This window comes from Manacus candei, unplaced genomic scaffold (genome assembly GCF_025592945.1).
Source record: "Manacus candei isolate 608988 ecotype Guabito, Panama unplaced genomic scaffold, ASM2559294v1 h1tg000014l, whole genome shotgun sequence".
NCBI lineage: Eukaryota > Metazoa > Chordata > Aves > Passeriformes > Pipridae > Manacus > Manacus candei.
In genome coordinates, this window is record NW_026138062.1 from 35,126,487 (window position 1) to 35,387,472 (window position 260,986).

General features: G+C 39.6%; 3 protein-coding genes across 13 annotated transcripts; all 3 read left to right on the plus strand.

Annotated features, from left to right (window-relative positions):
• Nucleotides 1–5,729: 5,729 nt before the first annotated feature.
• On the plus strand, nt 5,730–160,497 carry SPATA13 (spermatogenesis associated 13). 11 transcript variants are annotated; one of them, XR_007903284.1, is made up of 15 exons: nt 5,730–5,899; nt 111,338–113,134; nt 126,154–126,516; nt 130,010–130,154; nt 138,318–138,454; nt 138,903–139,082; nt 140,151–140,336; nt 142,736–142,915; nt 143,546–143,778; nt 146,145–146,274; nt 146,830–147,202; nt 151,014–151,088; nt 152,277–155,015; nt 156,525–156,666; nt 160,354–160,497. XR_007903284.1 is itself a non-coding variant. In XM_051780096.1 (13 exons), the coding sequence occupies exons 1-13, from the start codon at nt 5,822–5,824 to the stop codon at nt 152,456–152,458; spliced, it is 4,059 nt and encodes a 1,352-aa protein (XP_051636056.1). In that variant the 5' UTR covers nt 5,730–5,821; the 3' UTR covers nt 152,459–156,509. The 11 variants fall into 11 exon arrangements, 9 of the variants coding, with proteins under 9 accessions (XP_051636056.1, XP_051636059.1, XP_051636062.1 ...); XR_007903285.1 differs by lacking the exon at nt 160,354–160,497 and having other exon boundaries at nt 152,277–154,423; nt 156,525–156,645; XM_051780096.1 differs by lacking the exons at nt 156,525–156,666; nt 160,354–160,497 and having other exon boundaries at nt 152,277–156,509.
• Nucleotides 160,356–167,511, plus strand: LOC127467775 (complement C1q and tumor necrosis factor-related protein 9A-like). The gene is made up of 4 exons (XM_051780124.1): nt 160,356–160,504; nt 162,076–162,267; nt 165,019–165,081; nt 166,635–167,511. Exons 2-4 carry the CDS (start codon nt 162,102–162,104, stop codon nt 167,438–167,440), a joined length of 1,035 nt encoding a protein of 344 aa, XP_051636084.1. The 5' UTR covers nt 160,356–160,504; nt 162,076–162,101; the 3' UTR covers nt 167,441–167,511.
• A 1,658-nt stretch (nt 167,512–169,169) lies between these two features.
• On the plus strand, nt 169,170–241,167 carry MIPEP (mitochondrial intermediate peptidase). The gene is made up of 19 exons (XM_051780112.1): nt 169,170–169,361; nt 171,792–171,965; nt 173,703–173,791; nt 175,532–175,618; nt 176,572–176,635; nt 178,396–178,578; nt 182,342–182,498; nt 182,898–182,946; nt 183,574–183,634; nt 184,272–184,324; nt 197,678–197,831; nt 198,779–198,856; nt 199,858–200,062; nt 203,601–203,710; nt 208,267–208,341; nt 214,118–214,237; nt 231,236–231,357; nt 232,156–232,229; nt 240,919–241,167. Exons 1-19 carry the CDS (start codon nt 169,185–169,187, stop codon nt 241,011–241,013), a joined length of 2,127 nt encoding a protein of 708 aa, XP_051636072.1. The 5' UTR covers nt 169,170–169,184; the 3' UTR covers nt 241,014–241,167.
• Nucleotides 241,168–260,986: the final 19,819 nt, after the last annotated feature.

Consider the following 260,986-nt stretch of genomic DNA (forward strand, 5'->3'; position numbering starts at 1 on the left):
TCCCTGATAATCCTATAATGTGGAGCACCCTTTATAATGAATAACAGCTCATACTGAATTGACATCCAGAAAGAGTTTGAATCACTTTGGAGTAGAGCACCAGCAGTCAACCCCAAACCAATTTTTTCACAGTATTCTGAGTAGGCTCCAGACCAAATATTAGCATCAAGTTAAAAAATAATCACTTTTTAATGTGTGAAATTAGGTTTCTCTTGGTAATTCAGTGATGGTACCAATCGGGTAATTTTCTAAAATTCACACTGACATCAATGAGGGCTGTTGATTGGAAAGATATGTAGATTAGAAAAAAATTCATTATTGTTTAGATTCTGATTTTGGGGTTTTCTTTTTGCCATTAGTACTGGTTTTTACTAGGTATATATTTTCGGGCAAAAATAGATTTCATTTAAGTTTATACTGTATTGGCTTGGAACAAAATCTGGATTCTAAACACTTTAAATGAAATTGTATTTAGAAGAATATGTGTTGTACCTTTTAAAGTTCATTACACACCTGTCTTATTCATTGTTTTTGTAAAATCTTGGGTTTTGCCAAGTGTAAAGTTTGGTGAAAGGGTGGACAGATGGTGACCCAGTTATCTTTTTGAAAAATGTTGATTTAACTTCAAGCTCTGCTTGGTGCTTCACTTAAGCAGAATCTAAGGCAACAGGGGTCTACCTGCTTGGAGTTATCACATATGCCCTGCGGGAGGCAGGATGTGAAAGATCTTCTCTGGAGACCTCTGACAGCAACCATGAATGTCTCACCAGATAAGTCTTAAAAGGACCATCAGAGAGGAAATACATTGTAGCACCCTGACAGTGAATTTTGTTAATTAAATACAATGCACCATTGAGACATAAGGCTAAGGACTGCTGCTTTTAACTCCCAAGGCAATGTTTTGTTTGTATAGCTGGGGAATGATGCGGTGTTACTGAGACTGACTAGGACAAAATGCCTCCTTAAGAGATGAGCCTAAGAGAAGATAGTACCTTAACACTGGACATTCTGAAGGGGAAAAGAAAAACAATAAAAGCTCTTGAGCATCTCAAAGTGCTGATCAGAGATTTTGTAATGCTTTCTTCCCTCTTGAAGGTGGTGTCTTTAAGCTTGACCAAATACACATTCCTATTGCTAGCACATTCCTATTGCTCCAGCAAGGTTTGGACAAAATCCCTCTCTTTTAAGCTGATCACTAGCTCAAAATCAGAACCACTGACACTGAGATGTGCCTTGCCAAATACTTCATTAAGGACTTCTCTTAAATTTGCTGGGGTAGTAGCTCAGAATTTGTGACTTCTGCCACTTTGCATCACCTTTCTTCATGTTTTCTTAGTTACCATATGGAAGAAAATTCACAGCAATATTGTGGTGGAATGGGAGGAAAGGAAGATTTCCTAGAAACTTTGTCTTCTTTATGACAGTAATGTAGAATATAGTTGGCATGACATATTTCTTGAATAATAATTTTAATATTTGTTTTACTCAACGCATAACTTCTAGCTGTTGCTGATACATATAATTACTGAATGAATTGTGCCTTGATCCTGCATTACTGTGAGCAGACTGTAACCAAGCATTTTCTTTCAGACCACCAGAAGGAGCTATTGAATTCAAAAAGCTTTCCTTCAAGGCAGGAATTCCTAGTACAGCACGGGAACCAGTAGGATAATAGAAGTACAGCTCTAAACCAGGAGAAAATTCTCATTTAGAGTCTGCATCTTTCTCTGATCCACTGTATTGTAGAATTAAAACTACACTGTACAGAGTTTAAGATGCTTCAGGGCATGGTTTCAGACATCATTTCTTAAACATATACTAACAAATACTGACCAAATCCAAAGAGATGGGAAATTCATTGAGGCATGTTTATCAATACATTTTCAAAGCCCAGAGAGTGTGGAAGCTGCCATTCTCCCTTAGGCCCCAGCATGGAGATGTTAGGCTCACAGACTTGCAAAACGCTTAAGAGCTAATGGCAATGTCCAGAAGGATAAATGAAACCTGAAATTTTACCTATCCATGCTGACTTGCAACCAAAATGCACTGGCCAGCTGTAAAGTGTTTTCTGAGGTGATATGAAGATGTACAACTATTTATTGTGTCTGATGATCAGATTCATAAAAGGAGGTATGTGATTTATAGCCTACCCTCTAAGAACTTTGCCCTTTATATTTGACCAAAACCCCTTATACTAGCAGAAAGCAGATTATGTTGCTTTGACCTGTCTTCAGTTTACACTTTCTTTTGTCTTACAGCAGCCTGAAAAATTTTTGATGGTCATTTGCAGGTGGCACATTCTCTGTGTGTGTGTGTCTTTGAATCAGTGTTTAAATGAACATTTAATTAATGTTTAATTTTTTATTATTAAAACAGCATTTGTTACTAAGCTCTCAGTTGGGACATCCCATACAATTTGCTAAGCCAGTGTTTCCAGCATGCTGAAAGAATACGTGCTTTAAACATATGTATTATGCATGTCTTTGGATTAACATGGGGAGAAAAGGTGTCTGAGGAATAACTTTTCTAAATACTTTTTGCTAGTAGTTCAGGCTGACTGATCCAAGGACTGGCTCTTCTTTATGTTGAGTCTCTTACTTCTTAATGCATTTATGCTCAAGAGACTCTGCTAGTACTCGGGTATAAGTTTAGGCCTGTACATAAAATAAATCAAATATTGCTCTGAGGAGCTTACAGTGCAAATGAAAATTATACATCATAAAGTAGGAGGAGAGAAAAGAGCAAGGAGAAGCCGAAGTATAGTGTGGAAAGGAAGAAAAGGTACTGGACACATAGTTTGGAGATTTCATATGTTGGGCTCTTTCTTTGTTTTACTTACCATGATAATGTCCAGTAGCCTTTTTCAGAGGTCATGATCTTGTGCGAGATGCTTTGCTGTGCAAACATGGTTCCTGTCTCAGATTTGACCTGTATGATTGAGATCCAGGACAAGACAGTTGGAAAACAGTCACAAAGAACAGGCAATGACAGACACGTCAAAGATACTTTATAAATTTAGCAATTCTAGAACAAAATACATCTGTCATTTTATAATGACCCAAATACTCTTTATTTATGCAGCGAGTCTACTCCCAGAAGTACTTTGGGGATAATACTATATAAATATAAATACAGAGATTTCTTCTTCCAAAAACAGTTTAACATGCCCTATACTCTTTTTCTTGGAAAGTGGGAATTAATTACAAGCTGCTATGCACCTGTAATGACCTCAAACCCTGATTATTGACATTTTATGGAGTTATGAGACTGTTGCTTTGATTAAAAACAGAAACAACCACCAGCCTCTGTGCTCAGCACTACAGTGTGTGCTTAGTTTAGGCCATATCAGCCTAAAACTCACTTGTCTTCATGCTACAGATTTTCATCCCCAGAGTTCTCTATCATTGTGGCACAAACTACCAGAGGACCTGTTTCAACCTGAGCCTGACTTTCTGTAACAAATGCATCTCATAGAAACACAGCATTGTTGGCACTTGGAAGACAGTTTACATGGCAACCGTCCTGGAAATACATCTTTTCTCATAAAGGAAACTTTCTACTTCAGATTCTCAGTAAACCTGTACTTTAAAGAAAAGGAAAAAATGTAGCTTTTATCAAACTAAAGCAACAAGATACTTCATGTTATTTTTTCCTCTTCTTCATTGACTGGTGCTTGAATAGTCCTAAAGGAACGTAAATAGACAAGTAAATTAAAGCAGACAGTAGGAACTCAGTTGAGGAAAGAAACACTTCTCATTGTGCGTGAGTCTCTTCAGAAATACACAAATATGTTACTATCAATATATTATTTACAGGGAGCTGAATCTTATTTTATCTTTATGAAAATAACAAAGCTCCCTTTCAACCTAATCACAGGAAACAGATGATTTCTGTCTATCCAGTGAAACCTGGTTTAAATAACAGTACATACTGTTCTTCCCTTTGAAGGTGTGCATCAGATCTGTTATGCCTCTGTTAAAGTGGGCTTCCCACGAAATTCTACTTTTTTTGTTTATTCAGGTTCAAGGTAATTTGACACTGACTAGTTGATTTGTTGACCTTCTTGGAAGGGTCCTGGTATTCGGAGTTCAGCTATGGGGTTGCTTTGCTAGTATTTCAAATAGTGGTTTTGTGATGTGGCTTTTGTAACCTTTAAACACTGTGGGCTTAATTTTTGCCAGTGCAGACACTGATGTACAGGAATCCAGTCATATGCTGTCATCAAAAGGTTTGGGACATTCCTTATTTTTAGCATGGTTCTTGTCTTCTTCTGGGCCACAAGACTTAGACAGTTGGAATAACTGGAGTTTTAGAGAGTCAGATTGTCAATGTACTACTCCTCTTGGTGAGTTCTTCCATGCCTAATCTGTCCAATGTCAGTGCAACTTTTGTATAAGTAGGTATTCATTGGCAAGAATAAAGGGTTTTAAGTCTGGCCTCTTTCCCACATTGCAAATTTGTTACTCATGGTACAGTTGCTGACTAGTAGAATGAAACATATTCAAGACATTTTGATAGCCTTCTCATTCAGTAGCAAACATCTGTCTAGAGTTACAGACCAGACCCACAGAGCAAGTAGGAGAAAATCAACACATCTTTGAACTTGCTAGAAGTTTTCAAGGGAGGGGTTATTCTCAAGTCACATCAACCTTCTGAAATGTCAGGATGTAGGCTCCCTCCTTCAAGCAGTGCTGAGAAAGAGGCAGTTTCAGAGGGTGGTTGATCCCACCTATCTTTCTTCTTTGACAGTGGAGGAAGTTAGGTGACTAATGAACTAGAAAACTGTTTTTGAAAAGATAAATGTAGATGAAAGACACGTTACCAAAACAAGTCTGTTCTTTGCATGCTGGTACTATGATGTGATGGTGTCAGTCAGAGCTGACTGCATGTGTTGTGTTCATGAGGGAAGTGTCTCCCACATGCAGCATCTCCCACATCATGTAGCACAGTCTCTGCATGCAGTCAGACATTGTTGATGGTGGCCATTATACTACATAACTTCTCTTTTTCCTTTTTTTTTTGATTTTTCTTTCCACAAGGGTAAATTTGCCTCAGTAACAGAGGTGGAAAAAGTACTCTGAAGCAGGCTGAGGATCATAAAGTTGTACCTTTTCTGTCTTGTCCTATCCTGTCCCTTTGACTCTTTTGCCCTAGTCTCCAGATTAGACCGTCTGTGAATCTTGTTATCTAGTACTGTACAGAACAGAGTGTGTGACTGATCTCTTGGCACAGCCAGTGTGTTGCCTTGGTGGGTAGTGTGGGATGAAAAAAGCACAATACATGCCTTTTCTGTCTGAGACTTGTTTATCCTCACAACATCCAGGCAGCTCTGGGAGAGCTCTCCTCTTGGTGATCACTGGCAACCAAAAACGAATCAAATCAAGGCAAAGTTAGAGAAATTCTCCTATACAAAGAGCTGTTGTAAAACAAAGCTGCATTTTTGTGGTGCATTGTCCTGGCTCTGTGTGAGTCCTGTAAAGAGACAAAGGCAAGTAGGAAGGAAATCTCAGCTGCTTAGCAAATGCCCTAATTTGATTTATTTACTGCTCCCTTCCCCCACTCAAACTGTTCTGCTAACCTGTTAGTCCCAACTCAGACAAGTAAAACCAGCTAATCTGATTAGTTCTGACATACAGGAGCAAGGCTGCTGGGAAAAGCTGGACCCTTACAGCTGTTTCAGGCTTCAGCTTTGATCATAACGTTATGGGTTTCCTGAATGTATAGTGCAGTGTGACAGAAGCCTGCAGCATGCACACAAGTGAGCAGTGTGACCGTCACTGAAGATTTCTACCCTGGGTCTGAGGCCACTGGAATACAAACCATGTTTCGTGTCACCTTCAATGTAGTGACAGAGAAAGTTACCTTCACCTTGGCAGCCTGCCCCTCCGTCACATGGAAGGTAAGCTCAGATATGCATCATGTAAAAAGGTTGGTGGCACAGTAAAATACATTTCTGAACTGTTTTCCCAACCCTAGGCTCTGTTTGCAAAGTTTTAAGGGGAGTGATAACATTTTAAGGGAACTGCACTGCAACGTGGCATAAGCACAACTGGTTGGAGTTAGACTAAATGGATCTAGGGAACAGCTTACTCATTGCCTTTTAAAGCTGTTCTCATGTGATTTTTAAAATGGACAAATTCATTGTCACTTTCCTCATTCTGGTCTGGAAATGCCACTTATTTATATTAATAGCAAATATAGAAAAATGTGTAAGCACAAGCTACTAATTTCTGTAAGGAAGGGACATGGTTTGGGGAAAGCTTTCAAGCTTCTTTGGTAATTTAAGGATTGCAAGGATCTATGAACTGTGTATCAAGGTATGATAAATTAGAAAGAAATGCATTTTTATGATAAGGGACTTGAAGTAAAAAAATCTAAGATATGTAATAATGCTTGCCATGGGGTTGTGACAGCATTTGGCAGAAATCAGAAATGCTTTGCTCATCAGCTCCTTCTCCCACTCAGCAATTCAGTTCAGATCTTCATTTTCTCGAGACAAATATTCCCATCTTATCTTGAAGACACCAGCATTGTCAGGATGAGATGAGACCAAGGTCATTGCCTTTCTTTTCTCTTCTAAGGTGTGTGTGCTTTCACTGTAATGCAATTTGAGAAGACTATAAGATACCATCTTCTGAAGTGTTGCTTTAAGAACTTCCTTTTAGAGTTTGTTACTTACAGAGCAATTACTGTAAGAACCTCATTTCTTTCTGTTATTAGGTCTTTCAGATGTGAGACAATTATGAATAACTTGATACAGTGTCAGAGCAGTGTAATTGCTCTTGCTTTAGCTGTCCATGACTCATTATGTGGTATAAGTAGTTGTCATATATCTTTACTGTATCATTTTCTCAGTCTTGGGCCTGTCTTTTCTCTTGACTTGTGAGGCAGGTACTGCCCAGAAGCTGTTATTAGAAAGTCTTGAAAGGGCCTAGTACAGTGTGACCTTAACCAGATCTGTGCTATTTGTAGCATTGTGAGCTAAATAAAACCCCATCAGCTGGGACAAAGTGTGTTTGGAGTAAAATTCACGTGAAATTAATTAAACTAGGCATCCTATCTCTGTGGGAGAGTTTATGGTGATATTGTTTCAGTTTCCCTAATTATTAGGAAAACTTAGTTTTCCAAATGTGTATTCACTAACTGGTAATAAAAAGATCATTTCAACACGTCCTAAAAGGGCTTTATCTGTGCTTGCTAATTGTGTGTTAAAGAAATTTCTGCCTTCATATCAGAATGCAAGGACTTAGAACTCTGCCTTTAGATTGCAAGGCTCTTAAAAGAGGGGATTGAAATGGAAAAAGATACTGGATCTTAGCTGGCTCGTGGAGTCTTGGTACAGCAAATGGGTGCAAATGTAACCCATCTGTGTGTTGCATTTCAGTGCTCATTTATTATGTTTCTGACAGCTGTTAGACATAAGTGCATTGTAGTAAATCCCTCTGGAAGAAATAGGCAAGTACTGAAAAGTACATCCTGGCACATTTTTTCAGTGCACTCGCTCTTCTCTTATTTGCATAATTTAAATTATTTGATATGTGCAATATGCAAAGGTAAGCAAATGCTTGAAAGAAAAAGCTAAAAGAAACTATAGTACAGTAGAACTTTGTGAAATGTAGTACATTTATTGATGAACTAAATAAAAAATATGTAAGAAAGTGGGCATAATTATATGAAAAAACAACATGGCATGCCAAGCCAGCAGAAGAGATGGCTTTGCAGTAGAGCTTACATAAGTAATGCTAAGTTAATTTAAGGAAAGCTTTGTGGAGGGAGGTAATATCTTTTATTGATCAGCTATTAGAGTTGGAAAAATTGGTTTCAGGTGCACAAGTCCTCCATTTTGACAGCAGGAGGCTAATGAAAGACCACCTCCCTACAACCTTACCGTGCTCCTGTCCTTGTGTCAGCCAGAACAGCACTGGTATTGCAAGTTAATTTAAATCTTTTGAAGCTGAAAGAGGTCACATCACTGCTGGAGGAGGAAGGACTGAGACATCTACTTTTAGACTGCCTAGTCTTTTTCTTTCAAGAGTAAGTGGCCTAATCTGCAGATAACACTGGCATGTTCTACTTTGTCACATTGCACAGTGTGACCAGCAGATGAATCTTGCACGGTGTGGTGGCACCAGGACAATGTGACAGCTCTGTAGCAGACGTCTTGGGGACATGAGGAAAGGAGCAAGTTCTGTCCAAAATTGTTACCTTTCTACCCTATACTATGCAGTGCTCATTTCTCTTAGACATTAATTTCTCATTGGTATTGGTGAAAAGTGTTCCAGCCAAACCCTACTTTGATTATATGTAAAATATTCATTTATAAGATATATTAATAAAAAAAATAAAGACAGGACTCCTACTCCAGACATTTCACAGTCTGTAGGATATAAAACTCCACTGCTTTTGCAAAACACTGTTTTGTAAAAAATAGTTTAATTAGAATTGGGGAAGGGTATGGACACAGGACAACTAGAGGGAAGTGACAGCTGAAAAGGCTGCTGACAAGTGCAAAGGACTCAGAGTTGAACATGGCTGTTTACATACGCACCAGTGCTTGAAAACCAAAGCAAGAAGTATCGTTACTATAAACCACGAGCATCTTTATTATAAAGCCCGGGGGTGGGGTGTGGGCTGCTCTTTCTCACCTCTCTGTGTCAGTCTGCCTCCACTCATTTCCCTGCTCCTTAGAGAACAGGCTGCTGGTACTTCTCGATCTGTTGACAGGTGTGGAGCTGGTCGGCAGAGCAGAGGACTGAGTAATTTGAGATATGTGTGGGTTACACAAATCAGACTGCTATCTGGCCGCTATCAGCTTGGCCAGAGTCCCTCTTCAAAGGGCTTTTCAGGTTTCACTCACTTGAATTACTGTTGCATTTTCAATCAGTTGCTGCTAACATTTGGGGAGTCTGGTGTTGCGCCTCTTTACGTTCTATACCTGGCTTTAAGAACAGACAACAAGATCGTGCACTGACTGATATACCAGCAAACTTCTACCACTTTCCTAAACCAGGAATAGGCGACATGCTGCTTAGATGAACACAATTCAAATTTGCAAGGTACCAGCAGATTTAGTTACAGAATGTATTTGCTTGTTGAGGCTTAGTTATGCTTGAATCCTATTGATTTTCTCTTACTGTTGCTGGTTTGGCTTTGTTGAATCCTGTCTGAACTGTATGGGGTAAAGCAGTGAAAACTGCTGGTTTGTGGCTTTCTATTCAAGGCCAGGAAATTCACTTGATGGGGATCAAACTAACCCGGGGCTTTCTTGCCAATTGATGCTGCGCTTTATCTCCCTGACACGGACAGATAAATGAGCTGGAGGCGGCTTTGCAGTCATTTGGAGCCTGACCCAAACGCGTTGTTGCCAACTTTCGAAAGCCGCACAAAGGCTCTGCCTGCCTGTCAGTTACGGCCGTTGGGGCAGGACCTGCTGCCAGAGAGGCTGTTAGCGATGTAAACTCCTCCCCAAGGATGTCGGAACAATGTGCAAATCTTACGAAGGAGGCAATATTTGCGATAAGGAAACCAGAAAAATCGGGCTCTTAGCGTTCGTTTTCTTTAGGCAGTGACTTGAATACAGTGCTTCTGCTTGAAAAGCGCTGGTGGGGAGGTAGGATGGGAGGCGTGGGAAGTGGGCAGTAGCACACAGCCTTTCTGTCTCAGATTAACCTTCCCTGTTGATGTTTAAGACACCTCAATTAGACTTACATAGAGCTATAGTTGTCTGCTCTGCTCAGCAAGAGTAAGGGCACATTAGTGAATAGCTTGTTATTACTTTGTTGTCATTGCTCCTAAATACACCACCCAGTATCAAAAACCAGGGTAGTAAATACAATAGAAACAGGCTAATCTATGGATTTAGTGTACTGGAAAAAAGGACCAAACTGTGAGCAGAAGGACAGTGCAGTGGTACTGTTAAATGTCATTCTCATGAGCAAGAGGAGTGCAAGAGGAGGGCAGTGTGAATATGGTACATGCTGCAGTGGATTACTTTGAGGTTGAATCCACTGTATCTACAGTGGTACATTTCTCCTTGAACAGTAACCACTGCTTCTAACTTTTAAATACAGAGGTGCTAGACACTTTCAAGTACAACTCCTCTGAAAAAAAACCCAAAATATTCAGAAACAGCTATTGGTCTCAGTCTACATTTTAAATGTTTTTTTTCCACTTTGATTTATACACCAGATACCTGTACATCAGCTTCAATGAACTTTGTTCAAGGCTCATAAGCATGTGTGAAATGTCTCTTTTTTCTCCCTGCTTGTGAGTGCAGACTCACATCTTGAATATTTGTTAGTTGGTCTTGTCACTTTTTGATGCACCTCAGAGGAAGCTGACAAATTCTCTTCCCTCTTCACAATATTCAGAGTCCTGTAACAGTCTATGACCCCATATACTTCTCTCAGTAATCCTGAACACTGCTGTACAGTGACACAAACACCCTTGTGATTATGATGCCTAATTTGGGAGCTACTGCCATAGAAGCAAGTACTTTTGAAGTAATGATTTACTATTATTTCTAGCAACAATCTCAGAGCTTTATTACCTTGAGCCATGATAACAGATTAAGGTTTTCTTCCTGTCTTTATACTTCTGGGAATTCTGTAGCTCCCATGTCTCCTCAAAGTTCTTGCTAGCAGAGATTTACACATTGTTAGAGGACTGAAATCCCTTCCTCCATCTCTCCCTGATTACTTTTCTTAATGTACGGCATATCCTCTTTTGCTAGCTTTCACCACTCAACAAAAATATCAATATTTTCTTAGCCTTCTACCAAACCTTTAAATGCATGTGACAAAATGGATGAGCAGATTCTTGCTGAGGGGTCAGGTAATGCAGAAAATGAGGTCCGTGGTGCTCATTTGGTCCCCAGCTCTAGTTCACCAGCAGATGGTAGCAAACATCGCCTTCCTTGTGAGCTTCGCCTGGGCTCCTGCGAATGCGAAAGGGCCAGAGCGCCTCATCGGAATGATTTGTTTCCAGCTAGAACAAATAAGCTGTAAACAAAGTAGTTGTGCAACTTGCAACAAGGAGGATAACCACGGAAACCACGGAAATATTGCTGCAATCGGGACAGAAGAATTAAGTAGAGGCCGGAACAAAATCACTGCAGTGACTTGCACTGAATGGCACGAGAAGCATTTTGGTGTCGTTATTGTTCTTGTGGTGACAAAAAGGGACCATTATTTGCAATGTAGCAAATGAACAACATTCAGCGAGTCACGATAAAATTGAAATTGCCCTGGGTCAACTTTGCTCGTGTATGTTGACCCTTTGTCTTCGCATTGAAGACATGGAAAGTTCAGGATGGGTATTTTTACTAGAGGTTGTTTCTAGTAATTTATTTGTTTTTCTTCTGAGCTGTATGAGCTCCAGCTCTTTTGTATTTAATATGGGTTGTTGATTACCGCTTTCTCTCCTTCTTTTCTGTATGCTACTCATTCAAATATCTTGTTGTGGCTGCAACTTCTCACCTTTTCTTCCTAACAACAGCTAAACTGAGAGAAGGAAGGGAGAGAGGGACAAGATAAAGAAAAAGCTGCTTAACTGCAGTATAATTCCCATAAGAAAATGTCTCTTCACTTATAAGACAGTACTGATTAGAGCTGGGCAAACTATTTGTGGCAAATCACTGGATAATTTTTTTGCTATTACTATTTTCAATTGTACCACCTCTACTTTTAACTACCTTACTGGAGATTTGAAATTCTTTAACTTCTTCACACAAACACTGTTCAATTCTATAAGCAGTTTCTGGAAAGCATTATCTTTGTGTTCATTTCTCCATCAGTAAGTGTTTGATGACCAAAATTCTAAGAGTTGTCTGACTGGATACCAAAATTAATTTATATGCTTATTTGCAGGAAATGAAAAAAAAAAAAAAGTTCAATTAAATATCATTTAAGACAACACAGTGGTTTTTTATGGGTATAAAAACTTATTTCTTATCCAGTGCTTACCCTATTCTGAGCCAAAACACCTTTATTGATAAGCTTTTATAATAGAAAGTGAAGGAAGGAAGTCAGTTACAGTATTGTGCTGCTCCTTTAGCAGGACAGCTTGCTCTGGAAAGCAGTGCAGAATGCATGCTGGACTGGCTATACCTCTGGCAGTGCTTATTCCACATGTTTGAGGACTTCTTCTGAAGTTGTCAGGATTCTCCTTTGGCCTTAAATCTTCACATTTTCTTGCAATTCTTAGAAATACCTAAATACTTTCTGTGCCTTCGGTAGATATGACTAGCCTGAGTCCTTTTAGCTCCTGTGGCATCAGCCAGTGGTGTCAGAGTTCATATACATTGTGTTGAACTACATGTACAGAGTACAAAGTCCTTCCAGAGTGACAACACTTGTCTTCTACAGCTGTGCTTTTGATGGAGGTGATGATCAATCAGTTCAGGGACAACCCAAAATTTTGCTTAGGATTTCTTGGTCCCTTCGGCAGGTGTTCTGGAAAAGGCCTGATCATTACTGGACCTCACAACCTAATTTGACAGAGATAGAACTGGAGGAGAGCGTATGTCAGTGTCTTGAACATCATGGTTTTCAGTAGGGTAAATCTACCTTCAGGGGTCCTTATGTTTCATCAGAAATGCCATGGCCATCTGAAGCCAAGCTTTGATTTAACATAAACTCACTGCTCATTCAAATTTGTTCAAAAGTACTGATGGATCTATTTTGTACTCTCAGGCTTTATATCCAATCAAGTATTATCTGTTTGCACATTTCCATTCTTATGCTAGGTCAAGGAACATCTCCCCTTGTAAAGCTTTCACTAAAGGATGAAACCATTACATAGCTTAAACTCTCTCCTCTATAGTGTGTTTAATCTGTCTGAACTGGAGTTACCTTCTCATGTCTGATCAGATCCATTTTACACTGTTGGTGTATTTATACTCATGGTGCTTAGATATGCCATCATGCAGCCACAGCCTAAATGCAGAAATGCAACCATACAAGATGTGAAATGCAGACTGCGAAGTTACACCTCTGCTTAATCACATTTGCTTTCACAATACACACACAGATGGATGTGAGCTATTTCAAATATTACACTCAAAATGTGTGCATTTACTAGTTAATATCAGCTCTATCTTTAGTCATCCTTTACTGGGCTGATGAGATATTAGCAAAGGAGGTCAGAGGTGGTAGTCTTGTAAAGTGAATCTGGGTAAGAAATAGGAGGGAAAGAGGAAATGCATTGGAATTGAAAGCTGTCACTGGAGATGATGTCTAGAAACCCAGTAAACTGCAAGTGGGAATTGCAAGGTCCTAGTTGAACACAAAGAAGTGTTGATTTGAGCAGTACAGAGACTGGAAAATATGTTGATATAGCACCAAAACAAAGAGGCATGTGTATGGGGGAAGTTTAGGAGTTGTTTTGCAGAAGTGAAGTTTTGGATTGTGACAAAAAGAATAAGCTTACTTTATGTAAAACACTGATCTTGATAAGAATACATTAGGAAATGATAGAGTAGCTATGTGTTTTGTCAGTGGGATTCCAGTGCAGGTGTTTAGCTTTTGGTACTCATAGTAATACTGGGGCATTAAAACTCAGAACACTTTGTGCTTTACTTAAAAATACGTGAAGATTTCAGTATTACTGTTGTAAAACAAATAGTTGCAAACTTACAGCAGCATGTAGAAATCTTCTTTCACAGCAGTGGTAATTCATTTCTCTTCATGTACTTCTACAGTCTTAATGCAAAATCTAGTCTTAAAAACACCATAGGTGCTTTACAAAATATAAAAAGGCATGGGGCCTGGCCCAAAGTGCTTTCTGCTTTAGTTCAGGCATGACAGAAGACATGCAAGAAATAAGTGTGAGATGGTGCAGGGATGAGGGAGACCCAGACTTCCTCTAAAGAGAGCACTCTGGTGTAAATTGTGTCCAGCCCCTGCTCTCCTTTCTGAAGTTAGCCTGTTTTTTTTTCAGAAGCAATGGTTGTATGACATTAACTGGCACTGAAAGAGTTCTGACTGATTACAGTTTTATTTTTTACTTTTGATAAGAACTCAAGTCAAGTCATAACTTGGGGCATTAAAGAAATATGTATCAATTTATCTTAATATGCCATACTTCAAATCAGAATGATTTACCTACTGCTTTAGATGAACTTCAGCAACCCCTGATGCAGGGACAGGGACCTCCAGTGCCTGGGGGTGGGCAGTTGAGAAAACACATACTGCATATATAATTTAACTCCCAGTGTGACTATAAAATACGGTAGATCTATTTCCTGAGCTGCACTATGTTCAGGTTTCTTATAAGGCCAGCAATTTGTAATCAGACTAGCAAAAACTCCAGTGGGTCTTTGCAAAACTGGTCTCAGCAGCAGGGAATGTTTAGCAGTGTCTTCCGCTGCTGCATTGAAGATAGCAGTGTTTTTCACAGAAAGTTTTTCCTGGCAACACCTCCTCTCTGAGAGCCAGACAGAAAAGTATAGTTTTAAAGTCTTTGTTTGCAATTGAAGAGAAGTAGTGCATTGCATTGGTGAGCTTCTGGCAGTTATTGAGGCTCCAAAGTGCAATATTCACCTGTTTCCCAAGGAAACTGGCCAGTATATCCATGTGATCATGGGTCATATTACACTGGTTCCACTGCTGTTACTGATCCTGAGGGTTAGGAATTACAGCATGGGTTTTCTCAGGTTTCACTATCTTCACACTGCTATGGAAATGTGTCCTTCCTACTGGCCATAGAATCTCTCTGTGATCAGAGAGGAGAGCTGGAACATCTTCCTTAGGTAGGCACTTTGGGTTCAGGGACAGAGGTGACAGACACATCTAATTCTCTGGAAAGACTATGTCATTTGCTTCCCTTCATGCTTTTAAGCATCCCTCCCTCTGTCCTCTTTGACCAGGCAGTTCTATCTGTATCTGATTTAGATGTGATCAAATCAACACCCTAACATCTAGTCCTTTCCAAGGGAGGATTTCAGAGGACTATATAGGTGATGGCAGAGGGTGTTCTCTTAATGTTCATGAAGAGAGATTTACATCCTACAGTGATCAGCAAGTAGTTCTGTAAAGATGTTACATTGCACCACCTGGTCATTATATCTCCTTTGGCTCTGATTTCCAGCATTCAAGCTGATTGAGGAGACTAAACCAAAGCAGGGGTCCAACATGTTTGTCAAAACGCACTCAAAGTCCTACTATCGGATTCCATATAGAATTTCATGAATTAGTGGCTCTGAGCATTATCCAGCAACACACTGGCCTTCACTGGCCAGCCCCAGGCTTGGCCTATGCCAGCTCTGTCCCTCGCATCCAGGCAGTGGAAGGGGGTTGCTGAACCTATATACAAATGAGGCGGAATTTTTAGCAAGTCCCCTCCAGCATAAACTTGTTCTCTCTTGTTTTCCTTATTCCTCAGTCTAAAGCTGGGATATTTCACCTTTCTCTCATTACCTGTTGTCTCATTTTGAGGTTGAACAAAGCTAAGGAGAGCTGTACACCTCGCACTAGAACTGTCTGGGCCCTATAGCGGGGAGGGCTTCTGCTGTCCCTGCTCACATGACACATCTTTCAGTAAAATGGTGCTGGGAAGAAACAAGCAGTGATTAAAAATGGAACTGGAGGAGCAAAAACTTCTCCATTTAAAGTTGATAAATCACTGGATAAAATGAATAAAATAGTGAACTGTGCATAACTCAGAGTATAGAATATGCAGTATGACAGATTTCTTGTTATCTCTTCTCTAACTGTCTTGCCACCCTTTGCCACCCAGGGTAATAATGTCACCAAGCCCTGCAAGAACACTGTAACTCCAGGTAAGCTCAAAGATAATCTGAGAGGCTTTCAACATTTAAACCTCTTTAGGGTCCTAATGCATTACCAGGAGATTTACATAGACCAAAAGTTACATAAAAAATCACTTCTGGAAAAGTTCTCTTTCATTTTGGTGCCAAAATTTTACTTCTCTCTGAAAGTGAAGGAGTTGCATTGGTATTTAATACTATGGCTGTCACTTCCTTCCCCCAGAGCTCTGAAGTTGTGTTTTGGAAGATCAGTAATATGTCTGTGTGTAGTCTGCAAGCTTTGTTTTGGTAAAAATATTAAAGTATATGGAGTTTGATACTTTCTTCGGTTCAACATTAAACCAGGTATTTCTTCACTTTCAAAGCTGCCATTTTGACCTTCATCACTACATTAGAAAGCAGAGACCAGCTCAGCTGTTTGCAGGAGTTGTTTGCCTTCTACAAACTCAGATTACCTGTTCCAGTAACACATTATTATTGCACACTATTATAACCGTTAACTAGTAACTCCTCAACACAATGAATCTCTGTATCCTGAAGAAACTAGAGCACTCAGTGGGTCCAGTGCCCATTACTCAAAGGATATTGGGGCAGGGCTTGTACCTGAATTATAGAAAACATTAACCATCCAGAAACTCGTCATGCATCATTCCCTTCAGTTACTGAGTCCTTGGAATATCCACTGGTTTTTGACAAGATATAAAATTTTGTCTCAGAGGTGTGGAGGAGAATGGCTTTGAAGCGGGCACTGATTGCAGGCTGAAAATCTCATTAAAGGAGAACCGTAAGGACCATCTCTCTAGGTTCGGAGGCACATAGTGTTTTCACTCCTGGAGGAAGGCTAGGAAGGCCTGTGTTTCTGTTTAGTTTTCTCTTACTAGACAGTCATTGCTGTTTCTAAACTATGAGCCTGACATGCTCTACAGGTGTCCCAAAAGCCCTGTCCCTCACTCATGTTTACAGGGAGGCATGTTGGACTCATATTTTACCAGTGAAAGTAGTGTGATAGTTCAAGGCCTGGAGGGGCAACAATATATATACATTTGAATCTTATCTCAACAAACATTCACTAGGCAGCCAGAGAACTGACCTTGATAAAAGAGGTGGGAAACATTCCCACACCTCAGGTTAGTTATTATCAAATATCAGATTTATAAAGGAGAAGAAGAATAACATTTCTACCTGTAAGCAATGCACCATTCATTTTTCCAGTAGCTGAAGGACTGGTTGTCTAAAATGATGGATAATCCGAGCTGCTGTGTTTCTGAACTTAAAAATGTTACTAACAAACATTAGTCATGAGGGTGACTAATGTTCTTGTTTTGTGCCAATGTTTAGCCAGTCTTAAAAGATGTAGAGTTAGTAAATGATCTCCAGACTTTCAGATTCTGGCCATTTCTACATCCAAAGCTCACCAGCAAGAGGGAATAATTTATACCACTCTGAAGTAAAGAAACAACAGAGTGAAACAATTAAAGCAATAGGAAAAGGCCTGGCATTAGCTGGGGTACAGAAAAGTATTCAGCTGATTTTGAAAGCTGGCCTCCTCCTCTCAGTTGCACTGCATACATTGGAAGATAACTTTTGCTTTAAATGGAAGAAACCATTTATAACATACCGAATCCATAATTTAGAAGAATTTAGACACAAAGCACCATGTATAGCTCAGTAATATGGCCTGAATCACTTGGGATTTCAGCTGTAAAACTTGGAATCCAAGACTGCAGACTGAACTTTTCTGAGGAATTAATTTTCCCCAATTAGAGACCTCATTGCTGTCCCTGTGTTGTGAGCAGTTCACTTTGTTCCATTCATTATTCTTTGCAGTTCTGTCAGCAGAACAATTTACTGCAGCCTGTCCATGTGTAGTGAATCTATAATGAATTATGGAAATTTGCTGTGAAAGCCTGACATTTTCAGATGTTTGTTTTGGGATTTCCCAGTACGTCTGTTCTTGTACATTTTAATGGCCTAAGCAGAAAGAAATAATTTCAAATATTGCTGAAAAAATTCACTTAAAAAGCTATCCAGATGCAAGAAAACTTATCCTTACAAAAAAATTACTTCCTGCAGCCTAAAATAATGCAAATGCTGTATTGAGAGAAACTGTTGGAGAACATAACAGGCTATTTGTTAGGTTTTCACCAAGACAAGTAGAGCTATTGCAAACACCAAAAGTATTTAAAGTTATCTGTTGGTCAGATATACACTGCACACAATGTGATCACCATTAGTGTGGACTTCGAAAAAGCTCAGAAATGTGGCTCAGTTTTCTCATATATCCAGAAAGATAGTCATTTATCTAAACAGTTTTATTAGTGAGATGCATTGGCAAAGTATTATAAATTCTTGTCCCAGCCAGGGGCAGTATAAAGATGGAGCAAGAATGAAACAATTTATCTAAGTTTTCTAAATATTACCTGATGTCCAGTATTTCTTGAATGGCCATGTGGTTGGTAACTGTTACAGTATCTTGTCTGCTTTTCCATTCTTAAGTCCACATGCTTTACACAATAAAGAGCAGGTTCCAAGAAATGTACTGAGCTCATCGCATTCAAACTCCCACAGCTATTTTACTGTTACATGATTTTGGAAAGCAGAGTGACTGTGTCTGGGAATGAGTCTAATCCAGCAAAAGAAAATTCCAATTTCAGATAATTTTCATAATTGTAATTCCTTTAAAATGGCTAAAGCCAAAGTGAGGGAAAGTTTGATTCTGAAGCAGCCAGTTAGCCTGGTAAAGGAATCCTCTGACAATCATTAACTTACATGGCCTTATGAGCACTGAGCTGAGTGTCTCAGCTGGTGAAAGAATATCATGCTCTGGACATTTTAGGTCTAATATAAGACTTATAAATCCAGGGAGAAGCTTTGGATCACTCTTCTGAGATCTAATTCAATACCAAGTCAAGGTAGATTTCCTAAACCAAACCACAGATGTAGTCAGGTAACAAAGGAGCTTCTATATTCTAAAGAAAAGAAAAGGCAGAAAGGGAAAAGATTTATTTCAGAAGACTCAAGATAATATCTAGTCCAAAGAATCAGAATGGATGTGCAGATGTATCCTCTTAAAATTATTATGACCACAGTGTTCCTTGATTTGCTGATGTAAATGCAAAGCAATTTAAAATCCTTTGCACTGAAGCTGATTTAAGCACATATGGTTACAAGGCTTCATAAAGGAATTGGAAATTTGTCTCTTGACCATTCTCTTCTTCCAGGTAAAGGGATGATCTTCATAGGCTTTAGGATGCCCTGGTTGGACCATTTGTACTTCTGACCCTGAATGTTATGGGACATTTAGAAAGCTGTGAATTCAGACCTTAAAAAGAAATAGAAGTTACAGAGCTAGTAATAGGACAGGAGAAACCTACAGCAGCATCTACATCTCACTTAAGTGTCAGGGATTTTTTTTCTTTTAAGAAACTATCCCATGGTCTTTGTTTTTAGGAAATTCCCTTTGTCATTTGATCTAATTTTTCCTTTATTGAGCTTCATCATTACATCTATACCAAAAACACCTGAATGTGAAATCCTAGTAAAGTACTTTTTCTGCAGTTTATTTTCAAACAATCTACTTGAAAAATAGATTTTTCAACAGATTTTATTACTGAAATCCTGAACCTATTAAAATCAGTAGCAACTCCTCACGAGTTGAATAGGTCCAGAACTTTATCTTTGTAAGGAAGATACAACTGGGATTTTTTTCCCCTCTATGATCTTTAGAACTAGCAGACACTTAAATAATTCAATTGCAGCAGAGATTGTGTAGAAAAGTATGGAGAACATTAGCAAAGATCAAGGGACAGCTTATTTGACTTCCAGGAAGAAGACATTTTGCTACCAGATGTGCTCGTGCTCTTTGCAAATGTACTTTGAGATCTTACTGAATATTGCTTGCTTTAGAATGATCTAGCATTATGTTTTATGAACTCCCGAAACACAGATTTCCTCTAACAAGACTTAGGGCCTATTTCAGAAGAGGTGCAGTTCTATGAACTTATGACATGCAAGTTTTCCACCAAAGTGGGGATGGCTCAGCTTCTGTCACAGAAATACAGTCTGGCATATAAGTCATTTCTGCTTTCATCTGTCTTTAATACAGTTGGCTAATATGATATGTTGGTTTAGTATTTGTGAACTGGATCACTGAACTCTCACTTTAGGGCAGGTGTTTTGAACTCCTTGGGGTGGGAATTGTGCAGCCCAGTGATGCAGCAGAATCCTTGAACCTGGGACAGTGTCGCCTCTACTGGTGCAGCAAAGAAAATTCCTACAGAAGCACCGAACTGCCAAGAACAATAAACCTCAAAAAAAGTTTTGCTGTAGGATCTTATGCTTATCATAACCTCTTTGGAGTATTTCCTCTCAGGAACTGTTTTGGATGCTTTTTGTGAACAGGTGCTCACCAGAAATATTGCTTCCAATATTATGCCAAAGAATAAACTCATTTTATCTTTGAGGTATTTTGATGCTTCTGCATTTGTTTTTTAATAAAGCCAGAAAGTGTGAAGGAGACTGGAAGTTAAACAGACAGAATATAAACCTTTCTCTTTCACCATACTATAAAAATACCAGTTTCAAATCGTTACAAAGGATCCTTCAAGAGTGATTGTTAATTCAAATGTGCTCTCTCAACTCTATTAAACTGTCATCTTCCTCAGAGTGGGGATAGGCACAAATCAAAGGCACAGATCACAATGACCCTGGTCATTGTGTAGGAGTTGAAAACTCATCTGATGGAAGGTTGGTGAATGACCTTTCGCTTTGTACCAGGCTGCATCACACTCTCCAGTCAAATACCTATGTAATTCCTTAATCCAGTGCAGGTGAAGTTCACATGCCAAAGGCTGAACATGCGGGAACCCTGAATTCCCGGGCTGCAGTGAGCTGGAGCAGCGCTGGAGGGCGAGCGCGGGAAGCGCTCCGCAGCGGCACTGGGGCACAGTCCGAGTGCTCCTCTCGTTTTCCTCCTGCCTCCGGCTCCAGGGTAGATCTGAGTACCCTACTCTGCTGGATGTGAAACTTTGTTTTGTTTGGGAACCTCTGAAACACTTTTTTTCCTGACATTAACAGTATAAATTTTTCATGAAGTTCTCCTCGTGTTTAGCTTTTCAGAGAAGAGCCGATGAGTCACAGCTTTCTGGAGCATTTAGTTCCTGGAATTATGATTCTCAGACATTCATTAGGAAACATCAGAATGAGAACAACATTTCCCTTGATGCTTTTGGAAGGATAAAAAATGTGAATGCAATTACTTTAAATAATTCCGGTATTGGATAATTGTGTTAGTCACAGGTTTTATTTTCTCCTTGATACCATATAGTAAAGTCAAGTTGAAACAATAGGAAGATGGAAGGAAAAAAATAGCATGGTATCCTGTGAACACCAGCAGTATCATTATCTTCTCTTTGTTTTCAGAAATAACCTGATGAAAGGCTTCTTCAAAAGCTAAATGCTTTTGTTGAATCCTTTCTCTGAAGCTATTTATGAGCACAAAAGACTTCAGCCTAAGAATCAACACAAAAACCTGAAGAAGAAAAAGGATAAATGGAACAAATGTTCTGCCAATCCAGTGGTATAACCTAGTATAACTTTTCATTTCTTCATAGCCAGAAGATAAGGGTTTTGTGTTTCTCAAGGTCAGAATTTTGGTACTTTCTGAAGTTCCGAAGTTCTGTTTCTGATCCCTTCATTTAACACACACTAGGAAATGACAAATTTGTATAATTTGCTGCAGAAGTCCTAGTATACTTTTAAAGCATTCAAAAATTATTTACCTTCTTAGTAAATTAACTGAATGACATTTTTGCTTCTGTTTGTGAAATTGTTCCCTGCTATTAAGCAACTGTATTTATTTTATGTGACCTCTCTACAGAGTTTATACCTCAATTGCTTTTAGACAACCTCTTCAAACAACAGTAGCCTGAGCCTTATATTTTCCATCAAGCTTCTTGCTACACTATGAAAAAACAAACTTCTACTAATGCTGACAGTAGTATTCATGTGCATTTTTCAGTTGGACATATTAACAGTCCCTGCAGAGGTGATGTTGCAAATTCAAAGCCAAAGTAACTATGCTTGTCTGCATTATTTGTTCTCCTTTTACCCTAATCCAGAGCAATGGTGAACAGATGCAACATGCTTCTTTTGATCAGTGACTTCCTGTCCTCAAAGGACCTCATGAAATTGCCTCTCCCTCCTATTTCCAGATGGTCATTCAGAGGTTCAGTTGAATTAGGTTTTGAAAACATTCTCTGAACATTATCTCTTTCTGTTCCCTGTGATTATGTTTTTATTACTTTTGTGAGAAAGGCTTGCTGAAGCCTCTCTGATCTGAACACAGGCCATTGTTGCCTGGGATTGGGATGACACCACATCCAACTCGTCCTTGAAATCTACCCGATAATTTTGCAGACAAATTGTTCATAAATGATCTAGAAAATTTATCTCATAAAATTTGTGAGAGTCTCTTTCTGCTCAGGGCAACTTTATCTTACCGTAACTCTCAGGGTCTTCAATTCTTCCTGTCACAATCTACTGGATACCTGTGTGCTGTATCTTTGGTGTTGTCTTAGTAGTGGAAGATTTAGGACATACATATGGGTTATCCAATGGTTTGTTTTGCACACTGACTTGGAAAAAGTGCCAGCAGCAGCACCCATAAATTTTCCATTGGTAAAAACATCACCAACTGTTTTCTGTTTCTTGTCCACACAGTTTTCCATAGAAAGTATGAGATGTGGATCACAAGAATTGTCTTTTTGTAACAGGTCTCTTACTGATGTTCTTCAGATGTGGAGAAGTACAGAGGTTTCTGTTTCTCAAAATATTTCCATGGATCATGTTCTGATTAAAAATGTATGCATCCTATTATATGCATGAACTGACTACCCTGAGATGTGAAACTTGTGACCTACTTTGAAAATTGCAATTCCAGTTTCCCAACTTCAACTGGACTCTCTCATTATCTGAAGTGATTTCCTGCACTGTGTTGGTGTCTGCTTTGGGTGTGACCTGCTGCCTACAGTAACTCTTGCTGTCATCCATCTTTATGTTGGCAAGCTTCCATTTTATGCCAACATTCCTGCAAGAAAAACTGAAGAATGACACTGAATCACATCAAGTCACTGTAATTCTTTCTTGGTTAAAGAGATTTATTTTGATAACTTGGAGCTCTCAACTTTGTGGAGCATCTGGATGACTTGGCTCCTGTTCCTCTGGCCTTTGGTAGCTGGATGGTTTCATGAATCTGGTACAGAGTTGAGCTCATTTATCTTATTATTCCTTGTGTTCAAGGTTTGGGTTGCTCTGTGCTACTTTTCACTCCCATTAAAATTTTCCATTTTTCTGTCATGTGCTATCAGAGTAAATTAATATTTATCTGAGTAAACTGATAAATCTGATATAAACTATCAGAATACATCCGGAGACAGCATGGTGTTGGCTTCTACTACCCATATTATGACAATGTGCCTACTAAAAGAAGTGCCTCTCTTCCTTCCCTTGAAAGGGGTGGAGTCTGCCTGCCTACCTGTGTGCCTAGATGCTTAAGGGACTGCATAGGTATTTCTATAGGTGCAAATAAACCATATCAGCAATATGGGAGAGTGTGAATGGGGCAAGAGAAAGCCTGGGTAGAGGTTTAACAGAATACAGGGAGACTGGGGAGAGAGGGGATGTGAAGGGTTAGGAGTGGACTGTGGATGAGTAAGCAGAGAAATGGAGAGGTTGTGTTGGAATATAATCAAAGAGAGAGAAGTATGAGAAGCTAAGCTGAAGTGGAGAGGTTTTTTGGTGAAAAAATAGGGCCAGAAATAAGTGGAAATCGTTACAAGAAGCGAGAGAAAGGAACAGTTTGTAGCAGATGATGAGGCACAGGAATCATCGAAGTACATGGGCAGAAGGAAGAAGATCTGTATTTCTGTCCTCTCCCTGGGCAGGAGATGGTACTGGAGACCCTGTCACCTCAGACAGCTAAAGGAGGATGAGTGCCCTTGTGTGCATGTGTAGACTTAAAACTTGATTATGACATGATCTTACAGTGGGATAGTGGAGGAGCTTTCATTTTAAAAGTTTATTGTAAAAACATGGTGCGATGTGATAGTTTTGTTTTCATCAGAAACCGGCAGCCACAGTCTGGTTTACTTCAAGTGCTTGCAGCTTCTTGATGTGTATCTACAGGAGAAAGACATTTTCTACCTCTCCACCCTTTATGAATTTACTTTAAATTAAATTCATTAGGCTCTCCAAAGCTCATTAATGAGATTCTGCCATGCTTAGCAGGGCCCCAAATACATTATCGTATTAGTTATGATCTTTTGATTAGACTTTGCCTTCAGTTTAGTCATAGGATCCTTTGAGAAAAATAGCAGGAGTTGAAGAGTTTATTTTGATATTGAGAATAAAATCTGTCAGTTTTTTGATAAAAATTCTATGTGTACCCAAAATGCTACTACCACAAATAAAACAGATTAATAACAAAGCATGATGAACTTAGCCTACAGTTGATCATATCCACCCCAACACAAAATTGTTATGTTCTTGTAGGTAATTATTTCCAGTGAAAAACTCTGACAATGAAATTCAGAGGAGACAATAATTTGTCTTCTTTGCATGAATAGTGCAAACTTCATCACAGTCGTGTTACTTAAAGTTTTAGCCATAGTAAAGTATTGTTCAAATATCCTGTTACAAAAAGAATCAATGTATGTGGAATAAGATGAAGTGCTTGGAAATACTAATTTTTCTTATATATGCTTATAAATTATATATGTAAGGAAAAATGAAAGAAATCTATTATTTCCAACAGCCATGCCATAAAATGTTTTGTATCCCATCACCTGGATTGCAAAGAATGTTTTCAGCTTAACATATATTTTTTGAAAGTTTTCATTTTCTACTCAGAAAATAGGTTCTTTACAATATAGCAATTAATAAATCCATAGATTGAATGTGTCTCCTAACATACATAGATAGAACATTTTTAAAGTTTATCCTTTAAATTCAGGGTACATAATTTATTTCCAGAAATAGAGTGTTATATATTAGAGATACTGCCTCTACAATCATATCTGGACCATGTTTATTTTGAGTTTTCTTTAAGATTGATGAAATCCTTACAGGTTCAACTGTGTAAGAAATTTACTTTTTAGCTCTCAAGTCAAGTGAGAAACTCATGAAACTGTGTTTCTGCCACTTCTTGAAAGTATCATTTAATTTACAAAACAACAGTCCAGTTGACATCAAATTAAGTAAGTACTATTTGTGTTTGCTTTTACCTCTTTAAAATTTAATTGTATATAGAGTTCTGAAGAAAAGAGAAGTATAAACAAGACCTTTTAAAAGTTCCTACATCAAATGGTTTAAGCTTTTTTGCTTTTAGTAGCTAAAACTCAGAGAATTTCAGAAGAATTGGTCAATAAAGATGCAGTTTTTAGTGTGGTAAAATAATGTTATTCTGCTCATTAGAGGATAAACACCTGCACAGAGAAGTTTACGTTTGGACTTGAACAGGAGAAGGGTTTGTATGTGCGTGAATCTGTAGTTCTTTCAGATACACCAAATAAGGGTTAATGTTATCTCTAGCCCAGAGCTGCCTATTAGCACTATCCAGCCACTGAGTTCCAGCTCATATGTCTGCTGAGTGAAAAGGACGTTAAAGCACTAAACTAAGAGATTGAAGCAGTAATATCCACTTGTGAAGATCATCATTGTGGCACACATATTTATCCCAAAATAATAGAAGCAAAGAAATTCTATATAGTGTTGCAGCATGAATATGCTGTTCCTTCACTTGGGTAACCAGTTATCTCCTGCCACTGTCTCTACCATCTGCTTTCAATCACATTTTGCAACTCTAGTTCTGCTGGTTTTCCACAGCTCCTTATCACAGAAGCCCCCCAAACATGCTGCAGAGCTTCAGATCATTACACGTGGGGACAACACAGTGAATGGGTCAGTGGAGGGAGATTTGAGGAATGTTTGGTAAATTGGTGCAAGAAAGCAGACATTTCTGGGAGACAGACTTCAGGTCAATATTCAGGTGTGGTCTGTGGTAAGCAGTGGCCATGTGTTTGTTTGGGCCAGATGGATGATAAGAAAACTGTTGTGTTGCTTAAATTCTTGTTTTATTGCTTTCACAGAGATTATGCATAGTCAAAACCTTAGAAGCTGAACAGAAATGTTACTTAGGTAAAGGTACTCACAATTTTATCACAGTTTGTGTTACTTGATAGTCCTATAAATTGTTTGGTATATTACTTAGATGTTCTAGGCCACAGATGAACAGGTTTTGGCATTCCATAGAAATCAAATGGAGGCATTTTATTGTTGCTGAGAGTCACTGAAGACTGTGTGCTTCACACAAGAGGTTTCCCTGCTACTAGTAAAGGAACTCAAGTTTTCTGTCAGTACTGCACACAGCAAACTTTCTGTGGTTCATCCAACTGAACCCATCCTTACCATGCCACTGCCAGCACTGATCCATTGCTTCTTTTTGGATCCCTGGTGTTGAAAGAGAGTGAGAGATACAGCTATTTGCCCACTGTCATTTGAACAAAACCTATCAAATCAGACCCTACTTCTCCAGGGTGAGACTTAGCAAAGAGTGGCACAAAGGTTACTAATTAAAGACTTTGCCAGAGTAGCCAAGCTGACAGGCAAGGTGTTAGTAAAGTGCTGCTCTGTCTAACCACTCAGACTGAGTGACCAAAGTTTTCCCAAAAGGCACAGAACAGGTTAGTGAGGACACACTGTATCTGACCACACAGCAGTAGTACTCAATACTGAAAATAAAAAAGATGACGCATTTTTCCAGCACAGCACATGGCTGGATGGGACTGTGGCCTTTCACCCTGACATTCTCAGCAAAAGTTGCACTTTGTGTAAATGACTCACAGGACATGCCAGCTTCAGTAGTTAGGAAACGTGTTTGTGCCCTCTGGCTTCATTAGAAACCAATAACCAGATCAGTAAACAGACTACAAGTTTTTGGCATTTTGGGTAAAGTTGCTTTTAAAATGTTCTTCTGTATTTGAAAGGAGGACATGACTCATTTAGCAAAGTTACGTTATAAGTGCTGGCTTGAAAGTGTCCCATAATAGCTCTTTTCATTGCAGGCATTCTGCTCGCAGGGGCTGGGAAGAGTACATCCTGCCACTCAGACCTGTTGTCCTTTTTTCCCTTGTTAAAGCAGTGCTTTGATGCTGGCATGGAGACAGCTGCAAACTTAGTGGGACTAAACACCAGTTTTCTCTAATCAGATTCTTTGCCAGGGTCTTTGAGTATCAGGTCTCAAAACACCCACAGAAAGACCTCTCAGAACAACACCAGTTATAAATTACAGTTGCCTGTTATTTGTAACAGTTACACTGTTATTGCTGCTTTAGAGCACAGTAATGAGTTTGCCAAGGATGGAGAGAAGTAATTTCCTTTTTTTTTTTTTTTTTAAGTTCAGGAATCATATAAAAATACAATTTAAAGATGCAAAAAATATACAGGATCAAAGTGAAGGTTTTTAATCAGACTCCTTTGGTGGCCAGTTTTCTGACCCAGTACAGTTTTTAGTTCCTATCAATGTTCCTGTGTTGCTGCCAACTGCAAACTTCTCTGGCTTTTCATGTGGAGGAGTGAGACTCTTCTCCACTTTGCTCTACCAATACATTTAAAGGCTTAGATTTAGAAAACTGAGAATTTGAAATAGTCCCTAAGTGACACATAGTGGTCTTCACATTTGCAGTGGCATTTTCCTGCTCTGAAAACCTTTTCTTTTAAATTGTCTTTGAGTTGTCAGATGACTTTATTGACTTTATCTCATTACAAAAATAGTTCTGAAAATGACCTTCAGTGATAAGACTAGAGATTGTTCTGGAAGGCAATGGGCAAAACAATCACGAAGGAGAGTCTGTATTACCCTGCATTTGAGATGAAGATTGCTAATATCTGGCATTGAAATGCATGCTATTTGTTGAAAATCAATAGCTATGCTAGAGGCACCACAAAGAACAGGTACCACAAAACAGAGTCAGTTTTCCTTATCTAACATAAATCCAATACAATTAGCAAACTTAGATTTGCATATTTTGTTCAAATGGCCAGTACTGAAGAGAAGCAACAAATTATTTCAGAAAATGCACACTAGTGTGTATGTGTAATGTAACTGTAGAATCTAATGAGACAAACAAAAGAACACTAATCTCAAATGATTAGCAATATGTCAACATTATGAATTAATTTTTAATAACACAGGCAAGATTTCCTGAGCAAAATTTCTTATGTAAGATCTGTATTCCCAAGGCATGATAATTTCTAACCAGATGTACAGTGTTATTGATGCTGATATTAATAAACAGTAAGCCCTTTGGGGGAATGTGGGAATAATACATTTAAGAAGAAAGTGATGGTTTACAGTGTGTGCGGATATGAAATTTTGGAGGTTTTCTTTTCAACTCTGCTCTAAAGAGGTTTTCTCTTCAACTCAGCTAGAGGTTTTGTTGAAGGTTCAACTATCACCAAACTGGTGTAACTATTCCCATTGAGATCCAACATTGAAGGGAAGGAATGAATGTAGTTTCTGATTTGCTGTTGCCTATGTACAGAACAGCTTTAATGATTAGAATACAGCACTGCTGTTTGTGATGGTGTAGCAGTAAGAAAATTAGGAAAATATTTGGGATGCAAATATTTTTAAAAGTGTATCTCACCTTTTTCTATTTGCCTTGGAGACAGACATTATGGAAATGTTTGGTTTAATTTGAACAGTCATTCAAGCAATGGCTTGAAAAATTTCAGCACCAGAGACCACATTTTTGTCAACTGTTTGCTTGAAAAACCAATTTATTTTAAAGGGTTTATTATAGACGTATTGATATTTTTCTGCTCTCTGCAGAATCAAATTCCTTCTGTGAGTCCTGATCAAAAATCAGAGATGGTTTGGGTTGGAAAGGACCTTAAAGACCGTCTATTTCTAACCTCCCTGCCATGGGTAGGGACACTAAATCAGGCCTGCAGGTCTTTAAGGAATATTGCAAGATCGCTTGAGTAACTGTATAGTATGGAACCTGGGTAAGAGCTGAAAGAGCAGGATGCTTAGGAAAGTGTCTGAAGGTCCTATTCTGAATCTGGTTTGAATTAACTTAGTCCTTACAGGATTATCTTCTCTTTGGTTCCTTTTCCCTTTGCCTGATGCAGTTTTAGAGATAAAATATTTTTAATTTTTAAATTAACCTCTTTCTCTTATAGCATGTAAGTGCTACACTGAGTTGTTCCAAGGCATCTGTAGTATATTAAAAATCTGGATAAAGGTGACAAACTGGGCTTATATAAATATATAATCTTCACTGATTGTCTACATGAAACTGATTAAAAATCCAAGAATCCCCAAATTTTGATTTGTATCTTGAATAAAACATTGAAACGAGAATACCATAAGCAATGTCAACGTTAGGCACGAGAACATAACACATCTAGGATATATACACAGGTTTTTTTTATTTTTTAATTGCTGAATTAAGTATCTGTTTATACTGTTGTTTTTTGCCATAGTGGATATGCACCTTTACAAAATATCTACAGCCAAATGACCTTCAATACTAAAAACCCCTCACATTTTATATTTCAACTAGGTCAATTGTTATTTCACTCTCATTAAGCTGAAACAAAATACACCTCTTTCTTCCCTAGAGATATACATTTGAAGAGTAAATTACGAATTTTGAGAAACAAAATTATTATAATATTGAGGGGGGAAGCACGATAAAATGAAGAAGATACTAAAAAGTGTATGATCTATTCATATAATGTAGCTGAAAACTCAGGTCTCTAGTGTTAGATTCTTGTTTGCCCTTGGTTTTCTAGTGACATTTTGGTTACGAGGACTGAAATACAGCCTGATGAAAATCAAAACCTGAATTTACTCAAGATTCCAATGAAAATTCTATTTGTACAAAATGAAAATGTTTGAAAACAAATAATACTGGATGAAATATCTCTCCTTTCTCTGGAGAAAGATTGCTCAATTAGGATATGTGTTGAGTAATACCAAGTGTGTTGCAGAAGCTCAGAAAAGAGTAATTGATTCCAGCTGAGGTTCATTCTGAGCTTCTGGGTTGTTCTGAGTAGTGATCTCAAAGTGAAACTCAAAGATCTCATACTGTTGTGAAGGCAAAATATGAAATGTTCGCTCAGACCTAGACGAACTGAGACTGCTGGTTCTCCACATCTGTTTCACCCATCTTTCTGGGTTAGTGGTTTTACTAATTGATAAACAAAAATGGAAACTGAATCTCCTTGGGCACTATCTGTTTTCTCATCCATCCCAAATAATGTCTCTACTGATTTGCTTATTTGCCTCTTGCTTTTACTTAGTAACATGTGCAGCAATCAGGTAGGGAAAAGGACCAGATATGAGTCGGAGTAGTGGATCAGCCGGGAACTGGCCTGTTGTTGAGTGACCAGGGACAGTGTGCTGCCCTCTGGCATCACTCCCACCCGGAACTGGGACTGCTAACTAGACTGATGAAAGTCACTCCAGTTTGTCCCCAACCAAGGGAAAGATTTTGACACTTAGTGTGTCACCTGCCATAAGACTACTTGTTTTGCCAACAGATGTTGAAAGGGAAACACAGACCCTCTAAACTAATCTCTTGGTCAGCAAAAGGAAAGCTACTTATGTCTGACTTTATCTTCAAGGCTAGTCAGCTAGGCCTTCACACACTGCTGTTTTGGACATCAGAAAGCTCCACAGTGTTCTGTGGTTTTATTTAGCCTTGCTGTTAACACATTTTATTCTGCTCTCTCACTCCATGAACTGCCTTATGAACTTGTCCTTGAAGCGCATTGGAAGGCAACGTGAGCAGAGAGCACCGAAAATGGAGCTTTCTACATCACCAGAGACTGGCTGTCCTTCAGTACACATCAGCTCTTGTCTTGCTGCCTCTTATTTTGGAAGTGGGAACACATGGGATGTCTGTCAGGAAAATGCTACAGCTTATGACAGGAATTAATAAAACAATGAACACTATGCTGGAGGCACTGAGTGCAATCTAGCTGACATGTTTGTCTGGGAAATCTTCTGTTTCACATCTAAAAGAGTTACACATGAAACAGCAAATTTGTTTTTCTGTAGATTATAATTTTATTATGGGAGAACTGAATGAAAATCAAGTGAATGGCAACTTGTGCTCATTAATGAACTTGCAGTACTTGGAATAACAGCGATGATTATCTTCAACCTAGGAGAATGCTAGGTTTCATGCCTGCTTTTCCTTTTTTGGAAGTTATTAAGCATATTGCTAAAAATGTTGTCTGCTGCTACTGCAAGTATGCCTTATTTCCCTCAGCAAAATGTTGCATTTCATTGGGACTATAGTGTTCTAATAGATGCTTTTATTCATAATTTTTATCTAGATAGTGCCAACAGTCCATTATAAAGCTAAACTCTAAGGAAGATCCATTCCCACAAGAAATATATATGCTTTTGAGGTTAAACCCCACAACAGCTGAGCAATTTACAACATTTTGCAGTAGGAAAACTGATCCCACAATAAACCATTATGAAAAAAAGCCAAAACGGATTATTAAATGGTGACAATTTGCTACTTAGTATTCATGTGATCAAAAGAAAATCCTCTTCTTTCCATTTGATCCCTCTGATGATGAAGATGTCTGAAACTGAAGCTCCTATCACCACCAAAACCAGACTCCCTGAGGATGTTCTTAGCTGGTTATACCTTCCCATGTCATCTTGTTTCTGTAAGAAAGGTCAGAAACAGCAAGACATCTTTGAGATTACATGTTGAATTGAGCTATAAAAACATTTTGTTGTTGCTTAGGCATGAACTCTGTTCTGTAAACAGAGATAAGTTGTCTCAACTCTTGGCAGCAAGTCAGCATTAGTGCTCCAGAATGAGCTGGTGGCAACCCTATGACTAGGAGATCTCTCAGTGCTGGCTGAGCAGGGAACCTGGCTTAGGCACACCCCCTGACTGCAGAGCAGCCATACATATGACATGGTAAGGTATTGCTCTTCCACAGCCTTGTGGGTTCATGTCTGGTAGTATTGACCACACTTCCTTGGTCACCTACTAGATTTAAGAAAGATTTCCTGGCACATAGATGAACTACAAGAGAAGATAGCGAGAAATAACACCACACTCCCAACCACTCACTTAAAGAAAATCAAAAAAATCCTTTGAAATTCTCTACAAAGGTTCTGTGAAGGTTCTGTGGACAGTGTCATTATTTGCACATGCTTTTCTTGCTAATGGCCCAGATCAGTAGTAAACACCTGGGTTTGTGGTGAGTTGGCTTTTTTAGGGTTTGGGTTTTTTTTTTTGGTTTGGTTTTGGTTTTGTTTGGTTTGGTTTTGGTTTTGGGGTTTTTTTGTTGTTGGTTTTTGGGTTTTTTTGGTGAATAGAAACACTTGCTTCTGGAGCTTCTTAATATCAATCTTAAAATATCCAAGACAGCCACACAAGCCCTCCTTACTGGAATTGTGGGTTTTCTCAGGTATTTTTACCATGCACAAATATATTTTGCAAGCAGGATTTACACTGCTTAAGACTATTAATTAATTATTTTTTTGCCAATCAGTCATCAGTCAAATGGGGAAAAGTTAGCCTGTGTTGCTCTTTGGAACTGTCTGGTCCTTGATAAGTTGCTATCTGCCAGTGCTCTGCTTTCTTTCCTTAGGGTTATATATTAGTTCACTATTTTTCCTCTCGTGTGCTTGAGTTGTTAACCATTACCAATTATTATTCAAAAATTACATCTCTGCTTGTGTTTTCATCTTGGGTTTGTTGGGTTTTTTTAAGCTTTAGCTCAAATACTTTTTAAAACCTTAACAACAGTTTTACCAGTCAAATTAAGCTGACATCATACAGCCTGGCTCCATCAAGCTATACTTGGAATGATAGATGGCTGAACCCCGGGGCCACAGGTTTCAGCTGCAGCAAGCTCTTTGTGGCCTTTGCAGAGCTGTCTGCACAGCAATATCTGATGATTAATTTTATAGTCTTTCTGATTTCATGCTTTTCCTGAACAAGACACTTATTGGAACCTATCTATTTTTGGTCTGGATAGATCTACAGCACACAGTTTTCCTTTGAGTCTGGTATGATCAGCAGTTTTACATGCTTTCAGAATGATGTTGTATAGCTTTTAGCTTTACAGTGAGCCATATAAAAAAGCATCATAAGAAGAGTGTTGATTGTCTGCTGAAGATAACCTTCCTATTCTGCTGAATATAACCCTTCATCTTCAGAAGGTGATCCTGAGCTAGAGCTGAAAAGATGAAGGGGAGTGATATGCTCATGGCTGTGTGATAGGAACATTGATGCTATTAAAAAGGATGAGGAATTGCTCTTGGGATCAAAGAGATCAAAATACCAGAGAATCAGAGAAAGTTTTATCCCTGGACACTGCAGTGGTAACTGATGAAGCTTGTTTCACCCACATCCCCTTCCAGGACAGATCAGAAAGCTACCCACTGGTGATGCAAAGCATAATGGTTGTAGTGGTAGCTATAAAGAGGGGAGGCAAGGGTGCTGGTGCTATGGAATTCTGTAAAATTGAAAATAAAATGGTTATATTTCATATCTTAATAAAGCTGAGTCAGCAGTGGGCCATTCCAGCAATGAGGCTGAAACACCTGCTGAAGCTCTATTAGCAGAACTGTGGCCAGCAGACTGAAGGATGGAATCACTCAGTGCTCATGAGGCTACTACATGGAGTGTAGTGTCTGATTCTGGGCTCTACAGTACAAAAAGAATGTCAAGGAACTGTAGAGAATCAACAGAAGGTCCACTTGGATGGTGAGGAGATGGTGCATATGGCATGCACCATATATTATTGCTGAATAAAATGGGTTTTCCTAACACGGATGTGAGAAGGGTAAGGGGACTCAACTTACTGCCTTCTGCTGCCTGGAAGGGAGGTATGGAGAAGGCAGAGACAGGCTCCTCTTAGAGGTACACAATGAAAGGACAAGATGCTGTGGCAGAAAGCTGTAGCAAGGTAAATTTTGCTGAGATATACAGAAAAAAAGTGTACACTATTTAAAGACAGAGAGAGCTAAAGTACTGTAATAGGTTGCAAAGAGAGACTTCAGAATTTTCCTCCTTAGAGCTTTTCAGAATGTAACTGTACAAGACCCCAAAGAAACCAATTTATTTGAATTAGTTCAGCTTTGAGAACAAAATTGGAAGAGAGCCCTCCATAGATCCATCCCAACTTAAATTTTTCCAATGATTTTCTACTCGTACATTACATATATCAGCATCTCTTCATTTTGTGTCCCTGATGGAGCTGTTGAGCAGGAAGTTAAAAGGTAATACATATTCATAATTCTTCCCCAAACTCGGATGTGCAAGAAATAGTCCAAAATAAAACTAGTTCAGAATTTCAGATTTCAAAGTGGTGGACTGTTTCCAGCTTTTGAATCCTACAGTCTGATTCAAGCAGATCATGTATTCAGGTTCTTATAAATTAATATTGTCAATGTAGAACTAGATTATCTAATTCAAGCTTTGTTTCACTCTGATAAATTGCCTTATTTTTTAAGCCCTCTGTGCTACAGAAACACAGACGCTAAATGACTGAAAAAATAATTTTTGTCCTAACTTTGATTTAAATCTTTAAACTTCAAAATGTCTTCCTGGACCAGCACTTGTCAACTCTGACTTTACCAGTCCCATTGTAGCTGGTCACGTCTCAGGAGACTTTCAGTAGATGATTTGAAAAAATGTTTCCTATGTGCATGTTCACTGGTGTGTTTTGCTATGCCCATGTAGTTTATTTTTTGCACTCTATTAAACAGACATTTTGTGGCACAGATTTGACTGACAGACCCATTTGACTGACCAGACATGTCTCAATCTGGAGTGAAGCAAATGCACTGGTGTTCCAGGGCAGTGTGTTAACGTGTGTGGAGGGTTACTGGATGTGCTTGAACACCTGCCTGGCTTTTCACTGCCTTTAGAAGAGACCGAGGGTCTTGACTGATCCTTTTCTAATCACTGCCTCAACTGTTGCTAAAACTAAGAAATTAATATTCACATGTTGGCATTTTAAAGAGAGCATGATTATGACAATGTTAATTTTTCTTATTGTATGTTAGCAACTTGAATATAAGAACTATTACATTTGAAAATAATATAATCTTGATATCAAGCTTATAGTCTTCATCTCTTTTCACATCACCCTGTTTTCTATTTAGAATACTTAGCCTAATTTCCTGGTGTGACTTTAGCACGTGTTTTGAGAGAGGTACTAACTAGAACAAACCACTCTGTCACCTAGATACAAGGGTAACATGTTACTGTAGACTATGTTTTTTGCACCAGTTACCAATAGTGTGTTGTTCTGAAACCAGTGATAATTGCACATTGATTCTCTGGAAGTCCACACTTTACAGGTGAGAATAAGATTTTAGCTGTTATGATGGTTTCTATTTGAAGTTCTAAAGACCAGGGAAAATAATTTTGACTTAACTGGACTTTGTATTATGCTCGCTGGGAGGGATCTCACCTAGATGTGGACATCTGAAATGAATCAGACACTGAAATGAACTAGTATAAGCTGATCTTCTCAGTTCTCCTTCTAGTCCATATGATGAGAAATGCACCTCCAGAAGCAGATTCAGACACTTGATCTGTATCTGTGGGAAGAATTCATCACTGTAGCTGAATACCTCCTTCTGTACAACAAACGGTACATTTCCTTATCTGAACAAGATCTACATTGTCCTTTCATTTGAGCATCTGTTTTTGTTTTAAACTTCAACAGCGTCACTTCAGAATTTGCACCACTATAAACTAATGACAAACTTTTTTCCAAAACCTGATTTATTCACTTGTAGTGCATGTCCCAACAGACTGTCTGCGCAGTCCCCTCGCTGCACTGAATGGTAGACCGAGCCAGATGTGATACTGATGCACTTTACCTACTTACAGAAGGTAAAGGTTCTTTAAAGGTTATTCTGTAAGTTTAAACCCATATGAGCATATTTTCCATGCTTTTTGTAAATTTGCTAGAAGCACATATATTGTACTCCTGTACCTAGCTTCGCTTCCTTCCTGAGAGCCCCTCCTGTATTTTTGCTTAATATGGGCTGGTGTCTGTCCCCAGGAAGCAGTTGCACTGTCTGCATTAACCTGCTCTATAATGTGTACAAAAGGCTCTGGGCGTGTACAGTGATCCCATGTGTATAACATCTACCAGGAGCAGCTTGTGCTGAAGTCCTGACCAGTCTCCTATCCTGACCCAACTCCTGGCACCACAACAATGCTGCTATATGGTTGTATATGAAGATATGGGGCAGGGTATGTATGTATGTATGTATGAAGATACAGGGCAGCTTTGTGTGTTAAAGGCTCATTCATAAGCCCTGTGGTTTGCCCGTGGTCTAAGAGTACACCATATGGAAAAGAGTGACCAAGGCCACACAGGGACATAAACTAAATAGAATCTAGAGCCTAAGGCAGTAATGCTAAACTCAGAAAACCAAGAAAGTAATCAGTTGAAAGTAAAACCCGGAGGAAGGAATTCATTATGAACAGCAGTCTGTGGGTTGCTGATATGCTATCTTTGCTGGTCATTCTGACTCACCAACATGCTGAGTCTGTCCAAATGGCTGCAGACACACTTGACTTACCTTGTGCCCACGATCAGTCTCTCCAAAAGCATTCTCAGATAGCATGAGAAAAGCATGACCTGACTCATGCCGAGCATGGCTGCTCCCAGGAAACTTGAGTGCTCCAAAATCTTACCCTATCTGGGAGCACTGCTATTGTCTCAGAGCTGAGGGGTGCCAGGAGAGCCTGGAGCAATCTAGTGAGGAGTTAATTAAAAGAAAACAAGTTACAATTTCATCTCATTTGCTGAGGAAGATGGTTGACTCAGTTGCAGCAGGCTGCCAGTGATTTGCTGTGCTGGGATGAAAGACCATCCTCTTCAATCGCTCCCCAGCAGAGCAAAATTACCAGTGTCAGAAAAACTCATTTTGTGGCATTAATCAGAATGGATTAAAATGGAACAATTTCTGAGCTGCCCTGCAAGAATAGCTGTGGGACATCAAAGAGAGCCTGTGATCCACTAAACCAGAAGACTGTGTCCTCTGCTTTGAAATATTGTAGTCAAACAAACATTTATTGGAATGACATGCTAACTGCATTGTGCTTAAAAGCACTCACTGTGCTTGTGTCCTATCTCTTCCATTGTAATACAATCACATAAGTAATCATCTGGTGTGTTCAGGTGCTTTTATTGGAGGAGTTTGATGATCCATTTAAAATCCTGGACTGCTGCTTTACTTTAGGTGTTCGGTAATGATGGATAACGGACTGCCACAGAGTGCACTTAGTCCATTAGGAATAAATCAATTGCTATATATGTTATGGCTGCATGCAGTCGTTTTAAACAAGGTTTCCCTGGCTGCTTTGAAAAGTATTTTTCTTCTTCTAAGGAAAGAAAAAGCAGACTGTGTGTAGAATTTTGGTATTTATAATCCAAAAATATTCTTGCCTTGAAAATCTGTTTCAGCTAACGTATTTGAATTTGCCTTATAGTAACATATTTGGTGAGAGGAAAAGTTTTTCTTACAAATCCAAAAATCTGGATTGCCTGTGGAACTTGGAAAAGGTACAAAATGTCTCACAGTACTTTTGCTCTTGAAGAAGAATGTATGTACAAACTCTATATGCAGTAGATATTATTTTCAAATGCAAATGAGACAAATATGTGTCTGCTCAGACTCTTTTCCACTTCATGTAACATCCCACATCTACTATAATCATGTATATGTCATTGATGAGTGCAAACTAATAATTTTTACTTAAGAGACCCACAGAAACCCTAGGCCCCTCAGCATCTCATTGTGATCACTACCATACTGTCATTAAAAGTGTCTCTTGCAAAAGTTCCTGGGACTGTAGTGTATAGTTCTGTGAAGAAGTCAGCTTGATGATCAGTACCAATCAAAAAACCAACCAATCAAAAAAATCACCCACGTCCCCCAATAAAATTGCTAAGAAAGGAGTAAAGAATAAAACATTGTGATTCCATCATATTAAAAAATGCCATGCTTATACTGTGCAGAAATTTGCTCTCCCCAGCTCAACAATACAGCGTGCCATTGGAAAAGATCCAGAGGCAAGTCACAAGAATGATCAAAATTATGCAGTGGCTTCTCTACAAGGAGCAAATAAGTTAAGATTCTTCAGTCTACAAAAAACAGATAAACAAAGGGAAAATACAAGAGGAATCTATAAACTAAAAAATGCCATGAAGAGGATGGATAGGAATCTCTTGTTTATATAATAAGGTTTAGGATAAAGGAGATAATGTTCCAGGTGTTTCAAGTTTACCAAAATTCAATAGAAATCCATGAAGAGCTATTACATATGAGGACACAACTTTTGTATCATGAAGCCTCTGAAGGCTGGAAAGTGTTCTGATGAATTACTACCATGTGTTTTCTGAGTTTTTTTTATACTTTTTGCTAGACATTCACTTTTGGCTAGAGCCAGGATACTGAACTAAATAAATCTCTCTCTTGCCTCAGTATACCTATTCTTACATAACCTGAAATACATTGCAATTTAAAACCACGAGAGCTTCAGTATGGAGCATAGATGAGGAAGGAGGAAAAGGGGCAGCATAGCATGACACTTGAAGTACACACACGGTCCCAGGCAGTGCCATTGGGAAGGCTGGAGCATCTCCAGGTCTTCTGTCTAGTTCAGAATTGAAAAAGGCTTTTTTTTTTCACCAGTGAGAATCAGATATTTATGCCAGTAGAATTAAGACTGTGCAAGATCTTCATTCATTTACTTAAATGACAGAAACTAACATAGCTATTGATTTCTGAATTATTGTTTTAATTTTTCTAATGAATAATGCCCAATTTAAACTCATTGGAAAACTTGCTTACATCTTTGTTTTGTCATGACTCCTTTGATTTCAGCATTGCATACAAAGACAGAATTTGACTCACATATTCTGATTTGCAAGGAAATGTCTAATCTATTTGGTACTTAAGAGGCACGGGAGACATGTTTTCTGTCTTTTACTCCAGATTTACCTGCAGTGTCAGAGCACCAGTTCTGTGGAAATGTCTCACAAGGTTCAGAATAATACTGGAAAGATGCTTGTGAACTCAACAAAATTTCATGGTTTATTTGGTTGTATGGTCTCCCTCCCGTTAGGATTCCTGCACATAGTATGAAGGAATATATCCCATAGGAGACAAGGAAAAGGATCTTAGACAATCGTGCATAGGGTGATTTTCCTTTGAACCAGGCCTGAACTTCAAGCTGCACAAGCTTTGGAGATACATTCAAGCCAAATTACACATCTCTAGCGCTGATTATTGCATTTAGAAATAGCCTCTATATAGCCCTTGTCAAAATCCCCAGAAGACTTTCATTTACACTAGAATATTTTAGTACATCAGAAGTTAATTTATGTTATGATTTTGTCACATTAACTCACCCTGATTTGCACCTTTCCCTGTGAGTAGGTGGTGCAAGCAAGGTGGCTGGCAGATTTTGACGCTGAGGTTCTTAGATCAAACTAACTTAACTTCAGTGCTAGACAGTTGTACATCCTCATGTGAAGCAATGGACCATTTCCTAACAAGTGGGCTGTGCTGCATCACTAAATCTAAAAAATTTCTCTGTAGTGCCAAGCAGAATGGGTGAGTCAGATCCCTTCTGGAATTGTTTCTCTGGAAAATTGTACAGTGCTTAGAGATTCATTCATCTGAGGTATCCCATGTGCTTATGTTATGACTTTCAAATCATAGCCAAAAATCTGCCTGTAATATGAAGATTAACACCTGTCCTCTGTACACTGACACAAACTGTGCCTTTATTGTACATTTTTGCATTAGAATGCAGAATCAGTGACCCAATGTCTGCTTGTAGGAGTGGCATGAATAAAACAGTGGAGGTGCTCCCAGTTTCATCTGGACCGGATTTTATATCTAATCAAGTCATACTTAGCTGCAAACTATCACTTGATTACTGAAACCCCTTCTAGTGTGATGCAGCAGCTCAGTTTATACAGAAAAACTAATTGCTTCCATTTCCAGGATGTTCAGTCAGATCCTTTGAACATTCATCAATATTTCACCCAAAAAAAAAAAAAAATCAGTTTTTGTGGGACTGGAGTCTCCGCTTTATCCTCAGGAAAAAAAAATGCATTTTAGTGGATATATTTTACCTCTCCCTTTCTGAGTCAGAACCGTCCAAGAAAAGGATGAGTCAGTAGACCAAAATGATTTTTTGAAGAGATGATTACATCTTAAGAGGGATGACTTGTTACTTTAACCCTCAGTCTCAAAAGTGGTTCCCTACAGAGGTGTATGGAAGGGAGGAATACCACCCACTGACTTTGGACAGTGCCAATCCCAAAATGCATGTATGCGTTGTAGTGGCTGCCCTACGCTAACTTGTGTAAGTGGGCCTGACCCCAAAGTAACATAAAAGAGTGACCTCAGTTGCTTCTGCTCAGATTGCTGTGCCAGAAAAGTGCTCAGCAAGAAGCTGCAACCCTCCTTAGGGTGGGCTTTGTAGCCAGCACTGAACTCTGAAACAGCACAGTCCTATGGCTGCCAGGATCCAAGGTAGTCTGTTTTAGGTGGGTTCCTGCCAGCCTCTGTGTGTCAGTGAAGCAGAGCAGAGTTCTGTACTGATCCTGTCTATACAGCCTTTCTTTGCTCCAAGAATGCTGTGGCAGGTGGCATTGAGTGCTGAGCAGACAGATGCCCTTTAGAGTTAATGCTTTTCTGACACTGCTGCATGTTGTAGTGAACTGCATTCCTCTTCTGTGTTCCATTTTTTGAAAGGTAATCCATTTTTTGATTCCAGAAGAACCTGGGGGATTGTCCATAACATAGGAGATTCTCCCACTTTAGGAAAATTTTCAGTATTGCAGGCATACACGAACAAATTTTAGAAGGGACCCATCACTGAAGCCTGAAGCATAGTCCTAAATGAGGAAAGATGTGCAGGTGGCTCTGGATCTCTCAGTGACAAGAAAAAGAGGTTTGTTTCTTGACTCTGCTGCAACGTTTTTGCATGTGCTGTGGAAATAATTTGGTCTGGCATTCTTGAAAGCACTGGCTGCCTGAGGACACAGACTTATTGCTGCCATCCATGCAGAGTATCTTGAAGGGTGGTAGAAAGAAATTCGGTATGGGCAGTTGTGGTGGTGAGAGAGGGGATGAAAGACTGTAAGAGGATACAATAGAACTCTGCTAGCTTCTGTCTCACTCACATGTGTGCATTGAAGGTTCACCATGGATATGTGAAGATTCACCTAGACTAGCACTCTTCTAGCACAGAGGAGGTCACAGGGAGGAGAGGTCACAGAGGAAGGTAGCGTGGATAATTCCTAGAACAGTTTCCCAGTTGGCAGTGTTTCACAGCTGAGAGCCTGTCAGAAAGTTCAGTGCTTGTTGAAATGTCAGACATCCTGCTACAATCTAAGGTTTTCAGGAATCTTACTCATATCCTTCATTATTTCAGAGTGCTGCCCACAATGTCTACGTTAAAAATTTTTCTGCATTTTTAGAAATACACAGAATAGCCATGCAGCATCCTCCCAAACTGTGCCTGGGAAGCTGATTAAACAGTCATCTCTCAAGTAGCACTTAGGAAAAGCGAGGACTTAATTGGGGTGATTTCTATGGACAGGTACAGTAAAAACACTAAGGTTTATTGGCAGTGCTGAAAGGATGAAGCACAACTCAATAAAGGAGCTTGGTCAGTGCATGCACTGGTAAATGAATGATCAGTGTAGCTGTTGTGCCTTTTAATAAATAAACTCTTCGAGCAGAAGAAAAATTATACTGAAACACACTTAATCACAGCACTTTCAGGAACACTGCATGTCTCCTTCAAAAATAATTTATAGACTGCTTGATTCTGATATTTATTCACATAGAAGAGCAGTAAATATTTTGGCCCCTTCAAATCTGAAAAGATATTTCTGTATTCACCATGTACTAGCCCGGGCTTTTGCTGCATGTCACTCATGCCAGTTCTCATAAGCTGAGGTACTGAAGAAGGTGTTTCTCCCTGGAAACAGTGTTTTAAAAAGCCCTGGCAATTGTGTATATAGCTCCTAATTTTAGTCCACAAACAAACCACTTCACAACTGCTTGGATGACACTGTGAGGAAATGCAGCGTGTGACAGCCTGGTACATCTGCCTCAACAAGTATCTTGCCCATTTTGCTAAAAATGATGGCTTCAATGGCAGGGAGTGGGCATAAGAGCTTCCCACAGCTCTTGGGACACAGACAAGCAGAGCTGAGGAGCTCTGTGAGTTCACTTGCCTGATGAGTGGGATGTGATGTCTCCTCTGACCTCATCTACAAGCAGGGATTTGAAACAGACTGATCTGCCACCGAGCCAACTGGATTCTTTGCACCAGAACTACTGTCTGGGATTTCAGAATCTTCCTGTTTGGGGCCTTCACTGAAGCAAGTATGAAGCTTTCCAGCTTTTTTGCAAAATGTATTTTTCAGGAGGAAAACCTTAATAATATTCCTCTGTTCAGGTGCTCTGTTGTTGCAGGCAGGATTTCAGGCTTCAACTTGAATGCATCTGGAGGCAGGAGCAACAGTGGCTCCCTTACACTGGGACCAGAACACACTGATGCAGAGGACAGTCAAAGAGAGCCAGTGCTGCTGTAGATCCTCTTTTTGAAAATGCATGAGACATGACACTGTTTCTTTATGCACAACTACACAGCAATCCCTATCCAGATGGGAAAGTAGCCCATTTTTTACTTTAGTGGGTACAAATTCCTACTTTAAAAGCAAAGAAAATATAATTTAAAGCAGAGACCTTTGCTTCGTCTGCAACCTGAATTTTTCAGTGCCGACATTTCAAATGGGCATGCTTGCATTTCTCATTTCTGTCATAAAATGAAATGTGGAAACATTCATTTGCTGAACACATCTGATGTGTAAGATGTGTAAAGCAAGATGTGTAAATTTTGTACTTAAATCATTCCTCTGATAGAAAGCATCAGCCTTCATAGTCTATAAATATGGTACTGAGACACTGGGCTTTAATAATAGAAAATTAAGATATCGTAAATTACTTGCAAATTAGAAGAATTTGCAGAGCCAGTCTTAAAAACAGACAACGACTGTGTGATTGGTCTTGCTGACCAAAGACAATGCCATTTGCAGAAGTACCTATATTGAAAAAACTCAAACAAATTACTGGTAAGAAAAAAGTCTGGCATTTTCCCCTTACTATTGAGTTGTCTGTGAAATTATTATATTTATTCTAAATTTAAAATTTAATTGCTTAGTGATTTCTGAAGATAATATTTCTTATTATGCTTTGTTACTCAGAAGAATTCATTGCATCAGTGGCTCCCAGACTCTTCTGGGTGAGCATCCCACCCACACTCTCATCTTTTCCCTGCCCCCTCCATTTGCAGCAGCACTGCAGATCTGGGAGATAAAAAGAAGGGGGAGATTTGTACCGTAAACCATCTGGCAGCAGTTCTTTTTGCTGTCTTTTGTCACTCCCTTCCCCTTTGCTGTTACCTGGGATCCAGAAGGGAGTCTGACAGCGGTGCTGGGGCCTCTGTGCTTTTCATCCTCAGGTGCAGGGGGAGGCAGTGCATGGCTCGGGCTCCCTGCTTCCCTGTTCTGGACCCAGCTTTCACCCAGTGCTCAGTGCTGAGGATTCAGTGTGTATGGAGGACCTGAGGAAATATAGGGTATATTCTGCTGTATATTCTGCTTTAGAGCATATATTCTGATACCTCTCCTGCTAATGCTGTATGACCAGTGTCGTGCTACAGCTGAACTGTGGGGAGAACACAGTACATGCATGATTGTTACCACTCAGGTGTATTTTATTCTCTTTCCTAATTCCTGATCATAACTCTTGAAATTTGGTTTCCTAGAAAGCACAATCTGTAATGTGTTCTCTGCACAAATCCATAATTTCATGACTGCATATGTAACTAGATCTTGGACCTAGACATTTGAATTGACTTTGTTTGTGACTGGTAGGGAAGTTATTTCTTCTTCCTTAAAGCTGGGTACTCATTTAAAAATGAGTGTAGTGTTTTCCTCTTCTTCCCTTTGCCTGGCATATCCCCTTGGCTTATAAAGTTTTTGTGGTATAGGGATTGTCTCTTGCCTTCTGTTTGCTTACTGAGCCAAATCTGGATGGGAATTTCTAAGGGCAACCATAATACAAGTATTAGAGTAGTGGTCACAGCCAATTAATTTGCTACAAGAGCTGTAGAAACAGAACATAACAAGAAAACACATCTCCAAACTGTTTATGTGTAAGTAAAAATGGCTGAATAGCTTTTTGCAGGGTTTGTGCAAGTTGAACTCCGATATTATGTTTCAGTTAGACTGGAATCAGATAGTGAATCAGATAATAGTTGGGGAGGGTACTAACACTGTATTAATGAATTATGCTGTTGGGTGGTTATATAGAAAAGGATTACCAACCTCATGAATTTTATCCAGTGTGATTGATTGCCTGACTATTTAATGTGAAGTCCCTGATTAGTCAGCCTCCCAGATGTTTTTTCTCTCCTCTTACATTTCTATTTAGATATCCTTATGTTTCTTTTTATGTGATTTTTTCCATTTATGTTCTCTTGAGCAAAGAATTCTTTTGTCCTCCCCCCTCCTTTTAATTAATTCCCAAGTTTAAATGACACATAAAAAAATATTAGATTTGAAAACTCTGTCAAGCTGCAAGAGGGCTGACAAAAACAAAATCTTCCCCCACAATATCTTCCCCACATTATGAGGCACTGGAAGGTAACTGCTAATAATCTACCATCAATTTATAAGATGCACAGGGGGCATAATTCTTAAAACTTTTATGCCCCTATATGAGTTCATTTTCCTGGGTAATTTCAGTGAAGCAAATGGAAGTATATACAGAAGTAAAGAAAAAAATATCTCAGAGTAAACTTACACACAGGCTGTGTCTGCATTAAAGCAGGGAAAAGTCACAGGCTCTTGCACAGGGTCACAGTTGTGTTTATTGACAGCTTGTTAGGATGTCCCCATGTCCCCTGGTCAGGCCAGGTGAGCCCAGTCAGGACTTGCTCTGCACCCAGGCAGTGTGGATGAAGCCCCTTGTGGGAAGCTAGGAAAGCATGGTAGTGTGGATGTGGTCAAACCATGCCACTTGCCTTCATGGGAAGAAACCCAACTCTGCCACTCTTGTACTCAAACATAGGTATCCACAGAGGCCTTGACTGTATAAATGAAAGCTGCAAAGACCACAAAATCCATGAAGTTCTGTATCCACAGTTAGGCCAGATGTCTGTGACAGTTTTCATAACTCTCTCTGTCTTGAGTAGTTGAAATTATGCTCTACTCAGATACATTTTTCAAACATGACTTTATTTTTTCTGAGCCTTCTGGAGCTCTTTGAAACTGTCCTGCTCTTTATCCTCATTTCTTCCTGCACACAGGCTTCATGAAGTCTAGAAGCCCCAGTTAGTTCTCTGAGTGTGTCTTCCCCTGTTTGTTTTCCAGCTCAGATATAGAGAGAAATCAGACAGCTTGATACAGTGCAAAGTTTCAGATACATTTTGTGATGCAAGGCAGTTGGGCTGAGCTGTGGGGATTAGGTTAGCAGTGACAATTCTGACCTACTTCTCAGGAGAAGAATGGACAAACTGTTCTCTTTGCTGAAGCCATTTATGACATAATGTCTATTTACAGAGAATGGACCTTTTCTTGTTCTGTCCACCTTTCCTGGAAATGTCATAAAGAATGATATTCATTAATACTCTTCAGTAAATAAAAAAATTAGTGTAAGGTTCTTATTACAAGAAGTAGTATACTTGTAGAGTCACAGGACTTATTAATTACCTTTCCATAACATATTAAATCCTTACCAGTTTAGAAAATACAGCACTTATGTCAGATAGTGAAAAAATACCTTTAGGATTGGGGTCTCTATATAAAAGTACATGGAAAATAAACCTGTAAGAAAGACACTTGCAGAAGTACAGCCCAGAATTGCTCTTTTGAGTTAATATAGAACAAAACCGGGCTTTTGAGAGCAGTGAAAGACCTGGCTCAATATTTTAGCATCTCAGTTTCTTAGTGTTTGAAATACATTTGTCTGCAATGACAGCAATGTTTGTTGCCAAACAGTTTTGAAATCAATTTGATACATGCTTTGGAATGAGGCTGTAGTCACAGAGGAAGTATGGTAATTTCCAGGCACTTTGGAAGATCTCTAATAGCTGCTCTGGCTGCATAAACTTAGGAAGTCTGAAGAGTCTGAACCTTTTTCATTTACTTCTCTGCAGAGAGAGTGAGCCATCAGCCTTATTTTAATCCTCTTCCTTACTGCATGAGCTTATTGCTCTGTTAAAAGGCCAATACAGGCAGAAGTATTATGAGGAGGTCAAATATCTTTTCACAACTACTTATGTGATGAACTGGAAAACGAGATGCGACACTAAGAAAGTTGCTGTTCTGAAAAGAATTTGAATCCAAACACATACAGACTCAATACCAGGGTCTAAGGAAGTTTTTACTGATGTTGTTTGCTTTTATTATTTAGTGCTTTCATACTGTTCCCTGCTATTTTGTTTTCTGTATTCTTTTTCTCATAGTATCATCAGATCACTTGGATAAAGTGATTAAGAAGATTTGCTTTTAACACGGTGTATTGATAGTAGTCTGTCAGCTTTACTGTGGTACATTTCCAGCCACACACGTAAAAATAGAAACTAAAAGGCAATAATAAACTAAAACAATACAGAGAATTTCTAAAGGAACTAGGAAAACTTTTTATTTCAGTGTTATTCCCTTTTGATATCAACAGGCAGGCATACAGGAGTCTTCCTAGTGAAAAGACTATGACAGCATGAATATCTAAGAAGGAAATTAAAATAAGGGAGAAATGGATACTACAATTGGCAAGATATTTTTAAGTACTGGTAATACAGATGAAGAGATGGTAATTAAGCATAGTGTATCACAGGATAAAAAATAACGATGATTTGAAATAAATTATTTGGTACTAAGAAGAATATCTTAACTATAATTTTGTTCTATTTTGTATAATTTGCAATGCTTCCTACATAATGGAGACAATTTGCATATCTCTTAGAGGTGTCTTTGACATGACTGACATATTTCGTATGTCAGGGTGTTTTTTTCTTTCATTCTCTCCCCTGATAATCAGTCAGTGGTTGCAAAAACACTATCGTTGCTACTCTTTCAGTGGAATTGTCACATAAAATACAAAGAGGAACTCTAATATGTTGCCTGAAACTGCACATGGTTTGAAAGCTCAGAACTTCATTTTTTTACAGAAGACAAGCTCTTTAATATCTGGACTGTTAGCACATACTCTGTTCACAAAACATGAATTACCAATACACATCATACATGGAAGTTTCCTTCCATAGTACAGACAGTCCTAGGCAACTAGAACATGAGTTTCAGACTGAAGAACAGTGTTAGTTTCCCCTATATTTAATCCAAAGTGCAAAAGTTCTTTTATTATGCACTGAAAACAACACAATTAAATGAGAGGAACATTTTCAAGAACAAAATGTGTTAACATCTGCCCCAGGAAAACACAATTCTGGATTACCAAATTTGAATGACATCCACTTTTCATCCAAAAATTATTTATTGATCCGATTCCTACAAAACCTTCAGCTAAAAGAATCCAAAACCCTGTAAAGTACCATTTGCAAGAAATTCTGGGTATTTTTGTGTATATTTAAAGCCATAAGACTATTTGTTGGTGACCATATATCTCAATACTCACTTTATCTGAAAACAAAAACAAACAAAAATAATAATTAAAAAAACCCGTTAAAATTCTGTCAGAACATGAGTAGAATCTGATCTCCTAGAACATGTGGTTTCAAGATCCTAGTCCATCAAAGGATGTTAATCCCTCTCCCCAAGATAGCCCTGCCTGAGAAGGCTCACAAATTTTCAGAAGAAATCCTCATTAGTGATGGGACTGGATTCCTCATCAAGGCACTTTTTTTTCCTCACTTAATTGCTAATGGACTCATACAAATCCCATCTGAACCCATTGAATCTTTGAAATACTGTAGAAAATAGTTTGGAGTGTCAATATTACAAGATAACCCGTGTTACCAGTTCCTGGTTGACACAAAGTCAGTGAACAAACCAATTACATTTCTGTTATGGTCCCCTTAATGCACATATAACTTGTATCCTGGAAGTCCCCCCCTCCTTGCTTTGCGGAGCATTCCTGCAGATGTATTTACTGTGGGCCTTGTGAGTCTTGCTTACAGTAACACAACACAAGGGGCAAGCACAGTGGATGGGCAGGATCCCTGGATTAAAACTGGCACAAGAGAGGCTTGTGTTTAGGTGTAAGTAGCCAGGAGTGACTTGATACCATGGTGATAGGGGTGATAAAAATCCCTGCATAAAGACAATGTTGGCCATTAAAGATAAAAACATTGACAAGTATTACTTTGGATTAATACTTTAGGTTGTGGTCAAGTGCTCTTCCTACAACAAGTGCTCTCTTCCTGCTTGAAGAGATTTTCGCTTCCACCTGCTTCTTGTTGCTTGTGTGATCACTCCCTAGTCCATTTCCAGTAAAATAAGCAGGATTAAATACTTTATGTAATTTAGATCATTCTGATGGATACTGCTCAGACAGTCTTTACATAAGGGTACCTGCTAGCAGCTATGTGGAGGATAGCCTCCAGAACGACGCCAGCAATCAGCTGGCCACAGGACAGCACACAGCTTAGGAAAAGACTTGGGTCCACAGATTCAGATGCTGTGAAAATTACTTTTCCTAATTTTTCTGGAGAACAGTGATATCTTCTCAAGCATTGCTGCATTGTAAGTATTGGAAATTCCTGTTGTCTGTCTCCATGTCCTGAGTTCTTAGTTTCGCTAACATTTCATGTTCACAGTTATTTCTTCTGGATGTTCTGGTTGACTTTTCTTGTTGAGTGGATACACTGGTGTAAGGATATTGAGTGAATGCGGAGGTGTAAGTATATTCTCTATTCAAGAACCCTGTCTTTAAGTATTAGTAACTTTAATAAAGAATTTTTATAACTGTCCCTTTGTGGGATGAAAGTACCTAGAAAAGGACCCAGCTCTTAAAACAGGATGTTTGAAATCCCATCACATGCAAAATTACCCACTGTGTTCCCATGTAAAGAAAGAAAAAATTCTTGACCCTGACAGAGCAAAACACTTGGCATCTGATGCCTCTAAACATGTGAACAATCCCATTGCACGCTACAGATTTACTCTTGCAACGATATGCTCACATAACTGTTAGACAAGATAGAATAATAGACCATGCCATCATGAAGATGCCTGAAGAGGATACCACTACTGCAGTAAATATGTTTAGCCAATCCACCAGACTGACTCACTTAGTCTAAAAACTAAACCTAGACAGTTCAGGATCATTTATGATAGAAATACAGAATTTCTTTCCTCTTCTCTGCCAGGTTTTGACTTTTCATGCAGTTGGTATGTTAGAATTTCAATCTTCATGACTTTGAACAGGAGAGAATCATGCATATTAACAATGCATATTAGTTTTCCACAGGGATACCTGGATCGTAAAGAAATGCTAAGCAACGCTGCACACAAAATAACATGTTTAGTGTTGACTAAAGAGTTGAAAAAACTATGTCCTCTATAACTACAACAGGAACTTGAAATTTGGTGAGCTATTGCTCAGTCCACCTAAGACTGTCTCCTTATTAAATATTCCTAAGACTGTTTCCTTATTAAATATTCCAGATATTACAAGTGTTCCACTGGCAGTTTAATTACTGCTGTAGTATAAGGCAGGTTAGAAAACACAGTATTCACAAAGACAATTGCTAAAGAGATGGATGGTTCACTTCAGCTTTTCACCATTGCTAGTGTTGGTGAGGATATACTGGGAAACTGGTACCTTAGTAGTACATAAAAAGGTAGATAAAGTCATATGTTTTGCTTCCTAGGCTGTGAAAAAATGGCTAAAATTTCTATTGCCCAAGTAAAAGTGATAAGCCCTTTCACCTTCAACAGCACAGTTGTTTTTGGCAGGAACTCTGGAAAGTTTTAATGGAAAAAGGCTAGCATAGCTGCAAGATCAAGAGGTGAATGTCCATGTGCTCTTTCTGCAGATAACTGAAAACACATTCCCAAGATGACAGACTTGTCTTGAGTATTGTTACTATAGTTTGCTTAAGTGGAAAAGTAAAATAATGGCTATTAACATATATTGGCTGTATATTGTAGGGAAACAAACTCCACATTTTGGGTTGCTGCCTCTTCAAAGTTAATATTCCACAAGTATTAGACAGCAATTTCCACCAGGAAGAGAACTCATTTATAATCTTAGGATATAGCTAATCTTCTTTTTCTAAGTAAATCTCCATGAAAAAGACATAGATAATGCAAATGTTAAAAAAGAAAAGAAAACAAGATTTTGGGAAGCAAACTACATGAAAGAAAAGTAGTTTTAATGTAGGTAGTTAATTTAATCAGTTTTAATGACTCATAAAATCAGGAATGAAAGTCTATTCAAGGACTTGCTGGGGATGGTACTTTTCTTACCTGTAAGCAACTTTTTCATAATTTCAGCCAGGCACTACAATATGATTACGCTACAGGTGAGAGTGTATTTTTGCATGTTATAACAGAAGTGCAGAAAAAACCCAAGTATCTCACTTCACTCAAAAAATGCCAGAATATCTGAGCTTTACAAGTATCATTTTGAGCTTCTCTTTTCACTCGGTTACGATGAAGCCTTCAGCCAGCAGGGAGCTATAGTTCAATCATTATTCATGTGTATTTTAATAATTTGAATTTTTTTAATTTGCATATATGGATAGTAATCAACAATAGAAACCCATCAGGAGTATAAATGGTGTTTTGAAATATATTGTGGAAAAATATTCCGCGATTAAGCTATGGTACTTCTTTATGCAGTCATATTTTGGAGGCACCAGATAAACCCTTTGTACCTGCCTGTTGCTAATAGACACCTCGATGGAGTATTTTGCTCTCAAGGCCCAGAACTTCTACTTTTTTTCTCAATGCTTTTATGCCATTAATGTTCTTACCCTTGACAGTCCTTGAGTGAACATAATCCAAGACACACCACACTTTCTGACAGCCTCTTTTAACAGGCATTCCAATGCTTTTTTCATACTTCATCTTTCATGCAGCCTTAATCACCTTCCCTTGAAGGAGAAATGATACTGCTCACCTACAGCATTTCTAAGTATACAGTTCATTGTTTAAGTCTCGCTTTTGAGCTTGACAGTGAATTCCTAAGGAGGTAATTGAGTTCTAGTTATGTAAACTTTGTGTTACTTTTTGGGAGGTTTGATTGGGATTTTTTAGGAGTTTAGCAGTTACATAACTTTCTGATATTTTTAGCAGTTTTGGTTTTACTTTTGGGGGAATTTTGCAGGCTATCTGCCAGTTCTCCTTGGCAGTTATAATGATCGAGTATTACAAAAAATACCCTAAGAATGTTTTTGGAAACTACACAGTATCAATCAGTTCTGTTTATAAAATGAGTCAACGTAATATTTCATTAGGAATAAGCATCAAAAATGATGTTATGAAGATCTGTCTGGTGTCAGCTAAGCTTCAGTTTTATTGTTGTATTGCATGAGGTAGTACTCAGATGTGTAGCATTCATGTGCCACGTTGTTCTCACATCACTAGTACCATGAAGGAATTTAAATGCATAATTTTTATTACACTTTGGGCTTTGTGCAGTTGTTCTAAGAGCACTTTGAGCTGCCAAAACCTATCACTGTCTGATGAAAGAAATGATCCCTTCCTGCCTTCCTGGCTGCTCATTTCTGCTTCAGGGTTACCTAAACACTGAGCTAGCGCAGGTTTCTCTGGCCTTACATTGAAATGAACCAATGAAATGCTCCAGCTAAAACTAAACTGTCCAAAAAGCTGTTTGGGAGCAGCTTTGGTGAATTAGGTGAATTAAGCTGAATAATCTTATTTGACCCTCTATTAAGCTCAATAGGTATGGTCATTTCCAGAGGAGCTCCTGTAGCTCTGATAATTGAATCTTGTCATTACAGAAGAAATGCAAAAGCACAGCCACTGGCCCCTAGTAGAGCTTTGTGCACCTGAGTCGTAATGGGAGGGAAGGGGACCTGGGGAGGCATCTTCTGAGTAAATGCCCCTGGAAACACAGAGGTGCTCACGATGCTGATACCCACACGATGCTACGAGCGTGCTCAATGAATGATGCTTGCCCCACTGGTTCAACAAGGGTAACTTGCCTCACTTTTACTCAAGTGCTGTTAAGCTACACAGGAGGAAGAAGGAGCCAGGCTTTGGCTTTCCTTCATTACAGCATAATCACTTTAAGTCTTGCAGTGATCCTGTGAAGTGTGGTGAGCCTGCTGCCTTCTACCCCAGGGGCACCCTGATGGCAATGTGCCACCTGGGCTGGTTCTGCCAGGGCAGTGACAGGACTTGTTTCCCACATGCTCCCTCAGACACATTTATTACGATGGCCTAATGTATTCCTCCAGGGGTTTTGCCAACACTGGTTTCTTCCTATCTACAGCTAGACCTGTGATTCAGGGAATAGGCAATAAGTATAATTAAAATTCCTTCTACTTATTTCCAGAGAACTGAGCTTCTCTTGCTTCCAGCTGTGTGCCCTGCTAGAAGAGGTGCCAGCTGAAATTGCAAATGTCTTCCCTATGGCTAAATAGGTGAAAGAAATCATTGTGTCTCAGTATTGTCTTTCTGCTCCTTAGGAACTGGAGAACTTTCCAAGGCTGCAAGACCACCAACGCTAAGCCTTATGGTATCCTAGCACATGCAATTGCATAAAATGAATTCCTCAGTCAGAGTTTTGTTTGGGTGTTTGTCCTATAAACCTACCTGCTCTCTCACTGTTTTGAGGAAAGCTTGTGCTGGCTTTGGTTGAAGTGTTCCTCTTGCTTGGACATGGGCTGCACCTGTGTCCCAGACAGCCCTTGCAGGGCAACTTACTATGGAAAACCATGGCTTTGTGGTGTGAGAAGGGACATATCCCTTCTCATCACAGCCACATGAGGAAGCATGAGCATCCAGCTCTGAGACCACAGCGTCCCTCTCCCTTCTTCACAGCTGTGTGTTCTGGCAAAGCATGGCTTAGACAAATTTATCACATCCACGGAGTTCAGAGATAGTGACTAGCATCTTGCTTCATATTGAATATGATTTCTTTCCACCAAGTTTGTAACTTGCTGCTGCTGTGAATTTCAGAAAACTTACTTTACTCCCCTGGAATAAATAATAAAAACAATCGGTCTCCATTAACATGCAGTGATTCAACATCCTGACATTTATGAGCTCACAGTAGGAGTTTAATTAATTAAGGATGATTCTGCATTCTTCTCAAGCAAGATTGGCTTTTTTGTTTATTTTGTCATAAATAGTCTTGTATGTTGGAACACTTTGGAAAATACCAAGGAAATATGCTTCCCTCCCACTTTGAAAATATTCTCCCTCAGCATTTTTGTGTGTTGTTTTTATTATCTTTGCCTCCAGTAAAAACCCTAAGATAGGCATGATTTTCAAGGAGAAGGCTTCTGTACAAACAGCCTTCAGTGTGTGTTAACAGATTTAACAAAAGATTAAAGAGAAGAATGAGATTAATAGGAAGTATGAAAATAAAAAGGCTAAATCAATCCTGCCAATATTCTCAGGTTCAAGTTTTTGTTTCCCTCACAGTGAAAGTATATGTGTTGCAGCCTTGCATTTTAAAAAGTATTTTTCAACATAAATAAAAATATTCTATTAAATATAAAAGATTACTGCTTTTGAGATTCTATTCTAAAAAGAGGGAGGGATAATAATAAGCCTGTATTGCAGCTGAGATCAGCTCTATAGGAGTAAGAGCAGGACAATATCCTCTGGTGACAGGAGAGAAAGAACAGGATAATGCAGCGAGAATTCAGATTCCAAGACAGCAGATTTGAGCTCAGGAGCCCTCTGATCCTGTTAGCATTACAGCACTGGAGCAGAGCAGGAGTAACAACTGTGGTGAGATTCTTCCCAGAGCCCAACAGTCTTTCCAGATCCAGCCTGACAAACAAAGCTTCTACTCTTCCTGCTCAGTGTAGCAGAGAGAAACTCTCTAGCCAAACGCAACGAAGCTGCAGAGCCCTGTGGGCATTTCTCATCTACCTGCCTTGTTTGTAAGTCCTGCTTGCAGTGCTTGATGATGCTAGCGTTGACGGTAAGTGCAAAGCAGTGAAGTGCACAATGCTGTTGACTTTCAAAAAAAAATGAAAATAGAAAGACCTCTAAAAACTGGAAGCACAAGTTCAATTTTTTTTTCAGCAGAGTCACAATTCCATCCATATTTGTGGGTGTACAAAAATCTGAGAAGTAAGAAGTACTATATACTAGTGTATCAAGCCCACCTCCTGCCCACTGTGTCTCTGCCTGTTCTCCCAACAGGAAAGGATACTTGGAAAGATGCAAGGTTGGCACAGAAGGGTCTTGGAGGGATACAAGAAACAACTACTGTGTGCAAGAAGCATGTCTCAGGAGCACAGCAGAGAGTGTGTCTCAGCAAGACAAATGAGCACGCCCTGAGCACAGTGCTGGCAGGAGGGCCAATACCAGTACCTGCGTGAGCACATTTTAAGCTGGCATAGACAAGTCTGAGCAGTCCAACTGCACTGTTACCAGTGTTAAGATGAGGCATGAAGTCATTTAGTTTTACAGACCTGAAATTTTGATCTGATAAAAAATCCCGATAGTACAGCCTCTGTGTGAACCTGATATCTGGGGCCAGAAAGAGGGAGAGTGTGAAGGAGCATGACTTGGCAGCCCAGTAGCTACAGCGCTTACCTCAGGAAGAGGTTTGAGGTTCTTGTCTCTACCCTCAAGATTATTTGTGGTTTTATGCTTTGAGCATCCAAAATAAGTCATAGCTCATCTCCATTGAGGGACCCAAGCTTCTGGCACTGGGCTATGAGACACCCTCAGGCCTGCTCCCCTCACATCCTGAGGTCCTGGAACAGCAGCCCAGATGCACTGGAAGGATCCTCCTACCTCCCTCTTCTGTAGCTCTGTGATTATGAGGATTGTATAGGAGATAAAAGATATGAATGTGAATTCTACTTGGCCAGGGGATGCAATTAGCTGTCTTAGACAATTAAGGTGAAAATTATTTCAGGAGGTAGGTTACCTGATCTAACAGACGAATACTGCTGAGATGCAGAAGATCACCTGCTTCCACTGCTGACTTTATGCCAAATCTAGCAGTTATTGGGCAGCCTGTAGACCCATAAACTCCCCAATCCATGAGATGAGATGAGATGAGATGAGATGAGATGAGATGAGATGAGATGAGATGAGATGAGATGAGATGAGATGAGATGAGATGAGATGAGATGAGACACCCAAATAACTTCCTGCTGTATAAATTAATTAAATTGTCTGGCAGACACGGTTGAGAAATGGAAAGGGTGGAAAGGACCACCTTAATCAGGGAAGAGGGTGAAGACCCTCCCTTTCAGCAACAGTGGGTCATTAGATTAGCCCCACAGCTAAGTCCCACATTTCTGGTGTATCCAGTAGCCACAGATGGGCCACCACTGGCACCTGGAAAACTTTCAAGCCAAGCAGGAAACCTAGTGTGGAAATGGCAAAGAAGATGCATAAGTTTCATTTTTTTTGGCCTTACACAATTAGATTTTGTTTACATCCCATTTTAGACATCAAAATAGGCCTTATTTATGCATTTGCCTAGTCTCAGCTTTGAGACATTGATTCTTATGCTTCTGCTGTTAAATTAAAGGCTCCCCTAGTTCTTGTATAACTACTTTCTGATAAACTAAATAATTTGATCCCTTTGATTCTCTTGCTGCAAGGCATTTTCTTCAGCTCTTTTGAGGCTTCTTTTTTGTGGCTTTTCCAATTCAATATAATTTTCATCCTAAGTCTGCTCAAGACATTTGTAAATTATTTTGTTGATCATTAAAAATGCAACAAAACCCCAGCGCATCCGTGGAGCAGCTTGTTACTCTGTGACTGACAAGACACTAGTCTGAATCAACAATGTTTTCCTATTATACACATGCAAAGTCTTTCTGTCCCTATACCCTAGTACATATGAATAACTCAGAAGTAAAATAGCAGTCTGGAAAAATCTTTGCTTCACAGAGAGGATCTGACAGTAGAAGACACAACTGCATATGCAGTTCATATGTATAGTGATTTTTCAGGTGTTGCCTGGAAGCTGGTTTTTTTTTGGGAGACACATTATTTTTGACTATGACAAATCTGTATAGTTAGTCAAAATTAGATGTATGTCTACAGGATTAACAGCTCTGTGGAAATTGGCATTTTATATTTTGTTGCTTATTCTTGGTAAAACCAAATTATGTTTCACAGTCTTTTTTATTTAATAATAAAAATATAGCTATGGTATGCTATAAGGCCTGATTTAGGTTTGTACCTCTTAGTAGCCCACTAAATCAAGGCGCTTCAAACTGAGAGTGTTTATGTGCTGGAAGTCTGAAACAGACACTTTTAGGTGGAAGTCTTACTAAACTGGCATAAATTATGCTAGACTGATCTCATCACCTGGTCATATGTTCATATAGGTCTTCCCTGGACCTAGCCACATCTCATCTAGCCAGACATCTGACTATACACAGTGCGACCTTCACTTACCTTATTTAACTAGCCCCACAAATGCTAAATTCTGGCTCTGTCTGCAATACTCATCTGAGCAGTAAGCCTCTAAAACCAGCTCTGCAAGCCAGCCAACCATCTGGAACAAACAAAGTTAATTTCCAAAATGTACCAACAAAGCAGCCTTCACGCATCCTCTCTGGAGCACTGGCTCACAGACAACAATGGCTTTTCTATGTAACGTATTGCAAAATATTTGCAGTTCTGTACTGATGTTTCCTTTCTTTTTTTTCCCTCTAAACTCCTAGTCATCTGTCTCCTTAGTTAGTGAGGATTTAGCCCACCTTTGTAGAACATGAGTTGTATTCAGTAAAATGTTTATCTTAGTTGTTTATCTGATACTGCTTGTCTTTTTACCAGATGAGTCCCTAGGATCTATATCGACAAATTTACTGAAACAAATGTATAGAATTGACTAATAAAAATATTGGATTAATCTACTGTTCACAACTATCCGAGAGGGGTAAAATTGCATCCAAGATTAATTTTGTTCAGTATTTCTCTTGGTACATTTGCTTTTTTTTTTCCTACAGAGACTTGAAATATTAGCACCAAATTGTCTGAAGCATTTATCGCTTGCCAGTAAGTCTGTTGGTTCAGACCTAGTAAAACATGTTCAAGCTTTTCCAACAGAAGCACTGTGTACTCTATGAAGTCTAAATTAGCTTCTTTATGAAATCAGCATTGGTTATACAACTGCCATACAGTTTCATTAAATATGGATTATTATCAAGAACATTCTTTTTGGAGGATTTTGCAGGCTCCTTTCCAAGAGAAACAGAGAAAATTGTTCAATCTGACACACTGGAAGGAAGGAAATAATTGTTGATTTTTCATATTTAAATGCAGTGCATTTCTGCTTGGGTCATGTATCATTTGAACCTGTCTGTCTTCAGAGGATGTTGAAAAGGTACTTTGGGGTAAGTTCATCTGAATACCCTGCAGATGCATTTCTGGGCAGCTTTTTAGAAGACTGGAATTCTCCAACACATCTGATTGTCTTATAGCTTTTTCTGTGCTTAAGTTTCTGGGTAACATTTGCATAGTCTGGTCTTGGGTATGTTCCTTGCAGTCCCAAAGGCTGCTCTGCTCCAAGGTCACACATAAGCTCTGTGTACAAAACCAGTGACTGTTTCTAGGAAATAATGTAGTAAGCTTTTTTTTTTTACTCTGAATTACTCACCAAACTTTTACAGTTGACAATTCACACCCAGTGTGTTTGGATTTTTTATTTTTTTATTTATTTCATTTTCTATGACTGGATCCCTTATGCGATTTTCCTAAGACAGCTGCTGCTGTTTTTAAGATGCATTGGAGCAGCAAAGTCTCTCTCTCATCCTATTCTCCACTGTCTTTCTTCCCTTTTCTCACTGTGGTGTAGGGAAGTGCTCATCTGGCTACAGTACTTGGGGATTGGATGAATTTGCCCACTATAAGACTATGTACACTAGTGTAGAAAAGTTAGTTAGATAAGGAAGATAATGTGAAACTGGAATCCACTGAAAAACCTGTCCTTTTTTTTCCCTTCTTCAACTCAAACCAATACAGAATTTGGGGTTTTTTGTGGAAATCAATTTTTAAAAAGCTTTTTATTTGAAATATATGTGATAAAACCTCATCAGTTCATAATTTCTGGAAGTAAACAATATCATACTTTGGAACCAAACTTCCTGCCACTGCACTTCAAGGTAGTAGCAGGACTGCAGTAAAACAATAGCCCTTGAATATTTATGGTCCATAGGGACTAATGGCCTCTATAAAAAGATGTTTACAGAGGATATAGGATATTGGGCTGCTTGGTGTATAAACTGTGCATTACCAAGGTGTTTTACTTTTGGTACTAAGAGAATTCCCAGTTCATGGGAAATGCCATTTTGGTTAGGACTTTCACTTCTGCCAAGGTCCAGCATCACAGCAGTAACAAGTTTTTAATATTGTCTTTCCTGTCCTTAAAAGCCATCTTCTGCACAGCAATGCAATGACAGGAGTGTTGCCATAGGCTGTTTGAAGTGTTCCCAGAAAACTTGGTTTTGTAGGTCAAGACATGGCTATCACAAATCTAAGTATGTCCCAACAAGGATGGAAGAGTGCAACAAGGGTAACAATGGTTTAAATCATTATGACATCATAATGCCACTTGAGTGCTCACTGAGCTCAGCTCAAAATACAGAAGGGGAAAGAGAGAAGGGAGAGTGAAGACATCCAAGGGAAAACTGAATTAAAACAGCTCACAGATTGTCCAAAGGCACAAAATGGTATTATATTTACAGTATCAGAAGTACTGGTTTTAATAGTGTGTGTGTGTTCCCTATACAAACCTTCTGTCCATGAGTAACTGACTTTTTATGGATAAGTAATGGTCAAGTAGAAGAACTTTGTCTGAACACACTTCAGGTTCCATTTCATAGCAAACAAATAAAACTATTTTTATTGTGTTGTATTAAACCTATGATTCTCAAGGTTTGGCAGCAGCAAGATATCAGTTCCAGAATATAAGGTTTGCCCACACAAGTAATATCACATGTCTAGCATATACCAGCATGCTTGGCATATTTATGGGGTTCACAGTGGTGTTTTTCAGAATGTAAGCTTTTTTTTTTTGTAATGTAAGTAATTTTATGCTCCTTATGTTTAATGATAATATAGACCAGTCTTCTCACCCTCCAAATAATATTCTTTGAATAACAAACTGAGTTTGCAAGAGACATCATCTAGAAATGGATGGAGAGACAGCAAGTAAACAGAGGAGCTAATAATTAGTTATAGAAAAGACTTCTTACACGACTTTAGTGGTATAAAAGGTCTTTAAACAATTCTAATGTCAGTGAAAGGCAGTCTGGAAGCTGGAATGATTTATGATGTAAAAAAATTCTTTCTGTAAATGACAGTTAAGACCCCATGTATTTTCGACAGTGTTGAATTAGAACTTCCAGGACTTCCATGGGATATGGCACTGCCATATTGTATAAGAAGAACATGGTTTGAAATGAATGAACAAATGAAAACTTCAGAGCTGAGGGGATACCCCTAACGGAAACATCTTAAAGCAAAAAATGGAGGGGTCAGCCAGTATTCAGAGAACAAAGTGAGAGATTTTTCATGTGTGGGAGGAAAAGAGAGGGACACTGGCCTTCTCATCCATGCATTTGCACTATAACCCTGACTTTCCCATGTTTGATCCTTTCTCCCTGTGAAAATTTAAATCTGCGGCAAGGTTGGTAACAAACACATCTCTTATTCAGTCATGCAGAACTTTTCTGTCATACAGTATTACAGTAACCCAAACTCAGCATAAAAAGGAGAAATCAAAGCAAAGGATGATCAATTCCATTCCTAACTTCTTTGACTATATGAAAAACAGGATGCAGCTCAACCCCCCTCAACCTCATTCTAGCCTGGAGGTCACTTGAGCAGCAAACAAGCTTTATAGTTTCCACCCAAACCACTGTTGGTTTCCTATGGATACAAAAGGAGGCCCAAGAGCGCGAAATTTTCTGGAAGTGAAAAGCATTTACTGAATGAGCTTTATCCTAGCCAAAGGGAACCTATATTCTCCCAAAATTCTTCTTGTATGTGGGGAGCATTTCTAGCCATTTGGAGACAGATCCTGTTAACAAGTGCATGAGGTTTAAAAGTACAGAAGAGGAAGTTTGCATCTCAAACAGATGTTTGAGACTCCAATTTCAAGTATTCATTATTTACTCTGTGTTAGGACAAGTGGGCTTTCAGAGGTTTCATGGTGAAATAATAATTTAACACTTTATCTATACAGTATGCAATTGGATGCAGAGTTCTAATACTTACACTAAGGCCTGGCAAAGTCTTAGAACTGTTGGGGTTTTTTGTTGGTTTGTTTTTTTGCATTTTTTTGCCCTCTGGTCTATACTCCCTCTTTGCTTACAATAAATTTTGTGAAGGGTGGTGCCCATGACATCATCACATGTTCTTTGGTAGGTACACTGCAAAATGTGCTGTTTGCTGATCTAGGATAAGACTTCCTTGGCAGAATGATTGCTCTTTCAGGCTGCTGAGTCTATGATGTGCTTTCAGTTTCTGCAGTGCTAGATTACTTTGGAGGATATTGCTACTGAGAACTGAGCATCTGACCTTGCAAAGTAGAGGTATACACCTCCAAGGAGATGCTGAGACCTACCGTACTTTTGTGACAGTCAAAGGCATATTTTTCATTTTTTGTAAAATATTTTTAGTAAAATTATTATATTAGTAACACATTGGTTATGCTAGTCCTCTTTATTTTCTGCTGGTTTGTTTGGGGTTTTTTTTGTTTGTTTGTTTGTTTGTTTGTTAATTATTACAGACTTCCTGTGACAGGATAAAGCTTGATACAAAGCAGTTTTAAGCTTTTTTGTCTTGGAGAACCTCAATATTTTCCACTCACAGTGCAGAGCCTTCAGTAGGGAACATATATGCCTGACAGTAGCATGGGTGCATTTTCACATTAATTACATCTAACCTTCAGTAACTACAGACTTTCTTAAAAGCCTAACCTAACCCCACTTTTCTTTCCTTCTTGCTCTACTTCCTACTGGGTTTTTTGAGTTGAATCTTGTTTCCATCTGAAAGTTAATTTTCTTTCCAGGTGGGAAAGTGAACTGAATTGACTTGCCCTACAGCTCCCCAGTTGCTTTTCTGCTTCTGGCACCAGAAAGACAACAGAGCTCATAGTGGGGACAGTCAGGCAGCCTACTGTGGTAATTGCCTTGGAATTGTATTGGTGTGGTGTAACATGAGATGCTCCCACAGCTGTCCTTTCCAAATTCTTTAGAAGCAGTCCCTTGATCCTCAGTGATCTGTAAACCACAGAGGAAAACCACTGCTTAACTAATCGGATTATCAGCTAGCTCACTTGCATGTAATACATATCTAAACACTGCTTAATTTGGGGTATTAATTACAGACTCCACTGAAAGAATATGCATAAGTCTTTAATTACATGGAAAGATGTTAGATCTTCAAATTTGTGGCTGGAACTCTTGTTCCAAGGGTTTAAGAAGCTGGTAATTGCTTGTGATAACCATTTTACTCTGTAAATTGGTTTTGGCTGTGTACTGGCAAAGTACTGACTGCTCTGAGTTATGTTGCCAAATGCCACCCAGATTGAAGACAAAACAGACTACAGTTTTGTAAATTTGATATTTCCTCGTAAAGCTTCAACATTGTCCCAGTTTGTCGTCTTACATATCTGATTGACTGAGTGAATTCAGGCTAAGGGGTTTTTTCCCTCTAAATTGTCTTTATTATAAATTCTCATTATGCAATCTAAAATGTGATCGCTTTATGTTCTGGGCTGAATCAATGAGGGACAGTGCACATCAGTGTGCTTCATATGGAGAAAGTGAATACTGCATGTCCCATGACTAACTTCTTATCAAAACAGCACCAATGTATTTACAGCACTGATGTATTTACTGATCCCATTTGCAGCCTCATTATCTGTGAATGGATGCCAAAACCACTCTGATACATGAAAGTGCATTATTTTCAGAACAAATAGTGTCAGTTTTTGAGGAATCTATGGAATGGTTTATTTGCTAGTTCCTGAACTAAATTGTCACGTGGAGAGCTTGCGTATTCAGCAAAGCTGAAAACAAGTATAGGGATAGACAGATCTTTTTGTAATTCAGTTTTCTGTGGAGGATTGATCACACTTCAAAGATTCATAGATAAATCCTTAGAAGTTATTCAAAGAATATTATTTGGAGGGCAAGAAACTCTGAAAATTTCCCTTGGCAAATGAGATTAAATCTTGCCTCTCAGCCTTTCTGAAGATTTTTTTTTTGGCAGTTTGTTATATTAACTTGGAGAAAAAAAATAAATACCCTTAAAACTACTTAGAACTTCCTTGAAGCAAAATTGTGATACAGATCCAGTGGGAAGCATACAAATACACAGAGCAGAGAGGCAAGTTGCAAGCCTGGCCAGGGTTGTGCCTGGAGTCTAAAACCCTTACCAGGATGTATATTCTCAAATGAATAGGGCGAAACTTATGGTGAAGGGAGAGTGCCTACATAATTGCATTTTTTACATAGCTTTTCACAAAAGCTTTGCAGGAGGGACTTTTGTAGCAGGTTTCTTCACAAAAGAAGGTAATTCTGAACTATATCTGATGCATTGGTGATAGTTTCACTATGGAGATTATTCAGTTCTGTAAGTTTGTTCATGGAATTAGTAGAGACTATCTGTAATAGATACAATGAAATTTATCTCTCAGTTGCTAGTTAAAAAATACCAAAATGTATTGCTTCCAGATTTGTGAATCTTCTCATTTCAGTAACATACTGGATGAATTTGGTACTAGTTAATGAAACTAATAAAAAATGAATTATGAATCTGATAATCAGTAATAAATTAGATTAAAATCTCATGTCATGCAGTCTGCAAGTGTAAGAAAAATTGCAATGTCCACAGAACATCAATCTAGTTTTATGGCTCCCTGCAACTGTCCAACCTTCATCAAAGTAATACAATAATCAATTTCCTCCATCTAGAATATCATAAACATTTCATTGTTTACTGCTGTACTTCCCTGTACCTCTCCAATATGCACCAAACTTCTCTCAGCTGAGGAAAATCTCATAGCAAATATCACACAAATGACATGAAGACTTCTGACTGATATCTAATACCTAATACCTAGACAATGTGAAAGTCACAGTGAAAAGAAAGAAATAATATCCAATTTAAATTGCATACATAAATTTCTGACATAAAAACCTGCCTAAGTACAAAACTATTTTAGAGTAAAATCTAATTAGTTAGTAGAAATACATTTCTTGACACATCTTCCCAGCAACTACACAGAAACTCTTCTCTCAGTCCTGCTCTGCCCCTTGCCCCATTCCTAGACACCTCTGCCTTTTCTGCCCATCAGTAACCTGGCCACAGATGCTGTTACTCTGCCACATTATCTGTTCTACATCCTGCTCTCAGCACAATGCATCCCCTGTGCTGATCCTGACCACCAAAAATACACTTTTCCCTTTATTTTGAAATCAATAATAAACCAACAAATCATCTGTGTCTATTTTTGCTACAGCTGGGATTTTCAAGGCTGTTTAGTTTTACCTTCCACTGAAGGTAATGGCAACATTTCTCTTCTAATCAATTTAAATAAACCAGGCCAGCATGGATTATCCTCAGAAATCTGACTGTGCTTGTTATTTGAAGAAAACACACTTAAGTCATGAGAACTACAAAGAATCCTATGTAGACTAATTCATCATTGCTTCCCTCTCCAATTTTTACTTTAATATTTGGCAGTAAATAAATGCAAGTAGCATTAGGGCTGTAAAATAGTCATAACTGCCTGTTTAACACCTGCCAGTGATATACTTGTAAACAAATCTCTCTGATGGCATCTTAAAAGCAATGAGTTCTGTGATTCTCAGGTAACCTTCCATGAGGCTAGGGGTGGCAAGCTCAGCAGAGGAGGTGGAATAAAATGGGTTTCTAGCAATGATCATAGACATTTTTCAGTCAATTCAAAATCTAAAAAGAACTGATGTTTTGTCTGAGGCAAGAAAATACTTCTTTCAGTCTTGTCATAAATACAGCATCTTTTCAAAAAGCAGGAGAGCTAGACTGACAAGCGTACAAGTATAACATCTACCACTAAGCCTTTTATCAGTAATGCATGGTCATTTTAAAGTAGTTGACTTCACACTGAACCACCCTGTATTGGTATAGTTTCTACTTGTTGCCAGAAGGGAAACAAAGAGGCCCCAGCTGAACCACAGGCTTGAAAAAGGAGCAATGCAAATTAGCCTGCGTTACAGTACCACAATTAAATGGTTTCTGGCATCTGCTGTGGCTTCTGAGCCCTTAATGTGAATGCATCTCTCCTATACTGTCTGCATAACACAGATACTCCCACAATCTCTGGGACCTCTCATTGAGAGTCTTCTGGAAAGCACCTCCCATGACAGCAAGTTGTTCAGGGCCCTATCCTGCCAACTTCTGAGTGTATTCAAAGATGGACGTTCTGCCACCTCTCTGAGTGACCCAAATCCTCATAGTAAAAAAACCTTTTCCGTCTATCAAGTCAGAATTTTCCATGCTACACCTTGTATCCATTTCTTCTGCTTCTATTGTGCACCTTTGAGAAGAATTTGGCTCTGTCTTCCCTGCAGTCTCCCACTATGTAGTTGAAGACCGTGCTAAATATTCTTCTTAGTTGTGCCACGCAACCTTAAACCTCCATCTTGGGGTTGGAGGAGTCATCAGTGAAGGGAGGTTGAGGTCAGGCTGAAGGTATTCAAACCTACAGCTCAACAACCTAGGACATGGCCTAAGCTCAGATGAGAATGGGAATTATTTTTCAGAACTTCTGCCCAGTTCTGCCATTATAAGAAAAGACTGAAGACTTCAGAAACCCAGAGAAAGAGAAGAAAGAGTGGGAAGCCTGGCTCTGGGATTCTCTTGCATTCTGGTTTTTGCAGCAGGAACATTATGAATTTTGCGTGGAAAAATCATTGTGTAAAATATATTACTGTTTCTGGGAGCAGAGACTTGGAAGCTGTTGGGTCTTCAAGATGTAGAGTCAGACTTCTTTTTTTTTGGTCTCTCTCTGTGGCCCCAAGAATCTTTTCATCACTTCATCTCTGTGCAATGGCCCTGCTGAGGAGAGAGGTAGCTAACCACCATAAGGACTAGTTGGTTAAAGTGATTGCAAAAATGCTCCGGGGAAAAAAAAAGGAAGTCCAGTTAATATTTCGCACACTGCTGTGTAACAGAAATGTGTTATTAATCATGTTTATCATGAGACTGATGAAACAACTAATACATTTTACACAAGGATTTTTCCATGCAAAATAAACTTGAAGGATTGTTGTAAACTTGAAGACATTGGACAAACTGAGAATGACAAACAGCCCCTGATCAGCCTCATGGGTTTAGGAAAGCAATACACACTAAAAATAGGACTCATCTGGCCAAAGGCAGATAGATGTCTGCTGGATATTATAAAAATTAATTTCTTCCTAAAAATGTTTTTTTTTCCCTAGTGACAGGGAATCTCAAATGTTATCTGAAATGAAGCTCACACCCTGAGAGAGGCAGTACTAAAGGGTAGAGCTCACAATGAATCTGCAGCAAAAAAACCCATATGTTGCCTTATTTGGGGGGAATGAAACAGTTAGAGAGGTAAGTGAAGAAGGAATAACATGGAGGGGGTGAGAGAAGCTCTAGGAGGTGTAATGAGAGGGAGACTGTGATGGTGTGAAGCGGAAGAAGACAGAGGCAGAGAGGGAATAGCTAGTCAGTGACAGATGTATAGAGCTCCCTGAGTGTTCAAAGGTGCTTTGGCAGCTGTCCCTCCTGTCTGAAGACAAATATTCCCAGCAGGCTGTGAGCATGTCTGGAGGGCATAACCCCCAATGGGCCCCTGCCTCTGCATAGTTCTTGGCTGTGTGGTGTCATCTTTGGCTGTGTCCATTTGTTTTTCCTGCTACCTCCACAAGTTGCTACATTATGCTCCTGTTTAGCAGCTGTGACTCCATCAGATATCTGGTATCAGTTTGTTTTCCATCCACTGTGTTTTGATAATATCCTACTGTCTGTGTGAAAAGGACAAGGAGATGTGTCTAGGTTTAGATGTCGCTCCCCACATCTTGGTGCTGCAGTGGTGGCAGCATGTGGGATTTCTCCCCTTACATCTTCTGTATCTCCAGCCAGGTAGACTTCAGACAGGGATATCACTAAATGACTCCTTGTTTAATGTACACGTGACTTAAGGTGACTTATAGGATGTTTTTCTTCAAGACAAAATAGCAATTGCTTTGAGCTGCCTGGAGGTATATACCTTTCAAAACTACCATTTAAATCTTACCCAAGGAGGGAATTTAAAAACACATGTCAATGCAGTGCATTTTAAATTAATCCCTGCGAAACAAACACTTGAAACACAGAGCTCAGTACTTAACCTCTGATACATCAGACTTACAATGACTAAATAAACCAGAAGACCATTCTGAAGACACAAGGAAAGAAGCTGATGGTCAAATAAATGTGGTTGGCTGGCAAGATTTGGAAAGTAGTAAACGGTAGTGCAACAGATATAAAGAGACATCATTGCCCAATCACTGCAGATGATGAACTGAAGTTCATCAGGGCTGTAGTAGCCCCTAGTTAGCCCTGGACCAGGAGAGCATCATGGTTTCTTTAGAGATGGCCCTTTGAGTTCTTCAAATATCCCAGGAGTAAAGCTCACACAGCTATGTGTCGTACAGAGTCCATATAATTTAGATTCCTAGAGTCCCAAAGAGAAATCTGTGTTGCCTGTTCCTCACTGTCTAATCCCTAGGGAATTTCTCCAGGGTCTCAAAAAAGATTTTAAGTGCATAAACTTAGCCTGGAGAGATCAAACTGCATACACTAAATGTATATATTGCCTTAAAAGAACAAATTCAGCTTTTCCTATGGCCAAATGTGCCTTTAGTGTGTTGGTTGTTTATAGAGTAGCTGATTTGACAACTCTGGATTTTGTGGGTTTTTTTCTCCAAATGTTTGAAAATTCACTGTAAGCTTCATATAACCACAAGATGACTCAATAAAAGTCAGGTAATTTTGGAATTAAAGATTCACTGAAGGGTCTCAAGAGCCAGAGTTTAACACCAAAGATAGTGGTCCATCAGAGACTCTCATATCAGGACATTTAGCACTTTCTCCTTGATTTTACACCATGGTTTGTGTTTTTCACAGATGGCCAGACTATATTTGCTTTTTGCATTGGTGTGCAGGGATGTGGATTTCTCTTGTCATCATGGCTAGGCTTCATGAATGAAGATTTGGGAAGGGCTCTACCCACATTTACTACAAGTGCGCTGGTGGCTAAAAAGGCCAATGTGAGATAGACAAGTCCAGTTGCAAAAGGCACAGCAGAAAGACTCCTTAGGTGGTAAATTCTGCAGGGCACGATTCTTTCTGCGTTGTCTTTTCTCCTCGAGAGTGATCCTGCGTGAGTTCTCAAAAGCATCAGCAGCGTTATAGATGGTGTGTCTCCAGACCTCCCAATTGGAGGCCAGAGTAGACCAGTTGATCAGTATGGCCAAGGCTGAGATGTTGTTTCAGGGAGTCCTTGTATCTTTTCTTCGGGGCTCCTCTCATACGGCAGCTGGTGGCAAGTTCACCATAAAGCAGGATTTTAGGGAGGTGGTGGTCCTTCATCCTTGAGATATGCCCTGCCCAGCGCAGCTGTGTTCTCAGCAGCACGGCCTCAACACTTGTAACTGCTGCCTGTTCTAGAACAGACATATTAGTCACATAATCTGACCAGTGAATGTTTAGGATTGTGCAGAGACAGCGTTGATGGAAGCGTTCTAGGAGACGCAGGTGGTGGCGGTAGATGACCCATGATTCAGATCCGTATAAGAGAGTAGACAGCACTATGGCTCTGTAAACACTGATCTTTGTACTTTTCTTCAGGTGTTTATTTCACCAAAGTCTTTTAAGGAGTTTTCTGAAAGCACTAGTACATGTGTATTATGCCACTTCTGCTCAAGTATGCACCTTCTGGAGTTGCAGTTCTGGTCTCTTGGTATGTTCTTCATGAGACAGTTTGCGTTTTACCACCTCATTTTTTCTATTTTGCGTTTTATTGTGAACTTACAGAACCATAAACCACCTCAGAGGATTTGCTGAATTTAATGTGCTAAGTGTGAGGCTCCCATACTTGTCTCTGGTTTCCTACTGCTGCATCCATGCATTTGTAACTCTACTACAGCCTATCCTGTCCTCTGGTCCTGCATGTCAGATGCAGATGATCTGTGGTCCAGCAACCTGATGCCTCTTGTCTAAGAGCAGCAAGCAGCAGAGAGGTTGCTGAGCTCTGCCACACTTTGAAATCTGCTCCTGTGTAGTGTGCCATTAATGGGCTGCAGCTTGAAAACACAATCGGCAGACTCCATGCTGCTGTGTGAACAGCCTCCCCTGCTCCCAAATTCACAGCTTTAGCAGGGACCTAATACCGATGTGCTCTGGCTTTCTTAGGCCATAATTTTTTTCACTCACTTGGGAAACAGTAAACGACAAATTGCATTGGTGAGGCTCAGCAACAGTAAGATACAAGTTTTACAGGATTTATTTGCCATTTTGTTTTCTTTTGTAATTATAGTAATTACATTGTCCATGTCACACTGCAGTCTTGGAGATAGTTCAGAAGACCTGAACTGCAGAGTAGTCTGCATTTGAGATACTCCTGCATGCGAAATAGAACATCTTCTGAAACAAACTTCCAATCATATTACAATTTATACATGGTCCATTAAAGGGAAGATTTTTGCAGGATGCTAATCTGTCCTCCTTCACAGCTTGTTCTGAGCAGGGCTAGAGCATAGGTGTGCAAAATACTAATCATTGTCTATTACCTAATGCTAAACATGCAAGTGAGGAATCTATTCCTGTATAATCAAGACCAGATGAAAAGCTGTCTGATCTGCATGTCTGAAATAACAGTTTGTTTTCATTCCATGTCATACCTTGCAGACAGTTGTAATGATTTGCCCAGAAGTCTATTGTTGCACTGTGTATTATCAGGTAGCTTCACTGAATTTAAAATGAGATATTTAGAATATCATCTGCCCTGAGAAAGAAGATCTTTGTTGCTTTTGATATCTGAACTGCTATGTCTAACCAAGATATCTTTAATGGATTATTTAATTTAAGTCATCTTCAATTCAGAGTAAGAAAGCCAGCTCTTGGTATATTAGCTTTCTACAATCCCTGTAGGACTTTGATGTTGTGTTTCTTTGTAGCCATGTTCTCTCTGGAAATGTGGGATGTACTAGAGGCTGTTTTAAGAAGAAGAAGGTATATTTATGTTTTCTTATATACCTTCACATCTAACAGATGCAGCACTTCCAGACTGAAGTGGTTTGTGAGATGCAAGGTGGTTATGGAGGGTCACAAATAGCTGTGGTACATTATCATTAGGTGTCGATATTAAGTCAGATCATGATTTGCCAGTAGATGTGAAGAATGCAACTATTTTTGACTCCTGGCTACTAAGAAGAAGAGATGTGTGGCTTGTATCTCTCCTGGCCTTGGAAGGGCTGTTCCTCATATGAATGTTTTCTGCCTGGTTTGCTCAGATTGGGTTCTTGATCCCCTGCAGCAGCTCCTGATTCACTTCTAGGACAGCTTGTTCTGCCTGAGACATTGCAGGTGTTCCCCAAAATTTGCAGCTGCAGGGACTGAGAATCAGACAGACCGTATTACAGAGAGTACATGCAACCTTACCTCAGGATTTCCTACATGAGTGGGAGTAATAAGACTGTAAAATCTAAAACAATCCACAAAGAACTGGATAATTAAAATAATTTAGTGCTACAGGAATGGCTGGCTTAAGCCACAGGACTCTGAGTGACAACGCTTTTCATACCTTTACCTGGCTCCAGGGCAAAAGAAAAGACAAGGGAATGTCTTTCAGTCCTTCCCTTTCATTTTTTTTCTAATTGTTGCCGGATTTTGCATGGGTTTCTTGGGGTATTTGGTTGAGTTGACACGCGATGAGCATCATGTCCCTGGGATGTAGGCCTGCAGTATGCAATGACTGACTGCACTTCAGGTGATGAGGTGGAAGTGTGACCAATGGGTCACTGCACAAAGATGTGACAGGCCAGTGACTGTATCAGCATGTCCTCCTGGTGTCACTGAGCTTAGAGGTGGCCTTTCCAAGCCTGGTTGCCACTCCAAGGCAGCAGGGGTGTATTTGAGCTGCCACTGCTGGTATTAACTTTGCTTTCTGAGTAAGAAAAATACAGAATTTGATTTTTATTTCAGTTAGGTTTGATACTTCTCACAAGTGCTAAATTCATCCATTGTTTATTGCTGCTGCTTATTATTTGTGAAGATCTGGCTTTGTGCCCAGCATTTTGATGACTCTGACTCCTGTTTCCATTGATTCTATCAGAAATATGATGAAATGGAAAGCAAGTTTTTTTGTTAGTGAGAATTAAAAGATGCTGTGAAGCAAAGATGAAAAGAGCGTTGTCACTCACCATTTCCATTTATAACATGAAGTGTTTGGATTTATAAAGTGATATCAAAGAACTGTTTCATTAGTATGCATAATCATTTGGGGACAATACCAACTGTGCTACTTGATAAGAAGGACCCTAGTCAGGCAGTCACAGGTGCTTTGGAAATTTCTGATCACCTAACTGCCTCAGGGCAGGCAGGTGAATTTTCAAGGGAGAATACCATGCAGACCATTTCTCAAGTTGTCAGTAGGGGTGTTTCCCATTTATCCTACCCCCTAATTTCCATTTCTTGATTCTCAAAGGTGGCCATTCTGGAAATACAGGTCAATGAGGAGTGGAGATTCTAGGGATGTGAGATGAATCTGACTCTGCAAGATGTGACACTGCTTGTGTCTTTCTAGTGAATCCATGTTAGTGACAAGAGGCTTTTCTGTTAATGTAGTATCAGCATCACTTACCTTCCTCAGCAGCCATGTTGCATCTTCTGCCTTTCTTGGTTTATTATATCTCTGGTTTTGTCATTTTCTGGAAGCACAACAATTTTTTCCCCAATGAAGGAATGTAACTATTATGCAGAAAGATGCTATAGTGACACATTCGTTTCAGCTCTATGAATTTCTTTGGAACAGAAAATAATATGAAAATTGCCAATGCAGCAGTAATTAACTACCTATACTTATTTTACTAATGCTGAGGTTAGTTTCTGCCTAGCTTCAGACTCTGTAGAAGGTTGCAAGGCAACCATGGATTTTGATTCTGATCTCCCAGGTGATTTCCAGCTCAAAGCCCTCTTTTGAGTCAGTCATGGTCTTTCAGCATGTCTCCATCTAGATGCACATTTTGTACTTTTAATCCCTTATAAGCATAATTAGACAGGCCTGGATTTATCACAAATGCCAGAGATGTTAATCTCCACTCTCATGCCCTTGCCCCTAACTCTCCCAGAGGCCTGCACTGAGGGCACAAGCGACACCTGGGTGGGAATGGGTGTGATCTGAGAGTTCATGAGGAAGCCCAAAGCTTTCTCTCATGTCCAAGGCAGTCTTGAGCAGCTCTTCTATCTCTAGGACCATAGCACAAACTAGAAACCAGAGATCCAAAGACAAGTGAGGTGTTTCTCCCGGCCCTATGCTGGCAGTGGCTCAGTGACCTGTGGTTTGGGATTTTGCTGAATTGCAAAGGAAAACTGGGATTCGGCTAATGGAGTCCCTGTCATGTCTGAGTCTTGAATGTGCTTTGTCCCCATTGTAGTATCTAGCAGATTCAGGGCTGCATCTGATGCTCCCCATTGACCTGGCTGCTTTTCCTTTGTCTTCATTAGATTTTTAGGTTCTGCCTCATTACACATTAAAAGACCTATATCCTCCTTTCACTGACCCAGGCTTGACCTCATTTGTCCAGGGGCCCTCTCCCATTGCTTGGGGAAGGAAACCCGTGTTTGGGAGTTGATGTCTCTCTGTGGCTGAGGGTGGCATTGGTGATTGTGTCTGTCCGTGGTAAGCCTTGTTTGTCTTCTGTATCACTTTCTTTCTCTTTAGTTTAGTTAACTGTATGTTCATGAAGACTTTGTGGATACTTTTTGCTTAAAGATGACTATATGCATAGGTAAGGAAGGGCAAGAAAGCAAACACAGCTGTCCTCTGAACCTCAACCACTCCCTTGCTCACTGTGCAAATGGTGCCTGCAGCACTGATGGAATCAAGGGGAAGAAGCTGTGACTTCTGTTCCTTTCAAGTGTCCCTCCATCCACCTGCAACACTACAGAGGGAATATACTACGGAAAACATGAAGTAGATTAGGGTAGGTAGAAAAGAACAACATTTCAGTGTGCTTTTCCTGTTATTTCCTAAGGAACTGCTGCTGAAATTCAGTTTCCAGAGAGGTAGCTGTTCTTGCAAAAGCGTATTCCAATGTAAGTCACTGTGTTGCTGTCATTTGGATGAGTTTATTTGTTGGTGTACATAACCAGAACTGAAACATATGTCTATGTACTGATGTAAAAAATTAGAGAAGAGTTTTATATGAAATTATTTACAAAGGGAAATAGCTCCATGACTGCCCTTCCTTTGAGTTGCTGTGTGTCCTGTTTGATAACTACACTGCCCTGTGAGTAAGGGTAGGTGGGGAAGAAGCACATTTCAAGAATGAGTTACTTTGTTCCTGAATAATAGTCTGCCTGGGTCTGAAAGGTAGGCATTGTCAGAAATCCTTCATCCCATGGAAAAGCTTAGAGGTCTAGACCAGCACAGAGGATTGGATTTTTTATGAATGGCAAGGCTGTTTGCTGGCAAACTCTGCACCTTTTCATTTTCCAGGCATAACCAAGTGCTATGTTTTCTGAAATCAGCAAACATTTGCAAGAAATTCGGGCTATTTATGTCAAAAGTAAAAAAAAACCTGTATTTTGAAATGTGCTATTTGGCCTAATTCAAAAGAAGTAGAAATATTTCTATTTTTAAAAGTAATACATTAATTATATTGCAGTTGTAAAGTTAGAACCTATAGAGTTTCAGAGGGTGACAATTTAGTCCTTTAAAACTGGCCTTTTTAAAGTATCAGGGGAATCTTAGGCATTATATAATGTTTGCTGTATATAACAGATCTGTGTACTTGTACCTGAGTCATCACCCTCCTACTTGTAATGCTATTTGTTTACTTAAAACCAAAACACAAGTCTCTGGCGAAACCATTGCCATAAGCAAACTTTGAGCAATTCGACCAGTGCAATCATTTCTCTGAGGGGCTCGAACTGTATAAATTCTCATCTCCATTGGTAAATACCCCAGGGTGTGCCAAGAAAGCCAAAGTAAATGACATTAAGTTCAGGATTTTAAGAAATTTTCTTTTAAAACAAAGATGCTCTTTCTCCCTCTGTCAGTAATGTTTCCCTCCAAAAACACTTTTCTGCGTAGTTTCCTGTGACTTTATAAAAAGTATGTGCTGAGCTCTTTATTCAGAAAACTGCCCTTCTACAAATAGAGAAAATGATGATTTTAGGAGGCTGAAGTCCTCTGTCAACTGACATTTGGCTGCTGGTTGTTGCACCAGCCTGATTATGATCTGACAACCACTGTATTCAACTCACTGACAACTAAATATGTGGACCAATGTGACTGACTGTAGGAGCCATGACTGCTACTTAGCATAACAGGGTGAAAATGTCACTGGGGCCCCTGCAACTCAGAGAACTATTCCAGGAAAAGTCTGGAGTGAGCTTTGTGAAGGCTGGGCTGAGCCATGTTTTTGTGAGCAGAGATAAGCAGGCAGTGTCTGCCACTCACAGAGGGGCAGAAGACAAAACCCTGATGGGATATGCTCCATAGATCACAAGTGAGAGGATGCACTGGCTTTGCTGACCTTATGGAGCTACAGAGGGCGAGTTTCCGGAGGACCAGAAGAATAGCAACACTGTCTTCACATTGGTGATGTTACCAAACTCTGCAGGGGTCAACTACTCTACTAAACTTTTATGATCTGTAAGTGGTTCACTTTCCTTAATAGACTAACATTTCCACAGCACTCATCAAGATAGAAATCAAGCAACTCCACATATGAGTCAATGTTTTCTAAATAATTTTATTTTGGACTTGCTGAGTGCACTCACACAGTGAGATGTAGTACGGGTAAGAATAGTAAATAAAACACCCACAGTGTGTCACCAATGTCAGAGCAAACAGTTTTCTATTCTGAACAAGAGACTACTTTGTTCCCAATACCTACTCCTGTCCTCAGGAGCCAGCAAATGAGTTGTGGCCCTTCTCTGGACTATTTGGCCACAGATATTGCCTTGCCTTGCCAGGCTCCAGGGCAGACAGCCTGGGAGGCCAGCTTCTCACCCCCAACCAACAGCTGAGGGTGGAAAAGAAAATATGACTATAACTCCATAATATCCATCAGTGAGCAAGTTACGTTCAGACTAATACTGTACTGGCAATCCAGAAAAAAAAAAACAACAAACTCTCCTCATTTTCTTGGCATCCTGGAAGTATAGTGGCTGGAGTGGATGGTGGCAGTACCCTGCTGTTTTACTGAAGTCTTCCTGAGGTTCAAAGACTTTCCAGGGTAGTTCTAAACCACTCTTTTCCTTTGGTCCCAATAGGCCTCCAACCATCTGGGCTGCAGATCAGTGTTTGAAGTACTGTGCAAAAAGCTCTGTGTTTCTTGCCCTGGTGAACAGATAAGAGTAAAGGTTGACAAACTCAGAGTCAGATGAAGCAAGAAAGAGTGTATTCCAAGGACTCTGCTCTGTGCCCTGGCTCCAGCTGCCAGGCACTTAAACCTACAGGCTGTGAGCAAGAGATGGCATGTAAAATATGAGAGGTAGCCAAGTTTATTTAATATGTTGGCTTTTCCACTGCTCTTAGCACTGTTATCAGAACACTTAATTTAGTTACATGGAGCAAAATGGAAAAACAGTAGTGAACATATAATGAAAAAGATACTTCCAAGTAGCTTCCAAATCAACTATTAGTCCCTTTGCATTGCTGGAAATCTAATAAGGCACTGATTACATACAGGACTGATGAGTTTTAAAACATGCTCAGCTTCAGCTTTTACATACATATTGCTTAAAAAGCCTTGGGGCAGGAAAATATGAAGTCATCCTGTCAGGACCTTAGCACAGATACCACTAGGTCTTTTGAGCTGGCTGCTCAAAGGCTTTCTCTCTGTTCCCACATGGCAGCTGAGAAATGGCCAACTCTGTGAGCTTGGGGGTTGTTTTTCTCAGTCATTTTTTTGGAGTGGGACCACTGTAACTAGATAGCTAATCAGCCCTCCAGCATGGGATAGTCCAGCTAATGGGAAATCCCAAGTAAGGCAAGTCATGTGGCAAGTCCCAGGGAGCATGACAGCAGCCACCTGCTGAGATCCACAGGGCTTACCAGAACTGCAGGCTCCGTGGGGATTTGCTCTCCTGACTGGTGTTCCCAGGGGCCTGAGAAGCCAGGCTTATCCATATGCTTTGCCAAAGAGGGAGACTTGACACGTAAAAGAAGAGAGGCCTTACTTAATTGGAACTTAGACAGACAGATGTGCTTCCCACAGCCACACACCACCCTTTCCTCCTGTAGTTGCTTGAATACAGCATGACCGGAGAGTGCTGGAGACCTGTGGGCTCATGTCAAAACTGCCTACAACATGAAACTGAACACTAGTCAGCTCTTTGCTCCCATGTTGACCTGATCCTGTATATAACCAGGATGGGAAAACAGCTACTCTCTGGGATCGTCTCAGACTATAGCATCCTGTGCAGACATAGGCACAGCATGACTTGCTACCTGCACTCTACCTCTAGCTTTTCAACTCTCTGTGCCCTGCCCTGCCTTCTGACTCTCTATTAGGTTGCATTTTGGACAAGAGTGAAATCTGGCCTCTTCACCCATTCTTTCTCCCACTTCTCTTCACCATGTGTCCTTACTACTTGCCTTGTTGCCAGCTCTGGCACTGCTCCAATTACAGAATAAGAATAACCCAATTCAACTCACAAGAACAGCAGAGAATTAAGTCATGACAAGTAAATAGGGAGAGAGAGGAATGTGGAAATGGGGATGGATAGCAAGGGGAATTGGACGGAAGGATAGCAAAGGCCTTTCTGTGGCAGACAGATTTTAACTTGATTCGGTGGTCAGAGGTTACTGGTGGAGTTGGTATCACAGCTTGGACTACATGCAGATATGTTATTTAAAGAGCAACATTCCAATATTGATTGATTGATTGACTGCTGCTGTGTCACAAGAAAGCTGTACTTGGGAAACCATACAGCTTCGAAGTCCTGCCTCTCTGAGCATTTCTCATCCAGAAGAATCGCAGCTAAAGGAGGAAATCCAAAACTGTCAGTCAAGGCGTGATGCAAACTGATCTTTCAGCTTGCTGGATCAGCTGAGCAAGAGACTTGAACACTAATGTTGGGAGACCTTTAGAGGCCCTTTTAGAAGGTAAACTACCTCTTTTAAATGTTATACCTCCCTCTAAGCAGGACATTTAGAAAGCAATTTGAAATCACTCCCACAAGTGTTCAGCCCTGTTTGAAGCATGACCAGCTACAGTAACTTGCACAGCACAAAAGCCAGCAAGGGAGGAGGGAGAATGTCAACCTTGAAGTATTTGCTACAAAAGATACTAAAAAAAAAGGAGTTATGTTCCCCAAATCCTTCTGAAGCAAAGCCAGGGGTAACTGCACCAGCCTGCTACGGTATGCTGGCACTCAGGCTGCCATTTGACACTCCCTGAGTTTCCTTCCTCCTCTTTGTAGTTTTATTTCATTAGCAGGTGAGTGCCAGCGGGGAAGGGGAAGTTGATGTCAGCATCTGTACCAGGGCTGGGGTGGGAGCTGGTGTAGGCTTGCAAGTAAAGCAGTCAAGAATCACAAGGTAATGGGTAAATGAGAAGGCAGGAATTCAAATTAATGTAACAAGGTCCAATGGAAAGACAGCATTTAATCTTCTGTATTATTTTCCTGATTTTTCTGCTGCCAAAGTCCTCTGGCAGTGTGTCCAAGTACAAGTATTGCAATATCTGAATGGACACATTGGTGATTCAAAGCTCCCAGGACCTTGAAGGGTAAAGGAGCTGCACAGCAGCTTTAAACAAATTAACACTTTCATGGGAGTTTTTCCTGTCTATGTCAAGAAAGAACTTTTCCTTGAGAGGAGATGAAAGGTCTCCAGCGTTTTGTGCAAACCATCCATCTATCCTCACCACAGCTTGTAAAGTATGTGCTGGGACTGACTGCAGGCTCATCTAGGAAATAGCAGTAATGGCTATTGTTAGTGGGAGGCTGGAGCTGACCCGTGTTAAGCTGTTATTGTACACTGAGTCCTTCTTCCCCTTTGTTCCCATCAGGATGCACTCCAACCCAAGCATGGTCCTGGTTCCTGATTGTATGTTGTGAAATGCTCTGTCACTCCCACATGAGCCGGTTCATCTCGCAGGCTGTAGAAATACAGGGAAAATAAAAGAAGCATTTTCTGTCAGTTGAGTGAGCTGAATTGGTTCATCAAATGGTCAGAGGAACAGTAGAGCTGGCATTAGGTGGGCATGAACACCCCTGCTCAGAAGTAAGAGAGGAAACTCTCTACCCTGTTTCAGTGGTAACAACCTATTCACTAAGGCATGCACCTTGTGAAACCCTGCTCTCTGATGCAGTGATAAAATTGCTCATTTCATCACTTCCTGGTGCAGTTCTGTGAAAATGATCTGTATTAGCCTCAGGGATTTTTATAGATCTTTTTTCCAGATCATTTTGAGAGTGAGAAGAGGAGGGGACAAAACGTGTCACACTGTTGGCAGGTCTGAAGAGACAATAATCTTCATGTAAGTGTGAGAGGGATAAAGAAATAACCTCTTAACTCTGTTTGTCTGTGGCCTGGACAACATCTCTAACTATGCCCCATGGGTACAGTCAGGCAGTATATTTGAACTGGGCTAAAAGATAGCTACTGCCAAAAAGTGCCAGGCAGCCTCTCTCTGCTTTCCACTTTGGTGCAATCCTGCTGTTCCCCTTGGAGTAGCACTGATGCTCATCTTGATTATGCAGTGAGGAGGTCAAGGAGTTAATACAGGTAAAACAATCCCACAGGAAGAAAATGAAGATTTTTCTGCTCACTGAGATAAATCAGGTAATGGTGAAGTCAAACAAACTCCAGCTCCAGCATAAAGAGGACAACCCTTTCATCAGCAGCTGCTGCAATGAGTGGCACAGCTTCATCATCAAGAGCTGTAGGCAGCAAACACATTGCACTTGCACTCCTGTTTGAATATAGAGCACCTGCCTCATCAGACAGTCTATCTATTTGCTATAGCTGATATATCCAACACTGTGGTATTTAGGGTCCAGATTCAATGAAGTTCAATAAGGTGATGCCGAGATATTTTCCAGAACACCATACTGAACAGGGGTACATGTACAAAGTTTAGAAAACTTAAGCAAGTGAAACAAAATGAGCTCAGTTCATTGATCTGCTTTGGGTAATGGGCATCCCTTCAAAAAACATGAATTTCAGCTTTAGCTTTTCAAATAGTGGACCGCAAAGTTTCTTGTTTGTTTGCTGTGTGCTTTCATTCTGGGTTTTGCCTTTTAAGTTTGCCTCAGTATTTTGTGGCCTTTTGTGAGAAAATTCTCTTCTATCAATTTATAGAAACGGCAAAAAAAACTTTCGCAGGACAAGGAAACTTACAGAAAAGGATCCTTTATTTGCAGCGCTGGGTGCAGTCCCAAGCCGCCCGCCTGGAAAAGCACACCCCTCCCCGAGCCCGTGTCTTTCTTATACTCTTCAGTTACCCAATATCTTGAATATTCAGCAGGTAACAAGTATTTTACCTTAAAAGGGTACTTTTCAAACTGGCGGGTGGGTGTCACCCTCCCACCTGATTGGCTCCTCACTTGATTGGTCCCACCTGATTGGATCAGGGCATACCCCCTGTACAGTTTGATTGATCGGTGACGTACCCCTCTGTACATGTACAGGGGGACCCCCCTGTACAAAAAGACACGTGGCTGATATTGTATCCTACCTCGGCCGCAATATTCCCTTGGTGTACAGCCCTGACGGGGCCTTTCACCTTACAATCTTCGCGAGACGCCTGAAATAAAATTAAATGGGAGGTAAGAAGGAAGTCCCAACACCCCGTTTCCTACTTACATAACTTTACTTATAATAAAACCAGATTATTTTATTTCTCATACCTTTTGTGGGCTGCGTCTTGCTGGACTGAGTAGGATCCTAAGGAAATGGTTCTGTAAAACCCAGTTTATGGTCGGAGCACCAAGGGGGTCAGCCCTGAAATGGAAAGCAGTTCTCAGCCCCTGCTCTGACAATCTGCTAATCCCTCCAGACACTGTTGAAAGGATATTTGAGACTTCCACTGCCGGACATATATCAGCATCACATTCTATAGGAGAGTTCAAGGATGCCTATAGAAAGTTTATGATTTGCATTAAGGGCTTTGTGGGTTCCTGCGCTTTCCCTGCCTTGTTTTGTTCCTACGGCTAAGGAAACTTCCCACCTCACCTTCCCTTCCCCACCAGATAAGGTCTTTGGCGCACATTGCAATGTAAATAGACCCCGAATACCTTGCCAGAATAATTAAGCTTTAAAATTCTAGCCGAAGATCCATTGTCACACAAAACGGACCATACAGATAAGAAGAAGGTAATCCAGAATAGCCTTTTACTATCTGCACTTAACCATAAAGGCTGGCCAGAATTCAGGAAGGATTAGGTGCTTCTACAGGAACTAGAGCATTTGCAAACATAGCACTAAGAAGCTGCTAATGCTTTTTGCTCACAGCTCTGGGCCAGAGGCCATTTCTTGTGTTCCTTCACTCCTTTGCTTTCTAAAACACCGTTACAAAAGGCTATCGAATCAGTACAGTGGTACATCCTCAACAGCAGGCCTAATAAGTACGCTTGTGCAACTTTCTCTTATCTCATGAAATCCTATGGATGGTGTTGCCAAATTGCTGCAATTCTTAGTTGTCTATGTGTGGTGAGACTGTCTAATTATGATATAATTTCTAAGTAAGCAGTCTAAGTGGGTTATCTTCACACTGGTAAAAAACATATTCAGTAAAAGAAAGCTAAACAGACTTAGCACAAAAGATATTGAAAGATAATACAGAACATATATGAATTCACATCCCACCCCCACTCCTGATTAATAGTTTATTTCATGGATCTGGGCTCAATTTACAAAGAGAAGAGTGACTTCAGTGCTTATAATATTGCTAACATCAGGGTATCTGTTTGGTATGCACAGTGTACAGAAATAAATCTGCTTTACTTCTTGTATATTTTATAATTTTTTACTAGATGATGATGCATTATTCAAAACTTGAGTTTTTGAGTTTGTGAAGACTCTGATTTTCTATGCCCAGTGGTTTACAATCTGTAGGATGAGGAAAGACTATTGTCTCATTTGACTGAGAGAGCACAGGCATAAACAAGCTTAGATGGGAATTTAATATTACATATAACCTAGTGTAACTGGGAGCTGCTGTTCTGCAGTCCTGCTGCGCTGCCCACCCATCTCCCTGTGCTGCATCCAGCAGCTGCACAACTGTGACCAGGTCAGCTTAACAAGCTGATGAAATGGAAAATGATGGCTTTTGGCTGTGTTGGTTTTCAAATGGATCAGCTTGCAAACAGATTGTGTCAGGGGGAATGCAAGGAAAAGATGAGGGTGACACTCACCTTGAGCCTTGCAGCTCATGCTCACCACTTATTCAGGTGCAGTGTCAAACTGATTCAACAGTAAGGTAAGAAGACCTGGCCAGAACTGCAGCTCCCTCATACCATCTTGGTGCCACCAGAGCTACACTTCCAGTTGTTCCATGGGTTTCACGGAATTATTTGTGAAGCCAGAGTGGGGGGCTAATGGTCCACCCTTTTGGAGCTTTAAAATATTTAAAAAATTTAACCAAACCTTGTCTTATGAGAATATTTTGTCTTTACATATACAGTGAAATACACAGCAGCATGATTTTGTGCCAGAGCTTTACAAACTTCATCATATCAAACAGCTTCTTAAAACATTTATAACATTTAAAATAGTACTCATGTATTTGGTATCGGGTCAGGATATTAGCTGATATAGTTTGAGAAATACCTACTGATGCTGCATCTATATTTCAGAATCTTTTAAAAGTGTAATAAACTTCCTCAAAGGGTAAGACTTCCAAAGTTGCAAATGATAATTTAGACCTTTTCCTTTCTTTCTCTCTTCTGTGACTGACGATTCTCAGTCACAACCCAGGAAAAAGATGTGGGTGAAGAAGTAATCTGATTTTTTGGTTTTGGTTTTATTATTTTGTGGAGGGGCGGGGATGGGATGGGGTGGGGGGCTGAGGGGAGAGGGGAGGAGGAGTGGGGCAAATATGGTATGAAGAAGATGAGGGTGCCTGGGTGTTGATGGGAAGGTTATGGTCACTTGTAATGAATTTCAAGTTTGGAGGAAAAGACTTATTAACCTCCAAAATGCTAGATCTCTCATGCTTTATGCTTCTCTGCTTCTTCCAAACTTAAGCACACATTTAACCCTGACAAAAGAAAAGTTTTCTCTAGTAAATAACACACAATTAGGCCCTTAAAGAAATTTGTAAATCAGGTAGCTTTTATTAAGGCAATATTGAGTTAAAACACTGAAGCCTTGCTTGTAAAGCTCTTTTTAATTCCCAAGTACTAAGGTTTGGGTTTTGTTATTTTACCCCCCACCCCCACCCTTTTGCAACTGGGGTCAAAAAAGCCCTGCAGGGCAGCATGGTTTGCGCATGCCTGCCAGGCTGCTCCCATAGCCTAAACTACCAGTAAAAGGACTAGAAATCTGAATGCAGGTTTGTGCAGGGTGGCAGCAGTTTGGATGAGGGGATGCATTAAAACCCATTAAACTCCACGTGATCCCTGAAGCACAATTCTCTTTTATCTTTCTTCTCTCCACCACCCGGAGACTAAAGAGCTCATTTCCATAGGGCTCATCTCCATAGGACTGGGGAAGCAAAGTCTTCCAGAGGCTTTACTTGTTTCTGACCCTGTGCTCTTTCTCACAGTATCTGCTGTGGCTTTACAAATTTTATTGGGAACTTTTAAAATGTTTTAAGCATCTTTGGAAGAATCTGATAAATATACGAGAATAAGTCAAAAGAAAAATACAAAACATTTTGTGACCTCCTCAAAAGTTTCTAAAATTTTACTTCATTTACGTATTAGAGATGGGCTGTTTCTCCGAATAATGAATTTTTCCTTTTACTTGGCAATGCATTTCCTTCAATGACTTGTGGAAGTCCTTAATATTATCTGCTGTAATGAAACAACAGGTCTGGGTGAGAAGTCTCTATATAAACGTTCAGTCTCTTTATTTCTTCCTTGGACAAATAAAACCACACAAACCAGCCTGCTACAGGCTTGATAAACCTTTCACATAATGAATTGTTTTATGCAGAGGGCTTCTGAGGGGGGCAAAACCTTAAATTTGGTTACTATGCCAGCAAACGACGGGATTTAGGCACTTTTCTCAAGGACTTACGTCTGCAGAAGGCTGAGGGAGAATTTATGGAGCGTGTTGTGCTGACACTCTTCCAGCTCTTCCTCCCCCCGAGCGGATTAGGCAGGGGAACGGCTCCGGGGGCGGTGGCGCCTTCGGGGACCCCCGAGCACTCGGAGCAGCCGGGGAGAGCTGGGACTCCTTACGGAGGGCAACCCGGCTGCTCGGAAGGGCGGTTCGGGGGAGAATGAGAGCACCCTTGCTTTTCTTTGTGCTGAGCGGAGATCCTTATTCGTTTTGTTTGGGAAAGATCTGTACATGCAAGCGTCTGCTGCGCTTTCTGAGGAGTCGAAAGAGAGGTAAGGCATCTATTTTCTCTCATGAGTTTCCTTTCGCGCTCTTTCCCCCTTCCCTCCGCAAGTTATGAGCGCCCACCAGCATCCTGGTCCTCCGGGCGTGACCGCCGCTGCCGCGTCCCAGAGGTGGCTCCGGAGGCAGCCAGGCGGGAGCGGGGGCTCCGAGGGCTCCCAGGCGCACCCCTCCGAGCTGCCGTGTCCCAGAGGTGGCTCCGGAGGCACCCAGGCCGGGGAGAGAGCTCTGCGGGCTGGCAGGCACACCCCCTGGAGCAGAGCCTCCGCCGCAGCCGTAGGGATGTGCGGCTCTGGGGTCCCGTGGGACTGTGGTCCGTAGAAAAGCCTGAAATGTAATCCACGGTCGAGTGATGCTATCCCCAGTTTGAGGTCATTTGGGGGTCGTGAGTGCTTGTGTTAAATTTTATTATTACATGAGATAGGTCTTGTGTGTTCGTGAGGTCATTCCTGTTCATGCCTGATCTGCTAGTATTTGAAATTAGTTAGGACGAGTGAGGAATGGTAGAGGTTCCTGAGGGGGATTCAGTGCTGTCTGGGACGTGAGGAGATGTGCAGGAAGCTGCCCGTTTGTAGCTGGAGTTGCTCTGTGCAGATGTTCCACCGTCTTTCTCCTGTGCAGCTGCCCACGTGTCATCCTTCCTTTTCCAGCATAGATCTCTGGTAATTCCCCTACCCCATCCTTATGTATCACAGCTAGTCTCATTTGAGCTAGTTTGCTCATGGGATTTTGGAATTCAACACTCAAGCACATTTTTTTACTGTGAAAGTGAAGCCAGTGTGTAGCATTTTCTGCTTCCTCTACACCCACAAACTCTGAGTCTTAAAAAGCTTCTGCCTCCTCGACTCTGTATAACAGAAACGCATGGGGCCTCATGCACCAGACCACAGAAAATTCAACTTAGTGATTCTGTAGGAAAAGAACAGCTGTGTGGAAAGATCAATAAACACAACCAGTTGCTCCAAAAGTCATAAAATGGAAAGACTTCTCAAAATAAAATATGTGGCAGGGGACCCTGGCTCCAGACATTGCAGGAGAACTCCTGGGAAATGCAGTAATTAGTGGGAAGCTTCAGACTTGTTTTCTTTCAGTGGTTCCACACATACAAATATTTGGTTTAGGAGAGGAAATCACAGTGGCAGGAAGAAATACTTACCTATGGAAAAGGAGAGCTTGTTTACACTTAATGCATTGGAGAAATTGTTCATGAATGGTTTATATCAGTGAAAATAAAACACTCCCAGTGCTGCTGAGGCCACAGACTTCAGGTGAGCTGTGTATATGTATGCTGCCTGGTCGTGTGGGCTGAAAGTGTCTGGGGCTACTTCTGTTTTATTCACTCTTAAAAAAAAAAAAAAGAATAGAGAACTCTTTCAGTGAAATTTTCTTTTTTCTACATGCCTTTTAGACGTCACTGTAGCTCTTTGCTCCTTTGCATGTTTTCCTAACTTTTCCCTCACTGCCAGAGAGAGGAATCCTTTGGGAAGGCCCAGTTTCTCCTTGCTGGATCTCTCTTGCCTCTCCCTAACTACCTGGAACCCCCTCTGCCCTCTTTGCAGATGTCTCCTTCCCATCACTTGCTCTCCTCAACTTCTGGTGTGGTGGTCTTTCCCCATCGCTCTCACATCTCATCCAGCCAGGTCCACTCCTGCTGTCCCAGCTGGATCCTGTTGCTGCTTTCATGTGTGCTCACACTGGCCAGCCTGTGCCACCTTCTCTTGGCTCTGTCACCACTTTGGAGACCCTTGTTTCTTTCGGGCTTTACCCTGTCATGACAATTTTCCCAAGGAACACCTCAGGCTCCACCATGATGTCCTGTGAAGAAGAAACTTCTGCCTTGGGTTCTAGCTTTGTTGCTGGCAGAGTATGCAGGATTAGCAAATTTGCAGATGACACTAAGTTAGGGGGGAGTGTCAATCAGCTGGAAGGTAGGAGGGCTCTGCAGAGGGACCTGGACAGACTGGAGAGTTGGGCTGATTCCAATGGAATGAGATTCAACAAGGTCAAGTGCCGAGTCCTGCACTTTGGTCACAACAACCCCCTGCAGCGCTATAGGCTGGGCACAGAATGGCTGGAGAGCAGCCAGGCAGAAAAGGACTTGGGAGTTTGGATTGACAGGAAGTTAAACAGGAGCCAGCAGTGTACCCAGGTGGCCAAGAAGGCCAGTGGCATCCTGGCCTGTATCAGGAACAGCGTGGCCAACAGGTACAGGGCAGTGACTCTTCCCCTGTACTCAGCACTGGTGAGGCCACACCTTGAGCACTGTTGGCTCATTGCAGCCTCTGGTGGGCTCAATCACCTGTCATCTAGAAATTCTTGGCAAATGGTCTAATTCCTCCTTTTCCAATCAGACTACATTTCTGGATGGAAGAACGTACTATTTGAGCAGGTAAGGCTAATAAGGGAATTGAAAACTGCACTAGTTTTTCCTTGCCTGCCTCTTTCATGCTTTCAGGTGAAGCAACTTGATGGGCATAATTCCTGAAGACATGGTACACCAATCAGATGCTCTTCTCAGGGAGAACTGGAAATGAAGATTTCCTTGTTGGCATTATAAATCCTTTCCAAAGTCTTTTTCCTTTTTGTGGATTAGTACAATCAGCAACCAAACATCAGATGAATGAAGAACAATCAAATACGTCAAAATTTTGAGTGACTAATTGGTACTTGTCGCATTTTTTCCAGTTTGCAATGTCATTACTGATAGTGGCATTACATGTCATCTGTTCTCAGAGGGGCCACAAATCTACCCAGAGAATCACTTATCTCATTACATGCTTTTGTTTCTCCTCTCGTAAGAATGCTAACATGTTGTCCTATGAGGTTTGAAAAGAACATAATCTATTTGCTGTATCTCTCTCAGTCTGTGTTTCTTGTGCAGTTTTTGTCATCTTAATATAGCTGCCCTTTAGATTCCAAAACACAAGGAACAGTGTAGTTTGCCAGTCCTTGATGATGTTCTCTCTGCATATTCTCTTTCAGACTCCAAGAAGGACATAAGCAGAACACATTTCCAAGAGTTTATGAAGCAGCTGCAATAAACTAAAGCTGTTACTTGGATAAAAAGTTGGTGCCTCTTAATGAGCTGCATGAATGCTTCTCACATAGAATACTTAAAGGGGAGGGGTTGAGGAGAAATTATCTATGATTATTAGAATAATTTAATGTGACTATATCAGAAATATTTCTGTTTTGTGAGGCTTGAAAAATTGTTATTGTGAGCAAATGAAGATGCAGTATCTTTACCTATTTGCTGCCCAATTAATGGTTCCAAATATTGGAATTTCTACTTTTTTTTAAGAAAATAATAATTATGTAATTGCAGATCAACAGAGAGGAGATCCAGAAATTTTATATTTCATGAAATAGTGCCATTGTAGTCTATTCAACGCAATAGTAAGTTATGTCAAAGACATAAGTATTTATGGGAAAATGAAGTCCCTAGGAGCTGAACACTGTAATGCTTTCCCTGCCTGCTGCGATACAGCAGACTGCCATACCTGTATGTGTCCCAGCCAAGGGGAAAAGGCTGTGAGAAGGACTAGAATAAGGCCATAGAGGGTTTTAACTAGGGGATATTAACAAGCTTCCCAACTAGATGAGAATTACAGCTGTGGGTGAGCTCCTGTGGCAGTATAGAGCAGCAGCAGCAGTAATCTTCATATGCTCCATGAAGTGTGGACAGCTTTTAAATGGCAGTTGTGTAATGAATTGATTTAGCAGGGGCAGGCTCAAGACCCTTTCTGCAACTGTCAAAAGCAACGCCATCTTCCAGGAAATCATGTATATTTTGCACTGTTGGGGTAGCAGACACATAGTTTGCCAATAGAGAAACCTCCAGTTTTATAAGGCAATATATTCAAAGATTAGCCAAGACAATGTAAATCTCCACTGTGTAAAACTAGTAGCCCAAATTGTGCAACCTGAACCATTGAAATGTTATTTAAGTAATCTTGGTCTGATTTAGATTTAAGCAAAATATCTGGCACAACTGGCCAATCAGTAAAGTGAAGCAAAAAGAAAAATCACACAAGTTTGAATCTGCTGATTCAGATATTTTATTAGTAGTTGTGACAGGTTTGTCACTGTGTAGTGCTTTTAGTGGCTGGCACCACTTATTAAGAGAAAAGAGATTATTTTTCCTGATGGTTCTCTCTACTGTATAGTAGAATTGCAAAATACTGAGATAAGCATGGAGTGAAGGATTGACTCTGGCTCATGTCTTGCATGTTTAGGTGTTACACTGTGTTAATTTAAGAATGCTATGATCGATAATTACATACACACAAGTACAAAGACACACATACGATTTTAATGACAAAACACCGTGCAGATGTAGTAGGCAGGTGATGAGAATGTGAAGGGTATTATGTTATATTGGTTGTAAGTCTTCCCTTTGACCTTCCTGGCAGACTTCAAATAACTCCTACATGATAAACCCTATGTGCATGAGGAGAGGTGTGACTATAGATCTTAGGGCATTAAGAATGCCCAGTTGAGTGGCTCTGTGCTGAGCAAGGTGGGGGCCAGAAGAACAGAAGCTTTTTTTGGCTTTTCAGGTGTATTTGTATCCTTTACCTATGAACTCTGGGGGAAAGGCAGGCCAAATTGATTCTTTGGGCCATTGGATGAGCCATACTGATCACCCAAAAAAGAATCCATGAGGAAAGAAACCAGCAATTCTTTGACCCTTGCACACCCCCCCCCCCCCAAAAAAAAAGGTTAAAAAAAAAAAGGATCAGGAGGAAATCATTTAGTTTTGGGGATCTAATCTCATATTAAAATGCCAAGCTTAGAAGCTATAGGGCAGAGAAAAATAACAAGTCTTTCTCTAGAGTAGAGGTATCTAATGGTGACGAATGACTACGTACCACCAAGGTAAAAAGCCCATGGAGAAAAAGAAAGTGAAAACTACTGAGTTCCCCCAAATAGGGAATGGTCTGTATCAGGAAGAAGCAGGGAGGTAAACTGTCTGTGACTCAGACTTCATTATCTGTGCAAGGTTTATTTCTCTATAAGAACATGTTACTCTACAATAACTGTGTTTTCTGTCATTGATTCCTATATAGCTCCCTACAGAACAGACCTTTTAAACTACAAGACAGGGAGAAGGAGTCATGGTCGCTCAGGGGATGACAGCCCAGTATCCCTGCAGAGGCAAAGCACTGTTTTATTACAGGCACAGTGAATGATCTCTTTGAGCCTCAGTCGTGTTCGTCCTTACTGCTACATTTATAACGATCATCACATCACTTTTTTCTCCACCTGGATCCCTGACTGATCCCTGAAATTGCCTAACCTTCCTCTCTTCACTGTGCACAGCTACTGCTCCTGTCTCCTGTCATCTACTTCTTTATGGTACACAATTCCTTTTCACTTGGAACAAAGCACCCTATCTCTCAGCCAATTCTGCCTTCAGATTTGACTGTAAAATCTTATGAAGTTCAGAGTCAGACTAAAGAGTTGTTTAATTTCCCGGGCAAATATCCTCTTTTCTTAATATAAGCATCACATTTTCTGTTCTTCATTCACATGGTTATCAGTTTCTACTGGAAACACTCCTTAATCATCCTTGATAATGCACATGAAATGTCTAATTTTGGTTAATTCTCTGTTCTGAGAGAGAGAGTTGTTTGTATTGTTTCATCTTTTTAGAATTTGATTTTGCAGTTGTTCTCAAAGTATTGTATGTGTTCTGGAGAAGTTGTTTCACTTGTACTAGCTGGATAATTTTAAAGAGAAGGAAAACACTTTACAGGACTAAACCCCCAATTTATCAGTGAAATACAACAGTATTCAATAGGAACAAAAAACATGGCTTACATTTGCTCCCTGAAGTGTCATTACATGAAGCCAAGATAACAGACAATAATACACATTAATGTGATAAAGAGTTACTTATCACACAATTTTAATCCATCTCCAAGTGCAATGCAAATTTCAACAGCCAGTTTGTTAAACAAACAGCCTCTTAAATCTGTATGCACTTATACTGTTGGCACACAGTGCCAAGTTAACAAGGAAAGCACCTACATCATTACAAAGAATCATATATCTGAGATATTACATTATTTAAGATTCCTATATCTCTTTCCCTTCTTTGTCTTCCTGAAGGGAAATTGTAAGGAAAGAAGAATGTCATATCTCTTGCTAATGAAAAGCACCAAAATTTTTTTCAAAATTCATCTTTGTCTAAGATTTCTGTTCAGGACACTTAATCTTTGAAACAGTAAATTTTCTTAGTATTGTTCTCACCACACGTTCTGTAGCAACATTTGGTTTTGAATGAGAATAAATTTCCTGTATGCTTTGTGAGAATATTTTGAGGCTTAGGTAGGTCGACCATAAATGGAGACACAACTGTACTGAAGAGCTTGGTTTGATTAGTCATTTGGTCTAACAGTCTGATTGAGCCTGAGGTTCAACAGAAGACATGCAGCACTCTGCACACAAGAACTGCACGAGGTACTCAGCACACAAGAACTGCAGCAAAAGGCTGGTATCTACAGTTTTACAGTGGATCATTTATCCTGGGTCCAGTCGGGAGCAAATTCAATCCCTGCTAATACACACAGTTCCTCCAAGCTGTGTGTTGGCTCACGGAAGGGGGAGGTGAGAGAAATTGGACAGTATCACTTATGTCTCTGTGTGACATCTGTCCTCTGTATGTGAGTCAGGTGGAACATGCCTGACCTGCAGTTGCAGTTCAGTCTGTGATGCCGTTTCTGCTTGGCTTCAAGACAAGGCTCTTTGATCACATCTGGAATTTTTGTTAGACAGTCAGAATGTCATATTTGGCATTTCTGTATTTGTTTTCATATTTTTAATTTGTGATATCTGAATGCTTTATGCTCCCTGAAAACATACTGGATTTGATTAATTATGTTAAACAAATTAAAGAGCAGTTTAAATACACTGTAACCTGGCTTTGCCTCTACACAGGGCTTACCTTACATATGCTCCTGGCCATCAGCATTGCTTTTGGGAGGCCAACTTTCCCACTGCTGTGTGCACAGGTAGCATCAAGTAAAAGATAATTTGGTGTGCAAAAACCAGTTGTCTTATTTAAAGCCAACTATTTCTTTCATTCACCCAAACTGTCCTACTGGACTCAGCCATTGAACTCTAGCTAAAAGTGACTTTGACTTACCTACTAGGCATCAGCTGCACCCTGTTAGCTTTAATAAGTAATTTATTCTTTATCTTGGTCAGCTTTTGTCATTTGTTTTCCTTATTAAATGAAGAAGTAGATATTTTAATAAATTAATCATCCCAGTGATTTCTATTTTACTTGTATTTTATAGCTCTAGATTAAACTTGCCAGCACTGCTTACATATTCTGAAGTTGTTCTCTTTCATATGGCTTCCATTTCCTAGGATGAGAAAATAAAGAAGGCTTTCATGTACGTGCGGTAGTAGAAAGTAAGAGTCTGTTGTAGTGTCCAAAGCTCAGATGTTCAGCAGCTCACTCAGATACCCTCTTGAGGCAGCACTGCAGCAGCTGCTGAGCTCAGCCCACGTTTTGTCAGTTGTTTCCTTCTTTCTAACGATTCTTTGTAATGAAGGAAACTTTTCTACCAAAGGTCCTAGATTAATTTTTACTATGCTTAGCCTTTCTGTGATGAGGAGTGTACTTCCTTATTCTCTTGTGTTTTTTACTAGTTCTTAATTATAGTAATTTCATGTTCTGCTTCCATATGGAAGGATGGCAGCTAAAAGCTTCAAATGAAGCCAGGATCTGTCCCTGCATTAATACTGTTGCAGAGACTGAATTACAACCAGAATGGTTTTTATAAGTCTCTGGGCAAACTGCATGAGTAATATGCTTTAGCCAGTTAACAGACTAAGTAAATCAGATTTAAATAACAATAATAACAATAATAATAATGAGAAGGAGGAGCATATGTTAGATTGCACCAATTAGAAAAATAAAATCAATGCAAAAGTTTAGAAATTTAGAATTTAGAAGGCAAATCTTGTACAGAAACCCTGTTTAAAAGCAAGTTCCTGACTGATACCATCAATTTGGGAATTGGGTTACTAATGGGAAGAGTTTGGCTGTTTATGATACTACAAAATTGATGTTTGAAAGTTGGCTTTTATAGATTACTGGGTTTCTGCAAAGTTCTGTCGCAGAATTTCAAATTCACTCAGAGCCAAAACAGTTTTCCTTTTGTCACTTGTCCTTGCTTATGGCAAAGGTCAGCATTTTTAAGTATAATGATTTTGAAGCTGTTTGAAGTAAGCTATTGCCTTGTTCCAGTGTGTTAAACAGGACCTTGTAATTAAAAGTAACCTCCCACAATGAACCAAGGGCTCTGTGGCTCCTTGGCACACTGGGAGGTTTGTTGCTGTGTTGTTAAAATGTTTTTATGTTGCTGATGGAACAGTTTAGCTATCCAGGAAGAAAATAGCCAAGCTGGCTAAATACCTCATTGTCACACTCTTGTGTAACACACTAGAGAAAAGGTTAATATGGAATGTAATACTTCCTGGTGAACTGGCTGCTGAGAGAGGAAGAAGGAATTTCGGGGAACTGGTGGCATTCATCAGTAGAGCTTTGACTTTTCAGCTTGTAAAAAAGTTGAGCGAGTTAAATATGTTACTTAAAACCTGAATGACAGCATAAAATACAAGTAGCATGAAAAGAACCTAGAAAAAAATCAACAGCATGCTCTTAAGGAATGAATTATTTATTTATGATTTATGTATTACAGTCATTGAGATTGTTAAAAACAAAGAATCCCCTCCTAATGGTACAAGAAGCAAGTATGACCATAATTTAAATATGTGGGCAGTAGTCCAGAAACTTAACTTGCATATCTGCCTATATGTCATCTTGCCAACTGTGCTCCCCTTTCTCATTTTCTCCTGGAAACCCATCCTTCCTGTCTCTTACTTCACCTCTTTCAACACTAATGTGTGGGAGGCTGGAAGCACCCAGGTTTCAGTACCCTGTGGTGAGAGTAGGTTTTCAGACACAGCATTACCCGGGCAGGAGATCAAAATCAAACTAAAAGGAATATATTTGATTTGGGCTACCAATTAGTTATGGGAATTCGGTGAAATATGAGGATATAGAATCCAAAGAATTAATGAAAATAGAATGCAAACAGGAAAATATGTGGAAAAGTGCCCCAATAGAACTAGAAAACAGTGTATTCTGCATGCAGCCTCTGATTTAGGAATACTCTAAACTGTAGATTGCCAGAAGATAGGAAAGTAAAATAGAGGGAAAATTTTTCTGTATTCATTTTGTTTCGTGTTCCTCCTTAAGTCACTTGGAGACAAGAGAGTTGGTTAGATGTCCTTTTCATCCAATCTAATGCAGCAGGCGCTTCCTGACAACTTTCTCTTGAGAATGAGATTCAGAAATCCGGCTACAAATTTTGCCCTGGATCTTTCACAGTTTATTTCCAGTGCATATTTTTAATTTTAAACAGTGACATCTCATCTGCTATCTTTCAAAATAGATATATTTCTTGTATTTTACCAGCCGCATTTTAACTTCAGTGTTAGAAACTCCCTTACTTCCATTGATAATATCGAAGAGCTAATGTGCTTGTTGAAGGTTTTACAGTCTTCCTTATGAAACAAGCTCTTATTATTAAATAATACACATTAGCAGCTTTTGCTTTTATGGATGTAGTCTGTTGTGTGTTTTCTGCATGATGGCATGAAAAAGAGAACGAGGATGAGAGAAAATTAACTTTTTCATCTTGTTGCAAAGAAATCAGACTCTCAGGATGAAGGACAGCAGTGTTTTTTGTGCACTGACAATAGCAGAATCAAAGCAGTGTTGCTCCCAAGCCCTACAAAGAATATTCCTCTGCTGAGAACTCAATCAGTACATCATTTTACCTTCGCAGCAGTGAGGTACGCAGCTCTTGGGCTGAGGAACTAATCTTCTCAAAGGCTTTAAAATATTGTTAAAAATAAACCAGGATAACTTAAAACATCTTGCTGGTTGTTAATCTGCTCCCCTCTGCATCTAGTGTCCAGGCTTAATTGTCTTGTATGACCTGGTGATGAACTGGTCTTATGAATAGTTCTGTGCCTGGATTACTTTGCAGTTGCTAACCTAAATATTTGCAGGGAGGATTGCCCCTCTTTCAGGGCCTGCCTTGTATTGTGTGGGGCTGTTAAGATTGAGATGCCTTAATGTAATTGATATAGCAACATGCGGACATACCTACTTTTGTCTTCCTTTCTCCCATCTCCCCTCCAGTTTATTTCTTTGGGTTTTTTCTGTGTTCTGACTATAGTTGAAGATTTGGCATGAACTGTTGGTAAGTGAACTCTGTAGTCCATGTTTCTATATTTTTCAATTGAACTTCAAGATAACAAAAAGTAGTGGATGAATGATGGTGAAAGCCAACTCTTTTATTTGTGGAACATATACATCATGGGAACGATGCTTTGTTTTATTGACATGTCCAAACTCAAATCACCAGTGTGAAAATATTACTCCCAGCAGTGTGTTTAGTGTTCAAGCCTTCTTAAGCCTTCTTTGCTTTTGTTGAGAATGCTGGTAGTGGTTGTAAAGAGTAATAGTAGTTTCCAGAGAGGAAATGATCCTCTGAAAATGTAACAGATTTCCAACAGGGAGCGATCAAAGGCAGAAATTCTGCAGCCACAGGAATATTACCTAAACCATCACATGATTGAAATCCTGGTTGTTGTGGGGAAATTAAACCAGTCCCATATCTGCCAGAGTGACAACATAGCAGAGCACAAGCAATTCAGGAGGTTTCTGGAGTGCATTGAGGACAACTTCCTAACCCTGGTGACTGAGGAGCCAATGAGGAACAGCACTCTGCCAAACCTCCTTATGCTTACAAACAAGAAATATGTGGTTGAGGACATGAAGGCTGGGAGCAGCTTTGGCTGTAGTGACCAATAGTGATGAAGTACAAGATCCTTTGGGGAGGAAACAGGACGAATAGCAGAATCATAGCCCTGGGCATCTTGGAGAGAAGATAGTTGGTTGACTTTCAAGAATCACCTCTTGAACGCTCCAGTCCAACGAGCAGGAAATAAAGCAAGAATGTCAGGAAGACTGTATGAATGAACAAGGAGTTCCTGACAACTCAAATGTCAAATGGAAGCACACGAGAGTGTAGTGGGTCTAAATGGCAGGGTTTTGTCTGTGGGGGGCTGTAGGGTGGCCTCTGTGAAGAAAGGCTGAGGCTGCCCCATGCCAGACACAGGCAGTTCCAGACAGCTCCACTGTAGGACACAGTTGAGTCCATCAGGGAAGGTGATGGTGCCCCTGGGAAAATGTATTTAAGAAAGAGGCAAAACACTGTACAGACAGTGAGGAGTGAGAAAAAAAGTGTACGAAACAGCTCTGTGAGCACCAAGGTCAGAGAAGAAGAAGGGGGAAGTGGTGCTCAAGGTACCAGAACAGACATTCTCCTGCAGTCCATGGAGATACCACAGTGGAGCAGGTATCCATGCTGCAGGTCATGGAGAGGACCACAGTGGAGGAATTGGATGTTTCCTGAAGGAACTACCGTCCTTTAAGAGCACCCACAGGAGCAGGTATTCCTAACAGGAGCTGTGGCCCTTAGAGGAACCATGTTGAAGAACTGAAGCCCATGGAGAGGACCCATGCTGGAACAGTTCTTGAAGGACAGCAACCCATGGAAAAGACCCACAACAGAGTGGGGGAAAAGTTTGAGGAGGAAGGACCAGCAAAAACCTACTGTGATAGGCTGACCAGAACTGACCACAGTTCCCCATTCATCTGTGTCACTTAGGCAGGGTGGGCTTGAAGAGAGGAGAATGAAGAAATAAAGCTGAACCTGGAAAAAAAGGATGGGTAAGGGGAAAGGTGTTGTTTCTCACTATCTAAACCTTTTTTTTATTAGAAAAATAAAATTGGAATAACTAAAATATTAATTGGAATAACTAAAATTTTCCCCAAGTCAACTCTTTTGCCCATGACAGTAACTGGTAACTGATCTCCCTGTCTTTATCTTGACCTATGATATCTTGACCTATGACCTACTTTCCATCTTATCTTCCCCCCCCAACCCCCTATCCCCTATCCGGTTAAAGAGGGGGAGGGAGAGCATGTCTGGGTAGGCATCTGGAAGCCAAGGTCAACTCACCACCAAGAGGTAGGAGCAGGGGCAGGAGCTCTGTATTCCTGGGAGGAATACAGAGACATTGACTGAGCATGCAGGGGTGGGGCTAGGAAAGGCAATGTTCACTGGGAATTAGATCTGGTGAGGTATATAAAGTACAACAAAGAAGGCTTCAATAAGGGAATCAGCAGTAAAAGAAAAACTAGATAAAATGTGGACCTGCTGCTGAATGTGGCAGAGGACCTTGGACAAAGGACATGGAGAAGGCTGAAGTACTCCACCTACTCCTCGGTCTTCACCAGTAACACCAGCCTTGAGCAAATCCAGGCCCTGAGTGGTTGAGAAATGGGAAAAGGAAGACTTATCTTCAGTAAGGATCAGTTCAGGGAACATTTAAATAAAACTGAATACACAAGGCCATGGGACTTGATGGGATACACCTATGGGAGCTGGCTGATTGTGTTGCAAGGCCATTCATTATGATATTTGAAAGGTTGTGGTGACTGGGGAAGGTTTCTCAGGACTGCAAGACTCCAGTCTTCAAGCAGGGGAACAAGCAGGAGCTGGGGAAGTATAGGCTAATCAGTCTCAGCTCAGTCCTCAGGAAGGAGATGGATCAAATCTTCCTAGAAACCATTTCCAAACATCTGAAGGACAAAAAAAGTGATTGTGAGTAGTTGACATGGATTTACAAGGGGAAATCATGCCTGGTCAATCTGATAGCCTACTACAACAAAATGAGCTGCTCCAAGGACAAGGAGAGAGCAGTGGGTTTTGCAAAATGTTTGACACTGTTTCTGATAACATGCTTACAGGCAAACTGATGAAGTATGGACCAGACAAGTGGATAGTCAGGCAGACTGAAAACTGGCTGAACCACTGGGTTCTAAGACATGTGATCAGTGGCATGAAATCCATCTGGAAGCCAGTCGCTAGTGCTGTACCTGAGACATCAGTACTGCAGCCAATACTGTTTAACATCTCCATTTTTGGCCAGGACAATGGGATAGAGCGCACCTTCAGCAAGTTTGCAGGGGATACAAACTGGGATTAGTACCTGATACAACAACTAGAGCATCTGATATATGATGAGAGGCTGAGAGAACTGGGACCGTTCATCCCAGAGAAGAGGATGCTGAGGGGATCTTATCAATGAGTATAAAAACCTGATAGCAGTGAAGTAGTAAAAGAGGATAAAGAGGACAGAGCCAGACTCTTCTCATTGGTATCCAGTAAAAAGGCAAGAGGCAATCTTTCCAACCTTGTAGACTTCAAAAAATTATTTAAAACTTGATAGGACATGGCTCTGAGCAACCTGCTCTAGCTGACTCTGCTTTGAGCAGAGGTGTTATACTCAGTGACCTCCACATATGTCTTCCAACTTCAAACCTTCTGTGAGGGGGGCTGGACTGGATGATCTCCAGAGGTGTCTTCCAACCTCAACCCAACCAGGTATTCAGTGAGTAGATCTGTGAGAGATCAATTTGTGCCATGTAGTATTATTTGCATTTCCATTTCTCCTAAAATTTCAAACTACAAAAATATGTAGTATTTTTGCATTTCCTTGCCTCCAAGGACTATGATCAAAATCAGCATTCATGTGACAACAACCTAGATGAGCACCTTGGTGAGTGATTTGAGACCAAGAAAGTTGCTTGAATTTAGCCTTTTTGATAATCTTTACTTAAAGCTTTATAGAATCAGAGGAAAGTCTTCTTAACTTTAGTGGACTTTGGGTCTGACTCGGAAGGCTTAAAATTGTAAAAGCCCAGTTTTGCATGAGAAGAGCATGGCTGTCAGGCACTTACTTCCTTCTATCCACTGAAGGTTTGAGCATACGTCAAACATTGTGGAGTTGTATTCCTGTCTTTATACTCTCATACAGTTAATTTTCTTGGTACTGGGATTCAGCAGAGTATTCCACTAAAACTAATTTAACTAATAATTGGGAATTCAATAATGTCTGAATTGCAGATTGTTGCAAGTGACATAATATGAAGCCTCACACTTGATTATAAATTATTAATTAGGTTTTGAAAGTTATCTTGGTTATGTAAATCTATTATTAAGGAAATCTGCTAGCATTTCCACTTCTAAGAAATGAATGTGATATTGCCATTAAAAATTATCATTTTGATTATTCATGGAATAATACATGGGATAATTATTAATGGAAAAGAACTGCAAGACAGAAACTAATTTCTCTTTGAATTAGTGTTCTCTTGCATTCACAATTGCAGTTAGTCTTCACATCTTTCTACCACAATTCAAAAAAAAATGCAATTAAAAGTTGATATTTCTTCTACGGAGGAAAAGGGAATATTGAATCACATTCTAGCAGATTGGTTATATAGAACTTTGTCTTCTGTATAGGGATATATAGGAGGGAGCTGTACAGGTCCTTCTGACTGAAGAGTACAAAGCAGGGGCACTCTATATTTCTGTATGTGACGCCAGGCTCTCGAGATAAATGTGGGTCTCTGGGAACGTGGAGTTATACCCCCACTTGTACACCACGCAGCAAAAGCAGGGAGGCACATGTCCCTCTGTTCTGGCAGGTGTCTGTCTGGTTTTCCACATTGTTCTGCTGCTGGGATAACTCTGCTCCCCACCCATAGTGCCTGCTGTACACCCGGCTACCTTCCTGTGCCACTTCGCAGTTCTCAAAGACATAATTATACCTTTGATTTCTGCCTCTTTCATCTGCTACAGTAAATGATCAGGTATAACTTTGGCATTTGGTTCTGCTGCCGACACCTGCAAATATTAGAGCTGGGTGATAAAGTTTTGACGTTCCTTGTTAATTTTACTTTCACAGATGTGAAATGTGAAATGTGTATTCAGTGTGTGCCACCCTGGGTCATCCATTTTGTCCACACTGTCAGGTGCAGCTTGCTCAGAGTAGATTCTAGCTGATTACAACGAGCTCACCATTTGCACAATATTTAACTAGAAGGCTCTGATTGCAACTTTAGATTATTTCTGCCTTGACTACTTAATTTTACTTTCACCAGCACACTCCCAAACCTTTGCTTTCATGTGTTAAATATGTAGGAATGCTGCATACAAGACCCTTCAACACAAAGATTTTAAGGAAATGCTCCTGTAAATATTCTTTCTTCTCTGTTACAGTTATTCCAAGTGTATGTTTAACTTGTTGATTTCACAGACCTCTGTGTAGCCGTTTGTTATATATTAACTTAAGACTCAATCCTGCAACGTACTGACTGCTTCTGGATCATGCCAAGTCCTTTTTTCCTCCAGCAGCGTTTAAGGACTTACAGGGTGCTCAGCAGGACTGAGCCCAGAATCCAGGCAACAACAGACTCTTTCAAAAACCAGACAGGTTTACTGGAAAAAGGTTTGTACTGTAACTGGACAATATTTTGTGCAATGGATTTTCATATATTTAGATTAAATATTATCCAGAAGAGCAGATCTTGTAGTTAGTGGCTACTGGAAGACATAACCATTTAGGTATATATGCTGATAATTAATTGCATTTTATAATTATGGTTTTATTAGTTGTTCCAGTTAAGTGCAAACCCATGACTGGACTAATATTGGAAGTTTTGTGTGTTGGCTACAGTGTGGTTTGCCCCTCTGTTAATGTGTATCTGGTTTTCAGAGTTGCAGATAATCTGTGTAGTTCATCTAGCAAAGTCAACTGAGCATTATTCACCCCTGAGCTCACACACCGTGCAACGTGCAACGGGGTGCTCTGCACACTGTGACTTCAAGGGGATCCGACCAGCAGTGGCATTGGGGGGAAAATTCCCTGGCATTACCCCAGCTTCCCGGACCCCCCTTGGGCAGAAGCTCACCCAGCCATATTGCTGAGCCACTGGTGGCTCTGTGTGCTGGTGTGTTGTCACCAACAGCACTGGGCTGGACCACTGTCCTGTACTGTCAGTCAGGCATTTTGAAAGGCAGGCTTTAACAAAGGGTACTAAACTGATCTGTTGCTGACCAAATGTATCTTAATGAGACCAAGATGTGGTGTAGTCTCTGCAAACTACAGTATTAACTATTACTCCTTCTTGGAAACTTGTTCTGGGTGAAGAGGCTGCCATTGGTCTTGTTGTAAAATTCAGATTTATTTGGCACAGAAAAAGTGTTGTAACATACTGTTACAACAGCTATTCTCACTGTTTTATATGCAGATGAAAACCATAATCTTCCATTGTTTGGAAGCAAAAAGATAGGACCTGAAACCTTTAAGTAAGTGGTTTAAGTCCATCTACAGACAAGGAAAATTACTCCAAAACTGCAGCCCCTGCCTTTTCTGCTAGACAAGGAAAGAGATGCTCTTTGATTTTGGTCCTGGTATTACTGCAAACAGTGGTAATTCTGAACTAAAAATTAAACATGAATTTTGCTTTCAGACTTATACTTCAGGTTGGCCAAAGCACAAGGCACAGTTCTGTTCTAGTGACTGTTGGAGCACTCTCACTTTAATTCAAATACACTTCTGTGTTTAATAAACATATCTTTTGAAAGTAAGCAATCACATTGTTGCCTTTGCCCTTACTCCCCCAATTAAACTATCGATTGCACACACATTTATTGTAGATTATCTCTTGAAATCAGTGTGATTTTAAGCATGCAATATTGGAGAATCACCTACGTAAAATGTTTGCAAGATCACGGCTCTAGCGATGTACTTTAACTGAATCCGGGGTATGAAATAAGTCCGCAAGTAAACTGCGGATTAAGCAACTTGGTGACTGCCAGTTTTCCTGGAGTAATGGCCATCAAGTTTTCTGCTGTGTTTTTTTCTGGGGAATAAGAAAAAAACCCAAACAAAACCGAGCTTTTTGGAGTCTTTGGTAAATTAGAGAGGTTTCTGTGTAACTTCAAGCACAATTAGCTACGTTAACAACACTTACAAGTTTAGAGTTGTTTACCCATTAAGATAAAGTGGGGAAAGAGGCAGAAGTTTATGGGAACAAAAGTAGGCTGCAGATGCCAGCGAAGTATTTTCCAAAACTTTCAGCACAGGATGAAACCACCACATGATCCTATGTAAGAATACTGCAGCAGAAAGTAGTCACAAGTACTCAATATCCTCCTTGGAAAAACAGCTCCTAGTTAGGGGAAATGAGCCTGGGCTTGGTCATATGCTAATTGATTTTCATTACTATGTGTTAGCAAAGCTGTTTAATACTTGCTATAAAGCCTGGATTTCAGACTCTCTCATTTAATACCAGGTTAAATCTGAACTAATAAGCTCTCAGAAGCTTAGAGGTTCCAGTAAAATGATATTTGGCTAAAAATTACATGTTGGTTTCTACTAGTAACAGTGGTGCAGCTTTGGAGCCCTAAACAATGAGAAAAGCAGGACTAGTGAGAAAAGAGAACATGCTTCATTGGGATATTGAATGATTTAGTAGAAGTTGAAATGTCGAAGGGTTTCTTAGACTTCAGAATAATGAAATATGTAATAGTCAATTTTGAATAATTTCCAAGTGGTTTTTTGTATAAAATATTTTGCTGAAGTATTGGAAAATCAAGACATAAAATATTATGCATGGAGCAGGATGGCTGTTATTTCATTGTTTCTTAGGCAGCAGTATCTGTGACTCTAAAGGATGAACACTGAACAAGAGCTGTTTATGAGCTGATCGAGAAGTTCTCATAAATGAAGCATCTTCTCTTGGTATGGTCAAGTATAAAGATGATACTGCAGTCAGCTGAAATTGGCCAGTGCAAAGGTGCAGCTCTTGCTCTTCGATTAAAACAATTATTCTGGAATGTATTTGTCTGTGGCTCTTCAGGACTTTCAGAGTTAAAACTTTCATCTAAGTCTTGTCCCTGCTAGGAAAATTACCAGATGCTGACAGGGGGTGTCAGCAGTGCCTCAGCTGAACATATGCTGCATATGGCTTGGCTGCAGGAGCAGACAGGGAGGCCCTGTTCCCTGCTGCTGCAGAGACTGGTGAAAACAGGCTTTAAACCAACTGATTACAGCACAATACTAAACGTAAGCCTTTGTGCAGTGTTCATCCTATCAATGAGACTGAATAACTAATCAAGCATACATTAGCCTGCCAAGACTTTTGCTGCATCAAAAATGAGTTAGGTGGCATCTTTTCTGAGGTATTTTACAAGTGGTTGTTTTGAGGTATACAGCAATCCCAGTATCTCTGCATCATGATTATATTTGTATTATTTTGTGGTGAGGCTGGAATTGAAACTGAATCAGAGATTGAATGCAAAGCAGATTAAAATCTCTAGTTACCTTAATGATTGATTGTAATCTCAGAATCTGACACAACAACGCTTCATAAAAAAATTAACTATTTTATGGAGGAAGTATTTTCCTACTTTTCCAGAGAACAAAATGAAAAATATTTCCTGTTTGTGACGTTGCCACAGAAATTGGTGATTATTTGTGTTTCTTTTGTGAATCTGCTACAGGGACCCTCACAGTACCCAGCACCCACACACCCACCTCACACCCACACATTCTGGCACTCTATGTCAGAAACACAGCACATAGGAATTGCTGAGTGAAATTGCATGTTCTCCTAGCCCTTTCCAATTCAGAGCATTCTTGGGCAGCTCCTGAGAAAAATTTCAAGTCTGGTGCCATTTCAGGAGTCTTGTTGCTTCTGGGAAGCGTTTCCACTCTCCCTCCTGTGCTTTCCTCCCTGCTCTTGGATGCTTACTTCCACCTCCTGCCCAGCAACAGCTTGGGTAAAGCCAGGAGAGCTGCTTCAACTCACAGCCTGACAGGAATAAGCAGAAGGCATGTCCAGCATCTCTCCCTTCAGGTGGCAGGTAGCATGCTCTTAGATTGGTGAGAGCCACCACTTCTACCCTCATCCGTAGGGACCAAGTAGATCGAAGGAGATTATGTGAAGAGGAGTAGGTGATTTATGGGAAGCAACAGCTTCTCTGGGTCAGCATGTGGTAATAAGACAGTAAAGAAGCCATTCCTGTCCTGGCATAGAAACAAAATTTGCTGAATTATGTAATGAAAAGCAAGAAGTGAGAAGAGATTTGACTCAGGTATTTTGTATTGGTTAGATAAAAGACAGACCCTGGAACAGAATTAGAGCAAACTGCCTCCCTTTAGTACAGGAACTGGAAACATCACTCACATCTTCAGCTTAGTAGTTTAATTACGTACACCAGGATGTTGAGGGAATGGCTTTTAAGGCTTTTCTTAATCAGTTTTCTTAACCTGAAGGTTAAGAAAGGTCTTTTTAAAAAGGACAGTGCCACTGACAGGAACTAAAGTGTTCATTTTGCTGTTTGCAATGTTTAGGCAAAGACAGGTCACCAAGGTAAATTAACTTTTGTAGTAAGGCTATGTGTAATCTTTCAGGTTCAGAGCTATCCCGCACTCATATAAGACATAAATTATTAGCCAAACCTGCAAATTCCAGTTTAGAAGATTAATGGACCATCATCAAAATAATCAATCAAATCTTGAAATAGGCACTTGAATCTGAAATCTTTTTAAAAAAATGGAATTTAGGTTTTGTCCTCTGCATGGGTAGATAATGGATTATTTTCCCCATGTGTACACTTTATATAGCTCTCATCACTGTAAGCATCAAAGTGCCAGAGAAGCATTGATGGATTGGTCCTTGCAGACTCATAGGTTATAAGGTACTACTCCTATCATCACATATTTTACACATATGGCACTTAGGCTGAGAAAAGTATGTTGAACTGCCAAGGTCAGACAGAAACAAAATCCAGAATCTGTCTTCCCCAGCCCCAGTCATAAAGACATCTTTCCTGCCTGAAATAGGGGCTTCCTTTTTTCAGATAATTTACCATTACTTTTGGTGCTGGTAAAATCTGGAGTTGTTTTACCACTACTCATAGGAATATGGGTGTCTAAGCCAATGGCCACAAAGGTCTCTTGGAGCAGTGGTTTCAGTCCGCCCACTTCGGGCAATTTATGCCATTTGGTACCCTAGATAAGCACAACTAACTCTATCTCAGGCTACCAAAGTTTGGTTTTCTTCCAGGTTGTTCTAATAGGAAGACAGTTGCATGATTCCAATGTCTGATCTTAAAAATAATCATTGGATTTCCCACCAAAATGTGACTAATTTGTGCAGCTGCAATATCTTACAGAGGCAGTCAGTATGTATTATTTGTGTTGATTCCTAGAAACAATTGTAATATTACAAACAATATAAGACTGCAAGAGATTTCCTTGACTATCCTGCAGATGAAAGTTCTAATTTAATATATGGTTGTTTGGTTTTTTTTAACAGGACAGGTAGACTAGACTAAGATATAAATTTGTGTCATGATTCTATGTCCAGGCAAATAAGTTTTCAAGCGAGCAGCATTGTGTGTTTTCTGCATATTTAAAATCAGGTAACTTCTTTTCCAGACAAAATAAGCAGACAGTTTGCTTAAAGTTGATTATCCATGCTTTAAAAAATACTCTTGATTTTAGCAATAATAATGAAAAAAAATAATTAGTTACTACAACAGCAGAAAAATAGAAGAATGACTGTTAGACGAAGGCTTATGATTGCTTTGAAGTTTTCAGACAGGCTAAGTTCAAATGTTATTGAAAAGACCGAGCACATAAATGTTGTTGTAGCACTTCATTGTCATCTGCTTTGCTCAAATTATTTTTTTCTAGCTTTTCCATTCCATGGCATTCTTGATAAATTCAAACAAAAAGTAGAAATTGACAAACTAAAGGTAGAATTAGCAAGATTTTTTTTTTTTTGCCTGAGAAAGGAAGAGAAACATGGTGGAAATGGTTATTCAATCTTCTTGCACAAGAAATATGACCACGAATGTTAATTTAGTCCAGATAGTAACAAAGATAGCAAGTTTGTCATTGTGGAGAGAGACTAAAGAAAGAAAAATATTGATACTAATCGAGAAAAAAAAAAAATCTAAACGACCGTGTGGTTCTTGAATCACAATACCACCTAGGAGCCTCTTAACAATAGCAAGAAGCCCCAGTCCTTCCCACCAAATGCAACCTGTTTCTCCTTTTCTTAATCTTACTAAGATATCCACTGTTCTGCCCTCATGAATGTATCAAAAGCTGTAATTGCTCTCAGTTTTTTGCTTTGGCTACGACAGAGTTACCCAAAGTCTCCAGCCACCCTGTAACCAGGTGGGTATTTCTGTTGTGTCACGCTGGGCCAATTATTCTGCTGAGACTTGTTATTTTGTTATAATAAGCATGAGAAGCACCATGATCTTATGTAACCACATAATTTCTACTGATGTGGCATCATTCCTAACAACGTCCACTATCTGCTTCAGTTTTAAAGCATTTCCAGCTTTTCTAGTATCTGACAGACACTGTACCTCTGCAGCATTGCTGTATCCCTGCTCCCTTCAGCACAGCTGAATGATCTAAGTGAGCACTGAGTGCTGCTTGTGCTTCCTCCCTGAGTCCAGGGAGAAGCACCATCACTTTGAAATCAAATAAACCCATGCACAGCCCCTTGCTGTGGCTCATACACAAAAATGCTCTGCACTGACACTCCAGCCCCTGGTCTGAGTCGTTCAAACACCCACTGCAGGTGGTCCTCAGCCCTCGAACTCCTCAAGGTCCTTTCTCTATGTATTTATTCTTCCATTGATTTTTTTTTCCCTCCTGGTTGCATAACAAGGCACCTTCATATCCTCAGGTAATTTTGGAAGAACAGTTTTGAACAGAGAAGAGGGGATGGCAGGGTAATTAAGTGGGTGGGGAAGAAGGTTGATAAAGAGCTCCTAATTGTCACTTTTACACGCTGTTATTTCAAGCAAGGAAAATAAATCCAGAATGGCTGTAGGGCCATCAGACTCCGCAGTCAGGGGTGTGACATAGGAAAGGATGGCAGGTAGACCAGAGCAGAAAGAGAAAGCAAAAGTCTGCAGAGTGGGGCAATCCTAACTTTGAAATCTCACCCTTTCTTCCCAACTAGTCCCTATCATTTCAATATACATCCATCTAACAGGAAACCTAATGTAACTTTTTTCAAGACAAGAAGAAAAAGAGAAAGATATAGTGTAGGAAAAAAAAAAAGAAAGAAATTCTTGACTAACCTCTTTTCTTTCCTATTTCTGTCTACTTTTCATCTCCTTTTCCTTCCCACTTCTTATGCTTTGTGAGACACAAAATAAAGGTGGGATTCAGCCTTCTTAATTGGCAACTGGAAGTCTTCTTTATGTTAAAACACAATGATCTGTTTATTGGAAACTGCTCTTCTGTAGTACCAGCCATCTCTTCATGTCATGCTGTCTGCATAATGCCTCTTGAGGATGGGGAGAAAGAATAGCACCACAGTCAGACCCCGTGGGGTTATAAATAGCAGTCTAGCTGCCTGAAAGGCTGAAGCCATCATTAAGTTGCATGCAGCTGTAGTGGTGTAGGTGGGTGAGTAAGAGCAACTTGGAGATGGGATAATGGTAACCTCGTACACAAGGGTCATTTTTCATTGATGGCGTCACTCCATTGGACTATTGTGCTTTCCCTAAATTGGTCTCTGTGTTTAACAGAGTTGAAAAAGCTCAGCGAAACAGCCTTGGCAAAGCACATTTAAAGAAGATTAGAGGGGCAAACAGTTTGTTGTGTATCGTGATTTAGACCAAATTGTGATAAACTTTTCTCACTTGGGTCAGTCATTGCTTTTATCAGCAACAAAGCAAATGCAAGCGGAACTGGCCTTTCAGAAGTAGCACACCAGCCTCCTGCAGGAGGGCAATGGGGACTTTCACTGGGCAAATTAAGAAGTTAATACAGCAATTTAACCCAGGCTGTCCTTTCAGTGTTTCTCTTAGCAGTGTGATTCATTTTGTCATCTTGGACTTTTTCAGTGCCAAGACAACAAAGGTCTTGGTTTTGGAAAATCCCTTTCAATCTATATTACTAATTTGGTTGCAGATATACACAAATAGAAAAATCCTACACTAATTTCATGTTATATAAGAAACAGATGAAAATAATTAGCAGCCTATGTTAGTTTGAGCTTGCATACACAAACGCACTACTCTTCTCTTATTTCTAAACTGAACGAATGGAGATCTTGATCCTGCTCCCAGTGAAGTCAGTGGGGGAGTTGTCATTAACTTCAATAGATATAGGACTCAGCTTAATTCCCCCTGTGGGACCTATCAGTTTGTAAAGATTCCTTGGAGGTTAATTGCTTGCAGAAGAGTCTTTGCCTAAAAGGAAGGTGCAAATTGCACAACTGGAGCCTTAGCTACGTACTGCAGCCTGGAAAAGACATTGCCATTTAAAGCAAAGGGATCTCTTATTTCAGTAATCCTGCATCTTAATAATTAAATTTGGTCACTCGTTAATTTAGAGTATGTCTTAGAGAGTCGCTTCCTTTGCCATTTTACCCAATAGCTGTGGAAATAGGACAAATCCTTTTGTGTTTTCCTGAAATTACTCCTTTTGGCTCTTTTTGTTTGTACTCTCTTTTTAGAGTACCTTTTTTAAAAAAAAATCACTACTTTGAAATAGACTTTTAGAAATTATTTATAAAAGAAACATGGAAGAACAATGTTGAGGGAGTAGAAAAGAGGATTTCTAAACTAAGTAGATGGAATAATTCTCATTTAGACTTTTTAGATTTATGTGAGTGATTTCATTACATAAATGTGCCCTTTGCTATTCTAAAAAAGCTAAGAGATGCATCACTACCAACTAAAAGTTGGGGGGGAGGTTGTTCTTTCATCATTGAAACTCTATATTCTTTCTCCTGTCACATTTTTTGTAATCCTTTCCCACCTGTATTACTTTTGGAATAATCCTTCTCATTCCTTGTCACATGTGCACTAAACCTCTTTTAAAGTACAGACTTAGAGCTTCTAAAACAAGCATTTCATTTTTGTAGCGCTAAGTGTGATGTCAAAACACTATTAAAAATCTCACGCATATACCAATCTGGAATTTGTTCTCAAAGTTCCTCTCTTCATAAAGTACTGTACTTGGTTAACCATAACATGTACTGCTGGCACTGCCCCTCTGTTCACTGCAGCCTTTGTTACTCATCTGGAGCCTGTAAATAACACAGTATGTAGCTCAGTTTTTCAGAAATACCTGTGCAAGTGCTATGAATTTGTTCTTATTACTAAGCATTCTCAGTGGCAGATAGCACGAATATTCTCATTTTGCTTTTTTATGATGGTAGAAAAACCTTAGTATAGGAAGGACTAAAGTTACTTTAGTTTGTAACTTTGAGGAAACACTATGGCTTGCTTTTCTTCAAATACTGTAAGAAACTAAAAAGTGCTCAAGTTAATAGTCAGAAAAGGGATTTTTCTTTTTTCTCATGGCAGTCCTGTTGGTAAATTTTACTTCGCATCATTTTACTAGACTTTGGTGTCCTGAATACTATATATTTACCAGCCTTTTAAAAACAACAACAAAAAACCAGATTAATAAAAGATCTGGGTAATTATTGGTCTCCAGTACAGGAAGTTAATCCTGCTCTCAAACACACTCCTTATTGTACTGCATCTGAGCTTCTCTGAATACTACGTGCATATGGAAGGACAGACTGAAACAACGAAGCTGCAAGAGTCAGAAGAGGGTTTTAACATACTACCAGTAGAAAAGCAAGTCTGGAAGATTAAAACTACTTACTTTTAGAAACTTGTCAAACATCGAATTGCCTAGATACTGTTATTTCTGTAATTGCAAATGTCAAGGTATTTCCTTTATTAAATGTAGCGACATTTAAAGAATACAACATACAACATATATTCTTACCTAATTATCTAAAGTGAGTTTTAGCAGGCCTTTCTAAGGAAATTAAGTTCTTCTGAGCACTTTGTTAGTCTGTCAATATCTTCTTCTGTCATTTCTAGCTCTTCAAGCCTATTTAGACTGCTGATGAGTTTCAAATATGTTTAAAAGACCAGTTCAGATCTCAGTTATCAGGATTTCTTAAATTTCAGACACACTGCTGGCAAGATAAAGGAGAGACCCAAATTAGTGGCTTAATTCAGCTCAACAGTTTTCTCTGCTTTGTCTTTTTGTCCAACTGGTAGATAGAGGACACCTGAGGAACTGGGGTTCTCTTCTCTGAGAGGCCCTGTGAATTAAAAAGTATACTCAAAAGGAGTGTGATGCATATACCTGTGATATATATTTAAGGAAAGGAATGTACAGGAATATAGGAAAATAAATCCATTGAAATTCAGGCTTGAATAATGCTGTTAGAAATTATCAAGTGACCAGCACAAACCCGTATAGATACCAGGGAGGCTGTGAGACAAGTTTATAAGACTTGGGGAAAGTGGTTTTAAAGTTAACTTCTGACACACTTTTTGTCTCACATAAATGAAACATTTCTCATAATGTTACCACTAATGTCATCATCTTGGCCATTTCATCACCTTTACTGAGTCCCCCTTCAGAGACTTCCCTTTCCCAAGGTCTGAAGCAGATAGTTCTTGTCTGCGCTGACCTGAGAACTTCCCCCAGACAGTTCCAAGCTAACACAGATCACCAGCCATGGTCCATATGGACTGTCTCCATACAATGTCAGCACTTCCAACCTTAATCACCATTTATGTCTCCTTTGCTTCCCATGCCAAGCACTGCAAAGCAACCAGTTTGCCTCCTCATTGGAGTCATTATTCCAAACTCCCTCATTCCATGGGGTGTCCCAGAAAGCTGTGGCCAGCAAGACCAGGGCTGGTGGCAGGCTGTGCCTGCTGCTGCTGACTGCTGGAGAGTCCTGCGGTCATTCCCAGAGTTATTTGCTACCTCATTTGACCGGCATCCCTTAAGCCCATTTGTTTGCCTCATTCCCTAACTACACCTTGCCTTTGAGAACGTCTGTACTGCTCTCCAGAGAAGTAATTATACAGCCTGTGCAGTCATACCAGTCTCGGAGGTGAGGCAGTAGGGCTGATGGCCTTCGTTAGTTCTCTAGGGCGTCTGTTCTGCCATACAAACGAAAATGGGACAAGACAGAGTGTATCTTACCTGAGCTACTTTAAAATAGTTTTAATTATGTCTACACTTCTAGTCCAAGTGTAGAAATATTATTAGACGATAAACTATTTGAGCAAGGACTACCAGTTGTTACAGGTCTTTGCCAGGAGTCGTGACATATGGCTTTAAGACACTGTCTCACAAAATCTTCCTTGTAAATAGATGAACTCTGTTCCGACTGTGCATAGAATGTTGTTCTTGCTGCAAAGTCTGAGGAAGAGCAGCAAGCCAAAAACTTGCCCAGATTTTGGACAGAAAGGCAGCCTGGTAACCAAGCGTAAATTCGGCCAGTGGGCTGTGCTATGACCCACTGCAAACAACGCGGGTGAGGAGAGCACACGGACCTAGAGCCGCGCGGTGAGGGCCGAGGCGAGGCGGGACACCATCGAGGAAATTCTGGATGCACTAAACGTGATCATCCTTGCGTGGCCGGTTGTTTTCTACGGCGGGGAACCGCCGTCGCGCACGGCAGAAGGAAGTGAGGCTCCTTCCCAGGAGCTGTCGCGCTGGAGACCCGGCGGGAGTCACTTGGGGGCGGTCACTCGGAGCAGACCCTGCCGGGGAGTGCTCGAGGCGGGGGCGGCCGGGGGAGCCGGGGCTTCCCGCCCCGCCCCGCCCCGGCGCGCCGCCGCTGCCATAGCGATGCGGGAGCGAGTGGCGGCGGGGACGCGCTGCGGTGGTGGTGGGGTGCCCCGGCTCTCCCCAGGTAAGGACGCTGCTCCGGGGCCGCCTCCTGGAGAAGCTGTTGCAGCTTCCACGCTGCGAGCTGAGTTTCTGATCTCATCTCACTGTGTTTGTTCTTCCCCCTCTCCCCCGCTCCCCTTCTGCACTGCTCAGGTGCAGTTTCTCCCAAAGCCGCTTTCTGTGGGAACTTCTCTGCCGAGAGCGGCGCCTTGTGCTCTTTTACAGTTGGATGTTTTTTTCCCGCGTGGAAAGTTGCGAGCGGTACAAGGGTGCGGCGGGCAGGCGGAGGGCTGGGTGCCCGGCGGGCTTTTGTCCGGCCCCGGGTGCCGGGGCGGCGGGGCTGGCCCGGCTCTGCCCTGCCTGGGCGCCCGCCGGGCTCCGCCGTGACCCCGTGAGTGAGGGGGATTAAAAAACAGCGGCGAGGGAGAGAGTTCGGGCATCTCGCTGAAGCGCAAGCAAGTCTTTTTATCCGCGGATGAATGGAGACTCGCAAAACTTTCCAAGTGCGCTCAGGAGGGAGCAGCCTTAAAACCAGCGGGCGCAGGCTGCGCAGCTGCCGCGTTTCACGGGGAGGTGGCAATCGCCTGTGAGGGACCCGCCGGGCGCCCCGGGCCGCTCACTGCTCTCTCCCCGCGATGGGACTCTCGGCGGGCTGGTGCATCGCCTGCCGCTGCGCCTCCGCATCGCCCGCAGCTCCCATCCCCGCCGGCCCCCCGAGCCCCTGCGGTCCTTCGGGTGGGTAGAAGACAAAGAAGGGGCCGGGGCTGCCGGTTTCCCCTAAGCACAGCTGTGCGTTTTCTCTCCTTGTTTCGGGGCAAGGCGGGGAATCTCCCCTTCGCCCCCACCTCACCGTGGCAGGTTTGCGAAGATCCCACTGCCCGTTGCTGAAAGAACGGTGGCATGAGCTTTGTTTTTAAGGTGGAGCAAGCTTCAGACTGTGCATCCCAGTGGTTTTGGGGCGTTGTGTAGCGTGGTGGGGCAGACGCCTGCCTGCCCGGCAAAGACCCCTGGCATGGCCGCCGGTCCATGCACTGGAGTGTGTTTTGGGCTGCTGGATCTCCCATGCCTAGCTCAGCGGGAGATCCCTTATACAACGCATGCCAAACACTCCAGTCACTTTCAGATTTATGGTTTTATCCCGCTGTCAGGACAGCATAGGGTGGCTTCTGGGTGTATTACTTCTGATTCTTGTTTTCTTTAGTAGGGAAAAATACTTTGCTGTGCGCTTGCTGTAAGTTCTTAGGTTTTTATTTGCCTGCGGACAGACGAGACTGTCAGGTGTCACATAGCCTTCCGACAGCAGGAAGCATAGGAAAAGTTATGTATATTTTCCTCTCTTTTGCCTACTGTTTGAGAATTAGGTGTCACTTGATGACTATGATTGCTTTTTGAATGAAAACTTCCCCTGTGTCTTGGGGCTCAGTGCTGAGCACTTGAGGAGGAAGACTGGATTGCTGTTGTTGGGGATTTCTTTCTTAAAGTGTGTATGAACATTGTATTTACCACTGTAAGGTAGGTGTGGTAGTCATACTGAATTTATTAGCTGATTAAACATTAGAGAAACAAGTGCATATTGAAATTATTCTGGTCTCTTAAATTGCTAATGAATTCAATTATACTTCAAGGAGTTCTCTGCACCCCTGCAACACATCTTTGTTCAGCATAGAAGAACTCCTTAATTTTGTGTATGTGTTTATTTCCTGCAATGGAGCTCAAACTTCTTTTAGTTGGGTACTTTGTAAGGAAATTTCTTAACGGTGGCTTTTGTTTTCCTGGTGCAGGCAGTGCCACCTGAGGAGCTCAGCTCATCCAGTCGATGTGAAAGCGAGACAAACCAAGGTGCAGCAGATGGAGGGGAGGCAGCAAGATCAGCTGGTGGAGACAGCAGTGTCACTTTGAGCTACCCCAGCCTCAGACTCCGTGCGTACAGCATCGAGAGCATGACAACATTTCCGAATGGCTGTGGAAATGGCACCACTGTTACTTGTATAGTTATGGATAATAAAGAGCCCCAAAACCAGACTGCCTGTGTCAGTAACAATGGGGGACACAGCACCAGCAACAGTCATGAGGAAGAATTTCAAGAGGATAAAGTCAGCCCTTCCAAAATCATGCGCTTTTTCACCACCCCTCGGAAACGGGCTAATTCCAGCTCTGACAGGCCTCGTTCTCTGGTTTTGATGGGCAGCTCATCCACGTGGAATGCCTTCTCTTCCATCAGAAAAATGGGTTCTTTCAAGAAGTTGAAATCTTCAGTTCTCCAAGAAGTTAAGACAAGGGAATGTTCAGACATCTTAAATGAGAATGGCGTAGGCAAACATGGCTTAAATGGGGCAGTGGTACGAATTCAGACTCACAGGTATTCCTATTCGGGGCCTCTACATGATTTCCAGAATGCAGTGGATGGCTTAGCTTCTGACTGCTCTGATGCAGAGGAAAGTGATGAGTCTTTCCTGAGGAACACTCATCGTTCACGCAGCATCAGGCGGGCTTATGGTGCTGGCCGCATAAACTTGCTAGACACAGATAAAGTCCAGAGTCATCACAACTGTGTTAGGCCAACATCACCTCTCATTGCAGAGCCAAAGATCTGTGAAATTTTAGTGAAGGACTCTGCAGACAACAGGATGATTTATCGGAGAAGCAAAAGTTCTGATAATTTGAACTTTCTGAAAAAAAGCTCATTCAAACGGAAGTCCACCTCAAACCTTGCTGATCTGAAGGTTGCAAATGAGAAACAGATGCCAACAAGGACTGTGAGTGTTGCTTCTGCTGACTCAGACAAAAGTGGTGGAAACCCTGAGAGGAGATCCAAGCGATGGAAGAGCCCTATCAGGGCAAAGGATTTTGACCGAGTTTTGAAACTTGTCAGTAATGTTACGGATGTTGCATGGAAGAAGGATGCCCCTAAGAGCACAGCTCCTTCTCCCATTGAGCAGTCCCAGAGAATAAGGTCAAACAGCAGACTGCACGATGACTACTCCCGCAGGGTTTCCAGCAGCACGGATCATGACAGAAAGAGATGCACCTCCCCAGTATGCAGTCCAGACTCTTCCTTGCAGGGAACACCTTGTCTGCAAAGCCCTGTGGTTGCTCAGGATAAAGAGGCCGAAATGAATGTAGCTGTTGCGGAAGACAAAAGCCTCAGGACGTCATCGGGTATCCTAGACTCTGATAGTTTATCACCGACACTGAATGACATTAGTCCATTTCCTAATGAAGTCTTTTATTCGGACTCAGATGAACCAAAAGCTACCCAGCAGTTTACAGACGAAGCTGAAAACCCTAACGTTCCAGTCAGGCCAATTACTCCAAAGCCTCAAAGTCCTACTGCAGGGAAGGTCAAGTGCAGTATGAATTTCCAGTGTCAAAACCATCACAGCACATTGTCACTGAGCTCATCAGAGAGTGAGGAGAGAGTTGAGGTACCAGGGCTGAAGTTGGGAAGGAATCCTGTTTGCTTCCAGGACTCGGTGCAAACTGTGTACTACGATGACGGAAATGAAGACAGTGGCATAAGCAGCCACTCTCAACTGAGCCTCAATTTAGCCTCTGGTGCCGAAGAGAAAAAGGAAGAGGTAAGAAAGAAAACAAAATCCTTCAGAAGCTATATATATATATCTATATATATATATATCTATCTATCTCAGGTTTTGTCTTTATTAATGCAAAACAATGCAAACTAATGGCTACTGCAGCTTGTTATTGCTAAAATATGCTGACAGCAATTATTTCCTCTAATATATTCTCTTTGGATGCTAATGTAAAATTATTTTTGCTTTGCGCATTAATATCAAAGAAAGTTTTGGCAGCAAAGTTATTCATGTACATTTTCAAGGGCAGCTTATTGCACCCTGCAGAGACACCACCTTGTCATGTGGTCTTGTCAGATTTTACCAGCTTAAGCGGGGTCTGGCTGTATTTCCTTTCCAGCTGAAAGGTCTTTAAAGAGTCCATATATTTTGGAGTAGTGTTGACTCATTGGACAACACTTTGCCTGTGGAAACCTTGCAGAAGATGGTAATGTTTGTGGAGTGCTGTGACGTGAAAGCCGCAGTACAGAGGTTTAAGTATTCTGTTGTATCCAGCGTTTTCACTGTGCAGTGATATCCATGCTGAGGGTAAACTGCTTGGTTATTTATTTGCCTGCCAATTGCAGATAGCATTACTTTAGATGCTGGGCTGCATGTCTTGCTGCTATTGTTTTGGTGAAGATACTGTTGTTTCAGTGCACCTAATGTATGATTTCACACTCTCAGTAGATGGGTAGATATATTGCGGCACTTCTGAGGTAAGCTCACGTGGTAACACTGTGCCCTCACCTATACCATGGTTTGAGTTGGCACTGGAGCAGTTGCAGTGATTTGGCAGTGTTGGTGAAGAGCTGTCTGAATACCCCATGCTTGTCTGAAGCAGTGAGGCTTAGCTCAGTCCCACTGATGTGCAGTAATGGGGTTTTGAGCTACTTGGGGTGAGGTAGCAGTGAAAGATTTGCTAATCATTGGGAAAAGTACACCGGGGCAAAAATCCCTCTGGATATATATGAATATGCAAGCCATTTGCAAAATACAGCTGACATAGCTCTTAAGCCACCTCAGTTTGAGTAGAAGAGTGTTATACCTTAGATATGAGATAGACAAAGTTAATGCTGCAGCTGCACAAGCTTCAGCCTTTCATGCTGTCAAGTTTTTAAATGTCTGTGAAGCTGTCCTACTTTTAAAAGCCTAGCACAGTTTTTTCAAACTAGCTGTAAATGTTAACAGAACTTATCAGTATTGTCCTTTTGCTGGAGAAAAGTGAGTTTGTTTATTATAATATTTGCAGCAATGGTAAGATTGGAAGAATAAACTCAGGGTGTATAATATTTGGGCTCTGAGGTTACTCCTCTTCTGGAGTCCTAGAACTGCTCCAGCCATCCATATTTTCCAAAAGTCTCACTTGTATGCAAGGAGATGCTTTCACACTGCCAGAAGAGGCGAGAGCCCTAGTGTGGATATATGCCAGTTGTATTTCTCAGGAATAAAATGGGAGGTAGAATTAATGCTACTCATCTACCATCTAGTGGTGATCTGCCATCATGACTCAAGGGAAATTCAGCTGGTCCTTTCCCTTGACTCCCGACAAACCACTACAGTTTTTATATGAATGTGTGTTCGTTGGGTGGATAAAAGTTACTGCAGTTTTTAGTTTTAACAGCACATTCTGTTATTATCTAACATGCAATTCAAGCTTCCTCTTTATATTATAACATATTTTAGGTTAATTATGAGTGCCTTTCAGTGCTTGCTTCAGTTGCCTAAAATAGAGAGTTGTGCACTGGTGGCAGCTCTGGGTTTGTGTAGCGGGCAGGCGGACAGTATGGAGCCCTGCTGAAGATAGAGGAAGTGGTGGCCAGGGGATGGACCCCTTGGCTAGTAACCCTTCCCTCTCCTGTAGCGCTGCCTGGAGCCCCTGTGCTTGACAAAACAGCTGTGACCACTCAGATGGTGTAGCTGCATCCAGACCTCTCTTCTGATCTAAAAAGCAAAGTTTTTGGAGGTGGTAGCTGTGAATTGGAAACAGGAGCCAGACAGGACAGGCTTTACTTCTGCCTTATTATGCAAGGGATATAAATTCTCTCCTTTCTTTTTTCCGCACATGTTCTTCATCCCATACACAACCCTAAAGCTGTGACATTCAGAGTGACTACAAAAAAGGGAGACTATTATGGTTTCTCCCTACCATTTCTTTGGAGGATTTCATTGCTCACTTCCTCCTTTACAGCATACTTCCCTCAGCATGGAGGTAACTTAGTACCAGAACTACTTATGCTAGGTGATTTTTTTAATTGGAATGTACCTGTTGGCACTTTTATGAATGTTGTGTACTCACACAGTGAGGTCACTGGGGATTGAACTTTTGACTACAATTCATTTTTAACTCCACCTTACACCTCCACATTACAGAACTGTACCAGCCCAGCAAGTTGTTCCTGTGACAGCCAAGCACTTGGTTTGTTCTCAACAATCATTTGAGATGTAGTGCCGAGCCATGCACATCTCACATTTTTTAGACTTTGTCTGAACCTTAATACACTGTCTTGATGGGCAACTCTGTGCTGTTTCCATGTTTCATGGATCTGCTTTTCTGTACGGATTTCATGTATGAGCCATTATGTATTCCAGTACAGCCACTAAAATCTCTGTGGCTTGGAAACATGTTTCAGTACAAAGCTTAGAAGGTGCTAACCAGTCAGGCTCAAATATGCTCTCTTTTAAGGACTGGCTGCCATAGCTGGAAGCAAATGTAGTTTATTCCCTAACCCACTCATCTAGTAGATTAGTCAGCAAATGAAGTCTGTGGAACTTGGTCCATCTCTGTATTTTGCTAAATATTAGTGGAAACTAAATATTTCTACTTTTTATTTCCCTAAAACTGTAAAGCTGACTTTGCAGTATTGACACGAAGGCATGTATCCCTTCTTCAGAATCTGTTTTTTTTTTTTTCTTGTGTCATTCAGTCTTAAGATCCTGTCACTTCTGTCACTTTGTTGGTTTCACCAAAATGCAGGATTTGGATTGGAGCAGGGGAAGTGCTAGGCGTTCTTGGTTCTGACAGAGGTTGCTTCTCAGGGAAGAGCTAATTAAGTGCAGCCTGAATCCATGCCTCAGCACTTCTTAAGCTACAGAGGTGTTAGTCACCAAAGCTCATCTGTGACATCCCAGGCTTTGCCAGTGTCTACTTCGTGCCACTGTCATTTGTATTCAATATGTTGCTTTTAAATAGCACGAAGAGATGATTAAGTACAAGTTTGTATTTGGAGTGTTTCTTATAGTCTTTCATGAAGAGCAGCCCCATGTCACTGTAAATAATGACAACTTAAAGTCTGATTTGGACTAGTGTGTGTCAGCCACTAAGACTGCCTGAACTGTTCTGAGTTTGTTACAAAAAAATAAAAATCAAGTTATTTGACATTTCACCTAGTCTTTTGCAAGCTCTTGGAGCACCTGCTATTTAGATTGCCTTGCTGGCATCTGGCTTCACAGTACACCAGACTTTTTATTACTTGAATACCTTATCTACATGACCATAAGTGAATGATAAATTGAAGACGTGACTCTGCTGTCATTAGGGTTGACTCACATTGTGTTTGAAGACAATACTTTGTGTTCTAAGACCTGTCTCATTTTTGTTCTTGCCATACAAAACTCACTGGTCCCAACTAATCCACATCATGAAGGCCCCAAGTGCTCAGCTGTTGTCATAGTTGGGCTGGTCTGTCCTGTACAGGTCTCTGGGCTCTGAATACTGAGCACTGAGGGCATAACCTGGGGGACAGCTTATGGAGGGGAAGAGGAAGAAGAACTGTATGAGTGCAAATATGGAGAGGACTTAACTCTGTCCTCACTGTTCATCCTCCCTATTTCTTGCTTCAGAAAGTGTCCTCACGTCAAGGACCAAAGGGTGGTGGCTAGATGTAGTTATTTTCAATACCCACACGGAGCAAGCAGCAGTGAGGAGCTGAGGATGATCATCTTCAGTACCTGCCTCAAGTTCTTGAGTGCTGGGAATAAGCAAACTTCTGGGAGCTAGCTGCTTTCAGCTCTCTGAACTCTTCCCTTTGGATTTATTCACCTCTGGTTCATCCACATGCAGTTTAGAGTGTGGCTTAATCAACTTAATGTGTATAACTGAAAATGTGATAAACTGTGAAGGATAATTAGGTAAAGTAAATTAGTGGGGATAACTTTTTGAACTGGGTTTACTCCTAAGGGGCTTGTGATTTGGAGTGAGGACTCACCACTCCAATGACGCTCTGGTCTTGCTGGCTACAGGGCCTGGGGATAGAGCAGCAGAGCCCCGTAACAGGCTCTCAACAGCATCTCACAGCAAACTGAGGTTTCAGTTAGACCAAGTGACATTGGATTTGCACTAAACTCTGAGCTGCTCTGCACAAGTCAGGATGTGTTCACACAATGTCCCCACAGTCACTCAAAGAGCGACTTCCAGAAGCACTTGCCCAGAGCTAAACCATAAACCACTGAGAATTGCTACAAACCCAAATTGCAGAATCCATCACTGAAATAATGCAGAAGGGAGCCCTCAAAGGACACGAATAGCTTCCTATTGCAGCAAAAGCTCTTTCAACTTGCAGCAGCAGAGCTGTCTGCCATTCAGTACAGCCTGTAATCATTTTTTGCTGTATCCGCTCCTGGGAAGAAGAAGAACAAGGCAGTCATGACAGTCATCTGAATTCTGGATCAGGTTAAATTTTAGACCAAGTAACTCTGCACTGCTGAATAAAATTGGCCATTCCTGGAAACTGTAGGAAAGTACAGGAGTTACTGTCATCCCTGCAAAAATGTTTCTGGATGCTGGGAGAGCTCAGATGGACTCCACTGCAGTTAGCTGCTCTCTTTTCTTACTGGATTTGTGCACCTCTGCCTTTCCAGAGTGTCTATATTTTACTCTACTGTAGCTGTCCTCTGGCATCTTAGTAGTACCCATATGTTGCATGTCGTGGGATCAGGTGTAATAATAGTAACCCAGAAAGTTGAATGGCACTTCTGGCCATGTGATTTGTTTTTTACATTGAGCAGGGTGTTGAGTTGTCAGCACTGAATATCTGTCTCAATTCTAGGTGGCCGAGATGTCCAAATTGAGCAGAGGCAGCTGTAGAGTTTCCTTTGAGCCACCTCTGTTTCCCCTTTCTGGCATCTGGAGGCTGCTGTGCTGCTTGTGGTACTGGGATGCCATGGCAGGGTGGGAGGCAGGCCAGGTGCTGGGGGGAACCGAGCACAGCAGCTCAGGCACAGCAGCCTCGCCCCTTCTGCATGCTCCAGGAGATAATAGTTTGCAGACATAGAGTTGCTCCACGCCACTGAAGCTCCACGAGCTGGAGTTTATGACTGCTGCTGAGACCTGCCCATATCAGGGCTTGGGCTTGGGCAAGGATGATAAGGCTTTGCTCTGGAAGGGTGGAGGGAGTAAGGAACCAGAGGACTTCAGTCTGGAGAGACACTGAAGAGATACAGAGGCCTATGGCTTTTTGGTTTTTACTTTGTTAGCATAAAGTTCCAGTTTCAACCTGTGGTTATCATCTGGCTTTTGAGGTTTGTCCGTGGTTATTACAAAAGTAGCCTGGAAAAAGTTGCTTGTTTTGCCAAATAAAAGGAAATTTTTTTTTAGACCTGTTACTTGATCTGGGCTTTTCTGAGTCAATTTAGAAAATATTTAGGGATTTCTTTAGGGATTGCTGATGCCTATACGTCCTCTGAAAGAGGCAGAGGATAGGAATACTCTGTACACTACATGCTTGCTATTCCAGTTGAGATACTGAAGTAAAGAAGGGGCAGTATAAGAGTGTCACCCAGCCATCCTGAAGTATCAGTCACCAAAAAACTCATGGTGACTATTTAATGGAAATAGTTTTCTGGTTTTAGCACGCTTGCATTTTTATATGACTGATGAGGTTATTTCTGCAAAGCAAATACATTTTCCTGCAGACTCGTCCCCTCTGCCAGTTGGAAATATGTTAGCTGGTTTGGTTTTGGAAATGAGTGAGAGGAGAGGACGAAGGAAATCCTTGAGGCTGAAGAAAAGATTTGAGAGTCACGAGATTTGCTTGTCATTTCCAGTTCAGCCCTATGCTTCCTCTGTGACTTACGTGATTTAACTGCTTTGCATCTGCTCCTTATCTGTGAACCATGGATATTACAAAGGTGAACTTGCTAACCTTGGTAAGGCATATTGCTGAGAGGGAAAGCTTTTATGCTTTATTGTTGATTATGATAAACAGGCTTTCAAGAATCAGGTTAAATGAAGCAAACCTGCATTAAAAGGCCTTAGAACATAGATGGCTAAATTTTGTTTGGAGTTGTATCTGTATAGACTGATCTTTAAATACAGTTTTATAGGTGTATTTGTTAGTTAGAACACCACAATTGCTTTGGTGTCAGCAAATCCCAAGAGGAGAATTATATAAATTTTTTCCCAGTTTTGAAAACTTCCAAACTGAGTGTTTTACCACAGCAGTTTGTGTTGCTAAGAAGGGTTGATTTCACCATGTCACAAAGCACAGCAATATAATTTTCCTTTATTACAATGCATAATGTTTCCTGCACCCATTCTAGAAGCTCACACTGGTATCGTGCAGCAGTATTCCTTTAGGGAGTATCCCTCAGAAGCAGTGCTCTGCAAATTTTTAAACTGTGGATCCACACAATTTTTTTGGGGGGGGAGAAGGGGGAAAGAAAAGGCAGATTATCCTCCAAGCAGCTAAAACTTTTGTTAGATGTTGAATATGATGGTATTACTTTGATTTCTTCTGCTTTGCTTGTGTAATTGCATTACACAAGGTGTAATTGCATTTGTTCTTGAGCAGGTTTTTCTTTGCAGTTGTTTCATGGATTGTATTTTCTTGTCTTGCTATTCAATATAGTTGAATAGCACTATATTCTAGGGATAGATAATCAATGCATTTATATGGGGTGTTCTCAGAGGCTGATTAAAAAGGAAAGATGCTAGTGGCAGAGGAAGTGGAGGGATGTAAAGAAAAAGAATATAGTGCATGTTGCATTTAGGAAGGAATAGATGGAAATTTTCTTCTAGCAAGTGAGTTGGACTGGTTTAATAATTCTGGTTTGTTTGTGATCAAAGATGCAGTCACTGAAGGTATGCTTTCTTCTACAGTAAAAGCAATCATTTCCATGGTAACTATTGCTGTGATTGTATCACTGTTGGAAATTGTCAGCCTATTGGATCAACAGGGGATCACTGAGCGCTTGTAACACTTTAGGATATTTTTATAAAATCCAGAAAGAAAACAATAAATAAATTTTCTCTAGGAACAATAAATAAATTTTCTCTGTATTTATCTGGAGTCTCATAACCTCTGTGTCTCTTCCATAGTTTGCAAAAAAAAAAAAAAATTGGTCATGTCCATGAAACATAAAGAAAGCTTTTGATCTCATTTAGTAGTGATGAGGAACTTCAACTAATGCTCCCCCACTGTTATTTAGCAAGAAGTGCAAAGGTTGCCTTTTATCATGTATGTGGGTGGAGACTTGTTGTCCAGACTTATACTCTAAGTGAATGTGGTAAAATAATTTATGGCCACTAGGTCATGATCACTTAGTCGATTTTATTTTTGGTGGCTTGTATGAACCAAAAAATAAATTCTGAGATTACTACTGAGTTCCTAACATTTGGTACTTCCTGTGTTATACAGAAATAATAGCTATTTAATAGTCAACAATTATAATATGTTGTATAGCTCTCATTATATAGCTGTAGTGTAAGAAATTTGTACATTTTTATATAGGCCCCTAAATGTACACAGAAATGTATACACTTGATCAAAATACAAAGATACCTACATGACATACACAAGTACTGTGATGCTTTTAAGCCTTGACATTTACAGAAGAACGTGACTGATTATCCCTCATAAGTTTTCACTGAGAATATGTAGTAACTTGTTCTGAGACTTCTCAGCCTACTCAGGTTTTCTTTGTAACTTATTTTCAGCCAGAATCATCATCTGTTTAATTTATCACACCTTTTCACAAATTGCCTTTGGAAATGAATATGCATTTCTTGTAGAGTCATTATTAGATTTTGATTATCTCCTTTCTCTGGATGAGAAATAGGCAGCTGTAGGTAGCAAAACTGCATTTCAGCCAGGCAGCTCAAATATAAACAGATATCAAACCAGGAAGTATTGCAATTTATTGTGCAGCTAAGGAAAAATAAAGGCATAAGAGGGTCCAGGATGCTCTTTCCCCTGGAGACCAACAAGGCTGGGGGTCCTTGTCCAAGAGGCACCTACGTGTGACTTCTCAGCAGATTATGAGATAGGGAAAAAACTTTAAGGAGATATGCATCCTCTTACACCTCCATGCATGTCTATATGTGCATGTTATGAAATATTAATTGTTCAACATTTAGAACATAAAAATAAAATTTAAAAAATCCAAATAGTTAACTGTAGGGGTTGAAATGCAAATCAGTGGGCAGGAAGTCTCATCAATGTACACAGGCATCAACACATTTATAGAGTGGTGATTTTAATTAGGGAGTTTATTGACATAAACACATTAAAAAGAATTACCCAGGCCTTTTTTCCTTTGCTGTCATGGTGTCAGGCCTCACAAGCATGCCAACAGCAGCAAGCTGATCAGCAGCAGGCTGATTGGGTCAGACTTCTAGTTTGGCCTTTCTCTGCAGCAGAGAGCATGGTCGGGTGTAGGATGAAGGGTTATTCATGGTTGGTGTAACTGCTCCAGCAGAAGTCCTGCCATACAATTTCAGGTACTGGCAATTTTATGCCTTATCACTGATAAAAGTTGCATCCACAGAAGCACCCCTTTATCAGTACTATATGGATCAGATCTTGTGCTCCTTGGGCAGGACTCCTTCTGAAGGCAATTTTGGGTGCTGAATTTATCAAAAGTACACAGTAGTCTGAGTAAGAATTGGAGAACCTGGCTCCAAAAAGTAAGCTAAGATTTCAGTGATTAAACACCTGATGCTGATGTTGCTTACCTTGGTATTAATGAGTGCAGAGAATGCCAACAGCAGTCGTGCCATTAAATGGAACAGGGTTGTACCAGTGCCAAGTTGAGTGAGATCATGATCAAGTTGTTGAAGCTGTTGTGCCTGGATTGGGAAATCAATCTGGGCCCAGCAACAGGAGACATTTGGTCTGGCTGGGCTCAGATTCTGCGGTGTAGTTGTCTGCCTGGGAGCAACCTGGGAAAGCTTCCACTGTACCCTCTTGTGTGGTCAGGGGATCCTGAGGAACACACCATTAACAGCACACCTGAAAGTGGCACCTGAAGTTGAGCTCAACTAAAATTAGCTGTCAAGTGCAGTGAGAGGCAGGTATCAGAGAGCAGTGCACAGCTGGAAAGCACCTTGTGGGAAAGCTGCACATTGTCAGAGCAGGAAATGAGGACCAAGTAGGGCTCCCACAGCATTGGGGATCACAACTGTAGTACCATCTACGTCTACCTGTGATCCAGCTTGGCACCTGATTCCTGCCTGTAGTGCTGCCTGGCTGATCCAGTCTGCAGGCTTGGCTGATGCTCTTGTCTGGGGGCTCAACTTGATTGCCAAAACATAAAAGACCCAGCTCTGCTGAAGATGCCCTGACCGGTTCCCCCTCATCCCCAGGGACTGCTTCTGGATGGCCCAGGGCTCCTATAGGTCCGGTGACATACTGCATGATGCACAGCACATGGAGATATTTTAGATTGCTTAGGACATTTGAAATGGCCTTGGGTGCCTATGTTGAGGCAACAAAATTTCATCCCAGATTTTTACAGGCTATGATGACAGCTCTAACATCTAGCTAATGTACAGACACCTCCATTGCATAATCAAAATTTAGATGTGGGAATCTGGACCTGAATCCTACCCTAAGGGAACAATAACAAATAAAAACGTTAGTCTGACTCAAAGTAAATGTTCATTTTAAATGGTTGTATTTGTAAATATGCTGCTGTCAGGAAAAAGAAAAACAATTGAAATACAATAATTTAACTAATTCGCTATTGTAGGAACTTAGTTGTCCAGATAAATTAATTCATTTGCATCAGTATAAATAAACAGAGCTGTTTATGTTTGCAGTCTCAGAAGAAACCTAACTGAGGATGCAGCCTACAAAACAAGATTAATAATCTTGATTGCTAGCATTGGTGATCCTGTGCTGTTGCTAGACTAGCAGGCATAAATTTCAGAAAATCCAGTGTGGATTCAGTTTAGCCCTTAACTTCTCAGAAATCTCGAAATGCCTTGAAATTTTTGACTAGCACTTATAATGCATGAGCAAGTGCATGAGATTTTGATTTTCATCCTATATGAAGTGCCACTGTGTAACCTACACGTCTGTAGATGTTACCAGTAGAAATTGTATAACATCAATCTGATTTCACCAATTCATCAGGAGAAGGTAATCTGAGGTCAGTGGTGTTGCATCAGTATAAAGCCAGTCACAGGTGTAATGAAATTGTTTCCTCAGAATTTTTTCATTGATGTCAAGAGTCACACTTATGCTTAAGTGACTGTAGTACTGGAGCCTATGAGTTGTGTGCTGGATATTTTATTCCTAGTAGTAAGTAGTCACTTGATCAGGTCCTGCTTGAGTTGGTCACTTAGAGGAATGTGAGATTATTAATCTGGTTTCCTCTGATTTTTGCAATGAGAGTATTATGTTTTCTGTTTTATTAGGATTCTTCAGTTCAGTGTGTAGATCTAAGCCTAAAAACACACATCCTTCAGCATTGCTTATTGTACAGCATAGATTAATCTGGCTGTCGTTTGGATCACTACTCTGGAGGTGGAGTGCTGCAGAAGGAGAACAGTCCTCTCTTTGCAAATGTTATTGCTCAAGATAAGGGTGTAAATAGCAGATTAGAAGATGACGTGTAACATGTCCTTCCCTCAGTCTAAAAGTACAGGATCATGGGATGAACTTTGCCTGACTGGTTATGCAGAGAGTGTGCTCACATTTGTTGCTCTTATGGACGAGACTTTGCGAAACAAAAACACAAAATGACTCTTATGAACTCCTTTCTCAGTCACTGCATATGTAGAGACCCTTTACCTGTGTCTGATTCTGAGGTAAGAACCTTATTTAACTTGTGATTTTGCTATTCAGACCTTGGAGGGGCTGTGTTTAAGGGACAGCTTTGCTGGAGCTGTGTCAGTGCACTAGTCAGAGAGTGACTCTATTGAATTGATTATACTATTAAAACTGACCCTGTGCTAAAATCTGTAGAGAAGCTGAAGCATGCTTGAGTGACAGGTGTCATGCCATAGAAATCAAAATTTATGTAAGTGCTCTATTTAGAATAAATTCCATGCTGTAAGTGAAATAATTGAATGTAGAGCAATGTATGACATTGATCATTTTTCATACCTTAATTGCAGTAATCATGTTAAAATATTGACTATTTAATAACTCTGCTTACTGGTTGAAGTGCTTTCATACTATGAAATTTGTCTTAAGCTATCTTTCAAACAAAGAGCAACATCTGCCTGCTCTATCAGGTGACCTTCTAAAAAAGGCTCATTAGAGTTGTACTGGCCCAGCAGAAAACAGCAAGTAGAGAAGAAGGTGACAGAAGATAAGTCTTCTGTCACAGGCTTCTTTGTAAAAGGCTGTTTCTGGGCTGCGTGTTTGCTTTGAATATGCAATATCTGAAATGCCTTCATCTGGTCTGAAACAGATGAAAAAAATGCAGCCAGAGATAAGCAAAGTGATGCCTCTCGGTTTTGGAATATTTATTAGCTTTCAGTTTCTTTTCTATTCTTTATAAAGGAGTCAGGAAAAGCTAAGGAAATACCCAGAAACTGGAAATTTGAAGGAAAAGTGAACATAAATTTTAATGTGCAGAAATTTTTTCTGAAAACCTGCAGGGGTTTTGCTAGAAAAATTCACAACAATATTACTTTACATGCATTAAAATGTTCCCTCAACAAGTATTTCAGCTGAGATTATTTTATTTCCAAACTTGTAGTACCAGTGCAATTATGATACTTGTGACTCATCCTGTGAGCCAGATATGCTGTTAAATAGGAACAGCATGCTCATTTTCCAAGCTTCCTTTCTAAAACCATCAGTTTTTTCTGTATTTGTGTTATAATATATCTCTGATCCTAGTCTGTATGACTTTAAACTCCTAGAGCATAGAGGAAGTTAGCTTCTCCCTTCCAAACTGTATGAATTTGCTCACCCAATTCATTCATGGCTGCAGAATCTCTAGATCTGACCCAAGTGGGAGTGTGGGAGGAGGGAGCGCGACTGCCCGGTTTGTTATTGGTTACAGTTACGTGGGATCTGCAAGCAGTCAAACTGCAGCCTTACTGTTTATTTTCATCACTGATCAGATGTGAAAGAGAGGAGTATCATAGAACGGGGTGGGTTGGAAGGGACCTTAAAGCCCATCTAGATCTCACCCCCCTACCATGGGCAGAGGTACCCTTCTACTAGAACAGGCTGCTGAATATCAAGGCCATCCAGCTTGGCCTTCAACACTCCCAGAGCTGGGACATCCGCAACTACTCTGGTCAGCCAGTTCCAGTGCCTCACCACCCTCATGGTCAAGAATTTCTTCATATATCTGATCTAAACCCAACCTCTTTCAGTTTAAAATTGTTACCCCTTGTCCTGTCACTACAAGCCTTGGTAAGAAGTCTAGAAACACAGTATGTTGGCTGAATTATTTTTACTGCTGTTATCTGTAACATCCTACTTTTGCACAGGAACAAGTCCTGTGAGTGAAGAGCTATCTTTCTAGGATATCATTCTGTGAATTCAGTGTTTATGATAGGACCTGTCTGTACTTCTGAGGTAATAGGTGAGTTTTTAGTGTTAGTAGTCTCGTGTACCAAAGAAGTGCTGATGGTTGGGTGTTTACCTTACTCATCACAAGCATCATGATGTCTTTCCTTTGTAAAGTTATCTCTTCCTGAATTGTCAGTTGCACTTGTTGTGTTTATGGTAACTCTTTCTGTTTTAGCAATGTTAAGTTGATCTGCCATATGAAAAACTCGCAAATTATTAACCGTCAGAAAATTCTGTGGCTTATTTGACTTGTTCACATTTAAAAAGGTTGTTTCTGATGACCACTGGAAGAGATCCACATCCCAGGATGAAGAAAAGACAGACTCACAAAAGGTCACACCCAGGAGATGGGGCTCTGGAAAAAGATCTCGGCCCAGACCTCTCTCAGACTATGGCCAAATGTCGATCAGAAGTTTCTCTATACCAGAAGATGCAGTTGTGGTGCAATCTCAGAAGACAGACTGCATGGATGGAGAAAGTCAGCCAGGACTGTCATCCGTTGGGTCTGTGGTCCAAAGCAACACAGTAGGCTACCACAGAGGGCGAAAAAGAAGACCCATCTCCATAATAGGTGGGGTCAATTTCTATGGAAACGGTCCAGTAGGAGAGAGAGAAGGTCTGCTGACACAAGTAAGACAAACAGATGTGCTCTGCAAACTGCAGAAGACCCTTTCACTTCCTTGTCTATCTTCAGCCTAGAAAATAGAATGGATTCTTCCTTCTCTTCCTTCCCTTTTGTCAAGCTGACACTGTATACTTACAATACTGCTTTCCTGGTCACTAACTACTTTGTCTTCTTGATAGAAAACAATACAGCATGGAATAAACCTGATACTGACTTCGGGATAATCTTTTCTGTATTGTAAATTAACCTGATTTCTTTCTTGGAATGGTCATTATGTCTCACATTAGTATATAAGGGCTCATTTGTGTGTAACACAGTTGTGTGTTTAGTTTTCTTAAAGAGTGTTGGGCCTGAGGAACAGAGGACTACAATCAAATATGGTAATAACACATTATTTATTGATCCTTTCACATTATCCAAAAGCAGGTCTGTTCAAAACCTGTGGCATTAGCAGTGGTGTTCAAAATCTTGGTATTGGCATGACAAGGATACTTAAAACTAATGAAGACATTGCTTGAGAAAATTGGTAATAAATTTAGAAATTAATGAAAGAAAGAATCTAAGAAGACTGACAATATGAATAAAATGTCCGGTTATATACTACTAAATTGACTAGATGGAACAAAGGTAAAAAAGCAGTAAGAAAGCCTGTAAGAAAGCAGTGTGTACTTGAGTAGTTCCTGTATACTTATTTGCCATCTCTGTTGGCTTAAATAAACAAGTGAGAAATTGGGAACTTCTGAAAGGTAGAATTTACTCCTTTTTTCCCTAGAGTAGTTCTGAGCAGGTACAATGTGTAGAGGAATTTACTGTTGTGTTGGTAGTGGTGGCCTCATCTTGCACTTGCTTGCAGAGCTTCAGGCTCATGGGCTTTTGTAAGACTGCACTGGTCAGGCGTTCCTTTCCAGGAAAACTGGAGGACTTCTGCCTAAAGTGATTGTGAAGCTGATAAAGCAACAGAAAAAAGGAATAATATTTACATCCTCAAAAAATGTGATTCTGGTGGTTATTAATGGAGTTTGAGTTCTCTTAATCTTTCTTATGCTGCTTGATCTCCTACTGGGAAGTTTAGTGGTACTAAAGTGCTGAAACACTGGCAGGATTTTCAGTCTCCTGTGAAAAGCAATTTGTAACATGAACTTTGTTATTGTATATTACACGTTTTTTCTTTATAATTCCCTGATGAAAAAATGCATCTTGATCAAAACCTCAAGTGAAGCCAATGAACCTTTTACCCAGGCAAAGGCTTTAGTTTCAAACCCTATATCACTGGGATATTTCAAAATTCATTTTATTGCTTAACTTGGAGAAAAGAGAAAAAATGTTGTTATAAATTCTAGGCCATCTTACTCAAGGATAATAGATAGATTTCAAGGGATAGTAAATACTGGCAGCTCAAATAATCCTTGCTTGTGGAAGTGAATTAACACTCTCCAGGCCCTTCATTTACTGCTGAAAGCAGATTGATCTCATTTCAAACCTTGTTCACATCAGCTTAATAAAGAAGGAACATGCATCAAGCTATCAACTATTTGAGTTGACTCCTTTCCATGCTCTGATGCTGCCACAAGGGCTTGACTGGGGTTAAATGAGCACATTGCTGGATCACTGTGGTCAAGACCAAAATTTTGGAGTATTCCCAACAAGGGCACATTATTAAGCCAAATGATGGCCTTTCTAGGACCTCCACTGAATAACAGCACATCCTTGTCTCTCTGGGATTTGGACTGAGGCCTTACAAGAAAATTTTAGTTGCCCAAAAATAAACAGCTTTTTTGCTTAATCAGCCGGTTATTTGCATATAGTAATTGCCATCACTTCTATTAGCTGTTTGATGCAACATATTGGACTTACTCTTTATGGTGTAGGATCCTGGTATATTGCTAAAGCACTTAGGAAAAGAGGTTAAAAGATGAAATTGTAGTTAAATTATATTCAACACACATTGAGGTTTTGGCAGTCATTTTAGAAAGTAAATTTGTAGCTGGAATGTAAAAAAGCACTAATGAAGCAGGAATACATACGCTAGAAGTGTTTTATCTGGGATTTTCAAAGACTGCTCTTCACACTGGTGATTTTTTTTCTAAAAAGCTTTGAAAACCCAGAGGAATATTTGGAAAGTGCAATGCTATTTCCTTCTATGTTGTATTTTGTTTTGGTCTGACAGCTTAGGTGTGAAAAAACATTTTCAAACAATACTAAATCATTGGTTTCACAACAGTGTCAAGAGATAGTTCATTAAAAATCCATCCCTTATGTTTCAGATTACTTGATAGAAGGGCCTATGAGCAGCAACCACTAAATGAGAAGAGAGGATGTTTCTCTGAAGTTTATGTGCTGAAGCCTGGCTGTTTAATGTTGAATGCTGATGCAAGGTCATTCAGCCTGGCTATTGTGGAGTTGTTCAGGGACAACATAAAATCAGTCTCAGTTTGCAAATAAAACAAGGTTTTAGGTTCTCTAATCATAATTAAGCAAATTAATGATTTATCTAAAGAAAATGGCTTTGAGATAAAGCAACAGTACCTCTAGTATTACCTCTTTTTTATGAGACTCCTGGGAACTCAAAGCAGAGGAACATGTAGACAATTATTATTGTCTTGTATAATATGTTTCTTTTACTTACAAGCAGTACATTTATTAGAAGAAAGCAAATGTCCCAGGAAATGAACACAACTTCCAGATATAGCGTGGTCATTCTTTCTCCTTGGCTTTCCCTTGAGATGTGTGTTTGCAATGCCAGCTGGCATTGCACAGGCTCTTCTCAGAGCAGTTAGAACCCAGAGCGTTTGGGCGTAAAGTCATCACAGAATCATGGAATGGTCTGTGTTGGAAAGGACCTTTAAAGGTCACCTAGACCCCCGTAGAGCAGGGACATCTTCAACTAGATCAGTTTACTCAGAACTCCATTTGTAGCCTGATTTCAATGTTTTCAGGGATGGGGCATCTACCAGTTCTGTGGGAAATCTGTTCCAGTGTTTTACCACCCTCATGATAAAAAGCTTTTTCATTATATCTTATCTAAATTGACCTTTCTTCAGTTTAAACATACTTCTCCTTGTCCTATCACTATGTGCCCTAGTAAGAAGTCCCTCTCCAGTTTTCTCTTCTCGTAGCCCCTTTAGGTACTGAAAGGCCACAGTGAGATCTCCCTAGAACCTTCTCTTCTCCAGGCTGAACAACCCCAGCTCTCTCAGCCTGTTTTCATAGGAGAGGTGCTCCAGCCCTCTGACTGTCTTCAAAAAAGAGTGAAAATTATAGAACATGTCTAATCATTACAGAAGACTAAGTAACAGAGAACTGTAATGTAATAAAACATGTTATGTGATGCTGGTGGATATGGTATGTAGTGTTTAAGCAATGTCACTTCAACACAGTTGATTTTACTGGTTTTAATTACCTGGACTATCTGAAGAAAGCTTACTCCCTACCTGAGTTTTGCTCAGTTGGACTTGCTGGTATCTTTACTAATATTGGATTTTCCTGTTTTCTCTGTAGCCTGTAACACGGCCACCTGTTCCAGCACACCAGGTGCCCCCATACAAAGCTGTTTCAGCCAGGTTCCGGCCACTCACCTTTTCTCAAAGTACTCCCATTGGCCTGGACCGGGTTGGACGGAGGCGGCAGATGAGAACATCTGATGGTAAGATGAGAAAGTATTTAACTTTGTAGATCTCAAAGTCATACCCCAGGCCAAGCAGGAATTAGAATATGGTATGGAACACGAAAGGGTGCAAACCAACTCAGTGACAAAGTAGTACCCAGCTAAATTTCTTTGTTTTGCGAGTTTCTTATTCGTAGCTGTTGTGCTCATGTAAAACTTGTTTGTCACATCTGCCGTTTGACACTGCTGTGGTTTATTGTTCTGTATCACTTACACTCCTGTATTTTCCACTCTCTATTTGCATCCTTGCCTGAAGATAACAGAGAGTGAAGGAAGTGAGGTCTAATATGCTTGAGTTTATGCCTGAATCCTAGCCACACCGCACATGTACTTTTAATTTTCTGATTGCCATGCACTCAGCTTAACTACTTAGATAGGCAAGCCTTAAATAAGTAGCCCAACCAGGGCTCTGCTACATGAAGGACAGGTTCTTGGAGAACATTGCCTTTTTGGAAGCATTGCCTTTTATCAGACTCTGTACTCTCTGTATTTTTACTGTAATTGTTTACTCTTAGCATGCAGTGCTATCTGGAGTTAATAGAAAGTCCTGTCTAGTATTAATGGAACATTTCTTCACAGGTGGGACCGGAAGACTCTGGGTTAATACCACTTGTGTTCTTTCAGACCACTGTGAGCACAATCGGAATAGTTATTCATGTTTCACTGGCAAGGTTTGGAAATAAAAGCGATATTTTCACTTTATATCCTTCAGTGTTAATAATGACCAAAACACTGCTGGGAACCTTCTCCCTGAATCTTTTGAATCATGGCCTTGCCATGATTGAAGTAGGAAACTTAACAAATAGCATTTTCAGTGCTTCTTTATTATAATTACACATATGTTTACAAGTCAGTATGTGGCTTCTATGGTTCTAAGGTAAGTTTATATGCAATGATGTCCAAATCCTGCTCAAAAAATACCTCAACAACAAATTAATTTATGTAAGAACATGCTAAAACTGCGTTTTTCTGTCTTGAACATGACAGTTTTCTTCAGAAACAGACTTGAGACTTTCTAACTACAGCAATGAGATACTGTATATGTACTGTATCAGTATTTACCTTTTAATTTATATTGTAGTAACATATTGGAAACTACTTTAAAATCCATCTCTGGATTGTGTTCTTGCTCTATGCATCTTAGTATACTTAATGATCCAGATCAGACATCGAGGTAAATTAGACATCTAGTGCTGCAACCCTTGCTGAGATTATGTTGTATCTCAGTCCATGATTCCAGAAGGATCATTCACAGAATGACAAATCTAGCCGTAAGCTAGTCTGGAAAAAAAAGAGGATCTTTTATTATCACAGAGTAGGAATTATTTTTCTATTTTTAGTTATCCTTTCCAATTCATGTTTGGAAACCTCATGAAATAATATTAGTTACCTAGACAACTGCTTAAAAGCAATATTTTTCCAGGTATTTGGCTTCTGAATAACTGATCTCCTAAACATAAGCTTCAGGATGACAAATACACAAACCAAGAGTTCTGCCACTTTTCAAGGCAATGAAGCCAAAGCAATATTGGGTGTGACTTTTATGAGTCCTTACAAACGTAGAAGTGGAGCAGGAAAAGCTTCTGAAATCAAAACTCTGAAAGCAAGGAGGGAATATCATGGACTTCACAGTTTGAAAGCAGTTGCAAAGATCTGTTAAGTAGCTCCAGCAGAAAATAGTAAAGTGACCAGTGTCATACATTCTGATCTCTTTCCTTTTTTCTCTTAAATCACAAGGCATTTCCTTGTCTTTGAACATGTGAGAGTTTTTTGTTTGCTCATGCACAGTGAAATTCGATAGTACAAAAGCCCTTTATTATAGAAAGTAATTCTAAACCCAAGCACTGAAAAACCAGTGGTATCTTATTTTAGTTACTAGCTAAAGCCTAATGCATTGTACGTCTTCCTTTTATAACAATAGGATATAGAAGTAAAATTTTTGAAAAACGGCAGTTAGAAGACAGTGAAATATCGTCTGTAGGAAACAGAATAATAATCAGACAACACATAAGGGAAAATTCACTTGAGACTTATTTTGCTACTCTTACTCTTAAAGGGTTACAAGTTTTAAATTATATTAAAGAGGTTGCCTAATTTTCACAGTAGAGCAATTTTTATAATTATCTTAAAAACCCATCTTTTTTGCATATTTTTGTGGGGGACTTGAATTTTGCTAAATTGATTGATAAACTCCTTTAGATAGGCTCAACTCTGAGTAAGTAGGGTGCGATTCAGCTCAAGTTTGTCACCTAAATTTAGTCTAAATGCAGGTACCTACATAAGAGTTAAACTTTAGTACACCTGTTACAGGCAGTAGAGGACTAATGCTTGATTAAGTTACCCATCCCAAGGTCCAGTGCTGTGTGGGGTACCTGAGCATCTGCCTGCAGTTGGCAGATAAAACAGAGGACCTATGGGAGACCTATTTCTTTCTCCAATGGCAGCTGGAGGCAAGCAGGGTACCCAGAATACTTAAAATGGTGCTAAGTAGCTATGTTTAAATGACTGATCTGAGGCCCTTGTCATTGCAGTCAATTAAGGTTAAAGTAGAATTGCCTTGGATGAGGTGAATTGCTCTCAGCTCTTTTAATTGTGACCAGTACCTGCTGATTTAGATGGTTCATTTGAATGTGGATGCCGGCATTTAGATAAATAAATTTACGTCTTTACTTTCAGTAGTATCCATTTGTCTACAGTGTTAAATAACAGTCAGATTTTCCCCAGTTCAATCAAAGTTGAGTAACTGAGTGTGTTTCAGCCTGTATGGAGCACAGCTCAGGGACAACTCAGGAGAGTGATCAGTTTTCCTAAGAAAAGAGCTCATGAGTGGAGTCAGATGTTCAGTATCTTCACAAATAATGTGGGAAGAGTAGTATAAAGTGAAATGGTAATTCTTGCTGGTGTGCTAAATTATTCACAGAAGTAAAAGCCAGACACAAGGCACTGTACGGGTGGCAATGTTGATAAAGACAAGGTAGTGCACATGGAGGAGGAACCAGAGCCTAGTGTGCTTGCAGAAGAAGGGACTCTGATTTGGGTATTGCCATTCAGGAAAAGATCTTGCAATCCTAACAGACATTTTAAAGTGTTAGTGCAGTGCACAGTAACAATCAAAACAGTAAATAAAAGGGCAGGATTTTGTAGGAAGGAAATAGAGAACAAAACAGAAAGCCTAATTGTGCAACTGGTGTGTGTGTGTGGGGGGGGCATCTCACCTTTCCTTTCCGTCCCAAAAGGCATTTTTTACAGGGGGTGATAAAGAGAAAGGCAAAAGGACAAGAAAACCGACCAGTGTCTCTGGGAGAAGTGATTAACGCAGCTAGGGCTCTGCAACATGGAGAAAAGGACAGTAGGAGAATAAAAGTTTGTTTTGCATAGAAAAAATGAACAGATAATATTTTTTCCAATAATGTAAGAACTAAAAGGCACCAAATGAAATTACCAGAGAGCAAGTTCAAAATAAAAGATAGTTTTCGTACTCTAAACTATGAAACTAATTGCTACACATGATATTTTACATCCCAAAAGTTTGCAAAAATTCAGAAAGTGGTTTGAAAAATTCAGTACATTAGACACAAAGGTACCATTTCTGTCCCAGGAGGGATCTGACTCTGATCTGCAGATAGGTGGAATTTAGAAAAGTACATCAGAAAAATACCATTGCGTGTCTCATCTATTTTTACATTCTTCCCTGGACATCTGCTACTGGCTGCTGTCAGAGCAGTGGTTGGGGGTTACCTGTGGTCTGCCCCAGGGTGGTGGGTTCTGTGATACTAGAGGATACCTAGAATTGTATTTTTTTGCGGCAGGTAAACTAGCTTTTACATTTAGTATTTTAGTATATGCCTTTTCAGAGTGCCCTGTGCAGTGGGTAAGCCAGCTGAGCGTGGATTTGGATGAGGCCACTGTGGACTAGACAAACCTGCCAACACCTAACCCCAGATGAGTACTTTTGTGGTCATTCATTTTGTGGTTGCACAGTAGCTAGATGTGCCTGTGCAATGGAGGGAGAGCAGACGCCGCTCCATCCTAGCAGCATCCCACGGAGGCATTAGGTTAGTCATTGGACAAAAATGCACAGTCCATTCCGTTCTGCAAAAATCAAACCAAAAGACTGCTTTCCAGAGGTTGTTTTTAATGTATCTTCTAAAAGAGCTGTATGGGGTTTGATCTGGTTTTCCTGTAGCAGTTCAACTGTTTTTCCCTGGAGGATAGGCGTTTGATATGGCAGAGAGCTTGTGCTCTGGTTGGTTGAAAGCATGAAGCCTTCACTTGCAGGTCCCAGGATCATCAGCACTTCAGTGTCACTTCTGTTTGCTGGGTTGCTTTGTTTTAGTGGTTTGTGCCAAGAAAAATGCACAGGTTTGTGCCAAGTGTATGAATATTTTATAATATCCAGTAGCTTATTTTTACTGTGCTATCCAACAAGAGTCCTTGCAGAAAGAAATAATACGGAAGTTTGGGAGATTCAGAAGAGAATTCCTGTCAGTCTCTCATGCAGTGAAGCACAGACAGGATTTTTGCAGGAAGATGGCATTAATATTGTGGGGCCATATTTGACCTTTCCTCCTCTGTCTGAGGCAGTGCTGGGGGAAACCATGTGATGTCAGTGGGTGTTGAGAAGTCACTGCGTACAGAAATGCCTCCAGGGTTTTGTGAACACATCCCTGGAGGAGACAGTCCCTAGTCACAGGACAGGCTCAGCTGACCAACAGTTTGCAGGTAAAGAAGAAGCCTTAAGGATTAAGGAGCTTTCCAAACTGTAAGCACAGTGCTGTGTACAAGCATAGGTTGCAGCAGGCTTTGTGCTCTGCTGATGGCAGCAGCTCTTGCTTTTGCTTTCAGTGCATGGACTGATCCAGCTTCACTGCAGGATGATACAAACGTAAAGGTGGGGATTGCTGGCCTGTGGTGAATGAATGAGATTGTGCTCTGGCTGGGTCAGACCCAGAGAAAGCTGAATGGTTTGAGTGCTTTCCTGCTTTATTCCCTGTTTCATGAACCAGCTGAATTAAGTTTGTAGTTTCAGTGAGGAAATGTCTCTAGCCTCCCCTATTTTTCCTGAGAGCAGTCTGCTGCAGCCTTTACACTTGCGCTGCTTGTGCCTGTGAAGCAAGAGAAGTTTTAATAGCTGTGCAAAAAATACCTTAATTGTTTTCTTCTGCTGGAATTTTAACTGGTATATTATGACAAAGATAAACCGATACTCCAAACAGTGTTGTAATACAGGGAACTCCCAGCTCCCACCCAGATCTCTCTCCCTTTGAATTGCAGTCATTTGAATATAGATCGAAATCGCATTTAGCTGCTTTAATAAAAAAAAAATGCACTCCTTGCCTTGCTGCGCTCACCATTTTCAGACACTGTGGGAGCGGTCTGGGCTGCTGCAGGCACAGCGTGGCCAGGGACAGGCAGCCAGGTTTTGTTTCTTTTCTGGAACTTCCTCCCTAAGGGCACCCCATGATGTCAGAGAGCCGGGAGCTGGGAGCCAGGCTGAGCGGCTGAGTGCAGCGCTGGCAGTTCCCAGTCAGGCTCTGGAGGCACTGCCAGGAGCTGAAGGCAGTGAACAGGCTGTTTCTCTGAGCTGGATGTAGCTCAGAGCCTTTTTTGATCCTCCACCAGCCCTTTAGGACTGAGAATCACCTGTTAGAGGTCAAACCTTTGCCTTGGGGTCCAGTCTGACAGAAGCATGGTAGCCAGGGGGGCAATGGCACGATTTTGGAGTCTGGAGAGCCTTCAGATGGGTACGTGTGAGTAGAACATGCTCTCTCTTGCTAATTTTTACAGTGTTTTTAGATTGAACTGATAAACAGTGGTAGTCAGGGGGCCTGATTCTGGTCACAGTTAACTCCGTGTCATCCATGGGAACCTGCAGCCTTACACTGCTGACAAAGCTGCTAGGAGATCTGAATCAGACCCAGGCTGTCGTTTAAGTTTTTTGCATCCCATTGGTGCAACTGGGAAAGCATACCCCTCCCTCTGATATTTCTGTCTGTAAACAATAGAGGAATAGATGCAGAGTGCAAGTGGCTGATTTCACTTGAGTCTAACTACAAAGTCAATATAAGCTTGTTGATTTGGTACAGAATAACGAACAGTTATCGATCCTAAAATTGTAGTAATTTTTTGTCTGGAGCCAAATGAATTAGGTTATTTTGATGTGCTGCTGTTACTGGAACAAACCAACAGGCAGTACTGATAATATAGTATAAAGGATCACTAGGATTTATTTTTTTTTATGTTGCTTTATGAGATATATATTGATTTAATGAAATATTTTTCAGATTTTGTTAACAGAACAGTTTCAGTAAGTTTTGCAAGATGTATTTTAAAAGTTTATCAGTGCTTGGATTTATGAATCTGTAGGGGAAAAAAATTGTTTTTTAAAACAGGAATTCTGCATTCTCCCATTTTAGGCAATTATACCATTAATGTGAATGTATATTTGAAATGCTGGGGAGTGGAACAGAATGGTCAAATAGGCATGTTCTGTTATATCAAGACTATGCCATGTTTTTCCGCTTTTAATGGAAAGAAAAATCTTTCAAGTTTTTTGGTAAATCTGTGTGGTAATCTGCTTTGATCTCTATTGCAAGTTAATACTCAGATGACCAAAGATGCTAGTGATGGTATGAGTGCCCATAAGGAGGGAGTTGTAGTATTTCTCCCTATAACATAAATAGAGATGACAGCAGTGTGCCTATTGGTAGTAGATGTGTGGAGTAAAGCCAGAAGTCATCTCTTTGCAACTCATCCATCTGGAGCCCAGAGCTCAGCAGGCAGGCAGTACCCAGGTTTGAAGCAGGGTAGAGAAGAGGCAGTGTCAGGGCCCTGCTGCTCGGCCTTGCTGCTTGGTGAGATTGGCAGTTTCAATAATTCTGCTTAAAGGTCAGGAGTAAGAGATGTTCTGCAGGCTGTGCAGCAACTTACCTGGGACACACTGACCTTTAGCAAAGGAGTCAGTGCTAGAAGCCCATTCTGAATTTTACTTGATTTTTTGCTTTTTACTTTTTATTTTTAATGCATTTTTTGAGCACTGTATGATCTTCGGACTCTAGTTATTCACAGCTTGGACCTGCCATTGGAATAAATCTTTAGGGATAAATAAACAAGGACCAGAGAGTGCACCTAGGCACCAGTCCACTGGTCATGAACACTTCTTGATTGCCAGCTCATCCCGATGGGTTTGAACATTATAGCCGTCTTTCAAAGGCAAACCCACGTGGATAGGGTCCAGCACTGAGCAGGATGGGCATCAGTCAGTCAGTGTGACTTGTTCCTGAGATCAGGCCCCAGTCCTCTTCATCTGCCAGTACAGAGATGATTGCTGAAAGGATCCGCCACCCAGTGGTGTACCCCAAATGGATTTTACAGTTTTATGCTGCATAGTGACAGTCACTTAAATGGTGTTTCTCTTGGTTTATGTGGTTGTGTAATAAGACGAAGCCCATCTTAGGCTTGGTCTCTATTTATATACAAAGCTGCCTCTTTGGTTAGAAAATCTGCAATTGTCAAACCAAGAATTTTTTTGTGATTTGAGGCAATTAGAACAAGTTTTCAATTGGGCAGTTACTCTGTGCTCAGTCCAGACTCCCTGTCACCTCAGGTCTTGGTGCTGCTAGAGCCTCCCTCGGCACTTGGGAGAGGTGGCAAGCAGCTGGCACAGAGCAGAGGCTGTGTATGGTGGGTGGGCACAGAGGTGTTGGGTCCTTATGTCCCTGCAGGGGATGTGATGGTGTGAGGGCACTCAGCCTGGGCATGACAGTGTCCCTGCTGACTGCTGGGGGCTGCTGGGGCTCTCTCACCTGCCACGTGGAAAACTGCATTGGGGCCTCCTTTCTCATACAGATAATTTGAGGTTTCCTCTGGGTAAAAAATAGTGAAGAATGGTTGTAGTTCTATTTTTTGCATACAAAAATTTCTCAGTTTTATCAGTTGCTAAATGAGAAAATTCTGAAAAAGAGTAAAAAGTATTTAATGATGGAAAAGTGGTTTTCCTGAGAGCTCTGCTGCCCTCCACTTCCGCTGTTATTGTTACATTCATGACAACAAAGGCAATTTCTCAGCAATTCCTCTTGCATTGTTGTTTTTCTTGGAATCGTAAAAATGATGAAGCAAACAGCTGTTGCACCTTTGTTTTAGCTGCTGCAGATGGTGGGACTGAATCTTCAGCCTTAGTGGATGACAATGGCAGTGAGGAAGATTACAGCTACGAGGAGCTCTGCCAAGCCGCTCCCAGGTACCTGCAGCCTGGAGGCGAACAGCTAGCAATTAATGAGGTAACGTCTGGGGCTTTGCACTGCGGAAATGATGGAGCAGGGGTGGGGCAGGGACAGGGACGGGGGATGCAGAGGGATGTCTTCCACAGGTCTGAGATTTTGTATTCATAAAAAGTGCAATGGTAGTAGCCAGCATGGCGAAGAATCCAGCAGCCATGGTGACCTGTCTCTGGTGGGGCCCACAAGCAGATGACAAGGGAAGAGCACAGTGACTTGAACTTCACTGGGACTGTAACTCGTTAGCCTACGTAACTGCTCTGGATCAGGATTCTAATTGTTCTCACTAATAAATACGTGCATAGATTTCTGAAAGTACAGAATTTTAGTTTTATCCTGTAATAGGAGTAATCGTAGGCACTGTAGTGAGGTATTTTTATATTTTTGTAATCTATGAAGTGTTCATAGTTTATCTTTTGTCCTTCACAATCTCATTTTTTTTCTATCTTAGCTGATAAGCGATGGCACTGTTGTCTATGCAGAGGCTCTCTGGGACCATGTCACTATGGATGATCAAGAGCTGGGCTTCAAAGCTGGAGATGTCATTAGAGTTCTAGAAGCTTCCAACAAAGATTGGTGGTGGGGAAGAAATGAGGACAAGGAAGCCTGGTTTCCAGCCAGCTTTGTCAGGGTGGGTAACTCTCTTGCTTTTGCACCATTATGGGATTCCTGTCAGAATATGGCAATTGTCACGGCATTACATTTCAGAGAAGGGCCCTGATGGTCAGCGTGTTTGTAGCTGAATGTCAGTGGTGTAACTCCTAAGGAGTTCACAAGGAAAAAACCAATACAGAATCACACCCCAAGTTCCCTTAGCTCCTCTAACACTTTCTACTCTGTCTGCTTCCTTTGTGTGGTCCTTTTGTAACCCAAGGAATTTCTCAAGCAGAGATTACAGCAGCAGAAAGCTCAACCAGGAGCCATTACTATACAGAGACAACGAAACAGTTTTCATAAGGGTGTGGTGAAAGCTATGCTGCAGGGATTTTTTGGTAAAATAGGACTTCATTTATTATCACAACGTTGCGTAGACATCTGGTTCACAGTCTGAACTCCCCAGTCAGAACTCATGCAGATTAATGACAGTTTAACTCTCAGATGGTATAAAATTGAAGTATGTTTTAGAAAGTAACTTGAACTACTTTTCGAGAGCCTGTGGTGAAGCTTGGGCCACATTGCATGACACACTACACAAAGTGCTAGAGGTGGTTCTTAATTTTGCTCTTCCTAGGTCTCCAGCCAACATGGGCAATAAAACAAAAGTCAAAAAAGGATGTGCTGTTATCCATATCGTACAGATGGGGAACTGGCGTGGAGGGAAACTATTTAAAAGTGGTTCAGTTGTCTGCTTTTGTAATTTTACCCATACACTAGCTTGACCAAAATAACACCTAAACTATTAGTAAGCATCAGAAATAGCCTTAAGCTTGAAAGTACATGGGCAACACAACATGGTATCTTTCAGAATCTATGAGTAGTAGAAAGCCATGTATTGAACCAGACAGAAATCTCAACACTTTGTTTGAATATGCAGTGGGCATGATGGGACAATTCCTATTATGGAACCCCCTCTTTAAGGTAAGATTGGGAACATTTCTGTAGCCAGTCTTCTCTTAATTGTAAGAAGTTAGTAACAGTTTTAGCATATTTTGTAAAAGTTTCTGCTTTATTCTAATTCCTTTGTTTGTTCTGGCTGCAGCTGCGAGTTAATCAGGAAGAAGTACCAGAAAATTGTAATAGTATCCAGGATGAAGAACAAGATGCAGATATTAGCAAGCATCGCCAGAAAATAGCTGAAAACAAGGATCAGATGAGAACCAATGTTATACAGGAAATTATGAACACAGAACAAGTCTATATCAAGCATCTCAAGGACATCTGTGAGGTACATGCTTTAACCTGAGGACATTCTGCTCACCTAATATGAACAAAACATATAAACTGAGAATCAGCATGGTTTCTCATATCAGAATATTCCCAGTTGAGCTTCTGAGGCTGCCAGTCAGACCCTTCTTGTGTCCTTTTACAGCTTTCCTCTCTGCTGACTGCCACAAGGCATCGCTTCCTTTTTTAAAAAAACAATTGTGTTTCTGACAGGGAAAAAGTGCTTTGCTTATCTGACTGCTGTTTCTGTAATAATGAGAGAAGGAAGTTCAGTTTATTTAGAACTTTTTACCACATGGTTTATATAGAAAACTTTGAGTAACTGTAATGTTACAGTTAGGGACAAAACTTTTTGAAATTAACTTGAAAAGAGTATTTGCTGGGTGTGGGGTTCTTTTTTTGTTGTTTTCTCAAACAGAGGGACTTTTTCTGGATGCTTAGAAACTATGAAGAAGTCTAAAGGTGTTTTAGATCTACCTTGCTTGTTTGAACCATAGAATGTAGGGTGTTTTCTGCTTCTTTGTTCGAATTTTGTTGGAGGCCCACACTTGGACAAGAAGCTTCTTAATACTCTTCACTGAAGTTTGCCTCTTTTGATGTGGACGTGACCTGCATTTGACCTGTATTTGTGGTTAGCATCTGGAATGGTGCTAAGCAACTTAACAAAATATTCTTCATACCCTAAGTTTGCTAAGTCTGTCCTTGTATTTGTCATGCCGCCATCCTTTACCACTTATCATTAGATTATTTAATGTACAACAAAGTAGACAAGACAGCGGTGTTTTTTTGTGGTGTTGTGTGGTTTGGGTTTTTTTTGTTGTTGTTTTTGGGGTTTTTTGGTGGGTTTTTTGGTTAGTTGGTTGGTTGGTTGTTTTTTTCTGTTTGTTTGCTTTGGGTTTTTGTAGATTTTTTGTGGGTTTTTTTTTGGTTTTTTAATTTTTAGATCAGGCTTTTTTTATGCATCTTGAAGGAAAAATTGGGAAAAAAGGCAAAAATTGGTTACTAATTGGCTGATTTTAAAAAACATTAAATGTAAATTTTGTCATTTATGTTCGTTATTTCCTTAAGTTAGTGAGCTTGATTGTGTGCATAAAAGATCAGGGAGGACCTTTTATGCTCAGCTATGTTGCTGCCTTGGTTAGCTGAGTTCTAGAACTACTTTCACAGTCATAATATCTTAGACTGATATTAATTAATTTTCTCTAGTACATACATTCTATGCCTCTTTTTAAAAATCTGACATGCCTCTGAGTTTAGTACTAGAGAGCAAACATACACTTTCCAAGTAGAGAAGCGATGGCACCATATTCAACATGTGGGGTAGAGATGGTCTGCTGTCCTCAAAGTGAATCCGTATGGTGGTACAAGCAGGACATAAGACTGAAATTATACTCAAGTAAGACTAAGCCAGAAAAGCTATGGCAGACAGTAATCCATATTTGCAAGCTCAACAATAGAGTGAATCGCTAGGGCTGGTGCAGTCAGAATCATGAAGCTGGATATACCCAGAAAACACATTTTACATTCAAGAAGTGTCTGCAGTCTGTATTACAAAAGCTGCACAGGAATTAGTTTTCCTTGTTGGTGCAGTAGGAAATGTGGCAGCTGGCTTGCAGCATAGCCACTGCACAGCTCTCAAAGCAGATGGCTGGGGAGGAGACAGGAATATTCATAACAGTGCCAGCAATATTCAGTATTGCTTCCTGGTAAACCTCACCAGAGCGACTGCAAGGCTATTTCAGCTGTCTGCTTCCGAAGCAATTTGGAGGAGACCAGACTGACAGCAGCCAAGTGGAGGAGCCTAGCAGATAACCCCTATCATACCATTTAACCTTCGCACTCCTGAACCTCGGCACCCTAACAGATAGGAGAGTATGAGCACAGCAGCTATTCCTGAATATCCAGTCTCTGCATTGTATCCTGCTCACCATGCTCAGCTTTGTGGAACAGGTACATGAAGATGTGCCAGCTGTGCATACCATACTTTAGCTCTGGTAGACACTGTCTTTATATTAATTGTTTCAGGGTTTGTTCTAATGTGCATAAAGAAGAATTGTTATGACACAGAGAAATTGCTGTGAAAAAAGTGAAAGCAGCAGCACCCTTGGGACCTTACATTGGGCTGACATTGTACAAGGAGGTGCGAATGGGCTTTACACACTCCGCAGGTTTCTGGTTCCGTGATTCATTTACGGTCCTGTGAGCCAGGAGCTGGGCTGCAATAATCAATGTGTAAACATTTCAGATGCAAATGTGAACTTACACACCTGTGCACGTATGGCTGGGAAACCACTTACCTGCCCATAGGTCACGGGGGTTTGGCCAGCTCAGATGGGCTTGCTCAGGGCAGAACCTGTTTGACATCTTCCAGCTAATGAGTGTTTTTTATTTCATTTCCAGGGTTATATTCGGCAGTGTCGTAAACATACAGGAATGTTCACCACAGCTCAGTTAAGCACCATCTTTGGAAATATTGAAGATATTTACAAGTTCCAAAGGAAGTTTCTGAAGGATCTTGAGAAACAGTACAACAAAGAAGAACCTCATCTAAGTGAAATAGGATCATGTTTTCTTCAACATGTAGGTTGCAAAAGTTGATTTAATTTATGAAATTAATAAAATATGATAATAAAATACCATGTTAGGAGGGGATTTTAGTAACAAATGCTTCTCAAATACTAAACCAGCAGTATTTTAGAAATTAAAGTAATTTGCAATTAATTAACTATTAAATGTTTTATATTTCTCCTCATCTTTAATGATCATGTAACTTTGTAAACAATTTTAAATTTCCATTTCAAAACTGTAATGATCACAGTTGAGCTGGACTATTTGCAGGATCTCACATTTGGCATGCAAAAACTTCATAAAGAAATTAAAGAAGGAAGGTGGTGGGGAAAGAGGCTGTGAGTTCTTGATAGACACTTGCTAAGCATATAGCTGTCTTCCCCAGGGAAAAGTACTTCTTAAGGCGGGTTTGGTTTATCCTGATTGAACAGTGATCTTTATTTCTGTGTTCTGACAAAGAAGGTACAGGGTTTTGAGAGTTACGAAGTAGATTTCTGCATAGTTTCAAGGCTCATCAGCCTGGAAACAATATAGAAAATGGATTAATTAATCTGATTATATATAATAGATGTTACAAAAATAACTTTTTTTCTTTATAGACAAATACTTCAGTAAAACTGTAACTTTTTTTTTTTTTAATAGCAAGAAGGCTTTGCTATTTATTCAGAGTATTGTAACAATCATCCCAGTGCCTGCATTGAACTTTCCAGACTAATGAAACAGGGCAAATACCGCCACTTCTTCGAGGCCTGTCGCTTGCTTCAGCAGATGATTGACATTGCCATTGATGGTTTTCTTCTCACGCCTGTTCAGAAAATCTGCAAATACCCTCTGCAGCTTGCAGAATTGCTCAAATACACCACTCAGCAACACAGGTGAGAGAGTAAAAAGAACAAATTCTGTAACAGTAGTAACACCTACTTACTCAAGTTTTCTGGATAACACAACACTGAGGCTTTTGAGATCAGGAACAAAACTGCCATGGGCCACTATAGACAAGGCATCTTGGAACCATCACAGATATTACAAAAAACAGTATCTGAAAATGCAGTACAGTGGACTGGGAGGATGCAAGACAGAATGAGGAGTAAATCAAAAAAGGAGAAGGAGAAGAAGTTGATGCTGAAATAGGATGCAGGGAGGGATGTGTAATTCAGAGTGAAAAGAAGGCCAATGTGTCAAGGAAGTGAAGGAGAAAGAAAACCAGAGAAGAACGGGGGAAGATGCATAAAAGTTGTGGATTTAAAAAACCGGTAAAGAGGGTCTTAGAAAAAAAAATGCACTCTGAGCATGTTTGGAGGTAATGTTTTTTAGAAACCTAATAGTAATAAACATTGCCTTTGTTTGTAATAAAGTCCAGACATTAGGTTTTCATCTGGGATAAATGAGAATTTCAGTTGCAGGTTATTACCCTTTCTGGTATACTCCTGAGCTGATTAAATCTTTGACTAAATTAAGATTTTGTCTTTAAGTGTCTATCTTTCTAACTCACATAACTGCCAGAAGAATGTTCCATTGTGACCCCTGTGCTCAAAGTCCAAATGCAGCCTGAGGCAGTGCTTCCTTGGCCAGAGTCTGTATTTTTTTAACCTTGAGAAAATTGCCCTTTGAGCCCACTGGATTTTTGCCAGGGCCAAAATACAAGGTCCACGAAGTACTGACATTCAGGTGTGAAATGCCTCCATTCAGTTTTGTAGCTACCTGAGAAGTGCTGCAATAACAGTTACTAACATAAGTTTCTCTTTCACTGGTACTAATTTTAGGAAGTTTATTCTGTGAGCTATTAAACCTGTAGATAAAGTGAGAGCAAGGTCTCACCACCTTTGGCCCACAGTACCTGTTTTCCTCTTCTGTGGCACAGCATCCAGAGACACCTACAAGCACAGACAGGTGCCCACTGTACAGAGTTACTCACAAACAGGCAGACCTGCACCCACATGGAACCTTGGTAAAGCTCCAGCCAACTGGTTTTTTGGTAGCATTTTGTTTTCATAAAAAGTTTGAAGTTCTGATGTGCACAGCCTGCTGTGAAGGCCACAGGTTTTGAAAGAAGTGTGGAATAACATACCAATAGAGAAAGAAGGAATCGAGATAAGGAAGGGCAAGAGTAGCAGTATGGATATTATGTGGTCATCTTCCTGATGTTTGTAGGATTCTATTATGGTTAATCTCACTTTTTGTATACAGTGTGGCAGAATAGAGTTTCCATAGATATAAACAGAGAGAAGAGAGAATGCACAGATTTAGAAGGGAAGTGCATCCATCAGCAGCAGCCAATTAAAATTGGAACTGAGACAGAATCAGATAAAAAGGACAGCAAGACTAACCCCTTTGCAGGATTTATTTCTGGCTCATGCTGTGTTCTACCTCTGGCTTCCTTTTCTGCAAGAGGCATTCTGATAAAAGAGGGAAAGCAGCTGCTTGGCTGGGAGACCTAAGGCAAGAAATACGTCTTCTCCCTTCTCTCTTCTCAGAGACTCCATTTGGGAAAGGTGAACGAGTAATGGATAATATTCAGAGGCAAAAAAACCCCTGAACACTGGGGAGATTCATAGGCATGTTGGGAGCTCAGGGACAGAAGGAGGGGAGCAGAAGGACAGGAGGACTGACCTGAATTGATTGTACTCAAGCAGGCAGAGGAAGGTGACCATCTTGGCTCTTACACACTTCTCCCATGGAAACAGGCTGCCGCCTTGGTACTGTTGCCTTGAATTCCTCTTTCTGGTGCCCATGTTCTTGGGTTCTTCACTGACCCTGTTTGGGGTTGCTTTTGGTATTTTTTTCTGCCCATGTGGCATTCTCCATTTGTGTTCATTGACCCAGCCATTGGAAACAAGGAGAAAATACAATTGTTAAACACAATTGAAAGAATGCCCTTTCCAATAAAATCCCACTAAAATTTTGCTTAAAAACACAGTCCTTTGGTGAAATGGAGCTATCTCTGAGGTCAGTGGGAGTTCTACCATTGTTTTCAGTAGACTTTATTGCAGTTCGTTAATCTATCTCCTCTTCCTCCTTCCAGCAGTTTAGTAATTTGGTCCTGGACAAGCCTAGCAGTACCGGAGCACTGAATTGCACAGGCTACTGTGTGAGGTTTGGGATAGCTGAGAATCAGGTCTCTCTTATTTAAGTACCCTGAGTAGAGGGACAAGTGAATAATGTGGGCTAGCACTTGTCACGGCTCATGATTGCATCATGTCCATTGCATAAGTGATCTTTGAAACATGCCTACATTTCACAGTGATTATAACAACATAAAAGCTGCATATGAGGCTATGAAGAACGTTGCCTGTCTGATCAATGAGCGAAAACGGAGACTAGAAAGCATCGACAAGATTGCACGTTGGCAAGTCTCTATCGTAGACTGGGAGGTGAGTGTCAGCCTGTCCCCTTTTCTGAGCAAAGGTACTGTGTACAATACTTGATGTTCCCTACAGCATATGTCTTTCTGCATAGGTTGTTGTTTGTGGTGTCTACTTTTCAAGCGGTCATTGCTCAGTTAAAAGTCCAGTTGCTTCATTTGCAATGATTCTGTTACTGATTCACTTTATTTATAGTTCAGGAAGAGCAAGCATGTTTTAACGTGGACATTGTTTGTGAGATGAAATTACATAATGTATTTTTTTTAATAATAGAGCTCTTAAATCTCCTTTGGAATTTTGGTAGTTCTGTCAGAACTGAAACCTGTTTCACTGACTTAAGAAGAGTTTCCTCTTCTTTATGCAGATATGAAGTAGAACAGAACCACAGTCATTAAATTTACCTCTATGACATTATTTACACTGTGTTACATTTTCAAATCTAATAATAAACATACAAGAAGACTGAACTTAAAACTTGATTATATAGTGAGACTGGTTAGGCACACAGTGAGATCTTAAAATATTATTTACTTACTACATATATCTATATCTGTATCTTCCTAGGGACCAGATGTGTTAGCTAGAAGCTCAGAACTAATCCACTCTGGAGAACTGACCAAAATATCAAAACAAGGCAAAAGCCAGCAGAGGACTTTCTTCCTTTTTGACCATCAGCTTGTGTTCTGTAAGAAGGACTTGCTGAGAAGGGACATCTTGTATTATAAAGATCGTATTGACATGGATGAAATGGAAATTGTGGACATTGAAGATGGCAAAGACAGAGACTTTAGCATTAATGTCAAGAATGCTTTTAAGATAATAAACAGAACAACAGAAGAGATTCATTTGTTCTGTGCAAAAAAACAGGAGGATAAAAAAAGATGGATTGCGGCATGCGAAAGTGAAAGGAGAAGAGTTCAAGAAGACAAGGAAATGGGTGAGTGGAAGAATTTCCTCTCTGAACAGTAGTTAAAACAAAGGGGAATGTTTTTGCTTTTGCCATTCTTTATGTTTTGTGCAGATGTGCATCTGTCATCTGAAACTGGTGTCCCTTTCTTACCCAGCAGTTTAGCTGTGTGAGTGAAGCCTATTCAGGTGTGCTTGCCCTGTCACTGTGGGCCAAAGGTCCAGGGCAGTTAGTGTCACCCATATGATTCTGGTGCATTATGAAGCAGAATGAGAGATGAGATATGACAAGATGCAATTCACAAAGACCAATCAATAATAACAATCAATCTAAAATCCTGTACCTTCTATATGAATTATTGGCCAAAAATATCTTTTTGTAAAGGACACTTTATGACAAAGCCAAGCAGCAATAATTGTAGGTTTATACTGCCCATGTCATATAATGGCACCACCTGTGTCCAGGAGACCCATGCAGTTGCATGGCATCATTAGTTACAGACCCAACACTGGGCAGTGTACAGAGCCTAACCTTGAGCGAGCAGGAAAAAAGGTAGCAAATACTAGACGGGCAGCCTGTGGGACACTCTAAGGACAGTGTCTTCTGTGTGAATGTATATTTAGGATTTGCTCTTGTTTTTTTTGCATGGTTTCATGCTTTCTTTAAGATCAGTGACGAAAGCTCCAGCAAAATTTCATTGGCAAAACATACACAAGGAAAACAGCAACGCTAATAAGAAAAATAAAACTCTTTTTAGTATTTCTAAAGTTAGTGCATCTGTGTGGGTTGACTGCTTGAGAACTTCTGTTTTTCATAACATTGGAAATGCAGTGAAGTGGATGATAGAATTCAGAAGTTATTAAAATTTAAACAAGATGCCAAATCTTACATTCCACATCCACTTAAACACTTGATCAGAAGAATAGGAAGACAGGAGTAACCCTTAGATTGCAAATGTAAACCTTTTGATCTTAGTGGCTTTTTTTCTTTGGTACAGTTGTAAGTATGACAAAAATAAGGCCTCCTCCATATGTATGTTAGATAATATAGCTGAAGAAAACACAAGTTTACCAATTCATACTCTAAAACCAGTTTTAACTCTTTCACATTGCACCAACTGTTGCAATTAACCTCAGTCATCTCAAGTCTGAAATAAACAATGAAGGAGCCACAGCTAAACTCTCCTCAAACTTTCCAAACCTGACTCTCCTCCTGTCCTGAACGTGTGACATTATGATCCTTTTGGGCACAACACTGATGGTTTTTATGAGTTACTCTGTGTAGAGCATGCTCTGTCACCTTGTACTCCTGGGGATGGGAGGTAGCTGCCTTCCCTAATTCACCTAAGCAGAACTCTGCAATAGTGGATATTGTCAAAGGGTGAACATGATCAGAAAGTAATAGAGCAGTGCTGAGGATCTGATGATAAGTGTCCACACAATCCCTTGTACAACAAAGTTACATAAAGCCTCCACTCCAGCATGCGATGAGAGTACTAGTACAGTCACATGAAGAACACTAAAGAGTAAAACACAGCTCCTGCACTTTTGTGAGCAGGACTGAGCAAAAGGAGATAAAGAGTGAACATTTTCTATTCCTTTCCTTTCTGATAAGCATTCTTGAGCTCTATCCCTCTTCCTGGATGGATACTTTATGGAGCACTGGGAGAGTATGCTGAGCAAGCTAAATGCTGTATGTCAGGATGCTTCTGAGGCTCACAATAGTGCTTGCCCTGGGCAGCAACAGGTCTGTCTTGGTGTTACCATTCCTTCTAAGTGACACTGCTGCACAAATCTCCAAGCATGAGGAAACTGCAAAGGTGTAGCAGCTACAGCCCTAAATGTCATTATTTGTTCTTCTGGGACCTCATGAAAATTAGGATATGGTATTCAAAAGGGTAACCATTTGACAGTGGTGGCACTGGCAGTGATAACAATGAGATTTGTCATAATAGCACTAAACGTTATGTAGGTCTGGGTCACAAACTCCCGTGGTGCTCAGTGCAAGGGTTGCACAGGAGGGTCCATTGTGCTTGCTGCTCTTTAGGCACAGTGCAACATAGTGAAAAAAATATCAGTTGAAAGAGAAACTGTGGCACATAAGCAAATGCAGTCTCTTCTGCCCCTGTAACATCCAGCCATCTGCAAACTTGCTTTTCAAATATTGCAACTCATTATTCTGGTGCACCTGTTTTGGGACAGGGATCATGAACCAGAGGAAAGGTAGTTGAACTGCAATATCGGATGTCCATCTGGTCTTGTGAGTGATCTTGTGAGCCACCACAGTGGCTTGGATGTTTTCTCCATTAATCAGAAGACTGTTTCTTTTCTAAACTTTCTTCCTTTTTTTGGCATAATTGAACATTTCCTTTAGCCAAAACCAGTGGAAAGGTGCCAGTATTCTCAACCTCAGGTTTAAATTTATCATGTTGATTTTGTAAGCTATCTTGCTGGACTTCCCACAAAGCCTCTAATCTAACCAGAGACAAATACATACTCTTCCAATTCGGAACTGCAAATGGCATTTTACTTCTATTTTCAAAGACACTTTAGTGTGAGTCACTGTCTCCCAAACTATATCTAGTTTTTCTTAGCTTTTATGAATATATGAGAAGAAAAGGCCACAGCCAGAAAATCCTTCTCCAAACCACTAATACTAACCCTGAGAAAGTGGTCTGATCTCTGTTGATGAAATTGCTTTCATTTTTTAAAATGTTTCCTTGTTTCTCTAAAGGAAAAAAAGCCTGCAGAATAATATAAACTACTGCTACCCCAAAATTATGGCTGTTTTAAGTTAATAGACTGATTTGTAATAACTTCTTCATAAGTTCAGGATAAAAAAGGGAGTTTTAAAAGTATAGAGAAGTGAAGGAAGATGCAAAATGGAAGCAAACCAGATACTTCATTTTGGCTTTGAATCACAACTTCTGTGCTTTTTGTATGCATATGAGTGAAATGAATGCAGCCTTATGCATAGCATGAAATGAAACAGCATCCTGTGCACCTTGTTGTCTCCTGGTGCAAACGTAACATATCCATGTATCTCACCTGTATTGTACACAGGGAGAGGAAACTGGAGTGCCTGTTCTGGCTCTCCAGACAACACCAGTCACTGATGTCACCTTTTCTAGCAGATGTCTGGCATCTCTGTACTCATCACAGATCAGTCATACACCTATCACAGGACAGTAAATAGTGTAGGGTTAACCACATAACTATAGCACCATGTAAGTTATACAAGTATAACTTGTGAACAAGTATACCTTAAGTGAACAGGTACATGAGAAACCTGAGTGGGGGATCCAGCCCTGGTCTGCTGCAGCCATAACCACACCACAGCCTGCTTCAGTGTCTGGCAGATTTTGTGATACTTTCCTCTGAGTGGAGGGAACAATACCAGTGACTTCAGTTTGTTACCTACGTTAGCTCAGAGTGAGTGAAAAAAAAAGGTTCTGAATTTGTGATCTATTACTTGGAGGCTTGTAGCCTTCAGAAATGTTAGTTTACTCTTCTTTTTTTTTAATCTCTTGTTATCTGGACTTATCTATGAAAAGAAATTTTTGTGTAGTTAGTTCACCAGTGATTGCCATTTGCAGGAACTGGAAAGGAGCTTTTTCATGTAATCTAAAGGCAAATCAAAGTTGTTCCTTTCATTTTCCCAGTGAAAAACAATCTTTAAATTCATATGATAAAGTAAAACATACTTCTAAAAACTTCAGGTGTATTACTATAATTTACTAATAATTCTTAAAATACAGTTTATGTATTTGTTTTAATTTAACATAATCAAGTATTAGGTACAGTAATTTTGTACTAGTGCCCTAATTTACACTTTGACATAGGTATGGAAATCTCAGAAAACCAGAAGAAACAAGCCATGCAGAATGCCCGTAAGTCAAGGCAAGGAAAAATTAAAGGTGGGTGTTCAGAATTGTTTTACATTTTTACTGTGTTCCAGTAATCTTTTTGTGAGGAAATAGCACAGTCTGGCTACGGTTGAATTATTCAGTCCTTTAAAAAAATTTAATGGTTTACATGGAGTCGAATAATTGCCATTAACCTGTATTGTAATATAAAATTCCAATTCCTCTGTAAACTGTCTACTAAATCAGCTCCCAGGGCTTCTTCAGATGGGTGAGTCAGTTTTCTCTATATTAAAGAAGTAACTCAAAGGGTAAGGCAAGCTGCTTATTTAAGTGCATGCAGAGATTAAATTGTAAATGAGTGTTACTGATTCCTTTCTTTGCTTTTACTCAAACAGCTTGTTCTTCTTTACCAATTCTGTGCCTTGTTTAAACTATCATAAAGTTCTTTTTGCAAGCCACGTGTTCCAGTATTTACTTTAACACAGTCAAAATGGCTTCCTTCTGTCCCTAGACTAGAAGGAAGGGTGGACTAGAAACTTGTTTAGCAGAAAACAGCGGTTTTATTAATTTTTTATTCATTTTCTCTCTCAGAAAATATGTTGTGATTTTGTCCTTTTCCATCTTAAATGTCAAACTTGGACAAATCTCTAGTGTGTTGAGAGAATAAATTGAGAAAGTAGGACAAGATTTAAGTCGAATTTAGGAGTGAAGGAATTGATGTTAGGTTGTCCTCTGATCCCTGGGATTAATATTATTAAAGCATTTTCTCTTTATCATTAACCTTTAAAACCTGTCTGGATTTTCAGGGGAATGGCTAAAGTTTGTGAGTAGGAGACTCTGTTCAGAAAGCAGAAAGGTCAAAGTCTGAGAACATTGTCCAGAAAAATGTATTCCAAATGGAATAAATAACATTTTTGTTGGTAGTAGTATTTTATCCAGTCTTATTCTGAGAGTGGACTAAAATATGAGTATCTGCTGTGTAAAGTCATTCTTTTTAAATACTAGGATTTACTTGTGCAAACAGTATTGTCAGGCTATGTGAAACTGCTGCTTATTTTTGGTAATTCTGTAATGTTATTTTTACTGGTACTGTTCTCTTCTTAAGCCAAATCAATGCAGCAGTCATAAAGTCTAACATCAGAAGAAGTAACCTTTAGTAGTTCTTCCATTCTCCCCTGGCCCTGTGCTTAAATTTTCACTAGCTGACTCATACGCTTTCTTAAACTGTTCCTTTTGCAGGTGTAAGCTATAACGGGTGTCCTGTGCCTCCTCCACAGCAAACCCTGCATCCCATTCACCAGCGACACATCACTGTACCTACCAGCGTCCCGCAGCAGCAGGTCTTTGCCCTGGCAGAACCCAAGAGGAAGCCATCCCTCTTCTGGCATACCTTCAACAAACTCACTCCCTTTAAAAAGTGAGAAGCCAAGGACCTGGGAGGACTTCAGCATGGCAGGAGACTTACTCTAGAGGAGGACCCTGGAGACGCAGTTAATCTTACTCGAGCTTGGTGAATCTCCTGTTTTGGAGGCAAAACCTTGGCTTCTCTCGGGCCAGAAATGCAGCATTGGTCTAGAATACGAATGAAGTTTCTCAAGACTGCTCTGAAGTCCATGTTGCCAAGTGTCAGCATTACTGATGAAGAGCAGTCTCTCTTCTGACTAAGACAGCTTGCTGTTACTCAGAAGCAGCAGTATTCAGTCTCTGTTTCTTAGTTATGTTGAAGTAGTGATGGAGTCATGCAGGTCATTGTAACATTTCATTTTTCTTAACCCTATATTGATGGCCAAATTTAGGATAGGAAGGTGTTTTTCCTTGGGGATATATCAGCAAGGAATCTTTGGAGATTTTTCTTCTTCCTCCAGGATCACCAAGCAGAGACCACCCATTAAAATCAGACAGAGACATCCCATGTGTTTAATGAGCTACTGCAGAATTTAGTGGACCCTAATCCTTCCTGTCTTTTTTATTATATTGCCAAATGGCAGGAGAACATCCCGCAAGGCCTTACCATATTCCAGATTGGAACAGGGAAATTTTATTCTGTCATGTAGAAACACGAACAGAGTGTGAAATGAACTGTAAAGATACGTGCATTTGTTGCACACAAGTGGAAAGAAGAGGAGCCCAGGGCATCTCAGATTGATTGATTTCAATCAGAGCAATATACTGCATGTATGTATGCTCTTCAGTGTAGAGCTTTTATATCCCTTTTTGTGCACTTCTTTGCCTGGGAGAGACTTCTTTATATTTCCAATGTGTTTATTTCTCTGTGTAAAAAATAGTTTTTTATTTTCTAACAGAGATAATGTGAATGTACAAAGTCAGCATTGAGACAGTACATGGTGACTGCTGGCTATGTTACAGTCTAGATCTAACGCTTTTTTCATGTATTTTGACTTAGAAAATGGATTATTAGTAATGTAAATATATTAAAGTGGTCTGGATCCAAGCTTCTTATACACAGTCAATTGACAATGGGTTTTGACCAATTACTTCTTCACAAAGAAAGTGAAATCTTTACTGGAAGGGACAGAGAAATTGTGAGGACTGGAGATGGATTTTTGTCTCGGAGTCATCACTCTCTATTGGAAGGGGAAGAACCTGACTTGATTAGGGTCAGCTCTGGCCAGCATATGCAATCCTGGATTTGCATTGCTGCAATTTGCCTGTGACATGAAGTTGATTTGTGAGAGCAACTTTTAAAAAGCCACCAGGAAGAAAGAGGATCCTGATATTTGTAGCACTGGTAATTTCTGCTTAATAGCTCTCATCAAGGATGAAAAGACTGTTGGGAATATGGAAGGAAATAAAGACTCCATATGTTTCAGAACTGATATGCCATGAATATCTTTACAATACTTTATGCTATGCTGCTGATTAGGGGCATTACCTGATGATAAGGATAGATCCAGGGGTATTCTTTGACAATGGACACAGACAGCTTTGTCATGGATCTGTAATATATGAAAAACAAACAAGGGGCTAGAGGCCAGGCATCTTAACAACAATGTAAAAAAGCCTTATTTTAAAGATGTATTTGTTCCTACTACTATTGTGACCTCTATATTTTTATTTCTTGTCAGTGTTGTGAAGCCCCACTAGTCAGTAGATCCTGTGATTTGATAACGTTGTGGCAACTTCTGCTAAGCTAACCTTCTAAGGTTTGTGGGTTTGACTTTAAATTGCATCTTTTGACAAATGTACATTTCAAATGCCTTGTGTATATAGCTCAGCATTAAGGCAAGGTCTGGTGATGCCCAGCCAAATTGTTCCCTGCATACTGAACTTAATTGCTTGTGCTTTCCCATAGCAGTGAAAGATGACCCAGATCAGTTAAGAACTGGAAATGTGCACTGAGATTTTTAAAGAAAATGCACCAGAAAGTGAGTGAAAAAAGCTGGTTGTATTTTTCTTTTGATGTTTAAAACAAGCTATTGCTATTCAGATTTTTTTAAAAGATAATTCAAAATGCTCTATTTAAACACAAAGAGCAGACTTCCAAATGCAGGCATGCCCTCCCCCTCAAACGAGTAACCCTTCTGTGTTTCTTACATACCCATTTTTGTGGGTACTTGCCACATTCAGGCCTGCAGACCAACGTAATGCATGTAGGGTGGAAGTGGAGATGATGTTTTTCATAATCACATTTTGAAAGACTTGTTCTAGATGCACAAAAAAGACTGAAGTTGGATTACAGTGCTTACCCAGAAACTTTCCCAGCTGGACCTGAAGCCATTATGAGATCCACACTTCCATACATGTCTTTGTTGAAACCTACTTCCTTTCAGGGCTTGAGAGTCTGTGGAGTGCTGGAGAAAAAAAAGAGGTTTTGGGGTCTGTCTTCTGACACATCAGTGCCCATGAAGGCTCTTCCCATGTATTAGTGCTGGTGCCTTAGCCCTAAAAATGAACAGAAATGTTTGTATATGGTTTTGGATGCAGCAGTTTTTTTCTCAAGAAGTGAATTTCAAAGAGGTAAGAAGAAAATATTTCATGGTGCAGATTACTCAGGACAGTTTTACATATAGTACCCTTCATATAGACATGGTTGTTTCGTAATATTCTCTGTGTCTTTCTTTGCATTATGACCTTGCAGCAGAATTAAGATAAAATATAGTAAGACAGGCCAAATTTATACCACGCCATAGTATTTTAACCAAATTATAGTGAAATGAAAACACACAACTACATTATTCAATAATTAAGACAAATATTTACTCCTGACTCAGCCTCACTTTAGAGTCTGCGGGAAAAAGAGTTGCAACAAAAATGTAAAAGGTTGAATTCTAGCAACTCTTGCCCTGATTCTCCTTTTGATGACAAAGCTTATATATGATGAGAAAGGTGTGATGGCAACGTCTTTTCCTCTTGCTTTTGCATGAAGTTACTATAAAAAAAAAAATCTAGGGCAACTACTAAGGACGTTTGTGCCTCGTTTAGATAAAGCGCAGCCAGAGCCTTCCCAATGGCCTGCTGAGTAGATAACCTCAGACTTTTTGCATGAGATGCAGTAAAATATAATTGTCCTCAAATATGTTCCCACTGATTTAGGAAAATGCCAAACCATAATTACATCTAACTCAAAGCATTTGATGTATAAAATAATAAGATTGTTTTACAAGTGGCTCTTGCCATGCTAAATTTCACATTGAATTTTAGTGGTCAGTGTAATAACTGAGTTCAAAGACAGACTTCTCAAATGTTCCACATTTTAGTTGTCTTTTGAAAACAATTATATCACAGTTTTGGAGCCAAAGGTCTTTAGCCATAACTAACACAGTACTTTTCTCTGACTGCCTTTCTGCTTTTTTTCTATATGTGTGGCATTTGTATGTAGGAGATGCCTTCTGAATGATCTCTAATTTAAAACTACTTGTTGTAAATACTAGGGATAACTTGCATATATATTTTATTTTGGTAAGTGTTTTGTAACATTTTATCTTCCATACATTGCTTTGTGCATCTTACCATCAGTGTGCTGTTACACATTTTGTAAATTAAGTGTTCTGGCTACGGAGCAGAGGAATTGGCTTTTGCTGGCTGAAGTACAATGTGCATTTTTTCTGAAGAAATTGCATTCCAAGATTTATCTACTCTTCCAACATTGTTTGTCAAATGAATCTATTTTCTGGAAAAAAGTACAAACTTACATTCCTATTATTTTTCTCTTATTGTATATATTTGAATTAAATAATGTACAAAGCTGAAGTTTCTCATCTCTGTCTTATAAAACTTTATTGTGCAGTTTTAAAATTGTTGTGGGTTTTTTATTGTCTACAAAATTTCCTCTGTGATGCAAAAATACATCAACTGTCATATTTCTTTTAGTATTTTAAAGAAAAAAAGTCACATCCCCCTCTCTTGGTTTCCCAGTAATGGCAACAGTACTTCCCAGCACAAGTTCATTTTAACAACGACTAAGCCTGATTCTGGGATTTAAATTTTTCATCAATCAAACAAAGTCCATCCTTGTTGTTGTTTCAGACATATGCATCTGTGGTCACTGTGCTTTATCTTGTCCTGGCAGAGGGCTCCCACAGTTCCCCTTGGAATAAATGCAAATGCAGCTTCTCTATTAATAAAGCTCCTGCTAACAAAGAATGGTGACTTAAGTACTGCAGTGCAGGTAAGAAGGATTAAATTTTATTTTCTTTGGAACGAAAGCAAAACCTTCTGAAAGGGTTCACCCAAAAAGGTGTGTTCCTTAAATATTTGTGAAGAGGCTTACCTACCTGCTTGTTGGGCAACACTGCTCGGGTTTCAGCTTACTTCTCTGATTTGGGGAAGTCTTTTGTTTCTCATTATTCTGACAGGGCAGAGGACCACATCTGAAAGGCGTACCTGTGTCCTTCCTGCTCCAGGCTGTGTCAAAACTTATGTTTCGCTGAGACACATTAGCTTTAACAAAATAAAAAATTTTGCTGAAATCTTTTCATTAGAAATTTCGGTGAATTCAAACGCTGACAGAATAGTTGGGTTTGCTAATTTGTTACCCTTATTTTCAATGTCCAGGCACCTATATTTCTTGGTTCACCTCAAAGCTGAGACTTTCTCAGGCCTCCCAAGTGCTGCTGTTGCAGTGGGATGTGTGCTGGGTGCTCCAACATCAAAGTGAAAGGCACAGTCTGAGCACTCAGTGCAGTAGATCAAATGACCGAAAAACATACCTTGAGCAAACACTCGAGTAGGATGTTGCAATCAATAGGCTTTGTAAGGACCCTGTGGTTCACCTGGCCATGGTGAGCTCATTTGTGCATTTTATTTCATGCTTTGGCAGTCAGCCTAAATCCTGTAGATCGTTCTGTACTATCAGTTCTACTATTAGTTACTTTAAAGTTCTTCGAGAGCTGATCTATCACGTGGTGCTTTTAGTTTACACAGAAATAGCACTGCTTATCTTGAATTTTTTGGTTGTTTTTTTGTTGGGTTTTGTTGTTGTGTGGGATTTGGGGTTTGGGTTTTTTTAAGGCTACATGGTGATCTGTGCTTTGTAACAAGAAACGTGGAGTTGAGCCTTTTTATATTCCAGTACCAAAGGAGAAATGAAAAAGTCAGCAATGGAAAACTGCACACCTCATGGATTGTAAGAAAAGCACACCAATATTCCTTACACAAGTGTATTTCTAAGTGCTTTTCAAAAATTCAGTTACTCTAACAAACTAGAGGACATGTAATTATGAGAATACATCGGAACTGCATAAGCTGTCAGCACATCATGTTTTTTGTTAATCTCATGTCTGTGTTAGGTTTAGTTCACTGCAGTCAGAACTGACTTCTGGTTGTCCAGGTGAGTGCCTAGGGCTGAGAACTCACATACTGCCACTACTAGGTATTTTAGACTCTGGTTTTAAAAAACAGACTTGTGTGTGAGTGTGTATGTGTTTGTATATGTATGTATTTACACCCACCCCCCCTTTGTAGACTCCATATGGCATCCCCATATGGACCCTCCCTCTCTTTATGTTACATTTCTGTTGTGCATTGGGGAGGAGGAGGCTGATAACTGAATGACACCTGGGCAAGGTTTTACCTGAATCATTTTAATGTTCCAAGCATTCAGAGTGGGCCATCTGCAATGACAAACCACTCTGCAGACAAGTGAAGGCTAGGAGGTATCCATCAGAATCCCTGCACTCTGGTGTCAGTGAAGTTTAGAAGGGCAAACCTGAAATGGCAGATGTCAGCAGCAGAGGAAGGAGTACCACTGCCCTTCAAATGCTGAGTTTCTCTCAGAAGAGAAACATAAGACGATGTAGGATTTACTGACTGTTTCTCCTAGTGTTTTTTGGAAAGCTGAAACTGCTTAAGAGGAAAGGAGTACAGGTACTCCTCCAGTACAGAGAAAAGGAATCCATGAGGTACACCTGAGGGACTTTGCTGGCAGAACCTGGCACCTGCCAAATTCCTCCTTATTTCTGGCACATAGGAAATAAGAAGGCAGAAGGCCCAATATATACACTGAAGTGAACTGTCAGTAGGCAGATTCACTAGGCACAGTTAACCTTGGCCACTTCCTATAAGCATACCCCAGACTTTAGAGATACTGACTCACTGAAAAAGTGTCTAGAAGGTGCTCTACTAATAAGATCAGGTATCTCACTAACCATCCATCTCATGGTCATTACTACCATATTCATCTCCTAAAGAAGGTAATGAGCACAGCAATCAATCTAAAAAACCTCCTGGATCTCCTTCCATACAGATGCAATGTTTTTTAAGAGCAAATGATCAGCTTTTGCTACTGTGTAATTATTTTCAAGGCATTACTCTGTGATGAGACAAGACACACTAGAAAGCAGCTGGGGGGTAACATTTGCCTTTAAGGCCATTCCTACAGCATTTTTCTTGGTTCTCTGCTAAAAATGCATCAAAACAGACTAACTGCAGAGTCCATCGAGGTAGAGGTAACTAATAAATGATGTCATTTTCAACTCAGGATGGGACAGACAGACTGTGACTGTTATCACTGTAAAATTCCAGCTTTGTTTGGGTCATTGTAAGGATTGTGCTGCCCTGGGAGGCCCAGGGCATGCCACTGCTGGTACCATGTCCCCAGGAGCCTCCAGTGCTGTCCCACCAGAGCCACTGACTCTTCCAGGACCCTGCAGACAGAAAGGTTTGTCAAGAACTCCAGGTTTTCTGCATGGCAGGACAGACCACTGAAGGCACAGCACTAAGCTGGCAGGGTTGGCTATTTTTTATTGACTCAAACTTTTAAGTAGAGAAAGGAGGCTGAGACTAAGCAACCTTCAAAAATTTCAGATGGTGCTTAATGGGTAAAAAGAAAAGGATTGTTTGTCACAGCTCTCGTTTTTTCTTCTCCATTAGCACAGAGCGAGGTTAATTTGGCTACAGAAGTTCATTCAAGTAGAACAGCCAATTGCTGCACATGGTCCTTCCTTTTCCTCAGAGCACGGTAGACACGGTGTCCCAGATATAAACCAGGGCACCACAACGCTTGCAGTATTGTCGTATTGCCACAGAGTGGTGGTGAAGACCTTACCGAAAGCTTCGCTGCTCAGCAGCACTGAGGTTACGTCCTCCGGTATGTGCAGACCACACGCGTCATGTCTTTGCAGTGTGGGAACACCCTCAGACACACTGTTTTCAGTCACTTGCACCAACCAGGGTGAATTAAGGCCACTTCCTATAACACATTAACTCCTGTGATTTTTGGTTTTATCCTTCAGTGTTCATGACCAGCACTTAAGGAGTTGATGATAAGCTCAATTGCTTTACTTCCATTAGTCCTTAGCAGCAGTTGCAGGAGTTTCAAGAAGACATAGTTAAGTATTGAGTTATAGCTTTTAAAAATTTAGTTACCAATGTTAAATAATTTAGTATAGCAGTAGCTTTCACTGTTGCTTGAATGGCTAAATGGGAAGCCTGCTAATTACACTTGAAAAGCTCTCTTTGTCATGCATTTTTTTTACTTTAATTCAACCTTGTTACTTCTTTTCCATAAGCAGCTAATATCTGTAATGTTATGTTCTCAGCATTTTTGGTTTTAATTTCTATAGTCTTTTTCCCTAATTCCATTGAAAATTACTTGATACAGAAACTATTACACGTTTTGCAGCACAATAATGGTGTGAGATATGGCTTCCATCCTACAAACCAACCAACCTGTTAAAGGTTAAAATTTCTGTGATGTATTTGTAAAATGGAACAGGCAAATCAAGGCCTTATTAATCCATTTTAACAATTTTCTTTCATGTAAGAGTGGTAAAAGCCAAAACACAGAGCACCTCAGCTTAATACTGGAATAAATAGGAAGATTCCAGTTTAAAACTGTGTTTTAATTATTGAACAGCTCTCAGAATTAAATCACTGACCTTTGAGAATTTAGTGACCGAACAAGTACTTGTCCTCAAGACACATATCTGAGCGTGCATTCCTTTACATGAAGCTTTTCCACTCTGGTTAAAGATGCCCAAGAACACTGCAAGTACCAAGTGAATGAGGTAAGAACAAGGATCCTGTATATTTGATGATGATATTAAGGTCAGCTTGTGGAGTGGAGTGCATGTATGGGGACCAAACTGTCTATTCTTTTGGCAAGAAACGCTCCATTAGACAACCGGGAATGGGGTTTTCTGTAAGTGGACAAAGACTGTCAGACTTCTCCATGGGGTGCATCACATCCTAACAGCGTCACACAGAGCACTTCTTCCTTTTGCAGTCTTCTGGAGTCCTTTGACTAAGGCAGAAAAAACTTATATAGCTCAGAAGTAGCAAATGTTTTATTGATTTTCAACTTCCTTTCGTGTCAACCAGCAGCAGCAGACAAAGTGGGATTTTGCTAGCTGGTGATTAAACATCTCTCTGTAAACCATTGGCAAAGACACCATAAATCACATTTCCACTAATTGTTCCAAAACAGGGAACTTTTCTGAACACAGAATAAAAAGATTAAGGAACATGTCCCAAAATTAGGGTCTTCCTAAATAAACTACATTAAAAGAATATTTAGATTGCATATTGCTAGCAGGCTGTAATTATTCTTATTGAAGGATGTAGGCAGTCTTCTGCATGGCTGTGAAAGGCAGCAATGGCCATGAAATAGCTCCTCTTTGGGCACTGTTCTGGCTAGTGGAGTTTGTGAAGTGATTTCTGAACAAGAGGAATGTGTATATGTTAAATAAGCAAAACTACAGCTCAGAGAAACAGGACATTGTATGAATCCTTGTGCATGAATGTGGGATCACAGGTCCTACATAAATCATCTCATAGGACGAAACTTTGAGGCTTAGGACAGCAAAAACATTATTATTATAGTATTATCTAGTACATAAACTTGTAGACTTGCCAGACATTGGGGTTTCATGATTTTGGTTGGAGTAAGACCAGTCACTGGAAGTTCTTCGGTCTATAGCTACTGCAACTCTATATTCCTTGCTGCAATTGGGGGGGGGGGGGGGGGGGGGGGGAAGAAATTAAAAATGAACACTTTTGCCTGATTTGCCTTTTTATTATGACCTTTTAATCTGGGTTAAATTCAGCCAAATCCATGAAATTCAGGCTTTGTCAATGCACTTATGCTTTAAATAGAACAATGTAAAACTTTATGAGATGCACTGAGCTGTTGTTTTCTTGTTTGCTGGATAGATTCTGAGGACAACAAGGGTAGCTCTAAACCTCCTCAGAGCTTTTGTGACTTTCAGCTGCTCACCATCTACCCACATCAAAATTTCCCTTTGCAGAGCTAATAATTTCCACAAGTCAAGCTGCATAAGAAAATACAAAACAGAATCTGATGCTCCAAATGACAAGGAATGAAGGAATATTTTAAATTGTGTAAAGCTAATGTTTTAAATGTATAATGATGCTATGGCTGATATTCCCATTAAATTATTATTTAAAATAGCACTCAGTAGTCTTCAGGACTGTAATTAATGCTATATAGAGACCTATGAATAAAACAAAAGAATAGACATGGTGAAACCCCATTTCCTTGTTTTCCTTCCTCCACTATGCTGCACTCCCTTCCAAGGCAGACTTAGGCAGATGTACTTTTGCTTCTTAAATCTTTCAGCCAAAATCATATAACCTGTCTAAAAAATGAAAAGCTGGATTGTACTGCTGGCTATTCTAGTCAGCACAGCAGAAACGGAAAACCAGGACGTCTGTACCCAAGGGTATCCTGGCATCCCTGGCAATCCTGGGCACAACGGCACACCTGGTCGTGATGGACGTGACGGTTCAAAAGGCGACAAGGGAGATACAGGTACTACATTCAGAATAAATGATTTAATGTATCAAAGGCAATGCCATTCATTCCCAAATTTGCGTGTAGTCACTCTGCATGAATGGGATTATTCTGCCTAGTCTTCAGAAAACATTTCAGACATTTGTCCTTTACTTGTTTGAAGAAAGAAACATAAAAAAGGCTTAACAATGAAAGCAAGACAATTAATACTATGGAGATGTCAGGTCCATGGGGTAAAAACAAAAGAAAAAAGGCTTTATCTTCTATGTTGGGAATATTTTCAAGTCTATTTGAAAATTTTAAAGCCTGTATATCTTTTCCTACTCCTTTAAGATAGCAACTATATTTCTGTAAAAAGCTTCAAGCCCAGTAAACAAAAAAACAACTGATATGTTGTTTGGAGTAGTAGCAAGTATGCAGTGGTAAGAAGATTTCTCTTTCTTATCTAAATTTTACATTTGTAGGACTTACTTCTGAGTGTGTCTACTTGCTGCAACTGTACCAGAGTATGTTCAGGCATAGAGACTACTGAAAAACAATGTAGGATTCATGTCTGCTCTAAAAGGTTATAATAGAGATTTGTGTGTGATACTGAAAACAGAAATAATCTCAGCATCCTAAAGCTAATCATCCCCACAATACTTTAAGCCTTGTATCCATGCTGGAATATCAAGGATAGGGTAGCACAAGGTGATAAATCTATGGGCATGTGGACATATAACACTTCTTCTCAAGTGTCACAACTTCAGAATGCAAAGCACAGGAAAAATGCAAGTCTGCTGCTGCAAACCTTCTCACAGAATTTTGAGGGAGAACTTTTCCCCAACAAGCTTTATGTTAGGTCAGTTATGCCATCATGCAGGTGGCATTATGGCTTAAGGCAGAAACCTGTCACTGTTATTTTGGGCCTGGCTGCCCAGATTGACCCAGATTTAACTTATGAGATAGGCCCTTCTAACAAGTCCTGATCTTAAGGATTGTGAATCCCAGCTATTTTCAGTGGAATATATAATCTAGTATCTAAACCAAACGGAGGTCAACAATCTCAAAGAAATTAACTTAAAATGTTCTGAAGTGTCTCACTATGTCTTTCAAGCTAGTGGAAATGTCTATTTAACATACTGGCTTGCTAAGCTAATGGATCACCTGCTCCACCAGAAAAGTATATGCATCCTCAAACATTGTATGCTAAAGAATCAGCGTTGAAGGTGTAGTTTGATGTGCAGTTATTTCATGGCTATGCTGGTATAGGCAAAATCTTCCAGATCCTTTTCCTAACACTTCAGTCTCTCTTATAGACCACAGCTTTTCGTGTGGCTATACAGTAAACTAGAACAGCTGAAAAATAACCAGCATTTATAATTTGGGCAATGAAGACTTTTCACTGCTTATGGCCTTCCCTGGACCACCAAAAGACAAGTCTACCTACTTAGGTATTTACACCAGTGATTACTAAGGAGTTACTTGGAACTTGTTGTTTATAAAATGATTTAGAGTTCTCTGCCAAGCAACCACATATATTCCTTCTGCTTTCCATGCCCTAGCTTGGTTAAAACCAAAGCTTTTTAAAATCTAGAAACAAACAAAAAAATCCATTAGCATCTTAATAGGCACATACCTTTAACTGCCCTCTTTTTCTATAAACATGGTTCCAGGAAGGTTTGAAAATGGAAAATCTAAAGCTTGCTTATTTTCATTTATCTTACAAAGGTCCTTCCTTTACTCCAATGAGTTATCACATGGTACCAGTGATTTCTGATCAAGTCCCCAGCATTTTTTCCTAGATTAATCTGTTTTGATGACTATACTATTCTCTGTTTGAACAAATTGGGGTGATTTTACCATTCTTTATATTGTATGTACATACACCTTTGCAGTGCAGTTAAACATATCAGACTTAATTTTGTTCCTTACCAAGTCAATGAAAATTCAGCACATGTTGGGCTACATCCACTGTGCAGAAAACTGCTAAAGAACTGTTCTCAAGTCAGTATGGTTGGAGAGCTACCCTTGGAATATGGTTACACCCAAACTGCCAACTATTTTTTCTTCTGTTGCACTCTGGATGCAAATCCAGTTATTTTATCATCTCCTGGTCATCTTTGACTTTACGACGAAAATTACTTTTGTAATTGCTTTCTTTAGAGCAGTAGAAAGTCCATGTCATGCTAGATACAGGGATCAAGAGTGTGAATGCCTTCCCCAGATCTACAGGCAATATTATTCCACTGTAATGTTTCATTACCATCAAACTCCTGCACATCTCTTCTTGAGGCGTGAGTTTACCATTCATAGAATCATAGAATCATTACAGCTGGAAAAAACCTCCAAGATGATTGAGTCCAATCATCAACCTAGCAAGACCGGGTCCACTGCTAAACCACGCTCAATAGGCTTCTGGCCCCTGCAGTGTTTCTTCGTGAATGTGGCTTCCTCACTTTATTTCCATGGATGGAGGCAACAACAGGACAAGAAGTTTTCACATGGTGGGCCTTACAAGGATACAGAACCTCTACACACCTCCATAACTCACCTTGTTATGCCAAGGATTCCTTCTGTATCGAAAAGCACCATCCTCAAGCAGAGTTACTGTGCTCTCTGTGAATCTCTCCATAAGATAAAAGTACCAGCAGTGGCACCCAGTAAAAGTCAGGAATAAGAGTACGCTTTACACTACTGTTTGGCCAGGCTTGGAGAGGAAAGATTGAAGAAGGACTCATCCCAAGTTTTCTGGTTTAATGAAAATCTGTTTTTTTAATTCTGTACTAGGTGAACCAGGAGTTCCTGGCGTTCCAGGAAAAGATGGTGCCAATGGAGAGAAAGGTGAACAAGGTCAGAGAAGAAGTGTTTCAATTTATTATTTGTCTATCAACTGCTGCCCTTGAGTTTGTGAATACTGGACGTACTATATATTCTAGCTGTAGCAAAAGTACCATAAAGGTTAAAAACCCTTTTTCCTGAAGTAGTAGAGGCTGCACACATATGCTGACAATGCAAGAGGAATTTGCCACCTCAAATTATCCCACTGCCTCTGATGCCCCACAACTTGTTCACTCAGGCTGTTATCCTGCCTTTCCCATCTCTAATCCTTTTGTCAGCTGCTAAGCAAGACACTGCATCTGCAGCTACCTCAGGAGACTGAGGATCCTGTATCTATGAAACTTCAGAGAAAGAGACTTTTAAAACAAATTGTAGAAGACACAAGTTATACACCTAAAAATACCATAGATCCTGTATACTTCATATGTAAGTAAGGACTTGTTATCCTTAGAGTAATTGTGCACAGACAATGTATATATCCAACAGCAACTTGCCAATGACAGTGTCCAGGTTCTCCAGAATCCTGAAGGTGACCCTGAGAAATAACACATGGTTGCATGGAAGTAATTACAAGCTGCCCTACATCCCTCAGACTTTTCTCCAGTCAATTAGAAACATCCCTTAAAGGAGCGTAAGACATGAGGCCAGAAATGTTGTTTAAAATTAGAAAGCTACTTTCTTCTCTTGTGTCCTTGTCCCGATGTACCAATGCTACTTTTCCCAGAGGCTCACCATACAATGTCACCTGTTTTCAGTTCATTGATTCTGTTAAATACTCTCACTTGTAAATTGAGAACAGTAAACTGTACAAAGAGCATTATTCCAAACATAAGAAGCCAGAGGCCCTGTTGCAGAAATTATCATGTTCTTTTTCTGATTGATTGAGCGTATGTTCTTTCTGGTATCTTTTGTCTGTCAACTGCTAACATACCCTTCACATTACGGGATCTTCACTTTCAAAGCCTTGTGCAGCAACCAGAGGATTTTCAAAGGCTTTGATCTCCAGACCAAGAGTGGATGAAGGATAAATGGAGCATATGGTGACATGTAACTAGGACAAAAAGCCTTTAGTTTTGCTACAGTAGCAATCTAGGTAACCCAAGCAAAGTTCCATCACGCAGAAATTACAGAAACACATGGCAAGCAAGGGTGTTGTTAAAAAAACCCCCTTCCTCTGATTAAATTGTGAACCATCTCACCCATTTTGTATACCAAAGACTGAAAACAAGTATCTGGACAGATGCTGCTTGTGCCTGAGATGATGTGAGCTGTCAGTGCTACCATCAGCCTGTAGACACCTTTCCCTTTCTTTGAGCTTATTCTTGCTGCTTTCAGCAAGAGCACCTGTCTTCTAATGCAATAAGAGGTTCTTTAGGTATTATGTTTATCCTGCACTTCAATGTATGAGAAATTGTGTGTACAGTGAGCACAGTATATACAGTACTGACACACACCTGCATATATATTTCCTTATGCTGAAACTCAATTTGTGCCCTATTAATGCAGTGGAAGACCACAAGAAACTGTCTTTCTTTTTTTTTTTCTTTTTTTTTCCTTTCCTTTAGGAGCCAATGGGACTGTTGAAGAGAAGGGGAATAAAGGAGATAAAGGAGAAAGAGGACAACCTGGGAAACTGGGGCCAAAAGGGGTTATAGGGTCAGTGGGTTACAAAGGTCAGAAGGGAGAGCTGGGACTGCAAGGACAAAAGGGATTAAAAGGAGACATTGGACCCATTGGCCCGAAAGGGACAAAGGGTGAAATTGGCCATCCTGGAAGAGTTGGTTTCCCAGGGCCAATTGGCCCGACTGGTAATCCAGGTCCTAAAGGTAATATTGGAGGTACAGGGCCACAGGGTAATCCAGGAGTTCAGGGGGAAAGAGGCTTGAAAGGAGACAGAGGAGAAAAGGGGAATGTAGGTGCCCCAGGAGTCCTGCCAAGGAGTGCTTTCAGTGTTGGCCTTACAGTTGACACCAAATTTCCCCCTCCAAATCGCCCAATCAAGTTTGACAAGGTGCTGTATAATGGTCTCAATGACTACAATCCAGTTACTGGCAAATTCACCTGCAGATACCCTGGTGTTTACTATTTCACCTACCACATCACTGTCTACTCAAGGAATGTCCGAGTTGCTCTAGTTAAGAACGGCATCAAGATGCTGCACACTGTGGACAGGTACCAGAGTGGAGAGGACCAAGCCTCAGGAGCCACCATCCTGGAGCTGCAGGGAGGAGACAAGGTGTGGCTGCAGGCTCACCAAGGGGAGACTTTCAATGGGCTGTTTGCAGACGCTGATGATGATACCACCTTCTCTGGGTTCCTCCTGTTCAGCACCTCTGACTCACTGGAGCCACTGCCATTGCCCACCACATAACTCCATGTTATCCATGAATGCTGAATGTCTGTGTCCTTCAGCCCTCCCTAATAAAGTTGTTATCTGCTTAACGATTTCTACTGGATTCGACAGAAAACAGTTGTTTTCAGGAACAGCTTCTGCACAAGAGAGGACAATTCTTCTGCATCAACACAGTTTAGTAACTTACTATAGGAATGTACAGGGGTGCATACACAAATCCTGAAGGACAAATGTTTTTCAAAAAAGTGGGACAAAATAAAGGATAAATATTCTGGAAATATGACATGTCCCTGCCATCTTGTATGAACATGAAGCAACAGTTACTTCTAAGCCAGTTTATTTCTTCCAGGGTGACATATGTAGGTGGGCTTGAAACTTGGTTAGTTTGCATCCAACCATTTCAAAATAATTTTTAAACTTGGAATTAGTGCAGTTTGAAACCTACACAGGTATCAAACAGGTGGCACTTGCTTGTTCTGTGGCATGAGCAAGTTCTATTCTAGCTGGGTGGATTTTACAGCTTTTAAATACGGTTCTTTGCTCTCCGTATAGCCAAATGTCTGAAATGGAGTGAAATGGAGTGATAGGAGGAAGTGCCCCATGGATTCTCCGATGTAGGCAGATATTAAAGGCCAGTGCAAAAATACAGCACAATGCTGCTGTACTTCAGAATTAGCCAGGGCAACAAATGAAAGATAATATTTAATCTAACACTGAAGCAGTCATACCGGAGAACTGATCAAGAGATACTTCCTTGATGTGCCATAAAAGATTAATTTCTGTGATTTTTTTCGGAATTTTCTTCCCCCCCTTCTTCTAAAACTCAAAAATATAACAAAAGATGTTGATAAGTTTCATCCACTTCCCTTAGAAGAGAATAAAGCAGAGATGCCAATGAAGATGGGCTAGCACCATGAAATTCAGTGCAAATGCAGTGTCGGAGCATGAGTCCTGGTTTCCTATCACCTCTCAGGATGTCGGGGAGGCAAGGGAATGTGAATGTGGGCACATCTCCACAGTTGTTGAACCCTGAGTACAGATCACAGAGCCCAAATGAAAATGGTGCAGTGGGTTTCTTCAGGAAGAACAGCTGCACTTCTCATGTCAGCTGAATGACTGCAAGGGAGATATGAAAGCAGAGGCAAGGGTTATGTGAATTTTTCACCAAGAGGTGTTTTTTTCCCCTGTAAGCCACCCGCTGTTAAGTTTGCATCACAGAAACAACTAGGTCAAGAAACAATTTAAAATGGACTTAGGTTTAACTGGAGGACGTGCAGGACTGATATCAGAGTTCAAGAAGCGTTTGGATGATACTCTCAGGCACGTGGTGTCACTCTTGAGGATGGCCCTGCGCAGGGCCAAGGGCTGGACTCGATGATCCTTGTGGGTCCCTTCCAACTCGGCTTATTCTGTGATTCTGTGATCAGCCGGCAGAGGCCCCGGCGCGTCCGGGGAGGGAGCAGGGCAGCGGGGCAGCCGGGGGAATGGGAGGGATCGAGGAGCGAGAGGAGTGGGCCCACAACAACTCGGAGAGCGACAGCCTAGTAAGAGCACCGAAGCCAGCGGAGCGGGCGGGCTGAGGGGCGGTGAGATCAGGGAGCCCCGCCCCGCTCCGCGCTGTGCCTGCCGGCCCTTCACCTCCTGCTCCGCCCCTGGGCCCGGACGCGCGGAGGTCGCGGCCGCGCTGGGAGCGGGGAGTACTGGGGTCAGTGCGGCTGTGCTCCGCTCCGCTCCGCTCCGCTCCGCTCCACGGCGCTCCGCCATGCTGGGCGGCTGCCGGCGGGCGCTCCCCGCGGCGCTGGGCCGGGCGCTGCAGGGCCGGGCGGCGGGGCCGGGCCGCCGGGCCGTCAGCACCAGCTGGTGCCCCGTGGGCAGCGCCTTCGACGCGAAGCAGCAGCAGCAGCAGCCGCTGCGCGGCGGCGCGGCGGGCAGGGAGACGGTGAGCGGCGGGAGGGAAGGGCCGGGCCTGTGGCGGGCCTGCGGCGGCCCTGGCCGCTGGCAGCGTGGTGCTTTGCTCTGCTTATCGGAACTCTTTTTTAAGGGATTTTTTTTTCAGGGTAATTTTTTTTTGGACGCAGAAGAGTTTGACAGTCGTGGTCTTATGTATGGAAATACTTGCTTTGAGCCTCAGTAGCGCCCATATGTACATACAAGCGATACTGCCCCTTCCATTGCCCCTTCCACTCCCAGCTCCCACCTGGCTGTGCCTTAGTTCCTCTATCAGTGTCGTGCCGCTCTGGCAGTGCTTCGGGATCTGTGGCACTGCCGACATCCTCTTGCCTCGACATTATTCTTGACATTTGTCCTGTGGCAAAAAAAAAAAAAAAAGCATTTGTTTGCTGGGTCGGTGACACTTGGGTTTTCTGATGTGTTTCCTTTTGAGGTGAGTCGGGTGCGTTTGTTAATGACTGTCCTAGGAATCAACAGGCTGGCTCCTGGACAGAGTTAGGTGGCACAGTGCATGCAGAATAGTTATAGCTGTAAAATCCAGGTGTTTGCCTGCTGACTCAGCTACTCTTGCCATGATGCCCAGGCTGGTAAAGCTGTTGAACTCAAGGGTATACTGAGGACAAATCTGACCTCTCTTTATAATCCAGCACTTGTTTGGGAAACATTTCTGTTGGTTCTCCTGCCTCTGCAAGCACACTGGTGTAAGTTTTGCTTCAGGAAATAATACAGTTAAATATTGCCCATTTGACTGGCCTGGGTAGTGAGTTCTGGACAATTCAGTTGGCCCACAGTAATTTGGGAATAGAGGTGCATGTTTCAGGCTCACAAAGAGGCTGTGACAAGTAGGATGTAAATGCTGAGGCCAAGCGAAGAGAATAATGCTGCATCTATGCAGCCAGTGCCATTAAAGAACACACAGAACTGCACCAGGCTTCATTTTTGGTAATTTTTCAGTTTTTATGTCAAGCTTGGTATCATATGGAAGAAGAGCTCCATGGCTAATTTATTTCTAAGAGGAGATACCTCCTGTTCACAGAGGACTACATGTGCAGGAAGAGCTCACTCGGGAGGGTGGATGATGATGTAGGGCAGTAGGAAGGCCAGGAGCTCTCTGGGATATTGCAGGATACTGCAACCCTTGGTTGGGGATCTGAGTGAAGTCTTGAGTCTCTTATACAACAAGCATTATTGAAGGGTGCTGTGATACAATTATATTTATGTCTAAGTGCGTGTGTATATATATAAAAATATCTTTTTCAGTGTTTGTTTTGGTCCAGTTCCTGTTCCCAAATAATAAATTAAAACATAGGAAGTGTGAGGAAAAGGTTTCTGTCTTTAGGAAAAAAAGAAGGCAGTTTTAGCAACAGTGACAGAAAGAAAATAGGCAAAAGCAACTCAGAATGTCCCAGATACTTACTTTAAGGGATGCATTTGCGTCCTCAGGGAAGTGGTCACAGCCCCAAGCCTGCCAGGGTTCCAGAAGTGTTTGGACAGTGCTCTCAGGCGCACGGTGTGATTCTTAGGGCTGTCCTGTGCAGGGCCAGGAGTTGGACTTCAGTGATCCTTATGGTTGCCTTCCAAAGCAGGAGATTCTATGATTCTATGAAATCTTTTTACTGTTGTAGGTCTGTCTTGTGGAACTTTTCTCTTGCAGCCAGTTTTAGTAATTTTGTTTGATCAGCAGTAGGACCTCTTTAACTCTCTTTCACTGCTGTCTGTGTCTACCCTGCCCTGTGGGACAAGGCCAGGCTTGGTAGGAACTTCAGGAATAAAACTGTTCATACCATACAAATTTTTGGCGGTTCCTGATTTTTCCTTTGAGATCTGGTTCCAGTATGTGTGGCTCATTTAATGAGCCCAAAACAACTGTCCTATTACCTGCTAGATATCAATCCAGCATTGATATCTAGTGCTATTGGCCAACTCATTCACTGTTTTGACAGTCCTACTTAGTTGTCATATTCCTTGATAAGTCTCTTTTGCTTCAAAGGAGTGATTTTCCCTCATTTTCAAACGTAAGTGGACTTCCTGTGTTTTGTTTGGTGCCCATGCTTTGGAAGCAAGATAAATGCTTTGAGAAAAGGTTGGCATAGGAGTTTATGGTGTGGAAGAGAAGAGTTTGTGAGGATTTGATGTCAAACTCTTAAGGTTTCCTGAGAACAGTACTGGCTAAAAAAACCTCAGTACGGTTTTGCTCTGGGAAATGAACATGTTTTGACATCATACCAATGTCTGTGACTGGTTTTGTGACTATTCTGTTTACAAAGACACTTGGGTAGGAACGTTTTAGTGAAGTGTTACAATATGCTAGCTAGGGTCATTTTGATGAAATTCCATAGTGATAATTCAGTATTGATACGAAGGTGCAGAAATCAAGGAGGGTAATAGTGATGCGTTTTCATTGTGTTCTGCATTGCAGGGTCTGTTTGGTGTTCCAGAACTGAGCTGTCCAGAAGGATTTCAAGAAGCACAAGACAAAGCATTGCACGAGTCAGAACAGCTAGTACAGAAGGCATGTTCAACACCACCTGGGCCAGAGACTGTAAGGATCTTTGATCAGCTTTCAGATAGCTTGTGCAGAGTAGCAGACTTGGTAAGTTACTTTTTTATTATTACGTAAAGTAAAAATTAATCCTTTTAAACTGACTGAGCTTACACCATGGTGTTCCATTTTATGATTTTCTGCAGTGCAGTAAATGGCAGACAGCGCCATGAAGTTTTGTGTTGAGATAAAATTAAATTGATTGAAAGTTAATTACATGTTTTTACCAACTGATAGGTAATTACAAATCCTGTCAAGCTCCAACTGTTTTTAAAACAGATGTAAAAATAGTGTAAAAGCAACAACAAGAAAACAATGGTGTCATCACAGTTGTATTTCTGCTGTAATATTAATATGTAAACTTTCCAGCATCACTTACAGTGGGGAAAAGAGAGGATTATTTCAAGGATAAAATTGGGTTTGCAATGCACATATTTTTAAGTTATGAACTTTAAAAGGTGAAGGTCCATAGAGAGCTTGCAGATTAAAAGTGTCAGATGAAACTCACCAGTATTACTTTTTTATTAACAGAAAAATGCAGGTATTTCCTAGACTGCAGTTTCTATGGTCCACAGATTCATAGTACTTGGTCTGATATTCTGTATCACAAAATGTTAAGTTTAACAGAGCATTTCATAGCTTTCTGGAAACTGTTTACCTAAAGTATATCTTGTATCAAAGCATCACACTTTGGTTGAAGGAAGCAGACCCAACCTTCATTCTGAATTCAGTTCTTAGTAAATAGGTCACTTAGTTTTTTGACTTAGGTTTTCGCATTTGAATGTCTCTGTGTGTTTTCAGTTCTCAAATCTTATTTCTTATTGTTTGCTAGATTTAAGACATCTTTTTTTACATGCTCTGTCAAGTCACTAGTTCTTATGTTTTGTATAGACTACTTTTCATTCTGCTTAATCAATCAATATCTAAGTAAAACACTAATGTCAAAATTCAGTCCCCATGGTTTTGTATCAGTTTGCTGAGTTAAAATTACCTCCTATGTACTATGTACTACTTTCAGGTTTTTGTGTTCAAAGATGCACAAAGCTTGCAGATCTTCATCTAGAAGCAATTTGGTGATTGTTACCTGTTGGCAGGTGCTGTCATTTAGCACCTATTCTGTCAATATTATACAGAATTTTAAACAGGAATTCCAAGAAGTAAAAATCTGAAGTGCTTAGAATTTGTAAGGCTGCCTTTTCAACCAGACTGCAATCATACTATTAGAGTGTGAAGCTTGTTGCATGTACTTTCTGTACAATCATGCTAAATGTCTACAATATATTCCTAGACTTTAATTAAATACAACCTCCCTGATTTAAGTAATGGAAGCCCCTAGCTCCCCAGCCCCCTTTTAGCATCCTTCTAGCCTTATGGATCCTTTTAGGTATTTGGAGACTTACTAAAAATCAGTAAGTCAAATAAAAACCTTCTTCTGAATCCAAAAGAACTTCTGTTTTTCTCTTGAAACATATTTCTTCCTACTAGGAAGTTATGTGAAAGTATAACTTGGTGGTCTATACACAAGAGGCACACTATACTTAAAATGTTTCTAAGAAGTGTATAGGTTAATGATATTTTTGGAAAGATATATGCGCTGTCTGGTTTAATAAATGTCAGCAAAGTTTTCCAATCAGCTTTGTGTTTTAAGAAAAAAACAGTAAATTCTGCAAAAAGATTTTGCAGAACTCTTAGGAATAAATGTTAATAGAAGTGGAACTGCTTGAATGCAACTTTGTTTATAAGGCAAGATTCTCTTTTACTTACTGTTTTCTTCTTCTGATTTGTCAGGCTGATTTTGTGAAAGTTGCCCACCCTGACTTTGCATTCAGAGAGGCTGCTGAAGAAGCTTGCAGGAACATTGGTACTGTGGTAGAGAAGTATGTTTTCTTTACTTTTTTTTTTTTTTTTTACTATTTCTATATGCATCTTTAAAAATTACTGTATGATCATCTATGAAAACAGCAATCAACAAAAAATAAGTTGGAAGGATTTGCACATGTGAACAAAGTGTCAGTCTTCCATTACAGATATCTAAGGGTTTAGATTTGTTACGTTATCTCATGAAAGGTTATTCTATTTTAGTTTCAGTTTCTGACTTCATGTCACTGAAACCCATCAAAGGCTCAAAGTAACATTTTTTTCGGACTTGTGACAATTCACTAGTGGTTGTAAAGGGTATATACAAAATGCTAATTTGTTTTTAAGATTTAAGCTGTTACATTGCACAGCACTTTTTCTTCTGTTTTGCTGACCCTTTGAATTCCAGACAGTGAGTGGGGTATGTGAAAGAGGAAAGGACAGTTTCCTGTTAAAATGAGTGTTTGAAGATGTGTCTGTCTAGGGCTGTGATATATGGCTGATATACTTTGGTGTGCTTGTTCTTTATTTAAAACCCCCATTTCATAGAACATGTTCTTAAACACTTCCATTTCTGAAGTTTGGCTTTTCTTTGGGTTGCCTTTTTTCTTAATATCTTAAAGCTTAAGTTCTGAAAGTTACCTCTGTGGCTCTTGACTATAGTGAATTTATTTACTTCTTTTCTACTCTTGCTGCTGAGAAGTGGAAGAAATGATCTTAAGTCTCCAAATGCTGTGTCCTTTCAGTATCTTCCCTTCCTGTTGGATTCAGGAGTAGCCTTCTTTAGTGAATGCTTTACCAAGCAGTATTTTGAAGGTCACCCAGAATTTGCTGCTTCCCTCAGGACTCCTAGTTACAGTGGACGCAGTGACTGGTTGATCTCATGTCCTACAGTGAGTTGCAGAGGCCTTTTATACTCTGAGGAGGACAGCAGTACTGACTAAAAAGAGAATTCTAAGAGTAAATTCAATAGAAACTGTTGCTTTGTTCTTGTCAGCATGTTTGGGAAGCCTTTCACTTGAAACTGGGTTCCTCAAGAATTGGATTCAGCAAGCCATCTATAACAGTATAACTATAATATCTGAATACCACTTCAGATATAAAATTTTTAGAAATAAGAAAATATTCACAAATTATCCTGAGAGGCTAATAAACTATTGTATGCATAAGTTTAATTCCCCACTTCAATTCCCACCCAGTAATGCAGGTTGACATAGATGCTTGTAGGTAATATGCCAGCAAATCCAATGGACATAGTATTGTCTGCACAGGTACGGTGATCAGTGTCTGGAAATGTCCCGGGGTTAGTAAACTCTAAGTCTACTCCAGTGGCAGCCAGCAGCACATTTATCTGATGGCAAACTCAAGCACAGATTTTTCCTTAATGGAGTCCTTTCAAAATAAGGACTAAAAAACAGTTCTCTCAGATTTATGCTGTCACCATGATGATCTTTGTTCGTGGAACATAAGTCATCAGTCTTAGACTTGCTCATGTTTGCTACAAAATACCATTCAAAAGTGTTTTCCTCTTGGATGCATAAAACCTATTTTCATGCCGGTTTGTCCACACATGCTTTGAATACAATTTTTCTAGTTTTTAAGTGTGATTGTGAACCAGAAAGCACTTTGAAAATACAGCCATTGGCTTTTAATGTTGTTTCAGTAAATACTAAGATCTACCTTTGAATAAGTAATACCAAGAAACTGAAATGTTATTGTCTGTTGCTAATGTGTGCTTCTTTTACTCTTTATTTTTTCAGATTAAATACAGATGTTGAACTGTGTCAGAGTTTAAGACGTCTGCTAGCTGATGAAAGTGTTACTAGTTCCCTAGATCCAGAAACCAGGTACTTATTAATGCTTATAGATCATTATAGATAGAATCTTATAGAATTACATTTTTAGATATTATATGTATTTTTCCTTATTGTACTTACATCTCATGTTTTGTTAAATTAATAAATGCAACTGGAAAACAAACCACATCTCTGTTATTAATTTATTAGTGACTACTAAATAACTGGCACAGAAGTTAGGAAGTTTGTAGTTGTGTAGTCTTGGAGAATGTCTCTGTGACTGTAGAGCATAAGATATATTTACACTGAATAACTGAGATCTGCAAAAAAAAAAAAGAAATGAGAACTGAAGATTTTCTTCAATCATACTCTTTTGATTAAAATGATATACTGTACTGTGGTGTATATGTGAGTGTTTTTAGCAGTAAAATTAGGGACCAGACTATACAACTTGATTTCAGTCTATAAAAGTTTATTTATATCTTTCAAAATCAGATTAGCGGTATATTTATTTATAACTTTATGATTTCTGTCATAGGTTTTATTAGTTGTTTATTCAGTTATAGTTTTGAATTATTTATTTGCTGACATGGTTAGACAAGCTCAGTGTTTGTTACTTCCTCCTTCCTTCTTTCCCCATGATCAAGGATGTTAGATTTGAAGAGGTATTTTTCTGATGTTAGAATAAATGAAGTGTGAAATGAAATTAAAATGATAATTTGCACAAATTTGTTAAACATCTAGATTAATGTAGTGGGATTATTTTGAAGCATGTTTTTAATGTAGATGACTAAGAACAAAGGAAAAATCCTTTTTCAATGAGTAGACTGTTAAAGACCTACAAGATAAGAAGTCTTTGTCCCTAATAACAATAGTTGTATAACTGTGGTGTTAGTCCCTGTGAAAGACATGAAACCTAAATAACTACTAAAGGCAAAATCTGTTTAAAAATTATGCTTACTATCAAATGAGGTGATTTTAACAGGGATTTACTGTATTTTTAGGCGAGTGGCAGAACTTTTTATGTTTGATTTTGAGATCAGTGGCATTCATTTGGATGAAGAAAAGGTAATTTTTGGCTACAATATATGAACAGAAATTTACCTGTCTACCAAAGACCAGATAATGAAAAATGTGCAATGTGAAATCGTGTGATTCAGGGTCAGTTTGTCCTCCAAGATTCCCATTGTCCTCTGTGGAATTTTGTCTTCTCAGAAGTGATTGATTTTGTCTATTTTAAATCACTTCTAAATGGTATTTTTTAATGTTGACTGTTCTTCCCATTTTGGCCCCCATCCTTTCATTCTCTTCTGAACAGTTATAAGCAAGACCTGAGATCCTGTTTTCTTTGTTTGTTGTCTGCATCAGACTTTTAAAATAGCTACTTATCTGTCAACAGCGTATTTATAGAGGGGGGAAAAGCAACACCCCGTGCGCTGTGATGGCAGGTTAATCAAGTAGAGTGTTTTAGAAGGGATCAAGTGTGTGCCCAGGCTCTCCTTTGGTGCTCACATAACCAGAAGTTGTAAATCTTGTTCAAAAAGTGATTATCTGGGTATGGTCTGATTACCTATCTTGGAGCTTTTACATGCTTTCGCAGTAGTTAGTGATGGATTTGCCAAAACCAGCAGCTTACACCATGCTTCGTGGTATGGTTGCTCTGTTCATAGCTCATGTCCCTTTATAAAGTTAATACCTTGTTTATTTGAGTCACCCCCGCTAAAAAGATCCTTACAAAGGCTCTTCTACTGGATTTATGTGGTAGTTTTTCTGAAGATCATGGTTGTGATGGTGTTTTGTGACCTAGAAAATGCTTCTAGAATATATTTTTGCAACTACTTTGCATAAAGAACAACATGAAACTTGAACTCTGGGGTTTATGTCTGATTTGACTATTGGTTCTGTGGTGCTTCATCTCCTTTCAGCTACAATTTCACTTATTTTTGCACATTTTCCTCTTCCTTCCCTGCCTATTCCAGTTTTCTTCTTGTTTGCTGCTCAGTGGTTTTTTTTTTTTCAATTCTCATTTCAGACTTTAGAAATCCTTCCCTGTTGTAGGTTGAAACTTACTTCTGCTACAAAGAATTTCTACTTTTTAAAATAAAACTCAGAGATATATTTTGAAGAGTTAGGGTGGAATGGGAAGACAGAGATCTGCAGATTATGTCATTCTGTGGACTTTACAAGTATGTTGTATCCGTACCCTCGCCTTTGTTTTTTTGAGCTATGAACCCATGGGCCATAGAGACCATACTCTACTAATGTGAGCAAATTCACTGAAGCAAATCTTACAGTAAGGTTAAATGTGTGAAATACTGTAATGATGGTGATAAAACTCTGAATCACTAACTCCTCAGAAAAGGGTTGAAATACCATAAATACTTCACAGTCTCCAGAAAACAGTGCAATACAAACAGTAACAAGATAACTGTAGTTCTATATCTATTTCAGGATATCTGTCTCAGTGATGCTTCTGGTTTTTCTCTTCTGTGTTTTACATAGCAATTAGGCATAGTTTTATAAATGCTTTCCAAGCAGCTAGCAAAGCTTATGTAAATTCTACTTATACTCCACTGGACAGTTTCGTACTGCAGAAACAGAGGCATTTTCTTTCAAATTTCAATGCTGTGTGAAATTATAGATCTGTATGAGCATCTGATCATGTTGACTTCAGCCCTGCATTACAGTTTTATTAATACTGTGGGTCTAATCTTAAATGTTGTATTTTCTGCTTCATTTTTGGAAAAAGTCCTCTAAGGTTTTAGAAACTTTGAGTTCTGCCTGTACTATGTCTGAAAACATTATTTTGCACTTTATTTTTCTTACAGCGTGAAAAGGCGGTTGACCTCAACGTCAGAATATTGGATTTATGTAATGAGTTTCTGATAGGAACTCATCTTCCCAACAAGATTGACAAACATGTTTTACCAGAGCATATTCGTTATAATTTTATAGCCGAAGGCAATTACTTACAAGTTGCTGGTCTGCATGCTGATTGTCCTGATGATCTGGTTTGTATTCCCTGAGTTTGCTTTGACATTCTCTATAATAGAAGTGTATATCAGTTATTTTCCTTATTAATGAAGCAAATGCATGTGGTTTATGATTATGATGTTATTACTAACAAGGAAAAACTGTTTTAGAACATAATAATCAATGGCATACTTGACTGTAACAGCTATGAAATAACAGCTATGCAGATCCTGAATGGTTGGAGGTAGAAGAGGCCCAGAATACAAACTCTGCATTTTAGGCAAGCAGACTTCAGTTAATTCCTTAAACTGGGAGGTGGGGTCTCATGGAATGCAGCTCTGCAGGGTAAAGGAGCTCAAAAAACCAGGTAGTTCTCTAAAGGTAGCATCCTCCAAGCACATGAGGGTAGTAAGATACTCGGTATTAGCGCATCGTGATCCTTAGAAAGCCAAGTAGATGTATCGGGAACCAGGCTTGACAAGCAGGAAACTCATAACCAAAGCTTCATCTCCAAAAGGTAACGTACATAAAGTAGCAGCAGGTACAGGATCTAAGGGAGGAATTTAGAAATATTGCCTGTATCTGTAGAGATGATGTCAAGAAGGTCAAAGCTCAACTGCAGTTGTGACTTGAAAGGGACATCAGCGGCACTAACAAGAACAACTACTGCTGCATTAGTACTAAAAGCCTGAACAAGGAAAACATGGACTCAGTGCTGAGTAAGGTCGGTGACTTAGTGGCAACAGGCACAGCTAAGGCAGAGATGCTCATCACTTTCTTTTGCCTCAGTGTTCTTCAGTAACTTCTGTCCAAGTTAGGATATTAAGTCTGGATTTATGGACTAACAGGTAAAAAAACTAATTTCATGATCAAACTCAGAGGGTAATGGTTGAAATGTACCCTACAGGAAGACTGGTAATGAAAGAACTGTTGCAGGGGTCTCTCCTGGGTCTTCTGTTTAACATCTTTATCAGTGACATAAAGGGACAGAATGCTTGCCTGCCAGACTTGCAGGTGGTAGCAAACTGGGAGGAAGAATTGATATACTTGAAGGGCAAGGCTGACATTCAGAGTGGCCTAGAAGCTCAGAGAATGTTCTGGTGGCAACACTATGTAATTCAAAAAGGACAGGTGCAAAATCCTGCATCTTGAAAGGGAGAATTCCTGGTAATAGGACAGGCTGGGACTGCCTGGCTGGGTCTGATCTGTCAAAAAGGCCCACAGTGTTGGTGAGCAGCAAGTTGACCATGAACCAGCAATGAACCTGGCAGCAAAAGTAACCAACAGCATCCTGGACTACAGGGACAGAGCCAGAGACTATGGGAAGAGATTATAGCCCCACTCTTTAAGAGTGACTTCAACAGAGGCCACCAAGATGGCCAGTAACTGGAGTGCTTGCACTGAGTAGAGGCTAAGGGATCTGGACTTGTTCACCCTATAGCAGAGGTGGTTTGGGGGGAACTTGACAGCAGCCTACCAGTACTTGCAAGGATATCATGGAGAAAATAGAGCCAGGCTCTTCAGAGTGGTACATGACAGGAGACAAGTGGCAGCAGGCACAAGTGGATGTGAGAAGTGCCAATTGGAGAAGTTTTTCCTGCTCATGATACCCAAGCAGTGAGACAGTGAGGTCATGCTGTCCCTCCCATCTGTGCAGGGTTTCAAGACTACACTGGAGAAAGCTTTGTGCAACTTGGTCTTGGCTCATAGCTGTCTCTGCTTAGTGCATGAGGTTGGATTAGAAACCTCACGAGATCCCATCCAACCTGAATTATCCTGAATACTCTTATTTTATTCATTGTTAATGTTACTTTTCTAAAAAGGATTCATTTAAAGTTATTAACTGAAAATTAATTTAGGCCGTTGAAATGTGACGATGATTCCTTAGAATCCCAGATACGATGCTAGGACCAGGAGCATATTAAAACACTGAAGTGTTCTGTCTTCACTTATACTATATAGTTAAATAATCAAGGTGACTTTGAAGTCTTGGGTGTCACAAAAAAAAAGAGAAAAACTTACTGTGGTAGACTCCAAGCTGTAATGTTTATTTCTGTGAGAAATAAAAAATTAATTAAATTACAACACTAGTGGGGTGTAAATAAAGGAATAATACTCACTGTGTATTGTCTGTAAACTCTTGTCCTGAAAATAGTGTGATCTGCAGAATTGCTACTGAAGCTATGAGTAATGTATCAATTTAAAAATGCAGTTCTCTGGGGCAGATCTGTGGAAAGGCTCTTTAGAAATCATATAATTTAGGTTGGAAGGGACTTTTGGACCTTGTCAGTTTGAATCTGTTCAGAGCTTAATCAAGAAGATCGGGTTTCTCAATGACACGTCCAGTTGAGTTTTGAACACTGTCCAAGGATGGAGATTCCATTACTTCTCTCGGCAACCTGTTTGACCATCCTCACTACTATTATTTCTTCCCAGTATCAAGTTGGAATTTTTCATCTTGTAGCTTGTGTCCATTACATCTCCTCCTCTTGCTCTGTACCTCCAAGAACAGTCTGGCTGCATGTTCTCTACGCCTGACTGCTAAGTAGATGAAGATTAAGATCTCCCTTGAGCTTTTTCTTCTTTAGGCTGGACAAACTCAGCTCTCTCAGCCTCCATTCTGTTTCATGTGCTCCAGCACCCAAACAACTTGGTGGCCCTGTGCTGGACCCGCTCTGATATATGCCAGTGTCATTATTGTCCTGTGGAACACAAATCTGGACATTGTAGTTCAAATGTTGTCTGGACACACATGGACCAGATGACTGTGCACTTGTAGTAGAGTATGCTGTTGGCCTTTGCTGCAAAGGCACTGAGCCGCATTCAAGGAAGGTCAGTCATCTTTCTTACTTTACTTGCTTTTTTTCAAAATGAAAGCCTGGTGGAACAGAACAGGTACAAAATGACTTGTAAATTTTTATGTTCATATTTTTTCTAAACTCAGGACCTACATTCTTGTTCAATGTCCAAGAGAAAAGCTTATTTCAGATGAAGGCAGGCATAAATTGTTGCTGGATTTTTTTTTGAGTTTACTCCATATGAACAAAAAAAAGATTATCTTCAATTGATTTGTGAAACATAAAAGCATTTTATCAGATTTTCTGAGTCTTTAAGTAACTCTTTTCTTCAGAGTTACAAATAAACCCAAACAAACTAGAAATTGGAGAAAAGGAGAAAGTTGGGCAGATGGGCAGACTAATAGCTTTCTGCTACAAAAGAAATTATTGGCCTCATAAACCACCAGCTTGCCTGTAGCAAATGTGGATAAAGCCTTCCCAAATCTTCGTTCGTGAAGCCTAGCCATGACAAAAGAAATAAGGCCTTTCTTTTCTTTCCCCTGACCCTGTTCTGTTTCTTATCAGATCCTTCCATGAGCCAGCTTAACTGATGTGCAGAAAACAATTTGGGTTTATTTTCAGAAGTTTTAGTGAGTTAAGGCGGCCCAGAGAGTGGTCAGAGAAGCACAGATGTTGGCAGAAGGAGGGAGATGATGAGCAGAGGGGACTGTTGACAGGAGTAGAGAACAGGAGCCTTTTTGGCAGTCTTGATCTGTTAGATTGTCTCATTGCATTTCCTCATTCCACTTTTGATGGGTAAGAGAGTTGTAATTGTCAGGCAGTTGTAATTACTGTTGTTGAAAGGCTTTAGGCCTTTTCCCAACAATATCAGTGAAGTACAGCTGTTATGCCAGATCTCCAGATGTGTCACTTGTTTACCTTAAAAATTGCACTGTAGTAACAGTGGCCTTTTTATCTTTTTTTTGGTTTGGTTTTTGTTTGTTTTTTTTTATTTATTTATTAGGTGCGAGAAGCTGCTTACAAGATTTTTCTTCACTCCAATGCTCAACAGCTGAGCCGACTGGAGGAATTGCTTGCTAGCCGAAACAGTCTGGCGCAGTTGGTTGGGTATGAGACCTTTGCCCACAGGGCTCTTCAGGGTACAATGGCCAAAAATCCAGGTATAAGGCATGTGTGGAGGGACATGTTGAGAAATCAAATGCACTGTATTAGGTGTATGGTCATAGGTTGGTTTCTTTAGCTAAGTTTACACATATTTGTTCTAGTGAAGTATTTTAGTGCAGTTACATTTTGCTGTATGCCATATTCATTCTCTCTGTAAATGACAATACTCATTGAGTAGGAACTGGTGGTTTTTTTCAGAATTGATGCTCACTCCCTAGATTATGAAGTTGTCATTATCTCTGCATGTAAAGTAAATGTAGTACTAAATTCTCTTGAAATGATGTCAGTGGAGTAGTTTATTAAAAATTTTTTTTCGTTTGGAATATTTTGATGTAAACTTAACATCCTTTAAGGGAAAAAATAATTTCCTTATATTCCATCCCGCCCCCTTCTAGAGACAGTAAGACAATTTCTGGAGAAGCTTTCTGACCAGTTGTCTAAAAGGTATGTCTTTTCAATTAAGTTATTTTTTTAACCATACTCTTTATTTCAAGAATAGAGGGACTTGTGCACTATTAAGTGCTGCTTATTATATGCTCTGATGAAGCAAAAAGCAAGACTTTCCCAGAGTTTTGAGATGAGCTATTTGCTTAGAATAAATTCTGTGCCTGTGATCAGAGAACACCCAGGACTAAATGCAACAAATGATGTGCCAAGAAATGCAGTTAACAGCAAACAAGACCAAGTTGAAGTGTAGAAGAACACCTCTCCTGGTCTTCTTGCCATGTGTGCAACTCCATATATTTTACATCTGTAAACAAATTCCTATTTGTCCATCTTGCCTCCCTTAGTTCCACACAGCACAAAACAGTTTCATCACTGTGTATAAATGGGGTGTATAGTAATGCTTTGGAGCTGTATAACTGGAGTAAGAAGGACTTAATTTGAAGGTACCTGAATGACAGAAGCTGAATGGAGAAGTTTTTTTACCCTGATATGTGGGCCTGCTATTTTGTATAGTACTGTAAATGTCTGATGATGGACATTTTCTTAGGATGGAGTATCATTGTGTGCTGTATTACATTGCTCAAAAATATTTCATAACACTTTCATCATAAAAATATTTTTCAGAACTCAAAAAGACTTTGAAATGATGACAAAGATGAAAATGAAACTCAACCCCCAGAATTCAGTAAGTTACATTTCTGTATGTGGTGATCCGTTTTCTTTTTAAAAGTATAGTATAAGCTAGCCCTGTTGTACAATTAACTCTATTTTAGTATGCAAGACATAGTAGAATTAGAGGTACATTCTGGCTTCAAATTGACTGCTAAGGTGCTGTATTAAAACCAAGCATTGAGTGTGAGAGAACTGTTGGTATATACAAAGTGATACTGAGATAACCAAACCGTAAAGTAGTGAAAGGGAGTATAACTTTGTTTCGAATTAATTAACTCATTTGAAAAATAAAGGCTGTACTCTAGGTTAGATGCATGTCTATTTTTATAGTATATTGTATGTCTTAATTCTGTACATATTTAGGTTTATCTTTTTATTTGAATTGAGTGTATTTCTTGAAATCTGGTATGAAGTTCTATTATATAGTTGAGTAAGAAGAACAATCTTCAAGAAATGTTAAGAAAATAAAGGTTTCAAGTTATGATATATGATGCTATTACCAATGATGGTTTTAGCACTGACTACTTCCCATTATGTTTTAAAGTTCTGTGCCTTATTGAAACTGCAAAAATATTCAAAGGAAACAAAACTTTTACCTTGGGTTCACTTGTTGTCCATTATTGTAATTATAAGCTGGAATTCTCTTTCAGACGCTGATGCCGTGGGATCACCCTTACTACAGTGGTGTCCTTCGTGCTGAGAGGTAAGCTCCTTATGTTCCTTATTGTAGTGTAAATGAGTGTCCTTGCAATAAGGATAAAGAAGGTTTTCAATGTAAACAGGATTGCTTTCTTTGAAGATGTACTCCGATATTAAAAAATAAATACTATCTGGTGGGATAGTTGTTTGTAACATTTCTTAGTTACTGCTGGAATGCCTGTAGAAATTTTTGGCTCCTCTCTTGTTTTGCAGGGAAGTATTGTCCCTCTTTGAAGATAAAAGAGAGTGAAGAAGTTTCAGAACAGATAGAAAATCCTTATTCTTGTTTTGCTTTTAGTTCTTAGCTGAGCTGTAGTAATGTTTAAAAATAAATTTTGATCACTGAATACAATCCAACTTCTCTTCATATTTTAACTTCATTTTACTTCTTACTGAACAAGCAACTTCATCGTCTTCTGCAGACTTCTTGAGTAGATCATCACTGTTAATGAATAGAATTCATTCTTATCTCTCTTGCAAAGACAGGAACTAAATCCTTTACACAGACTTAAATTGTGCACAAGACTATTGCACATAATGAGATGTCAGCTCTGAAAGACATGAACCCTGCATGTTGCCTCTATTAGATCAGCAGCGGTGACCTTTTAGGTTTCTGTTGGAAAAAATAATTGAAAGTTGTGCTTGTCTCACTAGAGGGGGAGGAAAAATCTTCCTTCATTGCAAATTTGCAGATTTTTGTTTTTTAAACAAACACAGACTAGATGTGTCTGATTAAAATAGTAGTTTACTCTGGATCAGAAAGCTATGGTAGTATAGACATGACAACGGAAGATTGCCAGCTGGCCTGGCTGTTCTGCTGCTTTCTTGTACTTTGCTTCCAGGGCAGTAGTTTTTGAGCAGCAGCTCTAATATTGGCCTTATCTTAAGCTACTGCATGCTAAGATGGGAACTGAGCTATATATGTGCAGCAACATTCATGTCCTGAGTGAGTAGAACTTGCCATGCAGGGGTGGTAGAGGAATATCCATTTGCTATATCTGCTCCCAGTAGCCAGTGCCAGAGCACAGTGCTCCACAGCATATGCTTAGCAGTGGGCAGCAGCAGGCAGTGGAAGAGGACTGCCGTACTCATTCAAGATATATCCTGTAGCTAACAGATCTACACTTTACCTTGCCTGTGTAATGTTTTCAAAACAGCAAGAATTACATTCTGATTCATAATGCTTTATATACTGTCAAATGTTCATGAAATTTACTGTCTGTGTATTGTATTTGTTTTCTGCATTTCCTGTAGTGTCTGCTTTCCCTGTTTTCAGAATTGTGCCATAAAGGTTAGTCTTAGGGGTAGAAGGCTCTGTATTTGTTTCTTTCTCCTCCTGGAGGAGTGTCTTCTGATGCTTATTGTCCTTAGTCTTATTGGTCTTATTGCACTTCTTAGATCACCACATAAAGCTAACCATCTCATAATTGAGTTGCTGATGATTACAAATAGATTATTCTGCATGTTTTGGCATTAGGAAGGAAAATATTTCCTTTCCTTCTGGGGCTTTGTAAGAGACCCATTTAAGTTACTTTAAGAATTGTATGGTAGCTTTATGAAGGGAGAGCTGCAGGTAAAACAGACCCAGACATTGGCAATGTATCTGCTATTTTTTATTTATTCAGACACCAAGTCTGGAAGCTGGATCAGTGTGAAGAGTCTCCTGAACCTATGTAGGGCCTCCCTGATTACAGTGCAGGATTGGGGCTCAGTGTTTTTCTCTCTCCAGGTTGGGTGGGAGTATTTTTTATGGCATTTATGTAGATCTACAAGCGTCTACAAGATGGAAGGAAAAGTGGTTTTCCTCTCCACTGTGTGCAGAACTGCTACACTGAAAACCAAGGGCTTAGATCTTTCACTGTTTTGTTTTCTGGATAGTACTCTGTCTTTGGGAAAAGTTTTTGATCTATGACTGAACGATGCTTTACATTCATTGTGCCCATACTGCAGATATTTAACAGGGTACTGGCTACTAGGTAATCAGCCCTGAAAAGTAAAATTCATTTTTCCACTGCATAGTATGAGAGACTGTGCTTTGTGACTGAAACTAGGCAGGAGTCAGAGTATTCATACAACCACCAGAGGACAGGAATATTCCTTATCATGTCTGTGCCCTAAATGCGTTCTATTTTTCACTTATTAGCCATGCAAATGTGATTCCACTATCCTTTATCTTGTATTTGTACTTACCTCAGTTTGACTGAGTTTGAATGGTTCTTGGATGCTATGGTATGATCAGTTCAGCACTTCTGTAACTGGAAGATGAGAACTGTTATGTGTCACATAAAGCTTCATACTGGCTGGAATTTGACTTTTGGCTATTTTTTGTGTGTCATGTTTTGGGACTCAGTAGTAGTTTGTGGATTTCTACATTAGAAATTTCTCGTTTCTTCTGCTTAATAGAATGTTTTTCTTGAAAGAGAAGGAAATGTATGCTTTGGGGTATATTTTTTGTACTGCTGTTGTTACTGTGGCTCTAGCTGATGTACAGACCCATAGTTTCCTATGTGTACATAAGATGCAAGTTATCTTTACAAATGTAGGTGTAAAGAAAGAGACTGATTTCTGATATGTCAAACATGCAGCACTAAGGTTGCAAGAGATATCAGATGAGATAGTGTCTGTGTCTGCTGGAAAAGATTTACTGTTTCTTCGTTTGGTCTATACAACCATATTTGCAAACAGGAATGTTGGGACCGGAGGGAGCATTAGACGGTGTGATCCCTGATGAGATCTTGTACTTCCTCTTTAGTTCCCCAGATTTTGACCATCTACATCTGAAATGACACTGAAATTCATGACATATTTTTAACGTGTCTGTTTTATATTTGCATGTTGAATATTTTAAATGTATTTATATATTTTATCTTCTAAATATACATTTATTCTTTGTTGAAACAGGATTAAGGAAACAAATCCTTCATTAGATCTGTAGTAACTAATTTTAAGAGGCAGATATTTACTTCTGAGGAATGCAGGATGTCCCTATGCGTTCTGTTGAGTTCTAATGCCATTTGCTGTCACAGCCGTGTTGCCTTTATTGTCAGTAAACACTGACAATAGCGCTTCCACAGCGTTCTGACCGCTGCTGCTCTTCTGCAGTTGAACAGCAGGAGGCGCTCCAGGCTCAAGTCACAGAGTTCGGTTTCTCTGTAAATTCGGACACAACAATTTTACTGTGAGCTTTCACCAAGTCTTTTCCCTGGAAACTTGATCCTACTTCAAAAGTGTATTCCTCCCATTAATGGTAACAGGATATTTTACTGCTTTTTTTTTTTTTTTACTTTTTTTTTTTCCCCAAGACTATGTTAAGTAACCTCTCTGGCTTTAGGCCCACACTTGCAAGAGTGTAATGTAGCTACAGTTTAAGCGGCAGGGAAAATACATGCCAGTATAGATGTACATTTAAGAGAAAAAGAAGACAAAAGTCTGAAATGGTAGTAGAATCTTAGAACATAGAGTAATTAGAAGAACCTCAAGAATTTTGGCAGGCTAAGAGTAATAAAACGGTGAATGCTAGAACATGCTTCAGTGTCTAACGAGTAAGAAGATGTCTAATATGTATATTATAAAAATAATAATGTTGAGTTTTAGTACAGACAAGTAACAAAGTATTAATTAAATCTCATTACTTCTCAGTAAGTGCAGCTGCAGTTATAAATAATTCTCAAGGCCCTGATCTTGCAAAGATGTGGCAGTCCTGCTGACTTCTTCCGGGTCAGAGGAAAAAACACAACAGGAAATTACCCTGAAAATGCTGGAAGAGATTTTTTGAGGTCAACTATTTGCCTTGAAGGCGCAATTGACTGTGCTTAAGCCACTTCTGAGAGAGATACAGAACTGTTCTTGAGAACTGTTGGTGGTGAGCTTAGTGTATTTGGTATTAATTCCTGTTTCCCTAACCTGTGGTTCTTACCAGGCCGGGTTGACTTCACTGGCTATAATTCACTGTTGGGATTTTGACAAAATGTCCCAGATTTTATTCAACTTGCAGGTGGGATGTGCTTGCAGGATATTAGGTTCTTTGCTAGTCCATTTCTTTGGGACTTCAGAAAGAAGATCAACTTTAGGGATGAGAGATCAATACCAAAATAAACCAGTTTCCTGATATATAGGAAAGAGAAACCATCATGGCAACTGTGGGCATTTTGGATGGTGAGGTAGCTAAACAGAAATTAGGAATAACTCACCTCCTTTCTTCTTGGGATTGTTCATAGGCTTCAGGAGAGAGTGGGCATCACTTTCATTTTTTTTTTTAGAGGGATAGGTTTAATACCGAGGTATGAAAAGATGAACGGATGTTTCTCAAGATCCTAGAAACTTCAGCTAACGTTGAGATTTGCAAGTTACTAGTAAAGAAACTTGTTCATGGCTGCTTTTTGTTAAATGATTTTTAGTTCTATGAAAAAAGTGTTGTTTGTTGGGAACACCATGTGAAAAAATAGCCTTTGTGGAATATGTGAGAAAACTGTCACTGTTCAATTTGAAAGCTGAAGTGGAAAATTAATACAAAATTTAAAAAAAACCCAGGAAATCTTTCAATCAAAGTGCTCAAAGAGGAGGATAACTTTCTATAACAACCTGTTTATAAGAAAGGGAAGACATGCCCTCTGTTAAATCATCTAATGTGGGTGCAGAAAGTCCATTTAACTTACCAGTCACTAAAGGTAGTGGACTAAGCTTTCTGAAGGAAAACTCAAAAGTTGCTAAAAAGGAATGCTTTGAAGCAGAATTCAAGTTTCAAGAATTCTTTCTTTATTCAAAACATTGTGGAAGGACAAAGAAATTGTTGCTGATGTGAAAACTAAGTCAAATCTAAAAATTGTGTACAGTTTCGATACCAATATTCTAAATTACCCCTTGATCTCCTCCAAAATATTCTATGAAGTACACTTAACAGAAAGAAAAAAGGAATGTGAAATACAGGTGCTAGTTTATGGTTGATGAGAGTACAAAGTCTTTCTATTATTATTATTATTATTGTTATTATTTTTAAGAAATTCAGAGTCTTCTATAAATCATGGTGAAGAATATCCCTTCAGGTAAAGAATTAAATTTCAGAGTCTGGCAGGTAATGAAAATTGGAAGGGATTTTCCTTGTCTTGATCTCTCTAAGTTAACCTGAGGGGTTCATCTCACTTTTATCTTCCACTAACAAGATTTTTTCAAGTTTCTTTGGAAGTTTTGACAGGATCTGTTTTATTAGAGATAGTTAACTTAGTGTTCTATGTTTTTGTGGATATCAACAGGATAATAATTTTTCTCAAAAAAAAAAAGTCAGGATATATCAGGGACTACATTTAATAGCCATTGAGAAGAATTCTTGACAAGCAACTCATTTACAGTTGTTAAGAGTGGGAATGCTCATGTTCTGAAGAATGGTGATCCTGACTCAAATATCCCTAATGTCCAAGTTTATAAAAAGCATTCTTAATAGAATAGATGAAAGTCATGCTACACAAAATAGTCCTAGCTTCCTTCCAAACATACAGCTTAAATGAAAGTGATTTTAGAAGTCTGCATTTTATTTAGACTCAGTGAAGTCATACAAGCTTAGAAATAATTATTTATAATCACATACTACATCTTTGTTCTTCACAGGGACACAGCCTTTTTGTTTGAAGCCTGCTGTTCTTGAAGAATAACCAAACCTCATTGTGTCAGTTAACTTCTCTTCAAAATTGTTTTTTAAATTGGTTTGGCTACTTTACTTCTCTTAAAAGTAGCGCTGGGCTGGTACACTGTAAAAGTAAGTTGTTTGGATTTTTTAAACGTAGTTAATCCTTCAATATAAAGCAGGAATTTTTTTACATCAAAGAAACTACTGTTTTCTTTGATATTTCTACTTTCTTTAGGAGGGTACTGAGATTTCTCTTTGTAAAGTTTCTGAGCTCACATTCTGACATAAAGTATATGAAAAAATATTCATTCTATTCTGGGCTTCGTTATAAATACAAATGCATTGCTGTTTGAAATCAGATGTTCAGAGTGAATTAAGTTCGTGGAATATATTTTAAGAAAAAGTGAATGCAGAGCAAATTTCTTTTGTTCATTTTTATGCATCTCAGTTTTTCACAGTTTTGGACATTTAGGCATGAGGGATATGCAATTCTACAGGAGAAACAAAATAATTTAAGATTCATTATTACAATAAAAGGAACTGCTTTAAACCTTGACTTTTATCTTTTTTTTTTTTAAGTTAAAGTAACTAACTGAAAGTTTGGCACAGAAGAAAGTTATTCTTTTCCACTGTAGATGGGTTCATGTATATATTTGTTGATGCTGTTTCTGATTTGTGCAGAGGCAGTGTGTACTGTTGTCCATTTTTTAAAAAAATAAATGTTATATGATATTTCCTACATTGAAACTAAAAACAGTCTTTTTTTTTTTCTGATATCTAGCCATGTACAAGTTGTCCTGATTTCAGGAAGTCATCTTATGGATGAATAATTGTGTTTTCTGGAGCGTATGTCTGTAGCAGAAGTTTTGATATTTCCTTTTCCTGCTCTTCCAGAACTACATTCAGATCCTTTAGGTTTCATGTAAGGACTTAAGAAAATTTACATGCTTATCCTTTAGAGATTCAGCTACACAACATGCAGTCCAGTCAGGGAAGCCAAAGTTCCAGAGAGAAGCAAGAGCTCATAGCTAAGCTCAAAACTTCTGCTAGTTACCTCTAGTTGGTACCTTATTAAGCCTGAAAGTATTGTAATATTTGTGTCTCCCTTTCTCTGGTGACATAGGCATCCTAAAGTGCCTATTTGAAGCGTCTGAATCACCTTCCTGGGGCCCAGAACTCCCATCTTAAGTGAAAGGATATCCAGACAGGATGTTTGATTCTTGCCTTGGATTGCTTAGCCGACCTGAATCCTTTTTCTTCCTTAGGAATTGCTGTAATCATGTTTCCATGTGTTTGTGGGCTTTGGAGACGGTAGTATAATGTTTTGCTAGAGACACTACTATGCCATGTGCGTGATCCTCCACACTGAATTCTGTCTGTCTGCTCTTCTGGAACAGTAAGCAAGCTGCAAATTACAGCATACAAGAAAATCTCTTCCAGCACTTCTTTGCAGTATTTGTCATCACTAAATGGAGCTCCAGCTGGTTTCCAATGCAGGTTTTAACTGTCTGTCTCCAGAACATTAACCTTTCTGGCTAGTATCAGTAACCCTTAGCAGAAATTTTCCTGGTAGCAGAGTGCCTGTTAGCATAGTTCAGTATGGGTCATGATAATTTCCCTTCTGATTTCTGTTCCCAAAAATACTTGAATGCATTTCCTGTTGGAGATAAAATTGTAACTTGCCTGAATAAATGTGGAGGGCATTTGCCAAAGAGTGTGCTCATATTAAAGCAGCTGCTTCTTGCAGTTTTATTTCAGTTTTTTACTATTTATTTTAAATAGAAGGCACGAAGCTGTACAACTATTCAAGCTCACAATTGACAGCAGCTTGAAAATCATGCGTAAAGTGATTCTTAGAATGGTTGTTGCTTTAACATGTCATATAATAAAAATAATTCTACGCACAGTAGGATCATGAACAGTTATTGACATGTAGATTATGAAGATTGGTTTGCTCTGACTAGTGAGCATTTCAGGGGCAGGCTAAACTGTAGGAGTTTGGAAAATCTGCTCCTTTTTATGTAGGGTCAGTCACTATCAGGTAATTAATGAACTGAAGTTTTTGTCCTTTCATTCTATTGACAGAGAAGTAATGTGCAGTGGTATCACAGAATTGTTATGGTTGGAAGAGACCTCTGGAGATATCTAGTCTGACCCTCCTGCCAAGGCAGGAATACCTTGGTTTTAGTAGGGTGTTGTTGAGAGGTTTTTGTGTGCATTTACAAATACACTTGGTTTTACATTTGAAAAACAAACAAACAAACAAACAAACAAAAAACGATCAAAGGAGGACCATACACCTGGGATAGAAGATGGTGAACTCTGAGTTTTCCCTTTAGCTTCAGGAAAAATTCATTTTAGTCTTGGATCAACCCTCAGAAAGGCTTTGCATCCTACACAGACAAGCTCTATCTTTGTTACAGGGCAATTTAAACTGCTAAAAGAGTATATTGATAGAAGTCTTCATCTTGAAGTTTTATGTGGTCTTTTAGATAATCTGGCCCAGGTCAGAGCACGTCATGAAGATACAACCCAGACCCTTTAACAGCATAAGAAATTTCATTCAAAGAGCTGAGGGAAGAAAAGTTTGGATTGCTGTCACAGTTGCAGTCCTCCATTGCTGCCAAAAAGTTGTGCTACCATGTTTTCAGGTTGGTATGAATTTGAGCACTGAAATACCGTGCCTGTGAAATGTTGTGTTCTTGCAGTTTCACTGAGGTGATGAAGTTGTAAGTGAGGCTGGGAAATCATAGCTAACAGATGCTTTTGTCTTGTCATCTGGAAACAATGAAGTTGGTAGTGGCTGCTACCGTTTGAGTGCCTGGAATCAACCAAGAATCTTCAATAAGGGAACGTCTAGTTTGTAAACTCTTCCAAATACTTTTCCACCCACACCCATGTGCCAGATTTAAGTTTTGTGGATCTAGTAGAGATTGCAGGAATTCCTATTCTGTTCATTGAGTATTCTTATTTTTGGGAAAGGTTCAAGTCTTTTAAATTAATTTCTTCCCTTTTCCCCCTTGTCCTCTAATCTTATCTAGTGTTACACCTTTCATTTTGCAGTGAGTAGCATTAAATCGTGAAGGTGAGGGCTCAAAAAAGAGTCAGTCACATGCTTGCGCTTGCCACTGAAAGGCAAGATCATCTATTAATAATAATTCTGGGAACTGAGTTTTTGGTTATAGGACATCAGCTTCAGATAGCTGAGGTTTTGGCTGATTGCTATTCCTAAGTAAGCCCAAAGAGAAAGTTTTCCTGGAATCAGTGCAAGTTTGGGGTTAGGCTTTCTTCAATTATGGTTGGTCTTACTTAATTTGTGAAAACAGAGTTCATGTATGTATGAGGTAGGACCAAATTCAGCACTTGGCAATTGAATCTGTGTTTTGGTGTCTGGAATGATCACTGCTTAGTGGGTATAGACTGGTATTAGACAAAGATTTTTGGAGATGTATTACACACTTCCTGGAGCTTTTTCTTTTTTAGTACCCAGTACTCATTTTGAAGTATTATTGATTATTATCATCTGATTGTGATAATTGTTTTATAGTATCATTTTAACCCCTTTCTCCATAACTCTGATGACATTGCACTGGCCAGCAAACAAATAAAAAATGGATGCCAGATAATGAGTGTAATAATTACTGCTGACTGCTGTCAGGTGTGTCCAAAAGTAATTTAAAAATCAGTTTTGTCTCATAAGGCGCTAGTGGTATTTGAGGATTTTTCAGTACCTTAAGCTTTAATCTTGTTTGCACACTGATATGATAGGCAAGGCAGAAATGGACAATTAAGTGAGATGAGAACCAGAAACATTATTTTGTTTTGGCATTCTGTATAAAAAAAAGTTGTTTTTCAAGGTTTTTTTTTTTATTTTCCGTTGGCAAGAGGAACATTAACACACATCTTTCATTAAATGTGGGAGAGGTTTGATCCTGACAGTGTTCTACCAGAAGAGGCTTATATTAACTGTGCAGTTTCTACTAAAGTGGTTGTTTAGTCAGGACCTCATTGTACTCAAAATGTCAAGATTGTGACATCTTCAAACATCAGCTAGAATAGGGGACTAGTTTCTCTGGGGAGTCTGCCTTAAGGCATTATAGTCTGTTACTGCTATTTTTATGCGTGGGTGGATAAGTATCATGCTTTTTTCGAAAGACAAAACTATTACAGACTGATTTCCCCTCTACTCCCCTCACTTTGGATAGCGACAGTGTATTACAAAATACCTATCAGAAAGCCTTCTTCTCATCCTCATTATCGTGGGATAAGTTCATGGGGACAATGTACATGTTAAAGGAGTGCTAAGAATGAGGAAGAAGTGATCTTCTCCCTCTAATACACTACTGTCAGCTCCTCTATCCATGAAGAAGTATCATTGCTTTCTCCTGCTCGTATGTATCGGTGTTTCTGACAGAAACAAAATGAAAAGTAGTTTCAGAGTTTTTTTTCCTTCACCCCTCCAGCAAACACATTAGTTCAGTATTTCAACTGAATGCATTAATCCTTTGCAGTCAGCAGGAAATGTTGTCCTCCTCTGATAAAGCTGGAATCTATCTCATACTGCAGCTGTGTGTTCTTAGTCCTAGGCTACATATAACAACTTCACAGAATAGTTATGGTTTGAAGGGAGCTCTGGAGGTTGTCTGATCCAACGTCCAGCTAAAGCGGAGTCCCATAGAGCTTGGTGTCCAGGATCATGTCCAGTCAGCTTTTCAATATCTTCAAGCAGTAAGACTCCACAGTCTCTAGGAGTAACCTGTGCCACTGTTTGGTCGCCCGCACTGGAAAAAAATTGTTTCCTGATGTTAAGATGAAACCTCTCATATTTCAATCTGTGCCCATTGTCTTTGGTTCTGTCATTGGGCACCACTAAGAAGAGCCTGACTCTGTCCTCTTTGTACCCTCCCTTCAGAAATATATACTCCTTAATAATAAGATCCCTCTGAGCCTTATCTTCTCCAGGCTTAATAGTCCCAGATCTTTTAGCCTTTCTTCATAGGAGAGACACACCAGGCCCTCAGTCATCTCAGTGGGCCTTTGTTGCATTCTCTCCTGTATGTCCATGTCTCTCCTGTACTGAGGAGACCAGCACTGGACACAGCACTCCAACCTGACAGTACTGAGTAGAGCAGAAGGATCACCTCCCTAGACCTCCTGGCCGTGCACTTCCTAATGCACCCAGGATACCATTCTTTGTGGCAAGGAACCATTGCTGGCTTATGTTCAACTTGGTGTCCACGAGGATGCCCAGGACATTTTCTGCAAAACTGCTTTCTTGCTGGATGTCCCCCAGCATATACTGGTGCCGGGGGTTGTTCCTTCCCAGGTGCAGGACTTTGTACTTCTTTTGAACTTCAGGACATTCCTGTCAGCGCATTTATCCAAGCTGTCAAGATCCCACTGGATGGCACCATGAGCCTCTGATATATCAGCCAATTTGGTGGACAGTTTGATTGACACCCAGTTTGGTGTCATCTGCCAATGACTAGACAGGACTGGACCCAGTACTGGCCCCTGGAGTGTACTGCTGGTTACTGGCCTCCAACCTTTGTGCTACTGATCATCATACTGCTATGTAGGATGATGGTATCAAATGTGACAGATGTGGTATCAAGTGATGTGACAAAAAACAGTCCTAGACTATTATGGAAGTTCTTATGATTTGCTGCTAAAAGAAGGGTCATTTTCGCAGGTCTTGTAGTCTGTATGCAGGGAGAGCTTCAGAGTAGAATCAGGAGGGCTGAAGCACTTAGTGGTGGGTTTAAGTTTTCATGTAACAATCTGGGCAGAAGGTGATCAGAGGGTGATTCTGTAGGAGTCTGGAGACATTTATCTGCTAAAGTTTTCAAAAAAACGCCACTCTTGAAGGAGCTGCAATACTGAGGACTTGCTGACTTAAAAATTCTCCAGATATTCAGCACATACCCTGTAATTCTGTACTTCTGGGGGGACTCTGTGTGTGAATCAGTGTCCTCTGTACTCCAAATGTCTGTGGCTTACATGGAAATGAACTCATCTCTTCTGCTTTCTTTTAGAGACTTGCTTACAGTCTTTTAATCTAACTTGATCTAAACTGATTTGTATCATGCTTCTTTCTGTTCTTTTGGTGTAATGACTTTCTGAGTAAGAAGGAAAACGTGTGTATGGAAGCATGCAAAGTGTGAATTCAAGTGTTGCTATGCATCTAGAAGTGTGTCAGTATAGTAGAGGCAAAATCTGCTTTATTTTCTATGTTCTAGTAAAGTAGAATGGAATACTCTGGCTTTAGCTTCTTGCATTTGTAGTGTGAAAATAAGCAAAATCTTGTACTTTAACATGTCTGTGGCTTCGAGGATTAACTCCACTTAGAGGAGTAACTCACCCTGCTGTGCCTCGCAGTGCAGTGAAGCTGAGTAGTGAATTGTAGCTGCAGTTGTAAGCAGCACATTGGCAAATGCAGTATCCCCAGTGGGCTTCATTTTTAGGTCGTCTCTGTGTGGAAGTGGGAAGGAAGGAAGGATAGGTGAGTGAATAGGGACTAGCTGGCTCTTTCACAGCTGGTCAATAAGTCTTTTGATCATGGACCATAAAACAGCATGGTTCTCGTCTTTGGTGTCCAGCTATTGTAGTCTAGCCGATGCTAGAAGCAAAGAAGCAAAAGCACAAGAGTGTGAAAGAAGATAGAAGGGAGTGACTGTGATTCTCTAGAGTTAAACAGTCTTTAGTCTTAGACTCCAGAAAATGGTATAAATAACACTTGGACTTTGTATGTGAAATGAGGAGACAAGAACATTTTTGCCATTTGCGGTGCATGCACAGCAAGCAGATTCCAGTTTTGATTTTGCTGTTGCCTCCAAAGAGTTGTGTAGTCCTGAGCAGCTTGTGAAAGGTATAAGTTTACAAAGCATTTGTCTGCTTGATACACTTGTAGTGTGTTTACTTTTTAGAGTCAGAGCCTCAGGAAGTTTGAGCCCACTTATAGGTTGCATACATCTCTGAACTACTTTTTGTTCATTCTCAGTTTATATGTGTGCATGCAGATGTATGGTGTCTTCCTTCCTATGATTGTCTTCTGTGCTCCAGTGTCTTGAACATAGTTGGTTGAGGACAGGCTCAGGAAGCTTGGCCATGTTTGAAATCCATGTCACATACTAAAATCTTCATGTGGCCCAAAGCTGCAAGATACTTTCTACATGGTTCAAGAGAGTCCCCAGAGCTTGGGGTGTGATTTGTGCATGGGAGGTGATTGTGTCTCCTTAGTGTTTCTATCGCTGAAAGAAATAGTGAAAGACAAGACTGCAGAGTCAGCAGTGCTTACCAGTTGGTTTCCTGCCCTAGCTGAGGATTTGGCTTACACCACAGCCAAAACCAGCTCATTTTTCTGATCAGTCACACAGTGCAGCCTTGGCATGGGAAAGGCACTTGAGTGCCAGTGGCCTCTTGTGGATCAAAAGCCACAGCTTGGCCACCCATTGTATTGCCATGGTCTGTTTAGCTACATGTTCACTACATTTCTGAAAATGATAGTCAACATCTGTTGAATTTGGTGTCCAAATTTGAGTATAAGAAAAATCACGTTACTCTTAAGCTCTGTGCCATAACTAGCCTGTGACTTAGTTTCACTATTTGAAAAATAAAGCATGCCTAGTAACGGCCTTGGGGCTGAATTAGTGTATTTTGTCCTATGGCTTGAAGGTGCAAATGGTAGTTTATGTAGCTCTGCTAACTGACTGATTTGGGATTCTTGTATTTCCTTAGGTACAACATTGATCCTAGCTTGTACTGTCCATTTTTCTCTCTTGGGGCATGCATGGAAGGTTTGAACTCTTTGTTCAGTCAGCTGTTAGGAATCTCCCTTTATACTGAGCAGACAAAGAGAGGAGAGATTTGGTCTGAAGATGTTCGAAAGTTGGTAAGTATTCTTGTTCCCAGCGTCTGAAACCAAAGGGAAGATAGACAAGGCAGCGTGTTCCTGTGAACCAAGTCAAATTTTTTTTTAAAATTACTTGGGTACCTATCAAAAGGACAAACTAGTTGTCTAATTTTAGTTCAAGTTAGACCTCAGGGGCTTTATACTTTCAAAGTGTCTTTTGTATGTTTGGTATTTTATGAACTTCACAATATCTCTGTGTAGGGTGCCTGAATCAGAGGCAGTTTTTCTGTTTGGAGATTATTGCTGTACCTTTCAAGATGTCCTTTTGAATGAGCCCTGCTAGTTTTTTTAGTTTCAATTTGTAGATAACCATAGATGACTAGAATGCTGTAGGTGTGGATCCTAGCAGTCATGTGTCTTTTCCTCATTTTTTTTAACTCTGTGTGTCATCTTTACTTTGTGATTGATTTTTATGCCTTTTATTTTTCTGCCCTCTTTTTAGGGGTGGGTGGAAATAAAAACTTGGGCAGTAACTTGGGCAATAACTTGCTCATCAAGTTCCCAGGTTCCTCTGTTGTCTTCCCTACATTTGTTGACTGCCAGATCTTCTCCAGTGCTTTTCCACCTCCAGCCTCCAGCAAGAGCTGCTGTTCTTTATATCCTGTGGGTCAATTTTAGTTACTCCTTACTCTTTCTATTTTTATATCCATGGTAAATTGGCTTCTGTTTGACATTTGAGGGCTGCTTTTAATACTGATCTGTGACTGATTAGTTTTGAGTGAAATGCAGAAATGTCTGTAGTTTGAGAGACAAGCTGTGAATTTTCTATATATAATTTTTTCAATTAAAATTACCAACTGATTTTACATTAATTATTCCCAGTTCATTTGGCATTTATTAATTTTATATCTTTGAATTAGAATATTGTGTCTTCAATTTACACATCAGTGCTTTCACTGTGGAAATGATACTCTTTTTTTCTTCAGGCTGTTGTTCATGAAACTGAAGGTTTGCTAGGATACATCTATTGTGACTTCTTTCAACGACCTGATAAACCACATCAGGTAACATTTTTTATCTGATTTCAGTGTGGGTTTTATTTGAGTAATGAGTGTAGCATTAGTGCCATTTATGTTTAGTGTAAGTTTTTCGTAAAAGTTATCTTGATTTTAAAATAAATTAAATTTAAACAGGGAAAGTCTGTAGCTCGAAATGTGCTTTTAGGTAATATATTTTTTTGTGAGTAACCATTCATTTAAAAAACATTCTCAGTAGGCTGAACTCAGAGTCTGTGGTACAGACTAACAGGCACTATGAAATGTCACAGAACTCTGTTTAGAGAAATGGTAGATATTTAAACACCTATTTTCTGGTGTTCATAAGTAGGAACAATCTGAAATTTACACTCTCTAAAGGTAAAAGCTCGTAATGAAAACTAATTTTTATTCAAAATTCTACTTAAAACTGTAAATGGTTCTAACTTGTGGCTTGCTCACTATCTGATGCCAGTATACTTACTATATGATGCACTACAGTACACACTTCACTCAGTAGAAACATCTACAAATTATCACCTTTAGTGAGGTGATGAGTGGACAAATTTTAAATCTACATTAGCTTAATGTACTGCTCTGTTTTGCTAATTTTTCACAATAGGAGTGCTGCGTGGTATTAAGATAATGAAGTTATTGCTGAAGAGTGAGAGGAAAACTTAATCTATACATTATAGATTTGACACATCAGTAAATTTCTTTGAGCTTGTGATATTTTTTTAGAAAAACTGAGAGGTCTTGATAATTCTAAAAAACAATATTTTCTAAGAGCAACATGGTGTTTTCTTTATGGAATAAAGTAATTTCCATATGAATTTGAAACAAATAATAAAGATGGAGAAACAGTGAGCTGCTATTGAACAACACTCTTAGTGATCATTGAATTCTACTTGTGTAACTGAGTATATGGTTAGATTTAACAATTTAGGTTTAATTTAATAATTTAATAATTGTTTCAATATCATTGATGTAATGACATTGGCTGTCCATATGTTTGCGTTTATCTTGAAAAGGATTGTCACTTTACAGTTCGAGGAGGAAGGCTAAGGGAAAATGGAGAGTACCAGCTACCTGTTGTTGTTCTTATGCTTAGCCTTCCCCATTCAGCAAGGGGTGCACCAACACTATTAAGTCCTGGCATGATGGAGAATCTCTTCCATGAAATGGGACATGCTATGCATTCTATGCTGGGAAGAACTCGGTACCAGCATGTCACTGGTAAGAATGCTTTAACAGTGATTTTTTTTGTTTTGTTTTAGTTAAATGTTTAATTTCCAGAAGAAAAGAGTGGATTAAAAAAAAAATCAGAACAAAACAAGGAAAAGAGAGTACGAACTAGCAATGGTTGAGTCATGCAGATAGTTCTACACCTTTGAAGACTTGAAAATGCAGTATCAGGTCCTCAGATATTATCTAAAATCAACCAAACAACTCTTGAATATTATTCTTCTTCTAATAAGAATTAGGCATTTGCACCTCTTCTTTATGTACTGTTGATCTTTGTTCTGTTGTTGGTACCCACTCTTGCAAGTTTGCCTTATGTGGCGTTTATAATTGTTGGAACACTTGGAGGATTGAAAATAGATTAAACTAAAGTTGTATCTGGGTTGGAAATGATTTAGGAAATTGAATGAAGAAGAATTAGTGAATTAGGTCTTGCAAAGAGCATACACTGGCAATATAGAAAAATCTGTAAAGCCAGGACTTTTCTAGTTGATTCTGATTAAAGCAAAACTGATATATTGAAAACATACTGTATTTGCAAGCATGACTAACTGGTGGGCCTTTTAGTCATACATGAGTGAACACAAACGAATATGCAATCACAGCTTACTGGATGCACAGGAAAGGAATATTGCCTTTTTTAATTTAGGCTCCTTTCTCAAGTAGTGGCAGTGAGTGTATTGGCTGACAGGTTGCTGGCTTCTATAGCCTTCTGCAGTTGTGGCAAATGGGTCCAAGACGTGCTGGCTAAGGCTGCTTGGCATGCTACTTTTTTTGGCTGTGGACAGCTTGGTATATTCTTTTCTATAACAGTGTGCTGAAAATCCCAAGTGCAGTGGACATTTACTTATTAAAAAGCCCACAACTGAACAGATGCGATTGCGACTTCCTTGTCTGAAGATTTTTTTTTAATGTTTTACTATTTTTACATTAGGCTAATGATACAAAGGGGTGTCTGTGGTACAGTTAATATTTTATCAATACATACCTCTGCAGCCAGAGGCAAAAGATACTTTTTTTTAAGTCTTCCACATAAAATTAAAATATGCTGAGCTGTTTCTGAGTATGTCTCTACTGGACATGGTTAAAACAACTGAAGACAGCATGAGCTCTTTCAGTATAAGCTCTGTGTAGTCCTTGGGACAGCTAAGGGCCCTCCCCCACTGCTTCCACTCATATAGCCTTGCTCATCTTGACCTGCAGGAGTACTTAGATGCCCAAAGTAACTGCTTTGGTGAGAGTTCTCTTGTGCTGAATCATGTGTCTGCATGTCAAAGTCTTAAAGGGGCAGGAAACGGCTAATTTTGAGACCTCAGACTTTCCAGGAACCCCTGTATATGGTTTCAGTGTTGCCTTAGCTCCAGGCAGTCCTGTATCCCAGAGGATTTAACTCGAGATCTAGCATTGCAAAAGCAGCACTGGAGGTCTGTGGTGTTGTTTCTGCAGAGAATCTTTTTTTTTTTTTTTAGGATTTGGAATGCTTAGCAGTCAAAGGGCTTGTCCCAGGGATGTCTGTTAGGGGCCATCTCCTCTCATGAAACACTAGGGTGGCAAAGTATGGAAACAAGATGACTGCAGGCTATCGTGAGAACAAAAAATTTGACATTCTAGTTGAGATGAGATGAGTATTTGACATCTTTCCTGCTCTCTCCCACCTTCTTTTTCTGATTACATTCCCAAATGTTCAGGAACCCATCCTGCCCTCCGTGGGCCCAAAACTTGGATAATACTATATAGTTTTGACTTAAGATGTGCTTCTTTTTAAACTAATCTTTCATTTTACCATATGCATTTATTGGTTGTTTCATGCATATGTATGTATAAGATTTTTCAAAATGTAGCCTTGAATTCCATTTCAGTTTATCATGCGGTATAGAATGCCTACATTTGTTTTACAGGAGGGCTAACTTATCCCAGATAACTGCCTTTCTGATTTTACCTTTTACCTTTCTGATTTTCAGATAACATAAATCATGAGTTTCTTCAATGGTTATTAAAAGAATTATGTTACTTTGTTAAGGAGCACTGAGAAAGCATAAATACCTAGACTGGTGTAGTTTTGCAGGCTTTTGTCTTGGGACCTGCCTTGTTTTAGGCTTTTTAAAAATTATTTTCAAACAGCAACAAAAAAAGACTACTAATGAAATGTGATGGCACGAAAGACGGATTGGGGTATTGCATAAGAGCTGAATGACTGGATACTAAAGTCTTAGAAGTAAAATATAATTCAGAACTACACAGTGCACATCATGCATTTGCAGAGTACAAAGAGAATTTATGCTTGGATTTTTCAGCAGTAGTGGAGAAACAGAAGAACAGTTTTATGTAATGCAGAACTGCATATAGCTAATGTGTCTGTGAAACAGTCAAATGTGGTTTGAAATTGCATTGGAGCTGTATGTAACAGCAGTACGTGTTAGAATGGTAAAGATACTGGTGAAACCTCATGCAATCTTGGGCATAGTTTTTGTGTCTCTAGTCTGAAGGTGAGTTCAATCTGAAGCAAGTACAGTGAAGAACTGCAATGGATAGTTTTTTAGACTTTATCTTGCCTTTGGATAATGATGGCTCTTAGAAGATGGTTTCTCTCAATTTAGGAGGTAAAAAACAGTGTGACAAATGCTGTTTATACTAAAGAGTAGTATTTGTCTGAAAACATTGAATATAAACATATTATAAATTAAGATTAAAAATTAGAGAAGGGTTTATGAAGATGAAATGAGTGATTTTAAAAAATAGTCTTCAAAAAAATAGTAAAAGCTTACATAGATTTAAGACTGATTTTGAATGTTGATATTGTCTCTAGCAGACAGGGATAGAGGTAATAACGCAGTGGGTCCATTATTAAAGCAACAACTTTTACATTGCTGACTTTAATACAGAAGTTAAAAATTCAACTTTGATTTGGTGATGTGTTATGCTTTTTAATAACTTCCATTGTATAAGGTGCTGATAAAGATTAGTGTAAATAGAGTTTTTGGGAAAGTACTATTTGAAAATACTAACATATTACCTCACTGCACTTACACAGTGTCTTCAATCTGCAAGATTGTTCCTTGAATGAATGACTTGGTGTTATAAAGTGAGGTTAATATAAAACATAAGTAAGCTCAGCAAACAGATGGAAGCTAAAAATTGTAACTGTGAATGGGATTAAGGCAGAGTTTTATTTACATTGTAGTTTAATTTAGGTTTAGGACACTTAAATAGATTTGGTCTTTCATGTAGGGCCAGTTTGGCTACAGTCTGGTTTAGTTTAAAAAGGGTGTGATCCAGAGCTTTATAAGGTGCCTCACCCAGCTGTTCAAATATTTTGTTTTACTTTGTGATTTATAGTAAAATGTGTAGGATTATAATGAAGCTTTTCTGGCAATATGTACAATAATGGAAATAAAATATTGACTTAATAAATGAAAGAACGTTAAAGTTCACCAAAAGTCCAAACTGAAAGTTGCAAAACCTTTTGGGAGAGTTAACTATTTGTGTTAATGGAAATAGCAAATGCTAATATGTACAATTATTCTACCTCTAGGGACCAGATGTCCTACTGATTTTGCTGAAGTTCCCTCAATTCTGATGGAGTACTTTGCAAATGACTATCGAGTGGTTAACCAGTTTGCAAGGCATTATAAAACAGGACAGGTAGGGAAATCTAATGTGTAAAATATTGAAAATAGGAATTAATGTATTTAGGAAAAGAATAATATTTTCATCTGTAATTTATCAATAATGTTTAAAGTAGAAATAAACAATGGATAGAAAATATTTTAATATTATAATTTCAGTTATTCAGAAAAAAATGTATGTATTGTCATTGCAGAAAAGATAAATGTAATCTGCAAAAGAATACCAGATTCTTATATCCAAGGTTCAAATCACATACTTAAAAATTTCAGGCTTTTTTCTCTTACCTAGTGTAGTAGGTGAACAACTTCTGTGTGAATTATTTGAAATATTTTAATTTAATTACAGGTAAGTTATGACAAAAATAGGATTAATCACTGAACTCTCTAAAGTCTATCTTAAAATAAAGCTCAGGTACCAAATCATGGACAAAAAATCATGGAAAGGATCTGCAGTGTTCAAAAACTCCCATTTTTAACACAGTATGAGGTGATGATTGAAATAGTTTGTGATGAAAACCATACTGCTCTATTTAGGATTAAATTAGGATTAGTTAGATTCGGTTAGATGCATTTTTAATGCATCTCTGCATTAAAACTCTGATGCCTTTTTTACATGAAGCTATTGTGTATCAGTCTCCTGCAAGGATCTGCTTTCTGTGGAATATTTAAAGAACAGTGCTCTTTGGAACAAGGTGACTTTTGGTGATCGCTTTAAGATATGGCAGCAGAAAATTATTTGTATTTGTACAGACATTTCAAAAATGCCTCTTAAGTTGTTTGGTGTGTTACACTTCATTGAAGCTTTTTATCCAATACTAAGCATTCAGTGTATTTCAGTATTGTGGAAGTAGAATTATGTTTACCTCCATTGAAAAGTTAGGAAAATATGTTGCTTAACTTCTATTTTAATGGATACTGTCTGAGAAATTTGCTCTGTAAATATTTTTTTTTTTTCTGCAACAAAGCAACCATTTCTGTAGAATTGATTGCACTGATCTTGTTGAAACCTGGGAGTTAAGTGTACCCAGATCAGGAGTGTTCATCATTTATATGTTTGAGTGCACATACTGAAATATTGCTTTCTGGTGTTCTCTGTAAAGTTCATGTAGTGTTTAAACAGCATGGAGTTAATCTGACTGCATATGAGTTTAGAGAATGAGCTTCACTAAAACATCTGAAAGAGATTTGTGGAACATTATTTATGGCTTTATATTTTCAAAATGACTTAACAAATCTAAACCATGTTTAGTTTCAGTGCAAAAGCTAAGAACCAGACGCTGTGTCCCATTTGGCATTTCCATAAACTTCTTCTGTTTATTGGTGGTGAAATCTTCCTCTTTCAGAGAGCAATTGAGAGAAGTTTGATGTAGAAATTCAGTCTTGAAGGGGGCAAGAATGGATTATGCTGGAAGATGAGAAGAAGAGCCTGAAATTGCTCTGTGGCTTTTGAGGGCTTTAGATGGCTTCCTTTTAATTGCTTTTTGAGAATTTTGGAATGGATTTTTAAGCCATTATCCAACATATATAAATCTACTTTTACTTATACTGGTTCATCTAAGCTGATTTTAAGAACCTAATATTGGATTTCTGTGTCTGCCATTTAAATATGAATAGATTGAAGTAATCTTTTCTGTTCTTGAAATTTAGTGATTGTTATACTAATTACTTTTATCTGTTGTGTATATGTTACAAAGTACTTCGAGTAGAAAATCCCACCTTTCTTACAACTTCGCAGAGATCTTTTTGGGGCTTATTTTCTCCGCTTTTTCCCTGATTAATTTTTTGTTGTGCAAATAGGAAATTCAATCTTTGTTTTTTTCCTCCATTTTTTTAGTTATTTGAAAGAAAATGAGTCCACTTCACCCCCTTTTCAAGGGGAAGTAAGGAAGGTGGATGAAAAAGTTAAAATGTGACATTTGTAAAACCATTTAATCCAAATGTTGTTTTGTATGAGAATTTCCACTGAGTTTCTTCTTATGAATTAAGAGACTGAGCTTTTCTGTGTGAGAAGGATCTTTTCTGCAACAACTACACCAGCGTAGCTCTGCTGGACGTTGACAGAAGGAAGGCTTTCTACCGACCCAGCCTGTGGCAGAGGCCATGCAGATAATTTGAAAAAGCATCCTTCTTTTGGCATTGCTGCATCTACGTTTTTGCGGATAGACTTCAGGTTGTGTAATTTTTAACAGTCCTATTGAACAGAATTACGTCAGAGAAACTTGTTAGTGTAGTCTGAGCTTATGATTGCCATTGCTATAAAAGCCAATTGTAGAAGGACTTATCCTTGATGATCCACACTTAGGATTGTTGCTTATGCTTATGGGAAGAGGAGGGGGGGAAGAGGTGTTTTGGTTATTAAAACATGTGGACTGTTGAAAACTGTATTTCAGTAGCATTGCAGAAAAAAATTGGTTGGCAGGCTTTCAAAGATGAGAATGCATTCAACATTTAGATGTAGATCATGAGGATGTGGTCCAAAGTATCTTGAAGTTTACAGAAAGCTTGTATCTGCTTTCTGTCCATTTTTGATGGTTGTGTTGTTAAATACAGAGGAGTGACAAAGCTTGCAAGCTCTTCTGGCAAAAGGAGCAAGTCTTTCGAATTTAGTTGTAAAACCTGGCCAGTACAAAAATGTTTGTTTCAAGAAAGTTGCAAGCCTACTTTTCCTTCCATCTGAAAGATAACTCAAAACAGAAAATCCTTGAGATAAAAAAAAGGAATAGAGGGGACTGCGTTAATTAGTTACTAAAGTTGAATTAGTCAGGTAAACTCATGAGTCAAACCATACCGAAGTGAGGTCTGCTTAAGCAGACAATCTGGTGCATGGGTACCATTCTGTACCACTGTGTTTGTTTGTTTAATTTCAGTTGTTAAGTGCACAGATATGTGGTAGGTCTGAGCTAAATCATTTTAAGCTTGTGTGTCTTTGGAGACGCTCTTTAACAAAGGCCAGCATTTCAGCTGTTCAAATTTGAACTGAGTTCATTTTTCACAGAGATGGAATTACAAGGACAGTATTGTATTAGCATGATTACAAAAGTAAGCCCACAGATAGTTAACAATTGTAATGTATTGCAGTTACTACAAAACAATAAGGAGTTAAGAGTGCTTTGGGACACAGGGAATTCTGTTCTTTTAGCTACCATGAAAAACATACTGAAAAATTCATTCCAAGACCTTCAAATTACTTAGAAGAGAAGGATGGAAAAGTGGAATGCAAAGTAAAGCATATAGTATTTAGATTTAAAAAACTGAATGGTTATTCAATTAATAGAGTTGTAGCCAAAGCTCTGTGAAGGCTGTCTTTCTTTTAGAAGGAGGATGACTGTTGCATTCTGGTTTTATCCAAGAGCTCATCTTTTAGGATAAGTAAAATACTCATGCTGATTTTTTTTCTTTCACTCAGCTGCTTATCAGTGGGCTGTGTGAGATTGTAATGAAGCAAGGAGGAAGAGTTTCTATTGCCTGAAACAGTACATCTTCCTGAGTTCAAGACCTCAGCATATCTGTGTGCATGACATTCACAGAAACATACCTTAGAGAACAGTAGTGATCTTTGAAAAACTCTCTGGAGTAAAATTTTGTTTCCCTGAAATCTTAAGATCCCAAAGGTGTTTCAGGGAAAAATAAGTGATCTCTTTATCATTCTTTCAATTTAATCTAATTTTTTTTGTATTTGTGAAGGGTAATATTGGCCCAACAAGGATATACTGCAGGACAGGCTTCGTGTTTGTTTGTTCATTTTTGTGTGTTGAAATTTAAAAGCTGTGCACATATATGACAGGCAAAATAGTGGATGTTGTTCTATACCATTCTTGACCCAGCTAACTTTTGACTTGGAGAAGAGGTTAAAAGTGTTAGCAAGTATTGCATAAACAGCCATGCAACTTGATAGTTTTTCTTACCTGCTTCAAGTTCCAGATTCCACAGAGTTAATTCATAATATTTTCTTCACTTATGTGTAACTTCTCTGAGCTGGATTTTTTATCCTGTGAACGTTGTTTGTCTTGAAGTCATATAATTTGCACCAAATCTAAACATATGGCTCTGCCGTATCTATAGACTTTCTTGTATTATTTCTCAAACACTGTAACACACTATAAAAAGCATAGGTATGATTTTAGAGTCCAGTTTAATAGTGAGCATCCATATTATATTGTACAACTTGTAGTACCTTTCTTAATATTTTAGCAAGACCCTAGTTATTTTATCCCTATTTAATTCATTTGGTTAAGACAGAGTGATCTGGGAGGGCTTTAACTGCTCCAATCTGTTCTTTATCTCTAAAGATAGTAATAACATTTTTAACAGGCATATAAGGGAATATGACATCAATTTATAGAAAAACAGAGACACAGTGATTTCTCTATTGCTATGTAAATTACTGCTGATATCTTAATTGACTGTTTAATGCTTTGCTCCACAAATGAGATTTCCTTCCTCAATGCAAAGTACTTCAAATGTGGTTTTATTACCATCAAGTTTTTTTGTATCCTCAGCCTCTTCTAGTAATTACCATCCTGTTTAAAAATGTATAATAATTCTGTGATCTGAATTTTTTTTTAATTCAAGCCACTACCCAAAAACATGGTGTCAAGACTGTGTGAGTCCAAAAAGGTGTGTGCTGCAGCTGATATGCAACTCCAGGTATGTTCTTTGCATTCTAGTTTCTATTCTCTATTCAGAACTTAAAGAACATATTTTGGTTCCTATGATTTTACCAAATTTTAATTTTAATGTAGACACATTATCTGTTTTTTTTCTTAATTGTCATGTTTGTTTTTCTGAATGTGTTCTGTGCTGTCTACTTCAAGCTAAATGTCTAAATCTGTAGGAAAATATGATGAAACTCATGGCTTTGAAAATGTTAGCATTATCAGAATTCCCATGTGTGTTTTAAGATTGAATTCTTGAATTAATGGAATCATTTATGGAGAACTTGAAGTAGAGGACATATTGGATACCTGAAATCATTAAAATGTTGCAGGACTGAGAGATACAGGCCACCTTAGAAAAATCAAACCATCATGTTTATTTAGTACAACGTGATTTGAGCTCCTTGTCTTCTGTAGCTGCACTATGAAAGTGACGATTTATCACATTGGAATTGCTGGCTGAGCTGTAAGCATGTAAGATTTCTCTCTCACAGTGTTAAGAGAACTAACTAAATTCATAAACCTTTATTTTCTCTGAGTAGGTGCGATTGATCAGTCATTCACATAAACAATCAGTGTTGCTGTTCTTCAAAGAAAGTAAGGGAAGTTAGGGTTCTGTCTAAAATGGGTATTTGGTCTTTTTCTGTCGTACAACAGCAATTCTCCGATGTGTACTGTAGCATTAGCATCCAGTCAAGGGTTTTTACAGTGCAAGTTTGGCTGCTTTTAGTGTGCTAGAAGTTTCTGCTGTGTGATTTTTGTGATTTTGTTTTCTTCTTTGTTTTGCCTTAAGCCAGAAGCATATAAGTTTTCCTTTTACAGTTAACCTGGTGTTTAGGTGAGATAACTCTGCTAGTACCTTAGTAAAGTTTAGTTATTATTTTTGAGATGTAGAAAGAAACAAATTTAAAGATCAGATTTTTTGTAATTTTTCGCTTTGAGGAGTTTCCAAATGATCACAACCCTGTCTACAAGCATGAGTTGCAATGGTTAACTGAAGTTGATCTAAAATTAAAACTCAGTTAAATATTGGCAGTTTGCTCTGTGCAGTTATTTGAAGGAATTTAAAATTAATCAGAAGTCTGGAGTGTGGACCTGTAAATTGTACACACGTCAGTTACACTAATTAAAGCCAGACTGAACACTGTTTTCAATGTATACATGTATTCTTCATTGGTTAAACCTAATGGACTTTTGAATTATGCTTTCAGTGCAGTGCTGGCTGTCAGCAGCCAGGGTTGGCTGAGAAAGTGTCAACAAGAAGGGTGCTATCTGTGGCTATACCTCTGTGACATGCAAATATAACTGCACCCTCTCTGCAGGTCTGATTTTGAAATGCACACTCCTGGCTTTGGAAGATTCTCATAGAGATATTTGATAATCTAGAAAGAATGTGGGCAAGAATATAAATAGTTCATATAGGATATTTTTATCGGGGGCAGAAAAATTCTAGATGGAAATAAAATTTGTGCTGCGAATGCTTAATTGTGAACCTATATTCATGAGAGCACAATGCATGTGTGGATTAGTAACCACCAAAGTGATGATCAAGTCCTTTCACATGTGCCCATTCTTTCCTAGTGTGTCCACCCATAACAGCTATTTATAGATCTGACAGATTTCCTTTCAGCTTTTAATATGTATTTGCCATAATCTTGTCAAGGTTTGAGACCAAATTGGCAGTGTGGAGGCTAAATGGGCTTGTATACCAAGAACACTGTAAGTCGCAGATATATTCCCAAGTGACATGGCCTCCCTGTCCTGCGGTGCGACAGATGGCAGATTCCAAAAGGAGAGGTCATCGCATCAATTGCTCCTGTTGGGCTGTGCAGTCCCCCTGCTGCTGTTGGCCCTCAGCTGCTTTTGGGGCCCCTGTAGGGTCTGTCCTGGAGTGACTCCACACCCCATGACTTAAGAACTGGGGAGAGAACATACACTTCTGATGGGCTCAAATTCCTATGGGTGCCTAATGATTGACTGGTGCTGGCAGTGATGCAGTGATTAAGCAGGCTGCTTGCCCTCAAATTACTCTTGTGCAACTAATGTTCAACCCGTTTCAACTCATGCCAGATGACCACAGTGCCACACTGAATAGTATTATTCATTTCCTACTTTCAGCACTATGTTTTTGAAGATTCCAAATATAAAACCTGCAGAAGTGTGCACTCATTTCAAAGAAACAGATGGCGGGGCTGTTCTGTTTATTAATTCAGAAAAAATGTCCCAGAGAAGTTGACTGCATGGCAGATATAAAACTAATATGTTCCTTTGTAGAAGTACATACTGCTACTCATACAGATTTAGAGGTATAATAATTGAAGAAAAATACCTTGTAGTCTGCGGTTGCCAAAGTATATATGTGCTAACTAGTGCATATACCTGAAAAAACTGTGAATGATGATTCTAATACCTTTCCTTCAGACTTCGCAAAGACTATATTCTATCTTGATGACTAGATGCTATGTAAACCATATTTGACCTTTAAAAGAAGGAAAAATGCTAAAAAATATTCCAGAACTACAGAAAACACCTGAAGGTTCTTTTGTGATCTGTTGAGAAAATAAGTCTATTGGCATGTGAAAGTAAGAAATGCTGCTGCTTTTTCTTAACTATGATACCTCTGAATTTTCTTTTAGGTCATGTAATCAGTTACTCAGGAGGAAAGATAGGAGAGTTCACGCATCTTCTCCTAAGGCTTTTGCCAGGCAGATTGAGTCCCAGGAGTCTTTCAGTCAGTAGTAACTTCACTGGAAAATGCATAAGTGTTCACATATAAACGCTATTAAGCAGACAAGGAGCTAGAAAGAATTGGAATCAAGTGAAACTAATAAATATCAATGTAAGTGCAAAATAGAGAGACAGTATGAAGATAGATAACTATTTGATGTCCTTTTCATATTTTTAGGTCTTTTGAGAAACATGTTTTACTGAAATTAGAAATCATCTTCTAGCTGCTGCTTAATATTAAGTATTAGCTTGCTCCTCAGCAATATCACCTAAAATCCTGTGGTCCTGGGATGTGTCTCCCTTTCCCATTTCAAAGGCCTGTGTAAACACACAGAGCTGTGGTTTGTAGATGGGAATGTTTATGGGTAGAAAGTTCATCCAAGTTTATTTCCAGGCATGGGGTTTTTTTAACTGTGCTGTCCAGGTGGTCTGGCTCATAGCTTTCTTCTCACACTCTACATGTGCCAGGATCAAGGGAAAGCTTATAGCTGACTTCAGTGACTCATTTCCCTATCACCACATTGCTCTTTAGGCAGTCCATTTCACTGGCCTTCAGCTGACATTTCCTCACTTCATAGCTGTGAGTTGAGTTCTGCCTTTGACCACAAACTACTTGACCCTCAGCGTCACTTTAGAGAAGGTCCACTGCAGTGCAGTCCGCTCCATCTTGTGAGGAACACTGAGGAGTAACTGCAAACTGGTCCTAACAAAGCTGAGAGATAGATAAAAGAGAATAAAGGTTGTGCTGAAGCTGAATGCTAAAATCTGTTGTGGGATGCTGAGGTTCCTGTTTGGTTTGGGTTTTTTTAGAGAGGAGAGGGAAGTCAGTGTGAAATAACTCCTTCAGAGTCACAAAGGCCTAGGGTAACAGGAGGAAGTGAACTTTCTAGGACTGCTACGTCATGTAATTTTTGGGTCTATTCATGTTACTTACTGTTGGTCATATTCTCAGTCACCTTTGCTACCATAAATGCTGTAGCTTTTGTTAAACTATGTTGAATAGGATTCTAGAGACCAGCTCTGAGAATGAGTGGTATTAGCAAAGGCATTGTAAAACCTCTTTCTCTTCTAAGATAAGAGTAAAAAATATTATAGTTTTTACAGTCCAGTCTAGGTTTATCTTTAGATTTTTAGTTTTTCACATTATCAATATAATGATGGAAAATTTAAAAAGACCCCTGCAAAATTTTAGTTTCAAAAAATAAAGTACTCATTATTGTTTGCCATTTGGTGTTGCATCTTCATGGAGTTATCCTCTGAGCAGATAACTTGCTGCCTACTCTGGGTTTGTAGAGGAGCAATGTCTTGTTCAGTGTTGCTATGTAGGACACAAAACTTGCAATGCCACTAATGGGTGATTAGGCAAGTTTAGTCTTACTGACCTCTTTTTTTTCCTCATTAGCCATGTAAGAAGCAAGCAGAAAATCTAGGAGTAGCTCCTGCAAGTCACGGCTTATTCACCCCTCTCTTTATAATCCTCTTTTTTTTTTGGAAAAAATAATCAATTTTCACATTTATCATTTGTCAAGAGACACAGTCAAAGGATTTATCCAGGTTCTGTATGTTAAAATTGACAGCTTATTCAGACAGAAGGAATATGGTCCTATAGAAACAGTCACAATTTTGGTGAAAATACATTTTGCATCCAGAGCAAATAAAATACATGCTGAATTTGGATAAATTATTGAAGAGTTCAGAATGGTTTGTACCCGAATTTCATAATAAAGAATCTTTTCAGAGGTTGAGGGGCTTGTGTTACTCAGATCACATAAAACATCCAAACAACTTCTTCTCCATAAAATTTCCTGGTTATAATTCCTGGAACAGTGTATTTATGTCACTGGGGATGGCATTGCAGTGACCCTGGGAGTGTGACTGGGCCTGAGTCTCTAGCTAATTATTTGCTTCATTCCTTGCACAAAAGCTTTTTGAGGCTCCCTACTGTCAATTTTCCTATGAAGTGGGACTACCACAGGATGGCCTGAACTGAACTCTTCCCTTAAATCCATCAGACTTCTTAGAAATATGTGGTGTTGCACAGCAGTGGGTGTCCTCTTTTTCTGTCTTTCCTGCACTTCCACAGAATAGGAAGTCTTCATGTTAAAAAAGAAAAAAAACTGCAATTATTTTCAGTGATGGCACACACAGAGCCTTAGCACTGTCTTCTGTCCATGTCTGTTTTATGTTTGCTGTTTAAGTGCCAGATACTCTGCTTTGCTGTTTTTGCTTGAAAAGTCTTTTTCTCGTGCTGCTGTCCCAATCTCTAGACACCTCAGTGATTTAGTCTTGCGCCTGTGTTCTGTTGTAGCTCACATGCTTCTACATGAAAATTGCCTATGAAGCAGCTCTTACTTCTGGCAAAGTACCCTCCTGGTGCAGTGTGATCTCAGGCTAAGCTTGCACTCTAGCAGCTTATTGCTCTAATGGTGAGAACTAAAATAAAAGCAAAAATATGCCTTAGTACTACATTGTTCAAAGACTCTAGCAGAAACTCTGTAGCATCAGCAGCATCGTGTAGTGGGCATGGTGCTTTTAGACCAAAGGTTGGACTTCATCATCATGAGGTCTTTTCCAACCTCAATGATTCTATTATTGTATAATTCTCATGTTCGCTGCCCAGGCTGTAACTTGCCCCTGCAGGTGTGAAGTGTTCTCATGGCTGCATGCACACATCCTGAAATAGTTTATTTTACTCTGTCCACTCAAATAACTTTAAAATAAATAACTTAAAAATAGGGTTTTTTAAAAAAAATTAAATATCTTTAAAAATACTCTTTTTGAGAAGGGAAATTGCTGGACGGCTTTAGGGACAGGTTCTAATTTATTTAAAAATGCAGTCATGATGGTGGTGGTTGGTGTCATCCAAAAACCTGCTTCTCTCCTTGTGCATTATACTAAAAATAGAAGATTTACAAAACCATATGAATTTAAACTCTTCCCTCTCCCTAGTCCATCTCTCACACTCTTTTCTATTTGTCTTTTTTGGTTTTTCAAATGCCAACGCCATGTGCCGAAGACAAATATGTATTTTATTTCTTCAGGTATTTTATGCTGTCTTGGACCAAATCTACCATGGTAAACACCCTCTAAAAAAGTCAACCACGGAAATTTTAAAGGAGACACAGGAGAAGGTTTATGGTTTGCCGTATGTACCCAATACAGTAAGTAGAAACAGAATAACTGTATGAACTACCTTTTCTTTGATAGCATATTAATACCTCTACCTGGCTCTGACCCTTGCCCCACACACTCACATGCTTGTTGTTGTATTGTTATATCGAAAGAGTTTTCTTTCTTTTAGTCACTTTATTCAGAGAGCATGGTATTGGAAATTTTCAGCTAAAAATCAATATTTAATTAATGTACTTGTTTTTGTACATGTGTAACCTTGTCATGGTGAACTTCACTACTTTACCTTTTATTTTCTTACTAAGGCACTGGAAACAATATACTGGAAAGAGAGTTTATTACAGCTTTTTAAAGGGCTGTTTATAAAAGGCAACAAAACACTGTGCTGCATGTTGGTGTTTGTGTGCTGTCAGTGTCAGCATGAGAGTAAGTCCGACTTGGAAGTGAGTTTTTCTCACTGTATTCGTGTGACCTTTGTCATGTCATTTATCCTTTCATATGGTATCTGAAAGTGTAAAAGCCTTGAGTTCTGCTGAGGTATGTAATTTTGATCTTCATCATGAATAGTCATGCATTTGTTCTGTACTTCATGTGGCAGCCAAAGGTGCAGTTTTCATAGATGATAATCACAGGATTTCCTGGTCTGTCTGAAGCTGAATTCCTACCAGGAGCATGGCCCCCCAGTCACTCTTTGACAGTTTGCTCAGAATAGCCAAATGCCTTTTCTCTTTCTGCTTCTCAGAAAATGTACTTTTCTCCTTTGCAAAATGTGCCTTTCATTCTCTGAGAAGGGTGTTAGGAGATCCATTTCCTCATTGAAACTGTGTTACCACTGCTGGCCTGGCAGAGCCACAGAAGCAGAAGCGAAGTATCTTCAGAGTAGGATGTCTGACTTCTTAGCATTTTTATAAATGTTGTTTGACACCGTTCCTCCCCAGGTGTTAGTCGTCTGGTGAATGGAACAGTTCTTGGCTTTGAAAGTTAGCCTATGTTTTTTGTTCACTTAAAATTATTTTAATTTAGCTGTTACCTTCAAAAGATTGTAACGTCTTGTAGTGAGGCTATGATTATTATGAAGTGGGACAGCAAGTTTGGCCTGGAACTTTATCCTAGCAAAATGTACTGTAAACTTTTGAATTGTCAGAAAGCTTGTGTTTATTTATTGAATGTAGAATTAGTGTCAAGAACCAGTCAAGAACTGTAATACAGTTTAAATTTCAGTAAAACATAGTGAAAAATTTTATTAGAATAACATTGGTGCTCTGTTGAGTAATTAATGTCTGTAATTTGTCTTGCTGTTCTTTTTTGTTCTTTCTTCCAAACTTAAGATATGCTTGCAGTTTAATTTGTAGTTCAGGTAAAAAAATAAAAGCCTTGAAAGTGAAAGTTGGAGTTTTTAAGCAAAGAGAATATATTTCTTCCTTTCATTTGATTTCAGAGGTAGACATTGAAATACAGCAAGAGAGACCAGTTTTTATTTTCTACCATTTGTCTAGGTACATAGATAGCTGGCAGAGAAAACAAAGTATTTTGATTATTTTTTTTTTATTTGTTCTCTATACATTTAGATTCAGCTATGAATTGCTATGTCAGGCTTGTATATGTTAAGTTAGTCATGTTGGGTAAAAGTAGTTCTTCCTTAGTGAAGATCTTAACTGCATTAATGTGATTTTTCTGTAGTAGCACTATCTGTCAGGGCTGCAAGCATCCATTATTATCTCTTTCTGATGAACCTTAATTCCCTCTTACTGCTCTTGACAGGCAAGTAAACTTAGTAAATATCCTCTGAATGCACTTGGGCTTCAATCTTATTGGGCAGATTCATTTACTGAAGTAGATCCACAGCATATATCTTCAGCAGATGAATTCCTGTCATTCTTGGGCACAAGCTCAGATAATAGGACAATTTGCATGCATCTTTTTGTTACAGTACTTTCAAAATGAGACATATAAACTTCACCTGATAAGTAAATGCTGATGTGCCTGTGTGATGATACCTATTTAAGGTAAACCTAAGCATCATCCTCAGCAAATATCGTGTGTTATGTGCCAACAGTAGGAGGGATAGTGCGAAAACAGTTGAAGTCTTCCTGTTGAAGTCTGTATTTAAATAGGTTTTACAGGCATTGGGATTGGCATTGCATGCAGTAGTATTTACATTGGCTGTGTTGATATGGATAGTCTGAGAACCTGGTGTCACATGCAAGGCAGAAAGGCAGTCAGATAGAAGCACAGAGAAACAGCACTCCACAAGACTTTGTTTTTCTAAATAATGCAAATCTCAATTTCTGTCGGGCCATTGCTTATCTGTTCAGAAGTACACAGGGTTTACTGCTGTCTCCTGGATGACAAAATTCCACTGGGATTTCATTGCTCTATTACGGAGTCTGGAAGCTTACGATTGCCAGGCAGGGGGCAAGGAAATGTATCTGCCTGTTTTTGTAGTGTCTGGCAGTTTTGCTGCCAGAGGAGATTTGTGTTACTGAGTTTGGAAAATGAATAGAAATTTTGCACAGATTGAATTCTTGAGTACTTGCGATACCTTTAAAAAGCAATCAGTCTTCCTTTTGACTCTAAGAAAGCAAGATAAACCAAATAATAATGCCCACACTTTTTCTAGCCACTTTTTCCTGAATGTACTTGGTGTCAAAATTTGTGTACTGTGGGGAATTCAGTACTCTACTTTTGTTCCAAACTTTTCTTCAAATCATAGCTTATTTCTCATCTCTTGTGAAGTCAGTTTTCATTTACTATGGCCTGCCTTGTAGTTGATAACGCTGTCTGCTTTTAGAGTGTCTCCCCATGTCTTTTCTACCTTTGTCTCCAGGAGGGCCAGAGAGGCTTTTAAAAATCGGGTATTGGGTGACCCTTTGATCAACCTGAGACTTGATCAAAGTTTCTCCCCATGAGCTGTTGCTTAGTCCCCTCCTGTCCCCCAAGTTCAGACTTGAAAACTACTTTCCTTTGAGACAGTCATCAAAACTTAGCGATATGCCATTGTTAGTACTGCACCAAGCATAATAATTCCTATCTCCTGCTGTGGGTTTTGGTTCAATATCGTAACAAAAAATGACATATAGGGTAAACAGGCTCTGCAATGATAGTGGAGTTTGCAGCCTCCTGCAGTTATAGGAAAGAACTCTCAGTAATGAAGTGAACACCAGCTGCCCAAGTCATCATACCTTTGAGAATTAGTTTGAACTATTGATTCTTATGTTCAGAAAATTATTATGGACTTACATATTAATTAGCTGTCCATTGTAGTAACCTTTTTTGATGTGGAAGTTTGGTGAGAGATGCTGGTTTGACTTGTGACTGTGAAGAAAAATGGTTTTGAAGGGTGAGTCACTGTGAACCTGGGTTCTTTCTTAGATCGCTTCTAAATAGTCTGTGTTGCATTTTTTAAAATTACTTGATCTTCCGAAGCTGAAGCCTTTTCTTCCAGAAACAGATGAATTTCTTGTGTGGTACTTGAATATGAAGTACAGTATTGGAATTAACCCACACACATCATTATAATTACGTTTGATAGGAGGCAACACGTTGGTATGTAGGGAGCCTTTGATTTTTTGGAACACTGAATAATTTGCTATATACCTTCTTGCTTTCACATATAAAAATACATATTAGTTCAGAAGAACCACCTTTACTGATGTCATAAAATGTACATCAGGTTACGGGTTTAATTATGGTTATATACTTTTGTCCAGAGTACAGGTTTCTTTGACAGCATGAAAAGTTCTTAATGGCCTATGGTTGATAGTGTTTGGAGAAACCAAAACACCTGTGAGACCAAATATGTTAGCCAGCCAAGTTTGCCAACAGAAGACAAGGCAGGTATTGTAAGAGATGCCCTAGAGGGAAGAAATGTATGAAAAATAGTGTATCACCAATGTAGTTGTTAGTAGTCTTCTTCCTGCAGCTGGGGGGACTCTGCCCAGACAGAGATCCTGACCTTGGAAGGCTCCACCTAGGTCCTTGTCTTAACTTGCTGTGGTTGTGTCTGTCGTGTTCCTGACAAAGGGAATCAATGGATGAGATGCAAGCTAACACTTGGAATACTTGCTTAGGGAGGCTGTTAGGCACTACAGGAAGATATAGCTTGCCAGGGGTGCTGAGAATACAAGGATTTCATTAACAGGGCACATGTAAAGACATCTGGGTGGTTGGCTGGCTGAAGAGGAGTTAGTGTCAATAGACAGCGAGAACTAGCTTTCCTGCAAACAGAAAATTTTGCATCACATATGGTCACCATGAGCCAAAGCTGCCTCTTTTATTGTTATTGAAGAACACCTGAGTGCAAAAGAGTAGCTGTATGCTTTTTTCCTTCTTAGGAGCCTTTACTTAGGAGTTTGAAGGTGACGTGACTTCATGCTTAGTTGTGTTAGATAAGCTGGAGGCCACAAATAGAGACAGTGTGATTTCTGAAGTTCAGTTTTGTGCTGATCATGATCACTGTTGGTAGTGGTGCTGCGGTGAAGAGGAAAGTATAGTTTTAACAGGCTTATTCCTCAGCCTACTGAAGGCTGGCTGGCAGTTTTAAATATCTTGTTATAGAATCTGCCATCTGTGTCCTTGTGTCATCTGTTGTCTTTGGATTTCTTGTTAGGTTTTTGGAGTGACTACTGATGTGCAGTTATAACTCTGTTTCTGCATAAAATTTCATGTGAATATCAGTAAGATATATAAAAAGTGTAAATAGACTGAGCAAGCAATGAGGCAGCTGTCTTAAAATAAATAAGTGATAACCCTTAACCTCTGACAGTAAAAGTGGTTTTGAATTCTGAAAACTTTACTCAAGTGGTGCACATAAATCTTAAAATTATTGGTAAGGAATGCTAAGTAGTGGCTGCCTATTAAATTTTAAACTGTAATTTCATTTCATATTTACTTTATCTAAAACCTTCCTAAATTTGTTTTAGATTTATTAAGCTAAACTAATGTAACCTTAGAACCGAAGCAAAACAGAAAGCTAGGTTAAAGGAAATGTAAAAAGAACAGCTAAAAGTAGAATTGGTGCTGTTGGCAAAAAGCTTTTGAAAAAAAAATAGTGGGTGGTGGATGAGGGTACAAAATTTTTGGTGGTAATCAATAAGATGCTCAAAAGAACTGAGCATGAGAAAAAGCCTTTGAATATGTTTGAATATCTGAGAAAAGGAGGTTATTAGAAAAGTAGAAGCCATATAAAAGTGTGAAAAACAGAATACAGGATAAGTGCTAATGAGCCAAAAGTAAAACTGTGGAAATTTCAAGCAGCTTAGAAACCAAAACCAGTCATAATGATTAAAAACAGTGCATCAGAAAGAGGAAGGCTGCCAGATATTTTCTGGAACTGGAACATAGCTAAGTATGATTCAAAAGACATTATGTAGTTATCCAAGAGACTGAACCAAAGATACAAACTATCCTGATGCCCTTTAAAACTTTATTAAGATAATAAAAAATAGAAATTGTTATATGACTGGAGATAATTACTTAAAGAATGCAAGAATTCAGAACAAAAAAGGCTAGAAATGCTGAGTTGTAAAGTGCAAGTAGAGCAGGTAATAAAGTTCTGTGATTACTGAAGAAGCAAGAGCAGAGTGGGAAAAAGAACAATAAATGTCAGAAAAAGCAGTAATATTCTATACCTCTGCCTCAGTGTTTTTTGAAAAATAAGTGGATTTTGGTTAGATAGGTGATACATATAATATTTGAGATGGGTAGAAAAAGAACTGAGATTAAGAAATGAAAAAGAGAGAATAACTAGATTAGATGTAGTCAGGTTGTCAGAATATTTAAGTTTGTCAAAGTAGTCAGTGACCTGGAAAAATTATCACTCACAAACTCCTGAAAAATTGGTAGTGCTCTCATGATAACTACTCTTATGAAAGGAGAAGAACTGTAGACTAATTGTTTGGATTTTGTCAGTCAAGAAGTAGTAGAGCCAATTATTAAGCAGCTCATAAGTACAATGAGAGCTCAAAGGTACAAATGAGAACAGTCAACTGAGCAAAATAACCCCGCTTTTGTTAAGAACCACCTGAGATGAGAAGAATCCTCTTTCTTCTTAAGACATTGCTTGACCTTCGAAACAGGAAGGAAGTGGCTGATAGGATGACTGTAGACTTAGCAAGCTTTCTGACACTTGTAAATCATAATTGTCCAAGCAAACTGTGAATTTACGGCTGAGTCAACACAAAGAAAACATGCTGGCAAAACAGGTGAAGGCTTAGTTTCAGACAGTAGAAGTCACCAGGAATCTGTCTGGGAATTACTGCAGTTCTGTGGTTTTGTTAATGATTTAGATGACAATACATTTATAATATTATAGAAGCTCTTTCAGTTGTATAATATTTATATAAGCCCCTTCAGTTGATAAATATTGCAGAAATTTTGAAAAGTAGAATTTAAATGATCCAAAGAATTTGAATCACTGTGTTGTAAATCAACCAAACAGTGCAGAAGACCAACTTGGCTGAACAGAGAAGTCCTGGTGAAGCTCAGGAGGAAAAAGAAACAGTACGATCTATGGAAACAAGGTCAGGCTTTGCAGGAAGAGTACAAAGGTGTGATTTGTTTATCATAGAATCAGAATGGTTTGGGTTGGAAGGGACCTTAATGATCATCTAGTTCCAATCCCCCCACCATGTGCAGGGACACCTTCCACTAGACTAGGTTTCTCAAAGCCCCATCCAACCTGGCCTTGAGCACCTCCAGGGATGGGGCATCCACAACGTCTTTGGGCAACCTGTTCCAGTGCCCCACCATCCTCACAGTAAAGAATTTCTTCCTAATGTCCAATCTAAACCTCCCCTCTTTAAAGTCATTCCCCCTGGTTCTATCACTCCATGTCCTTGGGAAAAATCCCTCTCCGGCTTCTTTAGGCCCCTCTAGGTACTGGAAGGCTGCTGTAAGATCTCCCTGGAACCTTCTCTTCTCCAGGCCAAACAATGCCAGTTCTCTCAGCCTTTATGTGGGGAGAAGCTCAATTAGAGTTGGAACTGGCCAGTGTTGTTTCAGATAACAAGAAGAGCTTTTTAAAGTATGTTAGTAGCAAGAGGAGGTCTAAAGAGAACATTGGACCAATACTTGTTGAAGACAGTCATCTGAGTAACGGTGTGAAGAAAAAGCAGAGGCATTCAATGCATTTTTTTTGCCTCAGTCTTTAATAATACTAATAGACCTCAGATGTCCCGGTTCTCGGAGTCAGAGGGCCATGAGTGCAGGAACATTGACTATCTCTTTGTGTACACTGAATGTTCACAAGTCCGTGGGGCCTGATGGGATTCATCGCAGAGTTGTGAAAAAGCTAGTGGATATTATGTCAGGATCCCTTTCACTCATTTACCAATGGATAGTTTGCATTAGAAAGCAGTTTAAGTAATAAGTATTTAAACAACCATAAATGCCAAAAGAGCATGCTTTTATTCATGGGATACTGTAAAAGAAAATATCTGGGGTTTTTAAATATATTCTTGTATTTGTCTTTGGGGACTTAGCAGTGGTAGTGTTGTGTCCTGTAGTACATGTCTACCTCTTAAAAAGATGTAGCAAAAATCGAAGAAATACAGAGAAGCAGTTTTGGAAAGAAAATATTTTTGGAAACATGAGGAAAGCTAAAGGAAACTGATTTTTTTTGACTAATGAAGAGAAAATGTTGTGGTGAGAACCTTTATGAAAAAAATAATTGGAATTGAGACTGTGACTATTTGTTTCTTATTAATGAGAGATAATAGGAGGGGGAAAATGGTATAATTTACAGCAAATGTTATTATGGTTAGTACTCAATCTTTTAAACTCTTGTCAATTTTTCCCCTCATTTGTTGAAGAGGGAAACAGACACCCAGTAGATCTTGGATCACTCTTATAGGCACTGTTGTAGATCACAAAGACTGTTTCGGAGTAAAGGTGGAGAGCCTTCATAGAAGATTGCTTTTCTACTTTTTATCTGTCTTCAGTTACTTGAAGAAGTACTGATGTTGCTCATATTCCACTTTTTTGAGTGTTTTGAAGAGAGATGAAGTCATATGTTATTACTCAACCTCTTGAAGTTTGTGTAACCCCTTCAAGGTAATATTTTACGTTGCCATGTTGGAAACTACAGTTATTTACACAGAGTGCAAATCCCTGGATTAGTTTTCATATGAACCTTCTAAAAAGTATACTGTGAAATCAAGTTGAAGAGTCTGGGTCTGAGGAAAAGATTAATAAAAGAGTGCACAGTGAACTCTGGGGAAGTGATAGTTCTATAAATAATTAATAGCTAAAAGCCATTTCAAAAAGACTGGTGCCCTGCTGAGGTCAGTATTAAAGTAGAGGCTGGGATTTCAAAAGCTCTTAAAGTCACCTTTCAATGTTTGTTTAGGTTTCTGTCTTTGTGGAGTTGAGTTCATTTTATGATAAAGAAAATGGTGATAGCAAATACTGTGAAGATTTGTTTTCCAGTGGTAACATGACACTATTCACTGGGCAACTATCTACAGGAGCAGAGTGTTTGCAAATACCATAAGATATGAAGCACTTTTAAGGAAATTCTTTTTGCAAGCATTAGTCCCATGAAACTCAAACATACATTAGCGATAGTATTTGCCATATTTACCGTGTAGTGGAGCATTTCATGGCACAGTGCAGGAAATAGTTGCATACATCTCCAGGTAACATTTTAAACATATTTAGATACATCTTACATAGATTTATGTAATAATAATACCAAATACCAATATATAAACAGAGATTGTTTAGTTTTATATAGTTGTGTTTTCATGGTTCATATGTCCTTTTTTTCCCCTGAGATTGCAGTACCGGAGCTATATTTGATAGTGATATAACTGAATAGATCATTGCCATAAAGACAGGCTAGAGAGCCTGTAATTAAATGCTCTCTAAGTGCAGTGGGAGCTTGTCCTTCCTATGAAAAGCCTGCAGTCAAAACAGAAAAGAACAAGAGAGAGGAACTATTGGCACTCTTGCTTCACGGGAGGTGGCAGTTAGACTGAGAGGGGGGAAAAAAGTAGTTTTAAGTTTACATTGCAGCTTGTGGCAGATTCAGGATTAGAGTCATGATCCCTTATATCCCTGTCTGGAATGGCTCTAGCAAAAGATAGTAAATAAATGTTACTGTAGAAAAGTAGTGATTTCATCTTCCAGTGTTGATACAGATAATTTACATGATTAAGTTGTACTGGCAAATGTATTTTGCAGTTACAACATTGCTTAAGATATTTCTCGGGTTTTGTAAGAGCTTATCTTAAGCAGCATTTTGTTTTAAAAGAATAGGTCAATACTTAAAATTAGATTTAATTGGAAAATTAGAATAAAAACTTTGGACTACAGTGTGAGTCTGTACCCAAAGCAAACGGTGGTGATCTGATTCTACTTACCTCAGGCTTATGGATTTTTAAATCTTAGTCACCTATAGAAATTATTAATGGGTAATTGAAGGGAGGGTGTTGCCTGTTTATGTATATGTGTGTAGAATTGCATGTTACAATGTGAAGGATTTGTTTGAAAATTGTTTGCATGTTTCTTGTATTTCACTTTAAAGACTAGTTAAAATACTGACAAGTTACATTGTCTCTTAACTTGTCCAAATATGATCAGTCAAAACACAAAAAAGAATCAATTTTCATATCTCTGTGTCTTTTAATCCAAATTTTAATCATTGCAAAGTAATGCAAATCATACATACAGATTTTTGATGTCGATATTCTTTGTTATCTCCCATGACCCCCTTCCCTTAGTCTCTTTGTGGGGAGGAGAGAAGTGAGTAGAGAGTAAATAGTTTTAAATTATTTTATTATATGCAGCTCAAATTCACAAACAGTTTATAAATAAGAATTAAATATTTTTCTTTAAGCAATTCGAAGACCATATGGTACATATCTAAAATCACGTAAGTGGTTAATTGCATGTTAAATTCCTTTCCTCTTCCTTAGTTAAACAACTGCAAAAATATTTACATTCCCTGCTGTTCTAGATTTATTTATCATTTTATAATGAAAACACAGAAGTGTTATAAATTGAAATCTTAATCTCTTGCTTGATTCGCTTTCTAAAATGTCAGCGGTGTCTCTGGTTTGGTTTACTTTGTGTTCTCTCCCACTCCTAAGAGAGAAATGCATGACACTGGAAAACTGAAGAATATTGACATTAAGCAAGTCAGAGGTGCAGCACGAGATGTGGTTTCTTGAAATTAGTTTTCTGTTATTCTAAACAAGATTAGAAACTGCAGGAAAGAAAGTGGCTCTTTATTGCATTTTATTATTATTGTGAAACTCCAGAAGGATGATGATGTAATTCTATAAAGCTTAAAGGGGTTCAGGGCAGAAATACAGAATGTGAGTTTACCAAGCAAGCTGCTGCATACCTGTGGAGACAGTTGTTTCTACAGTCAGTGAGTGCTCTAGCTTTTTCCCTGAGGGAGCTACTGGCACAAACAGTTTGCAAACTCTGCATTCCAGAACTCATTAAACTGTTTTTTCTAGTGAGAATGAGTTGAGGACATTTTCAAAGCACTCTGTAAACTTAACTAACAAATGAATATAATAAGGAAAAAAATTCTGTGTTTTGTTTCGGAACAAAAGAGTGAATTCTTTAAGCTGCAAAAAGTACGTGAAAAATCCTTGATTTGTTTCATGAAGTGAGTAGTTTAAACAGAAATGCGGTGGAATAAATTCTGCTGTGTGAAAATTTGGCTTCTCCAAAATAAGTGCATCCAGCAGTGGAGCTTGGTCTTTGGAGCCTGGCAGCCCTGGGTTCTGCTAGCTGGCCTTCTGCTGGCAGTGCTGTGCTGCTTGCTCCTGTTGCTGTGGGGGGGCAAGAAAAAGAGAGGAACCTTACCAGGAGGTTTCTCAGCTCGTCTCACTGCAGTCTCAGTTGTTTTGGGAAAGGGAGCATAGGAATTATTCAGAGAAGGGCATTTAATTCGATTAGCACACTAATTCTAGAGTCACTGTAATGAATGAATGAGACTGGAACTTTCTATATGGGATGTCTGGAAATCACTTGAGTATCTTCCTTAAATTTGAGAAAAGTGGTCTTAGAAAGAATATGAGTGTGAAGAGCTTGAAAACTGGAAGTGGAGTCAAAAAGTACAACCAGATCTCCTGGTTGTCAGATAACACATTTTTTTCATTTGCTAACAGCACTTCTTCCCTCTGATAATTTAAAATGATGTCTGCACAGCTAGTACATCAGAACAGAAAACTTTCTAAGCTAAATGTGGAGCATCCCCTCAGATCTGCACCCCACAGCAAATTCACCAGTTTTCTGTGCTGAAAAGTGGCTTCACAGCTCTTGACCTGTGACCTGCAGTTCTTTATGTTCCACCTCCAGCTCCTGCTGTATGAGTGGCTGACACAGTGCCAAGAAAACATTGCCTGTGCTAACTTTGAGTGTGCTTGTTTGCATGCCAGAGTGGCGTTGTCCTGGATTTCCACTAGCCCTGATAAACCTTGGCCTCAGCAGAGGGAAATAGCCTGTACTGATTTGCTTGCTAATCGCCATTCTCTTCTGGCTCCAAGTAACCAGAGCCTGGAGCTTCTCATGGCTCTCAGGAGTTTTCCACCGTGCTGATAGCTAAATTCAAGAGCATTAGGAGCAATAATACCAAATTAGTGCCAGACACAGGGGTTCTCCACCCAGTAGCCCCTGAAGGAGATAAGCTGGCTGCTCCTCTATTGGGTTTCCTGCCAGAATAAGAATTTAATTAAGAGGGGGGAGGGCACCAGATATCATCTCCATCAAATATTGTTCTTCGTGGCAACAATTCAGCAACTTGCTCATTGGTGTAATTACTGAAGCACACATTTTGTAATTAGAAGACTTAAATGACAAAAGTACTTTCCTTAATTTAGTGTTGGTTCTTTTCAGGTTCTCACTTGTGTTTTTTGTCTTCAGATGCAAAGCAAAATGGACATAAATATACTTTGAAGTACCTAAAGTCACAGCAGGAACTGTTGGAAGAGCATTTTGAAAAGTCCAAGCACTAGTCAAGAATTTCTGTAGGATTTTTTTTTCTTTCCAAAAGATGTAGTAGAATTTTATAGCACTGATTCCTATGTAATTAGTGGAGCCCCATGGAACAGTGTTTACTGTGCTCAAGCAAAAGCTAATTTAGTTTATATTAAGTTACCTATGGATTTTCTTTCAATTTTGCCTTTTTACCATCACATCTAAATTTTTGTATTATATAAAATGAACTGAGTCTTACTCTAAGAATGTATCCTACAAGGACTTCAAAAAAATCCTGATAAGGTGTAAGAATAAAAAAGTATCAGTAATGTGTTTTTATTTGCTGCATGATAGGATGGAAAGCCATTGCACATGTAATTTTGGAAATATTTCAGACATGGTTATAAGAAAAGATTGATAATGTTGGTGGACAGAACTCCCCCTTAATAACTGCAGTGGATCAGTTGCACACCTTTATTTCGGTCTGTTGTGCTGGATAAAAAGCAGGCATGAACATGACCTGTGGATGGCATATTATTATAACCCATGGGCTATGCTGTAAAATGCATTGTTTTATAAACTCTTGGAATGGGTTCATGGAACTTTTTGAAGTAAGAGATTACTCAGAGTCTTCATTAATTTTCTAGCTGCTTACCAAAATTATAATAATTTAATAAGGACAGTGCCCTACTTCTACATGTCTAGCCTTTGCCCTGTCCAAAAGTGAGTTTGATAAGTATTTTTCTTTTTTTTTTTTATAATAGAGAAATCACTCCTTATTGGAAATAACAGAAGAAATCAAGTCATTTTGCATCTATATCTGAATTTATTAAAATGGAGAAATGGAATTTTATGCTAAAAGGACAACCATTTAGTTTCCAATACATTTACAGTGATGTGGGCACTCTTTTTATTCATCACAGAACTTTTTAAAGGAGCAGTAGCCTATATGTTCTTGAGTTTTTTTAACATTTGATTTCCTAGGTTGTAATTTCATCTGTATGAAGTAGAAAGAGAGGAAGAGGGTATTATTTTAATGTGGGCAGGTAGCTCCTTGTGAACTTGGGTAGAGGATGGGTGTTTTCGGAAAATATACTTGAGCAATGTGATAGATACTGGGTAATAGTGAAATATTGAAGATTGGGAGTTCCTGATCAGAAACTTTGTGTGAGGACTGGGACAAAAGTAGGGACTGGTAATGATGACATGCTAGAGTTATTTATGCTCTAGAGTGGGGAAAATCTGTAGTGGTTAAAGGAAAATGAATTGAACGTGGGCTTCAGACTTCAGTAGGGAACCACAGTGTTTGTTATCAGATTTCCTTCACTGTGGTTTGCAATAGGAAAACAATCTTAGGTGCAGTATTCCTTTGGGAATGCTTGTCATCTTTAATAACTTGAGCTATCTAAAAGTATGTTCCTTAAGTATTCCAGTGAAGGAAGTCATCTATCTTAAGGTGGATTGAGTCATCCTCCATTTTTGTTTCCTTTTTTGCATACTGTCCTGTTCCAAATGAATTTTTGAAATCTCAACTTCATCATATTTGAAAGCCTCCCCAAATGCAGGGAGAGAGATGAGCAATGTCTTTCCTTGATCTTTCTATATCCTTTCCTTTTCTCTTTTGAAAGTAAACAATGCAAAATTTGTTAGTAAAGCTTAGTAGCAAAGACAAGGTCAAAACAAATTGAACAGAGGGTACTGAGGCTTGTTTTAGATGCAGATTCTGAAATCAAGCTTTTGGTCTTGGACAGGTTGCTGAGAAGTTGTTCTTTTCTCCTTAATTACTTGTTATACAGAGTTTCAAGAAACCCTATGAATGGAATAGCTGATCAACCTGGAAGAGCAGATGAACTGTTTTAGGTGCAAACCACTAAATGCAAGAACATTTGATGTGAACTATGTAATCTGAGCTGTTGAGGAAGACATACTGTCCTAGTTACAGCTTATATGATGTGGCAAAATAATTCCATTCTGATGGGAGAGATAGAAATAGTCTTCCCTCTGTCAAACTCAAATTATTTTGTTTGTACCCCAGAAACATTTCTGAGTATGTTTATTAATCAGTAAAGTTTTCCACATTCCTGAGAGAGTTGAAACTTCTAGTCATAACTTTGCAAACTTTCGTTTAATAAACTGACATGTTTTCCTGCTTAGTCTTCTAAAAATGTAGGCTCTCTGATCTGTTTCAAAATGTGCTTTTAGTTTAGTGATTATGGTTACAATTAAGGGACTAGTTAGAATAACTGTAGGTACAAAGTATAAACACAGCAACCACAATACCTTTCAGAGCAAACTGGAGAATCTGTATTCAAGCTGAGTGTTTTTACGTACTTGCATTACAATGAGATATAGTGTTTACCTTAAAGAAAAGAAAGAAAAAGTTAATAATTTTCAAGAGTTTGCACCATACATCAAGACCCGCAGAAAAGTTGAAGACTGGAGATGTTTTTTCATCTCATTTAACCTTGTCACTCCTATTTTTAACTAGTTGTGTAGGTCACCAGTACAGGCTCAATTGCTGACCCATGGCAAATTCGGTCTGTTTTGGACACGCCTCTTAGGGTGGAGATAACCATCTTGTTAAAAGTAGCTTTTGAATGATTGAATTACAGCTAACTTTGAGAACTTTATTTGTAGGTATTGCTCAGAAAAGGGAGCTAGCAACGTGTTTCTCATCTGCTGTTCACAGTAATCTAGATTATAAGGCACTCTTTGCTACTTCTTTTAAGGAAAAAAGAATGATTAAAAGCCAAATACTTTCTTTTTCCACCCTCTCAGTTGGTCACTTTTTTAGCATACACATACATCTTTCTGGCTAATGGAGAATAAGATAATGATCAGAACTTTCTTGAATAAAGAAGCATAGTTTATTTCAGATGTCAAAAATCAGGAGTTTGTTAACTACACTGTGGTAAAGATAAATAGCTCTGGAAAATGGTTAATGTCCTTTCATTTTTTTGTTTGGCTTCGTCAGAATTTCAACCACTGACTGTAGGATAAGAACAAGCATCTCACAGCCTATGGATTTAAATGTAAAACATCTGTTATGCTACTTTATTGTTTATCTTTGAGTTCTTCTTTAAACCTTTGGTTTTTATAATATCTACAAAAATCTTGACAACAATCATATCACAAGAATGTTAAGAGCTTCTTTGACTTTGAATAGGAGGACAAATAAGATATGGGACTTGTCTCCTCTTTGGTTTCCTCAGAGCTGACAGAACAGAGTAAGTTTCCTTCTTTTATATAGTCATCCATTCTCATTTCAAAATATATGCCCAAATATGTTGGGAAACAATGTCTTTTCAGTTTGGACCTGCTTGCCTTTTCGCATTGCACTGGAGAGGCAATGAAATCTTCATCCCTGGAGATGCTGAGACTTTAGACAGAACCCTGAGAAATCTCATTAAAGTTCCCTTTTCTTTGAGTGAGGGCTGGGCCAGATGACCTTTGAAGGTCTGTCACAATTTAAATTATTCTGTTAAAGTCAGGGAAATAATAAAAAAAAAGAGGTATTTTTACTTCTGTGAAAGTAGGGCTGATACTTCTGATTTTCTTTGCTAAGAAAACATAAGCAAATTGTCAACACCAAGCAGCATTAAAAAAGAAGTCTACTATAGTGGGTTATGGCTGTGTTTTCCCCTCCATACAATAATGTCATCAATATATTGCATGTGTTCTGGAGCCTTAGCCTTCTCTAGTGTAGACTGGATCAGTCCATGGCAAATGGTGGGACTGTGTTTCGACCCCTGGGGCAATGGATTCCAGGTGTACTGCACACCCCTCCACGTGAAAGCAAACTGCAGCCTGCACTCTGCTGCTGAGGGGATGGAGAAGAACACATTTGCAATATCAGCAGTGGTGTACCACTTCTCTACCTTGGACTCCAGTTTGTACTGGAGCTCCAACATGTCTGGCACAGCGGCACTCAATGGTGGGGTGACTTTTCCTGCAACATACAACTCAGAATACAAATTAGTTTTTTCCCAAGGTTAAATCTCCTTGAGGCACACACTGGGTTTCCCCATCTTCTCTCATTATCCACCAAGTGTATCTGGGTCCTTGAGCAAAGACAATCCCATGAATGGGTTTGCCTTTGCTCGAGGGAGGGTTAGCCCAAACTGCTTTACCTAACATACCTCTCAAGTGAATTACTTGGACTTTGTCTCCATCCACAGTGTGAAGGGGCTCTGTTTGGGCAGGGCTGGCTCAATTGCCGGAGCCTCTAGTGTTGACTAGCCAAGTAGCCTTGGCTAGGTGCTGATCCCAATTTTTTAAAGTCCCTCCACCCAATGCCTTCAAAGTAGTTTTCAGCAATCTGTTGCATCGCTCAACTTTTCCAGCGGCAGGTGCATGGTATGGGATATGATATACCCATTTGGTGCCACGTTCCCTGGCCCAACTAGTAACTAAACTGTTTTTGAAGTGAGTCCCATTGTCTGGCTACATCTGCCATTACTGGAATGTGTCATAAAGTCAATACATGAAAAACCATATAATTGTGGATTATAATCTTATATATATGCATTTAAAAATGTGCAAACAAATCTGTGAGCAGTGGTATTGCATCTGGATGTAATTTGTCTACCTCTGAGGTTTTTGGCATTTAAAAAGTTGTATATTTTTATAGTATTAAATGCAAGTCCGTATTACCATTTTGTTTGTGACAGAAGTTTATAAATTGAACTTTTCCAGTGACACAGCACTTACCCAGATGGGAAGTTATAACATATGATATTACTTGTAGTAAGGTAATTCTGGTTTTTTTTTTCAAGACCAATAGAACAACATAGCTATTATTAAATATTAATAATTTTTTTTTACTGCTTGGTTTTCTTCCCTTCTGACCCTGTTTATATATAATTTCAATCGTGATGATCAGTGTGTTGGATATACAGTATTTAGGCTGAAAAATGCTTCTTGTAATAAAGGTCTGTTCAGTCTGGGATAAGTGGTGGTTGCTTTTTTTCTTTTTTCTTTAATTGTTTGTTATTAATGATATCAGATTTCTTCCATCATACATGAGAGAAATGCTGAACAATTTAAAGAAGTTAAAAGATAACTTTTGGTTTGGTTTTTTTTTTTATTTCTTACAGGCTTGGCAGCTGCGATTCAGTCATCTTGTGGGCTACGGTGCCAAATATTATTCCTACCTCATGTCTAGGGCTGTTGCCTCTATGGTGTGGAAACAGTGTTTTGCTCAGAACCCGTTTGATAGGTAAAAACAGAGAAAATGTTAAGTAGAATGAAATGTCATGTTAGTTGCTTCAGGAAAATATGGAACAAATGAGGCCACATAGGTTGATGGGCTTTTTTGATGAAAATTAATTTTTAGCATTTTTCTTGATTTTAGGATTACAAAATAACCATGGGTGTGTATATATGTATATATATATGTATGTATGTATGTATGTATACACACACACACTCTTTGGGACATGTCCATTGGTGCAAAAAGATTTGTGCTGATGTTTTAAAATCTAGGTGTGTCCATTGGGAGGCACTGAAATTCCTATTTAGATGTAATTAGAGAGCTTGAATTTCATAGATGCCTAATTACTTGCAATTTTCTATTGAAATCAAAGCAACTGTGCGTATTAAACAAGTTTCATGTTACCAGCTTCAAAGCTAAGTGTAGCTGTCCTACTCATTTTGCTTTGTGAAATTAAAAAGTAAATTGCAAGATCACAGATTTTAAGCATTCTTATATCTTTGGTGAATGTTCATTGTAACAGAGCAACTTTTCCTCTTGGAGCAAGGAAGGCTGAAATGTTGTTCACAAATTAACATTTATAAACACCAGTACATACTCACATGTATAAAATTTGTCTAGTTCAGTTACTCATAGTATGATTTTAAGTGTAATTTGAATTTGAGGAGTCAACATGGAATCAGTCATTGTTTCAGGGTGGAAAATATCGTTTAGTCTCAGTTCTGTAGAGATCCTAGAAGCAAATCTGACTGAAAGCTGGACAGGTTGTATTTGCAGATGGCTCTAACATCTGTGTTTCTCCAGGGCAATGGGAGAGCGTTATCGTAGAGAGATGCTGGCACACGGCGGTGGAAAAGAGCCCATACTGATGGTTCAAGGTAGAAAATAAATTAGAACTGTTTTATTCCCTTGCTTGAGGAAGAAATAATTGCATTTCCCAACTTACTCTTTTCGGTTTAATTATGATTTTCATTGAGTTTGTGAAAGAAAAATTATTCATTTATTTAACTAAGTGGAATGGTCATCACCTTTGTATCATGGTCAGTAGAACACACAGATAGTTGAGGTGAAGTGTTGGGAAGGTTGGTATTACCAGACTGTCTAAAGAATTCGGAATAAGAGTATCACATACTTGAAGGAAGAAAAATGACACCATTTTTGGATACAATAAATTAGTAACTTTTCCAGATGAGGAAGTCATAGTATCTCTGGTTATTTTGTATAGACAAAATTGAACTTGTTTTGGGCACATTTTAACTTCATCAGAATATCTTTGGTTGTATCAGTACTTTGAGTATACATTGTCTGAAAACTGTATTAAAGAAACAGTTCATTATTCCTCTCACTACCATATTTGCCTTTTTAATCTGGAAAATAACTAAAAATCATTCATACTAATAGCAAAAATATTATATTTCATATATTAAAAAATAATGTCAGGAGAATGAAGCAAGTTTGAGAAAATGCTGACTTTATCTCAGATCTCTCAATAAGATCAGGATAAAGACTTTCCTGTCTCATGTTGCAGAATTCAAGCCAAACATTTTTGCATTCCTGTTGCTGTTCCTAACATGAGCACTTGCTAAGTGCTTCATCTAATGGCACATCTTTCAATTTCCTCTGAAATTCTTAATATTAAGGATGAATATGAATTCATTTACTCTGTTCACTCCATTTTAGTAGACTGGAACTTGTAGGACTTTTTTTCTGCAGATAAGGAAACAATAGTAGTGTGTCTGTACTTCATCATGAGATTGACACAGTTTAATAACTAGAACATCCCAGTTCTTTGACCCATCTATTTATATTTGAGGCCATGACCTCTGCTCTCCTTAGACTCACCATATATTAAGTAACTATATATTCTTTAGATTTTTTTCTGTTTATACTTCTGATCTACAGGATTACTTTTCATTCAATATGACTTTGCAAACTTACTTTTCTTTAGGGTTCTTGAAGAATCTGTGTTTGTAACCTTGAAAAACTGAAGCCCAAAACTGTGGATTAAGTAGTTGCAAGACAAGAATGTACATCTTTACATGTGTAGCTAATTTTTATATTGTAAGTCATATCGTAGAGAAAGAAAAAGATGTTTTTAGACACCAGTTATGCTTATTGTCTCTTCTGTTTCTGGGATATATTCTTAATTTTACTGAGCTTTGAATCTTCCTGGAGTGTCCTAGAAACTATGTTGAAGTTGCTGGCAGTGTGCTTCCTTGAATCTAATACTATGTGAATGAAGTTTACAAAATTCATCTCTGGATGGTCTTAGAGAAGATCTATGGAAGTACGGCTGGCTTTCACCCTTGCATGTGATAGAACACAGTGGAATATGGTGCAATCAGTTTGGAGTGATGGTGCAATCAGTGAGAGTATGCATCAGTTATTATGGATAAAACTTGCTACTGAAATTAATCTGAAAGACTGATATCGTAGTCTAGGAAATTGCAAGTTTATTTTAAGTTTAAAGGAAATCTAAGTATAAAGTTTGGCAAGGTACATGAAAGCACACAAACAAGTTTAAGTCTTGTAATGCAGTAATTAGATGTTTTAGGCATTTCAATATTCATAGTCCTCATGCTTCTAGTCCTCAATTAATTTAGTGCAGAATGTTCATCAATAACTTGTCAGGACCAATGGTGAATGAGAAAGAGGTGATGGCTGTGCAGCCTGGGGCTTGAAGAAAAGAGCAAGCTTGTCTAAGGAACAGTTGTGCGTACTGCAGAACAGTGAACTTGACATTAATGGTAGAATAATGGCATCTTTATGCTGTGACCAAAAAAATCTGTATAAAAGGTTCGATTTTTGTCTTTTTTCTCTAAATCCATAAACCACTAAACAGAACTGTGTGTCACGTCAAGGTTAGTAACAGCAGTGTGCTGGTGTGTTTGTTCACATGTAATAGAAGAACCAGACAGCAGTGACTGCTCTGTGTCAGCATTAGCGTGAGTAATACTGGTAATAAGAGCACAGACTCTGATTTACAAAAAATGGCAGAAGTTTTCGAGATATTTTCACAGAATTACAGAATCACAGAATAGTTTAGATTGGAAGAGACCTCTGGAGGTCAGCTGGGCCAACACACCTGCTAAAGTAGGATCCTCTAGAGCTGGGTGTCCAGGACCATGTCCAGAAGGCTTTTGAATATCTCCAAGGAGTAAGACTCCACAGCCTCTCTGGGCAGCTTTGCCACTGCTTGCTCATCCTCACAGGGAAAAAAATGTTAAGAGGTAACACTTGTATTTCAGTTTATACCCCTTGCTTCTGGTCCTGTAACTGGGTACTGCTGATAAGAGCCTGGCTCCCATAATCTTTGCACCCTTCCTTCAGATATTTATACCTCTGAACCTTCTTATCTCCAGGCTGAACAATCTCAGCTTTCTCAGCCTTTCCTCATAGAACAGATGCTCCAGGCCCTCAGTCATCTCAGTGGGCCTTTGTTGCATTCTCTCCTGTATGTCCATGTTTGTTGTACTGAGGAGCCTAGCACTGGACACAGTAATGGCCTCACCAGTTTTGAGTGGAAGGATCAACTCCCTCAGCCTGCTGGTCATGCTCTTCCTAATGCACTCAGGATGCCATTTCCCTTCTTTGTGGCAAGGAACCATTGCTGGCTCATGTTAAATTTGGTGTCCACCAGGACCCCCAGGACCTTTTCTGCAAAACTGCTTTCTTGCTGGGTGTTCCCCAGTATATGTACTGGTGCCTGGGGTTGTTCCTCCCCAGATGCAGGACCCCATTATCCAGATCATTAATGATGTTAAATAGGACTGAACCCAATATTGACCCCTGGAGTACACTGCTGGTCACTGGCCTCCAACCAGTCTTTGTGGCACTGATTACCCCCCTCTGAGCCCTGCCATTCAGCCACATTTTTAGTCCAGCTCCCTGTCTGCTTATCCAGCCCATACATCAACAGCTTCTCAATGAGGATCTTACAGAACACCGTGTAGTCATTTCATCATATAAGGTTATCAAATTAGTTAAGCATGACTTGCCCTTTATGAATCCATGGTGACTATTCCTGATGATTTTTTTGTTCATGAGCCTGAAAATAGTTTCCAGGAGTAGCTGATGCACCATCGTCCTAGGTATTGAGTTGAGACTGACTGGCCTGAGTTCTCCTTCTTGCCCTTCCTGAAGATAGGAGTGAAATTCGCTTTTTTCCTGTCTTTTGGTACTTTCTCTATTTTAATAGGTTACTGAGAGTCGCCTTGCAATGCCATCTGGCAGCTCCCTTAGCACTCATGGCTATATCCCATCAGGGCCTGTGGGCTTGTTTGTGTCCAGTTTTCTTAAGTGTTCCATGATCTGATCCTCTTCCACCAAGGATACATCTTCCTTGCTTCAGATTATTTCCCTGGACACTTTTGTATTCTGAATTTTACTTTTATACTCTGTGTCTCTTTAAACAGAAATCTTAAAGATATTCAAGATCATAAAAAACCCCAGAATTCATCAGCAGGTTCCTTGCCTGTGCATATTGTGATGCTCATTTGTACACAGTGCAAAACTTAACAAACATGCTTGAATGACTCGCTGAAGAATGAAATCAGGATGACTCAGGTGTTTTGACAAGATAATAATTTGATTTCTGATTTGGGATTATTTGAGGCTAAATCATAGAACACACCTGATGGAAAATCTTATTATAAGTTTATACTTAATTGCTCTGTATTTATTACAAAAATTGAGAATTTAAGGAGAAAAGTAAGAACAATTAGTTGTTCCTTAATTTGTTTAGGTTCAGTCAACTTCTGATTCCTCTTGCTGCTTTTATTTTGGTTTTCATTATAGATGTTCCCGAATACTTGATTTCCATCTGTTGGTTTCCATTAGTTGCAAAACTGTGCTCCCATAGCAAATGACAAAACAGATACCTGATTAAAGATAGATTCCACCAAACTTTAAAGTTTGTTGATTTTACTCTTCTTCAGGGAAACAGTCCAGATTCTGTGCGCACTAGTGCCATATTTCAAAACCCTAAAGTTCTCTAGGCTGTTATTTCAGGCATTTTTTTTTTTAATATATAGAAATGCCCTTGCAGATGTCTGACTTTTGGATGCAGATGTGCAACCTCACCCTTGAAATACTTCCGTATCTCCTTGTGAAGTTAGCCATGTTCACTGACTGTTTGATAACAGCACATTTCATTTGTACAGTTTCTTTGTTATGATTTTCATCTCAGAATCCATCTATTGTCTTTCTCTTGTATTTGGATATGACCCTAGCTTTTCATCTTCTGTGACGTGATTCCATAGATGTACTGATTAGGAAAGATAAAGGATCTGACTTGCCATCCAGTGGAGTTACTGACAAGGTTACTGACAGGTTCCTGTTTGGACTAGTCTTTAATTAGGAAACACAATATACTTTTTTGTTGTTGTTTGGATTTGATTCTCTTGGCATTTATTTCCATTAAAAAACTCAAAAACCGTAACGGTTTTTTGAAACTTTTTAAAACATTTTCTGAAGTGACCCCTTTTATCTTACCCCTTTGATCATCAATAAAATACAGAAATAGTCACAAATATGGATAGCAGAAGCACTTAAAAAATGAGCGAACCATGCTTTGTCCAGGAGGCTTACTTTTTAAAAAATGTTTCCTTAAAGTGAAAATACAGTTTGAGAAGAACTTGATTGCTCTGTCATTTTGCGTTGACCATATGGCTTTCGTATATTTTCTCCTTCCTAGGAGTACATGGCATTAGGGATTCCAAATCCCTTTAAAGTTATGTATCCCAGGTGTCCCTTCCAGGTCCAGTTGTGTGCTGGTTGCAGGTCAGAACAAGATTCAGGTGTGCACCATCCCTCCCTCCCTCCCTTGGCACTCCCTGACTGGAAAGAAACCCAGGTGCACAGTCAGAAAGTGAATTGCAGCGTGAAATGTTTTGGGAACTGAGAGCATGGAACATATCCTGGAGAGCACTTCTCTTCAGTTTTGACGCAGTCACATTGCCCTTGGGGTTTCTGAAGAAGTCCTCATGCAAAATACATGTGAAGTTGTGTTCTTGATTTGTTAATGCCATATTATACTGCAGTCGTACACAGCTGTGTGCCTACGTGGTAACCAAACCGACTGACTGTGTAAATAAACACACATTTACTCTGATGCAGTTTTTGAAAATTTGTTTTTCCATGCCTCAAATTGTACTTCATGGAATAATTATGATTTGAAGAGGCTGCAAAAATCTTCAGATAATCACCGTATCTCTTTGAAAGTGTTAGAAATATGCATAAATCCTAAAAGGTGATGTGAATGGCAACATATGTTAACTCAAACTACATGGACCCAAAATAATTACTGTTCCACAGGGGCAGAGGCCAAATTTTGCCACAGGCTTTATTCTCTCAATTTTCAGTGATTGTAGGTTATAGCTAACCATCTCTCAAAAGGGTGTGGTTAACCACAGTGCTGTAATGTGAAAGAAAACTTCAAAGCAGAGAAGATAAGCTATGCAGTTGCCTTAGGCTTGGGAGAGACTGAGCTGAAATAGGAGTTGGGCTAAACATATTAAAATACACTCCTAAATTTGAAAACTGCAACCATCAGACCTTGTGGACATCTTACTAAATCATGTAGACTGAAGTGCTGAGTACTTACAATATATCAAAGCTGATCTTGCTTTGATATATTTTAATGGATTTTAAAGGGAGATGTGACCTTTTTTAACACATCTGTGTAGAGTAAGAGGTTAAAACAGAGAAATACCATCAGTATCTGTTTCTTTTGGAGTTGTCTACTCTAAAATCTGTAGTTAATTATTTCATAAGGGCATCATCACTTCACTACAGTAGGAGTTCTTCAGCAATGACCTCAGTTATTCTTTATCCCTTCCTTGCAAAAGTGAAGTCTGCTAGTGTCTGCTTTTGATGTCAGCGATGGGAAAATAGCAATGCAGCAGACTGCTAATGCAAGAAATCTGAAATCTGTTTTTGTTATCAAAAGTAGGAACTACTGGTTTGGAGGTCATTTGACATCACAATTGCCAGAATGATTTTGAAATCTCCTACATATTTAAAACAAACCGTGTGGAGTGTAAATAAATAAAATTTGTAACAGGTTTTGAGTGAGATTTGTAAGACTGTACTTAACTGCACTAAAATACATCCAAGTATACTGTAGTTAATTATCTTTCTTTTATTCATTTTGTAATATCCAGGATTGGAATGGTTTTGTTATAATTTTCCGTTTTTATGTAAGCAGGAAATTAAATCTACTTGAAGATAATCCCAGCTTCAGTTTCTTCCACCTAATCATTATACTCTTAGCTCTTCTTTTTTTGCAGTGTATTGATAATTAGCAGAACAATTTTTAGTGTGTCAAAGAATTGGCTAAACATCATCCAGAGTGGCTGTTTTTTTATAGTCAGTGTTGGAAGGGGATTTTTGTATTGTGGGGCTTGGGAAGTAGTGGTTATGTTTGTTATGACCATCTCTATGTACTCTCTATGCAGCATTATAGTCATCTCTCCGTATTGATATCCAATGAAAAAAGACATATTGACTATAGAATAATTGTTCTTTTATAAAGCCACATCTTGAAAAATTGGAAGGAAGGAATAATGTCGCCAACTTGAGATTTTATACCTGAGCTAGTCATCCAGGTTTCCTTTCTGATGTGCAGGGAAAAGTAGATTCTTCTTAGGTGCAACTCATCACAAAGTAGCCCTCTGAAGAAGATCAGAGGAGTGGCACCCATGAAGATCTTACTACTGTTCAGTCTCAAGAAATAGAGCTGGTTAGTTCAGATGTAAAAATGTCTGAGGAAAAATGAGAGCAAAAAAAGGCAAAACAAATTGCACTGTAGGGACTGGACTGCTCCAACTGAGTCTGAGACAAAGCTCCAGTAGTCATGCATGACACTGGCATGCTCCAGTGGGCTGCCATCCATGTCACCTTCTTACAGCATTCTCTCCACTTCTGTGAAAACTGCAGGAAAATATGAGTTTAAACTGGAATTTTTCCAAGGCTGTTAGGGAGCAAATATGCATGTCCCCCCCAGCCAGCCCACTGAGGAACCCAAGAGAGGGAGTCTGCAAGAGGCCATGGCTCTCTGGGGAGGTCAGATTAGTAGCTGGGTATCTGCACACATCTGTTTCTCAGCCCAGCACATAGCAAGACATTTTTCATTGTGAACTACAAGTAATTCCACAGCAATTTTTTTAACGTTAGAGTAGATTACAAGTTTACCAAGTATTTGAAAATAGTAATGCTGTTCTCTTTCATTTTAAAAATAGCTTGATGCAAACTTCATTTAACAGCATTTCAGTTAACCTATATATAGTATGAGATTTGTTTTCCTTTTAGTGCTCAGCATTAATCTACTGGGTCATGGCAGTTTGTGTTGACACTTGTAACATGTGTTTAAATCAGATTGAAATGGAATTCTGTAAGGTCTTAGCAGGAACATTCTTTCTGGTTGCTCACACAAATTTACTTTGAGCTGATCTGTTTCCTGATGGGTTTTGAATCATTGTGTTATAGTAAAAGATTACGGTCTTTTAGCAGCATGCAATTATAATTTCCACCAAAAGCAAATATTGTTGAGGATGTGAAAGATTATAAAATTATGTTCAGTAGGTACCCCGATCAGAAAGAGTAGAACAAGGTTATATTTACATTGGCAGTGGTCAGAAAGAACAGATCACTTCAAAGACATACAAAGATTAAATTTTACATTATTTGGCAGCTGTGCTGTTGGTTTTTTTTTCTGGTACAAGTTATGCAGTAAATTTCCAAATATAAACTTGGAAATCTTAATAACAGTGAAAAGACCAACATTATGTAATGTTAAGTACAAAGAAAGATCTGAAAATAATTTAAAGTATATATTCTCATGCTTTCCAAAAATTGGGATTCTGAGGAGGGTGTGAGATTTTTAACTGCTCCATTCATAGAGTTACCTGAAAAAATACTTCAGCATGATTCTTCATTATGGTAATTTCCCTGTTATCCTGTAGCCAAATGCTACAGCTAACAGATGCACTAATTAAAATCCTTAATAAAAGGTAAGTCCTGGTACTGTAAAAAAGCAAAACTAAAACTGCAGTGTATTGAAAATGCTTTTGCTTGAGTATGTTTCATGCCTTGTCAAAAATTTCAGAGGCATTTGTACTTTAAATACTAAATCAAGTGCTTCTAAGGTGTGTAACACATTGAGAAAATATATTTTTTTTTCTGGCTCAGTCAAAACTGAGGCTTATCAGATAAGGATTTATATACCCGCTCAATCACTGATTTATTCCAGTCATTTAGAAATGACTGAGTCTGTGGTTACATTGCTTTAAAATGGATATAATTCCCTGCTTAAGCAAGATTGTAGTGATAAAAATCAGTTAACAATCTTGAAACCTGTCAATTCTGTGATAACGTGTAACAGGTAGCTTGAAGAAATTAAATAATCCCTATACACTATAACTGCACTTAGTTCTTATCAAAGAAACATGATAGCCATTTCTGTCATATAGTGACATTAAAAGTTAGTTACCAATAAATGTTACCATTGACAAAGCTGTCAGGGTCATAGTATTCTTGTGAAGAGTCTGTTGTCTTGCTTTTCTGTAGGTATGCTTCAGAAATCACCTTCAGTTGAAGATTTTGTGGATGCCCTTGTTTCAGACTTAGACCACGACTTCGAAACGTTTATCATGGACTCATAAAAATGTTCAGCAGAACTGAATTCTTTTATGGAAGATTGCATATGTCTTCATAATTGTGGGTAAAATATTGTTGTGACTGGTTTTGCTTTTTGTGAACACTTGTAAAAGTTTGACTATTCATGTTGGTGGAACAGTAATAAATACTTTCATTGGATCACCTGGTTTCAATTATGGAGATGATGGTTTTCCATTGCATAGGAGCTTGAGCATGGAATTTGAGAGAACAAATCTACTAGAATGTGCTGTTAGAAAATTTGGTCTTGTTGGACCATCTGAGTAAACAGGAATTGAACTCATCTTCAGGGTGAGTGGTATGAATGCTCTTTTGGTACACACATTGATTCAGTATTAGGGCTTACCTGTTGAGTGTCATGACCCAGAACTGTTCACATGGGTCTTTCTCACATGTTCATGGATTTTCTTTAGCCTTGTTTAACTGTGTTCCTTGCAGGAATTCTGTGCTGGGGAAAAGCAAATTGTGTTTGTAACAGAGGCGAAACTGGAAAAAAAGATGAAGTGGAAAACTAGGAACTGTACTTGAGATAGGGAACAAAAAGAGGGGAGAAGAAAAACTGTAGTCATACAGGTCTGTGATGGAAAAAAGAGATATGTTGCCACACATAAGAGAGACAAAGGAGTAAAATGGGTACCCCACAGATGTTTCCTGATGGAGAATAAAATGTAAGGTGGCCATTCTTTTATAGCTGTGATGATCCATTGGGTGCACGTGTGGCCATGTTTTTAAGTAAAAATAGTATGGTTAGGGGAGGAATGGAATTTAAAGTGTGCCATAAAACTGGTCTTGCTATTGAATTAGTAGTTTTTAAATATCCAACAGAATTGGAATTTTACTTCCTAGGCTCATCTCTTGCAGATCTTCCTCTGAGCTTCAGGCGTCTGCAGTTGTTTTCTGAGTATTCTCCTATTAACTATGTCCTTTTATCTGTTACCTGAATGTGTTTGTTTTATTGTGTAGTGTGGATTAGTTTTGACCATTTTACTTTAAGGGCTTTACTGGGTGAAGTAGTATCATATTTTGGTGAATATGGATCTGCAGGCATTTTGAGGATTACATTGCAGAGAACAATGGCTGTTGAAAATGTGTTGGCAACGTTGCTGCGTAGATATGGCCTGAATCTGGTCCCTGCATGTTTGTTCACGTGGAGTTTCCTTTTAATGGTAAGTGGACAAGTGTGGGGAACTGTTTGAAGTACAGGAGGGCAGGTTTTGGAGGGGGTACAAAATAATTCAAAAAGAAGGCTGGAGCAGCTTAAGGTTGCACATTATATAGTGGGTGATGAGCAACGGGAATGTTATCAGTGAGGCTTTCTTTTTCCCTTTAAGTAAATTATGAAATGGTATTGGATGTGTTTTGAAAAAAAAAGAAAAATGATGAATTTTTCTGTAGAAATGGCCTTGTCGTTTAGAGTTCGTCTGTAGGTTGTTGCAAAAGGTATCATAAGTGTTCTGCTCAGCGGAAATGCAGTGAAAGAAGCAAGAGAGGAAGAAAACCAAGGCTGAGAGATGAGGGCAAATAACTTGGGAGAGAAGCAAGTAAAGAATAAAGATTAAAACAACTCAACCAGAAAAAGCGGATGTTTGGGAAGGGATAAGAGTGAGAGCTGATTGGATGATGCACCCCTTTTTTAGCAGAGTCTGTGCTATTGGGTATCATTTGATATTTTACCTGATTTTTTGCACTGCCTGTTTTTGCAAGGTGAAAACTATCTTATATGAATAGCACTATCATTCTATTAGAACTGGGTTTAGACATTTTTAGATAAGAAATGTGTTGATTAAATCATAGTTGGCATATTGTCAGGCATGCCACAACAAGGCTTCTGGCTTGTATGGCTGACTGACTAGATTCTGTATCTGCAGTTGGTCCCTAAGAAGAAAGAATTAATGGTTTTGCTTAACAAACTATGTGGGTATTTTGCTGTAAATTAAGTGATTAAAAAACCCACAAAAACTAAATGTAAATTTAAGTGTGAGTAAAAACATATTGTGAAGATGGGAAGTTCTGTAAAGGATACAATAGCTGATGAATGTAAATTTAACAATCCCTAGGAGAGCATTTAATGGAACTGTGTTTTAAAGGGAATTCAAGGGTGTTGCTTAGGGAGCCTTATGTTGTTTGTCACCTGATTTTCGTACTGGAACAAACTAACAATTATGTTTATCTGGAGTTGGCATATGTTGAAAGATTTGTTGTGACAAAAAGAACTTAGCCAAAGGAAATCCTAGTGCTGACAAGGCACTGAGAGCACTACAGTAAAATAAATAAACCATCATAATTGGCAGAATAAGCAAAGCATTTTAAATTAGGAGATTGCCCCTACATTTTAATTTGAAAGAAATTCAAGTGATGTTCGTTCTAGTGTGCAGATACTTTATCAAAATATATGTAGTAGTTGCATTGTTTTATGCTCATGGATGCTATTACTTCCTTAATTCACCACCTCATTTGATCCTTCTGTAAACAGCAGTCTTTTCAAGGTTTTGTCAGAGTGGCATCAAACAACATTTTCCTAATATGAAATCAGATATAGACAAAGAAAGAAAGAAAATCTTGTCTTGTGCCAGAGTACGGTGGATTGTAGCTTATTGTCACAGATTTATAGCTCTTAGGACATCTGACAAAGATGGGAGCTGGTAGAAAAATAAATAGAACGATGGCTTCAGTTTTTTTGCGAAGAAACTCTGTTGACTCTACTAATTTTTGTTTTATGAAATAACCTTTGAGGATCGAACAGTAGACGTGATTAAGCCTCTTGAGAACATATTATATCACCACTATGATCCTTACTACAGAAAGGGAAATATTATTCTAATTTTTTTCTCTTTTTTGGTAGTTTCTAAAAATGCTTCCAGCTGTTCAGATATCTGATGCTTTTTCCTTTCTTTTTTTTTCCTTTTTCTTTTTGAGAGACTTTTATTTTCCAGCAAATATGTGTACTCTCAGTAACGTGAGACCTCTCTTGTGACCAGCAGTGTAACTCTTTGTAAATGTAAAAACCACTGTAATCCTTTTCAAGCATTCCACGCTTTCCCACTGGGGCTGCTGAACCAGCTATCCAAAAGTTGGGTTTATAACAGTGTTAACTCAGCATCATGCTTTTAATCTGAAATTATACTATGTTTTGGATTTTAGCTACTATAGAAAATAAGTAGTGAACATGTTCAAAAGAAATTATACCCTTATGCAATCCTGAAGTAATAACATATAATTACAACACATCAGAAAAGCACACATGGATTTCATTTGGTAGTCTGAGGTGTGAACTTTACCTTTTTTTTTTCCACGTTCGATGTGATTATTTTTCTGATTCACTTAAGATAGACTGAAATATTGTGTAATAATTACTTTCTGGTGACATAAATGCACCTGGTGCTGCATGGAATTCTCTAAACACCAATGAAGATAACAGGAGCAGAGGGCAGCAGTTAAGAAGGCAGGGAAGAGAAGGAAAATCAGGCAAGGAAGAATCTACTATAGATGAGAAACGAGGCACGATAGTGGGTTGATACAGAAGCAAAATAACCTCTGAGTTAAAAACTTGGGCAGAGTAAAAGAGGGTTTTCTTTCCACAGCACTAAGTCTAGAATGGAAATTACAGCACTGTCAGAAAAAGCAGAGGTGTTCAAAAATATTTGTGCTTTGTCTTCAGTGGAACACCAGATGGAAGAATTCATATCACATGTTGATAAAATCTTTTGTACAGATGTTAAATAGCTACTTGTATAGGGAATCAGACTTAAATCAGTGTGCAGAAATAAAAATGAATATATATGAAAGTAACAACTTAGTATTATAGATGTCACTAAGATGAAAATGAAGAGAATAGATGATTGTAACACAGCAATATTGATGGCTCAGAAAATATACCTCTTAGTTTATCAGAAGATTAAAATATCTAAGTAATTTTACAGAAGTACAAATTTGAAAGGTTGAACATTGTCTGAAAATAAGTGTTTAGCAAGAGCTTGTAGCTGAGATTAGACAAAGTTGCCCCATATTTTTAGTTAATATTTTGACAGCAGAGACTGCAGTGGAACACGCATGAAGGGTGGTCCTGGGATTGACTAATCAGCACTAGAAATGTACATCACTGTTTTCTGAAAAATATGTCTGAATTCAGATTAATTCAGAGAAGCCCTGTAGCCTTAGTTACACCACATGGCACCGCCATCTCTTCTGGTTTTACAAGCTGTTAGTGAAGAGAGTGTCTTTGGAAGGAGGTACCTTCTGCCACAAGGGTAGCAGGTCTGCACTTGCTCGGTAACTGTCCTGCTGATGGCTTCACGTCCAGGGGGGAGTTCATGAGTGGAGAGCTGGAAAAGCAGTGTCAGTCGAAGCACCTCCTCTGCCTGTTGCGCAGTGGGAGGTATTCTGCGTCTGCTATTTCAGATTGCTTCTGGGCAAAGTATTGGAGATTTTCTGCTCCCAGAGCCAGGGATTTATTTATGTGCTCCTAGGAGCAAGCTCAAGTTGGTTCTTTACCCCAGCAGGTTTGTAGTATACCAGGAGGGGGGGTATTACATTAAAGTTAGAAGACTTAAAGAACTTGAGGGTTGAAAATGCATGATAGCAGAAAGCAAGCACAGGGATTTCCCTGGGAGAAGGACCGTGGGAGAACAGCTAGTGTGCTCAGGGAGGAGAGGGAAGGAGATAAAAGATAAGGAAGTATAAATCAGCACCAGTAGGACTGTCTGTCGGCCCTTCTGATCTTCCCTCGGCTGAGATTTGTTTACTTTTAAGTCCGCTGCGGCTGCTTCTCAACAGCTGGCTCTTCAAACAGTGCGCCACAGCACACCAGGGCTGCATGCTTGTAGGAAATCATTACAGCTTCTTGTTTGGAGGAAGTATCCAAAAAATCTGTTAAAGACAAAATACTTAAACCAGAAGCAAAGTGGCAGTACAGATCTGACAGGATGACTGGTTGGTGCTCTGCTGGTGTGTAGATTTAAAACAACAGAGGAAAGAGAGAGTGGGATGCCTTTTACCAATGAGCCTGTAGCCTCTAAGGCAACTTGTATGTGGCTGAAGGTTGCCATTCCAGCTGCCTTCACTCTTGATGAGAACACTGACATCTTCAAAATGGGATATATCCTACCAGTCTAAGGATGGGGGTGAACCAGCTCTTGCACATGCCTTTCATTGTTCCAGTAACTAGAGAGAGAACACAGATGGCTGGAATAGGAGTGTCAGGAATCCTGGTTTAAATTCAGAACACCTCAAAGCCCTAAAATTACTTTTTTAAATTGACTTTGTTATCTTTCAGTTGTCAAATGCCACCATCATTTGCTTTTACTGCCTGTTATATATGACTGAGTTCATGCGTCATTGACAACATCATAGTATTAAAGTAGTTGCAGAAGATGCTCTTAATTAATTATCTTCAGGACATCTTGGGTTTTATGAAGTGCCTTTTGCCTGTTTTCCCTCTGACTCCTTGCAGCCCTCTCACTTCACTCCTTAGACCTCCAAATGTCCCCTTCTCTGCCTGCTCTTACAGCTGCAGTGGGGCACGACCCAAGGGGGTAGGAGGAGGTGAGCGGTGATTTGGACTGTGAATCTGACCTAGTGATTGTGATCATGTCAGAGGAAAAGCAAAATGGCAGCATGGCAGGTTCTTACCACCCTGCCCACAGCTGCTGCTGGCATGTGCCCATTCAGCCTGAAGTCTGGATTGTGCTTGAACAGCATTTCTAACCTGCCTTCCCTGTGCTGCAGGAGATGAGTGTTGGGAGACTTGGGCCTTGGGGAAATGCCCTGAATGTGACCCACTGAGAAGGTGAAGCACTGCCAAGCCAGGCCAAGTTGGGATGAATGAGCACTTTAGGTTGGAAGCCACAGGACAGCAGCTCTCAATACACTGCAGGCAGCTGCACTTCATGAGTAATAGTAATTTATCAAGTAGGTGTTTGAATATTGGCTTATCCCTTAAAAATGGTCAGAAGCTGGTTTTTGGCTTAATTTAAGGGCTGGGCAAGCTCATCAAGCTCCTCTAGCATACTCACAGCATGTGAATATGTTAAAAATGAAGTCTGTTTACTAATGGTGCTCTTCAGAAATAGCCACAAGGCTCAATCATAGCCTACTTTCAGTGTTCAAAAATATATGAAAGAAAAAATATATATAAAGTCAGAAGAGCTTGCTGGTTTCACATAGTGGACACTCCTACCAACCCCACTTTTCTTCCTCATGAAGGTGGAATCCAGTTAACTCACCTTGTAGCTCTCTGTACAGACACAAATCCTCATCCAGCATAAATTTCTGTAGCTCAAATGAAGTTATTAGAGACCTATGTTATTTATACCTGTGGAGTGTTTTCCCCCAAGGTCATTTGACAGTATCCCAGCTCCTGGTAGCTGAGCTGCAGCATCTGCTGTGGACAGCCGTGGGCTGTGCGGAGGCGGCTTAGTGACAGCCTGGGAGGAAATGGGTGTCTTCAGCTTTAAACAGCTGATAATGCTGGAGTCCAGAAGTGATTGCATTTCTTCACATGGATTTTAGAAATTAAAAGAGCAGCAAAATTGCCTTGAATGTCTTGGCTTGCAGTGCTTCTCTTGACATACAGATGTGCTCAGTTGTCTCCAGTTCATTTCCAAGAAGAATACAGTTGTAACAAAATCATTTTATAGGAGAGCCCTAGGGGAGCACAAGTGATAGAGCAACTTTTATAACATAGTAAAACTTCTATAAAACTAATTATCTATGTTATCAAAATGATTCATGCTAGCCAGAGTAAATCCCACTCATTACAAGTGAGAGTTGAAATGATAGTTCACTGTCTCTTAACATTTGCACAAATAGAGTTTACTCCCTGTACTGTCACAGGGAGGTTGAGAAAGGAATTCCCCAAAAACTGGAGATGCCATTGCATGCTGCAAGAAAGAGGCAGTGCCATTAGGGTCTGGGACCCAACTTGGCTGACAGTGACCAGGTAAGTTCTGATCTGACCTGGTTCCTCACCACTGTGGCAAATTTTCTTCTTATTTTCATGTAAGTTTAGTTTGTTGTCTTGCCGTGATGCTTGCCCAACAAATGTGTCCTTCATTGTGTGGAGAAGTGTTGTGGGTCTCTAGGTACTGCTCTCACTGAAACTATTTAACACTGAAGGTCTTTTGCAAAACAGTGCTGAATTGCTGGCAGTGTTTTCCCTTAATAGGGATTTAGATAACTTGTTCTACTTAATCAAATTAGTTATCTTTGATTCAACCGGGTGTTTAAGCCAAATTCCCAAGACAAAGTGGTTGTAAGAGTCTATTCAGTTTATAATCTTGGTTTTCCAAGAAAATCAGTTTTAATTTTCTTATTTCTTTGGTTTCTGAGAGTTTCATATGTGCGTAAAAAAGTGATGTAGGCTGCCTGATTACAGGGAAATAGCTAATTTGACATTCAGTTTCTTCCTCTGTGAGCTATTCTGTTTTCTGTGCCTTTCCCTTGGTCTATCAGAAGTATCTGGTCAGCTAGTCTGACACCTGTGCCTCTCTGGTTGTACTCTGTTTTTTCTTCTTCCCCAATTCATGCTTGTTTCTCGTCCCATCTGTCGTTCTCCACCTTCATCTGTTTCATTTGGCAAAAAAAGGCATTTTGCAAGCTAAAGTGGTCAGAAAAGCTAACTCATTCTCCATGTGTTGGGACCCTTTCTGCCTGCTGAAAACACTTCACATCCTGGTTTCCACACCCGAAGTAACAGGTCACTTCAATGTATCCTGCAGCTTTTAGACTGGAGGAGTGAGGCTGTGCACCCTTTATCAGCATCATGACTGGGGAACGTGACTGTCTGAGCTCATATTGTCCTCAACTAGAGGCCCCTCTGGTGCTCCAGCTGTGGGTAGAAGATCCATCAGTCCTCTAGTTCAACTAAGGGACACACAATGTGCATGATGCATTAGCTCTGGTCCTCTGAAACAGTGTTTAAGGGCCAAAATTAGTGTGGAGCTTCTGTTGAGAGGCTTTGTTAAAAGCGAGTGCTCCTGGATAGTTTATTTATCGAGGCCTGAAATAACAGTCACAGTGTGTACATGGAAATGACAGACATAGGAAGTTAGAACTGGTGGTTTGGCTGACATCCTAGAATTCTATTTTATCTCCCCGTGAAAGTTGGGGCAAATGATGGGGTAGACGAAAAGTTGGTTTTCTGCATAGGGAAGAAAAGTCCTTGCTATGACAAATAATCCAAGCCAGCTTTGGGTCCTCTCATTTATACTGCTGCTTGTTCTCACCAACCTCCACTGACCTGAAACCTGTATTTGATTAATTTTTAGGTTAGATTCGAATGTGTTTTCTTTGGCATAGCCCAGTTGCAGGAAATCCTCCAGATAAATTAACCCTATTTATACTGACTTAACCTACAGAAGAATTGCATCTGGACTCAGGGTGCTGCTCTCCAACCCTGCCATTCTGCTGGTGAGACTAATGCTGGGAGAGACAAACGCTGTCTCTGTGGGCAACTCCTTCACCCACATTTTATTTGATTTTTTCTACCTATGCCATAAATATTGCACCCTCCTGTACATTGCTGTTTGTACAAATACTAGGAGAAAGGTAAGCAAGTCTCTGGCAGAGCCAGTGTGCATCTGTCTGTAACCTCTGTCTTCATTATTACTGCTCTAAGGCTATAAACACTATTAAAAATTTTAAACAAGCAATGTACAGAATATCAAAGACATTTTAACTGGTAATTTGATTTTTAGAAATGCTGGGGACATTCAGTTGGTATCCTAGGTGTTGTAACAGGACTCCAGAGGGCCCTAGCTTTTCACTGGAAAATGTCTGGATCTCAACAGTGAGGATCTAGTATTGATATTTGATCGTGAGGATATTGTGGATGATGTTACATGAGAAGCATTTGATTGGTCTTATGGTCCATGCTTGATGGAGCGAGATACAGTCCCATTTTTATTTTGTAACCCTTCCCTTCCTTCACTTCTCCTCTTCTCCCCTCCTCTCCCCTCTCCTGCCTTCCACTCCCCTCCCCTCCCCCTTCCCCTCATGCACGTGCATGTGGCACTATGTGCATTAAAATTTCTCTCCAGTGGATGTATGACTGCATTATCTTTGTGTATGCTTGTTAGAAGTATTGGCAGCCAAAAACTTTGAGAATGGGTGAAATCCACTGGAATTATTTCCACCTCAGTAATGCAAAAGGTACTGCAATATCAGTATTTGTACTTCTGTATAGTATAAGATTTTCTTAAAATTAAATTTTTAATAACTATTTTTGAAAAAAATTTACAGATCGGTAAATTATTTTTTTCCCCAAAATCTATCCTAACTATTTTTTGGCACTAAATATTTTTTATGAATTTCCTACTGCGGCCAGAGTCCACCTGAAGCTACAGGAAGGGAAACTCAGCAGCATTGGGATGACTGAGCTGCTCAGTATGTACCTGCTCCCGGGACAGCCGATACCCTACACTTGCAGATGGCCTGTTTCTGTGAGCTGAAGTTCCTGCATACAAAAGAAAGGTGCAATAGACTGGGTGTAGGTGAGCTGCCAGCCACACTTGCCTCGAGTTTCATGAGTACCCTCAGTCCCTTTGGAGCTGCTCCCTCTCACCTGCTGCATCCCCCACGTGGTTTAACCCCGACCAGCAACAAGGCTGCCACAGTGTCTCCCTAGTGCACATTCCTAGCCTTTGTTGCTCCCAGCTCTCTTAAGCAGCTGCTGGAGAGTGGGGATAACTGAGGCAGAGCATATTAACTCACTGAAGGTTTCTTGTTCACAGAGGGTAATTTAATTTGAGCATGTACTTCTAGCATTTACCTTCTCACCTTCTGTTAAATGCTTGGGAATGCTTGAGTGACTTGGGAGCTCAAAGAGCTGCCAATGCCTGACTCAATTCTGCAGTTGGGACTTTGAAAACGCCACCCAAGATGATGAACTTGAGTATGTCTTTAGAAGTGAAAGTATGTAACCATTTGCTCCCTGGGACAGAACCTCTGTAAATACAGCTGCGGTCATACCCTCATTGTTTTAGCTGCTCCCATAGCACCTCCCTGTGACTTGTTGACAGTCCCAAAGGATTCGTGAACCCAGATTTTCTCTTAATATTTGCTTGCCTGTCCTTTCTTTTGCTTACCCACTTCCTTTCCCTTTTCCTAGCTGTTATGTACACGTGAATCTCCTAAACATAGAAAAGAATGTAAAGGATAAGAAGAGCTGCAGACATGCTTTGTGGATGCACCTTGGGTGAGCAGCCCAACTAGCTGCAGTTGGCTGCAGGCATGCTGTGGATCACATGGACCATCCCTGAACAGACTGGGACAGGACAAGTCCCATCTGCTAGAAAAAGCACATGGTAGATGAGTACCAATGTGTCTAGTAGGAGTATTTCTACGGTAGCAACATACTCAGGTGATGAAATGAGGTGGCTGATCCAAGTTTCTCCTTCCTGAATCCTCAAGAAGGCATCATTTTCCTGCTTGTCCAAGGGCTGGCCGACAGCACGCTGCCAACAGGCTGCTGGCACCTGCCAGCAAGATCCAGATGTGGTTTCAGCTGCAGGGGCAGCCAACAAACGAGTGTCCATAGATGAATCTCTAATCAATTCAAATGTGAATAAACCAGCTCACAGTGGAAGGAAGTACTGTTAATACGCCCAGAGGTCATTTGTGGCTATTAGTAGTCCCTTAACATCTCTTGGCAGGGCCTGTGGCAGCCAAACTGGTATTTTCTTACTCTTCAGGAGTGCTGGAGTGTTTGGCAGCAGCTGTGGCATCCATATCTTACTCCATTTTCAGGATCATCATCAGTGGGGCTGCTGAATTGCCATCCCTTGTGCAGGGACTGGAAGATGTCCATAAGAAACTGGGAACTGGCGACACAGAGGGGATGAAATTGTCAGTAGTTGGTGGATTTTCTATGAGAGGGTTGTGCCTGGAGGATTGGCTGAGCTGCTCAGCAGCACAGTCATAGTGTTAATGCCTCAAGCATGTTAATGTCTTCCATTGCTTTTCCTGTGGGCCTGAGTCTAGTTTACTTCTTCTCTGTCTCCCAGAAGAGGGATGCTGAAGTGGGCATCCCTCTTCACAGTAACTATGACATACCAAATGACAATAGTTGTTGGCTGGCTCAGCTGGAAGTTTGCAGTATTTAAATTATAGTTGCAAGTCTGAGCTGTTCGCTATAGACCAGTGAGGTGGGATCAGCCAGCAAAGGAGTACGTAATTAAAGGTCCATTACTGCAAGCTGGTCCCACTGGAGCCATCACAGTCGTTGTGATGAAGATGCTTGCTGCAGGCAGGCACTCAAGTGCACTCCCTCAGCTGCCTTTCTGAATTTGGGGATTGGGAAGTGTGTTCTTACAAGTTGTTTTGAACTGAAATGTGTTCATTCAAGAAGGAATTCAAAAAGCTCTGAAGAGGGAATTAAACCTTGCTGAATCCAGCCAAGAAAACTTGAAGAACTTTTATTTTGACTGGAAACATGTAAATCACCTGTGTACCTGAGTCAGACTTACTTTAAAAGTGCTTTCAGAAATGTTTATACAGAGAAAGCCCATGTCACTGTCTGCATATGTTCCTAGCTGGCATGATACACATTTTACTTTTTTCTAAGATCTGTTTACCTTCTTTAGCTGATCTTTAGTTTTGAATATCCTGTGTTGCATCTTGTGCTCTCCTCCCCTTTGGTTTTGCTGATGAATCTGTTTCACCTTCCCACAGCTTCCACCCTTCAGTGCTGCACTGAGTTGGCTGCTGGCTACACCAGCTCTCTGCAGTGTTTGGAATCCTCCCTCCTTGTCCAGATCTACTTGAGACTTCACTTTTGCTTAATTAAAGTGGAAGAGGAGCACTGGTGTGACACACTGATGCCAAGGGACCAAGTCCCCTCCCCAGTACTGCTTTTCTACCTCACTGTGGCCCTTGGGGGATCTATCCTAGTAGCCTCCCAAGTGCAGAGCACCATCTTCTGCCACAGGTGCCTCAGGGTGCCTGGAGCTGCTGGGCTGAGCCATGGTGCGACTCCCAGTGGGCTAATTCAGCCTGTGAACAAATGCCATAGAGCTGTGTGGGGAAAAAAGGATCAGTTTTGTGACAGCAGAAAGCAGCCCTAGCTAGGGGGTTTGCCTTTGCCCCCATGCACTGATGGGCCCTATGCCGCCGGTGAGGCTGTGGCACACACAGTGGAGGCTGTGTTTGTCTCTGGAAGGTGAAGGTAAAAATACTGTCTTCTATCTGCACCAGTGGGTGTGCCCTGTGTGCATTACACACCAATTACCTGGCGAGGTCTGTGATGTACCCAGAAGGGCATCAGTGCTGACACACTGGCAAGGGACAAGCACAGAGCAGTGGACTGGGATTTCTAACTGGACATGTGCTGTGCTAAAGATGGTTTCTTGCAGAGCATTTGTTTTGCTACTGAAGGCAAGTGTGCAAAAAAACAGAAGTGGGGGCAGCTTTTGGGCTTGGGTTTCACGTACAGTGCTGCTGGGCCCATGTGGACAGGAGGTGAGGCTGAATTTTGCAGCCAGACCTGCAGGCAGGAAAAGAATGAAGAGAGGAGTGAGGCATATGGATCTGCATGTTGCACCCAGGATGGGTGCTGCAGTCAGCTGGGCTGCATAGTGCTCCTTTCTATGCAAAGAAAGTTAAGGGGAGGCTTGTACAGTTTCAGTTCATAGTCCAGTATATTTTGATTGGCACATGTGCCCTTCCTCAGCCTTTGATGGTGCCTTTGTTAGAAAAGCGATGTCTCTTCTGCCAGTTAGTACTCCCTGTGCTCACAGACACTAATTCAGAAAGAGAAGATGACAGATCTCAAAGTCCCTGGGCCAGTTCTAGCAAAAGCCAGAACTAGATTGTGACCTGCCCTTGCTCCAACTCAGGCAGTTTAGGTGCTGCCCAGCATGGACTGCTCATTGGAGCAAGGTGTTACAAACCTTCCTTGTAGCTCTGCTGAAAGCAAACAGATGGTAAATTAGCTTTCCAGGTATTGCACCAAGTTCAGGGGTGAGTCTAGGCTCGTGTGATTTACACATCCTTCTGGGCTCCTTAACTTTAAAATCATTCCCGTTACACCAATTTTTACATCCACACTTGCTGTATCTGAAACTTTGCCATCCTTTACTCATCACCTCTGAATTTGGCCCACTCAAAAGATAAAGTGGGCCTTACAAGGCCAGTCACAGCTTCCTTCATCATCTTCTCCTCTTGGGTCTCTTCCTGGTGCACTCTCTGTTTTTCTACTGGACAGTGTACCAGCAGGGACTTCTTTAGCCTGGTTCGAACTCAGGGCTCCGCACAGAGCCGTCTCAGCCAGAAGGAGCATGTCAGTGCCCACTTTGTAGATGTTATAAAGAGATGATAGATAGGTCCTCAGCTGGGATCCCCCCAAAAAAGCTGTTACAAAAAATCCCTATCCAGAATAGCACTGGAAGAGCTTGCAGCATGATGGTGGCAACATTTTCATCCATTCCTGAATCTATCTGGGTTTTCATATACCACAAACTAATAAATTAATTGCAGACAGGAATATATTCTTCAGCTGCTGGAGGTCCACAAGCTGTGCTAAGAAAAAGACTCAGTCATTGAAACTAGTTTGCAGTTTCCCACTCCATCACGTAATAAAGAAGTAGAGCCAAACAGACTGAGTTCAAATACTCCTTTGATGCCACATTTCAGAGTATGGCAGGATATTGCAATGTAGTGCATGTTTCCTGTGTAGAAGCCATTCACTCAGCAGAAAACTTTGAGCAAACACCAACAAAACACTTTGCAAAAGCAAAGAGATGGACAGATGTCAATGTAATACACTGTTGCTCCTGCTGCAGGGACAGACAGAGGAGCTGGTGTGTGTGATGGCCACAGCATTGCTTTTGTGTTTGCTAGAGGCAGATGAGGAGCTGCAGAGGGATCGGATCAGCCAGATCCCAGCCCTGATTAGGATTTGAAGGGGCTCTTGAAAGCCCCCATTTTAGGGCCCTATAGATTTCTTCCATAAAAAAATGTAAAGATTGTAACAGCGTAATATAAAAATGTATAATTCTGTCATTTACATTTGATCCGTTCACCAGCAAGAGCTGGTGAGGTTGAAGAGGTGAGGATCTGAGATGAGAGTAGAGTGCTGTCATCAAGCCTGCAGGGAGTGGGTAGGTATTCCTCTACCCAGGCATCCCCTCCCAGTGCCTCTGGGGTCTCTTGCTTGTTTCAGTCCAAATAGATTGGATTCTTTGTTCCACCTCTTCCACCTTGCTGTTCTTAAGTTTTTAAAGTGTTTTAAAACATTAATGTCAAAATAATTTCTCTTGAACTAAATATAAACAAATAATTTGTTTGTGATTTGGGCTGGTTTATAACTAGGAGTTCTAATCAGGAGACTAATTCTGCAGTAACTCCTTTGCTCTGTTGATGCTGTTTCCACCAACATAAGTGAACAGGAGGGAATGGCCTCCTGTGTCTTTGCTTACAGGTCAGCCCAACCTGCTCTGACTCACTCATTTAGGAAATTGAGTCGAACACCAGGTGTGTAAAGTAGATCTGATATGAAGGATTGTTTAGTTTGCTGTAATATTTTGTGGTAAGATTATCTCAGGGAAGAGAAAGTGACTGTTCTGGGCCAAGAAAGAAGGCAGCTTTGTGTTTCCAGTCAGTTTAAACCATCATACTTCCCAACTGTCCTGCTTGTAATCTTTTCAATAGAGATTTTTTTTTGTTTTTTGCGGCACTCTAGGGTAACTCCTGTTATCAGCAATTTTTACAGACTGTCATGGATAGCTGTCTCTCTTCCTGCTGTGTCCAGTTCCTCGTCTTTAGTTTTTATAGAGGGTTGTGGCAGAAAAATCCTGATTAGGGCATGTGCTTTGAAATCACCATTTTAAGCACTTAACCAGTATATTCTGTTTTAGAAGCAGCTTTCCACAGATAGGAATGCAGCCAAATAAAATCCTGGGTAGATTGGCTTTGAATTTGAGGTCTCTGCCTTTCCAAAAGCAAGCTTTACCCAGTGCTGCACAGGACAGCGTTCATACACTGTTGTTGGGTCCCTTTGCTTCTCTCACCTTTATTTCCTCTGCTTGTGCTACATCTTCCAAGTTCATGAAATTGAACCCAGGATTCTGTTTTCCAGTGGCAATGGGGGAGCAGACCAGGTAGTTGAGGCAGGAGACTGCAAAACATAGGCCTGGAGGAAAGAAGGCAAACAAATACCTGAAAATTGCAGCAGTGATAAATAAGGCAGACAGGTAGGAGGAAAGACCCACAAAACAGGAGGAGAAGGGATAAGAAAGAGAGACATCCCTTTCCTGAGTGGAAAGAGACTTCAGTGTGAGTGTTGTGTGTCACTGTTTCTGACACTGGGGAGGGCAAATCCTCCTGTGTAAAGAATAAACAGTAAATGCAGGATGTTTTCTTCACAAAATGGATTTTTTATGAAGACTAAGAAGATAAAATGCCTGGTATGCTTGAAGGGCAGGGCAATTGTAACCATCAGAAGAGTTTCCTTTCCTATTTGTCTTCCCATGCAGCCCAAGGTTATTCAGTTAAGCTTTTAATGCACAAATGGAAATTTTGCTGAATGATGCTCCAGTATAATTTTTCACGCGGTTTCTTTCTTTCTTTTTCTTTCTTTCTCTTTCTTTGTTTTCTTTCCTTCTTTCTTTCTTTCTTTTTCTTTCTTTTCTTTCCTTCTTTCTTTCTTTTTCTTCTATCCATAGGCAGTGGTTCAACAGCATATTTTTAAAGACTGAGTTTATGGTGTTGGTTGGGGTTGCTCTGCTCAAAGAGGTATTGTTTTTTGGTTTTTTTTTCAGGCCTGGTTACTGGGCCAAGGGACAGAGCAGCAGAGAGCATGAATCAGCAGCTGGTTCCAGAGCCATTTTCTGGGTGGCATTAGGGTATCTGCATTTCTTTTCCATGAGAAAATGAAATCAATCTTATTATGGGAAACTTGCGAGTAATACAAGTTAAGCAAAATCCGAACACAGTTTTTTGGTTGTTGTTGGTTTGGTTTGGTTTTCTTTTGCTGTTGTTGTTGTTTTGCTTTGTTGTTGTTGTTGTTCCAAAAAATTAGGTAATTAGGAAAAGGACACAGATCATCAGGCATTTAAACCATGCAGCTCTTGCAGCATGGAGTATAACAAGACCAAACTGAAAGCAACTTCTGCTCCCTAAGGTCAGGTAATAACTGCAGGAGCATCCTCAGAGGAGCTGCAGCAGCTGTAGACCTTTAACTGGATGCAAAGTGTGCAAGCAAACATTAGAAAGCAGATCCAAGGAGGCCTTGAGCCCACAACTTTTAATTATTTTTGGTTCACCCCCTCAGCTAACAGATGATATTAATTTCTTTTTACGTACCTCTTTCAGCCACTGCAGTTACAACACTAATACATCTGCAAAAGGTGCAATATTGCATCTTTGGGGATTTTTAGGCTTCCAAGCACTTTTGCAGCTAAATTCTGCACAGCTTGGAGACTTGCAGAGGGAGGTCAGCTATGAGAGGCTGTAGTGCTGGGTGTGTCAGTGCTTGCACCCTGCTCTCCCCTGGCTTCTGCAGCTGTTGCTGTTTCCCCTGCTGCCCCCAGTCCACTAACTGCAGAAAGGCAATAAAAAGATTTCTTTTCTAGGAAAAGTTAAAAGCATCTGGGCTGTAAATGCAACGAGACCTCCTCAATTACATTCCACGTATTAGTAAACATATCTGGCACTCAGATATTTTTCAGGAATCCCTACTACAGCACTTGCCAACACCTTGAGTAAACTCCAGCGCCATATATTTGTTGTTGAAAGCCACAGGAGATGTAATTTGTGGCATTCTTGAGCTCTTCCCTGCAGGTCCCATAGTCTCTCTCATGGAACTAATGAGAGAGAGGTCTGAACCCTCTTTTGCATACTTTTTTTAACCCATCTATACAATAGGCATTTTATGATGTAAAGGATTTAGAGTTTCTTCTGCCTGAGTCCATCTGTTCTGCGAGTTAAAAACCAGTGTATGAAAATAACTTCGAGGTGGTTCTTACCCACAAAAAATTGATTAGTCCTCCTTGAGTAACCAACAAATCCACCAAAGTTTAAAGTATATTTAAAGATAGAATTTAAACTGAGGATTTCAGTTTATTGAGGGTTTAACATGGAGAGTAGCTGCACAAACCTTCCTGGAGAAAACACCCTTATGAGAGTTTTCACAACACTTTTTCATGGTATGTAAATTTTTTCAGTCAAGGATTTTTGACTATTTTTGTCTCAAAATATCAAAAAACTGTGATGAATTTTGACAAAAGGTACTGGAAGTGTTATTTGCTGGAATATTATGGTTGTGTTTTAGTATCTCAGTCAGAAAGAAATTCTCATTTTTGCACAAGTGCAGTGTCCCCTTAACTTTAATTATTGAACATCCTCAGGAATAAGGTTTAATAAAGCTGAAACTATGATAAAGGAACACAGCTATTGTTGTATCTAACAACATAAAACAATACCAGGATGGTAAAAAAACTTTCTCTTTTCTCTTGCAACAAAGAGACAACAAATGGCCAAACAAATGGGCATTGCTGTTGAATTTCCTCAGGTTAAACTCAGCTACCATATGTTGCAGGAATAAACATAAATATACAAGAAAGCAATAGGCAACATATGGACAAAATTGGTGCAGTAAACCCTGTTACTCTGCTGATTCCAGATCTTCCTGGTTTGGCTTTGGACAGGTGCAGAGTTGATGTGTGTTTAAGTGAACATGAAGTTAGAGAAGTAAGGTGCCTGTAAACTAGAGCTTTACTTTGGCAATGTAATGGCCCTTTTTTGCTCTTTTTTTTGTTGCACTAAAAGCTAGATATACTTTTCTCATTATTCTTATTTTCTTATTTTTCTCTCTTGTTCCTGCTTTGTTCAATATTGTTCTCTTAAACATCCCTTTTACAGATGTGCATGCACTTCTCCCGGTGGAGAAGTTGCATTCACTCAGTGAATATTCCAGTATCCATTGAAGAGCAAGAAACTGCAGCTCTAAAAATCCTGGAAGGGAACCATAGCATAAGGGCTGTAGGTCTTTGTAGTAATTTTTTTTTTCTAAGGCTCCCGTATGTGAACCTGTGAAATGTTGAGGGCACTTGGATTCCTGGGCTGAAAGGCATTTTAAAAAATTGAAACAGGGCCTTTGATATTTTCTAAAAAGTTCTCAATTCATTTTGTAAACTCTGCCACATGCAGAACAAATGCTTGTATAGTGTATAGGTCTCACCTGAATTGGTCCACAGTGTTCTGTAATTTCCTTATGTTTAAGAATTTGGGAATAAAAATACCAACTGACCCGGACAATGCCCTGCCTCAGGTCATGTGCAAGGGGACTGGTTTATTATTTTATTCTAATGTAGAATGTATCTTCAGGCACACATACACATTCTGTATTTATGTATGTTTATCATTATGCTCCAATGAACTGTCTGATATAGATATGGGACAAATCAAGATTTCTTGAATTATGATGGTTTAATTTTTTGCAAGTTTTAAATCAGTGCTCTCCCTTAAACTGCTGGTTACAAACTAGCTTTTGGTATATTAGCTGCTATACTAAGGGGAATTTTTGCATACTAAATAGCATGTGAATTGTCCATCCCCAAACTGAGACCAGGACCTGGGCAGAAGAAATGGAAAACTCCACAAAGACTGAGGCTCGGGGTAAGCACTTTCTAAAAACTGTCTTCTTTTTTTGTCTGCTTTTCCACCAATGCTTTAGAAAAATGTCATTTATAACCTTTTGAACAAGCCAAATCTCCCTTTGTCAGGTAGGCAAAAAAAAAATTAAAAAAAAAATTCAACTGTGATAAGGATTTAGAAAATCAAATGATGGGAAAAACCACTGTCTTACTGAGCTGACCCTGTGGTTGAAGCTGTGGTGCTTGCTAGAAGCCTCAGTGTGCACCCAGTCTGCCATTCTCTCTATCAGTATGCTATTAGAAAACATTTCCTCTAATCCCATCATTCACTGCTGTTGTGGAAAGCAGCAGGCTCCCTAGCAAATCCACCCACTATTATTTTTACCCTATTGAAAGCACCTTTATCAGACATAATCAAAATGGCTCATGTAATGTGAAGAGCAAGTGGGTTTTACCATCACTCATGCCAAAACTAAATATGGATTAAATTGCACCCTGCCAGCACAAAGTGTGCATTGTGTGGCTTTGCTCCGCAGTGCCCAGCCTCAGCTTGCTCCATGCCTGATAAAACGCTGCACACTCCTTCAATACTCCTTCTTTAAAAGGGCCAAACAAAGCAGCAGTGTCTGTGCTGGAATGTGCTGCAGGTAGTGATCTAAACCTCCATCACCAAAGTCAGGGAGAGGATTAATTTAATGCATGAACGTTGTTGCTTGGAGGGACTTCATAGGAATGCAAACCAAAGGCCCTCAAAGAGCCCACAACAAAGGGAATAGCCACGTGATCTCAAACTCCTGGTAGGATGAGGAGCACTGGATTAAGAGCTTGCTCTACCCCATAGAAAAGGCAGGAAACACTGTTGTACTTAAAAACAATGCGAGCAGGGAAAAGATTTTGGGATGGGTGTTCCAGGTTTTTTTTGTAGACTTTTAAAAAGTTCCTTCACTAGAAAATTGCATTTATATAGTAGCTGATATGAGCAAATGTCTGTGCAACTTATGTGGTCATATATGTAATGTGTTTTGAGCTGTACTTTGTTTCCAGATAAAATAGAATAAATACTTGTTTTTCAATTCCTGTTTATTTCTTGGTTGGGTTTTTTGTTGTTGTTGTTTTTTTGTTGTTTTTTTTTGTTGTGGTTGGTTTTTGTTGTTTTAATTTTTGTCAGGGTGCTCCATTGCCATCCTAGCAGTGCTGAGAGTCATGAAGCTACTTGTATTGACACAAAGTAAACTCCCAAACATGACATGTGCTGCTGTGCTGACTTGCAAGATTTCAGGTGAACCAAAAGGATGATGAGGTGGGTTGGAGATGTGGACTGCTGCCATTTTTGACAATCACAGCAGAAAACAAATAGAAGACTACTCAGGAGT

Coding starts and splice junctions, on each gene's coding strand:
- MIPEP (XM_051780112.1), top strand. CDS start 169,185: ATGCTGGGCGGCTGCCGGCGGGCGCTCCCCGCGGCGCTGGGCCGGGCG. Junction 214,238..231,235: donor TGCCGTATGTACCCAATACA/GTAAGTAGAAAC, acceptor TATTTCTTACAG/GCTTGGCAGCTGCGATTCAG. Junction 231,358..232,155: donor GCTCAGAACCCGTTTGATAG/GTAAAAACAGAG, acceptor GTGTTTCTCCAG/GGCAATGGGAGAGCGTTATC.
- LOC127467775 (XM_051780124.1), top strand. CDS start 162,102: ATGAAAAGCTGGATTGTACTGCTGGCTATTCTAGTCAGCACAGCAGAA. Junction 162,268..165,018: donor AGGCGACAAGGGAGATACAG/GTACTACATTCA, acceptor ATTCTGTACTAG/GTGAACCAGGAGTTCCTGGC. Junction 165,082..166,634: donor TGGAGAGAAAGGTGAACAAG/GTCAGAGAAGAA, acceptor CCTTTCCTTTAG/GAGCCAATGGGACTGTTGAA.
- SPATA13 (XM_051780096.1), top strand. CDS start 5,822: ATGTTTCGTGTCACCTTCAATGTAGTGACAGAGAAAGTTACCTTCACC. Junction 5,900..111,337: donor GCCCCTCCGTCACATGGAAG/GTAAGCTCAGAT, acceptor TTCCTGGTGCAG/GCAGTGCCACCTGAGGAGCT. Junction 139,083..140,150: donor TTCCAGCCAGCTTTGTCAGG/GTGGGTAACTCT, acceptor TTCTGGCTGCAG/CTGCGAGTTAATCAGGAAGA.